This window comes from Carcharhinus amblyrhynchos, chromosome 11, assembly GCF_965287045.1.
Source record: "Carcharhinus amblyrhynchos chromosome 11, sCarAmb.v2.hapA, whole genome shotgun sequence".
Classification (NCBI taxonomy): domain Eukaryota; kingdom Metazoa; phylum Chordata; class Chondrichthyes; order Carcharhiniformes; family Carcharhinidae; genus Carcharhinus; species Carcharhinus amblyrhynchos.
The window spans coordinates 62,685,230-62,973,587 of NC_137334.1; the positions used below are offsets into that span (position 1 = coordinate 62,685,230).

The 288,358-nt window shown below is 41.5% G+C and overlaps 6 protein-coding genes and 1 non-coding gene across 12 annotated transcripts; 3 read left to right on the forward strand and 4 right to left on the reverse strand.

The window, feature by feature from the left end:
- The first annotated feature begins 6,543 nt into the window (after positions 1–6,543).
- Positions 6,544–48,864, forward strand: LOC145349727 (secretin receptor-like). Its single transcript, XM_080198262.1, has 14 exons — positions 6,544–6,895; positions 7,009–7,090; positions 8,035–8,143; positions 20,447–20,554; positions 29,914–30,017; positions 30,180–30,277; positions 32,184–32,316; positions 35,174–35,327; positions 35,477–35,537; positions 36,470–36,539; positions 43,571–43,662; positions 48,143–48,281; positions 48,600–48,641; positions 48,763–48,864. Exons 1-14 carry the CDS (start codon positions 6,888–6,890, stop codon positions 48,862–48,864), a joined length of 1,302 nt encoding a protein of 433 aa, XP_080054388.1. The 5' UTR covers positions 6,544–6,887.
- trnay-gua (transfer RNA tyrosine (anticodon GUA)) lies at positions 37,567–37,638 on the reverse strand. Its single transcript has one exon. It is a non-coding gene; the product is annotated as a tRNA-Tyr (tRNA).
- Positions 48,865–54,416: 5,552 nt separating the features above from the next.
- tmem37 (transmembrane protein 37) lies at positions 54,417–98,691 on the reverse strand. Its single transcript, XM_080199271.1, has 2 exons — positions 98,542–98,691; positions 54,417–57,299 (listed from the first exon to the last, which is right to left on the reverse strand). The coding sequence occupies exons 1-2, from the start codon at positions 98,563–98,565 to the stop codon at positions 56,730–56,732; spliced, it is 594 nt and encodes a 197-aa protein (XP_080055397.1). The 5' UTR covers positions 98,566–98,691; the 3' UTR covers positions 54,417–56,729.
- A 24,477-nt stretch (positions 98,692–123,168) lies between these two features.
- On the reverse strand, positions 123,169–134,951 carry dbi (diazepam binding inhibitor (GABA receptor modulator, acyl-CoA binding protein)). Its single transcript, XM_080198266.1, has 4 exons — positions 134,866–134,951; positions 124,433–124,550; positions 124,284–124,346; positions 123,169–123,487 (listed from the first exon to the last, which is right to left on the reverse strand). Exons 1-4 carry the CDS (start codon positions 134,872–134,874, stop codon positions 123,411–123,413), a joined length of 267 nt encoding a protein of 88 aa, XP_080054392.1. The 5' UTR covers positions 134,875–134,951; the 3' UTR covers positions 123,169–123,410.
- Positions 134,952–143,263: 8,312 nt separating this feature from the next.
- c11h2orf76 (chromosome 11 C2orf76 homolog) lies at positions 143,264–160,870 on the forward strand. 4 transcript variants are annotated; one of them, XM_080199284.1, is made up of 6 exons: positions 143,264–143,320; positions 149,685–149,848; positions 151,466–151,516; positions 152,735–152,772; positions 154,635–154,716; positions 155,908–160,870. In XM_080199284.1, exons 2-6 carry the CDS (start codon positions 149,716–149,718, stop codon positions 155,982–155,984), a joined length of 381 nt encoding a protein of 126 aa, XP_080055410.1. In that variant the 5' UTR covers positions 143,264–143,320; positions 149,685–149,715; the 3' UTR covers positions 155,985–160,870. The 4 variants fall into 4 exon arrangements, with proteins under 4 accessions (XP_080055410.1, XP_080055411.1, XP_080055412.1 ...); XM_080199285.1 differs by lacking the exon at positions 143,264–143,320 and adding an exon at positions 146,231–146,371; XM_080199286.1 differs by lacking the exon at positions 143,264–143,320 and adding an exon at positions 148,884–148,904.
- A 2,230-nt stretch (positions 160,871–163,100) lies between these two features.
- Positions 163,101–193,689, reverse strand: steap3 (STEAP family member 3, metalloreductase). Of its 3 annotated transcripts, none has more exons than XM_080198263.1 (5): positions 193,592–193,689; positions 170,921–171,403; positions 169,734–170,261; positions 167,219–167,383; positions 163,101–164,254 (listed from the first exon to the last, which is right to left on the reverse strand). In XM_080198263.1, the coding sequence occupies exons 2-5, from the start codon at positions 171,392–171,394 to the stop codon at positions 163,958–163,960; spliced, it is 1,464 nt and encodes a 487-aa protein (XP_080054389.1). In that variant the 5' UTR covers positions 171,395–171,403; positions 193,592–193,689; the 3' UTR covers positions 163,101–163,957. The 3 variants fall into 3 exon arrangements, with proteins under 3 accessions (XP_080054389.1, XP_080054391.1, XP_080054390.1); XM_080198265.1 differs by having other exon boundaries at positions 193,647–193,658; XM_080198264.1 differs by lacking the exon at positions 193,592–193,689 and adding an exon at positions 179,183–179,272.
- An 81,939-nt stretch (positions 193,690–275,628) lies between these two features.
- c1ql2 (complement component 1, q subcomponent-like 2) lies at positions 275,629–278,426 on the forward strand. Its single transcript, XM_080198267.1, has 2 exons — positions 275,629–276,522; positions 277,635–278,426. The coding sequence occupies exons 1-2, from the start codon at positions 275,941–275,943 to the stop codon at positions 277,812–277,814; spliced, it is 762 nt and encodes a 253-aa protein (XP_080054393.1). The 5' UTR covers positions 275,629–275,940; the 3' UTR covers positions 277,815–278,426.
- Positions 278,427–288,358: the final 9,932 nt, after the last annotated feature.

The following is a 288,358-nucleotide window of genomic DNA, read 5'->3' on the forward strand; positions in this document are numbered from 1 at the left end:
CCAGTTCCAAAAACTGAATGGTTCTAGAAACTAATTGATAATATTCAGGGTCAATGAACTGGTGACCACATATTGTCCTGGTCTTCCCCTTCATTAGCACTCTCAAATCTATGTCCAGTCTTGCTGAATTTGTTCATAATTTCTAGCACTGAACAGTAGCGATGTTTAATTAACAGTAAGCGCCATTTTGATAGTTCTCAAATCCATATTCTAAAATGAATTCTAACTTAAGTATTTATTTATCTATAGTTATGCATTATTGCAGAGGCTAAAAATTCCAGGTTGTTTAGATGATATACTTATTTCTTTGAAAGAGATCTTAAGTACTGTTTGACCACAAATCTTTTTAAAATCTTCTTTTATCCCTTTAGCCCATATTTCTTCTTTTAGCTATGTAATATATAACTGCCATTACAAAGAGAAGGTGGAACAGTGACATACCTGTTCTTCACTTGCTTGCGTGTACAACCATTGAAGAATCTAATTCTTTGGATCCAATTCGTTAATTGTCATTTCTAAAATTTGAAACTGGTTCATAATCCTTAAGGAGACCTGTTCCTTTTTGCTAAAAGCTAATTAGCGTTCAAAAACTGCCCAACGTTTCACTTATGAGATTCAGTAGAATCCATGCATAATTGGCTATTGCTAAAGAAGCCACCCATGGAAGATGCTTCACCTAGCTTACATTATCCATTATTCAAACTATGTCCATTCATATGATTCTGCAGATAGATGTTTACAGAGACTCAATAAAGAAACAAGGATATCTATTATACATTTAAAACAGTAAATGATTTCAAGATGAGTTGATTGACAGCTCCTTGCAATGCAAGCAAGGATTGGCCTTTTGAGTAAATTTGCAGCACTGAGTGTTATCCCTGCTGGGCTTTGATAACAATCAAAGAGCCAATGATTGCTTTTGGTCCTTTGAAGAAAATGTCACGAGAATAATTTTTAAGCTTGTGCAATGTTGACGGGGAGTCTCATCCACCAGGATTGCAAATCAAAACCCTAGTCTGGATATCTACACCACATGGATGCAGTTTTTTCAAGAAGGAAGCTCACCACTACCTTTTCAAGGGCAATTATGAATGAATAATAAATGTTGGTCTAACAAGTAACATCACACCCTGTGAAAGAATTTTTTAAAATCCAGGTACCCACCATTTTTCTGCTCATCCATTTTACAAGTGTGATATGGTAAAGAACAACCCCCGCCACCACGCCACCCCCCCTCCCACATCTTGCATGATCTTTTTACCCATCATATCAAATTAATAGGTACACATTTACTTTATTGTTATTTTTAAAATTAGTGTTATTGAACAATTTAAAAGTTATTCACATTACCCCTTGGCTAAATTTTGTAACCACAAACTCAACAATGTTTCCATTATCAAGAAACTCAGTTAGAATGTATCAGGGATTGACTGACTTTCTCTTTCTTATTCTATGATTGAATAAATGTGCATATGTAATAAAAAAAGTTCTCTATTCACAGACCTAAAGTTGATTTCAATTCAGTTGGAGAATTATGAACCAGTTAACCTAACATCTGGTATTGGCAAATTGCTAAAGTATATAGATAAGGATAGAGTGACTGAACGTGTTTAAAATGTTCAGTTGTCAGACAGTGCTGGCATAGATTAGTAAAAGATATGTCATGCCTGATGAATCTGGCAAAATATTTGAAGAGATGATTAAAATAGTGGGCAGGGAAACAGCTATAGATTTTATTTAAATTGACTTCCAGAAGGCATTTGATAATATTGCTCATAAGAGATTACCAGTTAAAGTTGGCGCTCATAGAATTGAAGGCAAATTATTGACCTTGTTAGGAAATTGGGTGAATGGAATTAATGGGAAATACTTTACTTAGCAGATGATGACTAGTTATGTCTCACAAAGATCTGTAATGGGGCTCAATCTATTCACTGTATTCAGTAATGACTTATTTGATTGATACAAGGCTCCCAGTGTTAGCTCGGAAAAGATATTAAATAAACTAATGCTACTTTCCTTGGCATTTAGCCGGATGTTAGACTAACTGGTTCATAATTCTCCAACTGAATTTAAGTCAATTTTGCCCTGTGAATAGAGAACTTCTTTTTATTACATACGCACGTTTATTCAATCATGGCGGTTCTTAGAATGAGAAAGAGAAAGTCAATCAATCCCTGGTACATTGTAACCAAATTTCTTGATAATGGAGACATTGTGAAGTTTGTGGTTACAAAATTTAGCCAAGAGATAAAGTGAATAACTTTCAAAGCAGTGATCTGATCAAAGTTTTCAAGATGCTACAGGAACAGATGAGGTAGATAGGAAGAAAATATTTCTGCTGTTTGGAGAATCTAGGTTAAGGGGGCATGGACAAAGAATTGAAGCCGGATCTTTCAGGAGTGTAATTAGGAAACCTTTTCTCCTGCAAAGAGTGATAAAAATTTGGAACTGTCCTCTGCAAATTGATGCTAAATCAATTTATATTTCTACAACTGAGATGATGGAGTTTTGTTAGCTAAAGGTACAAAAGTCTGAGGACATGGACCAACCGACTCAAAAAAAGCTTCTACCACGCTGCCATCGGATTCTGAGTGAACCAACTTCGTATTAAGTTGATCTTTCTCTATACCCAAGCTATGACTGTAACACTACATTCTGCACACCCTCCTTCCCTTCTCTATGTACAGCATGCTTGTCTGTATAGCATGCAAGAAACAATACTTTTCACTGTATACTAATATGTGTGACAATAATAAATCAAATCAAATTAAGGGATGTGGGGTAACGTTGGGTATATTAAGTTAGGTCTTTTGATTTTGATTTGATTTATTATTGTCACATATATTAACATGGTATTATCTCTTGCATGCTATACAGACAAAACATACCATTCATAGAGAAGAAAATGAGAGAGTGCAGAATGCAGTGTTACAGTCACAGCTAGGGTGTAGAGAAATATCAACTTAATGCAAGGCAAGTCCATTCAAAAGTCTGACAGCAGTAGGAAAGAAGCTGTTCTTGAGTCAGTGTGTACGTGATCTCAGACTTTTGTATCTTATTCCCAAAGGAAGAAGGTGGAAGAGGGAATGTCCAGGGTATAAGGGGTCTTTAATTATGCTGGCTGCTTTGCCAAGGCAGTGGGAAGTGTAGAGAGAGTCAATGGATGGGAGGCTGGTTTGCATGATGGGTTGGGGTACATTCACGACCTTTTTCTAGTTTCTTGTGGTGTTAGGCAGAGCAGGAACCATACCAAGCTGTGCTACAACCAGAAAGAATGTTTTCTATGGTGCATCTGTAAAAATTGGTGAGAGCCATAGTTGACATACCAAATTTCCTTAGTCTTCTGAGAAAGTCGAGGCGTTGGTGGGCTTTCCTGACTATAGCCTCAGCATGGGGGAACTGAATTGAAGTCAATTAACAACCTATTGATGATCTGGACACCTAAAAACTTGAAGCTCTTGACTCTTTCTACTTCGTCCCCATTGATGTAGACAGGGGCATTTTCTCCTATGTGCTTCCTGAAGTCGATGACAATCTCTTTTGTTTTGTTGACATTGAAGGAGGGATTATTGTTGCCACACCAGTTCACTAGATTCGCTATCTCATTCCTGTGTTCTGTCTTGCCATTGTTTGAGATCCAACCCACTATGGTTCAAACAAACTTGAAAATTGAATTGGAGGGGAATTTGGCTGCAAGTCATAGGTGTAGAAGTCAAGGTGTAGTATAGTAGGGAGCTGAAAACACAGCCTTGTGGGGCACCGGTGTTGAGGATTATCATGGAGGAGGTGTTGTTACCTATCCTCACTGATTATGGTCTGTGAGTTAGGAAGTTCAGGATCCATTCACAGAGGTAGGTGCAAGGTCCAGGCCATGGAGTTTGAATATGAATTTCATTGAAATAATAATGTTGAATGCTGAGCTGTAGTCAATAAATAGAAGTCTGACATAGGTGTCCTTGTTATCTAGGTGTTCAAGGGTTGAGTACAGGGTCAGGGAAATGGCGAATGCTGTGGACCTATGGTGGCAATAGACAAACTGTAGTGGATCCAGGAAGACCAGGAAACTGGAACTGATTGATGCCATGACTAATCTTTGGAAGCATTTCATAATGATGGATGTCAGAGCCACTGGCTGATAGTCATTAAGGCACATTGCTTGCTTTTCCTTAGGTATCAGGATAATGGTCATCTTCTTGAAGCAGGTGATCATAAATTATTATAAAGAGAGGTTGAAGATGTCTGTGAATACCTGCGCGAACTGATTTGCACAGGATCTGAGTGCATGTCTGGGTACCCCATCCAGGCCAGTTGCCTCTGACTTTTCATGGTCTTTCATTGCCTCTGGGTTTTCATTTATGGTCTTGCTACTGAGCTTAAACTTCAGTGTCCACACATCCCCTGCCATATCCAGACACATGGGACTGATGTACTGGAATGATATCCTGAGGTAATTTGTTCTGAAAGTTACTTTACAAAATTACTTACAATAATAGGAACACCGAACATTTATCCAACATTTTCATCTTTGTAAAAGTCTAAAGGTATTGGACAGGATTGTTATCAAATAACATTTGACATCAAGCCATATCTTGTGACCAAAAACTTTGTCAAAGAGGTAGGTTTTAAGGACTGCTTTAATGGAGGAGAGAGCTGGAAAGGCAGAGAGTTTCAGGAAGGAAATTCTAGAGGTTAGGGCTTAACTCAAAGCAGGAGTGAAGCGGTTGTAATCAGGGATGCACAAAAAGCAAGAATGGAGGACACCAGTGAAATCTTAGACAGAGCACCTCAGTGGTGCTCAATTTAATATTTTAGCAAATGTTCTTAAAATAACTCTTAATATCTGTATTAAAATAATTGCATGATCATGGTCAAATGTTTTTGCTAATATCGCCTACAATATTTTAAAACAATTTTCTATGATTTGAATATATAATGCTTGTGTACATTTGAACTGTGCAAAAACATAATAGTATATATAATAATAGGAATCTAGTGCCAGCACAAGAAATTTGGAAACCCATATTTCAGGCCCAGGCTCCACCAAGTCTTCTCTAAGGTCCCACAGTTCAAGAATCGTACTTCACTTACCAGCATCGTAAGCAAATCACAGAGCCATTCCTTTATTTTTATTTGTATATTTGAGAAAACATAGAATCACAGAATTGTTATGGCGCAAGAGGAGGCCATTTAGTCAATCATGCCTGCACGGGCTCTCCTCACAAGCATCATGACTTAGTGCCATTTCCCCATAGCCCCACACAATTGTTTCCATAATCATCTACTGTTTAAATAATCATCTACTGTTCTCCTGAATGCCTCCACTGAACTTGCCTCTATCACACTTCTAGGCAATGCATTCCATACCTGAACAATTCATTATGTGAAAGTTTTTTCTTACATGCACATCACATTGAAAAACAAAAGAAAATGTAAGAAAATTACTTACCATTGTATAAATAGAATATAAGACCAATTTCACCTTAAACTTTAGGACACAACCAGATGCAACACATTGGAGGGCTGGTGTATTATGCAGATGGGTTCACCTATTTAGATGTGATGATACCATTCTGGTAGATACTGTTATTACACTATTTGAATCTTGCACAGTTTACTAGAGCAGAGATAGCATACAGTTGATGAACAGTTGCCCTATGCAGTCCTTCATGACTAATGTTTTTGATTATGTTCGCTGCAAAATGCTGGCAGCATTTGCAGTATTTAAATGTGCATGAGTAATATCTAACAGGTATAACACAAAGATTTGATTTATTATTGTCACATGTATTAGTATACGGTGAAAAGTATTGCTTTTTGTGCGATTATACAGACAAAGCATACCATGCATAGAGAAGGGAAGGAGAGTGCTGAATGTACATAGCCAGGGTGTAGAGAAAGGTCAACTTAACGTGAGGTAGATCCATTCAGAAGTCTGATGGCAGCAAGGAACAAGCTGTTCTTGAGTCTCTTGGTACGTGACCTCAGACTTTTGTCTTTTTATCTTTTTCCGACCGAAGGAGGTGGAAGAGAGAATATCCGGAGTGCGTGGGGTCCTTAATTATGCTGGCTGCTTTTCCACGATTTCACCTTCGTTAATCCTTGAAAACATTACAAGTAAAACGATACAGTATGAAACGTATTATATTATAGCTCCGATTGTCATAGTAACTAATAGATATCGTGAATCATAAAGTAAACTCGATTTTACTCCTTTAATATGATTAAAAACATAAACAAATTATATTTCCACTGCAGATTACGAGATTAAAGTGTAACAGCTTGGTACATCAATTCCTCACTAGTGTCTAAACTACCGATAAACAGAAATAATTGAATTTGTTCTGCAGGGGGATCTTCCTCCCGGTATTATTCTTCAGTCTGAGTGAAGGGAAATGAGAAATTGACAAATCAGTGAGCAGTTGTGGCGGAGTCTCCACACAGCAGCAATAACCAAAACAAAGGATCATCCTGCAAGTCAGACAGAGCCTGGCCAGGAGCGCCGTCTTTACCCTTTCGGCAGCTTTCCCGAAAACACTGACATCCTGGGCGCTAAATCTGCTTCCACGGCGCTCTCGGGCTAAAAGTAGGCTGCGGCGAGGAAAGTTCCCGCTAATTCTTGTTAAATTGGAAAATTATACAGGCATTTCAGCTCTTGCGATTATTAATATTTCGACTTTCTTTTAACCGTGCGACTTAGTGACTTGCCCGTACCTCCGTTAAGATCTTTAAATGTCACATCTCGGGCCATTCACTTATTAGGTGATCGAACTGAGAATGGAGGCGGTAGCAAATGCTTCTAAGCAAGGTTATTGAATGCTCGCTCGAGTGAGGAAGGGGTTTAGCTGTTCATATCGAGCGCCCAGAAGGTGGTTGTTTTTTCCTTCATGGAATGGTAAGATCAGAGTATATTAGTTACAGACCAATCAACACCCCCCCCCCCCCAAAAAAACTACCATTTTGGTGAGCAAGATTTCTGACCTTGTGCTTTGTCTCACTGGTACACAGGGCGGCAGGAGCACAGCTTCTGGAACGTGCTCACATGATGAGGATCCTTCTGATCATAATTTACCTGGACACCATCGTATTAGTAAGTAAATCGTTTAATCCTTATTTTAGGTGGACATTAACATCTTTTTATGACTAGAAGTTAACGCGAGAGAAAAGGGTCAGAATATTGGATCGATTTCATTTCAATGCCCAGACCATTTCTACAGAGGTGTTAATCCCATTTTTCGCTTATCACTTCATTTAATGTTTTACATGAAATATCAATTGTGTTTTAATTTATTTTATTTATTCATTTTATTTAATTTATTTTAAAATGTGGATCTTGGATTGCATCCACTGAGCACGAAGTTTGGGTTCCTGATAAATTTATTACTGAACCTTTTCAAGTAAGGACCAACTTGTGCTCTGAAGAAGTCAGGCGGACTCCAAACGTTAACACAGTTTCTCGCTCCACAGGTGCTGCCAGACCTGCTGAGTCTTTGCAGCATTTCCTGATTTTATAACTTATGTCAGTTATTAGCCTGTCTGCTAAATATTTATTCACTGTGCATAGTAATCTGGGAAAACGTTAATTTAAGCGTTACAAAACCCGTGTTATCAAAAGAATATCGTGCCCCAGGTCCATACCGTTAAAACTAGGAGATATTTAAGCCTTGTCTGTCTTGCCATCATGTTACACCTCACTATTTTAAACTGATTCACTCCAACTGTTGCTCTGATCAAGCCATTTATAATTACTTGCCGAGCCACACTCAGTTCACATGCTGCCAAAGGAGTGCCAACATTTAAATACACGTTATTTATTTGGCAGAGATTTCAAAGTTTCTGTAAAATAGCCAAGAGAAACAACGACTGCAGGTGCGGACCTCAAATGGATAAATATAATAGTGTGGAGAAATGTGAATCTCCCAGTGACAATATTCAAAACAAAACCAAGAGGAGGAAATGTCCTGGATACGCGCCAAGGATCATTAAACAAATAATTTCTGGATGATAACTGATGCTATTTATACTTTTCTTCAGGTCGACTGCAATCCAGTGGAATGCGATCTACCGAATATCTTGAGAAGGGAGGAAGAGCTTTGCCTCGAGATGTTGGCGAAAGATAACACCGATTCCGAGATACAAGCAGGTAATGGAGCCACATCGTTGCAGTCGTTGGATCAAGTACTTGATCACGATTACGAATTACAATTTCCAGGACACATTATTCTATAACCAGTGGTGCTACTTCTAACGGAATCAAATAGGAAATACAGAGCAACAGTGAATTTTTTCTTGGTAAAATTTAATGAAAGCATGATCTTAGGCTTTGGGGGCATCAACATTACAAATGATACGCATTTGTAATTGGGGCAGCGGGGTGGCACTGCTGTCTCAGCGCCAGGGACCTGGGTTCGACTCTTGGCTTGGATCACTGTGCGAACTCTGCACGCTCCCCCCATGTCTGAGTGGGTTTCCCCCGTGTGGTCTGGTTTCCTAGCACAGTTCGAAAGATGTGCTGGTTAGCTGCATTGGTCATGGTAAATTCTCGCTCAGTGTACGCTGACAGGTGCCAGAGTGTGGCTACGAAGGGATTTTCACGGTAACTTCATTGCAGCATTAATGTAAGCCTACATGTTGCTACTTTAGCTCAGGCATTAACCCATTTATCCAAACCTATTAACTTCTTTCAAAATTCCAAATGAATATGTTAAGGATCATATTTCGGTATCTCATGATATATAACTTCACCCTGACATTTTTTTATTAGATTACTGCCAAATGCAAATACAGAGTGCATTGAAAAATACCCTGACATATAGTTCATTTTTCATTCAAAAGCCAGTTGTGCTTCTGAATAGAGACACAGAGTAAAGCAAGTGATATGCATGTTGTGCAGCAAACATTTCTTCAAATTTCAAAGGAACTGTAATTGCCAGATGCAAATATATTGTTCAAAAGTATAAACTAAATTTCATGAGAAGCGTATATGCTGCCAATCTTAGTATGACTCCAATCACACACTGTTGTATAACATATCCTCTGCATAATTAATAAAAGTAACATGCAAGTTATTATTTGGCATGTTTGACTGCGTTAATACAAGACCGAGTGGCAATGTGTTGTGCTACATATGAAAATTTCAAGGAAAAACAGAAAATTCCAAATTATTTAATCATGGCAGAGTTGTTAAAAGTTTTGTCGGCTATCTTTAGCTTTCAGTAACAAAATGATTTGCTTTATTAGAGTTATTTGTCATAAACACTTACAAATATATGTTGCTTTGATACAAGGAATGATTCTGCATCAATTATTTGTCAGCATTAATTTGATTTGATTTATTATTGTCACATCTATCAGTATACAGTGAAAAGTATTGTTTCTTGCGTGCTATACAGACAAAGCATAGTGTTCATAGAGTACATGGGGAGAAGGAAAAGAGAAGGTGCAGAGTACAGTGTTACAGGAGGTATACAGAAAGATCAACTTAATATGTGGTAGGTCCGTTCAAAAGTCTGAAGGCAGCAGGAAGAAGCTGCTCTTGAGTCGGTTGGTATTATTTCAGTTTTTGTATACTCTGGTCTAACTTAGTTGGTGACAATCTTGTCTCTTGGTCGGAGGATTGAGGTTTGATTACACATTATTGGCTGAGACTTGGGTATAGCAATAAGACAGTATCGTAGTGTTGGAGGCAATTCTCCTTTTGATCAGACATTAAAGTGAAATCTAATTCGCTGAACAATAGAGTTCAGTGTTGGGAGCATTACACTACATTACATCTTTATTCTGAAATGTATTACAAAATAGTTAAATTTCCAAATGATATGGATGAACAGTGGAATTGAAAGGCAAGTCAGAAACTGCAGAATGAGCCAAATAAAGTATGTGAGACACAAACAATGTCAGTGAAATATTGTTCAGGCAAGTGTAAAGTCTTGCAGATATTCAGATAAATTGGGCAATAAATGTACTTTATGACTGACCTTGAAATGGCTAAGTATGCATTGAAATAATTCTGATTCACTCATTTTGAACATGATCAGCCAAAACAAAGGAGTACACAATAATAAATTGCTTTGAGTGTGCTTTGATCACGCTAAAATATCCAAAGACACTTCACAGGATTATCAGAAAAAATTAATAACAGGCTACATAGAAAGAAATCTGACAAGCAGTCATCGTCAAAGAGGCATGTTGCTGAATTATAGGACATGGGATACAAGTTAGAGGAAGTTGTGACCAAACTTCATTGCGTGCTGGTCAGACTGCAGCTTAGGTACTATCAATTCTGACTGCCAAGAGACAATGAGACTCAAGACGGTTGATAGCAGGGAGCCACAAGACATATTCTTCATACCTGGGATCTGAATTATCAGGAAAGTGATTTGCGGGGGGTTAAGAAGAGAGCAAATTATCTGGTTGATAAAAGTAGGGTCAATCCCAAGATATTGCATAAGTATATTAGTGGGGAGAGGATTACTAGGGAAAGAGTAGGGCCCATTAGGAACCAAGGGGCAATCTGTGTGTAGAGCCAGAGGACACCAGTTGAGTATTGAACACATACTTCACATCTGTCTTCACCCTAGAGAATGAAGATGAAAGTACAAAACTCGAAGAAAAACTGTGAGATATTTGAGCAAATTGACATAGGGAGTGATAAGTTATAAGAGGTGTTGGCCAGCTTAAGAGTGGACAAATCTCCAGGTCCAGATGAATTTTATCCCAGGCTGCTGTGGAGGGCAAAGAAAGAGACTGCAGGGGCTCTGATCCAAATTTTTAATTCCTCTCTGACTACAGGGGAGGTGTCAGAGGACTGGAGAACATCTAATGTGGTTCCACTATTTAAGAAGGGCAGTAGAGGTAAACCGTTGAACTACAGACCAGTGAGTCTCATGTGAGTGGTAAGGGAAATACTGGAGAAAACTCTGAAGGAGGGAATCTATCTCAACTTGGAGAGACGAGATTTGATTAGGGATAGACAGCATGAATTTGCCAGAAGGAGGTCATGCCTAACAAATTTGGTTGAATTTTTTGAGGAGGTGACTAAGTGTGTAGATGAGGGCAGTTAATGTAATTTTTATGGATTTCAGCAAAACATTTGACGCAGTGCCACATGAGAGACTTACAAAGCAGGCAAATGCACATAGGATACAGGGTAGTTTGAGAAGGTGGATTCAAAATTATCTAAGTTGTAGGAGACAGGGTGATGAGAGAGGGTTGCTTTAGTGACTGGAAGGCGGTGCCCAGTGGTGTACCACAGGGATCTGTGCTAGGTCCCTTTTTAATCATTTATATAAATGACATTGATGATTATGTTGGGGGTAGGATGACTCAAAGACTGGCAGAATGTTTAACAGTAAGGTTGAGTGTCCTGGGCTACAGGAAGATATAGATGGGACGGCCAAATAAGCAAGTAAGTGGCAGATGGAATTTAATCCTGAAAAATGTGTGGTGAAACACTTTGGAAGGAGTAATTTGACAAGGAAGCATTCAATGAATGACATGACACTAGGAAGTTCTGAGGAACAAGAGGACCCTGGTGTGTTTGTCCACAAATCTCTGAAGGTGGAAAAGCCTTTAGTGGGGTGGTGAAAAAGGCATATGGGACACTTGCTTGCCTTTATCAATCAAGGCATAGATTACAAAAGCATGGAGGTCATGTTGGAGTTGTATAGAACTTTGGTGAAGCCACAGCTGGAGTACTGTGTGCTGTTCTGGTCACCACATTATAGGACGGATATGATTCCATTGGAGAGAGTGCAGAACAGATTCACCAGGATGCTGCTTGGGATGGAACATTTAAGTTATGAAGAGATGCTGGATAGGCTTGGATTATTTTTGTTGGAGCAGAGAAGGCTGAGGGGCGACCTGATCAAGGTGTGCAAAATTATGGGGGGCACGGTCAGGGCAGATTGGGAGCAGCTTAGTTGAAGGGCCAGTCATGAGGGAACATAAGCTCAAAAGGAGGGGCAGGAGGCTTATCTTAGTGGGAGGATATGAGGAAAGCCTTTTTACCCAGAAGGTGGTGACAGTTTGGAATGCACTGTCTGGTAGGGTGGTGGAAGCAGGTTTGCCTCACACCCTTTAAACAAAACTTGGATGAGGATCTGGCATGTCCTAACTCCAAGGCTATGGGCCAAGTGCTGGTAAATGCAATCAGGATGTAGGCCTGGTGTTTTTCATGTGTTGGTGCAGCCTTGATGGGTTGAAGGCCCTCTTCTGCGCTGTGTGATTCATTCGAGAAAGGAGGTATTTTAGAGTGGATCTTCCAGAGGTACACAACAAGATGGCAAATGGTAGCAGAAAAAGATTTATTTAAAATACTGTTTGAAGCTAAACTGTAGGAGTCAGGCAAGAGAGCTGCAGGTTCAATCTAGTGAAAAAAAACAGCTTTGGGACAGATGTCTGGAAATTCCTCTGACACCGAGACTGCTCAATGCTTTCCCATTAGATTTCCCAACATAGAAGTGGAGGAAAATCCCTGGAATCATTTAAGGAATTACTACACTCAGCAAAGGGAGGGGGCATGGGGTTGTTTCATATTGATAAGTTAAATTGTACCAAATTGCTTTCCATAGAGTCATGGAGCATGGAAGCAGGCATTTCTGCCCAACTTGTCCATGCCACCCTTTTTTTAAACCACTAAGCTAATCCCAACTGCCTGCATTTGGCCTATATCCCTCTACACCCATCTTACCCATGTAACTGTCTAAATGCTTTTTAAAAGACAAAATTGTACCCATGTCTACTACTACCTCTAGCAGCTTGTTCCAGGCATTCACCACCCTCTAAAAATGCCCCTTTAGACATTTTGCAATGCTGTGATCATATGCGATGATTGAGGAAGGACAGGAATTAATAATTCCTTATGTCCATACGTCTGACAATCACGACAACATAGATGAAAAAACAGTGGGTCAGTTGTTATAGTTTGTGGGACATTGTCGGCACATTGTGCGGATACTATTGCTTTTTGGCAACAAAACAGTTACTGGACTTCGAAAGCTCATTAATGAAATGAATTGTAACTTTCTATGACCTGATATAACAAGGTTTTTTAAATGCAAATTTTAATATTTCTAACATTATCGCTTATAATTTAATTGCATTGCCAAATATATGTTTTTATTAGTTCCTCGTAAAATTTATTAAAAATTTAACAAATACCAGTAAAAACCAACAAAAATACTAATCACAATGAACATCAATTTCCAAATGTATAAGTATTTCATAAATTTACTTTGGACTCCCAAACAGCAGATTCTCTCAAATAATGCTCTCTTGAAATAAAAATATACATTATAATTTTCACTCTTACCATCTTTTCCTCCCACTATTTATTTTTGAAATCTGTAACACCAAGCTCTTTCCAAAATTCCTGTAGATGCAAAAGGAATCATTATACATTTTGTAATTTGAAATAAAAGTTGATCGTAAAATAGATTTAATTGAGTTAAACTGCAGAAAAAGAATTTTCAATTTAGCAAGAATTTAGTTTTAAGTGGGCCACAGATTATGTGAAGATACTCTATAATTAAGAAGTTTAACATCTGAATTACATGTTTCCCCCTTGCATATATAATGTGGTAGGATTTTTAAATTACACAGCTGCGCAATGAACTTGGGATCCAAAGTACAATATCACAAGCTGGTAATGAGTAGGTTCAAAATGCAGAGGAAGGCAAAAAGAACATGCAGGCAGTCTTTATCTGGCGACTTCTCCACACGCATGACTAAGTGTGTCATTTTCTGTGTACATATAAGAATGTACAAACATTGTTGTAGGTAAATACTTAAATGCACATAGAAGTCACGTTTGTAAAATGTTCATTTGAAACAAACGTGTAATTCTTTGTACAGACAACATGTAAAGTTGCTGTTGCCATCTAGTGGTTTCTAGATATTGCCTCAGGTACCCAAAAAAATTCTGAACAAGTACCGATAGCTGAAAAGAAAATGTAACTGCAATACATACATAGAATCATTACAGTACAGACAGAGGCTATTTAGCCCATTCAGTCTATACCGACCACAATCCCACCCCAGGCCCTATTCCCATAATGCTCATTTACACTGCTAGTCTCCCTGATACTAAGGGGCAATTTAACACAACTTATCAACCTAACCCGCACATCTTTGGAGCGTGGGAGGAAACTGGAGCACTGGGAGGAAATTCATACAGACACGAGGAGAATATGCAAACTCTGCAGAGACAATGACCTGAGGCTGCCTGACGCTGTGAGGCAGCAGCACTAACCACTGTGCCACCGTGCTGCTCTAGAGTGGATCAGTAGTTATGATCACTGGACGTCTCAGTTTGGGTGGAACTGTCCTGCTTTTGGTGCCCCAACAATTTGCTTAAAATAATTCAAATGTCCCAGTTTGCAACTTTCTGTTCTCACAAGAATCATATCAGAGATTTCCGTCAGCCCTTTACCTGTTCGCATAGCTCCTCTTTACCCTCTGTTCCATTTACTGACCACAAACCTAGCAGGAGAGAGTGACGGAGAGCAGGAGGCCCACGGGGAAGGCACTGATTTATGGAAGATTAGTTCAGAAGAACTACTGGGGGTAGTTCATAGGAATTACTGGTGATAATTTACTCTCCTGACCTCCTATAAATTAGAGGGTAACAGTCTCCAGTAGGCAACCGAAGATTGACTGTGGTATCCTGTATCCACCAACGACACTGGAAGAAATAGTCAGATGTTGCCCATTGGTAAATCACCATGGTGGAAGGCAGCAAACAAGTTCAATAGAGCCGTGACACATTCAACCAAATGTCTTGTTGCAAGATCGCTTACTTTGCTGCTTGCGGCTTTGAATACAAAGAAAATCTCCCACATTTCATTAGTTTAAAATTCAACTGAAAAGCTTTTTTTTTGGGTTGCAAAAATGTACTTTATTTGTAAAAATATATGAAAGAACATGACAAATGACCATCTCATCAAGTGCAACAATATACAGGTTTTCTACATACATTATGTTATACTCTGATGTGCTTCTTACAGGCCTTTTAAAATGGTTATTACAAATCATGCAAAGGTGTTTAAGTAGATCAAGTTGCACTCTCAGATGCTTCCAAACAATTGTGATATATGTAATATTCACTGTATACATTCAATGTAAGTCATACAGCCTGAGCCCCTCCCCTCAGTTCATTCTGGCTAAAAGTTCTTAAACAGCAACCTTCCCCCATTGTGTCTCTGAGGCAACTGACCCAAACCTTCGTGTATCCTTCTGTCCTGGGCTATGGAATGTGCCAGCCTACAACTCTCAGTTGAGGACAACTCATTACACTGGAACACCAACGAGTTTCGGGCAGACCAAAGAGTGTCTTTGAATTGATGACCGTCCAGCAACAGTTGATGTTTGTCTCAATGTGCATCCCTGGGAATAGCCTGTGGAGTCCTGTGTCACTGAATTGCTTGGGATGAACCTTCACAAAGAACCTCATCTCTCTCCAGATCCTCTATGCAAAGGCACATTACACAAAGAGGTGGAGAATGGTCTCTTTACCATCACAGTCACCTTGAGAGCAATGTGTGGATGGGGTGAGATTCCGCGTGTGTAGGATGAATCTGATGGGGTTTTCTCACCACAAGTAAGCTGGGTCTCAGTGCCTGTTTGAAAGATCTGGTGATAAAGAACTCTGCCAAATGACCTTGACAGTCTGCTTAGGGAACCATCTGACAGTATCCACCTTCTCCTTTTCATGTGGGGCCTCTAGGACATTATATACAAACCACTACCCAATGGACCTATGGTCAAAGGTGTTTCTCTACATGCCTTTTTCCATGTGGGACAGGTGCTACAGCATGGTCCAACTACTTGAAGCATTCTGAGGCAGCCTGGCCAGACCCATCCTTCATAACATTGGGGAGAGGAAGAACCTCAGCACACAGTGATACTTAATGGTTGTGTATTGAGAATCTATGCATAGGTTGCCACAAACAATCTGGCGAACAAAATTTGGGCAATGTTGGGCACATTTTTCCTCTTTATCTAGAGGTTTGTACATCATGTTCCTGTGAACATGGTATATTTTCAATCTCCAAATGAAGTCGAAAATGGCCCGGGTGATTGCTGCATCATAGGAATGAGGAATGAGTCAGATCTATGAGGCAGACAGCAACACTGAAAATGCCTCACTTGTGATGACCAAGCTCTTAGCTGCAATGGAGAGGGAACATCACTCCCACATACCCAGTTTGTGTTTCATTATGCCTACTCACTCCTTCCAGTTACTAATGCATATCTTGGTCTGTCGCAGAACCTTCAGGTTGTCTGACTTGAGGGTGAAGGGGACAAGGGATCAGTTGGCTCAGTTCCCAAAGAACATGGCCTCACTCTCATGATTTACCCTTGCACCTGGGGCCAGTACAAACTGGTCACAATGTTGATCAGCACGCACACTGGCTGTGGATCCAAGTAGAGGACGGTGACATTGTTCAAAACTTTGTCTCGCGTGCCTCCACTGCTGAGGAAACGTCACCCCTCATTCCTGATGGACTCAGTAAAGTGTTCTACACAACAGGACAGGAGAGAGAATGCAGCCCTATCTGAGTCCAGATTTAATTGGAGAGATTTCCGACTCCCACCTACTGATTGAAACTACGCTCCTGATATTTATGTACAGCAGTTGGACCCAATCACAGATTCCCTATCCAAGCCACATTATGGACAACACGCCCATCAGGAAGGTGTGCGATATTCTGACAAAAGTCTTCTGCCAATTAAAACATCTGTTTTTCAGACCATGCAGCTAAATGAAACTAAACAAGGCTTTTAAATGGAGATTGAACTAGTTGTTGTGTGTTGCACAGTAAAGTTAGAGCAGAGCAGAAGATTCTGAGATCTTGTGACTTGGTTCACTTTTTTAAGAAAGTGAGGCAGAAATGTAATTAAAACAAAAGCCTATACTTTGTAACTGCTGACTTAATTGTGGGTGTCTTACAGTTGTTAGCTCTGGCTGGCCATATTCTGGGACATGCCATCATATGATCTCCTACCTTTAACTGCCCCTCTTCCTGACTCCTGCCATTGTGCGCTTACAGAGCCCAGCATTCAGGGATGCACGGTAGCACAGTGGTTGGCACTGCTGCTTCACAGCGCCAGAGACCTGGGTTTGATTCCCAACTTGGATCACTGTCTGTATGGAGTTTGCACCTTCTCCCCATGTCTGTGTGGGATTCCTCCCAGATCCTGAAAGACGTGCTGGTTAGGTCTATTGACCTGAACAGGTAACGGAGTGTGGCAACAAGGGGAATTTCACAGTAACTTCATTGCAATGTTAATGTAAGCCTTACTTGTGACTAACAAATAAACTTTAAATAAACATTCCCAAGGTTTTTCAAAGTGTCGCAGATTTGACATTTGCAAATCTGGTCATCCTATATAACAGGTAAACCGTAAAGTTGGCAGGTTGCATTGTTGCCACTGGTATGTATCTATCTGCTGACAGACCAAACCAAGAGGAGAGAGAATATCTCACTTCCAAACTTATCTGCTAGAAAGCAGCAATCAAAATTTATACTGATTGGATCTTAGACATTTTTGGCAGAGTTGTACACGCCTTGGCAGCAGATTTGCAGGTGAAGGTTAGGAGCGGGGCCTGTAAAATGCTATGAGTGCCTTTCCCATTACCTATCCATTCCCCTCTGCTCCTGCCACTATCCCATGAGTGACAGGGAAGGCATTGGACTGCTCACCAATCCACCCGAGGGACAGTTGAGGTACTTAAGTGGCCAATTAATGGTAACTTAAGAGCCAGTTCCCGCCGCCACTTCTATTTCACATATGGGGGGCTGAGACCTGCTCAGATTGGAAACATTGCAGGTCAGACAGCTTGGGCTTTTGGCGGCTTGGGGCATCGCCACCTTTACAGACCCCCTGTTTCAATAGGGGCACCTCAGAAGCTGCAAACATCCCAACATTTCACCTGTTCCCTGTCCACTCCATTTTAACCCTTGATCACCCTCAACCTCCAGCCCCCATCAAGCTGCCAATGGACCCCATATACTGGATGTAAAGTCCAGCCCTCAGAAGTACCTTTGATACCAGTAGCACTCATCCCCACTCAGGAGGCTTTACTTACACCACACCTGAATTTGACTATGTACTTAATTAACAAATTTTCGTCAACATTACTTATACCTGCTTAACTCAAGATAACAGTTGTGAAAACATAATAAAGGGAGTCAAATGAGTGCACACAGATAGTGTTTGATTGATGTTTTTAACAACTGGCAACATTAGTTTCAATTGATCTGTGAACCACTGAACTATACAGACTAAAGAATGGAGAATTTTCAGTCAAAAGTAACTAATGAGTTGCGGTGTTGGTATAAGGATATCTATCCATTCATCTATAGAATTGCCTAATACTGTAGTTGAATTGTGTATCCTCAATTCATTCAATTCACTGTATATGTATTAAATAAATATAGGTAAAATAAATTCAGTTCTGTTAATATTGACCTTACTTAATGAATCCTAGAGATGATTGAATACATTGTACAAGATGAAACAAAATACATTTACCAATAAAATATTACTTAAACACTACCAACAAGGAACACCTTCTAATAATGTTTTCAGCTTAAACAGTTTGAATACAATTCATGGCAATTTTTCTTCCAATAATCTGTTTCATTGTTTTCCATTTAAACTGGAGTTTCACATATGTCCAAGTGTGGTTAGGCAGAGAAAGAGGTTCAAAGAAACCAGTTAATCAAACTAAATATTGTGATGGGCTGGGAATTATCGCCTCCAGGGATTAGAGGAATACACTTGCAAGATTTTTTAAAAAATGAGATTTTGCTCATTTACTTTCAAATTAAATTTACTGCTATGGAGAACTTCAATGGCTCACTGGCAAAGGGCAACATGTTCTTCCTAATCTCCAAATGATGGGGTCTGTTGGAGTAAAATCAAAATTAAAGGATACAAGGTGGTTACCTGGCACAAAATGGACTCTGGGAAAAGACATTAATATACACTGACTTGGGCACAGACATTGCACAACAAAGAGTTAAAATCTGTTAGTGTCTAAATTACTGCAAGAAATAGAACAGACCTTCAGGCACCTTAGCTTGAAATAAAGCAGAGCCAAAACAGTGAGTTTCGGTAATGAGATCAGTCATTGATGGTGGGCATAAATGCATAAATGTATCTACTTTATGTATAACGATGCACTAACTATCAATGTCTGTACCTGTCTGCTCTATATATAATGATGGGCTAATGGCTAATGTCCGTACTTGTCCATTATTTGAAAATGTATAAAAGATGCTCAACTGCCATTTTAAAGTTGAGAAGGTGACTGCGTACACTGCGGAGAGCCCAGCGCTTCTCCCAAACCTTTATACAATAAAACTGCGAGTTGAGTCTTAGATCTGACTCCGAGTGGTGATTTTCCCACAACGGGATCTGTCAATTTATTTATATCTTTGCTGATCAAGCATTCACCTTCAACTTTCACAGGGATCAAACCTATACTTTAAAATCTTTTAAGCATAAAGGCTAACACTCATCCATTAAGGAAGTAGTGAAATAGTTCCCTTTATCAAGCAAGGACTTGTCAAACTGCATCGAGTAGGGTAAAGAAAAACTCAGACTCATCTCAAACCACTGCATATACTTTCTTCAATGTCTAGTGACTATGTTGGGTAAGTATATGCAGTAGTCATTTTACGCACAACAAAAAGAATGAGATAAAGATCCAATTAATTTGGGTTTAGTTGGACTTGAGCTGCGTTGACCAGGACAATGGGAGAATTGGTTTTCCAGGGGTAGATTTGAATGGACAAATCAGTGATACAAAGAGTGCCAACAACTCAGCCAGGCTAACAACTTTAAAGACGCTAAAATACCATGGAAAGTTAAAAAAAATTCAGAGAAATTATATACACCGTACAAATTATTGATTAAAACAAATTTGTAGAAAAATACCCCAAAACTGAACAGCTACAGATTGTAAAAAATTATCCACCCTAGCAGATAAAACATTTTGCCACATATTTTGGAATTATGATGTATCTCACTGATTTCAAGTGCCAAAACAACAATGAAAAATGTCTGCAGAAGTTGAAGTGCATGAAAAAAATGTCAGATTTTATTTTTTTAAATCATGTATGAGGTATTTGGCTATTTTCTGTGTGTTTCAGTTTTGACTCAAATTCCATAAATCTGGGTTAAATTCACATATTTATGGTATCGTTTATTATAAAATTGAATGTCTATTTGTAATGTGCCAAGATCTTTCTAATAATACAATTAAAATACATTTTTATCAGTTTTAATTGAAACTGTGTGATTATTAAATGTCAGAGTTTATTATCCTTTGGACAAAAATTGTTCAAAATCATGTCAAGGAGGATAAATTTAAAAAAAAAGTTCCTAACATATTTTCTAAACCATTTTGTACCTGATTCTATTTGAATTGCAATAGGTTGTGTTGGAAAATGGGATAACTTAACATGCTGGCCCTCCTCCTCACTGGGAAAGACTGTTGCCATATCATGCCCCAAGGTGATCTATGTCCTGACTCATAAGGAAGGTAAGCAAAACAATGATAATAAAGGAAGTAGATTAATTTTGTATTCTGCAGATTTTTTGCTAAAATTATCACCAAGAAAAATTTTACTCACAAATCACTATATTAATAGTCCAATTTATTTTTCAATAGTCCTCTGAAAATGTTTGTTCTTTACAATTTAAACTTTGAATGGAGTATATTCATATCAAACTTCAAAAGTGAACCTCGTTTTTCACACTTGACTGCTTGTCTCCAAAAGCTTTTATCTTTGATGGCTCAGTTATAGACATGTAGGGCATACTGAAAATAACCGTTTTCAACAAAAACAACATGAAACAGCAATCAGTAAGGCAACAACATCTCCTCCATGATCATCTTCAACAATGGTGCCCCACAAGGCTGTGTTCTCAGCCCCTACTATACTCCTTGTACACCTATGACTGTGTGGTCAAATTCCCCTCCAACTCGATTTTCAAGTTTGCTGACAACACCACTGTAATGAGTCAGATCTCAAACAATGACGAGTCAGAGTATAGGAGACAGAGAATTTGGTGAGCTAGTGCGGTGACAAGAATCTCTCCCTCAATGTCAACAAAATGAAGGAGATTGTCATCAACTTCAAGAAGCACAGCGGAGAACATGCCCCTGTCTACATCAATGGGGTTGAAGTAGAAATGGTCGAGAACTTCAAGTTTTTAGGCATCCAGATCACTAACAATCTGTCCTAGTTCCCCCATGCAGACATGAGAGTTAGGAAAGCCCATCACCTCTACATTAAGAAATAGAAATAGAAATAGGAATAGGAGCAGGAGTAGGCCAACTAGCCCTTCAAGCCTGCCCTGCCATTCAATAAGATCATGGTTGATCTGTCTTGGCTCAGTTCCACATTCCCGCCCTCTCCCCATAACCCTTAATCCCCTCTCTTATCAAAAACGCATCAACCCGCGTCTTAAAAATATTTAGCGAGGTAGCCTCCGCCACTTCAACGGGCAGAGAATTCCAGAGATTCACCACCCTTTGAGTGAAGAAGTTCCTCCTCAACTCCGTTCTAAACCGCTCCCCCTTTATCTTGAGGCTGTGCCCCCTAGTCCTACTATCCTTTCTGAGCGGGAAGAGTCTCTCCACCTCTATCCTATCCATCCCATTCATCATCTTATACGTCTCAATGAGATCTCCCCTCATTCTTCTAAACTCTAATGAGTACAAGCCTAATTTATTCAGCCTCTCCTCATAGCTCAACCCCCTCAACTCCGGCATCAGCCTAGTAAACCTCCTCTGCACTCCCTCCAAGGCCAAAATATCCTTGCGTAAGTACGGCGCCCAAAACTGCACACAGTACTCCAGCTGCGGCCTCACCAATGCCCTATATAGCCGCAGCAAGACCTCCCTACTTTTATATTCAATCCCCCGCGCGATGAAAGCCAGCATCCCATTCGCCTTCCTGACCACCTGCTGCACCTGCAAGCTGGGTTTTTGCGACTCATGCACAAGGACCCCGAGGTCCCTCTGCACCGTCGCCTGCTGCAGTTTTTCTCCACGTAAGTAATAATCCTTCCTACCATTATTCCTACCAAAGTGGACCACCTCGCACCTCGTTCTCAGAAGACTAAGGAAATTTGGCATTCAGCTACGACCCTCACCAACATTTACAGACGCACCACAGAAAGCATTCTTTCTTGTTGTATCACAACAAGGAGTATGGCTCCTGCTCTGCCCAAGACCGCAAGAAACTACAAAAGATCATGATTGTAGCCCAATCCATCACGCAAACCAGCCTCCCATCCCTTGACTCTATCTACACTTCCTGCTACCTTGGCAAAGCAGCCAGCATAATTCAGGACCCCACACACCCTGGACATTCTCTCTTTCACCTTCTTCCACCAGGAAAAAGATGTATAAGTCTGAGATGACATACCAATCGACTCAAGAACAACTTCTTCCTTGTTACCATCAGACTTTTGAATGGACCTACCATGCATTATGTTGATCTTTCTCTACACCCTAGCTATGACTGTAACACTACATTCTACACTCTCTCGTTTCCTTCTCTATGAATGGTATGCTATGTCTGTATAGCACGTAAAAAACAATACTTTTCACTGTATCCCAATACAGGTGACAATAATAAATCCCAGAGATACCCAAGGGTGTCCTGTGAGGCCATCTGTAGTCTTGCCCACTACCGGTCAGCAGCCTTCTGCCAGCTGTATGACATTCACTGGGATAGCACAGTATAAGAGCTCCAGGCCAGACAAATCTATTGTCAAGGCAGCACCAAAGGATTGCACAGGGGCGGTGAGAAATAATGAATGGAATACTGAATAGTTTGGTAGCTAAAGTTGATTTGGAATGTTATTTTGATCATTTTGGTTCTGCCTTTTATTGCAGCAGTGTGGCTAAGAGGACACCATGATGACATGAAGAATGCAGAGCCACGTGCATGCAGAATAGTATCTGCTGCACTTAGGGCAATCCAGCAATGCCTATGAACCCCATGGCTCTGAGGTCTTGGCTTGCCTGGTCCTGGCCAAAGTTGCGCATCCTTGCAAAGAGCACAGCAGTCACCTTTCTGATGCATTAATGTGCAGCAGACTGAGAGATGCCACAGACTTCACCCCTATAGCCCTGAAAGGAGCCCCTAGTCCAGGGCACTGTCACCTTCAGGACTACAAGCAGCAAGCAGGTGGTCTCCCAGTCCAGATGGCACCATCTCCTCCATAACCTGGCACGTTGTCGATCCTTCCTCAGGACAACTGCAGTCCCAGCATATACTGGTTCCCGATCATCTGTAGGTAGTTCATTCTCCGCTCATAAACCGGTGCCTGTAACTGACACCACTCAGCAACCTCCCTGTGTGCTGCAGCATCTGGCAGCTCAGGCAGGCCCTGTCAGCCCTGCCTTCTCAGAGTGCTGCTCCAGTCTATGTGTAGTCTCATATTGACGTGGACGTCCTCTCTTCTAGCCAATAGCTATAAGCATCACTGCCAACTCAACTGGCTCCATGATAATATCAATCCAAAAACTGAGATGGAAGAAATGGGAAGAGAGCAATGAGGAGTCCTGTCAAAGCCCTGTCCCATTGCTTAATCAAGACAAATCAATGGCAGCCTTTCCCTTCTGTGAGCTTCTTTCCGCTGAACTCCACTCCCTTACTCTTACCCACACTGGCTATGAGCCCATACCAGCCATTCCCAACTCCGTGTATTGGTTAGGTGTTACCTCAGATAGACTTAGTGGCCCTTAGGACCCTCCAAGAGTGAGGACTGAGAGCACGTGTGTCAACTGTCTGGTCCTGTGAGCAGACATCCTGGGGGTGGAGGGCAATGGGGGTGCTGCTGCAACAATACTTGTTGGATCAGGGCTCTGTCCTGAGATGTGTAACCTTTGCTCCTTGCATTGGGTGTACAACCTCTTACCTCTCTCAGATAAAGCTGGGTGCAAGCCATGAAGTAAAAAGATTGTGGGGGGGGGGGCACATCTCCAGGTTCCATGCTTGAGTCCCACCATGGTTGATGGTAAATGATCCTGTGGAAGGCATGGGTGAGCTGATAAATTTGGGTTCCTCCTGTGACCTACTTGTCTCGGTCACTAATTTGGTAATTCACAAACCTAGAGAAATGTTGTGGAGTTCCAGGCTCAAATCCCACCATGGTAGGCAGTCAAATTTGAATGATCTAAAAGAAACCTCCCATGGCCTAGTGGTTTGGTCATTAGATTGGTAATCCATAAGCCTAGAGCTGGGGTTGCAAGCTTCAATCCCACCGTGGTAGGCAGTCAAATTTGAATTTATAAAATCCTCCTCTGGCCTGCATGGGTAAGTTGATTATTTTCTAGCCTCCAGATTAAACTCAACATAATCATCAGCTTTTATCTACATCCCTCTGCTCTCCTCAGTACTGGCTCATTTGAGTCTTCCATTTTGAACATCCAGCCACCCATGCTACCAGCCCTTTTGACCAAGCTTTTGGACAAGAAGCAAGGCTCCTCTGCACCACTCATGTCATACAGCTATGCATTACATCCTGAGGGTGGGGGAGATATGTTAATAGCGTTGTTGTCCTCTCAGTCTCAAGGTTCTCTCCCTTCATCGAGTGAATCATAATCCTCTATAATTGTACCCCTCAGTGACTGGTTGACCTGGAGTAGTTATCAACACCGCCTTGGAATATTACCACTGACTTCTATCCTAACTTGGTGGCTACTTCCACTCCGACTCCCTTCCAAATACCACCCCAGATAGGCATTCCCTCGCAGAAAGGTGATCAAAACTGCAGGAGGGCACATAAATGCTACCCTCCCCACTGAGCACTGCACTCATGGCCCGCTGAAGACTGCACCAGGCTAGAGTCCAACCCCATTCTCAAGACCGGAGGGCTAGATTAGATCAAAGTTGACCTCCCCCACCCACCATCCTTCCCAACACCCGACACTCAACGTCTCACCCCCAGACCTGACTTGGATTTACCTGGGTCCTCCATAGTCACTCTGGTGCTCCTCTCCATTGGACTTCCTGGTGGGTAATAGCAACCTGTGTGCTCATCTCTAATATCCCCCTCTGTACTGAGGTTGCCAAATTCACATTTTTATAGAGCTGTTGTAAACCATGCCAGCATGATGTCACTCTGGCAGGGTTTGAATATTCAATGAGGCTGGATGTCACAGTGGGATAGCTTGCTCATGATATGTTAAATTAAGAACATGAGATTCCCGACTTTCCTGGGTGGAAACCTCATTATGTCACCGGTGAGGGATGTGGAAAATTGGAAAATGAGATCTCACCAGTGAGATTTTCATTTTCTGACTCTCAGGAGGTTTTGGCCCCGTGTCACTGTTTATATTAATGTAGGTTCAAAATCCCATCCAATGAGTTACATCCCCATTCTGCTTCTTATGTACACACCAGTTTCTCAGCAATCCCAGATAACATTCCAACTGGTTTGTGTCTACCTTTTAAAGTTAATTCCTAGTTCATGAATTACTGTAAATCCTCACCTCATTCTAGGAATGATTGCTGCTCCTATCGCTGCCAAACTTTTCAAGGCTGATTACACATATTCTTACTGCTTGATTGTTGCTGCTTCTCTCCTGCGCTGTGCCATGTGCTATGGGCAACTGATTTTGTGATCTAATGGTACTTTTTGCCAGATCAGGGATTCTTACATTTGGTACAAAGTAAGAAGCCAAGTTCTTTAACAGAACAGGATCAGTAGAGAGGCAAACTCATAAATCTCTGTGAATGGGGAATAGGGATTGTGTGAAACAAAATATAGCCAAATCTGCAGAATAATTGTACAAAGCTACAGTTTTAAGAACACCATCTCTGCAACATAATAGAGCTTGGCACCATTCTCATTTCAGTGGAACAATTTCCAAGGGTTCTATTTGGCAGAAGTTCCACTTGAACCCAGAGCTAGAGATTCTGGCAGCAATATTGCTGGTAATCTGCTGTCCCAGAGACAATTAGCAATTAAGAAAGATAATAATGAATTGTGAACTATTCAGGAAAACTTCATTTGTGGAAGTCTGAATATATCCAAAGGACACACATTTTGTGATAACAGGTGCTGATAATTTTAGAGGATTATCTATGTTCATTAATTTACTTTAGAATGTACTAAAAACATTCAGGATTGTCCTTATTTCAAGGACAGCTGAGGACTCTCATCAACTATATAACTTCCAGATAAAAAAAATTGATGTTGAAATGTCTACCTGTAGTGGATAAACAATAATAAAAATAAACATGAGAATGGAGTTAACACTTTATTATAAATGAAAATCACACATTTTAAAACATTTGCCCTCAGTTGCCTAATCAATAAAGATGAGGGTCAAAATTCTTTGGTCTTGCATGCCCTGCTACCAAAGTCAGCGAGAACAGAGAATTTGTCGCTCAGCTAAATCTCAGTTCACTACAGCGGGACCGGAGAATTTCAGCTGTGGGTAAAGTTGGAGAACTTCACCCAAAGTAGGTTATTCAACACTATTCCAGAGTGAATTGCTAAAGAATGTCTTCCTCCTTTTTTCCCCAGATCCTATTCAATGGCACTTTCTGACACATCAAAGACAAGGGGGCAGATTTTCAATGTATGACCCATGTGTGAAACTGCTGTTTCAGATCAACTGCCCTTTATAATAATTTGCTGATTTTCACTTCTATTGATTTCAATTTTGGCGGGTGGGGGTTGGGAAATACTGGGTCCCCTGCCACAGTTTCCTGATCAATGGTCAAATAGTCTTTAATTTTTTAAGAAGAAAGAGCTGGCATTTACACAGTTCTTTTGATGGCCTCATCATGACCCTTCAATTAACCCGTCAATTAACCATCAATCTTTGATTTGATGTGCAGTCACTGCTGTAACAAAGGAGACGTGAGAGCCAATTCTTGAACAAAGTTACACAAATAATAATGGATAAACAAGATTGTGCATTTTAGGTGCTGTTTGAAAGATAAATGTTGACCAGATCACCAGGACAATTGTTCTGCTCTTATTCTGAAAGTGTTTTGGAATCATTACACCCATCTGAGAGGGAAGATGGGTCCTCAGTTTAATGTCTCTTCAGAGAGGCAACATCTGGAGTCCACTTAAGTACCAGCCTATTAAACTGTTGTGGGAAAATCACCGCTCAGAATCAGATCTAAGACTCAACACGCAGTTATATCGGACAAAGCTTTGGGGGAATAACTGGGCTGTCTGCAGTGCATGCAGTCACCTTCTCAACTTTAAAATGGCAGTTGAGCATCTTTTGCACATTTTCAAATAAAGGACATGTATGGACATTAGCCGTTAGCACATTGTTATGCGTAGTGTACACAAGTACGGATATTGGCAGTTAAAACATAGTTATACGTAGAGTAGATACATTTATGCGTTTATGCCCCCTTTCAATGACTGATCTCGTTACCAAAATTTATTGTTTTGGCTTTGCTTTATTTCAAGCTAAGGTGCCTCAAGATCTGATCTATTTCCTGCAGTAATGCAGTAACTAACAGGCTTTAACTCTTGGTTGTGCAATGTCTGTGCCCAAGTCAGTACATCTTAATGTATTTTCCCAGAGTCCATTATGTGCCAGGTAACCACCTTATGGCCTTTAATTTTAATTTTACTCCAACAACTCCCGTTTTTGGTCAAGATTATGATCTAATAATCCGATGGACCAGCAATACCAGCATTGTGGGTCTGGCAATTGATATGCCTGACCCGTAACCATCAGGTCACGTGTTCACAGGTAGATGTCCACCTTCTCATCCTTTCCTTTATCGTCATCGTCCTTGGTGTCGTTGGGAATTCCCAGCAGATGTTCTTCTTCGGATGCTGGAGACTGAAACAAAAACTGAAAATGTTGGAAAATCTCAGCAAGTCTGACAACATCTGTGGAGAGAAAATAGAGTCAATGTTTTGAGTCTGGATGACCCTTCATCAGAGCTGAAATGTTGGCTCTGTTCTCATCATGGATGCTGTCAGGTCTGCTGAGGTTTTCCAGCATTTTCTGTTCCTGTCATAATTATAAAGATCTACATGCGTTCCCCTCCTGATTCTACTAAACTCCAGTGAATACAAAGTAACTGACTCAAGCTGTCTTCAAATGTCAATCTTCTCATCTCAGGAATTGTAAGAACATAAGAACATAAGAAATAGGAGCAGGAGTAGGCCATCTAGCCCTTCGAGCCTGCCCCACCATTCAATAAGATCATGGCTGATCTGAAGTGGATCAGTTCCACTTTCCCACCTTCTCCCCATAACCCTTAATTTCCTTGTCTATTAGAAATCTATCTACCCGTGACTTAAACATATTCGACGAGGTAGCCTCCACCACTTCAATGGGCAGAAAGTTCCAGAGATTCACCACCCTTTGAGTGAAGAAGTTCCTCCTCAACTCTGTTCTAAACTGCCCCCCCCCCCCTATTTTGAGGCTGCGCCCTTTAGTTCTGGTTTCCTTTCTAAGTGGAAAGAATCTCTCTACCTCTACCCTATCTAGCCCCTTCATTATCTTGTAAGTCTCTATAAGATCCCCCCTCAACCTTCTAAACTCTAACGAGTACAGGCCCAGTCTATTTAATCTCTCCTCATAAGCTAACCCCCTCATCTCCGGTATCAGCCTGATGAACATTCTCTGTACTCCCTCCAAGGCTAATATATCCTTACGCAAATAAGGGAACCAAAACTGCACACAGTACTCCAGTTGCAGCCTCACCAGTACCCTGTACAGTTGCAGCAAGACCTCCCTGCTTTTATATTCTATCCCCCTCGCGATAAAGGCTAACATTCCATTCACCTTCTTGATCACCTGCTGCACCTGCAGACTGAGTTTTTGTGATTCGTGCACAAGGACCCCCAGGTCCCTCTGCACAGTAACGTGCTGCAACTTTTCACCCTTCAAATAATATTCCTTCCTACTATTATTTCTACCAAAGTGAAATCAGTCTGGTAAACCTTCTCTATACTCCTACTAGAACAAGAACATCCTTGCCCAGGTAATGAGACCAAAACTGCACATAATATTCCAGGTGTGGCCTCACCAAGGTCCTATATAATTGCAGTAAGACATCCTTACTCCTGCATTTGAATCCTCTTGACATGAAAGTGAACATACCATTTGCCTTTTTTTTACTGCCTGTTGCACATGCATGCTTACCTTCCGTGACTGGTGTATAAGGACACCTAGGTTTTGTTGCACATCCCCTTCTCCTAATTTATAGCTGCTCAGAAAGTAATCTGCCTTCCCATATTTGCTACTGAAGTAGATAACCTGACATTTTTCCAAACTATATTGCATTTGCCATTCAATTGTCCACTCACTCAACTTGACCAACTCATACTGAAGGATCTCTGCATCCACCTCACAATTCACCCTCCCACCCAGTTTTGTGCCATCTGCAAATTTGGAGATATTACATTTAGTTCTCACATCTAAATCATTAATATATATAGTGAATAGCTGAGGTCCTAGCACCAATTGCTGTGGTTCCCCACTAGTAACTGCCTGCTATCAGAAAGAGACCCACTTACTCCTCTTTGTCTCATGTCTGTCAACCAGTTTTATATCCACCTCAATACATTACCCTCAATCACATGCACTTTCATCTTACATTCTAATGTCTTTGTGGAATTTGTTGAAAGCCTTCTGAAAGTCCAAATAAACCACATCCACTGGATCCACCTCATCAACTCTACTAGTTATATCCTCAAACAATTCCAATAGATTTGTCAAGCATGATTTCTCTTTCAAAAAGAGTTTTCCTCTGTGCTTACATGTTATTCCCCAAAGAAATGAGCACACTTGAAGGTTGATTGGGTTACCTATGGTGGTTTGTATTTCCAATGCCTTACCTTAAACATTCGATAAACTGATCAATATCAATTTGTAACTTTTGCCAGGTTTTGTTTATCGAAACTGCACAAGTGAGGGCTGGTCTGATATATTCCCTGGGTATGAAACAGCTTGTGGATATGATAGGAATGATACCACAAAAATTGTCAAGGTATGTATGCAGTTACATAGATGTAACAGAGTGAACATCCCCCCACCCCTTTAAAATTTATTTGCCTAATAAATAAAATTTATTAGGCAAATAAATTATTTAAAACATGGTATATATAGTTGAATGTTTTTTTAAATGGAATTTATTTGTATTTCTATAAAGAGACCATTCTACATGAATGTGAAAATTGTGTACACAGTGGGATACAGCACATCCTTCGTATCCCTGTCCATAGCTGTAGCAATCCTGGGCTTATTTCGGTGAGTGCAACTTCAGCAGTATTGTATTAATAAAAGATTTGTCTAGTTGAGAAAAGAGGCATGTTGAAGCTTTTCATCTTGCATTCATCAGGACATTACACAAGAATACTGATATAGGCGGAAACATTGGATTTGACAAGTAGACTTTCATTGGTGCAAGCATTGCTATGGAGAATGCTCTGAATCACTGACAGTTAACTAACTAAATTTCAAAGAACTCTCTGAAATTTAAACCAGGCAGTTTGATCATGATTAGTCAAGGCACTGCCCTGAGGAATAAGTCAGCGAATGACTTCCACTTATTGTCTAGCTGAAACAGAGGCAATGTGTACGCATGCTCTTTCTGTCTGCAAAAAATAGGGTCCTGTATATTAATATTTGTAGCTTGCAGTACACACAAATGCAAGCCCCACTGATACTATTAAATTGTTTGTCGCCATAATTCTTAACACACTGAGGATTATTTAGCAAATGTTGTCCACTTGTGGAATCGCATCCAATATTAGACATTGTGATTTAAGTCTTACAAGCATGGGCTGGTTTGCTATGGTCTATACCTTGCCCATTGTGAACAGCAGAAGGAATATGCTGTTTATATGATCCGCTAGTCTTTGTGGCATGCAGCATCCATACCAAGCATTACACTGGCAGTGAAATTCATACACCATGTTACTCATTTGTGTGATAGGCAGAGCGTTTTTTTGGTTTCACAGCAGCACCCTGTTAGTGGTGAATACCATTCATGTTGCTCCTGCAATGTAGCAGCATGAAACAGATAGTTTCATCTGTTGTCCAAATTATTGAGACAACTTGCCTTTCCTAGGTTGTCTGAGGTAGACCAGGCACTTGTCAGATCAGAAGATGACAGTATCCATGAATTTGCACAATGTACAGCACAAAATGGTCCAATCAGGGTGGCACGGTGGCACAGTGGTTAGCACTGCTGCCTCACAGCGCCAGGGATTTGGGTTTGATTCCCAGCTTGGATCACAGTGTGGAGTTTGCACATTCTCTCCATGTCTGCCTGGGTTTCCTCCGGGTGCTCTGGTTTCTTCCCATAATCTGAAAGACATGCTGATTAGGTGCATTGGCCATGCTAAATTCTCCCTCAGTGTATCTGAACAAGCACCAGAGTGTGGCAGATAAGGTATTTTCACAGTAACTTCATTGCACTGTTAATGTAAGCTGACATGTAACTAATAATTAAACACGTAAATAAATAATAATCAGGGTTTCCACCATGTCGCAGGATGTTTTTAATGCATCCTGTTCCAAACTCAAGCTCACATGGTAAAAAAATGGCTCCGGTCCTCTTGACAAGACTTCAAACAAGACCAATCTTAGAACATCTGGAACAGTAAGAATCCCAACATGTATGTTGGCCAGTGAAAGTCGACTCACGTGATCAGCGTGAACCAATTATATTCCAAAACCAAAAACAGAAAGTTACCCTGACAATAGATTTTCATTTTCTTCATTTGTCTCTATAGCCAGGCCAAGAAAATAAAAAATAAGATAGATGTAATAAAACAATTTAAGCAGTTTACTTACTAATTCCGTATGTACTCTGGCAAGCTCAACAACATCAGCCTAATATTATCCAACTCTTTTTTCTGGTTCTTTCCTTCACCCTTTGAAACGAGTGACCCCCCTTACCCATCCCTTTCCGTTCAGTCCTTTGTGTCCTTGGCTTCTCTATAGAATCAATGTACTTGTCTTCCATTCTAGAAGGCACATACTTATAAATCAAACTGCACTCTCCTTCCTGCTGCCTAGTCATTCACTGGGACATTCATAATGCTTTGTGTAATCTGATGTTATTTTAAAATACATACAGAATGATAGATCAATTTAAGTTGTCTAAATATGGAACTAATATAACCAAAACATGTTGCATATTTTCTAGGAAGCTTCACTGTACCAGGAATTATATTCATATGCATTTGTTTGTGTCGTATATTCTTCGCACAATTTCCATCTTCATAAAAGACAGTGTCCTGTTTTCCAGTGATGACCTCCAGCACTGTAATTCATACTCGGTAATTATTTCATTGCATATTGAAAGTGATAATTATTTGTATGGATCATTCTAAAATTTCAAATTTTCTTAAAATATCCACGTGTTTATAAATATGTCAGTCGAAGACATGATATAGAAAATCGGCAGGAACCATACACCTGGACCTGAAATTTTCCATTACAGTGCTTAATCATTGGTTAAGTAATTGAGCATATGACATTGGGCAATATGTCTTGTGTGATCAAATGCATTGATGACAGTTTTGTGTTTGCTAGTTTTAGTCGAATGGAAGTGTAAGGGTACCTTATCAGAAACTGGAAGGTATATTGTGAAGCCAGACTGGACCACAACAATTTTCTATTAGTTGTTTCACTCCAGACATGATTATACTGACACACTGGGGAGCTATGATCAAAAACAAACTTTATTTAACAACACAGTTTAATAATAACAAATGAATTAGCTTAATCTTGAACAATTGAACAATTCTTACATAAGAACATAAGAACATAAGAAATAGGAGCAGGAGTAGGCCATCTAGCCCTTCGAGCCTGCCCCGCCATTCAATAAGATCATGGCTGATCTGTCGTGGCTCAGTTCCACTTTCCCGCCCTCTCCCCATAACCCTTCATCCCCTCTCTTATCAAAAACCCATCAACCCGCGTCTTAAAAATATTTAGCGAGGCAGCCTCCACCACTTCAACGGGCAGAGAATTCCAGAGATTCACCACCCTTTGAGTGAAGAAGTTCCTCCTCAACTCCGTTCTAAACCGCTCCCCCTTTATCTTGAGGCTGTGCCCCCTAGTCCTACTGTCTTTTTTGAGCGGGAAGAGTCTCTCCACCTCTATCCTATCCATCCCATTCATCATCTTATACGTCTCAATGAGATCCCCCCTCATTCTTCTAAACTCCAACGAGTACAAGCCTAGTTTATTCAGCCTCTCCTCATAGCTCAACCCCCTCAACTCCGGTATCAGCCTAGTAAACCTCCTCTGCACTCCCTCCAAGGCCAAAATATCTTTGCGCAGGTGTGGCGCCCAAAACTGCACACAGTACTCCAGCTGCGGCCTCACCAATGCCCTATACAGCTGCAGCAAGACCTCCCTACTTTTAAACATGGTGAAACACAATTCTTAACTGCTAATCTATTAGTGTGAATCCTAATCAAGCAATATTTCTCATAGAGTCAAACCACTCTTTAAAATTAGTTAGCAAAAGGTAGACATACCCGCTTGTCTTAGTTAACAGTTCTGGGGTTTTCAGAACACCTCTGGAGGGAGAGAGAGACAGAGAGAGACACTATTTTCTTCTGGCAGTCCAGGCAGCAACTCCTTATATTTTAAAATGAAATTGACGTTCTTTCTTCCCTGCAAACATAGCTCTTCCCATTAATCACAAGACACTGTTCCTGTCAATCAGCCTAAGCAAAACTCACAAAAATCTGCAGACCTAGTCTAAAATCCCAGGAAAACCTAAATAAACAAGGTGCTCATTAACTCTACAAAATAACACATTCCTAGCTAAAATCAGTTCTTAGAATCTGTTGCATACTTATCAGACAAATCAATTCTTGTAACAAAACACTGCCTCTTAAAACAATTCCACCTTAAGTACAAAATATAGCAAAATAGTACAGTATCAGCAAAGTAGATGTCTGTAAATATTGGTGGTGTCAGAAGAAAATGCTGACAGACATTTGTACCGAGGACTGTTCCTACTTTTCAAAAGAAAGAGTTGTTGAAGTGGAGAAAAACTAATTTAACTAGGTCAGTTCTGAATGTGGGTATTTGTTAATGATAAACCCGTGTAGCCTCCTACAACAAGAGAGTCACATGAGAGATAGATACTTTGCAGGCATTATTGTGGGCAGAATGGGAAAATTTGAGGCCATTCTCTAAATTTTCCCATCCTGTCCATGACAATTCCTACCACTGGCAGGACTGGAAAATCCCACTCTTTTTAACAACATCATTACCAACAATATTTCTTGTATTTCTCTCTCCCTGGAGTGAAAATTCTGCTGCCTGTGAGTTGCTACCTAGAAGCTAGAGGCAAGCAGTGTTTTTTATCTAACTCTCAAGGTGTGTGAAATTTCCTGGACTGGAAAGTCCCAGCATTTTAGTTCAACATCCAAAAGGCTAATTCACAGCTTTTTCAGTGTTAAAAAGCTGCAAAATCCAGCATTACATGAGCATACTTTCTTTCTGTGCCAAGCCTAGAACAGTGTGAATGTTTGTGGAGGTTACTTGATTTGGAACAGTATACTTGGCAGTTGGGGTTTATGTAATATTATGGTGTTCTCTTGTATTTGGTAAAAGTTAAGCTATTTTTTCTTATTATAGTGTAACTGTGTTCTTAAATAAACTTTGTTTGGTAAGAGCTTCCTAGTGGGTCACTTGAATCTTACCTGGAGTGCTCACACCTTATGCTCACCCGTACCAAATTCAAACGTAAAAACTTAGGATCTAGGCTATCTTCATCAAACACCTTGGAGTTTCTGGCCGGAATCATAACAAAAGACATACCTTCATATTGGCTGGAGTTATGCTACACCTGGTGAAAACCACAAGTTGCCTCAAATTATATTCTGCTGGTAATCTCTCATAATTTGGTGACAGTGCTCCTGCAAACCAGATTGCTGATTGGCTCCCAATATGCACATTATTCCTCTGAATATGTACTGTCAATTTCCTCTAAGATATAATGCTATTTTTACATCTAAACACAAGCTAAACCAAAAGTAATAGTATAAGTGCACAATATATGTCATAGTATAACAGTATGAATGTAAAAGCAGTAAGTTACCTGTTTCTGTACTGAGGAAAGTAAAGACTTGACTTGTGATCTATTGTGTTTCTGTTTACCTTGTTACCCAGGTTGAATGCAAAATTGTTATTGTTTTTTTCCAATACTGTAACATGGCGAATTACAGTTGGCTGCTTGTTGAAGCATCATATCTGCACACAGCTCTGGTGATAACAGTCTTTTTAGAGCAAAAATACTTCTGGAGATACATTATTCTTGGATGGGGTAAGTTTTACTTTAAGAGGCATAAATTACATATATGTTTGTACAATTCTAAACTATTCCTTTTAGTAAGTGTCGTTCTTTCTTCCTGCGGCAAATAATCTGATTTTCCTTTATTTTGTTGAGTTTTTTTTCACATTTTCCACTTTCAGGTGCGCCGGCAGTTTTTATTATACTCTGGTCAATTGCAAGACAGATGTATGAGAATATCGGGTAAGTAATGCTTCTATGATAAATAAAACCTAGATTTAAGAACAATTGTTGCTGTAAAGGAACTTTTCAGGTCATACCTTTACTAAGACTTTCTAAGGCAGATGATATCATTTTTAATGTTAGATATTAGCAGCAAAAATACATATGAACAGGAGTAAAAGTTCCGAAGGTACTATAGCATTCTTATATATGAATATAAAAATGCATGGTAATGACAGAAAACTACAGTGATATAAAGCTGCCAATGCTTTGAATGGGTGAGAAATTATCCTCTGGTATTCCATTAAGATTAGCTGAAAAGGATTACCATGCCCTCTATGAAAATCAATGTTGTCTCCCTCTCGTTTCAACAATTGTTCTTTAATACTGTGGTAACGTGGCCAGTTTGAGAAGTGATCCTTCATGAGTCATGTGACTGGGCTAGAACCAATGGAGAGCTTCCACACAAACCTTGGCCAAGTGGGAGCAGTGCTGCACATCCTTCGGGCTGGAAGCCAGCAGGACAAGTTGTTGGGAGCAGACTCGTGTTGCAAATTCTTTAAGTGTAAATAGTATCTTCTTGTTGAATGAACCTTCTTGTTTTACACCAGCAATACCGAGTTACTAAAAAAACTTTTGCGAATTTAATTATTTTTCTAATTTTGAATCATAAGAATCATGTTCCAGCTTTACTTTAACCATCCATTGATCATGAAGTGTGACGATAAATTAAAGTGATTTGGTACTAATTATAAATTCAGTTCTGCTTTACCTAATCAAATAGTTTGTTCAAATCACAGACAATGTTTGATCATTTTGAATCAAAAGCCAGAACTTTTAAGCCCTTCATGCTGGCAGGATCTTCTGGTCCTACCAATGTGAACAGAGATTTCAGTAGCCCAAGATACAGCACCACTTAAAAGCTTCATCATCTCTTTGTGACCTATCCACAGCTGCTGGGATGTCAATTCTGATGAACAAATATGGTGGATCATTAAAGGACCTTTAACTGGATCTATTTTTGTAAGTATGTTTTAATTAAAGGTGATTTTGAGCTATGTTAAATTATCAGCGTAACTGCCATATTTGAAATAATTTCAGTTTATAAATAAATAATATACCCTAGAAATGTTGAATATTCAGCAATTTGCAAACCAGTGTGGGATGTATGCATTTATTTTCTCAAATGGGCATAGCTTTTAGCAATTTGAGTTAAAAAATCAGTATTGTGCTTAAATAACATTAAGTATCTTAGTAACATTCTGAATTTTATTCAATGATTATAAGATAAAACCCAAATCCAATTTATTACATTCCCATGGAGACCAATAATGTTTAAAAAGAGATTTGAATTCCCAAACTGAATCTCAAAGGATCACACCACAAAATTTCATGTTTTAAGAGTTTTACTGTAACAAACAAACTGATATCAATATCAACTAAATATTAAGTCAGAGGCAACTAATACTGTAAACTATGAAAATGACATCTCTTTGTCTTTTAACACACTCAAAAACCCTATGACGCATTTATGCATTACAACACATTCTCTACAGAATTTCAGCTTTTATAGGAACTGGCCCAAAATTACTTCCAACTTGTTCCTCCCCCCACCATGCTGAGATTTTAGCTACGGAGCCATTGGATATTCTTTCCTTCAGGCTTCTGAAAAATTGCAAACTGACTTTGAGCAGAACAGTTAACTCCCAACCACATCAGTATGAATCTTCCAATGCTCTTCAAGTTTCAAAGATTCCTACTCTTCAACAGAGAATGACCTCTCACTGACATTCAGCTAACATTGAGCTGACTTGAGCTAACAGAGGAAAACAACATTTTTCTCCTCTGCTGGCTGCAGCAGGCTGCTATCCCGATTGCTGAGTCTCTGGGACTCTCTCTCTGTCCAGGAATTTTTAATCAGACTCCTGGAACTCTTTAAGACTACCTGTGGCAAAACCACCTTCTCTACCCTATGTTTTCAGCTGTTAAATCTGGCATGTGGATTTCAATAGCACTTGACCTGAGCCCCCTATCCCCATGATAACACTGTAGGGGGCACCCAGATTTGAACCGGGGACCACTTGACCTACAGTCAAATGTTCTACCACTGAGCTATACCCCCTCAGCCAGGTGGGTGAGTGGAATCAGCTGCTGTCGGTGGTGGTGGAGGCAAATTTGATAGGGTCTTTTAAGAGACTTCTGGATGAATACATGGGACTTAATAGGATTGAGGGTCAACCAGTCATCAAATGATCAATAAAGCACTGACTCCTTGTTAAAAAAAAAATAGGATTGAGGGTTATAGGTAAGCCTAGTAGGTAGGGATATGATCGGTGCAACTTGTCGGCTGAAGGGCCTGTTTGTGCTGTAGTTTTCCCATGTTTTATGGTAACCAGGCCACATTGACTTAATGGTGGGCAGAACTAGCAGGAGGTTAACTAATAGATTGAAAGTTAGTTGGTTCTACCAACTGCCCAAGCTCAGTTCCCAGTAAGTGAGAATCCAAATCATAAAGTCACTTCTACAATCACACACACTGGCATTTCAGTGAAAAGGTCACACATATACCTTGGGGGGATAAAATTCTCAAATTAGACATTTTAAACAGAAACAGTGCAATTATTAATAGCAGAATAATTAGTTCTTTTGTCTCAAATGTTTTGTAGTAGTTGTTCATACAGTTTTGGGCAAAATAAATAAAATAAACTACCAATATGCTTGTTAAGTTGACATAAAGGGCATAAAGGGCAAGTTGACATTCAAACTCCAGGGCATAGTTTTGAGGGATGGGGTGCCCCTAAGATGCACTAGAGAATCCCCTTCAGAGCTTTAAAGGTAAGGTTATGCACAGCAATTTTCTGGAGCTGCAGCCTTCCCTTGAGCAATTGTCCTGCACTGGGAACCATCTGAAAAAGTGATTTAAATCACAAACTTCAGAGGTTCTGAGTGGGCATCAATAGTAACTCAGAAAGAGATTGAAGATTTAAAACCTCTTCTAACTTCTGGATAATTATTGTATGTAGACACAGGACTCCCTTGTAACCCAATATCCACCCCACACACTCTATTATTCCACTCATAGCGTCTACCCCACCCCTTAGGGTCTATATCCTCCGACAGGAACTTCCCAACCCACGGGCTTCCCTCAACTCCACGGGGACTCCTCTCCCTCCCCATCTCACCAGGCCCAACTATCATACCTAGCCCAGAGGCTCAGCATTTCCTCCTGAGGTCCCCCTTCCCCCACCAAGGCCTGACACACCCCTTCAACAATCCACCTCAATTGCCTTCCAAATTCCACCCACTTATATGACTCATTTATCTTCTCCATGACCTGACAAGGACTTTTAAACTTCAATGGACCCTTAACTTATCTGGTTTATAGCAGCAAGCACTTTAAAACAAAAGGGGGGAATATGGCCTCCTTTCCTTTGACATAGCTACCCTTCTTTGCTAGGCCCCAGGCATGTACTGCACTAACTCAGATCATTCAGTCTGAGTTGGAAGGTCAGGCGAGATGGGGTGGTGGCTGATTGCTACTCTGAAGAACTTCTGGCCCATTATCTTTGTTTGAATATGTACAATTTCAAAAACAGTCAAACTTCCCACGTCAATTTCATATATTTGTATTCTCTTCTACCATGATGGATTGAGAATTTCCTTGCGGATTCTCCAGATTGGTCACCATAACTTCACTGGAATATCTGTGGAAACCCATTCATGCATCTCTCTGGGATTCTGGTTATTTTCTATCAGAGTTGGTGGTGCCAATCAGGAGAAGTTCTGAGAAAACAGTCAGTAGCAGACGGTTGAGAATTGCCTCAACTTACTGCTTTTCTCTTGTGGCATTGTAGACTGTCAAGTAGAGAGTGTGATGTTTAATAATATCAAAGACAATTTCAGAACTAGCCAAAAAGAGGAAACAAAACTGGTCAATAAATAATGTTCAGTAAATGTGATCAGTATTAATGAATGCAAATGTGTTTAAACACGATAATGACCGTGATGTGGAATATTTGCGTCATATGAAGGATTGGAAGTCTTTGTTGTTTCACAATTGTATTTAGCCCTTTTATATGAATAAAAACATGTATTTTATATGACCTGAATAGTCAGGACCCAGGTAACAGCTCATACTTACATATTTGTTGCCAACAAAATCCCGTAAACAATGGTGGGGAGGGATTTGGGGCACATTATTCAAAAAATTCATACTTAAAATAATTGTTCAATGCCCTGTATATGGTATCATATTGATGTTGGGAACATATGTTAAGAGTTATTGCAATTCACAGGTACACTTATTTACTAATATGATGGTCTCATTTTTCATATATTTAAAATTGTTTAAAAACATTTATTTTTGATGATGCTGTATTTGAGAATGTGAAAGTGATGATCACTAAATAATTTCTCCCCAGTCCATAGAATCTCATTGTACAGAATGAGGTCATTTGGCATCATGACTGGTGCCAGGATACCAGGTGGTGACCTGCATAATTCACTATTTTGTGAGTGCATCCCAGTTGGTCATTAAGGGAATGCAATCTCTTTTATATCATGGTACTTCTCAGCATTGACATGTGGTGCCCAATAAGTAATATGTGTGCAACACGTGGCACCCTGCACCACACATGTGATTTTTCTGTCTGAGGAAATGAAGTGAACTCCCTTAGAGATGGACAGTGAGAGCTTTTGTAAATATCTCTCTCTCTCCACACTGGAAGAGACTGGTATAAAGTTAATAGCCACTATTACCTTCAGAGCTATTGGCAATGAGGTCCATATGCTTCTCGGTGGTTGCACGAGGCTGCATTCAGTGGTAGGTTTCAGGGAAGACATTCTTAATGAAGTTCAGATATCACATGTACATTTCCTCCTTAAGGTTCAGGTAGGATACCTGCTCCCTAAACACATGAGACAGATATTTTATTTTATTATGTTTTATTCCTATATTAGAGGCAAGAGAGTAGTTAGAGGGAAAATTGGTCCTCTTAGGGACAAGAGTGGAGAGTTGTGTATTGAGTCGGAGGGAATGGGGGAGCTCCTGAATGAATACTTTGCGTCGGTATTCACGAAGGAGAGGGGTTCGGAATTGTGCGGTCTCTTGGAGGGAGCGGAGGTTCAGTTGCAGGATATAGTTATTACGAGAGAGGAAGTGCTAGGGCTTTTAGGTAGCGTAAGGACGGATAAAGCTCCGGGGCCTGATGGTATTTATCCCAGGCTGCTTAGGGAGGCGAAAGATGAAATTGCTGGGCCTCTGGCGCACATCTTTGTCTCTTCTTTGGACACAGGTGAGGTCCCAGAAGACTGGAGGGTAGCAAATGTGGTCCCATTGTTCAAAAAAGGTAGTAGGGATAACCCTGGGAATTATAGGCCGGTGAGTTTGACGTCGGTGGTAGGGAAGTTAATGGAAAAAATACTTAGGGGTAGGATGTATGAGCATTTGGAGCGTTGCGATCTGATTAGGGATACGCAACATGGCTTTGTTAGAGGGAGGTCTTGCCTTACGAATCTGGTGGAATTCTTTGAGGAGGTGACAAAAACGGTTGACGATGGGAGAGCCGTTGATGTCATCTATATGGATTTCAGTAAGGCGTTTGACAAAGTCCCTCACGGTAGGCTGGTAGAAAAGGTTAAGGCGCATGGGATACGAGGCCAGGTAGCTAGGTGGATTGAGAACTGGCTGGGAAATAGGAGACAGAGGGTAGTTGTGGAGGGGACCTTGTCGGGCTGGAGGCCAGTGACCAGTGGTGTGCTGCAGGGCTCAGTACTGGGACCTCTCCTCTTTGTAGTCTACATAAATGACTTGGAAGAGGGCGTAGGTGGTGTGATCAGCAAGTTTGCTGATGACACCAAGATGGCAGGGTTGGCGGGTACGGAACTGGATTGTCAGGTGATACAACAGGATATAGATAGGTTGGTGCAGTGGGCAGATAGGTGGCAGATGGCATTTAATCCTGACAAATGTGAGGTGATGCATTTTGGAAGGAATAATGCAGAGAGGAGCTATGTGATTAAAGGTAGACAGATTAGGAGTATAGACATACAGAGGGACCTGGGAGTGCAGGTTCACAAATCCATGAAGGTTGCGTCACAAGTGGAGAACATTGTTAGGAAGGCTTATGGGATGTTAGCCTTTATAGGAAGGGGCATAGAGTATAAAAGCTGCCGTCTAATGCTTCAGTTGTTCAGAACGTTGGTTAGACCGCATTTGGAGTACTGCGTCCAGTTCTGGTCACCTTACTACCGGAAGGACGTGGAGTCTCTGGAAAGGGTGCAGAGGAGGTTTACCAGGATGTTGCCTGGCATGGGGGGACTGGGTTACGAGGAGAGATTGAAGAAACTGGGGCTATTCTCCTTGGAAAGACGGAGATTGAGAGGGGACATGATAGAAGTATATAAGATACTGAAGGGAATAGATAGAGTTAATAGTGAGAGACTGCTCCCTAGACTGGGTACGAACACGAGAGGTCATCATTTAAGGGTGAGGGGGGGGGAGGTATAATTTGGAGGTGAGAAGAAGGTTCTTTACGCAGAGAGTTATGGGGGTCTGGAATGCGCTACCGAGTAGGGTGGTGGAGGCAGGAACGTTGGACTCGTTTAAGATGCAGTTAGATAGGCACATGAGTGAAACGAGAATGGAGGGATATGGTAGGGGCTATTAAATAGGGTTAAACCTCGGGAGACACCGGAAGGGCAGGCTATATGATTAATATTTTTTGTCTTTATTCCACAGGTGGAGGTCCACCTCGTGTCAAGCGAGGGGCATGCACACGGCGGGTCGTGCGTGGGCTGCTCTTGGAAGTCCAGGAGTGGCCTAGTACTTCATGTCGGTGTGTGTGCTTGATCCTGGACCGGTAGACGGGCGCCGCAACAGCTCAGTGACTAGCACTGCTGGCTGTGCAGACACATGGATTTGGGCCTGTGTCTGTGGGAGTTTGCGCATTCTCCCTGTGGTTGCGTGGGTTTCCTCCGGGCGCTCCGGTTTCCTCCCACACCCCAAAGATGTGCTCTTAGGCTAATCGGTTTTTACCAAATTGACACTATTTCTTCCCTGAATCTGACTGAGTAGGGTCCCATTCGTAGACATGCAGGGTAGAATAGGTGTAGGGTGATGCGGCGGCGCGGGCTCGTTGGGCCGAAGGGCCTGTTTCCCGTGCTGGGTTGTTCTTTGTTCTTTGTTCTTTATATGCCCTCTTGCACTCTTCCTCCTTCCAGTAATGTGTCCTCTGCTCTGTACGGTTCTCTGCTCATTCTCCCAGACATTTTGTATTCCACAAGAAAAGCCTATTAGGGCACTGATATTGAGTAGCAATTAGTTTGTCACTTGAAGTCAAGATCAACTACCACGCCAAACCCTGTGAATGGTAGCGGTTTGAACTCAAATGCCTCTGCAATCATAGGAAAGCCAGTTGAAATGAATCAGCAAATAAACTAAAGTGTCATACGGTTATGGAATCCCTACAGTGCAAAAGGAGGCCATTTGGCCCATTGAGTCTGCACCAAATCTCTCTGACAGAGTATCTTACTGAGGCCTTTTCCCCCACCCTATCTTCATGGCCCCACACATTTACCATGTCTAATCCATCCACCCATAGTGGGATACAAATCGATAATCCTTTAAATAGCGCTGATGGCTGCTCTTTCCTTCTGTTGAGAACATGAAGAGTTATGAACGAGTAAGAGATAGTGTAGCTGGAGCATTGAAGTTCAAAGTGGCAGTGTTGATGTCAAATCAGTGTTACAAGCTGGTTAACATCATTACCCGCTATTCTGCATACCTCTTGTGGATGTTTGCTCTGCACACTAATGCCCTCACCAATATGGCTTCCAATATGAATCCAATTAAGAAGTGTTTGTGTTCACTGTAATGCAGTGATATTCTAAGATCACATGTATCACCCAAGGAGTGGGTACTAAGCTTCCAACCTTTGAGTCATATGTGTTTATTTATAAAGCCCAAGATCCCACATGCTTTTTATTTATTGGCTTTATCAATGTACCCTGCCACCTTCAAAAATGTAAACATCTGTTTTTATTCTATTTCACAGATCAACTTTATTCTCTTTGTGCGGATCATGAGGATATTGATAAAAAATCTAAAGACACCTGATGCTGTGAAGAATGATTTAAAACAGTACAAGTGAGTCACAACACCTACTAGCTTCTTTAAGTTAAAGCCATGCAAACTGGGTGTCGAAAAGTCAGTGAGCTCAGTTAGCACTTCAGCCACCAACTTAAACATTCACTCCCTCCACCACCAGCACCAGTCCATCATAAACAAGCTGCACTGTAGCAACTCGGTAAGGGTCTTTTGACAGTACCTCCTAAACCTACAGTCTTTAACCTAGAAGGACAGGGGCAGCAGAAGCACGGGAATACAATCATCTGCAAGTTTATTTCCAAATCATACACTGGCCTGACTTGAAAATATATTACCATTACTTATCATTGTGTGGTCAATCAAAATCCTAGAATTCACCATGGGTGTACCTAGACCACATGGGCTGCAAGCGGTTCAGGAGGGTAGCTCACCCTCACCTCTCAATAGCAATTAGGGATGGGCAAAGGCAGACAGGCCACCCAAACACCTCTTGTTGTTAAAATATCAGCAGACGTGGGGAGGTGATGAGCATGCACTCCTCACTAGCGCACCTGAATTTGCATTATTCTCCTCTACCCTGCCAGGCCACTGCTAAGGGGGTGTAAATTCCCAACCTTGTTGGGCACTGACTGTCATCCCCGTAGTGGTCACTGCTCCCTGTGGTAGTGCTGGGTCTGGAAACCTGCAGGTCTTCTGTATGTTCAGCAGTTCCTCAGGATGCAACTTCATCCCAGATTGGGATGGTGAACACAACCTCTGTCTGATGGAGCATAAAATATTGGGGGGTGGCTTTCTGGAGCAGAGGTGGGCTCATCCCTGACATTTCAGCCAGTGGGTGGGGCCGCTGTTTTCAGTGCCCTATTTTAGGAAGGACGTGAAAGCTATTGTAAGCACACAGAATGAATTTGTCAATTTTGGCCCTGATTTTACTGCCAACAAAATCCTGTAAACAATGGTGGGGAGGGATTTGGGGCACATTATTCAAAAAATTCATACTTAAAATAATTGTTCAATGCCCTGTATATGGTATCATATTGACGTTGGGAACATATGTTAAGAGTTATTGCAATTCACAGGTACACTTATTTACTAATATGATGGTCTCATTTTTCATATATTTAAAATTGTTTAAAAATATGAATGAATTTGTCAATTTTGGCCCTGATTTTACTGGCACTGCTGCCCGAGGCTCATAAGATGCTCCCAAGGCCAATGGAGAATGTCGTTCTGCGAACCTCGCCTGCCCTAAAATCCGGGCAGCCGTGCCGGTAAAATCAGGGTCTTAGTTGTGAATGACAACCTTGACTTCTAATGGGAGAATAGAAAAATTGGGACACTTTTCACTAGAATGTGGAAATTGAGAGAATATCATTGGGCTGTGCAAACGTTTGAGGAATTTTAATGAAGTGAATCAGGGAAAACTATTGCAGAGAATTCATATCTTGGCACAATATATGTTTGCAATGTCCCCTCTTTATTGTATATAGCCATGTCTTTGAGATATGCAATGTCCTGAAACAGCAGAGGTACGAGGAAATTAACACAGTGGCCGGAATTCTCTGATATCTTATGCCCCACCACCACTGCCGGCAAGAACGGAGACTTTGGCGCTCAGCCAAATTTCCATTCACTGCAGCGGGACCAGAAAATCCCCGCCGTGGGTGAGGTTGGAGAATCCCAGCCAGTGACTCTGTTTTTCCCTTTGGTTTAGATGTAATCCTAATTGATCCTTTTGATTGTGACAGAAAGCTTGGTATCTTTATAAGCCCAAAATCATGCACAGTCCTACAAGATACATTTCATTCTGATTTTAACTTTTATTATGAATAAGACACTCAGAAATTATATAATTCCTACAAAATACCCAATGCCGACTTGTTTACCATCTAGTACATAACTATTGGTCTGAGTCATTGCACTATTTTTTTCTTTCAAGTTAACTTGGCTATTGCATTTCAAAATGTGGCAACAAAAATAAGTTGTCATGAATCATACATCTTGCACTTTCAGCAGAAGCTAAACAGCATGGTCAGATAAGTTGAACCTGGACACATTAAATCCGAAAGCATTTTGAGAATGAACAAGTTTTATCATTCGATTATTTCTAGCGACAATGCAAATCCAGAAACAATTTATAAGTGAATAGAAGAAATAACCTTAATCATAGAAGATTAAAGCAAATTCTAACCCTACACATGAAGGTTGAGAGCTTCAAGTTTTTAGGTGTCCAGATCACGAACAATCTGTCCTGGTCCCCCAATGCCAACGCAATAGTTAAGAAAGCCTACAAACGCCTCTACTTTCTCAGAAGTCTAAGGAAATTTGGCATGTCAACTTTTACAGATGCACCATAGGAAGCGTTCTTTCTGGTTGTATCACAGCTTGGTATAGCTCCTGCTCTGCCCAAGACTGCAAGGAACTACAAAAGGTCGCGAATGTAGCCCAATCCATCATGCAAACCAGCCTCCCATCCATTGATTCTGTCTACTCTTCCTGCTGCCTTGACAAAGCAGCCAGCGTAATTAAGGACTCCACGCACCCCGGACATTCTGTTTTTCACCTTCTCCCGTTGGGAGAAAGCTGCAAAAGCCTGAGGTTATGAACCAACGGGACTCAAGAACAGCTTCTTCCCTGTTGCCATCTGACTTTTGAATGGACCGACCTTGCATTAAGTTGATCTTTCTCTACACCCTACCTATGACTGTACCACTACATTCTGCACTCACATGTTTCCTTCTCTATGAACAATATGCTTTGTCTGTATAGTGTGCCAGAAACAATACTTTTCATTGTTCGTTTATTCATGTGACAATAATAAATCAAATCAAATCAAAAATAGGAACAGGGTATCATACATTATTTCCATTGATTGGTAATTAATCCTAAAAGGGGGTACATTTAAGATTACATCACAGGAATAAAGACAGGGGTTAGGAGAATTTTACTTTATGGAGGATTGTTAAGAAAAAGCACTGTTGGACCAAAATCAATCTAACTTTTAAAAGAAAAATGGGTAAGTAGTTGAAAAAGAACACTGTGAAGTGAAAAGGGGCTTGGGATGAAATTCATATCTCTTTTAACAATAAAAGTAAGCATTGATGGGCTGACTGGCCTCCTTCTCTACCATAAAATGATATGATGTAGAGATGCTGGCGTTGGACTGGGATAAGCACAGTAAAAAGGCTCACAACACCAGTTTAAAGTCCAGCAGGTTTATTTGGTAGCACAAGCTTTCGGAGCACTGCCCCTTCATCAGGTGAGTCAATTATGATAGTAAATTGTTAATTTGGACCCATATTTAACCTGATCATCACCAGAATCATTAAATCATATCATAGACTCACATGATGAAGGGGTAGTGCTCTGAAAGCTTGTGCTACCAAATAATCCTGTTGGACTTTATCCTGATATTGTGAGACTTCTTACCCTACTAATAAGCATTATATAGAAGGATTCAGTGGTATAAAATGAAACTTCACCCTTGGCAAAATAAAATTTTACATTTAAATTTCCAGACAACTGTTGTTGCTGTGAAATAGATCCAATGTTAAACTTATTGTGGGATTTGTAGTTCCCTAAATATATTCAGTGAACGTGACCTATCTCAGTGCAATATTCCCAAATAGCCTTACTTTGAATGCATGTCTATTGATAAACAATAATCTAGTTTATAAAGAAAAGTAGGAATGGAAATGTCATCTCAACCAAAGGCACTCTTGAAAATTACGATCAGACATTCATGTCTAACCCAAAAGGAAAATAACAGTAAAATGGGAAAGTAAGACATTGGTCTGAACCGTTTTTTTCCTTCTGTGAAGTGAATTCTCAGAATGAAATGCAACTAAAGATCAATAGAAAGTACAGAGAGTGGAATTTTAACCCCACCATCCAGTAATTAAGACAGCTGTATTAAGATTTATCACCTCATTCATATTCAATTTCCACTTGCCACCATCTTAAGCGGGCCCTTTTTAAAGATGTCAAAGTTCTTTTTGGGAAGAGTCATTATTATTTGTTAATTGGGGTCCTATGATGTACCTAGTACCCCCATGAAATTTTAGTGACCATCCTAATAGTGACAATCGCTCACCATGGACACACTTCTCGGGACAACTTTGCAGCAAAAAAGGGTCAGGAACTTTCATAAATGAGACCAGGAAAATCATGGCATGTAACTTGAACCCCACAAGGACATTTTGGACTTTTTGCTAGGCTTCTCACTTCCCATAATCGTGCCCCGTTTCCCAGGACTTACTACAAACGGCCTCCAGTTCTCATGATTTTGACCTGCCCACAACCAGCCAGTTTTCTCTTTTCAGCTGTTTCAAACTTGTGGAATGTGAGACAGGCCTTGTTGTTAGAATCAGACAAGATCTAAGGGGTTGCTGGGTAGGGGTTTGAGAGGGAAATCAGGCTGTCAACTCAACGCACCTTCCCAGCCAACAATGAAAATCTATCCAACAATTAAAGGGTTAAATATATTTTAAATAGTTCTGTATATTTTATTTGATATTTCTAGGAGGCTTGCAAAATCCACTCTGTTGTTAATCCCTTTGTTTGGAATCCACTATATTGTCTTCGCAATTATACCGGATAAAGGAAGCAGCCTTGTTATGGACTTACGGATAGTCTTTGAAATTGCTCTTGGGTCGTTTCAGGTACTCATTTGAATAAACATTAGAATTATTGATTAAAATTATTGAATCAGTGAGCAAAAGTAACATTAATGTGAGGATGTTCTATATGAATTTCCTCTGAATAATTTTCTGAGGGTGCTGATGGTTTTCCATTAGGCATTAGTAGTAAGTCAGGTTATCTGCCATTGATGCCACTAGAAAACTTACTTGCTCAGTAGATTTGTATCTTGAAAATTAAGGCTATTTTAGTTGAGCCATGATAAGATCCTGTAAAGGGTAATGCTATATTAATGTAAATGTGTTCTTTACACCATTAATGAGGTGCTTTTTAACCTACAGGGATTTGTCGTTGCAGTACTTTATTGTTTCCTTAACGGTGAAGTAAGTATTTTTACTGATTAATTCCAATTTATATGCCACAGAAGTCAAACAAACTTTCCTTTCATAGTCATAGATATCATTTTATTTTTCTATCAATAAAATATGATTGTTCTCCACTAAGGTTCAAGCTGAAATCAAGAGAAAATGGAGACGAAGCAAAGGCAAGCATCACAATAACATAATCAGTAATGGGTGGATGGTGGAACACAGGTATATCTATTGACCTGGCCCAGGCCTAAGGAACTATGGGAATTTGCTTACAAAGAATCAGATGATCTGCAAAAGATCACATGAAATATTGTGCTTCAAATGCTTTTCCAAAAGAGTGTGAAATCAGATCCATTTAACCATGAACAATTTAACTGCTGCTATTGATAGGCTAGGTGTTGCTGACTCATCAATTCCATGTTGAAGAACATTGTTTTTTTCCAAATTTGACTGTCTGCCAAGCTGGTGTGTGCAATGTGGCCTTACCATGGAACATTACATTGATCAAGCTGAGGAGAAATTTATGTATATGTGTGATATTGTGCAGTTTATATGTGATAATGTTACAAATGCATTTGATATTTAAGAAAGTTCAATTCAACTTGGTACACCAATCATCTTTGAAGGAACATTTTTTAGAGTAGCCATGTCTAATGCTTGCAAATTGATTTCCTAAATTATTCTTGAAATGTCTAAAATAAGCAAGAAAATTGAGTTCTTAAATGTAAATGATAAATAATGTGAATATAAATGTCATTATTGGACCACACTAGGTGAAATTTTCCACTCTGGAAATTAAGGGGCAGGATTTTCCCACAGAATGTTTTGCGATAGCAGAAGCAGCCCTCTATTGGCCGACAGTGGGATTTTCAAATTTCGCCAGTGTCAACAGCTTTTTCTGCAGCTCGCACCCTCCGTTGCCAGGGAACCAGCCACATGGAGGATCATCATCAGCGGGACTGAAAAATTCTACCAGTGGGAAGGGCTGGAAACTTTGAGCCCAATGCTAGAATTTTCCACTTTGGGACCAGGTCCTTTGGAAGGAATGGGAAGTCAGGTGGATTACCATCACAGAGCCTTGCAAAAGATTGGAACATGAGATAGAGGAGTCTGTCCATCTGCTCCCTGCTACGGTGGTACAAACATGTGCGTGTATCGAGGTCTCCATGAGGTGGATGGTGGACACCATGAACTAGGCCAGCAGAATGCTCAGTTTTTGCCACAGACCTGCACTCCATGGCTGCAGCATGGGTAAGCTTTTGTAGTGGCTACATGAGAGGGAGTTGGGGCAGCTTGACCTCCCTCCAGTGCCCCTTTACCTAAAGTTGTCTTGGAGGAGTCCTTGTGCACCCAAAAGGAGGTGGAACATGAGGCAGACACTCTTGGGGCCTTTCCTCTGGACTCTCCAAGGGTGTTCCAGTTTTCCAAGTCCACCGTGTTGGTAATCCTATCAGCTCCAGCTTCTGGGACTGCTGAGGGTGGACCTTCCTCAGAACATAAAATCCAAAGAAAGTCGAATCCTCCAGGCCTCAGGCATCAGGTGGATACTTGCTAAAATCAGCAGAGACAAGATGGTATTGTAGTCGGCAGGCGGCTTCCATCTCTGCTGCAGACATTGTGAAAGTACCCAGAGACAGTGGTTGGGTAAGGAAAACTAAGAAGTTCCAAGTACAATCTGGCAGCATTGCTGTACAATCATTGTAAATATTCCTTGCACACTTGTAAATACATGTATAGTTGTACTTAATGGTGGTCTGCTGGGTTTTTATTTCTTCTGTTCATTTTAAAGCCTGTGCACTCCCACCCTCCACCCACTAACCAACCCCACTATTTCAAGGGGCTAACCCAGGCTGAATCCATGTCCTGCTGAATTAGACTTGCACAAGAAGGCATTTATCTTAGTCAGGGCCTTTGCAAAACAAGTGCTAGAAGCCATGCACAAACACTGTTCCTGCACACCTATAGTCTATAGAAAGATCTTTCCCTTGTCAGGACAATAAATTAGAGTTGAGGTGAGCTGCAGCTCTTCCCATCCATTGACCCTTCTTCAAAACAGCATTTCTTCTGATGGATTTTGAGGGACTGGGCAGTGCCTCAGTAACAGGATGGATGTGTGTGTTGTTTCAAACATGCTGTAACATTTTCTACCCTACCCTCCCCCTATAGCCCACACCCTCCCACTCCATCACCCTTGAACCACCCCATGCCAACCTCCCCAATTGCTGCATGCCATATCTCCCATCCACCTCAGTCACTGTCCCCATGCCCACACTTATCTGCCCACCCCCGACCACTGAGTTGCCATGATGGTCAGGAGCTTGCCACCAATTTCTATCATCAGAATGTGATTTTATTTTTTGAGTTGCACCATATTCTCTGTCCTCTCCCTCCACAAACCACCTGCTGGGTGACAGGATGGCTGATCTCCAGCGGGGACATGGTGGCCAGACTTACTGCCTCATAGAGCCAGGGACCCGGGTTCGATTCCCAGCATGGGTCACTGTGTGTGGAGTTTGCACATTCTCCCCGTGCACACATGGGTTTCCTCCGGGTTCTGCGGTTTCCTCCCACAGTCCAAAGATATGCGGGTTAGGTGGATTGGCCATGCTAAATTGACCCTATTGTCAAGGGGACTAGCTAGGGTAAACATGTGGGGTTATGGGGATAGGGCCTGGGTGGGATTGTGGTGGGTGCAGACTCGACGAGCCAAATGGCCTCCTTCTGCACTGTAGGAATTCTATGGATTGTATGATTCTTCTTATTCATTATGCATCCGTGCGGAGCTCAGAAAATCTCATGGCAAGGCAGGCAGGGGGTTTCCAGCTCTTTTAATTACCTTATGGGGGGTCATAGGTCCTGGTGCTATATTTAAAAGGCATCTGGACAACATCCATTGAAAGCGAGGCAGGAGCTCCACATTACTCCTCCAGACTCCTTGTGGTCACAGCAGAGGGTGCTTCTGGGATTGCCTTTTATTCATTTTTAGGTAAGAATGCTGCCACTTATATACCAACAATCGGGGCACTGCTCACTGTAATCTATGCTTCCTCATTTTAGATCTCAAAGGAATTTCTTTCTATTTATTTTTGATATACTCTAACTTGAAAGAATACAAATCTGACAATCATTGTTGCCACAGTATAAGGCACATTAATTTGTTATGTTTTTTTTATAAATAGATAAATGGCTGGTGGAATTTTCCAAATTACCCTGAATCCCATGGATTTTTTTCTTGACCAGTCTCCCATGCAGGACCATGTCAAAAGCCTTACAGAATTCCATGTAGACTACATCAACTGCACTGCTCTCATCTACACAGCTGATCGCCCCTTCAAAAAATTCAATCAAACTTGTTAGAAATGATCTCTCGGTGACAAAGCCATATGAATTATCCTTCACTAATGCTTGCCTCTCCAATCAGAGATTAAGTCTGTCCCTCAGAATTTTACCAATAATTTTTCTACCGCTTTGTTAGACTCACAGGCCTGTAATTAGCCTGTTTATCCCTACTTCACATCTTGAATAATGGTCGCACATTTGCTGTCCCCCAGTCCTCTGGCATCTCTCCTGTAGCCAGAAAGAATTTGAAAATTAGCATTAGAACCCGAGCAATCTCCTCCCTTGACTCATACTGCTGAAGACTCTCTCCAACTTTTACAGCTTGGTATGGCTCCAGCTCTGCCAAACACCATAAGAAATGACAAAGTTTCATGAAGGAAGCCTAGTCCATCACATAGACCAGCTTCCCATCCACTGAGTTTGTCTACACTTCCCACTGTCTCGGAAAAGCAATCAGTTTAATCAAGGACCTCATACACTCCAGTGTGCTGGGCTTGGGTAAGATGTTCCGTCAGAGAGTTGGTGCAGACTCGATAAGACAAATGGCCTCCTTCTGTGTTGTAGGAATTCTATGATTTGCAAACAAGGAAATTACTGCCCACTGAAATGGAATCTGCTATTAGGTCCTAAAATAATCATTAGAATTGTATTTATAATCAAACAACAACAAAAATTATAGCACAGGAACAGGCCCTTCAGTCCTCCAAGCCAGCACTGACTATACTGCCCGACTGAAACTAAAGCCCCCTACCCTTCCAGGGACCATATCCTCTATTCCCATTTATTCATGTATTTGTTCAGATGCCCCTTAGAATGGTCAATGTCGTCTGGCTCCATGCATAGATTTCCTCCCCTAACCTTGAGTGGGCCAACCCTCTATCTGGTTACCCTCTTGCTCTTTATATATGTATAAAAGCCATGGGATTTCCCTTAATCCTGCTGGCCAATGATTTTTCATGACCCCTTTTTGTCCTCCTTATTCCTTTCTCAAGTTTCTTTCTACTTCCCTTGTATTCCACACTTATGTGTTCCCAGCCTCCGAGCCTTGAGAAATGTTTCTTTTTTTCCTCTTTGTCTAGGCTCACAATATCTCTCATTATCCAACGTTCCCAAAACTTGCCAAACTTATCCTTCACCCTTACAGGAATGTGCCAGTCCTGAATCTCATTCAACTTACACTTGAAAGCTCTCATGTCAGATGTTGATTTGCCCTCAAATATCTGCTCCCAATCTAAATTCTTCATTTCCTGCCTAATATTGTCATAATTAGCTTTCCCCCAACTTGGCACCTTGAGGCCTACACTTTTCTTAAGCCATCAGTACCTTAAAGCTTACTGAATTGTGCTCACTGTTCCCAAACTGCTCTTCTACTGAAACATTGAATACCTGGCCAGGCTCATTCCCCAATACCAGGCCCAATATGGCCCCTCCCTAGTTGGACTATCTACATACAATTTCAAGAAGCCCTCCTGAATGCTCCTTACAAACTCTGTCCCATCCACGCTCCTGGCACTGAGTGAGTCCCAGTCAATACAAGGCAAGTTAAAATCTCCCACCACAACAACCCTGTAACTTTCACAGCTTGCCAAATTCTGCCTGCTTACTTGTTCCTTCATCTCCTGCTGGCAGTTGGGCAACCTATAGTAAACCCCCAACATTGTGACTACGTCCTTCCTATTACTGAGCTCTACCCATATTGCCTCACTGTGTGAGCCCTCCGAGGTGTATTCCCGCAGTACAGCTGTGATATTCTCCTTAACCAGTCATGCAGCTCCCCCACCCCTTTTACATCCCCCTCTATCCCGCCTGAAACATTTGTATCCTGGGACGTTAAGCTGCCAATCCTGTCCTTCCCTTAACCAAGTCAGGACCAATCCGTTTGACATCCATTTGACTGAAAAGTAATTACACAACCACTGGCAGATATGAAAGACATTTTAATTTGCAATTAAAAACAGAATAAAACAAAATGAAGAATTTGGCCACATGTTTTCAGTACTATGGTGTATGTTACATTTGAAAATACAGCATTAAATAGCACTTCATAAACAGCAGTGGAAACCAAGTTTTGTTATTATGCAAATTTGATCAGGCAGAAACTGAGTTAACAGTATCTGAAAAGTGCAAAGTGTGTCTAAATTACATTGTATATTTTATACATTAAAATTTACAATTCAGAAAAGAAGAAATGAAAGCAATCGAGGCTGGTTACACAACAATGGAAATACATTTCTACCAATACAAATGAATATAATAGCTTAAGACCATTCACAAAAAGATACAAGTACAAAAGAAATAATTCAATATATCTGTGTTAATTTAGTATAGACAATCATAAATCCAAGCTACAATGGAATGTACTAAGTTTGATCAGGCCAAGTTCAGCTACAATTTTGTGAGAGTGCTGAAATATTAATTTTGCAATGAATCATTGATGACAAATGTTATTGAAAATAGTTTAAGGCCTTCCTCAGTGCATTTGTTGGGTGAGATTTGATTAGATTGGATAGTGCAAGGATTAGGCATTTTAAAATGAATAATACTGACATCACGCTAAACCAGTTGTCTGGATAAAGTACAATTTTTCTTGAAAGGCACTTTTATTGATATTGAAAGTAACAGCATTGTAAAACAAACAAGTTGCCTAGTACGTAGGGGTGAATTTTCCCATTCTGCCTACCATTGGAAGCAGGCAAGGGGCAGACCATGGAAAGATCCATTGACCTTGGGTGGAATTTTCTGGTTTTGCGCTGAGTGTGGCTGGAAAATCCCACCCCGCGACTTTATGAAAGCTTATCATTGCATGAGGATATTAAGCTTGCTCTACACTACACTGCTTAAAAATCACATTCATCTGCTAATTGACTGAAAGAGGCTAAATTTAGTACAATAAGGTAAAGGTGCCATAATCCCAGATGACCATAGGTTGCTCTCCTCCTCAAACTGGTGGTAATTTAACCTGAGGATAACTATACGTCAGATAAGGGGCAAGATTGAGAAAGTGGGTCTTAATGAATTACCTCAGCCGGTATGGGAATTGAACCCACACTGTTGGCATCGCTCTACATTACACAACTGTTGTCTAGTCAACTGAACATACCAACTCCCAATATTCTCAAATACGATCACTTGCTTTTGTATATACTTACTGAAATGTTACTGCTATGATGGCCTTTCCATGTGCATTTTAGTTCTTAGTTATGACGTGAACAAATAAATGTAACCTACAGATGTTTCTTTTAGACTACCTGTTGCTCAGTGTGCTGTTTGTGAAAGCTGACTGTTTTTCCGTTCTGCATTCGGTGATCTCTTCAATGTGTCAACCAAAAATTTCCAGCGGATGGTGGGGAGAAATCAAATAAACTGTATGATAATAACAGTTCAGTTTATAGTTGTAAGAATTCCCTGCTATATTTGCATCCTCTGGATCATAAGCTACTCTAATCAACTCCAATTTATTGAATACAATTGGATGGAATTTTCCAGTGCTTTCCAACAGTGGGATCTTCCAGTTCCATCAAAGTTAACCCCAATCATGAGTCAAAGTCAATCATGAACTCTGACAATGGTATGGGCAAGGAATATAAATCGCCATCAACTTAGATGGGACCTGGAAGATCCTACCACCAGGAAATGTTTGGAGAATTCTACTCAAAAATTATTAGAGCATTATTTCTTTCTACAATTATTGCAACCATCATTTTTTCCCCCTTTTACTGTGAACATCGTAGGAATATTTGTACCTGCCTCCACTGCTGTTCCTGTGGCTGAGCACATGAAAACTGCCCACCTTAATTTCCCAAACACATGGGGCAATGCATACCTGAATTCCACTGTGCCTTGTCCCCAGGAGAAGTTCCCTACCAACAGCACAATCTGATAAAATTACCCTGTTCAGTGTCAGGATCAAACACCACTTGTCTGGTAATGTTTAGTGAGATGCCTCAATGCGATCTTGAAAGAACACCAGCACTGCTTCGCTATTCATTCTCCAAATTCTCTCACCAATCAGTCAATATTCAAAACTTAAGTGAGTGGGCCAATTTAATGCCAACTACTAAACAGTTTTATGATCTGAGCCTATCCCACCAGAATTGGTTTAAGACTACCCACTTCATTTTATTCAGGAGTGTTTGCAGTAAAAACACAGGAGACTTCCATCCAGAAGTCAGCTTCAAATCCAAATCCAAAAAAGGTCAAATCTACAGTGCTGTAAGCCAGATGCCATTTAATTTATAATGGATAGCAATCGTCAAAATTGAACTGTGCAACTCTTGTTCTTAAGTCAACATACCTTAAAAACCCAACATTTATATTTCATTTTAATGGTGAGAGTTTTTAATTCTGTGAATATTAAGATAATAATGTTTTACCTCCCCCTGCCCCATCATTATTTAGGTTTGAGTACAGTCAGCTAAATGATTTTTTAAAAATAATATTACAATCTTTCTAGAAATTGTCAGTGAGATTATAAATGCAAGGTGAAGTTATTCCCCAACCCCACCACCAGCACAAAATTGCACGCATATTTACGTACTATGATTTATCAGATTTCTATATCAAAATTGTTGATATTTTTATCTTATTGAAAAATAGGAACATAAACTGCAGTGCAAATACAGAGTGAGAGCACCTTCACTGAGATTCTAAAAGTAGTCAATAATAACAATACTCAAAAGTTTGAGATATTTTAGAATCCCTACACTTCACATGTACAGACTCCCATCTTACATAAATGAAAAGCTCATGGAAGAAAAAGCATCAAGCTTTGTCTACTGAATTATCTGAGATCGTCATGCTGTACATGTGAAGACCACTAACACCACTGAAGAAAAAAAGAAAAGCGGAAATGAACTCATTCCAATATGCTAAGCTGATGCCCGTGAGTGTAATAAAGTTCCACAACACAATGGCAAAGACCAGTACAACAACAGATGTCATGAAGAAAGCCAGGAGGATCAGCCCTGAGCCACATGCCCACCTACGCCTGGAATAGGCATCCTGACAAATCTGAGAGGTGATTAGCATCTCCAGCCCAAACATCGCCAGCACCACAGCAAAAGTGGCGACGATCCTTGTGAAAATGAGGGAAGTGTATAACCCTCCAACCCCAGCAACACTCAAATCTGTTGTACATTGAGGCTTGTTGTCGTGCTCTAAAGTGCAGAAATGCCAGAGTCCAAATAACTTCCCATCTGTAAGCAGCCAGTGCCCAGAGCACACAGAAATTGATGACAGAACAACTGCTATCACTGTGCAGAGAATGATCAGCGTTCTGATCAGTATGTCCAGTACTGATTTTCCAGCCTTCTTACATAGCTTTTCTTGTGCCTGAAATGAAATTTGCACAAGATTATTAAAGTACAAGACAGATCAGCATTCAAATTCAAATTTTTTTAAAAAAAAATTTTTGCTTTCAGTTGTTGGGCAAAAGGGCCCAGTCCACTACCCCACAGGGAGCTTTATACTCAGATAGTGCATCCTGAAAAATGTTAATGGCCTGCAAAAAATCTCTGTGGAATAGGCCCTCATGTCTATAAGCTGAATTAAGTGGTTCAGTGAGCATCATAAACCTTGACAGTGGAATACCAGATGATTGTGCAAGACAGAGACAAATACTGCGCATGTACACAAACACACATCTTAAATAACCACATAAAATTTTTAAAGCTGGAAAGGCTCTGGAGGCCCTCATTATATTGTAGCTAATTTATCAGGCTGTATGCAATTTGTTATGCCTATTTTAACATGAACTGTTTCTGCATTAACTGATGCTGGTGTGGTGGGGGGGAGGGGGGTGGAATCCTCATCATTTCAGACACCCAGGGATGATATCGGCTACTGGGAATATCGGCTAGCTTGCAGCCAGCCAGGAGAGAGAGGCCTAGTGACTTGTCAACTTTAAATGACTAAGCAGCTTTTCAATTCTGAAGGGTGGATTCTCATTCAAATCCGACGCGAATAATAAAGAGGATGAAAGGTGGGAGTGATATTTTGATCAACAAGGGGCCACAAGGGATCCAAAGGAATGATCTCCATCGTAAAGTTAGCAGTCAGGCTGATCCGGAGGCGAAGATAGTCACACAGACGGATGCTTTGTTTCCAGTGAGTGAGAGTGTTATAATCCCCTCTGCCCGATTGTTAATCATTTATTAATTGTATTTAACTGCATACAGGTGATAGGGATTATCTGAGGATCCACATGTGCCTCTATAAGAAAGAGCAGATTGGAACTGTGGCTGGGTAAAGTAGGACATTCAGCCCCTTGGGCCTGTTCTGTCATTCAGTTTGCTCATGGCTGATCTGTACTTCAAACTTCCATTTGCTCCATAACCTCCTGATAGACTTACCTAACAAAAACCTTTGGGCAACGTAAATTCTAGATTTCTACTGGCTAACGTGCGAATAAATGCTCCTTGTTTCCAGTTCTGCTTGCCTTGTTTAAATCTTAAGATTATGGCTCGGAATATTTTGGAAAAGGACAGAATTTAGCAGTCCTACCCTAGCGTGGATCTGAGGTTGGACTAGGATTTGAGCATGTGTGATTCATGGGGCAATACGCCATTTCAATCACCAGCTGCCTCCACTGAAGTGGGACTTTTGAACTCTAGCTGTGCGAATCCCAGAGTGCACAGAGCAAGATCAGGTAAAAGGATGTCTGAACTTTGTGGATTCTTTGGAAAGCTAGGAGAGGTAAGGTACCCTTGTGGATAGGGTCCCAATACATCTTTTGGAAAAGCAAAGAAACCTTCAGTAGAGACAAGGCACCTTCTGGAATTGTTAGAATTAAACACAATTATGCATATTTTTCACACATTCCTTTGAATTGTCAAGCTGTTGAGGAACTATCAATTGTCACAATGTTCAGGAACTGTCAAGGGACACTAGTACAGTTGGCATGGACAGGGTAGGAACATAAGGTGGTGGATGAACTGAATAAGGTGGCGTGTGTTGATACTAAATTGGCATAGTGGGTGTTGGACCATGGGAATGGATAGAGGGGCATGTACTGGCGTAGGATGTATGAATGGCCATGGGGGGGTGTGTGCAGGAGGGAATGGGTTGGTAAGGTTTCATAGATGGGGCAAACGGAGTGTGTGTATGTTGGTGGGGGTAGGTAGGGGGAGAATAGTGAAGTATGAAGGAATGTTTCTTTTATAATCTCAATTTAAATACAGTGCTAGAGGACAGAGGGAAGCCTAGAACCCAGTCTGCCTCTGCACATGGCATCCTCTACACGCTGAGGTCGCTTGCACCAAATTTCCATTTCAGCCTGAGCCCTCTGCTCCTCCCTCCAACTGTAAACTGAACACAATCCAGAGAAGAGAATCTGGCCCGCCATCTTTATACTCTGAATCTTCACATTAGAAACACAGAATGATCATGGAAGGAAGTCATTTGTCCCATTGGGTCCATGTTGGCTTTCTGCAAGAGCAGCTTAGCTCTTTTCCCGTAATCCTACAACTGCCTTCCCTCCAACTGCTTATCCAATTTCCTTTTGAAATTCAGGCACAATTGTATCTGCCTCTGCCACACACTCAGATAATGCATTCCAAAGTGTGACCCACTCTCTGGGTAGACAGCATTTCCTCACGTGGTCGCTAGAGGAACTAGTTGCTCCTTGTTTATAAAATTCTTTTATCATTTTAAATATCTCAATTAAATCACATTCAGTCTTCTATATTTACGAATCTATAAGCTTGGTTTATCAAATTGTCCTCAATTCTGTGAGCCCTGCTATGTTTTTGGTGAATCTGCCCTATAACCACTCGAAGACCAATATACCCTCCTTGAGGTATGGTGCCCAAAACTGAATTCATTGCTTAAGATGCAGTCAAAGCAGGGCTGATATAACAGTAACAATAACTCCCACCCACTCTGCATTCTAGACCCTTTGATATGAAGGCCAACATTCCATTAGCCACTTAATGAATTTTTATGCCTGTCTATTAGCATTTAGCGATTTATGTGAACAGACCCTTAAATCTTTCTGTCCCCCCATTGCTTTACCTCTTACCATTTAGAAAACTGAAGTATTACAAAGTGCTGATTTTGATCTGTATACAACAAGGTCAGGATTCACAAAAGCTGCTGATGTGGACAACCTTTAAAAATCGTGGATCCAGAGGTCATGTTGGGATTCCAAAGCCATTCATTTATCTCTACTCTCCGCTTCCTGTGATGGAGGATGGTGCCCCCATCAAGCAGGTCACCTTGATCCCATAGTAATAAAAGCAGATTACTGCAGATGCTGGAAACTTTAAATAAAAAGAAAAAATGCTGGAAACACTCGGCAGGTCTGGCAGCATCTGAGGAGAGACACAGAACTAACGTTCCAAGTCCATATGACTACTCTTCTGACATTTCCCCCTGATCAGGAATGATCAGAGATACCAAAGCAGGTGAATGCTAGAAGCATTGTGCCCAGGACCTAGCATTATATCATTCCTGTTCTCCTTTAGAGAAGTATGAGTACCCAGTGTGACTCATGACAGTCACACTGGTACCATGGGACAGATACTATTGTATCTCAAGGTGGCAGTATGCCTGTTTCCCTAACAGCCTCTGAATCAGTGCAGCTGCCCCAGCCAGCTAGGGAGCACTTCCCTAGTCAGCACTGAGATAATGTCATCTACATTGGGGCCCTGTAGGGTCATAACTCCATGAGGTGTTCCACCATTGCCTTCCCAACTGTCCTCAGTAGAAATTTAGCAACCATTTACTGCCCATCTCATACCTTTGGAGAAACACCTCATAGGAAACCCAAATTAACAATTGAATACAGATAACTCAGTAGGATCCTGGTGAAGATTGAGGAGAAATTTAGACAATGCCCTACCACTATCTCACCACCCTTCTGGATTTTTTCTCCTTCAGACACTTGTACATGGCATTGGAAACAAGGCCCTGAACACACTGAAGTTTTCCTAGCACATGCAGAAGCTGGTGGTCCTGGAATGCAATGGTAAAGGAAAGGGATTCACCCAATGGAGAGACATGTTCATAGCAAATCCCTTCACCATCCCACTCTCCCCGCCCCCAACCCCCGCCCACTCACCACCACCACCATCAGCAGATGGCTGTAGGGAAATTCTGAATGCATGTCTATGGTTCTATATGTATAGAATTGGCTGCATTGTATTCACTCGTTTTTGTATAATGACTATTTCATGGTAGACCAATGATGTATCATTGATACAAGAATCAAGATTACCTTCTTATCATGAAAGAATTCTTTCACTCTGGCTTTACAACAAAGTGTGATTCACACAATATGATTTTCATAAGCTTTCCAAATTAAAGTTGCACGCGTCCTACTCATTTCCTGCTCCTGCTTCCGTGAATTGTCCTGTTTGCAGTTGAAATTGGAGTTTCTGTTCTATTCATACACTTTAGGCAACAGAAGTTAATCAAAACATGACAATGTTGAAACAAATATATGCAGTTGTCAGTTTGAACAATATGCACTTACTTGCTTTGAAAGAAGACTGAGGCCCTGAGAGCAGATATTGTAAAGAATGCTTTAGGAACAGAGCAATGTGTTACATTTTGATTAAATGTTAATGCAAGTCACTGGAATAAGAGCTCTTCAATGAACTCAAAGTTCCCAAACTATGCACGAAATATTGTCAGCTCAGCTGAGACAGATGGCAGGCCCAAAAGCTGGCAGCAACACCCCTCAACCATTCCTGAGACTCCCAGCTGCATTTTTCAGCTGACTAGCCACTGATTATTGCCGTCAGGGCTCCTGTTTCTTTAAAGGATGGGCACCTGCTCCAAGTGCTGCCAGCCAATTAGAGGGCAAGAAACTCAGCAGCGCCACCAGGGCTGGTGGCCATTGTTGGAACGGCACCCACATGAGTGGATGCCATGGGAGCAGGCTGCTTTCACAACCAGTAATGGGGTCTGGGGTCGCCAGGGCTGGCCAGACAGGCTATCGGAAAATGGATGCTGGTGAGTGCAGGTGGAAGTTGCCCATTAGTCCTATTGGAAGAGTCCTAAATCCTGAACCACAGGAAGGTGGCTAGAATACACTAATCTTTGTGGAGGGTCCACCCATCATTGACAAAATGCTAGTGACAGTGCAAAGATGACCTTAACTGGCCTCATGGCTTAGATCCCAGAATGCTACCAACAGAGTCACGCTGACATGGCTAGCCTTGATTTTACCGATCTCACCTCCCAGCCCATCTCTGTGAGCGTTTGAAATCCTGGTCAATTATTGTTACCTTTTTACACAATGGGATAGAGTAGGAGAACATCAGGTTGTTATACACTTAAAGCCTCAAAAGTTAGAAACTGTAATCAACCACCCAAGCCTGCCCAGGGTTTATGCTATTTCCCTTTATTGAGACTTCTAAATAACTCACCCTGCAGTCACCAACAAATACCATCAATTCCTTGCGATGATTGATGTATCAGAAAAACACGCTCCAACAATTCAGGAATGAAAACCTTCACGGCTACACTTGGAATTCATCGCTCATAAATATCCCAGGTAAGAAATCAAAGTCAGCTCCCTGACAGGAAGTGTGAATATCAATAACAGCACAGACTGGAATTTGAAAACACATTCTTAATTAAGGGTCTGATCTTCTGGTGCCGTTTATGTTGGCAACGTGGAAGTATTAATAAATATGCATTTGGAACATGGTAAATGACGTGGAAAGTAGTCAAAAAGATAATAAAGATGTTATATGAGAGGTTTCTTGCAACTGTTGATAGAGTAGATAATGTTTGAACACAGGTAGCTATTTATTAGGAATATTTTGTAACAGCGATTCAATGATTAACACTGACAACTCAGGGATGTACTTCTGAATTCCTCCAACAGGGTAAAAGCGCCTCTCTGCTGACCGTAAGGATCTGTGTGAATTGGGTCTGTTAAATTCCAATACATCTGTGTGCATGACCATGACACTAAATTGCCCACAAAAAGGCATAAATGAGCAATCTCACACAGGGAAACTACAGCCTGAGGTGGGTAATCAAAATGTTTCAAATGGTGCATTTGCTATACTCTTCTGAGAATTAGGATAGAATAGATATATGTCTGTTGGCTGTGCTAACCCTACCTTTATATTATCAATATACAAGGTCTATAAATTATAAAAAGAGAAGAGATTTGGCATAATTTCCATGCACATTTACCAAAAGTTCCAATTTCTACTGCCAGAAAACCTTTCATTATTCTTCTGCATTCTTGATTTACAGGTATGACTTCAAATTCACATGCGAGGACATTTCTGGTCTTCTTCCAAAAAATTGTTAAGGCCATGACAGAATTGAGAGAGATGTAATGCCAAAACGCATGTCTGCACTGTGAAAAATGGCTTCAACACAGGAGAGAAAAACCTTAAACTGAAAAGTGAAGGATAATAATAAAAGATTCTTAGTTACATTAAGACAGAATGCCATGATGTGGAAATGCCAGCGTTGGACTGGGGTGAGCACAGTAAAAAGTGTTAAGAAGAGGCATGTGACATGCATGGGCAGCTGGGATCAAGTGAATCCCTTGAAGAGTATAAGGGGATCGGAGTAGAGTTGAGAGAGAAATCAGGAGGGCAAAAAAGGGACATAAGATTGTTTTGGCAGATAAGGCGGAGGAGAATCCAAAGAGCTTCTACAAATACATAAAGGCCAAAGGAGTAATTAGGGAGAGAGTGCAGCTTCTTAAGGGTCAACGAGGCAATCTATGTGCGGTTCCACAAGAGATGGGTGAGATCCTAAATGAATGATCTCCGTCTGCAGTGTAGGGTTCTATGATTCTATGTGGCAATAATAAATTAAATTTCAGAGGGCAGTTAAAAGCTAACCACATTGTTGTGACTCTGGGGTCCCTTAAAGGCCAGATCAGATAAGGATTCCAGATTTCCTTCCCAAAAGGGAACATAAGGACATTAGTGAACTGGGTGGGCTTTTTACAACAATCAATAGTGGTTTCGTGGTCACCATTACTGAGACTACTGAGATTTATTTTTGAATTCAAATTTCACCAGCTGCCATAGTGGAATTTGAACCCATGTCCACAGAGAATTCACTTGGGCCTCTCTATGGATTACTAGTCCAGTGACACTACCACTGCTCCCCAGTTGTCTTGCTGCTCAGGGAAAGCAAAACAATTTGGGGATTACAAACCCATTCAAAGCATCTCACATTAATGAGAATGTAAATTTGAGGGGTTAGATTTCACAGGATGCTGTGGTCTGTGACCTAGTGGCTAAAAGACAAATCACCAGTAGTCCACCCAGCAGAAGAATGGCTGTCCCACAAGTAGCACTGGACTGGGAGTGGGACTTCCAGCATTGAGGGACAGGAAGTTCCATCTCAGAGAGTTGCTAGACAATCAAAAGCCAGCATCTCTCCCACACCACAGTACCATGAGCAATGTCCACTGTTAGTATTGCATTCAGTGCTTGATGAGGCAAGCTCCACTGGATTGCATCTGTTTAAGTGCTTGGAATTCTCACTTGACCTTGGCAAAAGGAGATGAAGGTGCAGAATTTGAAGGCCATGTGGAGGGTGGGGTGGCGAGGGGAGAAGAGACTGGGGAGAGGAACATAAAGGGGAGTAAGACATTTGGGGGGAATAGAGAGCAGGGTGCCCTCCAACAGGGCACAGCATCCCATTGAAGGGGGACATCCTGCCCACCACTAGCCTGTGCAGGGAAGCCTGCCAGACCAGTCACTTGGTGTGGATTTCTTCCGTCAACAGTTAAAGCCCAGCTGCAGCAAGGTGAGGGTCTCCAGTCGTTATTCATTACTTTCTTCAGGGTTTCAACTCACAGATGAGCTATCCAAAGCCACCCCCAGGGTTGATAAAATTGTGGTTGGGTCCGAAACAGGTGGCAATAACTGTTGCCCGCTGGATTTTACGTATCACCCTGCCTTCAAACTCACTTGTGGGAGAGCCTAAAATCTGGCCCAATATTTTACTTTTTGCGGTAAAATTGCTATAGTCCCAGATGACCATAGGCTGTTCTGCCCTTTGAGGGGGAATGCTGACTGGTGGTGATTTAATCTGAGGATCACCACACCTCAGGTGATGGACTAAGTTGTGAAGGTGGGCCATCATAAAAAACATCAGCCAGTACAGGAATTAAATCTGTACTGTTGGCATTGCTCTGCATCACTAACCAGCCATCTGAGTTAAGATAGTAAGTATAAACGCTACAGAGTAATGAGGAGTCAATTTAAAACTTTAAGCAAGATCACGGGATTGGAATGAGATTGAGGCTTGAAAGATGTACAATTCAGATTCCTGAGAGTGCTGTCTGGTCCGAGGACATACAAATAAAAAGACTTCAGACAGTGTCTGTTTTTGTCAGAACAATGGCCATTATTGATCAATACAATGGAAGTATTTAAAATTATGAAAGGATGTGACAGAGTAAACAACAGCAGACTGTTAAGGGGTAAAGAAGGACTGCAGATATAGGATGAATTGTAAAAGATTTGGAACAGAAAACAGGAGAAAATTCTTCATGTAGAGCATCTTGATTTCACTTGCAGGGTTAGTGGTCGAGGCAGAAATTATGGGCTGGATAATAATCCAGGGGGAAGCAGTGAGCAGGGAGTGGGAAAAATGGTTGGAAGTTGGCAAACCTGGAATATCAGTCTTAGAAGGACCTAGTTACCACTGGTTTTGAATATACTTCCTGCCTGCCTTCAGCCAGATCGATAACCAGGCTAGCTGTCGGACAGGTAGGTCTTTAGCAGCAGGGTGCACGGGGACAATCAGGAAGGCCAGTACGAAGGAAGATCGGAGTCCGGAGCTGGGGAAGACAGATGAAAGTTGGAGCAGAGCCAGGATACATCAGGGAGGCTGGGATGGAAGGGGGAAGATTGGATTCTGGAGCTGGGGTGTTTGGGGATTGGGGTATGGAATGAGAAAATATTGAGAGGCCAGAGTTTGAGGACATTAAATACAGACTGGAACAGAGGTTCAGAGAAAATTGAAAGGGCTAGGTAGAGGAAAAGAATCAGATGAGTCACTGGGTGTTTGTTCATGGGAAAGAAATTGGTGAAACAGTTATTGAGATGCAGTAAGGGGAAAGGCACTTATCTCCTGGATACAGCACAGTCTGTAGTCATCAGGTTTCTTGAGGCCTGAAAATCCTGGCCAGCCATTGTTAAATTTAAAATGGTGGGAAAACACGAGGCATGTCGCCTCTTTATAATATTTAAATTAGCTCAGTGGGTTGATTTTCTGCTCCCTGTTTTGCTTTTGTTAAAACTGAAAGTGGTGGGTTGGAGGTGAGTCACGTTTGGGAATTCAATTTTGAATATTTTAAGATCCTATTCATATTTGGAGATCAAACTTCCCCACTATGGTGAAGGTGGGAGAGGTAGTGTGTTTGCCAGATGTGAGAGTGATATGTAACATTTAAGACTCTGGGTTAAGCTTTCCAATCTAGAGGCTAGGTCCAGTGGTGGGTGGAATAGCCGGTGTGATTCTTGCTGTGTGGCTTGGCCAGCGTTTATTGCCATCCCTAGTTATCATTGAACTGGTGGTGTTGAGCTGCCTTCTTTAATCGCTGCAGTCCACGTGCTGTGGGTTGACCCATAATGATACAGGATGGGTGAGCATGTGTGACCTTCTACTTCTGAGCTCATTAGTTATAGGTAAACAAAAGTCCATTTGCTCTAAACTTACTCTAAAACGAGTAAGTATCCTGCTCTCCCAAATCTGAGCTGTGTTCTCATCAGCCATACCGATTGCCTGCAGCATAAAACTAAATTTTTTAACATTTCCCTTGAACATAAAAAAAATTGAAATCAATCGCAGTATTGTCATCACAATATGAGGGCATTGCTTTTCATTTATCTCTAGATAAAACACTGCCGACAGGCGATACACCCACCCATGGTCAGGTCAATGTTCACTGCAGCAACGGTCAATGTTCCGTCTCTGGACCTTACAGAAGCTGCCACTTGCTTCTCAAGCCCTTGTTCCTCCTCATCCTGTGCCAACTTGCGATAGACCCTCTTTCTTCTCATCTGGATGAGAGTTATTACCAAGGTAGGGTTGCCTGTAGCCTGCATCATTATGGGTCAACCCTCAGCACGTGGACTGCAGCGATTAAAGTAGGTAGCTCACTGCCACCAGCTTAATGACAACTAGGGATGGGCAGTAAATGCTGGCCAAGCCAGCGATACCCATGTCCCATGAATTAATTTTTAAAAAGTACTTTTTGAAGTGTTGTCTCTATTGGAATGTATGAAGTAGCAGCCAATTTGTGCATAGCAACTCCCATAAAATATCAACATTATCACGATCAGGATCAGTCATTTTGTGATCTTGAGTAAGGGATAAATATTGGTCCAAAATACCATGGATAACTCTCCTGTTCATCTTTGAAATAGTGCCACTGAACCTTTTCTATATAGCTGACGGGGGAGACAAAACCTTGGTTTAATATTTCATCTAAAAGACAGCACTTCCAACACTTTAGCACCATCAGTCAGCTGAGATTTCCTGCTGATGTCTTGGAGTGCAGCTTGAACCCACAACCACTATGCAAAGTGTTACCAACAGAACCAGACACATTGACCTATCTGGATTCCTAACTAATACTCCAAATGATTGCCAAATAGCCTGTGGACCCCACCATTCACAACTTCTTCCACATGCAATTTTTACTGGCTGACAGCATCATTGGAAACAACAGAAGAATAAGTAGGTTTTAACTGGAGATTAAAAGGATGAAATTTTGGACTTCACCCAGCGTTTCTCCCCAGGTGGTCTTAGTTTTATTCAGCTTAGAAAACTGATGGAACTTTTTTTCAAATTTACTTCTCATTAATTATAGGTTCACAGTGTCATTGTGCATGAAGAACTTTATGTTTGCTGAACGCAGGAATTTATCAAGTCCCAGCAGTTATTTAGGTAATGGTGAAACAGGATTAGCTTCGTCACAAAGCAGACCAGAACAAAATAGTCCATGCAGTATTTTATCTATTGGAACTTGTTACTTATTTCAAAGATGCTAATTAAATGCTAATTTATCATTTGCACTGACTGCTCTTGGGCTCTCTTAGTTAGATTTCCATTGACAATATTTGTAAAAGAGCTATGTGGACTAACCTGCACGTTTAAGCCGACATGATTATTTATTTTTGTTTAATTTGGACAGCACCCAGGACAGTGTTTCAAATGAATCTGTTTTGGCAATAGTATTAGGTGGCCTCCTACCTGAGGCCTCTTTCCTTTCACTGTTGGGTGGCTTCTACAGAATGTGGTGAACGCCTGAACAACGAACAAAGTAATTAAGCACCTTGTAGAGGTTTCATCACTATGATGCATAGAGAACATAATTTCCAATTTAGGGAGCTTTCTTATGCCCACAAAATGCAAATTCACAATTATTTTTTCCTATGTAAGCATGAGCCCCATATATTCCTTACTGCCAGTTGAGATGATACAAGGCAACTTTAATCCAGTGAGGTAACTGGGGATGCTGGTTTCAGTGCCCTGGAGTTCACTGGATCGACACAACTGAGGTCAGATCCTCAAATTCGTGGTGCGTCTTCACCACCAGGACACGTGGCTGGCTGGCTCACTCCACCAGTCAGCCGTACAAAAGTCAAAAGCACCTCAAGCTAGAGTACTTCGGGCTACTTCTGGTCCTTGCACCACAGGAGCGATAGCATAAAAGGAGATTGTGGATCTCATAGAAATCATAGAAACCCTACAGTGCAGAAAGAGGCCATTCAGCCCATTGAATCTGCACCAATCACAATCCTACCCAGGCCCCACTCCCTTATCCCTACGTATTGACTCACTAATCCCTCTCAACTACGCATCTCAGGACACTAAGGGGCAATTTTAGCATGGCCAATCAACCTAACCCGCACATCTTTGGACTAGATATGATTGCACTGGATTTACAACGTTGCTGCCTGAAATGCAGGATGTTAGCTGTAAGGAAAGTTGGATTAGGCTGAAGTTGTTTTCTTTAGAACAAAAGAGTCCAAGGAGACACTTTATTGAGGTGAACAAAATTATGGGTTCCTGAGACAGAAAACAGGAAAGATCAATTTTCCTCAGCAGTGAAGTCAATAAACATAGGCTACAGATTTAACGTAAATTGGCAGAAGGATTGGAGGAGTATTGAGAGAAATACTTTCACTCAGACAGTGGGAAAGTTGTGGATCTTTGCTTGAAAGAGTGGTAGACACAGAAACTATTATAATACCTTAACCTACAAAACAGCCGATCAAGACCTGGAAAGTGAAATTAGGTTGAATTGCTCTGCTTTGGCCAGTACAGACTGGATGGGCCACATACTTATAATTTTCTTGGATCAATAATCCTTTTAATAATGAAACTATCAGAAACAGCGGCTGGTAGAATTTGAATTACACAAATAAATCTGGAACATAAAACTAGTCTCAGTAATGATGACTATAAAAACGACCAATTTTTACTTTAAAAAAACCCATCTGGTTCACTAATGGCCTTTAGGGAAGGAAATCTGCCATCTGTATCCAGTCTAGCCTACATGTGGTTCTAGACACACAGCAATGTGGCTGATTCTTAACAACCCTGTAAAAGCCACTCAGTTCAAGGGAACAGGGAATGGTCAATAAGTACTGATGTCCACATCCCACAAAGGAATAAAAGAAAATAAAGGGAGGGCACAGTGGTTAGCACCGCTGCCTCACAATGCCAAGGACCTGTGTTCAATTCCTGGCTTGGGTCACTGTGTATGTGGAGTTTTCACATTCTCCCCATGTCTGCGTGGGTTTCCTCTGGATGCTCCGGATTCCTCCTATAGTCCAAAGATGTGGGGGTTAGGTGGATTGGCCATGCTAAATTGTTCCTTAGTGTTAGGGGGACTAGATAGGGTAAATGCATGAAGACAGGGCCTGGGTGGGATCGTGGTCACTGCCGTCTCGATGGGCTGAACGGCCTCCTTCTGCACTGTAGGATTCTATGATTCTATGAACTAGTCTAACAGTAAAAGAAAATGATAACAAAAGACTTTGAAGTAGATCATTGGAATTATAGCATACATGAAAAAGAGCAGTATAATCTCACAGGTCCTTCAATGACATAAATCATAATTTAAAAAAATGTTGACAATGCATAAGATTTTTTTAAGCATCTAAAGGAAGATAGAATTGTACTTCAGATTCTAATAAATGAATAATACCCAAATGTTTGCTTATCTTTCTCTTCCATGTGTTGATTCATTTCCTGCAGTTGCTATACCCTCATTCAATTTTGCTCTATTTGCGATTTTTTTAAAAATCAGCAATAATACTTCCTTGTCTTTTCCATAACACACTAACAATTTGTAATTTAGCCATGAAAATTGAACTAATTAAATTGTTTAAAAGGATGATTTACTGATAGCTTTCTCCTGACAGTTTTATTTAAACTTAATCATATAAAGAGCTCATTAGCAGGCGATATTACCCTCAGGATTCTTTCACATGGCTTTGCAATTAACCTAGCATCTTATAGCATGGAGACAATATTGCTTTTATTGGCTAATGATGAGGAAATTACAAAATATAAAGAAACAATTTTCCACAACTGATCACCATATCAGGAATGAGCTGATTATCATTGACTGATAAAAGAGAGACAACTGAAGATCCTTTTTGAATAAGCAATTAATTTAATTCCAAATAGACGCATTTTTGGTACAGGTTAATTACTTATTCAAGATATTCCATTGTTAATGCTTCAGTTATGAAACAATTTTTCATTAGACAATATTAACAACGAATAAACAACAGGCCCTTCAGCCCTCTAAGCTTGTACCGATCATGCTGCCCGACTAAACTAAAACCCTCCACCCTTCCAGGGACCAAATCCCTCTATTCCCATCCTTTTCGTGTACTTGTCAAGGCACCCCTTAAAAGTGACTATCGTATCCCTTCCACTACAAGATGATTGTCATCCATGCGGATTTAAACAGCTAACTGAAACTTACTGCAAAGACAGACTATGCTTTTTGTATTATTAGGTATAGGGACCACAAAGTATAATCCACTACTGCTTTTGGACAAAGCAATATGAGAGTAGTCTTCACATTTTGAGTATAGTAGAAACTTTATTATCTGGTATCAGTTAATCAAAAGTGCTGGTTATTAGAGTGTTCAATTTACCAATGGAATACAGTGCAATACTTGTTGCATGCAAATACTCAGGACATAAGGAACAAAGGGCTGAATTTACATGCCCCTGGACAATGTGTTTCCCATGAAGGGTAGGGTGGATTACAAATAGGGTGGGTACCCATCCCAACACCTTACTGCCCACCCTGAATTTACCCCCATAATATGGAGGTGAGGGAGGAAACTGATCAGCTAGGCAGGAGTGGAACTCAAATGCTTAAATGTGGGGAGAGTGGGGGTTGCCCTTTGACAATTGCAGGGTGACTCCTCCTTAATCAAACTCCTCCTTCTTTCCTACCTGCACCCTCCCTTAACCTCCATTCACCCATCCCATCTACAGCCCCAGAGTCTGGACTTATCTGCTTTAGGGATTCATGGACATTGGTCTTCATCTTCTCCTGCAGTCCCAGCAGCGTCCATTGATGGCTTGCTGGCGCTACCAGGACTGATAGTCAATCAGTGTGGCCAGCAACTCCAGAAGCCTTGGCAAGTCAGAGGATTGCATCCTACAGATAATACACACTGTGGTTATGATAAGCTGGTGGTGGATGGAGTGGGCTAACGAACAAGTGGCCTGTTTTGTCCTAGATAGTGTCAAGCTTCTTGCATGTTGTTGCAGTTACATCTATCCAGACAAATGGGAAGTATTTCATAACCTACTTGACTTTTGCCTTGTAGGTGGTGGAGAGACCTTTGGGTGTCATGAGTTTGGGAACTCACCATGGAATATCCAGCCTCCATGAATAGCCATAGCTTTTACGTATGATGGTCCAGTTTTAGTTCAGAATCTATTCATTCCAGGCATCACTCCTGGTCTATATTTATTGACATAAACTGATGTAAAAACGAAAAGGTTATTATTCGGCAAAAACAACTTTGCATTGTTTCATGCTGGTAAAATAGTGCTGAATTTAAAATTAGTTTTTATTCTTGTAATTTCCCCATGGAACTACATACATACCTGAATATTTTGTATTGAATAATTACATTCGCTCAAAGCAAGCTACCTAAGAACTGGAGTTGTTCAAACATTGGACATTTTTAGAATGTCCCATTTGAACATATAAACAAGGAGCAGGAGTAGGCCATTCAAGCCCTCAGATTTGCTCTGCCATTCAATAAAACCATCTCCAATCTGGTAGTAACCACATACCACCTACCCTCGATAACCTACTACTCCACACCCCCCTCCCCACTTGCCAAGAATCTCTCCATCTCTGCCTTAAAAATATTCAAAGACCCTGTTTTCACCATCTTTTCAGGAAGAGAACTTCAAAGACTCTTGACCCTCAGAATAAAATTCACCTAATTTCTGTTTTAAATGGGCAACGCTTTATTTTTAAACAGTGACACATTTTTCTGGGTTCTCCCACAAGATGAAACATCCTCTTCACATCAACCCTGTCAAACCCTTCAACATCTTCTATGTTTGGATCAAGTCGCCTCTTACTCTTCTAAACTCCAGCAGAAACTAAGCTAGCCTGTCCAACTTTACCTCATAAGACAACCCACCCATTCCAAGTATTAGTCTGGTAAACTTTCTCTGAACTGCTTCCAATGCACTTACATCTTTCCTTAAATAAAAGAGACCAATACTATAATTTCCTTAAATAAAAGAGAACAATACTATATAGTACTCCAAACATGGTCTCACTATGCTTTCTACAGCTGAAGTATAACATCTGTATTCCAGTATTCAACTACCCTCACAACAAATGATAACGTTCTATTGGCTTTCCTAATTACTGGCAGTACCTGCATCTTAGCCTTTTTCAGTCATGCATGAGGACACCCAGATCCCTCTGCATCTCAGAGCTGTCTCTATTTACATAATATGCTCTTTTTTTAATTCTTCCTGCCAAAACAATGTCATACTTTTCCCATAATGTACTCCATTTGCTAGATTTTTGCCCATTAATCATTTTTTTAATATTTTACTTAATTGAAATCAACAATGGCACAGTGATTAACACTGCTATCTCAGTGCCAGGGACCTGGTTCAGTTCTGGCCCCGGGTGACTGTCTGTATGGAGTTTGCACATTCTCCGTGTCTGCATGGGTTTCCTCCCACAGTCCAAAGATGTGCGGGTTAGGCTGATTGGCCATGTTAAATTGCCCCTTAGTGTCAGGGGGATTAACAGGGTAAATACATGGGGTTAGGGGATGGGGCCTGGGTGGGATTGTTGTTGATGCAAGCTCAATGGGCTGAATGGCCTCCTTCTGGACTGTAGGGATTGTATGATTACCTGGACAATTCAGCTGGGCACTGCGTGGTGCCAGACTTGCTTTCTGCTTTGCCTCTTGCGTGTCAAGTTTAATCTCATGCTGCAAATCACTCTTGACCCTCAACACAAACTAGTTTGGCCTGAAAAAGCCCACCACGCAAAAGTGCCCCACCCACAATCTGGCAAAATCTGAAATTGGCATGGCCTCAGTCCTGAGGCTGGCAGTTCTGAGTATATTTGTACTTGGACATTTAAAATGAATGTATTTTGAAACAAAATGGCAATAAACATGCATTAACAAGTCAAATTCAGGTGACCGAGAAAATCATGCTAAAATCCACAAGGCTGGTTTACTTATTTTCTTTTTGGAGAGATGAACATACATGAGTGAATTTTCTAATGAGGATAATGCTGCTAGGGAGCAGTGAAAGAGATAGGGCGAGAATGCTTTTGCGACATAGCGTTGTATGTGTATCAGTTCATATTTAAGATAGTTAACAATTGTTGCGAACTTTGGTTCTTCCCTTGACAGATTGTTTCCAGTAGGTGGCACAATTTGCTGCAGAAAAACAAAATGTAATAGCAAACCAGTGAGTCGTTGCAGTATGTTATTTGGTTATTCCGCAAGATATAACTCGTGCAATTTGTACGAGAAGGTGACAACGTAAAGGCTTGCAAATCACTGTGACAATTAATTTTGCCATGATGCAGAAATACCAGTGTTGGACTGGTGTAGGCACAGTAAGAGGCTTCACAACACCAGGTTAAAGTCCAACAGGTTTATTTGTTAGCACGAGCTAATTAATTTTGCATTTCTGATTGGATGAGATGTGAGATTTCAATAAATATGGGAAAGCTACAAAATTAATTGAATACTGTGTGACTGTGTAGGTTTACACGTGAGCTTAAGACAAGACTTCACAAGCAGAAAATGCTGGAAAATCTCAGCAGGTCTGATGGCATCTGTGGAGAGAGAATAGAGCTAACACTTTAGCGTTAAGACAAGAGGTGTTTTTTTCCCCCAAACCTCTAACAGTAATTCCTTATCAAATTACAAACAAACTTAAAATCAAGGGGAATGCCCAGGCAACATTTCCTGTAAAAACTATGAAAATTTCCATTCAATAATTTCCCTTATTCCCACACACAAGGTTTCATTTGTGAGCTACATGCTCAGTGTCATTTGTTAATCTGCTTTTTAAAAAATCTCTAAGTGTGTATTAAGATAGACTTTTTTTTAAGCAAGGTATTGAATTTGTGTAGGTATGAACCCTTTTGCCATGTTAAGTCTGCACTTGACATATATTCCACCACTACTCTACAAACATGCACTTTGGAGAGACAATTTCAGCTCACCATTGAACTGCAAGATTTGTGCTAAAGATTATAGATCCATTCCAGCTTTTGGCACCCAAGGTACCTTTCTTGATCTGTAGATTTCATATAATTTCCAAGCTCTGTGAAACTTGTGCAAAATCGTTGATTGTTCCATTAAGTAGAAAGCTCAGCTCATTACCAACGTTTCACTGCAACACATCTCAATTTAAAATAGCTTTAGATACAAGTGACTGTTGATCAAAGTCTACAAAGATGTGCTGTTTAAATATTGTGCACTAGTTTATGAGCTGGAAAGCAGATCTCTTCCTTCAGAGATCAGAAGATTTTCCAAATATTTCAGTGGCAAGAAGCATCAAAATTTACAAAGTAAACATTTTTCTGCCAAGTTCTGTCAGTAACATTTCTACTAAAATACACTTAACTACTATAGCTGTCACTGGTATTTTAACTCTTGTGAAGATACCTATCATGGATGGCATCAATGTTTAAATATCACTTGCATGGCAAGGATCAGGCTGTGCTTGGTAACTTATATGTAAATGCTTGACGTCTCAAAAACATAAGATAAAGTATTAAACAAGAAAAAGATAACTAGAACGCAGACATCCCTTAACAGCTTTTTGAAAGGCAGAATGACATTTATTCAATCAATTGCTCTTGTATTAATGCAAATGTTGGTGTGATAAATTGTTTTGATATGATCACACAGTTTTAAAGATTAGTAAAGGCAAGCCAACTTAAAATTAGTATGTTTGAAATGTCTTGAATTTGTTTTGTGATAAAAGCTGATCTTTGGATGGCTAATCTATATTGCTAGCGACAATGCAAATAACCAACAAGTGTTAAATCAGTCAAGCATATTTTCTGCTAAGTGTTCATCTGAATCAATTATAATTTAATAAACCAAACTTTAATGTCGCTATCTTAGTCAATGTGGTTAGAACATTACAGCGCAGTACAGGCCCTTTGACCCTCGATGTTGCGCCGACCAGTGGAACCAATCTAATGACCCTCTAACCTAAACTATTCCAATACTATCCATATGCCTATCCAATGACTATTTGAATGCCCTTAAAGTTGGCGAGTCCACAACTGCTGCAGGTAGGGCATTCCACGCCTTTACTACCCTCTGAGTAAAGAACCTACCTCTGACATCCGTCCTATAACTACCACCCCTCAGTTTAAAGCTATGTCCCCTTGTGTTAGCCATCACCATCTGAGAAAAAAGGCTCTCACTGTCCACCCTATCTAACCCTCTGATCATCTTGTATGCCTCAATTAGTTCACCTCTTAACCTTCTTCTCTCTAACGAAAACAATCTCAAGTCCTCAGCCTTTCCTCATAAGACCTTCCCACCATACCAGGCAACATCCTGGTAAACCTCCTCTGCACCCTTTCCAATGCTTCCTCATCTTTCTTATAATGCGGTGATCAGAACTGTATGCAATACTCCAACTGCGGCTGCACCAGAGTTTTGTACAGTTGCAACATGATCTCACGGCTCCGAAATTCAATCCCTCTATTATGTGGCCCTCTTTAGAGAATTTTTATCATATTGTTGTCTCTCAGCAACATTATCTGAAAACACTCAGGTTCCACAGGTACCTCATTACAGTCCTTCTCCACCCTCCACTATCTTCAATTTGCCAGATGGTCAGTCCAACTTCCAGTTCTGGATGGACAGAGATTTTCTCCAATTAGATATCGGGAAGACTAAAGCCATTGCCCTCTGTCGCTGTCACAAACTCTGATCCTTAGCCACAATTCCATCCTTCTTCCTGATTGACTGTGGAAATCTCAACATTCTATAGGGCCCGGAGGTGAGCTGCTAATTACTCATCTGCTCCAACACGAGATTACCTATTTCCATCTCTGTAACATCATCCATTTCCACCCATATCTTAGTTCACCTGCTGCTAAAATCCTCATTCCTGTCTTTGCCACCTCTAGACTTAACTGCTTCACAAAGCTCCAACTAGACTTTCATCTTCAACTGACCATCAACTTGAACTCATCAAAAAATCTGTTGCCTGTATCTTAACAAAACTAAATCAGTTTACCTATCAGATCTGTGCTGACTGATTCAGGTTAATACTTCATATAAGATAAAGGGTTCCCATCTGAAATTTCACAGCCTGTCTTTTCTCATTACAGATGCTGATAAACTGCAGCATGTATATAAGTTTTACTATTTTTATTTCAGGGCCTATTACTAGTACTTTGGAGCTGGCTGGAAGGTGGGATAAGACGTTGGGAGGGGATTCTGACATGTTCTCACCACCAGGCGATATTGTCCCAAGGGCAGGAGTGACAGCAGCTCGGTTGCCTGTTGACTGGAGGTGGGCGGCCAATTAAGGTAACCAATTGGCCCCTTGTCGGCCATTTTGCGAAGATGCTGATTTTTTAACCAGCATCAGAATTGTCTCCCCCAATGTGAGGAATCATTAGTGACACTGAGGAACCTTACTAGTGGAGTGGTAGGGGGAGTGTCTTCTTCTCCAGAGGCTCCAGAAGCTTTGGGGAAGTTTGGAGCTGGGGGGGGCGGAATGTTAGCAGCCCTGGTTTCTCTGGTGTTGCTATCTGATTGCCACAGCCTGCCCCTCACTATGGAGGCAAGTCTTCTTCTCCTTGCAGCCTCAACAGTGCCCATCTCTATGAATGCCACTGCCAAGGCTGGCAGAGCTGCCAATCCTCAGTTTGGGCTGTTAGCTCCCAAGGAGACGGTTACTGTCCTTAATGGGATAGCAGTCCCTGCCAGCACAGTCCTGCAGTTCGCTCATGTGGGTTTGAAACCGACTTTCGGTACCAGCGCTGGGACTCACGGTATGCTGATAAAATTCAGACCCAGCTGGTAACTAGCTTTTACCAGTTTTCCTTCTATTTCACAGGATGAAACTTGAATGTTGTACTGATAACTAAGGACACAAGGAATGGTAAAGAGCAGATACTTAACACTTTCTACAACAAACAGTTTGTCTTGGCAGCTGGAATGTAATGTAGGAAAATGTGAGGTTATGCATTTCGATCGGAGGAATTCAGGAGCTGGATATAATTTAAATGGAGAAAGACTAAACAAAGCTGCAGCACAGAGGGGTTTGGGGTCCTTGTGTATAAATCACAAAAAGCTAGCATTCAAGTTCAGCAGGTAATAGGAAAGGAAAATCGAATACTGGCTTTAATTTCAAAGGAAATGGAATGTAAAAATAGCAAAGTCTTGCTGAAACTATACAAGTCACTAGTTAGATCATTCCTGGAATATTAGGAACAGTTTTGGATCCCCTTAGCTAAGGAAAGATTTACCGGCATTAGAGACAGTCCAGAAAGGGTTCACTAGTTTGACCGGATATGAAGGGATTTTCTTATCAGGATGAGCTTGCACTCATTGGAGTTTAGAAGGATGAAAGGTGACCTTACTGAGACATATAGGAATCTCAGGGGGCTGGACAGGCTGCAAACTGAGTGGCTGTTTCCCCTTGAGGGAAAGACTAGGACCAGACAGCATCATCTCAGAGTAAAGGGTCATTGACTTAATTTAGAGGGGAGGAGGAATTTCTTCTTTCTGAGGGTAGTGAATCTGTGGAATTCTTTACCGCAGAGCGTTGTCGAAGCTGAGTTGTTACTGCTGCCAGTGAGAACAGAGAATTTGGCGCTCAGCCTAATCTCTATTCACTGCAACAGGACCGGAGAATCCCAACCCAGAGACTGGAGAGTTCCAACTACAAGCTATGGTTGATTGTATCTGTGATCTTCAGATATTTCATATGTTCAATTTGGAATATCTTTGGTATTATTGAAAACGATGTGGATATGCTGGCGTTGGACTGGGGTAAACACAGTAAAAGGTCTGACAACGCCAGGTTTCAGTCCAACTGATTTATTTGATAGTAAACTCACTAGCTTTCGGGTTAGCCCTGATAGCCAAGTTCCGCACGCATGAGGACGGTGTCAACAGGGATCTTGGGTTCATGTCGCACTATCTGTAACCCCCGTGACTTGCCTGGGTTTGCAAAACCTCACTTACTGTACTGTCTGGAGACAATACACATCTCTTTAACCTGTGATCAGTGCTCCTTCCACTCACATTGTTAGCCACTTTAAGACTTGAACAGCAGGTTAGGTGTAAAGATTCGCATTCTAATCAGTAATCTGTAAACTGTCTGTGCTTTATACGCTCTGTCTGAGGCCAGAACTCTCCATTCACCTGACGAAGGGGCTAACCCAAAAGCTAGCGCGTTTACTATCAAATAAATCGGTTGGACTGAAACCTGGTGTTGTCAGACTTTTTACTATTATTGAAAACCGCAGGAAAGTAATGACAAACTTAGATAACAGTAATATGAGTTCAGTAAGTCTCTAGCACCATAAACAAATTCTGAAAACTATCCCCTGCCATAGTCTGTAGGTCCCATCTCATCAAACCTAAATACTTTCACATTTCTATCTCACCAAAAGTACATATTACCTCCTTATATCAAGAGAAGTTTTATGTCAGAAACTAAAAAGTTCAAACAAGAAGAACAGAGAGAACCATGAAGAGAGTCGATTTGTCCAGGTACTCTATAATGTGGGGATGCCAGTGTTGGACTGGGATGGGCGTGGTAAGAAGTCTTATAACACCAGGTCAACGTCCAATAGGTTTATTTGGTACCACGAGCTTTCGGAGAGCTGCTCCTTCATCAGGTGAGTAGCACAGTAAGAAGTGTCACATCAGATTAAAGCCACTAAAGTTGGACTTTAACCTAGCATTGTGAGACTTCTTACTGATACTCTGTAAATATAATTTATGAATTGCGAGTGAGATTCACAAGCCAGATGTTGGACTCAGTGTCAATACCTCTCCTCTTGAGGTGAATAGCTTATGTACCTTTAAAGAGCAGTTTGATACATAAGTGGGGGGAAAGAAAGAGATGAGTATGCTTATTTTGTGAGATCAAACATGGTGAGAGGAGGACCATGTGGAGCATCAACACCAGCATTGGCTAGTTGTGATGAATGACTAGTTTTTGTACAATTTCTTTTACATTTTAATAACTCATAATAAAAGTTTGTTAAATTTAAACGGTAGCAGGAAATAGATGTTATTCTTTGATCTTGGACAATTTAATTTACACTTAAGAATACAAAAAAGAAAGTAACACTTCAGTAAATTTCCTAAATTATTACTCAACATGGACCAGCACCCATTAAAAATTTACGCATGATGTTTAATCTAATCTTATAGAGCCTTCAGACGTTTGTCTCTAATCAGCAGAGTCAGAAGAGTTAAGGCTCCTGGGTATTTATTAGCCCAACATGGAGCTGTCAATCGAGCTCTACTCTTCAGACACACACTGCAGGACACAACACCAGTTATACATCCAAAATAACTGAATTTTCTTTCAGCTTCTCCCACTTTATTTGAGGTCACCACAAAGCTGCATGATCATTTTACTTCATTTCCTCCTGTCAGCCACCCTTTCTTCTCCCTACCCCGCTGTGTTTACATCTCTCACGACTGCATTATTTCATCTGGTCTTAAGCTTTCCTCTTCTCATTTTTCTGACAGTCCCATCTCCAGCACTCGCCACACCACATTCTGCTTCTCTCCACTGCAACATATAACCATACCATTTCAATCTCCTCATGGCTACTATCTTTGATATTCCACAATCTTTGTTGGCCCCCTGATGTGTTGGTTCCTGATCTTGCCCTTTCTTATCACTCCATACATCCATCTCAGTATCTGGATCACACTAGTATCCAGCTGTTGTTCCTCTTTTCTTGTTGCTGTCCAAGTTTCTGCACTGTACAACAAAGTTAGTCTCAAACAGTCTTGTAGACTATCCCTTTCAGTTTCAATGACATTTTTCCATCACATACTACACCATTACACTTCTTCCATTTATTCTAACCAGAATTAATCCATTGCTTATTTTCAATACTTCCATCTTCTGTCACCACTGATCTCAAGTACTTGAAACCATTCATGTTCTCCGTGTCTTCACTCAATCTTTACACTTTCACTCCAACAGTTCAATGTCCTGTGCCAGCATCACTGGCCATGGTACTTCCTGCTTCACATGTTCACTTAGAACATGCATGACAATCAGAAAGAGGAAGGGGTTCAGTGTTGATCCTAAGTTCAATCCAACATTGAAACTCTCACTCTCCCCCGCACTGCTTCTTACTTTTGTCTGCAGTTCCCTTGGACGTGTCCTGTAATAGTTCTACATCCTTCTCAGGGACACCATGAATTGTAGCACACCTGGTCATAAGCCTTCCCTCAAATCAATAAATGCAATGTTCAGGTCCCAATATTTCACCATCACTTGTCTCAGAACAAAGATGGTGCCTGTTTCAGGGAAGAAGCTGAGCTCACCTTTATGGATTTCTGAATCTCTAGTCCATGCTTGCTCCCAGATAAGTGCAAGGCATTTAATTCCTGAGTAGATTTTGCAATCTTAATGTCTCCCTTTCCTTTGAATGTTGGTGCCAGAAATCTGACTCCATGCCATCAAAATGATCACCTCATCATCATACAATTGCTCAGCTTTTTCAGGACCTGGACTCCAGAAACACCTAGTTAAATCCACACTTCTACTTGTATCTTACTCAGTCCTATTCCTTTTCCATCCTTTCAATGCTGTTCTGGTTTCTTTTAGATTGATAATCATTGCTATTCCCTAATTTACAGCTTCCCTGCTTTTCTTTACTCATAAGCCATTTAAAGTATTGGTCTCATCTGCTTTCACTAAGGAATTTCCGCCTGCATCTTTGATTCTGTACTTAGCCCACATCTTATGCTATTTAATATCCAATAGCTGCTATTTCTAAGACAGCTTTTTCTCCCTCTTTGGTATCACGTACTTATGGGGCGGCATGGTGACAGTGGTTAGCACTGCTGCCTCACAGTACCACGGACTTAGATTCGATTCCTGGCACAGATTCACTGTATGGAGTCTGCACATTCTCCCTGTTACTACGTGGGTTTCCTCGTAGGTGCTCCGGTTTCCTCCCACGGTCCAAAGATGTCCAGGTTAGGTGGATTGGCCATGATATATTGTCCATCAATGTCAGGGGGATTAGCAGGGTAAACATATGGGGTCACTGGAATAGGATGGGATTGTTGTCAGTGCACGCTTGATGGGTCAAATGGCCTCTCTTTGCACTGTAGGGATTCTATGATTTCTTCCAAAGCCAGATATGTTCTCCTAATGATCATCCAATGTGATTGAATAAACAATCAAAATACCGAGGCAACTGCTTAGAGTCACCCATCCAAACAAGAAGCAGATTGATTTGCAATGACAATTGATCTGCATCCTGCCTGGAACTATATGGCCATTCCTTCACTGGGTCAAATTTCTGGAACTCTTTTCCTCAAAGCACAGTGGGTGTCCTTATGGACTGCTGTGGTTCAAGGGGGTGGCTCACCACTGCCTTCTTTGACAGCTGTTAGGGGTGTTACACAAATATTGGTCTTGCCAGTAATGGTTACAGAACATCAGCAAATTTTAAAATTTCTCTTCCTCAACCTCCCTCAGAATTCCAGGATGATTACAATTTGACATGGAAACTTTTCTATTCCTAACTTCATAACCTTTTAATTTGGTGCCATTTTGAATTATCATCTCCAATATTGGAAATTCCACAGTCTCCTCAGGCATTCCCAGAGTCTTAATTTAACCTTGCCTCAAAAAATTGATGCAAAATACTCACTCGACTGCTGAATTTGAGCTGCACAAGCACAAATCTGAACAAATATTTTGGTGTGTTCCTGAGAGAGTGCTACAATTCTGAAAGTATTGTAATTCAGCTCGAGAGTCTATAACCAATTTAGATATAAAGGGTCCGAACTTGAAGCCATGTTTTTGCCAAGGGAACATCATAATTTCTACTCAAATTAGTGCTTCATAACATTATATCAAGTACTTTGCACATTCACGTGCAAGTACGAGAACACAAGAAACAGAAGCAGTAATAGACCATATGGCCCATTGAGTCCGCTCCTCCATCCACTGCAATCACAGTTAATCTTGGGCTTCAACTCCATTTTTCCACCAGTTCCCCAAAGTCCCCTAATTCCCTGAGAAACCAAAACTCTATCTGTCCCAGTCTTAAATGTATTCACCGATGGAGCATCCATGACTCCATGGGTGAAGTCCTAAATGATTCGAGTCTTATCCTGAGACTGTGCTCCTGTGTTTTTGACCCCCCAATCAACGGAAACAATCTCTCAGTGTCCACGCTATCAAGCCCCTTCAAATTTTGTAATTTTCAATCAGATCGCCAGAGAAAATATTCAGAGAATATAAACTCAATTTACTCGGTCTCTCGTCATAGGACAATCCCCTCATCCGAGTGACTAATTGCTGTACCATTTTCAATAACAGTATATCCCTTTTTAAAACGTGAAAACCAAAATTACGCATTACTCTGGAATAATAAAACTAAAATCTTGATGAGTCATTGCCACAGAAACAAGGGGAAAACCTGCTAATGGCTGTCTATGAAGAGAATAGAAAGTGTGAAAGGCCAAATGACAGAGATGCTGAAATCAGAGGGTAAACTATGACAGATTAAAAGTGTGAGGGGACGGGGGGGAGAGAGGAAATATTGAGAAAAGGGGAGTGGAAGGTGGGACCAAAGGGGGAGAAAAAGTAAAGAAAGAGGGATAAAATAGGGGGGCAAGAGTCAGAGGGCAAGAAAAATAAAGACAATAAAGAAATACAAGGGAAAAAGAAGGTGCTGTTGCAGGAGGCTTGGTGAGCTGCTTAAAAATTAAATAAAATGAAAACAAAGGAGTCGAGATAGAGTGGAGCAAATCATCTGAAATTGTTGAATTTGATGTTGAGACCGGAAGGCTGTAGCATGCCTAGTCGGAAGATGAGATGTTTTTCCTCCAGTTTGCATTGCATCAGACCATAGACAGACTTGTGGGCATGGGAGCAGGACGGTGTGTTTAACACATCTTGATCTGTGACAACTTACCCTCTGATTTCAGCTTCTCTGCCGTTTAGCCAATCACACTTCTATTCTCTCTATAGACTGCTATTTGCAGCCTTTCCCCTTCTTTTCTCATCTTTCATTCTCTCACCCCACAGTATAAATATCTCCCCTTTCCCATGCCTTTTACCTTTGACGAAGGGTCATCTGCAATTGAAACATCAGTTCTTTTCTCCCCTCAAAGATGCTGCCAGATCTGTTACGATTTTCCAGCATTTTCTCTTTTGGGTTATGTTATTTAATATCCAACAGCTGCTATTCATAGATCTTTTAAGATATCTTTTTCTCCCTCTTTGGTGTCATACATTTCTTCCACTTTCTAGCAATCATCCAATGTGATTGAATAAACAACCAAAATACCAAGGCAATTGCTTAGTCACCCATCCAAACATTGACACTACCTGCTGTATATGAAAGATGTGGATTCCTCTTCCAGCAAACATGACGAACTGAGTACACTGGGTACTTCCAAAGGTATACATGGTTTCATGGGAGAGCATAGAACAGCTTTCTGATTGAATTCCAGGTCAAAACACAATTGATTGGCACCACACCCATCACTCACTTCGCCCAGCACTGGAACACAATGGCAGCATATGCACTGAAGCAGCTCACCAAGCCTCCTTCAATAGCACCTTCCAAACCTATGACCTCTACCATTTAGAAGAATAAAGGGCATCAGATGCATTGGATCACCACCACCTGAAACGTTTCCCTCCAAGCCACTCACCATCCCGCCTTGAAACTTTATCACCATTCCTTCACTGGGTCAAATTCCTGGAACTCTCTTCCCTCATAGCACAGTGGGTGTCCATATAGCAATGTGGACTGCTGTGGTTCAAAGGGGTGGCTCACCACCGCCTTCTTGACAGTTGTTAGGGGTGTTATACAAATATTGGTCTTTCCAGTAATGGTTACAGCACATCAGCAAATTTTAAAAATTCTCCTCCTCAACCTCCCTCAGAATTCCAGGATGATTACAATCTGACATGGTAACCTTTCTATTCTTAATTCCACTAACAGTGTTAATTTGGTGCCATCTGGAATTATCATCTCCAGTATTGGCAATTCCACAATCTCCTCAGGCATCCCTGGAGTCTTATTTTAATATTACCTCAAAAAAAAAACTGATGCAACATACTCACTTGACCACCAAAATTCTACCGACCTGCCCACCATGGGAATCAGAGCAGGCGAGGGCGGGCAATGGAAAGGTCCGTTGACCTTGGGTGGGATTTTCCAATCTTGGGTTCATTGAGGTCATAATATCCTACCCCCCATCTCTCATCAATGCTAAACACAATGTACTTCACTTCTCACATTGGGATCATCTATTCTTTAACCATCCTTTTACTTTGTACATACTGTTTCCACATCTACTTATATTGACTGCCAATTTCTTTTCTTACTTCTTTTTATTCACCTTAATAATATTTATACCTTTCTTTCATATAATTGGCCTGACATTTGTACATGGCTCTTTTATAATGTTAAATTTCTGTTTATCCATGAAACTCCCTGACTTTAGTAGAATCGCTCCTTTTCCATTTGGAGCATGTTCAAAATTTTGACTCAGTTGATTGTACATTACTCTTTCCTGATTGGGAAAGGGATGGTGAATTTGAGTTGTATAAGCACAAGTCTGAACTAATACTTTAGTGCATTACTAAGAGAGTGCTGCAATTCTAAAGGCATTGTAATTCAGCTCGAGAGTCGATAGCCTATTTAGATATAAAGGGCCCTATTTTACCATTTTGATTCTAAGTGCTGGGCAGAGTTGAAACTGGGAGTGTTTCAGATCTGACTTTTTGACCCGTTCTCAGGCCCCCATACGCACTCTGCCTGCAACAATATCAGCAATTCCAAATCACGCTGCACAAGTCTGTGGGTGGGACTTAACGTGCCCAAAACCTTGCAGCTCCAACTGGTGCCTCCAACTGCATATGCACAAAAAAAGATAGAAAGCAGCTCCTCTGCCACATTGCTCCCAGGCCAAAAAATGCCTCCCCTGGCTCCCACAGACATTGCCCCACCTCGCCAACATTACTGACCCCCTTATCCCCTCACCCCTCCGCCACTCAGGCTGATCACAGCTCCTCTCCCCCCACTTATCTCAGGCAGAGTGGCAGCGGACACCCCCTTCCCCCTCACTGATCTCAGGCAGAGTGGGAGCGGACACCCCCTTCCCCCTCACTGATCTCAGGCAGAATGGCAGCAGACCCTACTTCAACCTCACTGATCTCAAGGAGAATGGAAGCAGACCACCCACCCACCCACTGACCTCAAGCAGAGAGCCATCGGATACTCGGGACTTACTTCTTCACTAACTTGAGTGCCCGAATCGGACTTTTGGGAATCATGTCTGTTTTGCACCAATCCTGGATGGGCAAACGCGGTGGTAAAGGGGAAAGTGCCGGTAAGGTTGGGCATGCAGCCCATTAAGTCAATTTAAATGCAAGCAATGTATTGAAATGGCCATTGTGCCCGTCCCGATTGCAGCCACTTTCAAGCCGTGGTAAAGAGGGGAGCGGCGTGGAGACGGATGTGGATTGCATTACTTGCTTCATGCCCGATTTTACCAAATTTTCATGTACAAAAACGGGCTCAACTTGATGGTAAAATCAGGCACAAAATGTCCTATCCTGAAGCCATGTTTTTGCCAAAAGTACATCATCATATCCGTCTATTTTAATTAGAGCCTCGCAACATTATATCAAGTGCTTTGCACATACACATGCAAGTACGAGGACACCAGAAATAGATGCAGGAATAGACCATGTCGCCCATTCAGCCTGCTCCTCCATTCACTACAATCAAAGCTCATCTTGGGCTTCAGCTCCATTTTATCACCAGCCCTCCATAATCCCTTAATTCCCTGAGAAACCAAAAATCTGTCTATCCCAGCCTTAAATGTATTCACCAGTAGAGTATCCATGACTCCATGGGTGAAGTATTTTCTCTGCAAGTCAGTCCTAAATGATTTGAGTCTTACTCTTAGACTGTGCCCCTGGGTTTTAATTCCTCAACCAATGGAAACAATCTCTCAGCGTCCATCCTATCAAATCCCTTCAGATTTTGTAATTTTCAATCAGATCGCCAGAGAAAATATCCAGAGAATGTAAACTTAATTTACTCAGTCTCTCATCACAGGATAACCTCCTCATCCGAGGGACCAATTGCTGTACCACTTTCAATGCCAGGAGATCCTTCTTTAAAATGTGGAGACCAAAATTACGCAGTACTCTGGATATAGTCAAACCAAAATCTTTAACTCAATCCTCTTGCATTAAAGGCCAGCATGCCATTTGCCTTCCTAATTGCTTGCGGCACTTGTGTGCTAACTTCTTGCATTCTTTGCATGAATTCATCCAAGTCTCTTTGAACATCAACACTGAGAAGTTTCATACCTTTTAAAAAAATATTCTGCATTTCTATTCTTATGACTAAACTGGATAACTTCACACTTTCTAACATTATACTATATCTACCATCTTGATGCCCACACATTAACCTTTCTATGTTTCTTTGCAGCCTGCTTACTTTCTTCCCACCTAGCTTTCTATCATCAGGAGACTTTGATACATTACTCCTTGTCTCTTCATTCAAGTCATTACTATCGTTTGTAAACAGTTATGGTTTCAGCACTTGCAGCTCTCCACTACTCACAGCCTATCAACTTGAAAAAGTCCTGTTTATGCCCACTCTGATATCTATCCATTGATCAATCCTCTATCCATGCTAAAATATTACCTCCAAATCCGTGAGTCCTTATTTTGCTTATTAACTTTCTATGTGGTGCATTATACGATGCCTTTTGGAAATCCAGGTATACTACATCTACTGACTCCCCTTTATCTACCCTACTAGTTAAATCCTCATATGCAATTTGGTTTAGATGAAGCCAATTGGATTTGTTGAATTTCCCCTCTACCTAAACTCATCTGATACCATACAAAACTGAAACTTACCTTTTACCCTTTAAGTCAAGAGCTGCAGTGTATAATCTTCTGCTGCCAAATATATCTAATGCACCAGAGTAAGCCTGAGAATTGTAAATTTTGTTTTTTAATGTAATGTCAAACGTCTCAAAATTCCTTTAAAAGGCCTTCACCCTCCTCTTCCTTGTTCGAAATAAATTAAGACTTGAAGCTGGTCCTTGTCCAGAATCATCGACCAATCCATTATGACCCTGACACCTATACCCAGAAAATACCAGACCATTCTTGCCCATTGCAGCTACAGAAAAAGTTTTTTTTTTAATCCTTCTTCATGATATCCTGGTGTTGATTGTGAATTCCCTCTCCCGAATCACCATTTTTGTTCATGACTAAGCTACCTTACACCTTTCAGACAACTTTAGGCTCCCCAGAATCTTGCAATACCTCACCCACACCATAATTGTCTCAGATAGCTGGCCACTTCCTTCCTATGTCTCTCTATTCCTCTTTAGCTGTACGATGCTTCTCATATGATGGTGTACCATAGAAATCCGCTTCTCCTATATAAAGATGGATGACTCCAACTGTTTCTCAAGGTCTGTAACTTTGAGAGCAAGGACCCACCTATAGAAATTCCCTCATTTTCCTGAACAGTTGTGGTTTTGAAAAACACCCTATAAAATCTATATTGTCTTTTCAAAGGGGCATGGATAAATATTAGAAAAGGTTAAGCACAGAAAGGTCTGAGAAAAAGGTAGGGAAAGGATTAAGTGTACAGTTGTTTGATGGATCTTGGACTCCTGGCTCCCTCTGTATTGTAAAATTCTATGATTTAGTTTTAAACCTGGCTCACAACACATCCATGCCTCTTTAAATTATACTAGCTTTAACAGCATATGGGGCTTAGGTCTTTGAATGTTATGCCTACAAAGAATCTTCTCACTACAAACTGTTGCCAAATTATTTCAACAACCTTCAGTTTTATAAACATAAGATTTAATGTTAGGTATCAAGTTATTAATAATCTATCACATAAAAGCACTAAATCATATGGTGGTAGAAAAGAAGTCAAAGTTTTTGTAGCAGAATTACATCCTTGACCCATGTTCAACTTGGCATGGTAATTGCTAAGAAAGTTTATAACGCAACATTCCAAAGTGTAAACTTCAGCAAGTGTTTTTCTGGAAACCAGGTTCTATCTTCCTTCTATCGTTAATTTTAATTCTAGGAAATTAACATGCTAAGTGTGAGTGAAAAGAGTTATTAAAGGCAAGAAAGTAGAGTAGAGGACTGTGGATGATCAGCCATGATTTCATTGAACAGTACAGCAAACACAATGGGCCGAATGGCTACTTCTGCTCCTACATCTTATGGTCCATCAGTCAAGGTAATTGTTTTGAGAACAAAAAGCAAATTTTTGCATCAGGTGGAAATCTGAAAGGAGAACAGAATACGCTGGACACACTCCAAAGGTTAAGAGAACTGAGAAGTAAACGTTTGGCATGTGCTCACAGATTACTTCAAAATCTTTTCACAGGGTCAAATGAAAAAGCAAATAGGCCATACCTGCGTTAATGAATTTAACAAACAGACAAATTATAAAGGATGAGCACGGCAATACATTACGATGCGAGTTGGTGTAACTACTAGATGGGAAAATCCCAGAATGGAAACCTGGCTCAGAAGAATGTAACATTTTACTTTTTTTAAGAAAATATAGAGGAACAGAGTCACAGGACTGCTAATTAGTTTTTTATTAACAGGAGAAAACGATTATCTTACAACGCTCTTTTACTCTCCCCTTAGCTTCACAAATGTATACAGTTTTCAAACATCTGACTCTGAAACCAGATGGTCAATGCTACTCAACTGATTCTCTGTAGATTTCTTCTCACTATCCCCCAGATGATTGTCAGTCCTTCCAAACCACACTCCCAAAAAGATGCACTGTAAAATCGTCTTTCAAACGATGTCTTCCATCAGCTGTTTTCATTAAGAATCCAGCTCCTGCTTTAACATCATCCTTTCAAACAAGCTTCCACTTTGTTTTTTTAATAAGGAATCCAGCTCCAACTCTCTTTTCAGGCTTCCTTTGTCTTAAATCTTTCATACAAGCTCCAAGATCCATCCACCGATTTCCACAATTATTTAAAATAACATATCACAAACTGTTGTAAGATATCACAAATCTGAGAACAACTTCAGATATCATTCAGGCCTCTGACTAACCAATTTTTTTTCAGCTGTCTAATTGTGCGGAGGGTGTGGAGTGGCAGCAGAAGGATCTAGATAGGCTGGGCGAATGGGCCAGGAACTGGCAAATGGAATTTAATGTTGGCAAGTGCGAGGTGGTCCACTTTGGTAGGAATAACGGTAGGAAGGATTATTACTTACGTGGCGAAAAACTGCAGCAGGCGACGGTGCAGAGGGACCTCGGGGTCCTTGTGCATGAGTCGCAAAAACCCAGCTTGCAGGTGCAGCAGGTGGTCAGGAAGGCAAATGGGATGCTGGCCTTCATAGCGAGGGGGATTGAATATAAAAGTAGGGAGGTCTTGCTGCGGCTGCATAGGGCATTGGTGAGGCCGCAGCTGGAGTACTGTGTGCAGTTTTGGGCGCCGTACTTACGCAAGGATATCTAGGCCTTGGAGGGAGTGCAGAGGAGGTTTACTAGGCTGATGCCGGAGTTGAGGGGGTTGAGCTATGAGGAGAGGCTGAATAAACTAGGCTTGTACTCGTTAGAGTTTAGAAGAATGAGGGGAGATCTCATTGAGACGTATAAGATGATGAATGGGATGGATAGGATAGAGGTGGAGAGACTCTTCCCGCTCAGAAAGGACAGTAGGACTAGGGGGCACAGCCTCAAGATAAAGGGGGGGTGGTTTAGAACGGAGTTGAGGAATAACTTCTTCACTCAAAGGGTGGTGAATCTCTGGAATACTCTGCCCGTTGAAGTGGTGGAGGCTACCTCGCTAAATATTTTTAAGACGCGGGTTGATGGGTTTTTGATAAGAGAGGGGATTAAGGGTTATGCCACGACAGATCAGCCATGATCTTATTGAATGGTGGGGCAGGCTCAAAGGGCTAGATGGCCTACTCCTGCTCCTATTTCTTATGTTCTTATGTTCACTGAAAATATCCTGTTCTCGCCCTTGTTGGAAACAGCTCTATTTCTCCAGTGTCCTTAACTAACTGCCCTTTAGATTTCTGCACTTGTTTCTTAACCATTACTCCACGGAATGGTTTTTCTTCTAGCAAAGCTGAGACAGATGTTCCCTATTTAGTTTCCTATAGCCAACTGCCACAATTCACTTAAAAACACAATAACAAAAACTATTGTTTTACTTCTCCAAGCTTGTTTACCTTTTACGCTGCAACCATCTCCAAGCACCACAGAAGTACAGTTTGTACTAAATAACCACCCACACATGCAAACACCTTTGCCTGACATGAATCTAGCTAGAGTTTCACCCTTTCCTATGCAAAACCACTAAATTAAACTTACTTAAATCTCTTATTTCTAACATTTAACAATACAAATATGTCTAATCCAAAACTACCTCAGCTTTCATGACAAGTAACAAATACAAATAGTTCAAAATATATTTGCCTTCTTCTGTCATCACATCTACATGATTTGCTAAGATAAAGGTTAGCCTATTGGCTTTTCTTCTCTGTAATAAATATTAGTCTTCCAGAGATTTTAAAGCATATCTTATGTAAGTATTTTAGTTTGATTTGATTGATTATTGTCACATGTATTAACATACAGCAAAAAGTATTGTTTCTTGAGCACTATACAGACAAAACATACTGTTCATACAGCAGGAAACAAGAGAGTGCAGAATATAGTGTTACAGTCATAGCTACGGTGTAGACAAAGATCAACTTAATGCAAAGTAAGTCCATTCAAAAGTCTGACAGCAGCAGGGAAGAAGCTGTTCTTGAGTCGGTTGGTACATGACATTAGATTTTTGTTTCTTTTTCCCAAAGGAAGAAGATGGAAGAGACAACGTCTGGGATGCATGGGGTCCTTAATTATGCTTGCTGCTTTGCCAAGGCAGCAGGAAGTGTAGACAGAGTCAATGGATGGGAGGCTGGTTTGGGTGCTGGACTCTGTAACACAAAGTCCAGCTCAACACAGTACTGCTGTGGCAGAGTACTTAACTTAGGGAATTTGGTGTCTAAGGGAATTAATAAGAGTAGATTTATTTCTAAAATCTGGTCAAGTTTACATTTAACATTTAATTTAACTTTAACATGAACATGTAGGCTAGGACTTTCTGGCTCTATCATAGTGGGACCTGCTGCAGAAGATTAGCCGCCTATCCAAAAATCCATTAATTTTTTAACAGGACTGGAAGATCCCAGCAGCAGGCAAGACCGGATGATCCCACCCATAGTTTCTTTCAGTCTTACTCATTGTGATAAACAAATTGCCTTTTGGTGGCGGTTGCTCAATTAGCTAATTAAATAGGAGGCTAATTAGAATTAGTTCCCTAGTCAACAAGGCCTGACTCAGGTATTCCAGAAGATAACATTACAGGAGGTACTACTTATGCACAAACTGAGTAGCATAAAGTCCAGCTTGACATAGTATTGTTGTGACAGAGTACTTATGTAACTTAGGGAATTTGGTGCAATGAGGGAAGAGATGCTGTTCTGAGAGAGGGAGCAAAATACAGTGAGATCTTGGACTGGTAGTCCAGAGGCATTCATTAGGTTAGTAAGTGGCTGCTTGGTTGGTGAGTTTCTTTTTTCCTTCTCTAAATTTGGAATGGTTTCAACCAGGCAAGTTTTATTAGTTAAATTATTTCATATAATGACAAATATTTGTTGAATAGAGACATTAATTAAACAAATGGGGTGAAGTCTAAGATATGGCAGAACAGATTGTGTATCTGGATTGCAGAACGTTGGAGTTTATGAACAGTGATGCTGCCTCGAGCAAACATATCTACAGGAGACGTTCCCATCTCAAATTACTCCAGCTCCAAGTCATTGAGCTGGAGTGACTCCGACATACAGAACAGGGGGAGAAGTTTCTGGACAATTGAATCCAGAAAATAGCCACACCCCAGGGGAAAAGGTCCAGAAAAGGGAGAGTGTGACTGACACATAAAATGAAAGATAAAATCAACCCATCAATGTGATGACCAGTAAGGGATAGGATGGATGGTAACAAGAGAGATGGCAGAAATATTAAATAATTATTTCACTTCAGTATTTACCAGGGAGATAGAACAGGTAGGTTTGATCTTGAATAATGAGATAAGTACGTTTAAAATTTTAAAAAATGGTATATTGAACAATTAAAATAAACTTGAAGTCGTCAAACCCCCTGGTACTAATGGATTGTACCTACATATTTTTAAAGAAATCTAGGAAAAATGTAACAAACACATTACTACTCTATTTAATAATTCATTAAAAAAAGCTGTAGTGCCAGAGGACCAAGAGAAAACTAGTGTAATTACTATATTTATGAAGCAGGCAGAACATGTCCAGGGAAATATTAACCATCAGCTTAACATCAGTGGTAGAAAAAGCAATGGAATCTTTGCTAAAGAAAATCATGGAAGAACATCTAGAAGTGAAAAAATATAGTGATGAATAATCTGTGCAGATTTCAAGAGGAAAAATCTTGCTTGACCAACCTTACCGAATTTTTTGAAGAGATTTCAGAGAGAACATGAAATCCTGTGCAACAGTCATAGAGATATGCAACGTGGAAACAGGCCCTTCAGCCCAATTCATTCACGTTGACCATGTTTCCTAAACTGACCTAGTCCCATTTGCCTGCATTTGGCCCATATCTCTCTAAACCTATCCTACCCATGCACCTGTCTAAATGTCTCTTATGATAAATGGTAGCTCAGGATCAAAAATATTTTAATATAGTACTAAAAAAGTATATCCAAATTAACTATCACCACTTACATATAAAGAGTTTGATTACTGTGAATACACAGTATGTTTTAAGATTTTAGAAATAGTTGATATCTTCTCTGATTATCTAGGGAAAGAGATAATGTACTCATAACTGAAATTTGACCCTTAAGTTTTACCTCCTTTCAGAACTGACAGTTCACCAGGGAACCAAGACCTACATTCTACCATACACTGCTGTGAAAATCCAGGAGACTCCACCTTATTGCTGCCAAATCTCAGTGCTATTCACTTCAGCGTTGCTAACCCCAGGAGTTCCTCCCTCTACTTAGTTCTATGGAAGTTATAAATCAGTGGTCCTAACTGTACCAACCCTTACAATGGTTGTTGGATAAATATGTGGATGATATTGGAATAGTATAGGTTAGATGGGCTTTAGATTGGTTTTACAGCTCAGCACAACATTGAGGGCCAAAGGACCTGTACTGCGCTGTAATGTTCTATGTTATAATCTGGAACATCTTACGAACTATCCTCAGCTTCAAAGTTGGCAAAGAATTTGAATGCATGGGTGAAAAATATATTTATAAAATAACGGCCACTCATTGATGAAAATAAGAACAGTCAAGACCACTGATTTGTAACTTCCATAGAAAAATGAATAAATGCAACATATTCAATCTCCACATCATCAGAGAGAGAATTTCAAATACAATGGAATAAAAAAGATTTGAGGTTTCTAAAATCAGTGGTACGGATAACATTGCATACATTACATGACATAACAACCCCTTTGTTATAAATAAACGTATCTTCCTCCATTCGCCATCAACAATGTAGTCTTTAAAAGTACATAGAGAAAACATAGTGTCACTTAGCAATGCAATATCAGGCCAGATTTTACCCTGGAACTAGGGTTGCCCACATCCCCACTCTGCATAAAATGTCAGGTATGAGCCTGGGTCTCCTTGACAGCCACTTATCAGCCATTAGCATGAGGTGTGATTTCTGTCCCCGTTGGGAAATCCCTGCTGAAGAGAGCTGCCAGTCAGTTAAATGGCAGGATATCCACCCTGAAAGCCCCTAGGGAACCCATTGCCGATGAGATAAATGCCTGATTGCCATTATGTCAGTTCTGGGTGAAGGTATTTCTGGAATGGCCATGCAGTGATGTCACCAGCTGTCCAGGCATTGGGCGGGTCTACCACTGGGACCACTAAATTTGGCCCTCAGTGCTTGGATCCTCTTGGATTATAAGCAAAAGCCCAGTGTTGACAGGAGGCCCTTAACTCTCCAAGTAATTGCCACCTAAGGGCCTCATTTGGCTCACAGGTAAGCAGCCCATCCACCACCCCCCTCCCCCAACCTCTGGTATAATAACAGTGGTGGGGGGGTGGGATGGGTAGGCATTGGGAATAACACAGTTGCTCTGGAACCCAATTTTACACCCCACCCAACACCCCAACCCCACTGCCATCCTGCCCCATAAGATTCTGCTCACTGTTTTGTGCTGTTCAAATGTCACTGAGCAGAGGATTTTCCAGTGATTCTGTTCCATATGTTTTCTCAATTCACACACCTTTAGATGGAACACAAACTGTATTGCCAAAGCAGAAAGTTATAAATGGTCAGGTTTTGGATCCTATCTGTATAACATATTTGAAATTTCACACTCAGTAAGAGAAGCAAATTAGAGATTCAGAAAAACCAATAACAAGAAATAAAGATTCTCGTCATAGAGTGATACAGCACAGAAACAGGCCCTTCAGCCCACCATGTCTATGCCAACCATCAAATACCAATTTATACTAATCCCATTTATCAACATTTGGACTATAGCCTACCATGCCTTGATGATTTAAGTACTCATCCAGGTGCTTCTTAAATGTTGCAACAGTACCTGCTTCCACCATCCTCTTAGGCAGCACATTCCATATTCCCACCATCTTCTGGGTGAAAAACCTTTTCTCAGATCCCTTCTAAACAACTTACTCCTCACTTTAAATCTATGCCCTTTCGTCTTAGACACCTCTGCCATGGAGAAAAGATTCTTATGGATCTATTCCTTCCACAATTTTGTACATCACTATCTGATCCCCTCCCTCCCTCAGCTTCCTCTGCTCGATGGAAAACATTACAGCACAGTACAGGCCCTTCGGCCCTCAATGTTGTACCGAGCTATGTCCAATCCCAAGATCAAGCTATCCCCTCCCTATAATTCTGGAGCGCTCCATGTGCCTATCCAATAACCGCTTGAAAGTTCCTAAAGTGTCCGACTCCACTATCACAGCAGGCAGTGCATTCCACACCCCAACAACTCTCTGAGTAAAGAATCTACCTTGGGCATCCCTCCTATATCTCCCACCATGAACCTTATATAGTTATGCCAAACCCAACCTATACAGTCTTTGCACATAGTTGAAACTTTCCATCCCAGACAACACCCCGGTGAATCATCTCTGCACCCTCTCCAGTGCAATCACGTTGTTCTGAGAATGTGATGGCCAGAACTGCACACAATACTCCATCTGTGACCTAACCATTGTTTTATAAAGTTGTACCAAGAGTTCACTGCTTTCATATTCTATGCCCCAGCTAATGAAGGCATGCATTCTGTATGCCTTCTTCACCACCCTTTGTACCTGTGCTGCCACCTTGAGCGATCCTGTACACTGGGGTCACTTTGTTTCTCAATACTCCCAAAATGCCAAGCCTCACACTTATCAGGATTAAATTTCATCCGCTGTTGCTCTACCCAATTTACTAGCTGATCAATATCGATCTGTAGCCTAAGACTATCAACAACATCAACTTTTGTGTCATCTGCAAACTTACTAATTATACTTTCTGCATTCACATCCAAGTCATTAATGTATATAACAAACAGCAAATGTCCCAGCACCAATCCCTGTGGTACACCGCTGGTCACAAAAGCAGCCCTCAGCCATCACCCTTTGCCTCCTATTAAGAAGCCAATTTTGGATCCAAGTTGGCAACTTGACTTGGGTCCCATGGGCTCTAACCGTTTGAATCAGCCTTCCATGTAGGACCTTGTCAAAAGCCTTACTGAAGTCCATGTAACCCACTCTGTCAATCTCCCCCTTGCCTCTAATAGCAGCCTGGGATACATTTTATCAGGTTCTGGAAAATTACACACCTTTTTGCCTGCTAAAGCATCTAATACCTCATCCTTATTAATCTTAATGTGCTCTGGAACTTCATTGTCCCAACTGAAATCTCCAACTGCAATGTATTTCTCCTTAGTGAATACAGATAAAAAAAATTCATCTAAAACCTCACCCACATTCTCTGTCTCCACACAGAGATTGACCCTTTGATCTCGAATGGACCCCACTTTCCATGGTCATCCTCTTGCTCTTAACATACTTATAAAAGGCCTTGGGATTTTTCTTAATCTAACCTGCTAATGCTATTTTGTGGCCCTTCATTGCCCACCTAATTTTTTTAAGCACCCGCTGCATTCTCTATATTCCTGAAGGACCTCCCCCATTTTAAGTGCTCTACACCTCCTGCATGTTCCCTTTATATCTTTATCAAATCCTTGATATCCCTTGACATCCAGGGTTCTAGTCAGAAGAATTTGCTGATATATTTTCATTTCAGATAATAACTGTGCAAGTTTTGAATTTCAAATAATAGACGTTTCAACAGCATTGTGGTTTTCCTTGAGAATGGATCAGATGCTAGAAAACAAAAACTTCCTTACTCCTATTTTAAGACTGCACTAAGCTCTGAGAACATGCATCTTACAAATAAGAACAAGGATCATTTTTACTTCCCAAAATTATATAATCGGGATTGTTTGCCATGTCTCTGCAATCAAATTAGTGCATGACAAATCTGAAACGGAAACAAAATACCCATAACCTTCCTTCCTTCCTCAGTTACTGCATAACACGGTGCACTAAAAATATGATTGGTGTTTTAAGCAGAGCATTTTTATTCCATCATCGAAGTATAGTTTTTCTTTTCACTTGAGGTTTCAGGTTTTATTTTTGCACCTGACATAACTGTGGGTGCTGTGTAAAGAAACTCCAGTAAGTTGTCAATGACTCTAGTACACACTCCGTTCCACAGTCACTTTTTTTTAGGCCAAGCATCGGGATTCATTGAAGGTCTCTAGTTCAGTCGCTTTTTCTCTCCACGAATGCTGCCGGACCTGCTGAGTTTTTCCAACTTTTTATTTTATATATTCTAGTTAGTCCTCCTGTGACTAATTCTGATAAGATCCATAAACAGTCACCTTTTACCAGTCTATAAATAACGGGAGAGTTCCCTTTAAAGTTTTCCTGTTGTTTTCACACATTGTTGATATGTAAGCCATTCCCCAAATGCTTTCAGTCCTACACTTCGAGCGGGGTGGGTAACTGCTGTGCTCAAATCAAAGTTAAAACTTAGATTTATGTTGGGTTGGGTTGGGTCGGCAATACAAAACTGTAGCTAACAGTCATGTTCACGAGGGGATATATAACTGCGACAAGGATAATCTGAGAGGAAACTGATTTGTTTAGAAATAATAACTTTCATTCGCCTGCAGTATGTTTTATGGAACACAATGATTTGTTTAAACAAATTTTGTTTCCCATCTGAGAAGAAATCTATCAAATCGAAACAACATAAAATCAGGAGTTGTCTTCAAGCCAGCAAATAACAATTAGGGCTGGAGTCCTTTTTCCGACATTGACCAAGCTATTGAATCTTTTTGTCTCTGGTGTTAGCAGAACCTCTTTAAAGCGCTATTCACAATTCACTTATCATTTTACTGGAGGCGCTAGAAAGCCGGTCGCGACAATTAAAGGGCAGTCAAAACTTTTACAAGGTTATTTAAGTGGTTTAATAGCAATCACTCTATCCTATTCTTCAAACTCTCCTTTGCAATCCCGCCTCTGAATTGGAACCACTGGATTGCTACTCTTTTCTAAATTTAAATTGACGTAAACGAAAGAAAAAAAACATATCTTTTCGGAATAAACAAGGTTTTCCTTCTCCTTATTTCAGGACTGCAAAACATAAATTCTAGTGGGTGGGGGGGAAATAAAAGACAGTGTACCTTTAAGAGGAGAGCAGGCTTCATGGTTTTTGGATCACGGCTGGCAGTGGTGACTAAGAAAGGCGATGTTGTTTGTTTGGAGACATTGAAGGTTTCTCGATCAATTTCTACAGTCGAAAGTCTAACAGCTGGCGGGGGGAGGGCGGTTTATGATTAACTAGCGCGGTGTGTAGGGGGAGGGCGTTCCGGAAAAGCGACCAGCTTGCGAAACCCTTTTGCTGACTTGGCCAGAATGTATGTCAGTCAGGCGCTTTGCTGATGAACAGTGTGGTCTCAGGTTGGACTGCGTTCATGCAGGGTTATGTCTGATTTCGGTGCTGGAGAAACGTCTACTTGCTACTGTTTTCTTTTAAGTTACATGCTTCACAGGCACTGTTGAAATTTATGAGACGGCGACTTAATCACCAGTTACCAGATTAAAAGTGCATTAGATTACGGGTGAATGTTTTCAACCTTTGCAAACAAACTATATATATTCACAATAACTTCATTGCAGTGTTAATGTAAGCCTACTTGCGACACTAATAAATAAACTTTAAAACTTAAAAATGTTTAAGAAGGGCTACGCAAGTTACATTCAGGAAGCCGAGGTCACATGTTCTAGACAGGGTGAGCCATACTGATAAGAGCTTTTTAAATGCTGCAATTTGGAACTAAGAGATCATGAACTGCATTGGAAACATCAACTGCGCTGTTAAGATGCGGAACTGTTTGTTGTAGAGTGACTGCAGTCATGGACTGATTATCACAGCTCCTACAACCAGTTTTTTTTGGCCGGATTTGTGGTTAGGGACAATGATCCACTGTTCACTGGTGATCTTGAAGACAGCTATCTACAAAATCCAATGCACTTCATCTTTTTAAATGCTAATTTTAGTATAGTGCCAATTATAGGGAAGCCCTGATCTAGAGCAACAGTGACTACTAAGGCAGACAAAACAACTAATCACATTGCAGAATTTTCACACACAGCAAGTCAGGAATTAATATCCTGTTTTAACCTTTTTTTGATTTGATTTGTTATTGTAGCAGGTATTAGTATAGTGAAAAGTATTGCATGCTACACTGACAAAGCATACTGTACATAGAAGAGGAAAGTGCATAATGAAATGTTTCAGTCATAGCTAGGTTGTAGAGAAAGAGCAATGTAGTGCAAGGTAGGTTTTATTCAAACGTCGGATGGCAGCAGGAAAGAAACCTTCCATGTTTTAAAACTTTATTGAGAGTAAAGCTGAAGTATCATAAACCGATTACAATTATATTAACTTATAAATATATGGACTCATTTAATGCTGAATGCAAACATTTATCATTTCATAAATATTACATTAGGTGTTCAAGGTGTGACAAGTTGAGCAGAAGTAATTGTAACATAACACAGTTAAAATTCCTGTTACACCTCAGTCACCAAGTTATAATTTGTCCACGGATTTCTACAGTCAGATTAATAATATCAAAAATAAAATTGATTACAATTCAGTAATTATTAGAGTCATAGAGGTTTACAGCATGAAAATAGGCCCTTCAGCCCAACTTGTCCATGCCGTCCCTTTTTTAAATTACTTGATAGGAAAAGAAAGGAGGAGCAGGAGTAGGTCATTCAGCTCCTTGAGCCTGCTCCACCATTCAACATGATCATGGCTGATCCTTTATCTCAATGCCATATTCCTGCTTTCTCCCCATATCCTTGATGTCTTTAATATTTAGAAATCTATCTATTTTATTTTTAAATATATTCTCCAGCTTTCTGTAATAGAGAATCCCACAGGTTCACACCTTCTTGAGTGAAGAAATCTCCTTATCTTAGTCTGTATCCTGAGACCGGGACCCCTTATTCCAAACCTTCCAGCTGGGGAAACATCATCACTGCATCCAGTCCTGTCAGAATTTTATACATTTCATTCTTCTAAACTCCAGTGAATATCGATCCAATCAACCCAATCTCTCCTCTTATGACAATCTTGCCATCCCAGGAATTAGGTTGGTGAGCCTTCCTGTGCTCTATCGATAACAAGTACATCCTTTCTTTGGTAAGGAGACCAAAATTGCATGGAATACTCCAGGTGTGGTCTCATCAAAGCCCTGTACAGCTGCTGTAAGACATTCCTGCTCCTGGCATTAAAAAAATCTGTAATGGTAACCATAAAACTACCAGCTTGTCATTACAAACCCATTTGGTTTATTAATGCAAGCCATGTACATAAGAAAACGCAGAACAAGTTCAATTCTGGACCTTGATCTCTCTCTACAGTATTCACATCCTCTGTACTTAGCAGTGCATTCCTTGCCATCCCATCGAATATCAATCCGTATTCTAAAGTGAAATAGCCAGAGTTGTTGAATCTTAAAGTGCATGATATATAGTGTAAAGCTTGTGTGTATGTGTGTGTATACGGCAAATTGTGCAGAGGGTGTGGAGAGTCTGCAGAAGGATCTAGATAGGCTGGGCGAATGGGCCAGGAAATGGCAAATGGAATTTAATGTTGGCAAGTGCGAGGTGGTCCACTTTGGTAGGAATAATGGTAGGAAGGGTTATTACTTAAGTGGCGAAAAACTGCAGCAGGCGACGGTGCAGAGGGACCTCAGGGTCCTTGTGCATGAGTCACAAAAACCTAGCTTGCAGGTGCAGCAGGTGGTCAGGAAGGCGAATGGGATGCTGGCCTTCATCACGAGGGGGATTGAATATAAAAGTAGGGAGGTCTTGCTACGGCTGTATAGGGCATTGGTGAGGCCGCAGCTGGAGTACTGTGTGCAGTTTTGGGCGCCGTACTTACGCAAGGATATTTTGGCCTTGGAGGGAGTGCAGAGGAGGTTTAGTAGGCTGATGCCGGAGTTGAGGGGGTTGAGCTATGAGGAGAGGCTGAATAAATTAGGCTTGTACTCGTTAGAGTTTAGAAGAATGAGGGGAGATCTCATTGAGATGTATAAGATGATGAATGGGATGGATAGGATAGAGGTGGAGAGACTCTTCCCACTCAGAAAGGATAGTAGGACTAGGGGGCACAGCCTCAAGATAAAGGGGGGGCGGTTTAGAACGGAGTTGAGGAGGAACTTCTTCACTCAAAGGGTGGTGAATCTCTGGAATTCTCTGCCCGTTGAAGTGGTGGAGGCTACCTCGCTAAATATTTTTAAGACGCGGGTTGATGGGTTTTTGATCAGAGAGGGGACTAAGGGTTATGGGGAGAGGGCGGGAAAGTGGAGCTGAGCCACGACAGATCAGCCATGATCTTATTGAATGGCGGGGCAGGCTCGAAGGGCTGGATGGCCTACTCCTGCTCCTATTTCTTATGTTCTTATGTAACAACTGTTGCTATCTCTTTGCTGTTAATAAAAAGTTTATCTTATATTTTTTAGCCTAAACTTTGGTTTAAGAGGATGTTTAATCATTCCAGTTCCCTAAATTTTGAGCAGACAACATGAGGATCATCTATCCAACTGGTCTTTGGCATTGAACTCAAGGAGAAATGAGGGAAAGTTCAAAACCTTCCTCAAATCTCTCCATGTTAGACTCTGTAATTAATCAGTAAGCTAAAGTCCACATTTCTCCCCTCTGTTTCACTCAGGTTTCCCTTCTGGAGTACTGCCACACTCCAGAATAAACTCCAGAGCTACTGCTCTTTTTGGCCAATCAAATAAATCAAATCAATTAACAAAGGGACAAATTAAAAGGGATGGCTGCCAGGAGGAGGGGAACTGTCCAAAACAAAGGAAAAAGTGGAAAGGAAACATAAAACATCAAATCAAAATGTGATTAAAGGGGTCAATAATGCACCCCAGTCCCTGTGGTGCCCAGTAGACATGGGAGGCGTTAACAGTACCTTCGGACATGCATGCCCTCTCTCCAGGGACACCTGGCTGTGAATATAACTGTAGTAGAGGGGCAAGCAGTCTGGTTGGATGACCCCCTTGGTTGGCCGCTGCCTGGATCTGAACTCCAGTACGACCAACACCTAAAATGTTGCTAAATCCCACAATATTCTCTCATTGCCCATTAGTGTCAACAACAACAACTTGCATTTATATAGTGCATGTAACATAGTAAAACTATCCAATGTGCTTCACAGGAGTGATTATCAAACAAATATCAACCTCTAAATATCTACCTCTAACATGCCAGTTATCTTGCTGTAAATCCTGTATTTTCAACAAACTTAAAGGATTTTTAACGTTATGTAAAGGAGTATTTAATATTCAAAGAAGATTACTTACTATTTTTATAGAATAGATGACAAAATTAAGAGATTTGATTCCTCAAATGCACCTATTAATTTCATTTTCCTTTTCTGTGTGATAATAATTGTACCTGTCACCTTTAATCAGAGATTCTGATAATTACTTGTGCTATAAATGCTGTATGGCTGGTACCATTGAAGGTGCTGCTTGAGCACTTCCTTAACATGTTCAAGGATGATGCTACCACTGAAAGTAGGCACCTCCCTTGCTGATATTATCATGTATTCCTATGGAGAATATTATTGAGGATGGTGATGCTGAAGCAAAATACACATTTGAAGGCATCAAGATTAATATCTCATTAGTGGTGCCAATGAGGGTTTTGCCTGCTGACTGCTCAGTTCTCACTTGATAAAGATATGACTGGTAAAGATTTGGCTGGAGGACATCGTGGACATCCATTTTCCCACCAACTTCAAATGGGGCCCAATCTTCCTGCTCAAAACAAGTAGAAGACTATTTAAATATGCAAATTGAGATCCTAGGCTGGTTGTATGATCTGAATGGTAATTTTAATGTACTAATGGGCACTGTACGTGTGTGCAATATAGATAGAGCTCCACAAAAAATCTTCAGGCATGTCTCCACCTCATTCATGCTCTCAGCCCCCAGAATCTTCACCAGTCCCCATTCACCTTGCAGAGGTGAGGTGATTTTCCATGGTCAGTAACTGGCAAGTTGTAGTATGTGTCATGTCATGAGTGATCTGCGCAAAGAGAAATCCTTGGCTCGTCGTCGGTTGATGATTTGTACTGAGCCTTTTCATTAGTGATATTTGCCACTGTCAGGGGCAAGGCAAAAGACAGGTCCCAAATCTACCTCAGCCAAAATAGGAAGCAAACCTGTGCTGTTGACATTCTGAATCTCACACTAGTTATCTAGTCTAACTGGCCCCCTGTGGATAAGCTGCATCATAGAAACATAGAAACCCTACAGTGCAGAAGGAGGTCTTGGGGACCATCGAGTCTACACCAACCACAATCCCACCTAGGCCCCACCCCCCCATCCCTACATAATTTACCCACTGATCCCTCTAACTTACGCATCTCAGGACTCCGGGGGGAATTTTTAGCATGGCCAATCAACCTAATCCACACATCTTTGGACTGTGGGAGGAAACCAGAGCACCTGGAGGAAATCCACACAATGACCCAAGCCGGGAATCAAACCCAGGTCCCTGGAGCTGTGAAGCAGCAGTGCTATCCACTGTGCTACCGTGGTGTCCAAAAAGCAGATAGTAGAATCCTATCAGTCACACAGAGCTGCTTTGGAACCAGGATGGAGGGGAAACTTGTGAAAGTTGCATGTCAGGTTGGCTGCCTGCTGCACTTCGGTCTCTCAGCAATCTTGAGGGAGGTGGGTTCAGAACAGCAATGGCTATCTAGGTATCAAATTATTGGCACTAAGCATTCAATTGGAGGTGGGAATGGTTTGCTGCCAAGATCTTCTGGACGGTCCCCTGCCGAGACTGAAGCTCAAGGTTGGAGATGGCAGTGTGATTGTTCAAATTGGACACTTAATTGCCAATGTTGCCATTCTGAACAAGACTCTAACAAGATTACTAAGAAGTGCAAACAAGTCAGGTGGTGACCCGACACATAAATTCCCCTCTCTCCTGCTTCTGAAGGCACCCTCTCTGCAGCTGTTTGGTATCTGCCCTTTAGCTTGCCAGTTAGTGATATGGAAAATTACCCAGATGCTGTATAAAGAGATCTGAAGAGGAAAGAAGAAGATTCTGGCAGCTGGGGGCCATGAATGCATCGGCAACAAATCAGAAGATTTTCTTTAGAGCTAAATTAGAATTAATACACTTCCTGTCACCGCCAAGTTCTACAAACAAATGAAAATTGTCTTAAGTTTTTCTCACTGTCTTCATCCTAGATCAGCAGCGCTCACCTGTCCTGATGTGAATGTGGGCCAATCTCAGCTTTGGGTGATCTGTTTAACTCTCCACCTGCTTCCATCCCTAACTGAACCAGGCTCCTTGAGGAAGCCTCCTAGGTGGGTGCCTCTTGGATGATCACATCGGCTGATGGGGTTCAGACTCCACTGGCGTGTCACACATATAGTTCCACATCCGAGAAGCTTCAACAGTAGTAAAAGTTCCTCCAGAGTGTCCTCTGGGTACATGCAGTTCACCAGCAAAAATTCATATGAGGCCTGAACTGGGACATGGGGCAGAATTTTACAGTCTCCTGGGGGCACTCTTGCAGTCCAGGGGGCTGGTAAAATTCACCAAGTGGCCACCTCCCCACCATCCACTCATTCACCCTCTGCCTAACTGAGGCCCTTACGTGACCAATAAGGGCCACTTTACAGCGGGCCTCAATTTTATTTATTATTATGTGATACAAGTAGGCTTACATTAACACTGCAGTGAAGTTAGTGTGAAAATCTCCTTGTGGATGGCGAGAGGAATTCTGGGATCGGGGGTAGCTGGTAGGTCACTGTGCTCAGGCCTCAGTGTATGAAATGGAGGAGGAGTGATTTCCTAAGGGGGCCCCCTTTCCACATTGTGTATCACCTCAAGGCCTATTCCCACAGGTACTCCCTCTGTCATGTCCACTGGCTTTTCCATCAAGACATCAACAGAATGTCCCCACCCTTCTCGGACCTCAACCCCACCTCCCCATTGTGAGATCTCCCACACTTAACTGATCTTGGACTTTGCAACTTAGAATCTGGGGATGGCTTGTAGCCCCAGGCCCGGTCACTGTTGCCACTGGCATTGCTGACAGAACTGTTGGCTGGAAGCTCTTTCACATGGGATTTCCATCCAAGAGAAGGCAAATATCCTGTCTCCAGACAATCAACACTCCATGCAGTGTTAAATGGCTGCAGGACCAAATATTCCTGCCCATGATTTGGGCCGTTTCTTTAACATCTTGAAAGAATGCCCTGGATTACTAACTTTGTGTCTATTTTGCACCAAAGTTGAAAACCCTATCTAAACCCTATATAAAATTCCAATTCACCCTATCTAAGTGAGTTGGAGGACCACAAGCTCATTTTATGGGCTGTTTGAACAGTTTATGAAGTACAAAACATCTGTCGTTACACACTCTGCGAATGTGGCCTTTAAAACTACACTTATTAAAGAAGTACACTGACTCCATCTAGTGATTGCATGTGGAATTGTTACAACAACGTGAGTGCCCTTTAGGAGCAATATAAATATACAGGAGTGTGAATGGAATAATGAGATTGTTTGGGAATGCTTTTACAAAAACTTAACACAGCTACGAGGGTGGAACAGCTTTCAATGGTGCTGAACTCTTCTATGGTTTTATGATATAAGAAAGAATCCTGAGTTAATGTCAGATTGTTAATCTGCATTGTTGTCTTTTTTTTCTCTCTGCAGATGCTGCCAGATCTGCTGAGTATTTCCAGTACCTATCATTTTAATTGTTAGAATTCCAGCTCTCCATCTCCTTCACTGCTTTCAACATCCTTTTATATGTCATCTCTTTCACAAAGTATTTGGTCACCACTCCTAATAATCCATTCTTTGACTCAGTGATTATATATGTCATTATATAATCATTATATAAATGATGATTCAGTGAAGTACTTTGGGACATTTTGCTACATTAAAGGCTCTAGAGAAATGAAACATAGTGCATTGTTATCCAGTCTCTCTAGTTGATAACTCCAACAATCTACATTGTTAATGAACATTGCTCTGTAATCTCCTTTAGTTCAATCAGTTATACTTTCAGAGATAAAACTGCTGGAAAAACTCTCAGGTCTAGCAGCATCTGTGGAGAGAGAAACAGAGTTAATGTTTCAAGTCTAATGTAACTCATCAGCAAAACTAGAGAGAGATAGAAATATGATAGGTTTTGTGTTGTTGAAAAGTGGGTGGGGGAGCAAGTGAAGCCAAATAGCAGATCAGGGAAAGGTTAGAAGTTGTGAGAGATTAAATGACAAATACGTTATAAAACGCAAGACAAAGGGAGCGCTGATAAAAATATTAAAGATTAAAGCAGGTGTTAATAGCAGAATGAGGCCCAGCACTGCCTTTGTTCTGCTTTGACACCAGCTTTAGTCTGTCATCCATCATTTTCTGTTTTTATTTCAGATTTCCAGAATCTGCAGTAATTTGCTTTTATTTTAGTTTCATGGAGTTAACCACTAACAGATCTTCAATGGCATTGCCCACAACTAGTTAGACATTACACTGCTGTAATAAGATTACTTAAGTGAGGAGGTGAAGGAGAAGTGAATACCTCCAAGGATTGCAACAGCAACTGGCACTGTACTTACTCACACGATCTATCATAAAAACTACTCATCCTCTACAAGAAGTAACAATGATTTACGGACTGTTACGTGCAAAATATGGGTAAGAAATAAATATAAATTAGATTTTCAAAACATAATTGTCCACCTGTGGCCTGCAGAATTGGCCTCTGTGCACATTCAAGAAGATTCAACCAAGCACATGCATAATTCATCACAATAGAAAAGGGGAGAAAATGATTGTCCGCAATGTCCAAGAAGCTTTTCAAGCAGCATTGCTATGAATCTTATGCCATTGCACCCAACCCTCCAAAAGGCAATTGATAAAGTTGTATACGAAAGATGAGTTTAACTGAAAACCAGGGCTATTCAGTATATTCGAGAGAAGATTTGAAGAAACAAATAAGGGTGATACTTTTTCCATCAGGTCGTAACTGATCTCAAAATATTAGTAGGCTTGATGCTGAAAATATCCAATCATAACAAAACCGATTTCAATAAATTATAGTTGAATTGCCTCCCTGTTCCTTTTTACTAACCTTAGTCTGGAGTTGTACATCTCTAACCAGGCTTCCACCCTGGGTCTGCCGTGAAATGTAAAGTGTAGCAGGTCTGGAGTCTGTTCTGTGCAGGGCAGCAGTGTTAAGGGAAGTGAAGCCATGCCCCCTTTTTATGGAACTAGCTGCCACAGACCAGATGAGTTTTAAGTTCCTAGCCACTTTGGGAAGCTGGGAGAAAGTAAGATTCCACAAACAAATAAACTTTACAAAATCAGAAAACCAAAACAATTTACAATGTCTTGTACTCTAACATTTACAATTAACATGAAGAAAATATGAATTAGCAATCAGGCAAACTGTGATCAAACACACCATACAGTACTAAGACAGGATCCACAAATTTCTCAGCAACCCACCCAGATGTCACTGATCATTGTGAGTCACAAAACTTTATTAAGTTCTGTCTCCTTTATGATGGACTTCAAATATTCACATTCGATTTGAATTACCTCAGAAGCTGCTCCAACTTGAACAGCCTTAATAACTGCTCACCTCCCAATGGTTCAATCTCTTTTCCTGAGAATGCACAAAGCTCCATTCATGCCACTTAATTATGGGCACAATTTCAACTCTTTCACAAACCGCTAAGTTGGCACTGCTCCGGGTTTCTCCAAATGCCAGTCTCCCAGTTGCAGCAAGCTGTATAATGGCTCCCAGTGTTTTTTTGAGCCCTTACTTCCACCACCTGCTCAGCTCCCCAGACATCCCTGACCCCTAACTGCTTGGAGCCAGCTAACAGCAGCACCCTCTTAGTATAGCTTCTTCCCCTGCTTTAGAATACTCAGATAAATTGAAACCAGAGAGCCTCCTTAAGCTTCACCATCTCCATGATGATGTGGCCTTTTAGTGTTAACTGAATGCTTTTCATTTATTTGTAACTCTGAAAATAAAACATCTAGCTGGACTGCACTTTTTTGCCAGCAGTGCAACATCACGGGCAGAATTTTCCCATCCTGCCCTTCATGGGAACCATAGCGGGTGGGACAAGACATGCAAAGGTCCATTGACCTCGGACAGGATTTGTCAGTCTTGGGCCAAGTGCAGCTGGAAAATCCCTTTGCACATCTTCAGTCCTCCAGCTATGTAAGCCCGTCTGCTGTTTTAAGATCTCAGCTGTTAAGCCCTTGAGACAACATGGCCCCAACGTTTTAAGTGGAATAGGTTCTAAATTGCGTCATTTATGTTTATCCCATTTTCTACAGTTAAATTTTGATCTTCCCAGTACTAAACATTATCTCTAAAATATTAACATGAACCATGAACTAGATATTTGCAACTGTTTGCATATTAAGGTCTTTCCAATTCATAAAGTAAGATTAGCAAAATTGACTTATTTCTTGGTAGTAATCTTGTCATTTTGTGTATATGTAATATTAAAAGGCCTGATGGATTTAAAAAAACCCTCCATCAATCACTTTGACAGCTGCAGGATTCCAATACACAGATTTATTTATGCAGTCTGTTGCTAAAAGAAAAAAAATTTTACATGTATCTTAATTGTTTCCTATTATTCAAAGTAGAACAGATTTTATTACCGGCAAATAAAATGTGTGGTGCTCATGGAAAGACCTATTCCATGAAATGGAATATAGTTTGGAGCATAGTTTATACCTTGTATATATGGATGTAAATATGCATCATTCCTATCCAACAAAATCCTTTGTTTGTGATTTAAATAGTTATGCAATAATCATACTGTTTTAATCTGTCTCCCTAGATCTTTTATTCTATATCAACTCACAATCCCACCGGCACTAATCATTTAATGGTAAGATCATGACATTTACTGCTGTAGATTTGAAGTTATTAAACAACTATAAAATGCGCATCGCTGGGTCCATGGAGTTTTTGGTGATTGACAAGTGCAGTCAATCAAAACGACTGCCTGAGGAATCGTTCTTTAAATTGGGAGAAGACAATTATTTTAGACCTGGAACTTCCATTTCTCTTGAGTAAATAGTTTTTTTTACATTTTATTAAAGATTTGTACAAATTTTGTTCACTTCACAGATGGATTAGAAAAAGTTTTATCAGCAAACCTGTTAAGTGTCTTTTAACATTGCTTTTGATGCATCATAATTAGTCTGTTCTGTTTTGTGATTGCTAAAATAATTAAGTTCTGTAAACTTAATCAGAGAAATGTCTGCATCTGTCATTTCGATTTGCAGTTATTAGAATTGTTGAATTCTGACAGGTATTTTTTATTTATATGTCGCATTTTTAAAAATTATTCATCATAGGTTGTGACTGACAGGTACAAGGCTAGCAGTCACTGCCATCCGTAATTGTCCTTGAGATGGTGGTGAGCCACCTTCTTGAACTACCGCTGTACATGTGGTGAAAAACATATATAGTGCTGTTAGGTAGGGAGCTCCAGGAATTTAATCCTGTGACAAAGAAGAAAGAATAGCAAATATCCAAGTCAGGTTAGGTTGTGACTTGGGGGGATATTTGCAGGTGGACGTATTCCTATGGGTCTGCTGCCCTTGTGCTTAGGGCACTATGTGTTTGGGGGGTGCCTGGAGAAGCCTTGCAAAGTTGCTGCAGATGGAATACACTGCAACCAAGATGCACATTGGTGGAAGGAGTGAATGTTTAAGATGGGTGGGGTGCCAATCATGTCCAGTTGTTGCCAATTTTTTGAAGATTGTTGAAACTGCATTCATCTTAGACATGGATAGTATTCTATCACACTCCTGACTTGTGTCTTGTAGATGATAGAAAGGTTTTGGGGATTCCAAATGTGATTCAGTCTCCACAGAATACACAGCCTCTGACCTGCTCTTGTAACCATAGTATTTAAGTGACTGATCCAGTTAAGCTGTTGGTCAATGGTCATCCTTGGAAATTGATCATGGAGGATTCAACAATGGCATTATCATTGAATGTCGCAGTGGAGTTGGTTAGACTTACTTTTATGTGTCATTTATTTTTAATATTCTTTCATAGGATTGTCACTGGCAAGGCCAGCATTTGGTTTGCACCCCTAACATCCCTTGAGTAGAAGATGTGAGCAGCTTTCTTGAACCACTCCAGACCATCTGATGGAAGTACCCCAAAAGTGCTTTTAGAATGGGACTTTCAAGTTTTTGACCCACCAGAGAAGGAATAAACCTGTGCTAATCAGCACAGGCCTAAATATTAGACAGGTCTTGCTATTGCAAGTGTGAATCACTTCATTAAGTAAGGAGTTGTAAATGGAATTTCACATTGTAATCACCAGAGAGTATTTGTGCTTCTGAAGGAGAGAAGATCATTAAAGAAGCAGTTGAAGATGGTTGGGCCTCGGACCTTGTTGTAAGGAACCCTGCAACAATGTTCTGGAGCTGAGATGATCGGCCTCCAACAACTGCAACTATCTCCCTCTGTGTTAAGGATGAGTCTAATCAGTGGGGAGTTTTTTCCCTGATTCCCATTGACTTAAATTTTACTAGAGTATTTTGAAAAGAAACGTGAACAGATCATAGTAATTCATATACATCTGATACAAATTAGTAGAAAACATCTGGAAATGATTGTAAAATGGCCTTGTGAAACGTATAGCAGCACAAACAAAAAGTATTATTCCTTGTTTCTAAGCTGGTGGTATTGCAATAAATCTGCCTTGATCAGATACATTTGATAATATTTGAAAGTGTAACTTAACCTAATCAAGAAATTAAACAGTTCCTGTATTGCTTCTGCCAATGCAATACTAAGATTAAGATTTAACTTTGAGAAGAAATAAGTTGTGTTATTTGAAATTCCAGAATTGCTTTTCAAACAATAAATCAAATTGCACAGATACTGTTGTTAAATGAGCAAATCCAGTTTATTTATGCATGTACACAGTTATTGTCACTATAAATCTATACAGGTCTTACTATCAAAATAGCAAAGTTACAGATTACATGTCCCCACTGTGCTGTCTAAAAGAAAACAGAGCACACATTCAGAATGAAAATGGCACAGCAGAACTGTAGCAGGGTACATAAAGTCTTCATTGTGTCAGTGGTGTGATCTTGTTGATGGATGTTATTAAAATTCTGACGTATCAAGCAGGTTTCTGTATAATTGGATTGTGTGAAATATGCTTTGATCAGACTGAAAGGATACACATGCAAAGCTGTACTTAAAGTTAAGCGCTCCTTGGCAAGTCATAAGTCTGGAAGGCTGTGTTGGTATGGGCAAGGTTTTTAAATTATGGATTGCCTATACAAGCTGTTATTTTAGAAATGAACTACACCTTTCCCACAAATACTTTTGAGGCACCAATGCTAATACTGGGGTTAACTCGAAGTATGATTTATGGAATTCTAGCTGTATGACTGCATTACAAGTGAGGTAATGGCTGCTAGGGACATTGTTTTATATGTTACTAAATTGATTTGTAGTGGTCTTTTTTCTACTAATTTATAGACAGTTCCAAATCTGTTTGGCAATAAACATGCCACTTTCAGTTCAGATCACAGTGAGTAGGTTTCCATATGCAGACTGGAACCAATCTGATGACTTCAAGTATTTGACATGACCTTTTAAAGTGGGCCTATACAGCACACAAACACTAAATCAATCTATTTTTAAACAATGTCAAAATGAGCAGATTTACAAGATTGATCTTACAGGCTCATAGCCTTTAAATACAAATCTTTAAAAATCTCCGTTTGTGCAAAGCAGACGTTTGCCAGCACTGGTATTACTCGATTATATTCCAATCCTCCGATATGGACACAAAAGCATTCACTCACTGGCCAGCCTTTTGAAATGCTTGATGATATCAGACTATTGGGAAATACCATTTATCATCGATCACACAACACTGACATAAAATATGTTATAGCTTCTTTAGTTTCAACAGTCCTGCATTCAATTGTTTGAGTCTTTGCCTTCATTAAATAAAAATGGAGACACTGAAAGAATTGTGGAGCCAACAGTGGGGCAACAAATTGGTTTTCAGCTAATTATTTTCAGTGCAAATATCACAGCAGACAAAATATTTACGCCTTCTGCTATTCTCAACTCAGTCATGGATTTTTTTTGATCCAGTATAAAATTTAGAAAAAGATGTTTGCATATGTCTTATTGTTGCTTGCGCAATGTGCTTTCTTTTAATAAAAAAAACTCATGCAAAATTATTAAGGGCTTAAAATGCAATGTTGTTTGAAAATGTAACTTAAGCTCCCAAGATTGATGACAGATGATGAGCACTTACAACATACACGGAATCTCACAAAATTATGCTGTGTAGTAAGATTTTTGAATACCTCAATTTTTCTCCACAGAAGCTCAAACAAATAGTGAGTTTGGATCACATTGGAGGTTGAAGTGTTAAAAACCAGAATCCTAACACCACATTGTTTTTAGCCCATGTAGTTTTGGTTTCTACGGATATTCTACACAACCAACACCTTGCAGGCATCTGCTGCATCAGCTGGAACTTATGTCTGAAACTTTATGATCACTACAGAACTTGAGAGTTTCTTCCAGCAACTCCTTAATCACTTTAGGTGCTGAATGCTTTCTGTTGAGCACTTTGATGTGAGATAATGTTGTTTCAGCTGACACTTAATCATCAATGATATCAGTTGATGCTCTTAATCACTTTGAAGGCAAATAAATGAATACAATCATAGAATCGATTAAGTACAGAAGGAGGCCATTTTGTCCATTGAGCCTGCACTGACAGTAATCTTACCCAGACCCTAGCCCCCACATATTTACACTGCTAATCCCCCAATACTAAGGAGCAACATAACATGGCCAATCAACCTAACATGCACACCTTTAGACTGTGGGAGGAAACCGGAGCGCCTGGAGGAAACCCACTCAGACACGGGGAGCATGTGCAAACTCCACAGAGATAGTGACCCGAGCCGAGAATTGAAACTGGATCCCTGGCACTGTGAGGCAGCAGTGGCAACCACTGTGCCACCCTAATGTGGTTTGAGCACAGTATGATTTCATTTCAGGTCCGCTATTTAATTTTATTGCGACTGGAAAGAAAATTATGAGTGCAGAATGATGTGAAGGTTTTCTCGGACCACCTGAAGCCTCCAATCTCCCGCACTGTTGAACGTCAAGGGTATGGACAGCAGATTTCTTCTCCTGAATGAGATAGGTTTTTATAAAAATCTGATAGTTTTGTAATTACCATTAGGTATTTAAATTCCTCAGTAGTGATGTCTGAACACAACTCCACATCTTTAGACTGACACTCTGGATTATCGAGCTAGTAGCACAACCATTATGCCACTATTTCTGTTTTAAAGTCAATACCAATAATTTAATGAATGTACAAAATGTTGCAAATGCTTTAGTTGCATGCTTCCTACTTCTGCGCACAAAATCGCCTGTATATGTCAAAAGTGACATGTCACAAGACGTAAGAGTTGAAATGAATAGAAAATAAAATTGCGTTATCCAGTTCACAATCCAGCAAGCGTTTAGCCCATTTTTCTTCACTTATTAGTTTTAGTAGCGGGCGCATGTTATTTGCTCAATCCTTTCCTTGTCTACTATGGGCCCTTTGCTAGGGTTTTCCCATTTCTCCACAAGATGAGCTGGATCTCAGTCTTGCCCACCTTCGGGATGTTGATGTTCAGCTCCAAGTTTACAATGCACCACATGGGATTTTCCATGGGGTGAGCAGTGCCAATACCATACGCAACCCTTTGAACTTGCTGTAGTATCCTGAACTCCGAGTGATACCTACCACCAGTAAGTAGAAATTGAACTCACCAAGAGTGAATCACGGACCACGGGTAATGAGGCAGCCTCAAAACACAGAGAAACCAAGACAACTTCCACAGTTAGAATAATCAATAATGTTCTGGGCTTATATTTTTTCTCCTGCCAAATCTAGTAAACTAGATGAATAATTTATTCTAGACTGGTTGGCTATTTCATTACCCACTAATGGACATGTCCCAGAAGTGAAAATCAAAATAGACAATTGGCGTGCATGAAACACTTAACAGTAAACAACATGCAGCGTTCCATAGATAATTTGCAGACTCTGGAGGTTCTATGAGGAGTCACACACACATAGAATAAAACAATGTTTCATGTTATGTTTCATTTAGGTAATGGGCCATAACTTGCACCTGTACAACATGTGAATCATAGGTTTTTGAAACAGCTGCTATAATACTCAGTCACAAGTGACAGCCTTTAAACAAGGACAATTCTGTAACAATTATTCAGAGTGTAATTACAGTACTGATATATATCATTGCTGTAAGTGATATGCCATTTTGCCTATATTGTCGTATGCTCACATAAATTATAGGATGTGTTTTAAGCATGGTGATAAAAAAAATAAAAGATTGCAGCTATCTGCTATCCAGTGAGAATGCATTTTAACCAATGCTTTTGCAGAGGTTACTGCTTTAAGTGCTTAAATGTTTTAAATTTTATTCATTTGTGTCACAAGTAGGCTTATATGAACACTGCAATGAAGTTACTGTGAAAATCCATTAGTCGCCACACTCCAGTGTCTGTTCAGGTACACTGTGCGAGAATTTAGCACGGCTGATGTGCTTAACCAGCACATCTTTCGGAATGTGGGAGAAAACCGGAGCATCCGGAGGAAACCCATGCAGACACAGGGAGAATATGCAGACTCCGCACAGACAGTGATCCGAGCCAGGAATCGACCCAAAGTCCCTGGTATTGTGAGGCAGCAGTGCTAACCACCGGGCCACCCAGTTCTAGCCCCATATGTTAACTAGCATGAACAAGAACCATTTACTTGGAATGCAGGATAACTTGCAATTTACTACACTGGAAGCTGGAAATGTTTCTGCTTTATTGAATTTTAATTTCTTTATGGTTTTCACAAAGAATCACTTGCAAGATTTATAGATAAAACACCTCCATCTGGTGTCGTAAGCATGCAATTAAATCTAAAGTAGCCATTGTCCATGCAACCCCAGCAAAGTCACATAACTGTTTGATCTACTTTTAAAAGAAAATCACCAGCTATAACGGATGTTAGAATAGATGTGAAAGGCACTGTATAAACATAAGTCTTTCCTCTTTTGCTGGTTTGACTATTTTCAAAACCAATTCTCAGCCAGCCATGAGGTGCATCATTAAAGTAATAGATCAAACCCAGACAAACAAACAAAAGGTGCAATAGCTCGAGTCTGCAGAAACTGGTATTTTATAGATTTTGAAATATATCTAAAAAGCTGTAACAATGTTTTTTTCCCTGGGTGAAGACAAGTCAGTTGCAACAAAGTTTGCTGCTGTAGACTTGAGAACGGACATAGTACACTCTGGTTTCTCTTGATCCTATAAATATTTTAGTGTCAGAAGTAGGCTTAAGAACATAAGAACATAAGAAATAGGAGCAGGAGTAGGCCATCTGGCCCTTCGAGCCTGCCCCGCCATTCAATAAGATCATGGCTGATCTGTCGTGGCTCAGTTCCACTTTCCCGCCCTCTCCCCATAACCCTTAATCCCCTCTCTTATCAAAAACCCATCAACCCGCTTCTTAAAAATATTTAGCGAGGCAGCCTCCACCACTTCAACGGGCAGAGAATTCCAGAGATTCACCACCCTTTGAGTGAAGAAGTTCCTCCTCAACTCCGTTCTGAACTGCCCCCCCTTTATCTTGAGGCTGTGCCCCCTAGTCCTACTGTCTTTTTTGAGCGGGAAGAGTCTTTCCACCTCTATCCTATCCATCCCATTCATCATCTTATACGTCTCAATGAGATCTCCCCTCATTCTTCTAAACTCTAACGAGTACAAGCCTAGTTTATTCAGCCTCTCCTCATAGCTCAACCCCCTCAACTCCGGTATCAGCCTAGTAAACCTCCTCTGCACTCCCTCCAAGGCCAAAATATCCTTGCGCAGGTGCGGCGCCCAAAACTGCACACAGTACTCCAGCTGCGGCCTCACCAATGCCCTATACAGCTGCAGCAAGACCTCCCTACTTTTATATTCAATCCCCCTCGCTATGAAGGCCAGCATCCCATTCGCCTTCCTGACCACCTGCTGCACCTGCAGGCTGGGTTTTTGCGACTCATGCACAAGGACTCCGAGGTCCCTCTGCACTGTCGCCTGCTGCAGTTTTTCGCCACGTAAGTAATAGTCCTTCCTACCATTCTTCCTACCAAAGTGGACCACCTCACACTTGCCAACATTAAATTCCATTTGCCATTTCCTGGCCCATTCGCCCAGCCTATCTAGATCCTTCTGCAGACTCTCCACACCCTCCGCACAATTTGCCTTTCCCCCAATCTTGGTGTCATCAGCAAATTTCGACACCCTACACTCGGTTCCCTCCTCCAGATCATCTATATAAATGGTAAATAGCTGAGGCCCCAGCACCGACCCCTGGGGCACCCCACTAGTCACCAACCGCCAATCCGAATAGCACCCATTGACCCCCACTCTCTGCCTCCTATTTGACAACCAATCCTCTATCCACGCTAACACCCTACCCCCAACTCCATGTCCTCTGACCTTCTGCAGTAACCTCTTGTGAGGTACCTTATCAAACGCCTTCTGAAAATCCAGAAAGACCACATCCACCGGCTCTCCTCTATCCACCGCCCTAGACACATCCTCATAGAACTCCAGTAAATTGGTCAGACACGACTTCCCTTTAATGAAACCGTGTTGCGTCTGCCCTATCAAGCAATTCCCTTCAAGATGCCTCGCAATTTCCTCCTTAATGACGGATTCTAACATTTTACCTACCACAGACGTTAAACTAACCGGCCTGTAATTCCCCGCCTTTTGCCTGGCACCCTTCTTAAACAACGGCGTAACATTAGCCGTTTTCCAATCCTCCGGCACTTCCCCGGAATCCAGCGACGTCTGGAAAATAACCACCAAGGCATCCACTATCACCTCCGCCATTTCTTTCAGAACCCTCGGATGCATTCCATCCGGTCCTGGGGACTTGTCCACAATCAGCCCCTCCAGTCTGTCGCGCACCACCTCTCTAGTAACAGTAATGTCATTAAGACCCTCCAGTCCTACCACCTTTCCATCGCTAACACCCGGCAAATTATTCACGTCCTCCTCCGTGAAGACAGAAACAAAAAAGTTATTTAAGACCTTAGCCATATCCCCATCCCCTACCACTAGGTCCCCTTTCTCATCCGCTAAGGGACCAACGTTCACCCTAGCCAGCCTCTTCCTTTTTATATATTTATAAAAACTCTTGCTATCCTTTTTTATATTAAGTGCTAGCCCAGCTTCATAGCTTCTTCTACCCTCCTTTATCAACTTTTTTGTCAATCTTTGTTGACATTTAAACCTTTCCCAATCCTCTTCTCGCCCACTGCTCTTAGCTACTCTAAATTCCTCCGCTTTTAATTTAACACTTTCCTTCACCTCCTTCGTTATCCACGGCTTATTACCTCTCTTCCTACTGTCCTTTTTAACCATCGGAATAAATTTCTGCTGAGCACCAAGAAAGATCTCCTTAAAGATCCTCCACTGCTCCTCAGCAGACCTACCTTCCAACGCGCTCCCCCAGTCCACATTTGCAATGAAGTTACTTCAGAAAGCCAAACTGTTAAACAGATACCCTTCTTCATCCAATGGCACTGCTTGCAGTTATGAGGAATCTTTCAGCCTGCCAAGAGGAAAACTCCAGCATTGCTGGTTTCAGTTCCACGATTCAAGTCTGCTTGCTTTTCAGATGAATTCTCTGCAGCTCCCAGTAATCCAAATAAATATTTCATCTCACTTATTCCCATGACCCTCAAGTGCATTTCCACTCAGAAATATCCTTTGATTTGGTTTGTCGCATGGATTGGCGTACGGTAAAAAGTATTGGTTCTTGTGTGCTGTACAGACAAAACATACCATTCATTGAATACATAGGAGAGAAGAATAGGGTGCAGAATATAGCGTTGCGGTTACAGATAGGGTGAAGAGAAAGATCAGCTTAATATATGTCAGGCCCATTCAAAGATCTGATGGCAGCAGGGAAGCAACAGGAAGAAGTTCCAACTTCTTGAAGAAATTAACCAACACTGAACTAATTGCTTTTGCTGGGAGTTAATCCAAATGTTCAGTAATCCATGACAGTGTCGAAGGGGAAGAATTACAAACCTAATTGATCTTAATTATGCACAAGACCTGATACTTTACTGGAACTCCATTTAATTCTCAGATCATAAGTAAGTTAACCAGCTTTCATGCACATATCTACACCTCTAAGACAAATTATGCCTGTTCTCAATTAAAAGTTGTTAATTTCTTTTTCATAATTGAAGAACATCAAATTCCACAACCATGCTCCCTGCTATCAACACCCCTTTCAAGGCAAAGCTTCAAAAGTGGCACATAATTCAGGCAATTTTTCACAAGCTAAGACTAGCTTGAGTACCAAATGCTAAACAGACTTGTAGTGTTCCTGCCTCTGAGCCAGAGGTTTTGGGTTCAAGTCCCAATCCAGGATTTGATGGCCAAGGGTACATGATTGTAATTGTGGTTTAACAGTTTGAGCACCAACCTGTAAATCAGTTCAACGTGGTAGGAATGCAGCCATATGATGGAAAGTGTGTTGGAAGCTGTGCCATCACTAGCCAGACTACAACATTCAGGGGAAGTACATGTTGCCACAGAAACTCGTACTCCCTGAGCAAATTGTAACACGCCACTATCAAATGTTGAATGTTGGCAATGTGAGCTAATTACCTCAAATTTTCCATGATCAGCTAATTTGATTAATTATTGATAATTGCCTTTGCAGCAAACCTAATGAGGAGGTCACAGAAAATCTGACCAACAGGTCAAATGCCAAGCTCACATTTCTTTTTAAAGTAATTAGTTTAAATGTTTTAAGAAATTATTTTCAAAATGACATTGCCAACGTTTGCAAAAAGAAAAGTTTGTTGGGGGGGGTGGTGGTTATTGGTAATGAGTATTGTACAAAAGGAATAAGCTAATACAGAGGCACAAACCACCCCAGGGTATGAGAAGTATTTGATAGCAGGCATAATAAACATGTCATTTCAAGACCCAGGTAAGAAGAGAGTTGCCTCATGGGAATTTCAGAGTATTCTTCCCAAAGGACAGACGGGCACCAATTCTTGCTGCAGGTGCTATCCAGGTTCAGTATGCTACCGAAAAAACTCGAGGTTACACACATACAAAACTGCAAGAAGGTATCAAGTGCCAGAAACTCAATCCAAGGTTGCTTAAAAAACCTGAAAACAACAGAAAATGTTCCACATTTACTGCTCATCTATAGCAAACCCTCACACAAACTTAAAATTCATTCATTGCCTCTTATGCAAACCCTTTCCTCAATTGGTAAGAACATACTGCCTTCTCCACCATCTAACAAGATCATGGGCTGGTGCACAATGTTAACTGCACTCTCCTGCCCAATTCCCATAACGCTTGGTTTTGGAGTCCAAGGCCACAATTCCACCACCCCCCCAAAGGAACTAAGAGCTCAATCTTACGACCTCATCCCGTCTGATTTTAGGTGAGGCTGTACAATCGGGTGAGAGGTAAAAAATGAGAAATGCGCCTGGTTGCTCACCTCCACCGATTGTAGTGGTTCTGTTTTGCTGTCAAAATCGTGTCCAAAGTTGATTTCAATATTAATAACATCATTAGTCTGACATTAGTGAATCTCAGATGCTATTATCAGGCTCCCTTGTACTTACCTGATCACTGGTCGAGCTTCTCACCGGCAAGGTTCACAGCAGGTCTCCACCAGTGGGAGACCAGACAGGGGAGAGGGGAAGAAATCAGGAGCCATTGAAGCCCCCAAGTGGTAAAGGCAGGGTCCACCTGGTACTGCCCACCTGAACCATAACTGTGACAGGGGCAATACAAAAGGCATGGGGCCTGAATGGGGTTGATGCCTGCATGGGGTGAAGCTATGAGGGGCAGTAAGGGGGAAGAAGTGGGAGCTCCACAAGGGTAGAAGGAAGGGAACTCTGTAGAGGGGGGTTGATTAGGGAGGAAGGATGGGGGGGAAATTCTGTAGATGTGACGTTTGGGGAGGGAGTGAACTCTACAGGGGTGGTGATTGGGGATGGAGGAAGGGGCGGGGGGGGAGCCTGTATGTACAGCACACCCAAATCATTCCAAACACAATGTTCTCTCCATCTGAAAATCAATTCAGACTTTCTACTTTACCTACTAAATAACTGCACACATCTCAACTTAATACTCCATTTGGACAGAGTTAAGAGATCATACCTGGTACCATCACATTACTGGGTGTGTGCATTCAGCACCAAAGAGGGAAAGAGGCAATTTGTAGGGAAATCATAGTTTTTGCACCTCCATAATGATAATGGAGGACTTAATCTCAGTTTATATTAGAAAAGTAGTTGCATAAATAACAGAGAGTGAAGTGTTCAAGTGCATGCAGGAATATTTTAATAATCTGTAGCTTTTCTGCCCAAGGAAGTTGGAAATAGTTCTGGGAAATGAGGTGGGTCAAATACGACAACATTTAGTGGACAGAGATCATAGTATCGCAAGCTTCAGGTAAGCCACAAAAAGGGAATAAGAAGCATTCCAGACTTGAAATGCTTAATTGGAGGAGGGCCAATTTCAGAGGTAAACCAGCATAGCTGGTCAAGGAAAACTGAAATCAAAGATTTGGGGGCAAAACTGTAATGAACAATGGTCTGCGTTTGAAGAAGTGATTTTCGTGTAGTGAAGATATATTCACATCGAGATTGGACAAAACCAGAACTTCCTGGCTGAGAGAAATAGAGATCAAGATGATGCATAAAATGTGTACAACAGCAGTCAGGTAAAAACTAGTCTGAAAATAAATTCAGAGGGAAAGTGAAAAAATGAAATGAAGGGAGATGCATTTTCTGAGAAGACTGCCAGGTAACATAAAAGGGAATCCAAGTCTTCTTACAGGCATATGAGCAGATATAGGATATGAAGAGTAGGGTTGGGAGGAAAAAAGGGGATCTTTGCATGGAGGTACAGGGCATGCCTCAGATACTAAATGAGTATTTATGTTTGTATGAAGGAAGAAGCTGCCAAAGTCATAGTAAAAGAGGACATAATTAAAACACTGGGTCAGCTAAAATGTAACAAACAGGACGCTTTAGCAAGGTCATGGAGGCATATGTGCACAAATCAGTCGATTGTAGGCAGGTTGGGAAGGTGGTTGAAAGAGCATTTGGGTTTGGCATCCTGGGTTTTAGAGAGACAGAGGGTACAAAAGCAAGGAAATCATGATAAATCTTCATATAACACCAGTTTGGCCCCAACTGGGGTATAATATCTGATTTTTGGCTCCATATTTTGGGAAGGATATGAACACTTTAGGGATGGCACAGTAGAGATTTGTAAGATTGTTTCCAAGGTAGAGGAACTTCATTATGTAGGTAGAGAAGTGGGAATTGTTCTCCATTTAAAAGGCTTAAAGGAAATTTGATAGAGGCATTCAAAATTTGAGGATTCCAGACAGACAGTAGATGGGGAGAAACTGTTCCTATTGGCAGAAAAGTCAACAACCACACAATTTTTTGTAACGTACTGTTTGGTTAGGATCTGAAATGCAAATGAGTAAAACAAATGCATGAAGAATTACTCCCAGTAATCTGATTGTGGCTATATACAATGAAACAAATTTGACTTTTTCCTGGAGTCATGAAGGTTTACAGCATGGAAATAGGCCCTTCGGCCCAACATGTCCATGCCACCCTTTTTGTTTTGAAACCCCTAAACTAATCCCAATTGCCCACATTTGGTTCATTTCCCTCTGTACCCATCATACCCATGTAACTATGCTTTTTAAATGACAAAATTGTACCCAACTCTATTACTACCTCTGCAGCTTGTTCCAGACACTCACCACCCTCTGAAAAAATTGCCTCTCTTGGACATTTTTGTATCTCTCTCCTCAAAGCTATACCCACTAATTTTAGACCCCCCTACCTTTCGGAAAGGATAATGTCTATCTATCTGATCCATGCCCCTCATTATTTTATAGACCTCTATAAGATCACCTCTCAGCCTTCTACACTCAAGGGAAAAAAGTCCTAGTCTATCCAATCACTCTTTATAACTCAATCCATCAAGTTCCGGTAGCATCCTAGTAAATCTTTTCTGCACTCTTTCTAGTTTAATAATATCCTTTCTATAATAGGGTGACCAGAATTGCACACAGTATTCCAAGTGTGGCCTTACCAATGTCTTGTACAACTTCAATAAGACATTCCAACTCCTGTATTCAATGTTCTGACTGGTGAAACCAAGCATGCTGAATGCCTTCTTCACCACTCTGTCCACCTGTGACTTCACTTTCAGGCAGCTATAAACATGTACTGCTAGATTGCTTTGTTCTGTAATTCTCCCCAATGCCCTACCATTAACCAAGTCCTGCTCTGGTTCAATCCATCAAAATGCATCACCTCACATTTGTCTAAATTAAACTCCAATTTTCATCAGCTCATTGGCTCAATTTCTTGTTTGCTCATAATGGAAAACATACATGTGGTAATGTGTACTAACTTTCCTTTCTTCATGTATTTATCATTCCTCAACTAATTTTCTTAAGATAGCTGATTCTGTTTCCCCACAAATGAACAAATGCTTGTAAAATTATTTTGAGGTATCGCATACATAAAACAAACAGACACTAATGAGTAGTTAATTAAAGTAATGATGCAATTTTATTTTTTCTTATAATATTCAAGGCAGTATTTAATCCATTATCAGTTAAGTATTATTATGCAATATGAATTGCTGTGTTTTAGTATAAAAATTAATCATAAATGTAGCTACCATTAAGGCAGTTGGCTTCACTTAGAATCACTTCCTCTGTACATACTAAGAGGAAACAAAATAGCTCAATGAGTCAGTGCTTTTTTCCCCCTGCAAATTGTAGACTAAAATTCAAGCCATGCCATATTTCCCCTTCAACTCTTCAACTTTTGCGATGTACATCTTCACTGCCTCTTCTTTACTTGTGCCTATTAAAATATTAAGAATATTCCCATTAATGCATTATCAAAAGCCACAGTCTGCAAAGTGAATCTTTAAACTGATTTGTTTACAAGGTTTTTATTTCATAAAGCAAAATATATAATTGAACCAATGCAATTCTGTTAAATTAAAAAGTCAAAAGCAGCTTCATTAAACTGGATCATCAAAAGTACAAATCAAAATCAAACAGGTGTATTAAATTTAATTAGAAGTCTAAAGTTTTACACAAGATTCTACAATTTCACTGCCAGTAAGTACCAAAGAAGTTGTGCATCTCCACACGAAAGGACCAAAACATTTCTTGAACTTGGGTACACAGATTTAAACTATGAGCACCAGGTTATCCATTTTGTAATGGATTTAAGTTCTCTCCCCTGCTGCAGCAATAGTAGGCCACATGGGAACAGCAAACAAATTACAGCAGATATGAACGCAAGAGCTTTTAACCTATCATTTTACATTTACAGGATATATTTATTTTTATACACAAGTTTACTCTGAAAAGTCTTTACAACTTAAATATTGCATTTAGTGTTTATGGTCAGAAACCAAACCAAATTTCAGATGACCGTTACCGGTTTAGGAATAAATGAAAAAGTGAGCAGCAACACCATCACCAAATAATTACTGGTTTTACGAGTATTAAGGCCTTGCTACATTTGATAATTGGCGGATCACTTCAAACCTACGCAATTTGCTATACATAGAAGCAATGATGGATAATTAGCAGCCTTCATTTTTTTGTAGAATCTATAGAGAAACATTGAGAGTTTCCGCACAAACCTTTACGCTCATTCCACGCATCCCACTTGGCCTTTCCTTTCAAATCAAGCAAGCCAGGACGGGCTGGTGGGAAAAAAAAAGGTATTTTAATAAATGAACATCATTTATAGTGGGACTGCTACTGATGCTGAGCTTTATTATTGACGAACCTATATTCACATCTCCAACAGTTGCCTGCTTGTACAGACTGTAGATGGCCAACATTTCATCATCAGCTGGTTTCAATTTGAGCTGTGTAACTTCTTTTGCTGCCTTTTCAAATTCACCCTAAAACAGAAAGAATGAGACATCAGATCACAACTATATATATGGTCAGTGATCAAAATCCTGTCCAAGATTATACAGGTTCCATAACATAGCTTCACACTAGGTAAACAAACACATGATCCTTCTTGAGGACAAACCCAAATCATTGACGGATCACTTCAAACCCATGCAATTTACCAGACATAGTTATGGGTAAATTAGCAGCCTTTATTTCTGTAGAATTTATAAAGAATCAAATTTATTCAGAGTTTCTGCAAAAAATTTTACATTCATTCCATCCCACTTGGCCTTTCCTTTCAAATCAAACATTATTTTACATCAGATGTAAATGATTAGTTGCAGCAAATATATTACGCTCAATGAGAAACCAATAACAGTCTGTATCTCAGTTCCAATCCCCATGTGTCTGTAAGAAGCTTGTTTCAAGAACTGTATGAACATATGCAGTTCTAAGTTCTTAGCTTTGTGGCAGAAATAGGCACATCAAAGGCCAATTGCAGGGATATACATACCCTTCTCTGAAGTATGTAGCATGTAATTTAGTAGCTTGGTGACTTTCAGCCCTTCAGCTGTTATGAGAAATATACTTTTAATCATTATTTGGTCCTTTCATCTCTGTTCCTTGTAGCTGTGACTGTAGCCATGACTGGATATAAATTGCAATTCTCCCACAAAATTCAGCTGATAATGAGGGCAACCAAACGAGGCAAAGATTATAACTTTAAATAAAAGTTTGTTTCAGTGCTTCTTTGTAGCTTGGTTCATGTAAGCTACAGGCAACACAACGTCTAATTAGATTATGTGGATACAAGTTCAAGACATGTTTTGAGTCTTCTTCAAAGGAATTTAGCTTGATTAAACTGAAAATACTACTTTGTTAAAGGTTATATCTTGCAATGCATACATTCTTAACCTTTTTTCTCTTTACTATTGTCATGCCTATTCCATTTCTCCACTCTCAAGTACTCCATGTCTCTTACTTCCCTGCCCTAATCCTTCAGAATTTCTCAACCTTCCAACTGTCCTGCCACCATCCCAAACGTGTCTTGCTGTTAGATAAGCCTATAGCTTTCCTTTCTACCTTGCTTTTCAGCCTTCAACAGGCTCATTGAGGCAATCATCACCAGCTCATGACAAGCAGCAACCTCAATTGCTCAAACTTCCCTCCTGGGGGTGTAACCATGCCCAACTCTTCTCTCTTTAACTCATCCCTCCCATTGTCGATTCCGTGTACTCTGGCAATAGATCAGCTCTCACTACACTTCCTCCACCAAAAATGTCCTTCACTTGTGAATAAGGACTGTGCCATCTATCAACTTACTGTGGATGACTGGCTTGGCATTTTGACTTTAGAACATTTGCTGAGGTGCAACAATACCTTCCTCCTTAATGAAGCTTCCTCACTTGACTACATTTTCAACCATTCACCCCATCATGACCATTGCAGTGCTAATGTGGTACTTATCACTAGATCACACCTTGGTACAATCCACTGCTCATCAGGCACTCTCCTACTTTAAATGTCACACCCTATTCCATTCCCCTGATCTCCTCCAAAATCATTTGGAAATGTCAGTGTTGGACTTGGTGGACAAGATGAGAAGTCACACGATGCCAGGTTATAGTCCAACAGATTTATTTGAAATCACACGTTTTCAGAGCACAGCTCCTTCAGCTGACGAAGGAGCAGTGCTCTGAACGCTTGTGATTTCAAATAAACCTGTTGTACTATAACCTGGGGTCATGTCACTTCACCTTCAAAAATCATGGTTCTGTATCACCCTCAAGTATATTAAAAACATTTAAGGTTTCTTCACTGCCTTCCTCCTTCAGCACTACTGATGTCTCCCATGGCGATTTCATCTTTATCTCAGCTCATTATATTTTGCTGAGTTCATTGCTCACTTATCCTCTCTACTGCTCTTCCTCTGTATTCATGGACATCCCTTTGACCATGCCAGGTCACATGCCCCTGCTGATCTGATCATATTAATTACAGATTAGGTCATCTCCAATCATTTCTTTGTTTCACTCATCATCCACACCCCCCTCTCCCAACCCAGTCTTGTTCCTTTCGTATCCCTCCCACTCACTTACAAATCCCAACTATCTTGCCTTTAGGCCTCCATTTGACACATACCTGCAGCTAATGATTTACCAAATTGCATCCTCATCTCCACTTTTGAAGCCCTTGTCTTCAGCCTGTCCATTAACCTCAGTAAAGCTCTCACATCCATTTTCTTAAGTCCAAAGAATGCAGACTTGAAAGGATATGTAAACAAGTGGTTTAGCCAAATCTGGCTTGACCACTTGAAAGATCATCAGGTCCTGTACTGGTCTGCTAAAACTGCTCATTATTCCTAGGTAATCCTGGAATGCAAAGACCACCTCTTATCTACTGCATGCTATCATACTCAACCCCTCCTGTTCCCTGCAGTCTCACCTCCAACAAGGACAAGGAGCTCACAAATTTCTGTCTCTCAGATTGAGACAATCTAATTAGCTGCTGCTTGTCACATCCTTCCTTCCACTAATCCACCTGGAAATCTTCCCTCAATTTTCCCCCTAGGCCTAAACGTACCTTCACTATCCTCCCCATGTCTATCATGTCCACGAGCCCTACCTCCTGCTCCATGATCCTATTCTCATTAACTTGATCACTCAAGTCCCCTCTTGGTCCCCACATAAACCGGTATCATAAATGGTTCACTCTTTTCAGTGTTGTCCTTCTTTCCTTTATATCTGGCATCATTCATTACCCCTCTCTACAAAATACCCCCCTCCCCCCATTAAATATTTGGAGGACTGAAGGCATTATTTTTGGTGCCTATCGCAAGCTTTATCCTTTCCATGGTAACAATCAGCAGTCCAGTCTCAACATTGGTGTCACATCTGAAGCTGACATGGGCTTCTAAATGCACACAGGCCATCACCAAGACCAACATGGGCCAACTTTGCTCCTGGCTCAGCTCTCTGCTGTTGAACTTCTGATTCATGCCTTGCCATCTCTAAACCAGACTATTCCAATGCACTCTTGGCTGATTTTCCATATTTCATCCTCCATAAATTTGAGATAATTCAGATTTTTTGCTGCCTGTGTCTTAACCCACAGCAAGTCCTGTTCACTTGTCATCCCTGGGCTTGCTGACTTACATCGGCTCCTGCTCATGCAGCATCTTGACTTTAAAATTCTCATCCTGGTTTTCAAATCCCTCCATGGCTTCACCCTCTCCAATTCCCTCCATCCCCAAGATGTCAGAGATATCTGTGCTCCTTGAGTTCTGGCCTTTCTTTTACGTGCTGCAATGAAGCTCTTTGGGACATTTCATTATGTTAAAGATGCCATCTCAGTTGTTGCTCTTTATACTTACTGACAACATTCTACATGGCAGCCCCAGTTATTGTTGCCAAAAATGTCATCATACCAATGATGGAGATGACACTGGTCTAATTAGCTAATCATACCTACCCTCCAATCCCAATATTCAACTGTTTCTTGAATTACTCCAGAGTTTATCCCCCACTACACTAACCTCATATCAGGTGTTAATCTGTGTAATATTTTAGATAGCAATGCAGTTGTCATTTTAGGAATTTATATCTACATCCCCTTGTCCTAAAGTTTTTGCAAAATGGAAAGTGCTCAGGATTAAACTTTAATATTCACTTTACCTCTAAATCAGGTCCAATCACAAAGCTGAAAAAACTAATGTTTTCCAACTATCACTCATAACTCAGTTCTCTGACACTATGAATCAAGAAACAGTTATCAAGAAACAAGGACTTAAAGACTGCTAAACTGAGAAAAGAATAGGAATGTAAATGAGCAAACATAAATGGACTGTAAAAGCTTCTACAGGTACATATAAAGGAAACATTTGGTTAAGACAAACATAAGTTCATTACAGAGTTAGAAGGATTTACAATGGGAAATAGAGAAATGGCAGAGAAGTGAAATGATTACTTAGTGTCCACCTTCACGGATGAAGATACAAGAAATCTCTCAGAATAAGAGATGGGAAGAAAAGTAATTGAAGGAAATTAGTACTGCATTGTAAGAAGTTTGTATCTGAGAAATTAATGGGACTGAAGGTTGTTAAGTTCCTCATATTCTATATTCCAGAGTGTTGAAAGAGATAATTATGGAGACAGTGAATGCATTGGTGATCATCTTCCAAAAGTCTGGAAAAAAGCCTGCTTCTACGAAGCGTGCAAATTGGAAGGAAATAAACGTCATCCTACTATTGAAGGAGACAGGGAGAGAGAAAACCAGGAACGATAGACCTTACATCATTAGGAGGAAATTGCTGTAATCTATTATGAAAGGATGTGATAAATGGACAGTTTAATAATCATCTGGTCAGCATGGAGCTATGAATGCAAAATCGTGTTTGATGAATCTCCTGGAATTTGAGGATCTTGTTACCAGAATCGATAAACGGAAAGTCGGTGGATGGTGACCTTGAATTTTCATAAGGCTTTTTGATAAAGTCTTTCACAGCAGATTGGTCAACAAAATTAGAGCACATGGGATAGGTGATAAACTGGCATAAATTAAGGATTGGTTAATGAGCAGAAAACAGACCAAGAATAGTTCATTCTCATGTTAGCAGGCTGTGACTTAAAAGGGTACCACAAAAGTCAGTAATTGGGCCTCAGCTGCTCACAATACAATCAATGACTTGGATGTGGGAACCGAATGTCATATCTCCAAGTTTGCAGATGATACAAAGCTGGGTGGGATGTATGTTGTGAATCAGTGAGTGGAAGAACATGGCAGATGTAATCTTGTGTGGAAAAATGTGAGGTTATCCACTTTGGTAGAAGTATAAATTTATAAAGAGATCAATCAGGGTGTCCTCATCAATAAGTCACTGAAAGCTAACATGCAGGTTCAGCAAGAAATTAAAGCAGCTACTGGCATGCTAGCCTTTATTGCAAGAGAATTTGACTACAGGAGTAGTGAAGTCTTGCGTGAATTGTATAGAAACCAAAAGAGAAAATGCTGGAAAATCTTGGTAGGTCTGGCAGCATCTGTATGGAGAGGAAAGAACTGATGTTGACCCTTTGTGAATTGTATAGAACCTTGTTAGACCTCACCTGGAGTACTACGTGCAGTTTTGGTCACCTTACCATAGGAAGGATATTATTACTATACAGGGAGTGCAACAAAAAGGTTCACCATGTTGGCAGGACTGCCCTATGAAAAGATATTTGAGAAATTATCTAACTGAAACCTGAATAATATTTAAAAGGAGACACAAAATAGATGCAGCTAGATATTTCCTGGTTTAGAAACCCAGAACAAGGGGAAACAATTTCAAAATAAGCCACTTACGACTGAAGAGGAGAATTTTTTTTTACTTCGAGGCTAGTAAATCTTTGGAATACTCTACTCTAAAGGGCTGTGGAAGCTCAGTCACTTATGTTTACAGCAGATAGACAAATTTCGAAATACCAATGACAAAAGGATATGGGGATAGCAAGGGGTGGGGTGGGGTGAGAAGGCATTGAAGTGGATGACAGCCATGATCATATTGAATGGTGCAGCAGACTTGTTGGGCTGAATGACCTACTCCTAATCAACCAAATCACCAATGCTCCCTTTTAGGCTAAGCAGTGTAGGTGTGTGCTAATCACAGAACCTTACAGTGCAGAAAGAGGCCCTTCGGCCTATCGAGTCTACACCGACCACAATCCCGCCCGGGCCATACCCCCATATCCCTACATATTTTACCTGCTAATCCCGCTAACCTACACATCTCAGGACACTAAGAGGTAATTTTAGAATGGCCAATAAACCTAATCTGCACATCTTTGGACTGTGGGAAGAAACCAGAGCACCCAGAGGAAACCCACGCAAACACGAGGAGAACATGCAAACTCCATACAGTGATCCGAGCCAGGAATCGAACCTAGGTCCCTGCAGCACTGTGCTGCCCAATAATGTATGCTTTATAGAGTTATGAGTGGAGATGCCAGCATTGGACTGGGGTAAGCACAGTAAGAACTTAATGACATTACTGTTACTAGAGAGGCGGTGCTCGACAGACTGGAGGGGCTGATTGTGGACAAGTCCCCAGGACCGGATGGAATGCATCCGAGGGTTCTGAAAGAAATGGCGGAGGTGATAGTGGATGCCTTGATGGTTATTTTCCAGACGTCGCTGGATTCCAGGGAAGTGCCGGATGATTGGAAAACAGCTAATGTTACGCTGTTGTTTAAGAAGGCTGCCAGGCAAAAGGCGGGGAATTATAGGCCGGTTAGTTTAACGTCTGTGGTAGGTAAAATGTTAGAATCTGTCATTAAGGAGGAAATTGCGAGGCATCTTGAAGGGAATTGCTTGATAGAGCAGACGCAGCACGGTTTCATTAAAGGGAAGTCGTGTCTGACAAATTTATTGGAGTTCTATGAGGATGTGTCTTATTGAATGGCGGGGCAGGCTCGAAGGGCTAGATGGCCTACTCCTGCTCCTATTTCTTATGTTCTTATGTTACGTTCTTAAGTCTCACAACACCACACTAAAGTCCCACAGATCTACCTGGTATAGCAATACTGAATGAGTCACATAGGGGACTAACAGACTATGTACAAGCAGCACTCCCTTTGAGATTCGCACAGCAGAGCAATCTTAATAGGACCCTCGCAATGCCAAACTGGGCACACACAATAAAGGGAACATTATTAGTCACCTCTCACAATTGCTTTGAATGTGTGGATGGTTGCCTTTTGCCTTGGTGACAGAACTGAAAGCAATTCTGTGCAACTTGGCCAGAAATAGACAGTTAATAATACAAGTAACAATTAAAAGTTAATTTATTAGTCACAAGAAGGCCTACATTAACACTGTAACGAAGTTACGGTGAAAATCCCCTAGTTGCCACACTCCGGCGCCTGTGTGGGTACACTGAGGGAGAATTTAACATGGCCAATGCACCCAATCTGCACATTTTTGGGCAGTGGGAGGAAACAGGAGTACCCGGAGAAAACCCACACAGACACAGGGAGAATGTGCAAACTCCACATAGACATTGACCCAAGCCATGAATTGAACTTGGGTCCCTTGTGCTATGACGACAGCACTGCTAACTACTGTACCACCCCAATTTAGTGGGAGTTAATATTTGGTCCCACCACAAGCTCAATTTCCTGATTACTGACTCCACCCTTGCAACCGAGTGGCTAAATCAGGCTGTTTACAATCTTGATGTGTTTCCATCTGATGGGTTTCTGACCACATAATTATGCCATCACTAAAACAACCAACTTCCAGTTCCTGGCCTGCCTCCCATCTTTCACCCTCCATAAAACTAAACTCATCCAAAACTCAAGTTCCATTCAACCATCAGTGTTGACCTAAATTAGCCTCTGAATTAAGGTTTTTAAAAAAATTCATTTACAGGATGTGGGTTGGCTTTTGGTTTAGCCCACAGTTATTGCACATCCCTAAATGCCTCTTGCGGTGGTGGTGGTGAGCTGCCTTCTACACCGACACTGCTGTTAGGGAGAGAGTTCCAGGATTTTAGCCCAGCAACAGTAGAGTGACACTATATTTCCAAGTTAGGATGGCAAGTGGCTTGGAGGGGAATTTCCAGATGGGAGTGTTCCCATGTGTCTCTGTCCTTGTCCTTCTAGGTGTTAGGTAGGATTTGTGGATTTGGAAGGTGCTGCTTCCCAACTGTGTTGACACTTCTGCTGGATTAGTCCTTCAGTTGGAACAGGACATACAGATACTTCCGAGATATCACCATTCCTGGGTAAGGTCTAGCTGTTGCTTGACTAGCCTATGAGATAGCTCTCCCAGTTTTAGCACAGCCTCCAGATATTAGTAAGTATGACTTTGGAAAGTCATCAGGATTTACTGTTGTCATTCCCACTGCCTAGGTTGATGCTGTGTTGTCCATCCAATTTCATTCTTTTTTTATTGACATTGTCGTGATCTGATACAACTGATGGCTTTCTAGGCTTTTTCCAAGAGGGCAGTTAAGAAGTCAACTACATTGGCCTGCACGTGACTCCAGATGCAAAGCAAACTAGAAAAGGCTGGCAGATTTCCTTTCCTAAAGAGCATCAGTAAATCTGATGACTTTTTTCCAAAATCATTAGATTTAATTTCAGATTTTAAAAAAATTAAATTCAAATTCCACCATCTGCCTTGGTGGGACTTGAACCAGATCCCAAGAACATTATCCTGAGTCTCTGGATTACTAGTCCAGTGACAACACACTGACTGCCTCAATTTCAAAATGTGCACACTTATTTCAACTCCATTTATGTTCCCCCCGCCCCCATCTCTGTAACCTCATCCAGTTCCATAATCTTCAGATACCTGCACTCCTTCTGGACTTCCATTCTGAAACCTTACCATCTCTTTCTTTCAGATGCTCCTTAAACTGCCCTCTTTTGAACAAGTTTTTGGTAATCTATCCTCTCACATTGCTCTGTGTCAAATCTGATTTATAACCCTTCTGTGGACCACTTTGGGGTACATTAAAAACATGCTATATAAATGCAGAGTTTGGTAAAAAATTTGAGCAAAAAACACCAAAGGTAGCTCATTAGGACCTTAATAACCATTCGAAGTCAAGCCACCCTTCCTGAAATTTTGTAAGGCCTCCAGCTTTTCACCAAGGCGGCAGTGTTGTACATAAATTGTGCAGTTGGAATAAAAGTGGACAAGCTATCTTTTAAAGCCAGTTTCAGTCTCACTGGAATTACTACTGCCCAGTCAAATATGTTACACGTAGACCTGGATTTTGCTGGGGCAATGATAGTGAATCCATGAGCACTTGTCAAAAATTCTCTACTAAAATCAAGGATTTAGGGATTTCAGACATGTACAGATTAAGAGGAAAATCCAGACATTGATGAAGGGTGCAGTGTAAAAGTTCCCACAGAAAGTAATTTGATATTTGCAGAATATCAAGTTGTTTCACAATAATTAAAAATGACACACCCCTTCTTGTGGGTCAGTCACTTATTATAATGCTCCTGTGAAGCACCTTGGGACATTCCACTACATTAAAGCTGCTACATATCATAATTTTAAAACCAATTTTTTTTTAAAGTCTGTTTATCTTCATCACTGCTGCTGCATGCCAAAACATCTCCTTGATTTGGCACCAAATATAAACTGCTATGAAGAAAGGGAAATTCTGAGCCTTGTAGCCTTACTTCACCCTAGACCTCAAAATCCAGGTCAAAATGATTATCATGTGGTCTAATCAAATTTGGGGAAGTGCTGCAGCCCATCCTGAACCATTCATTAGTGCATGTGAAGCAAGGCAGCTAGGACTATAAGCAACATTTACGGCTCTGTAATTTGCCCTATTTTGGCAAAAATTCAGCACTAACAGTTATGAAAGCACTACACAAAGACAACTCTTTGGTTCTTGCAAGGGAAGAATAGTAGGGACACAGGCAATAATTTCCAGTTCTGCTCTGATCACAGGAGATCAAATAAACCGGCTAGACTAACCCGGTGTTGTGAGACTTCTTACAGGAGAGGTGCCAGAGGACTGGAGGACAGGCAACGTGATATGTCTTAACAAAAAAAAATGAAGGTAAGCCTTCAGCGGCTGCATTACAATAGACTCTCTCTTTTGGAATGACTAACATGGCAGGATCTACTATTGCTCAATCATGCACATTTAGTAATGCGCATGCTGTTTTTTGCCTAATTCGCTGTTTGTTCAATGAGGGTTGGTTCCTGAGCCAATGATCGATGTCCACAGTTGCAATAATCTCCCCGCAAATCTAAAAGTTTGATCTTCCGGATGCACAAAGTTCTCTTAGATAGTCTTTTTTTAAAAAATCAGAAACGTTTTCAATTAGGAAATTCTTTTATTGCTTGGAAAAAAACTACGTATGTTGTTTTGAGGTGAATATCCACTTTTTTCCTACCGTCCGCAATTTAGGCACAACCCAAATGGGCAGCCCACGATGGGTTCATGTGAACAGGAAAGGCGTCCATTCATTCCAGGCCGGCGTGGTAAGCCGGAAATCCCCCGCATTGAGGAGTTGAGGGGGGGGAAGCCCTGTGGAATCTGCTGCACATTTTGGTTGCAGGGATCCACTCTCCTTATCCGCAGCAGAAAGTGGTGATCCCGCAGCAGTGGGGAACAATGATGCGGCCACATCGGAGTGAAGCCCTCGCCCTGATTCAGAGTCTGCAGCTCCCTCTCATTGATCCACAGGCTCCGGCGGCAAGACGGGGGCCGCTACTCCATCTGGCTCAAAGCCCCACGGATATCGGACACATTGCACCGACACACCTACCCGCTATCTGAGCGCCGGTACAAAGGCCATTCCTTACCTGTGACATCGCGGCTGTTCTCCAACGGCCCCGCTCGCACTCTGCCTCTGCGCATGCGCCCGGGATCCCGTTCGCCGCCGCTACTGATTGGCGCGCAGCTGTGTGCCGATCGCGCGCGCGCTGACGTTGCTGCTCGTGGCCCCGTCCCTCCAGTCAGTCACTGGCTCCGCCCCCTCGCCCGGCCCCGGCCCCGCCCCCAGGCCATAGCTCCGCCCCTAGGCCCTGGTCCGTTTTCTCGCCGCCCCGCCCGTCCCCCTCCTTCCTCTCTTCATTCTGCGCGTTTGCGCAGTGGCTGGCTGTATTGGATGCTGTCGATCAGATTTATTTGGCAGCAAACGCCACTAGCTTTCGGAGCTCTGCTCCTTCGTCAGGTAAGTGGGAGTTCTTATCACAAACAGGGCATATAAAGACGCAAACTCAATTTACAAAATAATGGTTGGAATGCGAACCTTTACAGCTAATCAAGTCTTAAAGGTACCTTCAAGACTTGATTAGCTGTAAACATTCACAGTCCAATCATTGTTCTATAAATTGAGTTTGTGTCTTTATATGCCCTGTTTGTGAACAGAACTCCCACCTACCTGATGAAGGAGCAGTGTGCTGAAAGCTAGTGGCTTTTGCTACCAAATAAGCATGTTGGACGTTAACCTGGTGTTGTGAGACTTCTTACTGTGTTTACCCCAGTCCAATGCCGGCATTTCGACATCATGTACTGAGTGCAGCAAATTGTAGCGGAGCTCCGAAACATCAATTGGGGGAGGCCGTGTTCATGGCTACGGCTGTATCCATGTGTCATAGACATATATAGCACAGAAACAGACTCTTCAGTCCAACTGCAGCATGTTTACCTAGACTGAATTTGTCCCATTTGTTTCTGTTTGGCCCATATCCCTCTAAACCTTTCCTAACCATGTATCTGTCCAAATATCTTTTAAATGTTGTGATTGTACCTGACTCTAATACCTCCTCTTGCAGCTCATTCCATTATAAGTAGTCTTGCAACACCAGGTTAAAGTCCGACATGTTTATTTGGTAGCACGATCTTTTGGAGCATTGCCTATTCAACAGGTGAGTGAAGAGTTCAGTTCACAAACAGGGCATATATAGGCACAAACTCAGCTACAAGATAATGGTTGGAATGTGAGTCTTAACAGGTAATCAAATCTTTACAGATGCAGATAATGTGAATGGAGGGAGGGTTAAGCTCAAGTTAAAGAGGTGTGAATTGTCTCCAGCCAGGACAGTTTGCGAGCTTTTGCAAACCCAGGCAAGTCATGGGGTTACAGATGGTATGACATGAACCCAAGATCCCGGATGAGGCCATCCTCATGTGTGCGGAACTTAGCTATCAGTTTCTTTTCAGCGATTCTGCATTGTCTGGTGTCGTGAAGGCTGCCTTGGAGAACGCTTACCCGAAGATCAGAGGCTGAATGCCCTTGACTGCTGAAGTCCTGAATACAGAGTCACTAAGCAGAAACTGATAGCCATCCTCACGTGTGTGGAACTTGGCTTCAACTGGGGTCTTGGGTTCATGTCATGCTATCTGTAACCCCCACAACTTGCCTGGGTTTTCAAAATCTCACGAACTATCCTGGCTGGAGACAATTCACACCTCTTCAACCTGTGCTTAACCCTCTCTCTGCTTACATTGTCTGCATCTGTAAAGAATTGATACCTGTTAAGACTTGCATTCCAACCATTATTGTGTAATTGAGTTTGTGAACTGAACTCTTCACTCACCTTTGAAGGGGCAATGCTCCAAAAGCTCTTGCTACCAAATAACATCAGTTAAAGTCTTACAGGTTTGTGAGACTACTTATTGTACCTACCCCAGTCCAACATCGGCAGCTCCACATCAGTTCATTCCATGGACACACCACCCTTTGGGTGAAAATGTTGCCCCTCAGATGTCTTTTAAATCTTTCCCCTCTCACTTTTAACCTATGCCCTCTAGTTTTGGACTCCCCCTACCCTGGGACTTTGGCCATTCACCTTTATCCATGCACCATATGATTGTGTGCACATGTGCCATGCCAACTGTCACTACTAGTACACTATCTAGAAGTAGAATTATAGAATCCTTCAGTGCAGAAGGAGGCCATCTGGACCATCAAGTTTGCACCAACCACAATCCCACCCAGGCCTCATTCCCATAACCCCATGTATTTACCCTAGCTTGTCCCTCTGACATTAAGGGGCAATTTAGCATGGCCAATCCACCTAAGCCACGCATCTTTGGGATGTGGGAGGAAACCAGAGCACCCAAAATAAACCCACACAGACACAGGGAGAATGTGCAAACTCCACACAAGCTAGACTGGAATACAACCCGGATCCCTGACACTGTGAGGCAGCAGTGCTAGCCACTGTGTCACCTCTGATGATTATAAAAGTCAATAACAATGAAACATTTGAGGAAATTCAGTATTCTATGTGCCACACATTTCATTCATTCACATCTGACCATATAAAAATATGCCAAGCAGAGCAGTCATCTCCCGGACCAGAAATCTTGTATTAATACGCAAGCAATGTACTATGGATCCCACAGATCTGAAATAAAAACAAAGTGCAAGAAAATTTCTGTAGGTCTGGCAGCATGTGTGGAAAGGGAAACACTGTCCACTATGACTCCTTCGGAACGGAATCTTTCTTCATTGTCATGATCGGGTGAGGAGGAGTGAGCCATCTTCTCTTCTGTTCAGCCGAACCATGGTTGGATGCAGCAAAGGTTTTAACATTTATTTTCCCCATAAATGCCTTTCCAACACAAATGTCATCATTTGTTAATAAAGGAAACAATCAAATAGGATTTTTTTGAATCAAAGAAAGAAGGAGGAAGTTTATGCATGACCAAACCAAAGAAAAAGCTACAGTGATAAACACACAAAAATGAAGGAAGAAAGTTAGAGGTCAATAAAAAAATTAGAAGAATTTATGAGTAGGTCTATTACTTGTCTTTAAGGTGAAGATTGTTGAACATTGCAGCCGTTGGAAGTTAGTTGATGTCCTGTAGTATTCTGAAATCAACTTGGTTTAGTTCTGCACTGTTAAAATCTTTTAGCTGAAGAAAGAGAGATCCTTACTGCTGTTTTCCAGCAGTGTTTTTTGATGTGTATGATTTCTTTTTTGCCCTGTTTCTTTTCCTTGGCAGAACAAGTTTTTAAGACTCCTGTCCATATTCCCTAAAATAAATTTAATTAGGATATCTTAGTAACTGTTGCAACCAAATAATCCAATTTTTTGACCTATTCATCTCTAAAAACTTTGACATTTCCATAAAGAGATCAACAGGAGATTGTGTTATATTGTCTTCCACAGGGCTTTTGGGGTGGATAGATGTCTGACGAGTATCTAGCTTGTTAGCAGTTCCCATTGTCTTCATAGAATTGCAATTGATCAAAGACCAACACTTTACATTTTTAATGTCTTCATTTTAAGAGAGTTCAGGTTTGAAATTGACTTAATACTCCTCTGTTCCATTCCCCCAGGATATGAAATTTCATGTAACTGATCTGCAGTGCAATTCATGTAGAAACTTTCCAGAAAGATGGTCAACCTACCATATCATATCATATCATATCATATCATATCATACCATATCATAGCATCCGTGCTTAATCAGTGCCTTTTCCAGTATTTAAAAAAACAATCTCCTTGAAACGATCTGTTAGTCGGTGAAGTTGTAGATAGGTCTCACTTGGTTATGATTTCCCATCATTGTGACAATTGATAGATGTTTGATGCTAATTTGATGAGCCATTTATGCTTTCAGAGCAGCACCACCATGTACAAATATATAACCTCCCACAAGGGCCTGTGCCACACAACTTAAATTGTCTCATAGAAATTCACTCTAGTATCATTCCACTGCACAGAGGGATTTCTTGCAAAGACTGTTCCTACAAAATCTGCACTTTCTCACTCTTGTCTTTCATTCAGCTATGCAATGGTGAAGTGTTACACAGGACAGTTTTGCCAAACAGATTTTTAAGTTACACCACTGCCTCGTAGGGCATCATTCCTGAATGAGTCCTTGTATCACACCTGTAGTAATATGAGATGTTGCAGCTACGGTTCCATTCTTTGAAAGGGCTGTTCCTGGGCCTGGCCAAGGTCCTCATTATGATATATAGATTCAGAGAATTATACAGTACAGAAGCGGCCCTTCAGCCCGTCAAGTCTGCACTGATTTGTCAATAATTTATTTTTAAACATAGGTGGCTAATGCAGAATTTTTATGATGATATAATAACTGATTGTATGTTTGATAGAAAGAAAGCTGTACATTACAAATGGATATCAACGGACTAGCAAGGTGGGTAGAAAACTGTCAAAGGGAACTCAGTCCAGATAAGTATGAGATTATCATTGAGGATGACAAACGATGCAAGGGGCTGTACAATAAACAGTAGGACGATGGGAAGTTAAGTTTCACCTTGGAGTGAATGTCCATATATTGCTGAAGTTAATCAGACACAGGTGGATAAGGTGATCAATAAGAATCCAGAACAATTTTCTTCATCGACCAAGATAAAGAAAATAATATGTGGGAGATTATACAGAACTGCATAAAACATTAGTTAGGCCAAGTGTACTGGTCCCCATATTAGTCCCCAGATTATAGAAGAATGTGGTCACATTACAAAATCTCAAAGGAGATTTACAGGTACTGTTAAGAATGAAGAATTTGAGTAATGAGGAAAGATTGGATTAGCTGGGGTTGCTTTCTTTGAACCAAGGCATATAAACTTATGAGGGACCTTGGCGAGGATAGGTTGGGCCTATTTCCTCTTAGCAGGAAGGCATATAACCAAGGGACATAGATTTAAAGTAATTTGCAGAAGAATTGGGTAGCAGTTATATATTTTAGCCTTGGAGGGAGTGCAGAGGAGGTTTACTAGGCTGATGTCGGAGTTGAGGGGGTTGAGCTATGAGGAGAGGCTGAATAAATTAGGCTTGTACTCGTTAGAGTTTAGAAGAATGAGGGGAGATCTCATTGAGACGTATAAGATGATGAATGGGATGGATAGGATAGAGGTGGAGAGGCTCTTCCCGCTCAGAAAGGATAGTAGGACTAGGGGGCACAGCCTCGAGATAAAGGGGGGGGGCGGTTTAGAACGGAGTTGAGGAGGAACTTCTTCACTCAAAGGGTGGTGAATCTCTGGAATTCTCTGCCCGTTGAAGTGGTGGAGGCTACCTCGCTAAATATTTTTAAGACGCGGGTTGATGGGTTTTTGATAAGAGAGGGGTTAAGGGTTATGGGGAGAGGGCAGGAATGTGGAACTGAGCCACGACAGATCAGCCATGATCTTATTGAATGGTGGGGCAGGCTCAAAGGGCTAGATGGCCTACTCCTGCTCCTATTTCTTGTGTTCTTATGTTCTTATCCTGACTTCACTGGACAAAAGGGTAGGCAGAAATATTTAAAGCATTGAACAAGTACCTACATAGTACTTGAGCTGCTGTAATCCACAAGGCTATGGACCAAAAACTGGAAAGTGGGATCAGGCTGGACAGCATTTTCTTGATTGCATTAGTACCCAGGCCAGAAACTCCAAGGTATTTCATGAAATTAGCCTCGACCTTAAGTTTTACATATGATTTTGGCATGGGTGTGAGAATGTGTATAATGTATATTGAGAAGAGGAAAGGGTTAAAATTGGGATGCACAACTAGAAGTCATTTCAGGATAAACTGGTTATGGAAAGGGCCTGAGGCGAGGGCGACAAGGCTCACCGAAACTAATGATCACGTTAAAGAAACTGCTAATAGGTAATTGTGGTTCTGGCTTTGGAGGGTAGGGCCTTATCAATTGGCCTTTTGTTCTTGAAAGTAATCTAATCAGAAACTTTAATAGCCATATCCTTACGTGGCTATCGCCTTTTGTTCTTGAAAGTAATCTACTCAAAATGTAACAATACAGCTATGCCCTTATTGGCTAACAGAAGTATGTGGATGTATCTGCATCGTGTATAACTGAAGCTGTTTTGCAAGCCAGACAGAGACTCACGAATCCATGCTTGATGCATATGGTCTAGCGATCTCTCCTCCGATGCAATAAAGAAGGTTTGCAGAGAAACCTGTGTCTCATCAGTTTTTTATCTGACTTTCAAAAGTGAATTCCACAGGTGAGCGGAAGGTATTTCACTCCAGGCATGGTTCAAGTGACCTACTAGTAAGTTTTATTAAGCACTGTTTATTTAAGGACACAGTTAAAATATAACAGAATAAATTAGCATAACTTTTACCAATTACAAGACTAAACATGACACAGTATACTCCTAACAGCTAGCTATTTCAGTTCTAAGTTAAACACCATCACATAGGTACACAACCTTGTTCAGACTTGGCACAGAAATAAGTACGCTCACACGATGCTGGATTTGCAGCTTTTTAACACCTGCTGTGAATTGGTCCCTTGAATGTTGGATCAAATTGCTGAGGTATATCAGTCCAGGAACTTTCTAAAAAAACCTCTGGAGAAACAGACACTGCCTTCTTCCACCAGCAACTGAGAGACTAAACTTAAAACTGCAATTTTCTGTAAAAAAAAAGATAGGCCCAATCACCTGACCTTTCAATCACCCCAAATCAAGCTCCACTCTGCAATTGTAAGGGACCATTAAAACCACAAGAGCATTAGTCTGGATTAAAATCAACATTACATCAATTATACTGCCCCAGTAGCAATAAAGAATACCAATTATACACAACATGGCACCAATAAAATTCTAGGGTCTGCTTGAAATATCCTGCAAAGAAACATGATTAAAATACATTTCTTAAAGGTGCAGTACTGTCACGGCTGGCATAAGTATCATGGACCAGATGGCCTCTTCCTGGCTACAAAGGTTCTGTTTTTCTATTCACAGTCCTAGTTTGGATATGACTTTGGTGATGGTCATTCTGGTTGCTGGCGCACTTCTTCAACATGCTCAGGTGATCCTGGACAAGGAGCAGGGGTATCTACTGGTGCACTTGAGGCCTTCCACGAACATTAGGTGGACTTATGTAATCTCTCTACAGGTGCTGTTAGATCTGTTGAGATTTTCCAACATTTTGTTTTTGTTTCAGATTCCAGTATCTACAGTAATTTGCTTTATTACATGGGGTGAATTGTACACTGGACAGTGGAAACAACATTATTATTATACTTTCTTTGTTTTGTTAAGTCTCCTTTGTTTTATATGACTCAGTTGTGCCTTTCTGAAAAAAGGGGTTGTTTTTGACAATGTTCTTGTATTTGGATTAATGACACTGGATAACCCATATTTGTTTCGGCAAGTTTTATTTTAATTACCGGTTCCGGTTTGCTCCCACAGTCCAAAGATGTTAGATGTTAGGTTAGGTGGATTGACCATGACAAATTGCCCCTTATTGTCCAAAGATGTGAAAGTTATGGGGGGTTAGCTCGGTGGATAGAACAAAGAATAGTACTGCACAAGAACAGTCCTTTGGCCCACCAAGCCTGTGCCGATCATGTGGTCCTAGCTAGATTAACCATCTGTATGCCTCTATTCCCTGTCTGTTCATGTGTTTATCCAGATAAATCTTAAATATTGCTAACATGTCTGTCTCAACCACTCACTTGGCAGTGCATTCCAACCCCCCCACCACCCTCTGTGTGAAAAAACAAACCTCCCCCACACATCTCTTTTGAACCTTTCCCCCCCTTACCTTGAACTTGTGCCCCTTGTAATTGTCATTTTTGCCCTGGGGAAAAATGCTCCCAGCTGTTCACCTTATCTATACCCCTCATAATTTTATAAGCTTCAATCAGGTCACCACTGAGCCTCCATCTTTCCAGGGAGAACAATCCCAGTTTATTCAATCTCTCCTCATAGCTAATACCCTCCACACCAGGCAGCATCCTAGTAAACCTTTTCTGTATCCCTGCTAACATCTCCATGTCCTTCTGGATGTATGGCGACCAGAATTGAACATAGTATTTGAAATGTGGCCTAACTAACATTTTATATAACTGTAACATAATTTGCCAACTTTTATACTCAATGCCCCAACCAATGTAGGCAAACATGTCATATGCTGTCTTCACCGCCTTTTCCACCTGTGCTGCCACTTGGAAAGATCTGTGGACCTGTATTCCCAGATCTCTTTTGGATAGGGCAGGGAAAGCAGGCCTGGGAAAGATTCTGTATCGGAGAGTAGGTGCAGACTGGATGGTTGGAATAGCCTACTACTGTACTGCAGGGATTCTACGAATTCGTGATTCTGTGATCCTTTAATGTTTAAAAAGAATTAAAAGAGGTATGCTGGCATCCTTTCCTCTATTGGGAATATTAAAGTGATGGCTACGCTATTATTAGGAGGATTGCGGTAGAGGTAAGGCCAATGGGGGGCGGGGCGGGTATGGCGAAATCTCGCGGTATTTGAAATCGGACACAAGTGCGCAGGCGTGAAGTTCGGACATGTTTGCGCGTTGTTGTTAAAGGTAATAAATGGCGGCGGAGGCGGCAGGGTGCTTGTGAGGGTTGGGATAGAGACACGGAGTCAGGAGGATGTAGTTAGTCCTGAAGTATGTGGCTTCAGATGGTTATTTTACTCTCCCCAAGGCTGACTGGCTCTGGATTGCAGTCGCTTCGTTTTAGAGCCCAGCTCAACGAAAGGGGGAATGATCAGGGCTGGCAAATTCTATTGGAAATTTCCATGTGGAGTGGGGTTCATCCACGCTGAGGTTTTGGTCTTGATTATGAGGCAGTGAAGATTATGGGGAACGACCTGTTGATGGATAACTTAGCAGTGGGGCTTGAGCTTGGCACAGCCTCAGTAAAGAATTCTAGAATCCCTACAATTCTCATCTAGGCTGTAATCCCACATATCTACCCTGCTAATCCTTCTAACCTACCCATTTTGGGACACTGAAGGGTAATTTAGTAACCTGCACGTCTTTGGACAATGGGAGGAAACTGGAACACCTGAAGGAGACCCATGCAGGCACTGGGAAAACATGCAAAATCCAGATAGACAGTTACCTAAGCTGGAAATTGAACCTGGGTCCCTGCAGCTGTGAGGCAGCAGTGCTAACCTCTGTGCCATGTGCTGCCTGGGATACTAAGGGAAGAGCTGAGATGAGAATTGTAAAATCCCTAAAATATAGAATGAGGCCATTTGGTCCATCAAGTCTCCATTGACAACAATTCCAACCAAACCCTATCCCTGTAACCCCATGTATTTACTCTGCTATCCCCCTGACCCTAAGAGTCAATTTAGCATAGCCAGTCAGCCTAACCTGTACACTTTTGGAGTGACAAGAATTTTTTTCCAGCCAGTGGGTAGTGAGTATGTGGAATTCACTAACACAGAAGGTGGTGGGGGCCACGTCGTTGAATGTATTTGAGAGATAGGTTGCTCATTGGTAAGAGGATCAAAGGTTACAAGAAAAAGGTGGGAGAATTAGGTTGAGAAACACATCAGCCATGATTGGTGGAGCAGACTCTGGGTTGAATAGTCTGATTTTGTTCCTATATCTTGTGGTAGTGGGTGGTGGCTGAAACTGGATTCTCGTATCTGATGAGGAGGAGGAGGGAGACTACAGGAGGAAACAAAGGGGTTTCCCATTTGATTTATTTCAGTAATGTGATGGGAAAAATTAGTTAAATTGGACAGTTTGCTTAGGGTTCTGTCAACGTGGCAAAGTGTGTGATAAGTCAAAACTGAATGAGTTGTGACCAAGCTGCTGCTGAATCTGTAATTCATAAGAAAAATGACCTGGAGTAAGCCACTTACACCCACTAACCTGTTTTCTTATTCTCTCGCTTGTGGCTAATGTATTTCTACTCCATCTTCCCTTGTCATCTCTCTATCCTTAATACCCTTGCATTCCCAAAACCTATCTTGAACATGTTTAATGACTGAATGGCTTTTCAGTTTCCAAACTGTACAACCCTTTGAGTGAAGAATGTTTTCCTCATTTTAGTTCTAAAAATTAATTTCTTATTCTGAGACTGATTCTGTCTTGTAAATTACCCAGGCAAGGAAAATCTTTCTTCAGCATCTACACTGTCAAGTCCATTAAATTATTTTTTCAATTAAATCATCTCTCATTCTTTGAAACTCCAGACAATATAGGATGCTCCATTCAGTCTCCTTGTAGCGCAATTCCTCTCAGGCTGCTGAACCTTTGTTGCGTTCCCTCAGAATGAAGTATCTTCCCCTTTTTTGTGTAAAGAGATCAAAGCTATATCCAGTACTCCAAGCATAGCCTCACCAATGCCCTGTATAATTGCAGTTGGACTTCACTCTTGTACGCCAGTCCCTGTATACTAAAAACGAACCAAGTATTTGCATTTCTAATTGATTGTTGTACCTACCTGTTGGCTTCTTGTGATTCATATACAAGAACTCCCAGGTCATTTTGAATGCAAACATTTCTGTCTCTTACCATTCAAGAAATATTCTGCTTTTTTTATTTTTCTTGCCAAAGCAGATAATTTCATGCTTCACTGCATTGAGCAAGAACATTGCAAATGGAAGGAAATCTGTTGTCCTTGCCTGGTCTAGCCTAAATGTGACTGCAGACCTACAACAATATGGTTTAGCAAACTACTGAGTTGTATTCAACTGCTATGAAAAAAGTACAAAAGAATGAAACCAGATAGATCAGTATAGAACCGGAAATGACCATGGCAAAACCCAGCCCTGCTGACCCTGCAAAGCCCCCCTTACTAACATCTGGGAGCTTGTGCCAAAATTGGGACTGCTGTCTCATGGATTAGTCAAGCAACAACCGGATGTAGTCATACTCACAGAATCATACCTTACAGATAATGCCCTAGAGCCCATCATCACCATTCTTGGGTATATCTTGTCTCACTGGCAGGACAGACCCAGCAGAGGTTGGAACACAATGGTATACAGTAAGCAGGGAGTTGCTCCCATGAATTCCCATTGCACCAGATCAAACATGGGCACAGAAACCTCCTGTTAACCACATATTGTTCCTCTTCACAGATGCATCAGTACTTCTCTGTTGGAGAGGGCACAGAATGTACTCTAGGTGGGGAACTTAATTGTCCATCACAAGGAGTGGCTTGGTGGTACCAAGCTGGCTGGATCCTAAGCGACACAGCTCCTAGATTGGGACTGTGGTGAGGGAACCAACAAGAGGGGGAGAAACATACCCTTCACCAGCCTGCCTGCCACAGGTGCATCTGTCCATGACATTATCGGTTGGAGTGTCTACTGCGCACAGTACTTGTGAAGACACAGTGCCATCACATTGAGGATACCCTTCATGCTGTGTGACACTACCTCGAGTAGATCTAGCCAGTCAAGACTCATCATCCATGAGGTGAAATGGGCTACTAGCAGCAGCAGGATTGTACTCGATCACAATTTGTAACCTCATGGTCTTTTTTTAAAAATTCATTTGTGGGACATGGGTGTTGCTGGCTGGTCAACATTTGTTGCCTATCCCTAGTTGCCCAAGGGTGGTTGAGAATCAAGTACCTTTCATGTGGTTCTGGAGTCACATGTAGACCAGGTAAGGACAGCAGATTTCATTCTTTAAAGGACATTAGTGAACTAGGTGGGTTTTTCCTACAAGCGAGAATGATTTCATGGTCATCAGTAGATTCTTAATTCCAGATTTTTAAAATTCTTGAATTCAAATTCCACCATCAGCCGTGGCGGGATTCGAAACTATGTCCCCTGAGTCTTTGGATTAATAGTATAGCGATAATACTACCATGCCATCCCGTCCCCCTGAATATATATGCGTGGCATATTTCCCACTCTACCATTAACATCAAGCCAAGGATCCATGTGACCCTGGTTCACTGAAGAGACTTAAGGGGTCATGCCAGGTGCAGCACCGGACATACCTAAAAATAAGGTGTCAATCTTGTGAAACTACAGCCAAATTGCTTGCATGCCAGCCAGCATAACCAGCAAGTAATAGAGCTATGCAATTCCATAACCAATAGGTCAGATCTAAGCTCTGTATTTCTTCCACACCCAGCCATGAATGGTGATGGACAATTAAACAAGTCATTGCAAGAGGGGGCTCCACAAATATCCTCATCGTCAATGCTGGAGGAGCCAAGCACATCAGTGCAGAAGATAAGACTGAAGTAATCACAGCGATCTTCAGCCAGAAGTGCTAAGTGGATGATCCATCTCGGCCTCCTCCAGACGTCCCCAGCATCACAAATGTCAGTCTTCAGCCAATTTGAGTCACTCCACGATATCAAGGAATGGCTGAAGGCCCTGGATACTGCAAAGGCTGTGGGCCCTGACGATATTCCAGCTGTAATCCTGAAGATTTCTGCTCCAGAACATGCCAAGCTATTCCGTTACGGCTACAGCATTGACATCTACCCGGTAATGTGGAAAATTGCCCAGGTATGTCCTGTATTCAAGAAACAGGACGGGTCCAACCTAGCCAATTACCACCCCATTAGTCTACTCTTAATCATCAGCAAAGTGATGGAAGAAGTCATCTGCGGTACTATCAAGCAGCACCTATACAGCAATAACCTGGTCATGGGTTTGCAATTTGGGTTCTGCTACAGTCGCACAGCTTCTGATCTCATTACAGCTTTGGTTTAAACATGCCAACATTAGAGCTGAATTCAAGAGATGGGTGTGACTGTTTTTAACATCAAGGCAGCATTTGACTGAGTTTGGCATTGAGGAGCCCTAGCAAAACTGCAGTCAGTTGGAATCAAGAGAGAGTCGGAAGATACTGTCTGCCGGTTGGAGTCGTACCTGGCATAAAGGAAGGTGGTTGTGGTAGTTGGAGGTCAATCATTTCAGTTTCAGGACATCACCCTGTGCCCTAGGCCCAACTATCTTCAGCTGCTTCATCAATGACTCTCTTCCATCATAAAATCAGAAGTGGAGATGGTGTCGGGTGACTCCTCAATGTTCAGTAACATTTGCACCTCAGATGCTGAAGCAATTCACATCCAAATACAGCAAGACCTGATAACATGCTGGTTTGGGCTGATAAGTGGCAAGTAATATTTGCACCACACAAGTTCCAGGCAGTGACCATCTTCAACAAAAGAGTTTTAAGTTTATTAGTGTCACAAATAGGCTTACATTAACATTGCAGTGAAGTTACTGTGAAAATTCCCCTGTTGCCACACACTGGCACCTGTTCAGGTACACTAAAGGACAATTTAGTCTGGCCAATGCAATTAACCAGCATGTCTTTAGGACTGTGGGAGGAAACCAGAGCATCCATAGGAAACCCATGTAGATGCAGGCAGAATGTGCAGATTCCACACAGTGACCCAAGCTGGGAATCAAACTTGGGTCCCTGGCGCTGAGAGGCAGCAGTGCTAACCACTGCTGCCCTAAGAGGATCTAACCTTCGCCCTTTGATGCTCAAATGTCTTTACCATTGCTGAATCCTCCAATGTCAACACCCTGGTGGGTTACCATAGACTAGAAATTGAATTAGACTAGCCATATAAATATTGTGCTGCTAGAAGAGGTCAAAGGTTATAAATCCTGAGGCATGTAACTTGCCTTCTGACTTCCCAAAGCCTGTCCACCATCTGTAGGCACATGTCAGGAATGTAGTGAATTACTCAGGACTTGCCTGGATGTGTGCAGCTCTAACAGCACTCAAGAAGATTCATGCCATCCAGGACAATGCAGCCCGCTTGACTGCTACCTCTTCTACAAACATTCACTTCCTTCTACACTGATGAACAGCGGTAGCAGTGTGTACCATCTACAAATGCACTGCAAAAACGCAACAAGATTCCTTAGGCAGCATCTTCCAAACCCACGACCACTGCCACCTACAAGGATAAAAGTAGCAGATGCCTGGGAAGATCACCACCTGGAGATTTCCCCTCCAAGTCACTCACCAGCCTGATTTGGAAATATATTGTCATTCCTTCACAGTTGATGGGTCAAAATACTGGAATTCCTTCCCTAAAAGCACAGTGGTGTACCTACAGGGATTGCAGCAATTCAAGAAGGCAGATGACGACTACCTCCTGAAAGGACAACTTGGGATGGGCAATAAATCATGGTCTAGTCAGTGATGCTCAGATCCTGTAAGTGGAAAAAAAACAATGTGCCTTCTTACCTATCTTGGTTTCGTCAGAAAGATTAAATATATTATGCTTAGGCCTCTTGTTTAATTTATTAACATAACATCTTAATTTCTGTCACCTCTCTATGAATCTCTTAGAGATTCACTTCCTGAGATACCCCTTGACATATAATAGATGAAGTGGTATTAGATCTTGTTTTAGGAAGACTATTAGAACTACAGTGAGAAAATACCATTTTGTATTTAACTTGCAAAGAAATCTTGTTGGTTCCAATTACCAATCCAAACGACATGAGTTGGAAGAGTTCAGCCATTTTTAGTGTAAGTTACTGCACACAACCATGGCAGTGAAGCAGCAGCAATTCTTGTCACTTATTTATTCTCTGCCTGAGGTCTACTCAGAGGTCAAGATGTGTAGGCCATCTTTATGTCCACTTGATGAGCTGTTTCCTTGCTTGCAGACTTAATAGAGGCTCGTTTTCTATTCCTGACATTTGTCTAAACTTTCACAGTTCAGGTAGCATTGGCAAATGGACAGGAAACAGCATAAGAATAAATATGGCATTCAGTCTGACTACTGAATCTGTTTTAAGGATAATCTATTCAAGCAATTATGCCAATTTCTGTGCAAACATTTTATGATTTTATAAATTGCAGGTGAAGGATTTAAAAGTGGTTGATTCTAAAAATATAATCAACACAATGCTCTGTAATGTTAAATTTTATCTGTACACAGAATTCTGTCATCGCAGTTAACTCCATGATTTGTTTCAATTCATAGGGTCAACATATTAAAATTCCTGGTGCAGCACATGTCTTCTGAAAAAGTAACTATCACGGTTCGCCTGATTCGGTCCTTTGAACATCGCAATTTCAGACCTGTGGTCTATCATGATGTTAATATAAATCAGTCTGTGAAAGAATTCCTTAACTTTCTCCAGAACGGTGAGATAATTAATAAGAGTTACATAGCTACTTTATTCTGCATCTCCAATCTGATTAGTTATTTTGCTTAATAAAGACAGAAAAGACTCCACAGGTCTGACAGCATCTGTGAAGAGTTAGTGTTTTTGGTTCTGACCCTTCATCAGAACAGGGAACAGATGGAGATATAATAAATGGGGTGGAGGTGGGGGTGGGGGAAGAAGTCTATGACAGGTGAAGAGCAAGAGGGCTTAAATGACAAAAAGGATTCACTACTGATTGGGAAATTGATGTTATACTATGTTCCACCTTAAATTGAAGCTCTGTCAGTCTTCTCAGATGGATGTAGAAGATTTCATGGCACTCTTTCCAGGAAGAGCAAGAGAGTTCTCCCTGATGTCCAGGTCAACGTACATCAACCAACATTAGTAAAACAGATTGGTCATTATCTTATTGCTTTTGTGGGATCTTTCTGTTTCTATCTTTCCTTACATTGCAACAGTGGTTACACTTTGAAGTATTTAATTGACAGTAAATTGTTTTGAGATGTCCTGAGGTTATGAAAGCTGCTTTAAAATGAAGTCTGCTTTTTTTTGAAATATATAAATGACTTGGATATTGGAATATGGGTAAAAGTTTGAAATTTGCTAATGAGACCAAACTTGGAAGTGTGACAAACAGTAAATATGATACCAATTGACTGCAAAACAACATGGGCTAGCAGAAGTATGGCAGATGAAATTTAATACAAAGAAGTATGAAGTGATGCATTTTGACAGCATTGATAGGGAGAGGCAATATATACTTAATGACACAATTCTGAGGAGGATGAAGGGATAGAGGGACTCGGGTGTTCATCTACATAGACCTTTGAAGCTGGCAAGACATATTGAGAGAGCAATTGACAAAGCAAATTGTACTTCATAAATATAGATATTTAGTACAAAAGCATGAAGTAATGCTAAACCTTTATAAAGCTCTGGTTAGGCCACAACTAGAGTAATGCTTTCAGTTCTCTGTTCACCACATTTGAAGAAGGATATGAAAGTCCTTGAGGGTATGGAGGAGATCAGAATAATTCCCAAGTGGAGGGAATTTGGCTACGAGTAGAAGTTGAGGTTCTCTAGCATCAAGGAAATTGAGGGGAATTTTGATCGAATTGTTCTACTCCCTACTCCATGACAAGTTTAGACAAGATAGCAAAACATGTTTGCATTAGCTGATAGTACAAGGACTATAGGACACAGATTTAAGGGTTTGGGGTTTTGGGCAAGGGACACGAGGAAGAAATCTTTTTGCACTGTGAGTGGTAATAACCTGGTACACACTGCCGACAAATTTGTTAGAAGTGAAGATGAGCAATGACTTTAAAAGGAAATTGGATAGGTGCTTGAGGGGTGTAAACTTACAGGTGCATAGGGATAGAGCAAGGAAACGGAATTGACTGGATTGCTTAGAGAAATAGAATAGTGGGTGGGCTGAATGGCCTCCTGCTGTGCTGTTATAACTTCCTTATTCAAGTGAAAGTATGGTACTTTTATGTCATCTTTGAGTAACTGACACTGCACACCTAAAAATTGTGACTTTTCTTTGATAGCCTACAGTAAGGCTATTTAAAAAATGTTTTGCTTTGTGTAGACATACCTTCAAAACCTGGACTTGCACCACCGTTTAAGAAACACACTTATGGTATGTTATATTTGAATTAAAATAATTTTATATAGTTGGCATTTTAATTATTACAAAGCTTTCTTAGTCTGCCATATAGATGTAAAGCATTTGATTCAAAATAGTGGCTTCTCATAACTATTTCACTGATTCTGAAATGTCATGGAATGTGGAAACAGGCCTCTCCACTGTCATTCTCCAGCTGATTGCAAATTTCTGGCCATAAGCCTAATTGGCATATGCTATAGCAGTCACTATTTTTCTCTGGCCTAGTCACGTTTTCATCTCCATTGTTGAATGGTGTGGGTCATGCTAATAAATATCCCCGCTGTCACTCTTGACTAACAGTTATGTCTTTCCACCCACCCAATAATGATGAACAGTGTATGCTGTATTAGACAGCATTCCCACTGCTGCCCTGCAGCTGACAGCTTTCTTTCTGGTTTTACTTGTTTTGCTTGTGGCTCCTGTGTTTGGGAAGTTCATTTATTAGTATCACAAGTAGGCTTACATTAATGCTGCAACAAAGTTACTGTGAAAAATCCCACACCTTCGGCGCCTCTTCGGATACACTGAGGCAGAATTTAACACGGCCAGTGCACCTAACCAGCATGTTTTTCAGACTGTGGGAGGAAACTGAAGCACCTGGAGGAAACCCACACAGCCAAGGGGAGAACCTTCAGACTCCTCATTGACAGTGACTCAAGCTGGAAATTGAACTTGGGTCCCTGGCACTGTGAGGCAGCATTCCTAACCACTGTGCTGCCCCAAAGATCTAGTGAGGCCAAGCCACATTAGTGTTTCTATTGTTTTAATTTCTTGATTTAAGGAGGAGCATGAACAATTATCAATACAGTAAAGTAGGACTGCTGTCTCTCAAATGCTCAAAATTTGAGCATACCTCAGTGGAAATTGTCCTTACAATTTTGAACTCCGCACATGTGTCTTTCTGTCTGTGAATGTCTGAACGTAATCTTGTGTGTCAGTTTGTGTAACCCAGCCTGATATTCCCTTTTGGTCTGCAGTTCTAGCTTGGTTTATAGCTTGGGAAAAACCAGATAACTTTTGTGCCTGAAAGAAAGAGTGCACCAAGCCTGGCTCCAGAATTACTGAAAACAAACAGAACAGAATTAGAAGTATACAGAGCTGTACACACATCAAAAAAACAGGCACGCTAACAGAAAGGCATAATTTTTATCTGAACAGTATAACTTCTAAGAATTTTATTTCTTTTCTTAGATGCATTAAAAATTATTCACCAAGCACATGGAGCAAAGGTACGTTTAAATGCAAAAGATTTTCGTTTTTCATTTTTGTTCTTTTAACGTGATTTTTCTAAACCTATGTTGGAAGCTATGCACCATGACAGAACATTATATCAGAATCTTGCTGAAACAAATACGTAATATAATGTTTCTTGATTTATTTGTGGTAGCTAATGGCTTTGCAAGCTTATCCTAATACAACTTTTGGTCAGTTTTAAAATGCTGCATTCTTGTACGCACTGAAGTAATTGTCTAATAATTAATTTAAAAAAAAATTAAATTTCTAATAGCCAGTTAATAGAGAAGCAGTTTTCAAATTGTGGCATTGCTTGTCTGAGAGCCAGTGTAGTTCAGTGAGTGCAAGGACAATGTGGAGTAGGACTTGGCATAAGTAAGGACATGGGCAGCAAAGGTTTGGATGACCTCAACTTGATGGAATGTGGGAGGCCAACCAGGAGTGCACATGAATACTGTATTCAAGAGTGCACGTAATCAAGTATGGAGGTAACAAAGGTATGCAGGAGTGCTTCAGCTGAAGCAGAACTATTGCTCTGCGATGTCATAGAGTTAACAATAGATGGCCTTAGTAGTTAGCATAGATATGTAAGATGGTAGATGCCACCAAGTGGGCTCTTTTGTCCTAGATAGTATCAAGTTTCTTGAGTGTTTTTTGAGCCGCACTTACCCAGGCAAGTGGGGAGTATTTTCCATCACACTCCTGGCATGTACCTTGTAGATGGTAGAAAGATTATGTGGAGTTAGGAGGTGTGTCACATGACCACAGATTATCCAGCCTCCCTCATTCATAGACTTGACACTGGACCATCAAAGCAATTGCTCTACACAGAACTTGGTAGTATGAGATTCCCAGGAGGAAAGCAGAAACACTTTAGCAGTGTCCTGAAAGCATCCATGAAGAGGTCAAATGTGTCCACTGACTCATTGCAGACATTGGCTTGTTGCTGATCAAAATGAAGAAGGCTCATTCCTGAAGGTATCGAGCTGTTGAGCAACATCATTAGGAATGTGCAAGAGGCAAAGTTGCGATGTTGGAGGGAGTGCAAAAATTTCCAAATAACCCATCTACCCAATCTTGAAGTGTGATCTGTCCATATGTAGCAGAGACTGCAGGTCCCACATTGGACTTATCAGCCATTTCAGAACCCATCAAACCAGAGTGGAAGCAAATCATTCTTAATTCTGAAGTTCTGCCTAAGAGGGCTATTTAAGTGGCTGGTGCAGTTAAGTTTATGGTCAGTGGTGATCTGTAGGATATTGACGGTAGCAATTTGGCTTTTGTAATGATGCTGAATGTTAAGGGAGGATGATTCGATTAACTCTCATTAGAAATGGTCACTGCCTGCCACTTGTGGACCACGTATGTACTTACCACCTAATCGTCCAAGGCATGTCAGTATAGCCTGATGCATTCACTGAGGAGTTGCAAATGGACTGAACAGTGCAACCATCAATGCTTTGTTCAAGTGGTTTTCAACATGGGTGACGTATTAATTTCATCAGCTGAGGAAAGGTCGTAAACAGCTGGAGATTTCCTGGGACTTCTGGGACCCGGAATGCCAGGGCCCCACTCTCTCGACTCTATACTAGTGTGGCACCACCTCTGGTGGGTGTGTCTTGCTAGTATGATAGTATGTACTGAGAAATGGTGATTCAGGAGTCTGGGATGTTGCTTGAAATTTGATTCTGTGAGTATGATAATGTCAGGCTGTTGTTTGATCTGTGGGCCAGCTCTCCCAATTTTGGGACAAATTCCCAGGTGTTACTGAGAAGGGATTTGCAGGGTTTACTGGGCTTGGGTATGCCTTTTGTTGCGTCCAGTTGCTCAATGGTACATGTTGTTCTCCATTTTACAGACAAATGACCTTGTAGTGAGTTTAGATAATGATGATGAACTTATGTTAAAGGAGGCAAGCACACTGAAAGAAGCAGGTGTGGGTAAGTGATTGGAAAGCCTTCATTTTTTGACACATTTTGTGTGTTTATATATAATATATGTGAGTGTATTATGAATGTAGTATTCAAAAGTACTTTGGTTAGCAAGAACCAATATGATTTTAGAATCACATACAAAATGTACAGGAGGCAGTGTTTACACTGGTACATCAGAAGCTGGAGTAACCAAACATTTAAAGTGTAACAAACATGTCAAAATGTTGATTCTAACTGAAATTTTGACTAAATTGAAAGCTGACCCTGGCACTTATACACATCTGGATTTACAAAGCTCAACTCCAAGCATGTGCAAAAAACTGAATCTAGAGTCTTCCCTTGATGTTGACAAGATGATGCACAGTAAGTGGGAGGTAGATGGTTCTGTAACAAGCAGGTAGAATTCACCAGATCAGTTATATTTTACATCAGTAATATAATTTAAATTTGAGTTCTTTCAATTCATCTGTTGGGATAAATTGCAGATTACATGACAGAATGTAGATTTCAAATCAAATGGAACTTCAGGTTATTTATACATTCTAAGGTTATCAGTTTGTTCTAAATTACAGTTCTTAATTTCTCAATTTAAGATTTATTGGCAATACCGTTGCATTCTTTGAAGATTTGCAGGGGTTACATCATTATAACTTCTTTCAATCTAAATGTCCAAATTACAAATAATGTGCAGAATTGATATTAATGGAAACATTTGTCAATACACTTTTTAAAGTTATGTTCATAAATTTGAAATACAAATAGATTGTAACAATTAGTCAAAAAATGGCCACCAGTTTATTTAGCTCCAAGTCATAATTAGTTAGAAGTCTTTAATTGCATAGTGGATAAGTACACTTCTTGTTGCGGAATTCAACCATACAGTCATTGCAGGGCCTGGGCTTAGTCTGCCATTCATTCTAAATTGGCAAATCTTGGTTGGGGCAGAGTTTGCTCAACAATTAATCTCAACATTTCTGTAGACAGGGAGGGGTGGGGTGTTTAAGAATTCAGTTACGATTTCATACTTCAGGTTGCGGTTTATTGTCAGTACCGGAATATTCAGAGACCAAATTTATCTTTGTCAGGAGTCTAAAGATGCAATGAAAGTGGATTTTCTCAACAGTTACAGTTTTGAGTGAAACAAACACTTGTATGGTATTACAGAAGATCTTCATGTCTCTCCCTTTTATCTTGCAGCTCATGAAACAGAAATGGCTTGTTTTAAGAGAGAAGATTATGAAACGTTCAAAAAAAACCCTGTTTCAATCTGGTGATGACAATCCTATCATATTCTAAGTTTCTTATATAACTTTAATGAGCTCAAGTATCATATTCTACAAAATACTTTGAAAAGAAATATGTTTGACAAGAATCCAACAGAGAAGCTCATGTAAATAAAATGAATTTTCAGTATTTTTCCTGTAAAGATGTACATTTTAATTTGACTAGCCAGTAACCTCTTCAGTGATCTTTTTGCCACAAAGTGCTGAGCAGCAGCTATGCACTTTCCCTGCAATAAAGGGAGAAAATGGAAGACTAGACATCTGCTTGGGATTTGTTACAGAGCAATTTTGAAAGTGGTCTGTGAACAGGTAGTCTTTATATATTCCACTGGAAAATGAGTAGGATGGAACTCTTAAGTACTGGCTGAAATCAGCAACTATGTTTTTATACGCCGACATCAATTTTATAGAATCATAGAAATCTAACAGTGCAGAAGGAGGCCGTTCAGCCCATGGAGCCTGCACTGACAACAATCCCACCCATGCCCTATCCCCGTAACCCCACAAATTTACCCTGCTAATCCTTCTAACCTACACGTCCCAGGACACTAAGGAGCAATTTAGCAAGGCCAATGCACCACATCTTTGGAGCATCTGGAGGAAACCCACACAAACACAGGGAGAACATGCAAACTCCAGACAGATAGTGACCCAAGCCAGGAATTGAACCTGGGTCCCTGGAGCTGTGAGGCACCAGTATGCCACTAAGTGGCTCCAAAATCAATTTAATGTATGATCTCCAGATTAGGGACGTATCAGATATTAAACTAATAACAGATTATTTTTTGTACTTTTTTGTTACTTTATTTCCAATCGAAAATCCAATTTGGCCCAATCAGAGTCCCCACAAGAGAGACAAAACAGATCCAGCTGACAAGACAGGACATACAGCATCTTGGGCTCGACCAAACAAGATCCAAGCTGACAGGATAAAGGATTACACTCCCTTCTGAGCTTGATCTGAGCTTCATTTTAGCCAAAAGGCTAATTGTGAACAGAAAACCCTGGAAAATCTCAGCAGTTCTGATAGCATCTGTGGAGAGAGAATAGAACCGATGTTTCAAGTCTAAACAATCCTTATCCAGGCTTGAAATGTTGGCTCTGTTCTCTCTCCACAGATGCTGTCAGACCTGCTGAGATTTTCCAACATTTTCTGTTTTAGTTTCAGAATCCAACATCTGCAGTATTTTGTGTTTATCAAATTGTGAAAGTCGTTTTAAATAAATGAATATAAATGCACTTTTTAAAAATAAATTTGTGTTAATTTATTTACTGGTTGGGATTTACAGTAAAGGGTTGCTTGCAGTGTAAAATTTTAGATCTAAGATCAAGCTGAGTTTAAAGAAAAACTTCCATTTTATATGGCAATGTTTCATATCCTAAAGACATTCCAAAGCACTGTGCAGCCAGAAATAAATTTCAGTTTATTCACTATACATAAAGACAGCAGTCACATCAGCAGAGATGTTGTTGAGGAAGAAATCAACGAGTGTATATATTTCTATCTGTATCTAATATATAATATGTATGTGTGTGTGTGTGTTCTCCCTGGCCATGTACCACTTTTTACATTTCATTCACACTTGGTGCTCTTGCTGCATATGAAACATACCCGGTGTGTCACACAATTGTGCGAATGAGTATCCGGATGTTACCCTCCAAAGTGTAAGTTGTAATATTCAATGTGATTTATGTTATACAACCATTTTAGTTTTACATTGGCTGTCATCAGGTCATCTCCAGGTGGAAAATAGACTTTTATCTCTTCACCTCCAGTCAAGGGCAAGCCACTTGGGTGTAGCCTGGGTTCTAGTTCTTAACCCAGCTGCAGCTGAAAATTTATGGATAGCAGATCTTTAAAATTAGAGATCTCTGCTTCAGATCTTTTAAATTTATAATGAATGCTTAGAAAATTACCTTCTAAAGGTTTACTTGACGGAGCAATTATTTGTTTCCTGTTCACACCACTTATTGTCTAAACCCACATAAAATTGCCCTGAACAATCTGAAGATGAAAGATTTAATCAGATTTCTTTGTCATAAGGTTAATAGTCTAATGTATAATTTAATTAAATAGACATGCATGTTTTTAAAAGCTATGGTTGGAAATCCCCCTGCCACTTCTCCCAGGAGCCGGCTTTCAGAAAGGGCAGTGTAAAATTAGGTTGCACAGTGTGGGCTGCATACCTGCCGTTTTTCCACCTCTGGTGCAGTGTCAGATGGTCTGTCAATCCTTGAGATGATTGAAGACCTTAAATGGCTTAAGGACAACCTCTCACTTCTGTGAGGATTTTACCAGGTATGATGCATGTCAATGTGACGTGGCAAGACTGCCAGGTAAACTGACTCCTTTCTGGAGATACTGTTAGAGCATCCTGTGCCCAATGGAAGACCCCACTCTGCCTCTAAATTGTCCTACCCCCTCTTTCTCCCACACGTTCACTTCATTTGGCTCCAGTGACAATAGTCACTGTGCTCTGGCTGCAGTTGTACCATGGGTCACCAATCGCTCCCAGATAGGGGTGGCAGTCTCAACTGAGTCAATTATTAGTGTAAAATCCGGTCAGGGTTTCCAGGCAGAGAGAGGCTCACTCCTGCCTCTACAGTTGTGGGTGGAGCCATCAAAGACATGCACAATTCTAGCCTACATTTTGTTCAATGTGTCACAGTTTTTCACATACTCTGGAAGTAGCCTGACAATTTAGTTATGTAATTGGCTGCATAGCTGTAAACATAACTGGAAAGTCAACTTTAATTTTGAGTTAGTATAGAGAGGTTTACAAGAATATTTACAGAGATAAGACACTTCAGTTACGAGGATAGATTGAAGAAAAAGTGGCTAAGAGAAGATTTGATCAAGGATTTTCAAAATCATGGTGGCGGGGGAGGGGGAGGAGGTAGCTCGGCAGAGTAGATGGGGAGAAACGGATCCAGCTTATAAAAGGATTAAGAATGAGAATTTAAATTAATTTGTGAAAGATTTTCACACAGCATGTTCTATTCTGGAATTCACTGTCTGGAACTGTGGAGGCAGGATTAATTGAGCATTCCAAAGAATATTAGGTGAATAGAAACAATGTGCAAGGCTATGGAGAAAAGGCAGGGTAATTGTACTAGGTCTGATGCTGGTTTGGAGAGCTGGTGCAGATATGATGAGCCAAATGGCTGGGATCGTCCTAATTGTGCTCCTGTGAAATATGTTCCAGTAACTCAGACATGCACCTGTTTCTGGGATTTGAACTATGATCATTTCTGGCTATTGTTAATAAAACAGTGAATTAAAATGTATTTTAAAGACTTAGCATATTCAGCAAGGTGCCCACATCACTGCATTCATTGCTTAATTTGCAGTACAAATTGTAAAATGTTAGTGTAAAGCAAGACAAGAATCCCCACAGCACCTAGTTAAAAATCTACCTGACAGCAATTTAAATATTTTATTTTAAATCCCACAAATTGTCTTTTATTCACTATGCCTGTCAAAGGTATCAAATATGCAATAGCTTCCAAAAAGGGTGATTTGATTAGAAGCAAACATAAACTTTTGGATCTGAATTTTTTTCTCCAGGTCAGATTTGTCATAGGAAAGAGAAGCCACGTTTATGGAGGGAATTTAAAAAGCGAGGTTGTTAGCAAAATTGAACTCCTTAAAGCAAATAGTAAGGCACTTGGCGAGAGGTGTAAATTACTAGGTCCAATACCTAAAACGTTTGCAATGTGCATGTCATCTTTGATCCCGAGGTTACACCCTTGCTTGTTAACAGTAGATGAGAGAAAAATGTAGAGGAAGTTGCTGTCAGTGGTGGATCTCCTCATCTCATTTCACATGACTATATTTGTGTGGTATACTGAAGGAAAATGCAATACCGCCATGCCCATCCCGAGAATGGAATTCTTTGTTGGCCTCAGGCAGGATTTTACGAGCCTTGCCCGAGTGAGGTTGTAACATGCCGGCCAATTGCTTCACCCAATGAACATAATTGAGGTTAAGGCAGTGTAACCCTGAAATTATAAACTTGCTTGCCATGAAGGTACCAATGTTAGCCAAATACTGAACTTTTAAACTGATCAAATGTTTTTAAAACATAAATATCAGCAACATAGGTAATAGTTGGCAGAGACCTTAAGTTGATATTTATAAACAATTGAAGCCCGAGATTGGACATTTCAATCCTAAAATGAAGTAAGCTTTTGAAATGTAATCCATGAATTCAGTAGCGTGTTGTTATGGTGATATTTTTACTTTTCTAAAATGTGACCATTATATTAAAACAATCAAATCATGAATTTAACTGCAGCGATATCACATTTTTAATTCATTGCATGCAGGAATATTATTAAATGAGTTACAAATTTGAATACAGGGCTGTATAATTGTCCTGCGAACATTTTAAATGACTAACCTCACTCCGAGAACATTTCTTGATGATTTTATTATTTTTGAAGTAAATTTGCAAGAGATGATGGGTAGTTTTTAATTGCAACAAATTAGAGGGAAAATAAAACTAATCAGCTACTCTTTGATAATTAATTCAAAATTTCAATTCAAATACATAACATGTTCCAGTGTTTAATTACTGAAGCCTTTTTTTTGTATGTGGTAAACTGGGATTAATGCTTCTAGCTCCCTCTCTACTGCATGACCATTGTTTGTGTTGACAAAATTTAATTTCAAAACTATCTTCTAGCTTTCAATTATTTTTAAAAATGTACACAGGATGTATATGGGTGTTGTGTAAAATGAATACAGACCACAAATCTGTACCCCTGCAGAAAATCCTCATGTATTTGATATGAAAAATTGTAAACTTGTATGTTTTAATCCAATTGCAAAACTGTGAAGTATAATAAATATATTGCAGTGTATGCAATATTTAGATTTTTTTGTCTTTTATATTTAATTTTGCAGATTACAAACTTCAGATATTTTATCAAATACATGCATAGGGGCCTAGATTGTCAGACAGTTTGTGCTGGTTCTAACTGGCCAAACCAGTGTGGAATTTTAAACACATGTGAAGCACAAATCAAAATTTAGATCTTTAATGCTAATTTTAAAAACTACGGGGCTGAAAGCTACACTCTCCAATAAAGCTGTCCATGTTGTCAATTAAAATAATGTGGAAGGCAATCTAATTGCGCCTATTTCCTGCTGGTATGAGGTTCTTCAAATTGAACTATTTTGATGCTCAGACACTAGTTGATACATTTCAGAAGTTGACATATTAAGAAATAATTCATTTAATAGGGGCAGCATGGTGGTATAGCACCAGGAACCCAAGTTCAATTTTGGCCATGGGTTACTGTCTGTGTGGAGTTTGCAAGTTCTCCCTCTGCCTGCATGGGTTTCCACTGGGTGCTCCGGTTTCCTCCCAGAGATGTGCAGGTTAGGTGGCTTGGACATGCTAAATTGTGCCTTAGTGTCCCAAGATGTGTAGATTAGATCAATTAGCCATGATAAATGTGTGGAGTTATGGCATAGACACAGTAAGAAGTCTCACAACACCAAGTTAATTTGGCAGCAAAAGCCACTAGCTTTCGGAGCACTGCTCCCTCGTCAGGTAAGTGGGAGTTCTGTTCACAAACAGGGCATATAAAGACACAAATCTACAAAATAATGATTGGAATGCGAGTGTTTACAGATAATCAAGTCTTAAAGGTACAGACAATGTGAGTGGAGAGAGCACTAAGTACAGGTTCAAGAGATGTCTATTGTCTCCAGACAAGACATTTAGTGAGAATTTGTGAGCCCAGGCAAGTTGTGAGGGTTGCAGATTGTTTAGCGATGTTCATTCATCAGTTGTCATAGCATCTGCTAGTGACAATCACAAGGCAAAAGTGTTCTCTTCCTGTTGGGGGACATTTCAGCGGTCACGGGCATTGGGCCTCTGATCTTTGGGTCAGTGTTCTCCAAGGCAGCCTTCACGACACATGACAATGCAGAATCGCTGAACAGAGACTGATGGCCAAGTTCCGCACATATGAGGACGGCCTCAACCAGGATCTTGGGAGTCATGTCACACTATCTGTAACCCCCGTGACTTGCCTGGACTTGCAAAATCTCACTAACTGTTCTGTCTGTAGACAATACATATCTTTTAACCTGTGCTTAACGCTCTGTCCACTCACACTGTCTGTACCTTTTAAGACCTGATTACCTGTAAACACTCTCATTCCAATCATTATTTTGTAAATTGAGTTTGTGTCTTTTGTGTCTTTACATGCCCTGTTTGTGAGCAGAATTCATAAGAACATAAGAAATAGGAGCAGGAGTAGGCCATCTAGCCCTTTGAGCCTGCCCCGCCATTCAATAAGATCATGGCTGATCTGAAGTGGCTCAGTTCCACTTTCCCGCTTTCTCCCCATAACCCTTAATTCCCTTGCCCACCAAAAACCTATCTACCCGTGTCTTAAAGTGGTAGACTCCACCACTTCAACGGGCACAGCATTCCAGAGATTCACCACCCTTTGAGTGAAGAAGTTCCTCCTCAACTCTGTTCTAAACTGCTCCACCCTTATCTTGAGGCTGTGCCCTCTAGTCTTGCTGTCCTTTCTGAGTGGGAAGAATCTCTCTACCTCTACCTTATCCATCCACTTCATTATCTTATACGTCTCTATAAGATCCCCCCTCATCCTTCTAAACTCCAACGAGTACAGACCCAGTCTATTCAGCCTCTCTTCATAGTCCAACCCCCTCATCTCCGGTATCAGCCTAGTGAACCTCCTCTGTACGCCCTCCAAAGCCAAGATATCCTTGTGCAAGTGCGGCGACCAAAACTGCACACAGTACTCCAGCTGCGGCCTCACCAGTGCCTTGTACAGTTGCAGCATGACCTCCCTGCTTTTATATTCTATCCCCCTCGCTATAAAGGCCAGCATCCCATTCGCCTTCTTGATCACCTGCTGCACCTGCAGACTGGGTTTTTGCGAATCATGCACAAGGACCCCCAGGTCCCTCTGCACTGTAGCATGCTGCAGCTTTTTGCCCTTTAAATAGTAATCCCTCCTACTATTATTCCTGCCAAAGTGGATAACTTCACACTTGCTAACTTGCTGCCACTTAAACATGAATACTTTTTCATTAAAAGAAGAAAGTGATCTATTGTGCTGATTTTGCTGGTGTACATAAGATTTTAAATGCGCAATTGTGCAAATGAGGTTGGTGAAACCTAAACCTTCATTTCGGTAAACTGCAATTTCCCAATTATGCTCCAAGCCAAAACAGATGTGTTTTAAAAAATAGATTTATTTAGTAATTCTTTACATCCTTATGTTTGGAAATGGTTGACTCCAAGCATTATTTAGGTTGCACTAACACAATACCAGGATTTACATTAGACTCATCATTAAATATCTTGTAGTGTAATTGTCAATTTTACATTTTCTAATTCTGTATACCTGTGTGACCTAATTACAAACACTATAATGAATTAAGGGTACTAAAATGGATATTCCTAGTTTTATGAAATGCAATGCTGAGAGGAAGAGAGTGCTATGCAAGACTTGTTATAAAATTTTATAGAATGGAGTTTTTCCACAGATGGATGTAATCACAAAATATGTGACTTCTTATTAATTTAGGGTCTTGTAGTCTTATGGGTGTCTCATATGAATACCATCACAAGTCTTCATAACTACTTATTGACCCAAATACTGATCAGTATACTACTTCTGCACTATGAAAATGCTTCTTTAAACAATTTAGGATGAAACTTTATTTTCTTCCACAGTATCAACCTACCTCAAAACTACTCAAAAAACAGTCCTTATATTACTACCCATGCAGATAAAAATTAAAATACCTGTAATTGTCTTCTTTATACGAAGGATGAAATTGTAAACCATTTTTTTCAGAACAAATACTTATTCTTTTGCAACCTCTTAAACATTTTAAAAACATAAAGAAAAATAATTTGTGCTTCAATTTATTTGGGAAGATTGCAAATGACATAATAAGATGGTATTCAAACTGTGCTGGTGTCCTCTGCATTAAATTCTGAAAAGTGGCTAGCACCACAAGCTTCATGGAACTTCACTCGATAATTAGCCTCCCAGCCTCGTCTGATCCGTGTCAGTTTGCGATTCACAAAGGGAAGGAATAGGTACACTTTGGCCAGAAGTACTGCGCAAGGCACGATGAGAGCAATTGTGAATGTAGGTGGCAGGTAGAATTTGTATTCAGCCGAGTCGAAGGCTTTACGCCATCCAAATGTTAGTGTGTGTAGAGTGCTGATCACCAGTGCAGCGAATCCAAGCCTGGACTGAAAAACAATGATTTTAAGGTTCATATGATTGATTGTATCTCGACTTCCAAATTTTACAAATTATTCACATGTACTTGTAAAACATCTAATGTACAGGAGTTATCAAACCATTGCAATATATTCTTTTAGTATATATTTCACTGTTCAGTATTTCATGTCGATGTTACAAAAGTGGATATTCTCATTTTTTCCATCTTAATTCACCAATCTGTATTTTTGAAAAGCTGAATGAAAACAATAGGATAAAATACAGTATTTTTAAAATCTTGGTGCATGAATAACTTGGTTGGGCCAGCATTTATTGCCCATCCCTAATTGCCCTTGAAGTATTAGTAGGCTGCCTTCTTGAGCTGCCCTCTTTTTATGACACTAGCTGTAAGTTTAAAGGTCCCAAAGCCACTTTGAGAAGCTGCTGAGAGAAGGTTAAGTGGGTTGAGAGAGTAAGTGGGTTGAGGGGTAGTCCAGAAGTTGGTCCTTGGGTGGGTTATCAGGAGGGATAGTCAGCAGATCCAGTGGAGAGTTGGCTTCAGTGGTATAGTTACCCAGGATTAAAACTGGTTTTAATTGCTGGTGTCCTCTGCATTAAATTCTGAAAAGTGGCTAAACTGGTTTTAATCCTTCTAACTTCTGGCCAATTATACTCATAAGTGAGTCAGAACTACCTGAAATTGCCCACCCTAACTCAGAGTTTCAGAGGATTCCAGACATAGGGGAATTTTCCTTCAGAAGTCCAAACTTCCCAGGTAATTCCTGTGCAGTCAGTGCCTCAGGCCATCTGAGAGGTCTACCTTGGGTATGACTATCCAAAGATCTGAAGTTCTAAGCCATTGTTTTTATAAGATGGCTTACATGTGATTTTTTTTCCCCTTAAATTTTGTCAAATAAAATAACCCCATGCTGGTCATGACTGCAATTGGTTATAGTGGTCTAGACATGTGTTGATTGATTATTCTACCATTGATATCACTGGTATAACATCATACCGTTTTGTGATCCTGTCCAATCTACATGCTTGCACCAGAAATAGGAATCTTGCCTGCTTTCTCCTTCAACTACCCAGCTTGGAAATTCTGAAGCTCATAGTAACTTCCAATGATAACTTATCATGAGCAAAGGTGAAAGAAAGAAACCATATACATAGTATTTTGCAGCCTCGTAAAGTCCCAAAACACAGTCAATTCAGTATCTATTGAAGTGCAGTCCCTATTGTGGGGGAAATGTAGCAGCCAATTTGGGCAAGGTTAGTCCCACAAAAAATATAGGCAGATAGGTAAAACCGGCCAAGGGAGAAAAGTTAGCTAGGCATAGAGAGAACTTTCCAGTTTTTATTCAAATAGTACTGTGACATCTTTTGCTTATTGTTGAGAAAACAAATTGGGTCCTGCTTTAATGTCTGCACATTCAATTGTACAGCATTCTTTTCATATTACAATAAATTATCAGCCTGGATCATGTACTCAAGCCCTGGATTGGGACAGGAACCCACAACTTTTTGATCCAGAAGAAGTGTGCTTGCTAATACACAATCAAGGCTGACATCTCAAGATAGGAAAAGGATTAAGCCTGTAGCCTTTAAGGTCGTTCTGCCTCACTAATATTATGCTGTACTATCGATACAACTTTTAATTCAAACAAAATGCATCATAACATACTTATTATCTGGATATGGGATAGTACTCTGGTAGGGGATTTCAATCCTATCACCAGCAATGGCTGAACTGATTGGGTTTTAATGGACTAGACTTGGACTGCGGCAGGTGGTGAGTGAACAAAAAAAGAGGGAAAAGCTGCTTGTCCTCACCAATTTACCTGTTGCAGATGCATCTATGCATGACAATCTTGATAGGAGTGACCAAAGCACCGTCCTTGTGGAAATGAAGTTCCTTCTTCATATTGAGGATACTCTTTTTTTAGTGTGGCACTACCAGTGTGCTAAGTTTGGTAGATTTTCAACCCAACTATACACTTAAAAGTGGGCATCCATCAGGCATTGTGGACCATCAGCAGCAGTAGAATTGTACTCAACCACAATCTATACCCTCATGTCCTGGCATATCCTCCAGTCTATCATTACCATCAAAGCAGGGGATCAACCCTGGTTCAATGAAGAGTGCAGGTGGTCATGCCAGAGGTAGCACCAGGTATAACTAAAAGTAATGTCAACCTGCTGAAGCTGCAACATAGAACTAGCATGCCAAACCATCAACAGCATGTGACAGAGTTTAAGCAACCCCACAACCAACTGATCAGATCTAAGTTCTGCAGTCCTAGTTAAAAATATATTTTTTGAATTGCACATATCCCCAATCTAACAGTTTAATTTCTAACAAAATGACAGGATTGCCTAAATGGCCTCCTGTACTGTAACTGTTCTGTAATCTCTGACAAGGACTGTTTTCTTGCAGTTGCATTGATGAGAGGTCATGGATTCAGAAATGTAATTAAAAGATATTGACTGTATACAGTCATTTACAAAGCAAATCAAAAACCAGATTATTTTACATTTGAACTTCTGCCAATTGAATTAAAAATCTGACCAGCAGTTTATTAATAATGGAAGACTGAAGATAAAAGGGATAGGTCTGGTCCACAAGTTAAAGTGCTAAATTGGGGCAAGGCCAATTTTGATGGTATTAGACAGGAACTTTCAAAAGTTGATTGGGGGAGGCTGTTCGCAGGTAAAGGAAGATCTATGTAATTGTTAACCAGCAAAATTAACCAAAGCTTTCAAATTACAGATCAAATTTCAAATCTTACAATTAAATCCCAACTTAAGAATTGCTGCAAAGGTTTTACACTATCAACAGCTACATAACGAACTTTAAGGGAATCTTAATGACCGTAGATACCCACCTCAACAATTCTATGAATATAAATTCACTTGAAGTATTAAGTTCATCACTGATAAGAAGAATTCTGAGTTAGTGGAAAATAGCACAATAAAAAATAAAGCTCTCTTACTTGAATGAATGTAAATTCCCTCCAGTTCAGAGAACCAGCCACTGATGGTAGTGAGGTCACAGCAAGCAGTGAAAGAATGCCAATGGCCAGAATTCCAAAAAAAAGATAAATTTCCATCCTCCACACTTCTTCCTCTATCCAAGCATTATCTTTATTATTTTTAAACTGTAAAGATAAACAGAAAAAGATCATAAATAAATATGACATTGTGAATAATGTTTCTATAGAATAATCGATTTTATATCAAGCGGTTTATGGGCTGCTTAACACGATGCAATTGGAGTAACCTTTGATCATCGCTCCTTTTATCTCCATTTAGCAAGGATTGGAAAACAACTCTTTTTAGTTTTCAGTTTTGGCGAGAAGTCCACACCCAAAGTGAGAACCTGCGTTTTCTCTATGCAAATTGGTGACAGACTGACCTGCTGTGCATTTGCAATTTTCCTTTTAATTGGAACAGTTACTACTAACCTCAAAGTACCTCATTTTTATGCTGTTCTGAGATGCCAGAGATGTGAAAAGATGGCACGTAAGTTAAATGCCACAGAGTGATGTCAATGTGTTGTTACAGAGGCTAGTCAGCTATCTAATGATTTTTAATTTGAGATCCTCGTTAATATTTCAAAATGGATGATTGCCAGTTATCTGAATAGACTGTTTCTTAGACTGCACTTGATGTGGAATGTAACTATTTCAGTTTGAACCCTATCACCATGAACCTTATGGATTGCGTGCCCCCACCTCCCCCCAACCTCCCACCAGCTGCAACCTTTTGGGTATTGGGAATTGCATATTTGATACCCTATTTTCACCATACCTATGTTTTGGGGGTTACAATGCCAAACTTTGCAAGGATGTGGAGATGCCAGCGTTGGACTGCGGCAAACACAGTAAGAAGTCTCACAACACCAGGTTTAAATCCAACCAGTTTATTTGATTGTAATCCCACAAGCTTTCGGAAACTTGTGGGATTACTATCAAATAAACTGGTTGGACTTAAACCTGGTGTTGTGAGACTTCTTACTGTACAAACTTTGCAAGGGGTATGAATGGGAACAAGAATCAAAATATATTCTTCAGTTACTATATTGATTGTAAGACTCCAGAAAGAATATGAAGTTGAATGATTAGAAGATGAAGGTGAATTATGAAGTTTTCTAAGTGGAAATCCTCATTTTTCAAAGTTGTTAGCAAAACCTGCAGTTTAGTCCCCAGACCCTTCGTTTCAAGTCCCATACAATGTAAAAGGACTGCCCAATTTTTTGTTGTTGCTTCCTGTAAGTCACTTTGGACAGTTTTAAGTATAAGTTAAACTTTCACCATGTTCTAAGCATTTAAGTAAACATGGCATTGCAGTTAAGGGATTAGTCAAGTCCTCAATGTGTGATAACATTTGCGAAGTACCTAAAAAGCTGCAAAAGACAATCAGGATCAACAGCTTTTTTGTTACAGTTATCTCTTTACGATTTTTATTAACGTCACAGACATCATCACTGATGCTATTTAATAGTGGTTCTTCAGAAATAAAATTTAATACAATCTATCTGAAAACCATCCAAATGAGTCATGAGCCCAAATGTGATTGGCAGGTACAGCAATCAAGAACAGATTGTGGCAGAGGTGCTTAATTATGATTTGGGAATGGTAACTTCTGAGGTTAATAGCTATTGTTATTTTGTCTGTCAAATTACTAATTTTATTTTTAAAATGCAAGTTACTATATGCCAGTGATTATAGCAAATTCCTTTCCAGTTCATAGAATCACACAATTCCTACAGTACAAAGGAGGCCATTAAGCCCATCAAATTTGTAACAACCACAATCCCACCTAGGTCCTATTCCCTTTACCTTCACTTATCCTGCTAATCCCCCGAGACCAGGGTCAATTTAGCATGGCCAATTAAACTAACCCGCACATCTTTGGACTGTGGGTGGAAACCGGAGCACGCGGACATAGGGAGAATGTGCAAACTCCACACAGACAGTGACTCGAGGCTGAAATTGAACTTGGATCCCTGGCACTGAGAGGCAACAGTGCCAACCATTCACTACTGTGCCATCCAGTTAAAGGGCATTTTTCATTTAATACATCAATATAACCCTGCAAAACTAGAAAATGAGTGTTAAATATCAAATAATATCAAATATTGTAAATATCATTTTGAAAAGAAAGATAGGTTAAAATTTTTATTATTGGTGTTTTAGTTCCATTGATTCAGTCAGATCAATTACTGATAATTTTAAGTACATTTACAAGCGATACCTTAATTAAAATTGCCTGTCAATTCAAAAATCCCACCCCTGCCACAGGAAGACAATTTTAGGTTTCTCCTATTAAAATACCAAATTTTACTTAAAAACCGAGGGGAGAACTTAGTATAGCATCATTTTAAAATGTGATATAATTATTCTTTAATGAAGCCTCCCACTTGGTGGTGTGCTTGCTGCACCATTTTTGGATGCTGCTGACAGTGCACCAGTTCTAGTACAATGTTTAAAATTACAATTCACTTACCTGGGTGAAAGCCTCATTCAGCAGCTTGTAACGTGCAGATCTACGCATAGGGAGACAGAGGCTGTAGACGGCATGCAGAGCAGCGCAGAAAAAGCTCAGCAGGCCAAGCTGTTTCCTTTGCTGAAGCCACTGGTCTAACCAACATGGAAAACGTTTATACTTGGTGCCATTGTGAAGCTGGAAGATAGCTGCCAGGATCCCAGACAGGTAAACGAGGGACAACATCACATATGCAACACAGGGGAGAGTGACATTAACGAGATCAATTGGGATTCTATAAAATGTGTACTGTCTTTTCATTACGTATGGGTGAATAACACTTCTAATAAAATCATAGATATAGAAAAATACAAATAAGGCCAGTGCCAGCAGCACTGGTATTTTCCAAGAAGGAAAGAGGCGGTGCGGAAGATTCTCAATTTCTTTTGCAGATGATAATGAGCCCATATCCACAGGAATGAATCCCATATTTCGTGCCATTTCGGCCACTGTACATCTCGCTTCCTGGCTGTCACTGCAGATCAGTACCTGGAGGAGAAAAGGTATGTTAGTCATTTTGGATCAGGAAAAGCTATGTCTTTCTAAAGTTTGAGATTATGCACATTAAGAAATCACTTTTTGCTTGTGTTAACTGCACTCAGCAAAGGAAATGAGAGATGTGCCAACTATATATTGAAGTCCAAGGCTATGTTTAAACTTTTACCTCACTCTTTATTACAGTCTATCAATAGGAAAACAATCTGGGGTATCCCCTGGTCTGTGTTTGACCAGGGAAGGCACAGTGGCTACCACTACTGCTTCATAGCGCCAGGGACCCAGGTTTGATTCCCAGCTTGGGTCCCTGTCTGTGTTGAGTTTGCAAGTTCCCCCAGTGTCTGCATGGGTTTCCTCCAGGTGCTCCAGTTTCCTCTCACATTCTGAAAGACATGCTGGTTAGGTGCATTGACCCAAACAGGCCCTGGAGTGTGGCAACTAGGGGAATTTCACAGTAACTTCATTGCAGTGTTAATGTAGGCCTTACTTGTGACTAATAAATAAACTTTTAACTTTAATGAACATCTAACACCATCAAGATAAAGTTTAATGCTTTTTTATCAGTGTCACAAGTAGGCTTACATTAAGACTGCAACAAAGCTACTGTCTACCAAAAGAATTACTCTGCATTATTTTATTTCTGTGATACGCACCTGTTTATTGCCATCTCTTGCACCAAACTGTAAAGCCCAGGCTGAAATGACATTAAATGCTTTCACAACGGTGCATTCTGGGAACAGAGAGGCAAGATGTTCAGCATTTGATTCTTCATACACATTTACTTGCATGTTGTTACTGACATCCACCAAAATCTTCCCAGTCAGCACATCTCTTAGTTCACTCAGTGTGCTGTAATGTTCATGGTACACGGCTACAAAGACAATGTTGACCTGGCTTATGGCTTCTCGTTGGCTGGTGACTTCTTTCGCAGAGGGAAACAGAGCTGCAGTGCGTTTAGGATGTCGACTTCCCACAATTACACCATAGCCAGAACAGACCAGACGTGCAGCCAAAGAGCGGGCAAAATCGCCAGTTCCCAGAATGCCAATATCTGCTTTCTGGAGGTCATACTGATGAATTTCACACTCGTTTTCCAAGAGTGGTTTTCCCATTTCTTTTTTAGCCATTCTTTGTAACTGAAAGAGAAGGGAAATGTTATTTTCTGTGGACAAGATTGTAGTAAATCAACACAAATCTCCATTAGTTTATGGTGGGCACATCTGTACAACATACAGTGAGTAACTCACTTTCAGTCTACTCAACTCCCAGAACAACAATTTGCATTTATATAGCCACTTTAACATAGTCAATATCCCAAGATATAGCAAAACAACAAAACACTTCTTGGGTATGCAATACAATTTGCATTTACATAGCATCTTTAATGTCATAAAATATCCAAAGGTGTTTCACAACAGCATCAGCAAGCAAAATTTGACATGGAGCCACAAGTGGTGATATCAGGACATTTTGGTCAAAGAGGCCTCTGCCCTCTCTGAGCCTTTCATTCTTTGCCTATCCCAATTAATATTGGCGAAGTTGAAATCTCCTACTATTATTATCCTATTATTTTTATTCTCAGATTTATCTACATATCTGCACTTCTATCTGTCCTTGGCTGTTTGGGGGCCTATAGTACACTCCCAGTAACACAATTGCCCTCTTTTTGTTTTGAAGTTCCATCCTTATGGCCTCAGTTGAAGAGCCTGCTAAAATATCATCCCTCCTCACAGCAGTAACTGACTCCTTGATCAATACTGCAATACCCCCTTTTTAACAACCCACCCTGTCTCACCTGAAGATACCTGGGAATATTGAGCTGCCAGTCCTGCTCCTCCCTCAGTCAGGTCTCTGTGATAGCAATATCATTCTTCCATGAGTTAATCAATGTTCATCAGCCTTACCTGTGAGACTCTTTCCAATAACGTGCGTGTGCGCGCGCGCGCACACACACACACACACACACACACACATCCAATGATCCAGGAAATTAAAGTCCTCCTGATTAAAGACATGGAGAAATATGGAGACAAAGCAGGAAACTAACTTTGAAGTTGAAGATGAGCTAACTGAGAATAGCAAAGCAGTCTTGAGAGGCCGAATGGCCTACTCTTGCTCCTATGTGAGCAGGATAGTGGTGGACTACACAAGAACATAGGCTGGTGAAATGGACAGACAAAAGCATTAAATTATATTTAAAGCATAAAATAATATAAAAACAACAAGGACAATTCTAAAGGGGGTGCAGGAGCCAGAAATACCTGTACTTTTAAAAGGCTTTTGATGAAGTGCCAGTGAATAGACCAGCCAGCAAAGTTGAAGTCCATGGAATAAAAGGAGATAGTCAGCAGCATAAGCATTACATTTAAAATTGTAGGTGTTTATTTTTCTCCAGCTTCTTCTGTGCTTTTCATTTATGAAATTTCCCTTTGTCAATGTTATATGAGTGCATGGGGGTGACCTTTTACATACATGTCAGCAATTCTCCAGCTTACTCATGCAGCCTTCACTTTGATAGACTCCAACATTAATGTTTGCAACAAGCTCACAATTTCTCCAGTTTACTATCAATAAAAGCAAAAAAAATGCTCTTCAGTCACTGCAAGCACCCAAACGTATTTGATCTTAATTACACTGCCATTGCTTGGTCTACAATTACAGAACTTCAACAAATTACTTCTTGTTATTTTTCATGTTATCTTACAGTTAAGGCTGAGGTGGACAGATTTTTGGCTTCTCGGGGAATCCAAGAATATGGGAATGGGTGGGGAAGTGGTGTTGAAGCCAGAGATCAGTAACGATTGTACTGAATAGTGGAGCAGGCTCGATGGGCCTTATGGTCTACTCTTGCCCCTCAAAGAACAAAGAACAAAGAAAATTACAGCACAGGAACAGGCCCTTCAGCCCTCCAAGCCTGCACCAAACATGTTGCCCAACTTAACTAAAACCCCCTACCCTTTCGGGGATCATATTCCTCTATTCCCATCTCATTCAAGATGCCCCTTAAAAGTCACTACTGTATTGACTTCCACTACCTCCTCCGGCAACGAGTTCCAGGCACTCACCATTCTCTGTGTAAAAAATCTGCCTCATAAATCTCTTAAACCTTGCCCCTTGCAACTTAAACCTATGCCCCCTAGTAGTTGACTCTTCCACCCTGAGAAAAATCCTGTTTATCATGTCCTTACATGTCCCTGAGCTTAGCTTCCACCCAACATTTGATGTGTCACCAAGGCTGCTTTCTTTAACTTCTAAAGTCCACCTTCAACCCCACTTTTTCCCTTTGCCCATAATCCACACTATCAACTCATGACTCCATTCCTCTGTTGCATTCTGCACTACCTCCCTGTTCCTACCAGTCACGAACTACAAGTGTCCACATTCCACGCACCGGTGCCTACTCTTTCAGATACCTTCTCCCACTTTCTGGAACTCTGACATGTAGTATCTCTGCCTTGCCATCTCTTCTCTTCCATTTCTACTAATCTTTTGCCCTTTCCTTTCCTTCCCACCTGCATGCCTTGTGGTCTCCCACCTTGGAAGTCTTCTACAATATCTACTTACACTTAAAAAGTACAATTGTAAATATAATTTATTATTGTAATGGAGAAGTATAGCTTGACTTCTTGTCCAGAATATTAAAAATTTGGAGATATTAACTTGCTGGACAGCATTAATTGGCTGGCAGCAGGGTAGTTAGCACTGCTGTCTACAGTGCCAGGGATCCGGGTTCGATTCCCTGTGTTGGCGTGGATTTTCTCCAGATGGTCTGGTTTCCTCCCACACTCCAAAGATGTGTGAGTTAGGTTGACTGGCCATGCTAAATTGCTCCTTAGTGCTTGGCGGTTAGCAGGATAAGTAAATGAGGTTATGGGGATAGAGCCTGGGTGGGATTTAGGTTGGTGCAGACTCGATCGGCCAAGTGGCCTCCTTCTGCACTGTAGGGAGTCTATGATTCTATGAACCCATCCAAACGCTTACTAGTCAAAATATCTCATATTAAATATTTACTGTAATACTCATTGCACCCCATGGAGCTTTTTTACTTTCATGTGTAGAGAAAATGTGAAAACACTCGTAATAAGGTGCAATAATTTACATCATTTGAACATATAACAAAGCGCTAGTTAACCAGAATAGTCTAAGCAGTTTAGTTTTTTTTTGTTGTAAACAATTTGAATGTCTAGAGCATGCATAACTATGTACATGTTTGTGGACACTTGTGTGACATTTGCCAATAAAACATTTAGAAGTTAAAAATTTCTTGAGGCCTTCTCCATCAGCAGACTCAACACCTGCAGGACCCACCAAAGTGTTTGTCCCTTTTTGGAGTTGAATAAGGAAGAGTGAAAAATGATCTTTATCATATAGGAAACAGGAAGAGCCTCCCCAGTGCCAGACCAACCCGGGAAAGGCTGTGCTGCATATTTCTGTAAAGCTGGTGAATTTACGAGCACAGTGGCAATCTAACCATCACTGCCAGTCTCAGAAGAACCGAGCCAATATAAATTAAAAGAGGATGAGGATGAAAATCGAAAAGCAGAAAAGTAACACTGCAAATATGAAATTTAATTGTAAGAAAATTATAATAAAAATATGAATAAAGATGTTATTTTCAATTTATTTTCAAACTGAGTGATGGAAATGTGTGGCAAGACTTGTTTAAAATAAAATACACCTTAATACAATTCAATTAAACATTATGATAACTGCACCCATTGATTTTTGCTTGACCTTTTGGTTGCTGTGTTGCAGTCGCCTGGGTCCTAAGCACTGGAATTCCCTCCTTAACCATCTCTGAATCTCCACCTCTCTTTGTACCATCTAAACACTGCTTAAACCAGACCTCTTTCACCAGACCCTTGCCATCTGCCCTAATATCGCCATGTGTGGTTCAGTGTTAAATTTCTCTTTGTAGCATTCCTTTTTTCCCTCGATCTTAATCCATTTTGTTTTAAAATACCCAATATGTGTATTGCCTCAATGCAAACACACCCAACCAGGCTATCTGTCTTTTGTTCTTAAAGTTGCTACTTTTTTGTTTCAATCTCCTACAGCTCTAATATATTCTCCCCCACCTTCAGTTATGATAAAGAGTTAAAGAGTCAAAGGACTTGTAACGTTAACTCAGTTTCTCTCATAATAGATGCTGCCAGACCTGCTGGGTTTTTCCAGCATCCACTGATCTTGTTTCAGATTCCAGTAGCTGCAATATTTTGCTTATGCCTTGGGATGTTTTACAACATTAATGATGCTATATAAATACGAGTTGTTGTTGTATAAAGTCCTGCCATTTGTGGGGTTTACGTTTCAGCACAACCTCACAAAAGTGAATGTGAACAATGAATGTGTTCTATAACAATAGATAACTTCAGGCCATCCTAATGTTTGCCATTTATAAAGGCATTAAAAACTATAGTTTTCACATATTTCAGAGAAATTATTTAATAAAGCAACAATTATAGGACAATATAAAGTTTGTCATAGTTAAAGGACTGTACATTTACATGTTGAAATGTTCAAACAACAGATGCAACTACAAGGAACCCCTATGTGCAAACAACAGTTAAGACCCATGCACAACATGCACTTTCTATCGCAGGAAATATAAGTTTATTTATTAGGGTCACAAGTAGGCTTAAATTACCACTGCAATGATGTTACTGTGAAAATTTCCTAGTCACCTATTTGGGTACACTGAGGGAGAATTTAGCATGACCAACGCACCTAACCAGCACGTCTTTCAGACAGCGGGAGGAAACCAACACAGATATGGGAAGAACAAGCAGACTCTGCATAGACAGTGACCCAAGCCAGAATTGAATCCCAGTTTCTGGCACTGTAAAGCAGCAAGCTAACCACTATGCCACCATGCCACCCTTATGTCATGGGCATTTCCTGTTTTTCTAATATCATTTTGGTGCTTTTTCTTTTTTTTAAATATTTTCTAAAATTGGTCCCTTTTCTATAATGTTTAAAACCACGGCTATGCAATCAATTGGGTTTGCAGTGGATGATTGGGTGTACAAAGGCTTGAGTATGGGAAGTGAATATGCAAGTGAAGAAGTCACGAATGACAAGACTACTGTAGTGCAAGTAGACTTAATATGTAGATTACATGTTTGTTTAATGCACTGGTAAATGCAATGAAAGGATAAAAGTGATGAACGAGGATAAGTACAATGAGCTTGACATATGTCTACATTTTGTTTTGGAATTATTCTGCCAGCCTTTTAGATCTATTTAGGTTTCTATTTCAAATTTTCTTTCAAATTCTGATAACCATGAGAAAAATGACCCCCTCCCCATAAGGGTTATTAGTCTGTTGCAACCAAAGTGTAGTTTTGCATAACGTGTACTGCACCATTACTGAATATTGTTATTCTATTATCTTCCAGTAAAACTATTAAATAGTTGTTCTACAGGCCTTGTGGATTTTGAATAGTGTTGTGCTTCTGATTTTGTTTTGATGATTGAAGATATGTTTGATATAAACTCAGAAGTTCTGCATTACAGAAATAAATGGATAGATGTTCAGGTTTTGTTTGTAAAAACACCTGTGTAAATGTATGCCACTAAGAATTCAACAATGTTTGCAATCATACAAAAAAGTGGACATGATGCAACTTAAAATAAATTTGTTCAAGTTTGCCTTCACATTTTTACATCATTTTATTCAAAAATTATCTATTCAAAATTAAATCTCAAAATATTGAAACAGGCAATCACAATAACACGTACACTAGCAGCGACGCACTGGCAGTGATACACAAGGACATTGGAGTATATTTGTACAGTAGGACAAGACAGTACATTTTAACACCAGCGTCCAAATGCAACCTTTACTGACACTGCTGCCTTGATAATCCACAATGATTAGTAAAATGGCAAGACGAGGAGACAATTCAATTTTTTTTGAACCTTAGACTTGTGTTTATAATTAATTTTTCACTTTGTAATCATTTGTTTTTACAAGGCAAATACTCATGAACTCCAACCAAGAACAGTCAGTGAAACAACATTGAATGTGTGGGAGAGAGAATCTGAAAAACTGGTAGCTGACCTCTGACTGATCTGCTATCTTGTTCCAAACATTCAGCTGTAAATCTTTAATTTGTTTAAAATGCTGTGGATGTTCTGAGGACGTGCAGCATTTATTACCCACCTCAGTTACCCCGAGAAGGTAGTGAGCTTTCTATTTGAATAATTTGTAATCCTGGCACTTGCATATAGTTATTATCTATTACTTTCCACCACAAACTTGATTGTTATCCAAGTCCTACTATGAGCTGCTTCATTATTGGAAGAGTTGCACATAGAACAGAGCACTGTGGAACAGTAAACAGCCACTTTTGTGAACTTATGAAGCAGCAATTGAAGATAATTGGGCCAAGGGCACTTCCCCAAAGAACTTTATCGTGTGGCTGTTTTACACACAATATAAGAACATAAGAACATAAGAACATAAGAAATAGGAGCAGGAGTAGGCCATCTAGCCCTTCGAGCCTGCCCCGCCATTCAATAAGATCATGGCTGATCTGTCGTGGCTCAGTTCCACTTTCCCGCCCTCTCCCCATAACCCTTAATCCCTTCTCTTATCAAAAACCCATCAACCCGCTTCTTAAAAATATTTAGCGAGGCAGCCTCCACCACTTCAACGGGCAGAGAATTCCAGAGATTCACCACCCTTTGAGTGAAGAAGTTCCTCCTCAACTCCGTTCTAAACCGCCTCCCCTTTATCTTGAGGCTGTGCCCCCTAGTCCTACTGTCTTTTTTGAGCGGGAAGAGTCTCTCCACCTCTATCCTATCCATCCCATTCATCATCTTATACGTCTCAATGAGATCTCCCCTCATTCTTCTAAACTCTAACGAGTACAAGCCTAGTTTATTCAGCCTCTCCTCATAGCTCAATCCCCTCAGCTCCGGTATCAGCCTAGTAAACCTCCTCTGCACTCCCTCCAGGGCCAAAATATCCTTGCGCAGGTGCGGCGCCCAAAACTGCACACAGTACTCCAGCTGCGGCCTCACCAATGCCCTATACAGCTGCAGCAAGACCTCCCTACTTTTATATTCAATCCCCCTCGCTATGAAGGCCAGCATCCCATTCGCCTTCCTGACCACCTGCTGCACCTGCAAGCTGGGTTTTTGCGATTCATGCACAAGGACCCCGAGGTCCCTCTGCACCGTCGCCTGCTGCAGTTTTTCGCCACGTAAGTAATAGTCCTTCCTACCATTCTTCCTACCAAAGTGGACCACCTCACACTTGCCAACATTAAATTCCATTTGCCATTTCCTGGCCCATTCGCCCAGCCTATCTAGATCCTTCTGCAGACTCTCCACACCCTCCGCACAATTTGCCGTTCCCCCAATCTTGGTGTCATCAGCAAATTTCGACACCCTGCACTCGGTTCCCTCCTCCAGATCATCTATATAAATGGTAAATAGCTGAGGCCCCAGCACCGACCCCTGGGGCACCCCACTAGTCACCATCCGCCAATCCGAATAGCACCCATTGACCCCCACTCTCTGCCTCCTATTTGACAACCAATCCTCTATCCACGCTAACACCCTACCCCCAACTCCATGTCCCCTGACCTTCTGCAATAACCTCTTGTGAGGTACCTTGTATGCTCTGCAGAACATCATCAAATCTGAAATACAGATGAATCTTGCCTTAACCATTGTTAAACATGTTCCAGATTTTGCAGGAATTGTGAAGACATATTCAGGATTCAATTCATTCATTCTCTGGAGGATCATGAATAATATTCACTAAAAGCCTTCTCTGCTCCAGAGCAAGCATCCCCAACCTTTTCAATCTCTCCTCAAAATTTAGACCAGATATCAGTTCAATCATTCTCTCACAAACTGCATCCAGACCGAATATCTGTAACAGTGATCAAAGCTGTACATACCAGACAGATTCAGCACCACCTCCTGAGATTTACGTTCTAGTCCTCTGTGCAATCTAGTGAGACCTTTTTAACGCTGCCATCACTCTTGATTTCAGTGATCTATTCACCAGTATCTCCAACATCCTTCTTCTGGCTTACGTCCTGTAGTTGCAATCCTCAAGTTTATTTATTGGTGTCACAAGTAGGCTTACATTAACACTGCAATGAAGTTACTGTGAAAATCCTGTGGTCGCCATACTCCAGCGCCTGTTTGGGTTCACTGAGGGAGAATTTAGCATAGCTAATACATCTAACCAGCACATCTTTTGGACTGTGGGAGGAAACCAGGACGCCCAGAGGGAACCGAGACAGACACGGAGAGAACTTGCAGATTCCGCATAGACAGTGACTCAAGACGAGAATTGAACCCAGGTCCTTGACACTGTGAGGCAACAGTGCTAATCGCTGTGCTACCATGCTGCCCCATCCTAACAAGTCATTTAGTTTATATTTCCTTTTCCTAGTTTCACTGCTTCACAAAATACTATTTACTAATTTTCCAACCTATCCATTTGAGTTTGGTTTGCCCATTCCCTATTTAAAATCCACCTCCATATGTTATGCTTTGTTGGCCACTCCTGGTTGCTATGGAAAACAAAGGATAACCACACAATACGGGTAATGGAAGCACAGGTAGAGTTGACTGCTTCTCTTCATGAAAAGCATTATTATTTGGATAATAAAATTTCAGCATGAAAACTACTGCCTGGTGCTAGCCTAGAAATTATTAAATATTTTTAAGTGGTGTCCTGGGATGTGGGCATTGCTGACAAGACCAGCATTTATTGCCCCACCCTAATTAAGAAAGTGTTGGTGAGCTGTCCTCTTGAACCAGTGTCGGCATTGCAGAATGGGTACGCCTACTACGCTGTTAGGGAATCTGCTCCTAGATTTTGACCCAGCTGCAGTGAATGAACAGCAAAAGATTTCAGGCTGATGTGTGACCTGAAGAGGAGCCTGCAGATGAAAGAGCCCATCTATGGGGAGGTGCGGCCTAGTGGTATTATCACTAGACTATTAATCAAAAAGCTCAGCTAATGTTCGGGAGATTCAGGTTCAAATCCTACCAGGACATATGGTGGAGTTTGAATTCAATAAAAAATATCTAGAATTGATGGCCATGAAACCATTGTCGATTACTGGAAAAATCCATCTGGTTCACTAATGTCCTTTAGGGAAGGAAATCTGCTGTCTTTATCTGGTCTGGCCTACATGTGACTCCAGACACAAAGCAATGTGGTTGACTCTTATCTGCCCTCTGAAAATGGGCAACTAAGGATGGACAATAAATGCTGGACTGACAGTGAAACCCATTTCCCACAGATGAGTTTTTAAAATCCTTTCGATCTTGGAATGAACGTCTAAGGTGGGATTTGCAGATCAAGCCCAATTACTGTCTAGGATTTTCTGCATACTGGCCAGTCTGCTTCATGATCTGAGGAGTTGCGAATTAACTTGAACACCATTCAAACATCAGTGACCATCCCACTTCCGACTCTATGATGAAAAGAAGGTTATTGATGAAGCAGCTGAAGATGGTTGCATCTAGGATAATACTACCCTGAGGAACTCTTGCAATGATGTCCTGGGGCTGAGGTAAAACCAGATTCTATGGAAACACATTTACTCAGTGAAACAATTTACTCTTCATAGTCAACATGGTCACCCCTGGTGATCAACAGGTCCATGTTAGACTAAAATCTCTCAAGCAAGTTAGTAACATATACTGCAAACAGAGCAGTGACCAACAAAAAACTATGCCATTAACTGGGACTAGTATTTGCGAAAAAAAAGCTTTTTGAAGTCTTTTCAGTAACTGTAGCCATGAGTCAAAAAAACTACTAAATCCACTGGAAAGTAAACTACAAAAGCTGGTTTACAGACAACGACAATTAAATTATACCCTGGAACCCTGTTTACTTTTTAAATATCAGAGATTTCCTGTGAAATACAAGGCACGAGTTGCACCTCAGTGCATCTGCTTTGCCTTTATTTCAGTGCCACATTAAATCCTTTGGCTTCAAAATCAAAATACAAATTTAATTCCATTGTTTAAAATTCCTCTCTCTACTATTTGAAAATGGTCTTGCAAATAACTTGCATTGATATGGAACTTTTGTAACTTTAGGATTGTCCTAAAGTTGAGAAAGCACTATATAAAATATGTACTTATACATACTGCAAATTATCAACAGCAAATTACCAACAGGCATGGAGGTAATCTATAAAACTGATGGGAACTGTTCAACCAGCAATGCTACTTCCAGTCCCAAATCACGATCACTTCAACTTCAGTAATTGACCTGCAGTAAACAAGATAACACTTTGTGCACTCAGTCAGAAACTGAGCTCCAAGTTATTGTCAACTGTTTTTTTGAATTGTGAGAAAATAGCCCTTAAGAACATAAGAAATAGGAGCAGGAGTAGGCCATCTAGCCTTTCGAGCCTGCCCTGCCATTCAATAAGATCATGGCTGATCTGAAGTGGATCAGTTCCACTTTCCCGTTTTCTCCCCATAACCCTTAATTCCCTCGTCTGTCAAAAACCTATCTACCGTGTCTTAAATATATTTAGCGAGGTAGACTCCACCACTTCAACGGGCACAGCATTCCAGAGATTCACCACCCTTTGAGTGAAGAAGTTCCTCCTCAACTCCGTTCTAAACTGCTTCCCCCCCCCCCCCCTTATCTTGAGGCTGTGCCCTCTAGTCCTGCTGTCCTTTCTGAGTGGGAAGAATCTCTCTACCTCTACCCTATCCATCCCTTTCACTATCTTATACGTCTCTATAAGATCCCCCCTCATCCTTCTGTACTCCAACGAGTACAGACCCAGTCTATTTAGTCTCTCTTCATAATCCAACCCCCTCATCTCCGGTATCAGCCTAGTGAACCTCCTCTGCACTCCCTCCAAGGCCAAAATATCCTTGCGCAAGTGCAGCGACCAAAACTGCACACAGTACTCCAGCTGCGGCCTCACCAGTGGCCTGTACAGTTGCAGCAAGACCTCCCTTTTATATTCTATCCCCCTCGCTATAAAGGCCAGCATTCCATTCGCCTTCTTGATCACCTGCTGCACCTGCAGACTGGGTTTTTGCAACTCATGCACAAGGACCCCCAGGTCCCTCTGCACCGTAGCATGCTGCAGCTTTTCGCCCGTTAAATAGTAATCCCTCCTACTATTATTTCTGCCAAAGTGGATAACCTCACACTTGCTAACATTGTACTCCAACTGCCAGGTCCTCTTTCACTCACTCAGCCTATCCAGATCCCTCTGCAGACTTTCCACACCCTCCGCACAATTTGCTTTTCCACTCATCTTTGTGTCATCAGCAAATTTCGTTACCCTACATTCAGCCCCCTCCTCCAGATCATCTATATAAATGGTAAATAGCTGAGGCCCCAGCACCGATCCCTGCAGCACTCCACTAGTCACCAACTGCCAATCAGAATAGCACCCATTGATACCAACTCTCTGCCTCCTATTAGACAACCGATCCTCTATCCACGCTAACACCCTACCCCAACTCCATGCCCCCTAACCTTCTGAAGCAACCTTTTGTGCAGCACCTTATCAAACGCCTTTTGAAAATCGAGAAACACCACATCCACCGGTTCCCCTCTGTCTACCGCACTAGTCACATCCTCATAGAAATCCAATAAATTTGTCGAATATGACTTCCCCTTAACGAATCTGTACTGCGTCTGCTCTATCAAACCATTCTTTTCTAGGTGCCTCGCTATTTCTTCTTTGATGACAGATTCTAGCATTTTTCCAACTACAGACGTTAAACTAACTGGCCTATAATTCCCTGCCTTTTGCCTGCTTCCTTTTTTAAACAGCAGCGTAACATTAGCCCTTTTCCAATCTTCGGGCACTTCCCTGGAATCCAGCGAAGTTTGGTAAATAATCACTAAGGCATCTACTATCACCTCTGCCATTTCCTTCAGAACCCTGGGATGCATTCCATCCGGTCCTGGGGACTTGTCCACCATCAGTCCTGTTAGTCTATCTTTTGCTAAAAACCTGGAGGACTAAAGTCCTTTTCCAAACAGCACCTACAATACTGCACTTTCCCATTTGTTTAATATTGATGGAGAAATCTTGGAAAATGTAAACACTTTTTGGGAAACTCCTCTTGAGATGAAAATAGACACAGATCGCGACATTCAAGACTATCCAGCTCAGCCTTTGGCCAACTGAGAAAAAGAGGATCAGGATCTCAAACCTGAGATAAAATTCATGGTTTTACAAGGTAGCAGTGATCCCTGTGCTCAAAATGCTTTGGATACATAGTAACTTCAGCAGGTACCTCAAAGCATTAAGAGGCAACATCACCGGCAGCTTCACATGATCCTCCAAATCTGGTGGAAAGAAAAGGCAATCCAACCACAATATACTGTCTCAAGCCAACTTGCTCAACATCGAGATTTAAATCACACTAAACCAGTCTTGCGGGGAGGGACATGTCATTGTACATCTGATACCAGCACTAGAACTCTACCATCTTGCCTGCCACGGAATTGGAGCGGGCGAGGATCTGACAACAGAAATTTCCGTTGACTTTGGGCAGGAATTTCTGGTCTCGCTTGAGCAAGGCCCTAAAATCTCACCCCAGATTTCTGAAGCAAATGTTCTACTAAGAAGTAGGTTATAGCAAGAGACTCTTAAGAGGACAGCAGAAATGTTTTAGGGGTGTCCTCGAAACAAACCTGAAAAGATTAAACATTCTCACCAACCCATGGAAGTCCCTGGCTTGTGACTAAAATGAAGAAGGTTTATTTGGGAATGCACTGAATACACTGAGAAACTTCTTTGTGGGCACACTGGCAAAGCGTGAGTGTGCATAAACTTCCAAACACCTCATCTACCCAACCCTTCAAGTATCATCTCCTCTGCATATGGCAAGTGGCAGAGTCTGCAGATTGTGAATTGGGCTTAATGGACATGCCCATTGAAATGGAGTGGTAGCAAATCATCCGCAATCCTGAGGGACTGCCTAAGAAATAAGGAAGTGTGGCAACCAACTTGCACACAGCATGATCATTAAAAGCAATAAGACAATCAGTCAGTAAGCTATTTTTGTGGTTTAGGTATATATTGGACATCAGCAGGACTTCCATCCATCTGAAAGAGCAGCTGGCGCTCTGGTTTAATGCTTTGCCAGCACCTCCGACTATGCAGCATTCTCTTAATCTAGGCTGACACTTCAGTATCATGCTCAAGTCTCTGAATCATTTGCAACAGACAACTACTAAACTGTCTAACTTAACGACTTTCCTTGAAATTCCTTCCTTCACTATTTTAAATGATTTAAGTGGCAGGAAGAAATCTAAATGAGAATGCTAAATATATTAACTTCAGTCATTTTAAGATCTTTCATTTGCTGAGAATCGAATAACTATGATATGCCCCTTATTTATCAATTGACAGAATTCTAGAATTGAACAATTATAACTCAAAATGACATTTAGCCCTTTGTGTCCATGCTGGCCTCACTACACAAGCTCAAGTAATCCCTACATAATTTACAGAATTTCCAAAAATCACACATTTGAATTATTTGAAGTTACATTATTCTTTAATATTTTCTTCCACTTAGACTATTTGTCTCAACCTTAAAGCATCAATTGAGGCAAGTGGTCTGTGACTTGCCTTCTGTCATTGTTAGCTTTAGTAACCTGCCGCAAGAAAATACCCCAAAATAACTTTTCCACTGCTGCAGAACTCATCTTCTGCTCAATTCCCTCTCTAGAACACTGGGGACAGTTTAGAACTTCTATCCAAGGAATTATGACCATAAATAAATACGCTGTATATAACATTTGTACACTGGATTATGCAAACTATTTTTATTTCAAACTCTATTGATTCCAAGGATCCAAGAGTTATTCAATATCAACATACTATTTGTACCTCTACTCAGGTACTGCAAATCACTAAACATTTTTAAGATTAGCATGAATACTTTTGCACTATTTGGAGATGAAGCTGCAGTCATGAGGCAGATATAGCAAAGGTTCACCAAGTTGCTGAAAATTTCAACAAGTGAAGAACAATTGCATGGCTTGCAGTACATTGGGAGTATTGGAGGGTAGCTGATACCCATCAACTTTGATGGTAATTATCTCTGATAGTGTTAACCCAAACACTGCTTCTAACAGTTCCAAAGGCAATAATATGATTGAAACCAGTGCAACTTTTTAACATAAATGGAATATAAAATTACTGTTGATTAAAATAACAATTTTACAGTTATTTAGCACCATAAATATTGTAAATATCCAAGATGAATTGCAGAAATTTGGCAAGGACCATTTTTTTTCTTTATTCCTTTACAGATGCAAATGTCACTGGGGAGACCAATATCTGTTGCCTATCCCTAATTGCCCTTGAACTGAGTGCAGAGGGCGATTAAGAATAAGCACACATCACTGTGATTCTCGAGTCACATGTAGGTCAGACCAGATATGGACGATGAGTTTCCTTCCCTAAAGCATATCAATGATTCAGATGGGTTTTAACGACAATTTTAGTTTAGCGGTCACCGTTACTGAGATATATAAAACTTTCCCCACTCCAATTCACCTTGCTCCTCAATCCTCCCTCTGCTCGATTTCTTCTGCGGTTTGCAAGGTCCCAGACACCCTATTGCCTTCAATATATTTTTATCAGACACCACAGCAATTCTGGAGTAATCTTTTGTAAAATCATGCACTAATGGGGCAGGGAGCAAGATGTCCCCCTGCAGCAAAATCTGGTCTATTATATTTAATATGAGCAGGTCTGCATGATCAAATTAATTCACACCATGTTATCTCAGTGGGGAAACTAGTTAGCACTACAAATATAAAATAATATTTAAAGAAAAAACTCCCAGGTTAGAGCAGCAACATTTAAAGAAGGGGACAAATAAAGAGCACCAATCGATATACGGGGAATACAAAAGAAACCATGTATCACATGCTTCGCTCAGAAGTAGAATCTTATGTAAAATACTGGCCAATGCAGATATGATGCCTAAAATATTACAGCACCTGAATGATCAAGGTAGCACAGTGGTACAGTGGTCAGCACTGCTACCTCACAGTGCCAGAGACCCGGGTTCAATTCCCAACTTGGATCACTATCTGTGCGGAGGCACGTTCTCCCCTTGTCTGCGTGGGTTTCACAGGGTGCTCTGGTTTGCTCCTACAATCCAAAAAATGTGCTGATTAGGTGCACTGGCCATGCTAAATTCTCTCTCAGTGTACCCTAACAGGCACTGGAGTGTGGTGGCTAGAGGATTTCACAGTAACTTCATTGCAGTGTTAATGTAAGCCTACCTGTGACAATAATGAGTAACTAAACTTTCAAACTTTAAATTTTGATCCCTATCTCCTTAGATACACCAGTGATTTCACAATCTGACACATCTCTCTGAATGGAATTCAGAAAAGTATTTTGTCAACGCTATAATAGAATTCCCAATTTTCTGGGTGTCTTGATTTCGCTGCAATGACCAAGGACATGTTTCTAGCCTAGTCTGGGAAAGAATTAAAATTCACTCAGGTCTTCAATGAGTCATGAAATAATATTGGTTAATGCACCATCACAAGATAAAATACCATTTCAAAATATTAATTTCTTGTGAATAAAGTATTTTTTTTAAAAAACTGTAATGATATACTTGATTAAGCAGGTAATGTTTCTATGCTTCAGTATTGACACACTCGTTAAACAGATAGACAATTGGAGGTTGTTAGCCATGGCTTATTTGGTAACATTCTGGTCTCTGAATTACTAGATTCTGGGTTCAAGTCCCACTCTAATGCTATCATGGAAATCAAGGCCTTATCTCCAGTGCAGCACTGAAGGAGCACTGTACTTTCAGAGGGCTGTCTTTCAAATTAGATATTATAGGCACTAGAAACAACAATGGCAAACCTAGCCCTGTCAACCCTGCAAAGTTCTTCTAATTAACATCTGGGAGCTTGTGGAGAGCTGTCTCACAGACTAGTCAAGCAACAGCCTGACACAGTCATACTCAATAAACTGTATCTTAGAGGCAAGGACCTCCCCCTCCTCAAAAAAAAAATCCCTGGGTATGTCCTGGCCCATCAGCATGACAGATCCACTACAGTGACGCTAGTGTACTTTTAAGAAATGTTGTAAGTAGGCCTTTTGGTTTCATTGTTGCCAGGTTGTCTGGTTATAAGTCCTTTTATTGCTGCTTCAATGGTTTAAATGGGGTTTCGTTTATTTTTACTCTGGGCATCAGATACATTCTAGGATTTTTTATGACCCTGCGTTGTGAGGGGGAAGATTGATTGGTAAGTCAAAGTCAACTGGATCCTCCCCAGAAGAATCCAAGGTCTCACGTTCAGTTTTGGTTTTGAATCAGCAGCTGCCCTGGTTATCAAGTTCAGGCAGTTTTTCTTTCTCTCTCTCCCTGGTATTAGATATTGTGTTGGTTAGCTGGTAGGAGGTCTCCTGCCCTTCCTGGAGTGAACATTCTGTTGTTGAGTTGCTAGTTAGTACCTAGAGCCTCTCTCTCTCTCTGCCTGGTGTGTTGGGAAGCTGTTCTGACTCAAACTTGTTTGTGTGTGCATTAAGAGAACTGCAGCATCCAATCAAAGGACTACGTTCCAGCATCACATGAACATTCATAATTTCTGTGTTAAACTGTGTCAAAGATTTTGCACAGTAAGAAGTCTCACAACACCAGGTTAAAGTCCAACAGGTTTATTTGGTAATACAAATCACAAGCTTTCGGAGCACTGCTCCTTCATCAGGTGAGTTGGAGTTCTGTTCACAAACAGGGCAAATAAAGACACAAACTGAATTTATAAAATAATGCTTGAAATGCTAGTCTTTACTGATATCAAGTCTTAAAGGTACAGACAATGTGAGTGGAGAGAGGGTTAAACACAGGTTAAAGAGATGTGTATTATCTCCAGCCAGGACAGTTAGTGAGATTTTGCAAGCCCAGGAAAGTCGTGGGGGTTACAGATAGTGTGACATGAACCCAGAACCAAAGTTGTCTACCTATTAAGCTGCAGGAAAGGATGTCCCGGGGCATGGTACACTGGGGAGAACATGTAGACAATGGATGAATGAACACTGCTTGACAATCACCAACAGGAGTGTTCTCTTCCTGCTGGGGAACACTTCAGCAGTCACAGGCATTCAGCCTCTGATCTTTGGGAAAGCATTCTTCAAGCTGGCCTTCACGACACACGACAATGCAAAATCGCTGAGCAAAAACTGAAAGCCAAATTCTGCACACATGAGGACGGCCTTAAACGGGATCTTGTGTTAATTTCACACTATCTTTAGACCTGGATTGAGAAGTGGTAAGTAACATTCATGCTGCACATGGCAGACAATGACCATCTCCAACAAGAGAGGATCTAACCATTGCTTGTTGACATTCAATAGCATTACCATCACCAATTTCCTCATTAGCAACATCTTGGGGAGTTATCATTGACCAAACACTGAACTGAACCAGCCATCAATACTGACTACAAGAGCAAGTCAGAAGCTGTGAATTCGGTGGTGAATAACTCACCTCTTGACCCCTCAAAGCTTGTCCACCATCTACAAGGCACAAGTCAGGAGTGTGATAGAACATTCTCCACTTGCCTGAAATGAGTGCAACCCCAACAACATTCAAGAAGCTCATACTTTTCCTCCGCAAAGATGCATGGTTGATTGGCACGTCAATCACCATCTTTAATATTCACTTTCTCCACCACCGATGCACAGTGGCAGTGTGACACGATGCATGGCAGCAACTCCTCCAAGGCTCCTTTGACAGGATCTTCCAAACACGTGACCTCTACCACTTGAAGGACAAGGACAGCAGATGAATGGGAATACCACCACCTGCAAGTTCCCCTCCAAGCTATACACCATCAGACTTGGAAACATATCATTGTTCCTTCACTGTTACTGGGTCAAAATCCTGGGGATGTCAATATAAAAGATCCCATAATACAATTTCCAAAGAAAGCCGAGGTGTTATTTTCGTTCTTCTGACCAATATTTATCCCTCAGTCAACATTAAAAAAAAACATTATCTGCTCATTATACATTCCTGATTTGGGAGTTTACTGAGCTTACTGAGTTTGCTGTATTTTCCAAATTACAACAGTGACTGCAATTAAATTACTTCATTGACTGTAAAGCTCTTTGATTCCGTGTCCATGATATTTGCTAATTAAATGCAGATCTTCATTTTCTTTTTCACTTGCAACTAAACACTTGTCATATCATGTCTTTAACTTATGAAAATATTATACAGCCACTAAGACAATGCTGTCCAACAGAAATTACTAATAGTTATGGCTATGTCAACATCATCTTAGTCGTACGCACTAATTTTTTAAAATTTCAGATAAGTGCACTTTACATACATATAACTATTCATAAAACATTTGGAACCAGTCAGCAAGGAAATGGACACTCACAATGATCAAAAACACTTGCACACTCTGCTCTGTCTCATCATCTTACAAACAAGTGCTTAAGAAGGTCGAAATATGCATAGATTTGCCTTGGAAATGAGTATTGAGAGGACATGATCAAAATGAATCCTGAAGATGTCCTTCCACATTGTTCTCAACAGATGTTTTGACTTGTGGATTTGTCAAAGTTCATGTGTTATCACACATGTAGTAAAGTGTGACCTTTTGGAGTGAACACGCAGCAACATATTTTCATACCGTGGTCCTACATTCATAAAGACTAAATCGCATATCAGGCGACTCACCATTCAAAGTTTGATAGACGAACTAGATAAACTTATTCAACAGATTCTTGATGAATAGAATTTTACAGCAGAATAGATTTACTAACCGTGATGCTAAGGATCATCTGTCAAAGAAAGAACAGTTAATGGCGGAAACAACATGTGAACTGCTTCATCTGGTACCACTGTTTCAGAATTTCAGCGGGCTGAAGTAACTGTCAGTGAAACACTTCACCCTTACTTGCCTATTCAGGTCATTAAGAAAAGGAGTTGTTCACAACTACGTGGTGACCACCTACAGATGTTCCATAGATCCATATCCAATGGAGATGAAGAGAAAACAAAACACTCAAAGCAAAACAAAACAAGAATGATTGTCGGATCAATAATTCTGCCTGCGCATCTGAGTCTAATAGGCTCAAAGATCAAATGCAGAGAAAAGCAACAATATGTCCAAGGAAAATGTTCCTGCTGCTTCTATTCTGTTTACTTGATAGAATAACAAAAAAACTGAAACATGAAAGATTGCCGAAACAATCTAAACCAAATGCCACCAGTCATCCAGACTCGAAACATTGGCTCTATTCTCTCTCCACAGATGCTATCAGACCTGCTGAGTTTCTCCAACATTTTCTGGTTGTGTACCATTGAAGTACAACTGTGGCAACCATCCATGAATTGATTTAATCATTTATGACTTTGAAGCCAAACTGGACAAATAATCACAGACTCCACGTGAACACACACTTTAACAATTTACAATTCAGTACGGTAAGAATCTTACTCTTGGTACTGGCCCAGAGGATGAAAAGAAACAAAACGATCAGCTTTGCGTTCACTACATTTGGATCGAATAACTCTTATCAGTGACCAAGCCAACTTTTAGGGTGGACCTCAGAATGTTTGGCAAACCAATACATTTGCAGGGGACCCCTAAAGCCACCATATTGCAAACAGTGATCAGCCCCAACTTAAAAATCTGATCATTAGCTTGTGTTCAAGGATAGACTTAATAAAGGTGCTTAAGATTAAATAGGGTTTTGATTGTAAATAAAGGAAAATCAATTTTCCTTGACAGAAAGGTCAGTAATCAGAAAACAGAGACATAAGATAATTAGCAAAAGAACTAAATGGGAGGAGGAGGACAATTCTTTAATGCAGCTAGTTATGATGATCTGGGACGCAAGGTCTGAAAGATTGGCCAATGGGAATTTAATTTTGGATGGCACGGTGGCACAGTTGATAGCACCACTGCCTCACAGCGCCAGGGACCAAGTTCAATTCCAGCCCTGGTGACTATGACAGTCTGAACATTCTCCCCGTGTTTGCGTGGGTTTCCTCCAAATGCTCTGGTTTCCTTCCCCACAGTTCAAAAATGTGCAGGTTAGGTGAACTGGCCATGCTAAATTGTCTCTTAGTGTCCCAAGATGTGTAGGTTGGGGGATTAGCAAGGTAAATATGTGGGGTTACGGCAATAGGGCAGGGGGGGTGGGCCTGGGTAAGATGCTCTGTCAAAGAATGTGTACTAATGTGATGTACCATATGGCCTCCTTCTGCATTATAGGTATTCTATGAATACACATTTTAAAAGACAAAAATGCTGTAGAGAAAGAGGCAGACAGGAGAGACCAATTGGATAGCTATTTTAAAGAGCAGGCACAGACATGATGGGCCAAATGGCCTTCTATTTGGTGATAACAAAAAGAGTCACATTATGATTCCCAATTAACCACATGGGGCTGGTGACAAATGTATTGGACAACATTGCATTACAGCAAATATTCATTTGTTTTCATTCAAATATTTCTGATTCTACATCCCATAACCCAGAATTAATAAACAACTAATGAATACCACAGGGAGGGCTGGAGGAAGAAGAGAAAGTTTAGCAAAAAAGAATCTCAAGTGACTCCCAGTGTCATTAAATGAAGAATAGGAGCAAACACCAAACACTAACTTCATTCATCACAATTTATTAAATATGTTCCCCATGCTCTTTTGCAATTGCATTTTGCAATTAACTGTATTGAATTTTATCGTAGTTCTGTTTAGTTTTCAACTCTGATGACAAGTAGCACTGTTAGTATTCCCAACTGTTCATTTCTTCTACAAACTTGGCCAGATTACACTGCACCTCCAAAACTAGGTCACTGAAATTCCAAAACCCAGTATTTCATACATCCATTTTCTCTTTCAGCCAATTTCAGTCATTGTAAGATTTTTACCAACAACCCAAACTACGTTTAGATCCTGTGACAGCCTTTCATATGGAACTTAATCCAGAGACTTTCAGAATTCTATGAGCAGGTACAGGAAAATAATCAAAAAGGCTAATGGAATGCCAGCCTTTATATCACGAGGGCTAGAACACAAAAGGTGTAAAAGCTATTCTACAGCTCAGTGAAGATCTGGTTAGACCACAACCAGCAAGCCATTCTGGGTACACTACTCCATTGGAAAAATATATTGGCCTTGGAGAGAGTGTAGTAGTGGTTTATTTTATTTATTTTGCGGCACTCATATCTGGCAAAAGTTTAAATTACACGGAGAGATGTCACAAATTCAGTTTATATTCTCTGGAATTTAGATTTTGACTGAAGTTTTCAAGATATTAAGAGAAACAGATAGAGAGAAACTATTTTGACAGGTGGGGCAGTCTAAGATTGGGTGGCACGGTTTCAAAATAAAACAGAACCAGAGCTTCAGGAGTGACATTAGGAAACACTTCCAAACACTAAGAGGTTATAACTTTTCAGAGTACTTTTCTGCAAACAGTAGGTGACATTAGATCAATTTAAAATTCAATATTAATAAATGGTGATTACCCTCTACAGGGAAAAGGCTGGTATATGAAGTTTAAATGATAGATCACTACAGGTATTCTGCACTAGCGCATATTTAGTGCACTGAAGAACATACTGTGCACAGATTCAAATCTTTCCGGGATCTCTGTGCAAACACACTGTGCCAAAGCACACTCCTCCTATATTAAGTTTCCAAAATATACTACCAGCAGCAAACACTGCACATGGCTGCCCTGCAACTCAAGACACCCCATGAACGGAATGACACTAATCCTGTCAAAAGAAGTATTCCCCACTGGCACTTTATTGCTTATTCTCCAGCTTGCAATTGCACCACGCTATTTACGGTTCCGTCTAAGCAGAAGGCTGAAAATAAAACTAATTCGGGTGACCATAGACATTACAGCATAGTGTTGTGGGCTGGGTATAAGAAATGCCGGAACCGTACGAGGCTCCTGTAAAAGATGGGCCGCTCAGAGTTAGGTCATTTTGCTGCTGGAGTTTTCCACGCTTAAATTTCAGGCGATACTTTTGTTTGAAGTTTCAGCGCACTGGAAAAGAGCGGCTGCCTTAAATACACCTTTCCCTGATTGAAGTATCCTTCAGTTTGCTATGAGCTCCCGAATACAGATAATTAGGACTCCGTTACTGATTTTATTTTGCAGTAAAAGTCAGCCCCAGAAAGTTCTCGCGGACGCCAAAACGATATGTACAGACTTCCTCTAACTTCAACTCAGAGCCTCGAATCGGCAGATCCACTTCCCTGTCTTCCCTCACCCACACCCAGAAAGCGAAAGCAAACCCCATCCCCACGCTAAAGCCAAAGAAGCTCACCCCCAGTTTTCAGCAGCAGTGCGAGGTGACATTGACACTTCAACTTCACACTTACAAGTTGCCTCTGTACTAGGCGCCAGTGGAGTGGGGCTTATCATGTGACTGGCTGCACTCACATCCCCAGGCTGCTCTCTGTATGGGCACTGCATGATTAGATGAAATCCCAATCGCCAGTCCTTATCGACACCCACCTCCTTTCACCCGTCAATGGTAATCACACGTTCCCAGAATTTCAAGTTTTCATTCGTCCCTCCTAGCGAATGTTGCAAAAAACGTGGCTTTACCCTTATTTCTGCTGTCGTCATTCCTCTCCCCAAACTAATCCGAAATATAATTTGAATCATAGAATACCTCCTGCAGAAGGAGGCCATTCGGCCCATCGAGCCTGCACTGACCACAATTCCACCCAAGCCCTATTCCTATAAATCCACATACTTACCCTGCCAATCCCCTGACATTACGGTCAATTTAGCATGGCCAATCCATCTAACCTACACATCCTTGAAGTGCGGGAGGAACCTGGCACACCCAGCAGAAACCCATGCGGACACAGGGAGAATGTGCAAACTTCACACAGACAATGACCAGAAGCCAGTACTGAACCCGGGTCCCTGGTGCTATGAGGCAGCAGTGCTAACCGCTGCTGATTTGATTTATTATTGTCACGTGTATTAGTATACAGTGAAAAGTATTGTTTCCTGCACTTCATAAGACAAAGTATACCGTACATAGAGAAGGAAAGGAGAGAGTACAGAATGGAGTGTAAACTGTAGAATTAGAGTATGTGCTAGGGATAGCTTGCAGGAAGTTGCCATGCTCTGCTGCCATCTTGGAACTTACATTTCTATCGCACCCTCCTCATGGTAAAACATCTCAAGATGCTGTTAGGAAGGCAGGAAAGGTTCTGGAAATTCAGCGCAGAGTTAAATAGGACTCCCAAGCTGTGAGACTATCCATTTTCAAAAGAATCGGTAGCGAGGGGATGAAGTTTGTGATGAGGGTGAAGACTAGAGGTTTTATTTTTAAATTAAATTTTTACTCCATTCTTACAGTTATAAAGCCAATCTTTAAATTGGCAAACCCAAATTCATTTCTTTGCTTGCTCCAAAAGCCAAATTCAAACTGAATCCAATTCATGGCTCACACAAAAGAGACAAAGCTCCAAACTGGCAAGATAAGGCACTGCAGAGAAGGTTGAATTTTAATCTGGAGGAGCACATGTGTTTGGGAGTGGGCTGTGTCACTGACAGCTTGTCAGGGAATCAGCTCCAGCCCACATTTCACTGCAGGTGAAGATTAGGTGCAAAGAAAGAGCAACCCCCTGGGGAGAGGCAGGTTACCACATGAGATATTTTCCATTGCTCAGTTACAGTGACATTGACATATGGGATTTCCACCTTAACTTTGGGTCCATGAGATTCCTAGGCCCCCTAGAATTCACCAGTGACAACACAGCAGAAATTATTGAGGCCACATAAGGGAAATACACCAATTTCCTAGATTTTGGGCTCGTAATGACAGTGAAGTTGCCAGTGTCTGACACACTTACCTCTCCGAAACTGACAGAAAATTTGCATATGTGCAGTTGCAGAAATCCAGAAGTTGCTGTCAGCGATTCTATGTTTTGCCAGAAGTGGTTGAGATCCCCCACTCTGTATTGGAAATCATTGAACTGAGAGTTTTGTGATTAAAGTCTTAGTTTGTGTAAGAAACCTCGGTGTCGAAAGTCTTGAAAAAGTTATTGTTGAATGAGGCTTTTAACTGAGTTTTTAATGGTATATTGAGTTCATTGAGGTCATCTTCGATGGCATTACGAACATGTTAAATGGAGTAGATTCAGAGTAAATCTAGCAAATCAAAACTGGGCATCCATGAGGCACTGTGGTCTCTCAGTAACAGCAGAATTGTATTCGACTGCAAAGGTGCAAAGGGGAAAGGTCTCTGTCTAAGATCTTCTCGCTATAGTGCACCAAGGGGCTGGGAATTGTATAGAACCCCCTCGTGCTGTATGAACCACATTGAATAGATACAGTGAATATTACATGTATCACAATTGTATTGAAGCACTTCAAGATGCAACATGATCTATGTAGACAACTTAAGTACCATTGCACTTTTTATAATGACCATTTTGAGATGTCTGCAGTGTTCTTTTGATTGTGCTGGAGTATCTCAGAGCATATTCAAGAAGATATCACCAATATGATCTATGTGGGAAACCAGAATATTATTGCTCTTTCTGCTGTGGTCATTTTGAAATAATTGTAATGTTCTCTCAGACATTTTATGTATTTTAAATATATTTTTGCAAAAACAAACAAAAATTTAACCCCAATCTGTAATTTCATGGCCTGACATAACCCTCATTTGATAATTACCGTTACGGCAGGGTACTAACCCTGGTTCATTGTGGGATGTAAGACAACATGCCAGGATTAGGACCATGACCAGGAAGACTTAGAAATGAAGTGCCAAGCAATTCAAGCTACAATGCAGGATTATATGCAAACTAAACAGTGCATATAGTGTGCTATAAACAAAATAAAAAGGCCTCACAACTGATCAGATCACAACTCTACATTTCTGCCACATCCAGTTGGGAATGGTCATGGACAATTAAGCAACTACCAGAAGGAAATGCTCCACAAATAGCCCATCTCAATGATGGGGAATCCCAGCACTTCAGTGCAAAGGAGAAGGCTGAAACATTTGCAACCATCTTCAGCCAGAAATACCCCTGAACAAAGAGCTTTTTGTTTTGCACCATAACCTTTGATGTGACACCTTATCAAATGCTTTATGGAAATCCAAGTACAGCACATCTATATTTATCTATATTGCTTGTTATTTCCTCAAAGAACCCTTAATAAATTATCAAATGCAATTTCCCTTTCACAAAAACCAAGTTGACTCTGCTGAATTGCACTAGGATTTTCTAAGTGGCAGTCAAATGCTGCCTTAATGTCAAGGGCAGTTATTCTCACCTTAGATCTGGAACTTGACTCTTTTGTCCATATTTGGACCAACACTGCAATGAGGTTTGTTGAATGGCCATGGCAAAATCAAACTGAGCATCAGTGAGCAGGTTATTGCTGAGCAAGTGCTACTTTATCACACTGTCAGTAAAGCTTTCCATCACTTTGCTGATGATTTTGAGTAGACTGGTTGGATTGGTAGTGACCTGTTTTCTGTGGTTGGAATTTTGTCAGCACCATATCCAGTGCCTTCAGTGACTTCAAGGAAGCACATGAAGGGAATTGACCTGTATTCATTGGAGTTTAGAAGAATTAAAGGTGATGTTATTGAAAATATGAGAGCTGAGGAAACTTAACAGGGTGGATGCTGAAAGAATCTTTCCCCATATGGGGGAAACTGGAATTGGAGGACATAAATTAAAAATAAGGGATCTTCCATTTAAGACGGAGATGAGAGGGACTTTTTTCTTGCAGTGTCTTTAGTCTGTGTAATTCTCTTTCCCAAGGAGGAGTGCAGGCAGGGTCATTGAATATATTTAACGTTGTGTTAGATAGATTCTTGGTTGATAAGGGAGTCAAATGTTATAGACAATAGACAGGAAAGTAGGGTTGGGCCCACAATCAGATCAGCCATGACCTTAACAAATGGTGGAACAGATTTGAGGAGCCAAATAGTCTCTTCCTGCTCCTAATTTGTATATTCATATACTCTCTCTCTAGATGGTAAATTGGTATGAGGATGATGTGCTGAATAAGCTGGAGATACAGTAAAAAGTCTGACAACACCAGGTTTTAGTCCAACCTATTTATTTGATAATATACTCACAAGCTTTCGAGGGACACCCTCTTCGTCAGGTGAATGGAGAGTTGGAATGACAGAGGGCTTACGATAATACGTACATCAGGATGTAGGGGCAATGTATGATTTTTCCTCTCATTTCCTGCTCTGCTTAGGTCATTGATTGTTTCCTGCATTGGATTTAGGGGTGTGACAAATACATTGCTGCTGCTGATTCCCTGGGCAAGATCTAAACTCACCTTCTTTATGCCAGCAGGCGGATTCTTCCTCTTGTCAATAGGAAACAACATCTCCCTCCAGATTCAGCAGCATATACAAGAAAATATCACTGAAACTGAGCGCAGCCGTTGCCAGCCATGACTCCTTTATACATAGTTTGTTTCTCCATGAGCACCTCTGATTGTCCATTGATATTTAAATCCCTGAAATTCTCCATTTTGACAGGAGGAATAAAAAAGAAGCGTTTATCTAAATGATGAGAGATTGCTGATTCTGAAATGCAGAGGGATCTGTGTGTCCTAGTAGATGAATTGCAAAAGGTTAATATGTAGGTACAGTAATTAATAAAGGAAGTGAATAGAAAGTTCTTGTTTATCATGAGGGAATTGAATACTAGAGAGGTGATGCTTCTGTTATACAGGGCATTGGTGAGACCACATCTGGCGTACAAAGCATTGATCTTTTGATTTAAGGAAGGATGTAAACATGTTGGAAGCAGTTCAGAGAAAATTTACTTGACTAATACCTGGAATGGATGGATCGTCTTATGAGGAAAAATTGGACAATCTAGGATTCTATTTGCTGGCACTGTGGTTAGCATTGCTGCCTCACTGTGCCAGGGATCCGAGTTTGATTCCTGGTTTGGATCACTGTCTGTGTGGAATCTGCACATTCTCCTCGTGTCTGTGTGTGTTTCCTCCAGGTGCTCCAGTTTCCTCTCACAGTCCACAGATGTGCTGGTTAGGTGGATTGCCATGCTAAGTTGCCCCTTAGTGCTAGGGGGACTAGATAGGATAAATGCATGGGGTTATGGGAATAGGGCTTGAGTGGGATTGTTGTCAGTGCAGACTCGGTGGGTTGAATGGCTTCCTTCTGCGCTGTAAAATTGTATGATTCTATATTGAAGAGTCTTGACAGGGTAGATGTGGACAGGATGTTTCCTCTGTGGGACAATCTGAGGGTTATTGTTTAAAAATAAGGGGTCATCCTTTTAAGACAGAGATGAGGGGATTTTCTTTCTCTCAGAGGATTGTGAGTGTTTGTAACTCCCTCCAAAGGTGGTGGACCAGAGTTCTTGAATATTTTTGAGGCAGCAGTGAATAGATTCCTGATAAACAAGGGTGAAATGGTTATCAGGGGTAAGTGGGAATGTAGAGTTGAGATTGGAATGCAGAATTGAGGTGACAATCAATTCAGCTACGATCTTATTGAAAGGCAGAACAGGTTGAAGGGGCCAGGTAGCCTACGCCTGCTCTTATTTTGTATGTTCATATGTCCAACTCCTTCAACTTGTAAGTTCTGCAGATCAGATCATGCAGGCTGTCATTATCCCTGCTGATGTTAATTGCTTGGGAAACTCAGAAAAAAGGTGATAATGAGATGGCTAATTTTTAAAAATTCTTTCACAGGATGTGAGCATTGCTGGCTAGATCAGAATTTGTTGTCTGTCTCTAATTGCCCTTGAGAAAGTGGAAGTGATGGTGGGCCACCTTCTTGAATTGCTGCAGTCCAGTAAGAAGTCTCACAACATCAGGTTAAAGTCCAATAGGTTTATTTGGTGGCACAAGCCACTAGCTTTCAGAGCACTGCTCCTTCATCAAGCAAGTGGGAGTTCTGTTCACAAACAGGGCATATAAAGACACAAACTCAATTTACAAAATAATGATTGGAATGTGAGTCTTTACAGGTGATCAAGTCTTAAAGGAGTGGAGAGAGGGTTAAGCACAGGTTAAAGAGATGTGTATTGTCTTCAGCCAGGACAAGAGATGTGTATTGTCTCAGCCAGGACAGTTCGTTAGATTTTGCAAGCCCAGTCAAGTTGTGGAGGTTACTGATAGTGTGACATGAACCCCAGATCCCGGTTGAGGCTGTCCTCATGTGTGCAGAACTTGGTTATCAGTCTCTGCTCAGTGATTCTGCATTGTTGTGTGTCGTGAAGGCTATCTTAGAGAACATTTACCTGAAGATCAGAGGCCGAATGCCCATGACCGCTGAAGTGTTCCCCAACAAGAAGAGAACACATTTGCCTCGTGATTGTCGAGCAGTGTTCATTCATCCGTTGTCATAGTGTCTGCATGGTCTCCCCAATGTACCATGCCTTGGGATATCCTTTCCTGCAGCGTATCAGGTAGACAACATTGGCCACATTGTACCGTGTACCCGGTTGATGATATTCTCACATGAGATGATGGCATCCATGTCGTTAATCCAGCATGTCTTACAGAGGTTGCTGTGGTAGGGTTGTGTGGTATCATTCTCACTGTTCTCTTGAAGGCTGGGTGGTTTGCTGGGGACAATGGTCTGTTTGAGGTGGTGCAGTTGTTTGAAGGCAAGAAGTGGGGATAGTGTTGGCGAGATGTTCGTCTTCATCGACGAAGGCTCCAGAGAAGATGTCGTAGCTTCTCCGACGAAGGGTACTCTGTCTGTCGTGTCCCATGTTTGCCTTCTGAGGAGGTTGGTGCGGTTTTTCACTGTGGCGCGTTGGAACTGTCGATTGATGAGTCGAGCTCCATGTCCTGTTCTTATGAGGGCATCTTTCAGCACCTGGAGATATCTGTTGCGATCCTCCTCATCTGAGCCAATGCTGTGTATACGCAGGGCTTGTCCATAGGGGCTGGCTTCTTTATCCCAGTCCAATGCTGGCATCTCCACAGGTAGGTATACCCACAGTGCTATTAGAGTTCCATGATTTTGACTCTTTATGAGTTAAAAATCTATTGATTGTTTACAGCCCCTACTCCTGGGTTTCCACACATAATCAGGTTTGTTGGCACCATCCCCCTCTGTCCTTTTGAACAGAGCCTTAGTACCCCCATCATGCAGTAGTGGGGGTGGGGGGGGGAACAGTAGAATTTTGCCGATATTGCCAACTCTAGCCTGGGAGGATCCACTGACAAAGAAATTGAGGACAGTGTTAACACTGGCAGTCATTGGCAACGCCAACTTCATCCTGATGTGGGGCAGCAGGTTGTGTTGGAAGGGCTGACACAATTCAGTTACCATATTGAGTTGCCATACTTCAGACACCAGTCACAGCTGGGGTGAAGGTAGTAGAAGTGTTCCCGAAACAATCTTGGAGGCCTTCTGTTGAAAGCTGTCTTTCTATGCACATCTCCCACTTCTGCTACACCATTTCCACATCATGCTGCAGCCCAAGAGAGACATGGGGTGGGATTTTACACCCTTGCTTGTCCCAAAACCGTAAAATCCTGCCCAAGGTCAACGGATCTTTCCATGCCCCACCCCTCACCCACTCCGATTCCCATGGCGGGTGGGCTAGTAAAATTTTGGCCATAGTGTATCTCCCCTTACTGAAGTAGGCTTTCTCATGACAGGGCAAAAACTCCCCTGAGCAACTTGGCAGAAAGCAACATCACTTCCTTAAAAATCCAAAAAGATAGCAAATATCCTCCAATAACACAACATAGCTAGTCCACAAAATCCGTACCAGTAAAAATAAGTTAAAAAGTCAATGTTACATAAATCAAAAGCACTTTATGATTCGGATGGTTAATCCTTTAAATAGCACTCATTCAGGAGTGATTAAGAGAGTGGTAACTGGTTTCTGCGCAATGTAAAATGGCATATATGTTCAAAATCAGTGGCTGATTGATATCACAATCCACTCTTCATACTTCTGGTGTGCACACAGATACCAAACTAGTGCTCTGCTAGTTTGGGTGTTCCACACTGACAATGCTGAAGTGGCCAGAAGCATTCTGTACGCCTTTCTTTGACTTTGTTTTCTCACAGCACTGAATTTCAGCCAGTGGATCCCAATTTGGTTCTTCTCTCAGCAAATGGATGAGAAACAGCAATCAGTCCTTCTGTTGACTGACCTGACTTGTTTAATAATTAATTCCTCTTGGACTAGCTCATGTAGAAAAATTTAACGTGAACTCATTCATGCATCATAGAGAACACCCTAAGTACAAGTGATAAATCCTTGCAGAAACTTGATAAAAGCATTATCTTCTAACTGTTGCTTTCAAATTTCTGACCTCCTTTACATGCCTGTCCTTTTCTGGCCTTGATGTTTTAAAGGCCTGGTTGTCCTTACAGCTTCCTGCCTCCCAAAAGCCCATATTTTGGCCTTCTTTTTATCTCCCATCTGTTCAGAGGCAGAAATTGAAAAACTTTCCAAATCAATGGTTAGAGGGTATTTAATAAATGTCTGCACAAGCTAACATACTGCAAACAGTATATTCGCTGGAAGGAAAATAATAGCACAGTAACCATTTTGCATTCAGATTCCCTTTCCTAAACTTGTGAAAGTGCACTTTGCTTAAAAACAACAATGTTATAGCTCCTATTTTCAATTTTTTTCTATAAAATATAATAAAACATGATTATTACATCTTAATACTTTTCAATGGAATTTTGGCATACTGGGGATATTGCATGAAATGACAATCAGTATTTCCTACTCAAGTCTTGGTATACTCGAAGAATTATTTTGAGATTATGAGCGGTAAAAATATTCCTTAGGGACCAGGTTTAGACAGGTCTGACTGCCACAGTCGTGTAATGCTGATAATGATGTCATTATACCTAAGAGTGATTTAGGAACAAATTACTGTGAGTGATGTGGAGCCTGCAGTAATGAGTTACATTGCTAGCTCCATGTTGCTCTCCCATAAAAGCTATGCTGACTGCAAATTCTGGTTACAATTTAATGTTGGAACTGACAGGACTGAAAGTTCAACAGAACGCTGCAATGGAGAAAGGGGGATTTCAGTGTCACTCTGCTTGCAGTAACTACTGTGTGACAAATATTCTTTGGACTACATAAGAATATTCTATTCCTGTGACCGTACACAGACCGTTTGCTGTTGGGTACAAGCAGAAATAATAATATTAATAGACTGTCTCCAATTTTAAACAATGAGCTTGGATTGAAGTCACGAGGCAAGCAGCAATTTCAAAATCACACAGCTGGTAGAGTAGCACAGAACAACAGCCTCTCTGAACATAGAGGGATAAATTGGCATGGTGAGAATGTTGAGCCTATTATCTTTAGATGAGTTGCTCCTATAGGAACATACGAATAGGAGTAGGCCATTCAGCCCCTCAAGCACATCCCATCATTAAATATTATCAAGGCTGATCAGACACTTTGATGCTTTTTACATCCATTAGTGTATTCCAAGATGGAAACCGATAACAGGAAATGTAAGAGAAGTGACTAAAGAGAAAGGACCTCTAGCGGGTCTTAGGAGGTGGAAGAGTGGACAGGTTCAAGGAAAGATATCAGGGCCTGGTTAGTCTAAAGCAGAGGAGGGTCAAGTGAATAGGAGATGCTTAAGGCCAGCATTTGAAAATTGTAGGGCTTGCAGGGATTATAGAGATAGGAAAATGACTGGTCTAGAAGGGATTTGGGCACAAGGAGAAGTTGTTTAAATTGGAAGCATTTAGTGACTAGATATCAAAATAAGTTGTTGAACACAGGAGAGGGAGGTGACCAGGATCTGATGTGCATACAGATCCAAACAGCAAAATTTTCAATGAAATGGTTTATGGTGAATGGAAGGAGAGTATTGGAATTACAAGATTGGGGTGGGAAAGGCATATTGGCAGAAACAAAGAGACAGCATTAAAAATCAATAGCTGAAATAAGCAGTTTAATAAATTGCGTTGGGACATTTTCTACAATCAATGTCCTGTACAAATGCAAGTTGTTGCAATTGTCATACATTCTTTTATATGTTAGAGAGGTGATAGGAGTTTGGAAGTTTGTTGCTGAGTTGAATCTAGGTAATACTGCTAGTTTTGTATTCAGTCACAGTTGACTGGATAAATTTTGTGTGTATGAAAGTTTGTGTCTGTGTCCTCAAGAATTAGGCTTAACTAATAAGAAAACCACAATTACAAAAAACAATTTTATTAGAGATATGTCAATGAAATCCAAATCATTTTTAGCAAAGTCAGAAATGATGTTCTACATCACTGTGACCAAAGCAAACCGTTCCTCCTGTAAGAAATGGTAACTCTGACAATTTTTAAAAATTGTTGTATAGAGTTACTAGGCACAGTACGAGGGCATCCGACAGAATGCTGTTTCTTTCCTATCTCTGGAAAACACATTAACAATCTGGGACTCAGTAAAACAAAGAAACTAGCCAAAGAGAATTGGTTCTTTCAGAAAACCTTGTGACACCTTGTGTATCCTCTTGCAAATGTCTGGCCGGAGTTAACAGATGGTGGCCAGCATGAGATAAAAAAAAATCCACCCCAGCCGTAACAGTGATAAAACTGCATGCTGTTGGCATCAAACCGGTTCACACAGGCTGTGCAGCCAGCTGAGACAACCAGCCAGCTCCCCCAAGGATTCTGTGTTGCTTTGGCAACATAGGCCAGGATTTTGCAGCCCCTCCCGCCCATTGGAATATTATAGTCCCACCAAAGTAAACAGCAACTTAAATGGCTTGCTGATTGTGTCGGACGGAGACACATAAAATCCTGGCTATACAGTTTTATATGCGTGTTGTAGTCTGGAGCTATGTATAGTGAAGGCAGATGGTCCAATTTCTCTCCATCACACATTGATCTGGAATCTCTCCTAATTTTACTGGTATATGTTGTAAAAATTTAAAAATTGATACCTGTTTGGTCACATTATGAATGCATCTTCCTTGGCCATCACGTCCTAGAGTGGGACTGAGGCAGGGACGCTACCCTATGCAATACAGGACTGCCTTAATAAACTCCTTAATACTTAATAAATAAAAGCAAGATACTGCAGATGCTGGAAATCTGGAATAAAAACAGAAAGTGCTGGAAAATCTCTGCAGGTCTGGTGGAAAGAGAACAGAATTAATGTTTTGAGTGGAATATGACTCTGTTATATGAATACAATGACAGAGCCTGCTGAGCTAGATGGGAAGAGACCACCGTGGGAATGTTACCCATTCCAGCCAGAGATTCTGGAAGCTCACACGCCACCTTGGAGTAGCCCAGCAATCACTAACACCAATCAGACCATCTGTAAATGCCAGCAAGGTAGCGACCCATCTCCTCCATAAATGAAAGGTGCCTCTGGAGAGAGAAGTGAAATAACAAATAACGACTGAGTAGAGAACCTCTTGGAGGCATTAAAATTTCAGATCATGTCCTGAACCCTTCACTGCAGTGGAGTTGGACAATGTGCTGCGAAAAATCAAGTCCAGCACTGCTGCTGGCTATGACAACATTCATCCCATATTCTTCAAACACCTTGGCTCAAGAGCCCAGTGCTGGTTAGCTCAATTCCTCACAAGGGTTGTCTGAAAAGGAGTACTACCTAAATCCTGGCATATGTCCAAAGTCATCGCCTCTCAAAACCAGGCAAAGACCCAAACTTAATTTTAAGCTATTGGCCAATAACTCTGCCCTCTGTATGCTACAAGGTCTTAGAGCGTCTCATCTTACAGCGCATACAGCCAGGGGTGGAGAAAAGCTTGAAAGCTGAACAAGCTGGCTTTCAGCAAGGGTGAAGCACATGTTACCATGTCTGAAGAAAGGTGCTGTCTTTCTCCATCTCACTGCAGTATTCAACATGGTCTGGCAGATTGGTCTCCTTGTCAAAGTATCAAGAGTCCTTCCTCTATGGATTATTGACACCGTAAGAAGTCTCACAACACCAGGTTAAAGTTCAACCAATTTACTTTATAGAATCCCACAAGCTTTTGGAAATGCTGTTTGTCAGGTGTGTGGAAGGTGTGGGTTTATTATCAAATAAACTGGTTGGACTCTAACCTGGTGTTGTGAGACTTCTTACTGTGTTTACCTCAGTCCAACGCCGGCATCTGTACATCATGGTTATTGATGCCATCAGACTATTATTCTGGGATAGATGGTGCACGGTGCACATAGGTGATGAGGCCTTGAGGAAACAGTCCAGCGGCCTTCTCCAGCAATCTGTCCTAGCTCCAGCCCTTTTCAATCTCCATATTGACAATCTACCTCCAACCCTGTCTTGGAAGTCCATCAATGCTGTAGGTATAGTGTGTGCCTCTTAGCCTTGGACATTTTCTAAACCAGAGGCAACACTAAATAGTGATGTTGCAAAGCTGGCTTCATTTGAAAACTGCAGAACCTATTATCTGGCTTGCTGATTACTGCATACACTAAAAAACACTTCATAAACCAGATTTAAACCGCGTATTACGTTATCCCCTCCCCCCGTTAGGTGATCTATGATTCCCAAACTCAACCTAAATTTAATACTCCCCGTGCTTCTTGAACAATCTGCAGCTTTGGACACCCATGATCATACCATCATACTCAATGGCCTCTCTATGCAGCTGTGTGAGACTGAGCTTGGCTGGTTCCGTTCTTGTCTATTTAATTGTATCATTTGTAATGGCTTTTTTTTTCCCACTCCCACACCATTACCTCAGGTGTCCTCCATGGATCGATCTTGCTTCGATTTATTATGGCGAAAAACTGCAGCAGGCGACGGTGCAGAGGGACCTCGGGGTCCTTGTGCATGAGTCGCAAAAACCCAGCTTGCAGGTGCAGCAGGTGGTCAGGAAGGCGAATGGGATGCTGGCCTTCATAGCGAGGGGGATTGAATATAAAAGTAGGGAGGTCTTGCTGCAGCTGTATAGGGCATTGGTGAGGCCGCAGCTGGAGTACTGTGTGCAGTTTTGGGCGCCGCACCTGTGCAAGGATATTTTGGCCCTGGAGGGAGTGTAGAGGAGGTTTACTAGGCTGATACCGGAGTTGAGGGGGTTGAGCTATGAGGAGAGGCTGAATAAACTAGGCTTGTACTCGCTAGAGTTTAGAAGAATGAGGGGAGATCTCATTGAGACGTATAAGATGATGAATGGGATGGATAGGATAGAGGTGGAGAGACTCTTCCCGCTCAAAAAAGACAGTAGGACTAGGGGGCACAGCCTCAAGATAAAGGGGAGGCGGTTTAGAACGGAGTTGAGGAGGAACTTCTTCACTCAAAGGGTGGTGAATCTCTGGAATTCTCTGCCCGTTGAAGTGGTGGAGGCTGCCTCGCTAAATATTTTTAAGAAGCGGGTTGATGGGTTTTTGATAAGAGAGGGGATTAAGGGTTATGGGGAGAGGGCGGGAAAGTGGAACTGAGCCACAACAGATCAGCCATGATCTTATTGAATGGCGGGGCAGGCTCGAAGGGCTAGATGGCCTACTCCTGCTTCTATTTCTTATGTTCTTATGTTCTTATTATCTATGCAGTGCACCTCACTAACATCTCCCAAAACCATAGCATTTGTTTTCGCATACACCCCAATGACACCCATTTCTATCTCATCACTACCTCTCTCGATTCCTCCATTGCTATTAAGTTATCAGGTTGATTATCCAAAATCCATCATTGGATCAGCAGAAATTTCGTATGATTAAATATTGGGAAGATCGTAACCATTGGCTGGGATTTTCCAATCCCCCTATGGCGCATTTCAAGGATGGCGGTGACTTGCTATTTGATGCTGGAGGGTTTATTTGGATTGATTGCCGGTCATGTCATTGGGGATCCTGTAGGAGACCAGAAGATCCCACTGATGGGAACAGCCCACCGATTGTCTCTGGGCCCTGCTCCAAAACTCTGTTCCCAGCTATACCACCTCCATCCCTCTCCCTGGAAACTGTGAGAGACTAAATCAGGCTGTTTGAAAGTTTGGTGTCATATTTGATCAAGATAGCTGCTTTGGTCAATATCCGTATCATTACTAAGATTACTATTTCCACCCCAGTAACATTGCCTGACTTTGTCCCTGTCTCAATTCATATGCTGCTGAAAACCTCTTGTGTACTTTTATTTTGTCTCAACTTGACATTCAGTGCCCTCCAGGCTGCCCCCCTGCAATCTACTCTTGGTAAGTATGAGGCCATCCATACCTCTGCTGCTGTGTACTTACTTGACCAAGTCCTATTCAACTATTACTGCTGTCACCTCTAACCTAAAATTGGCTCCCAGTCAAGCAATGCATCGATTTTAAAGTGCTGAGCTTTGTTCTCAAATCCCTCCAGAGTGTCATGAATGCTATAGTTTACAAGACAGTTAGTTACCTTTTAAAATGTCCCTTTTAACTTAAGGTGAAACAGAGAGTGTTGCATTGGAAGGGTGGGACTAATACTCAATCTCTGTCTGGAGATCTGGTTGTCATGAGGAAAGGAACCCCTGCTGAAACCTAATGAAAAGCAAATGACAGTTTTCACACCTTGACATTGAAAAGGGACAGCTACTTTTTGGAGAGAGAGAAAAACAGACAGAAAGATACCGTGGCAAATATGCTGCTTTGAAAGAGATGCAGCAGCAGCCACTGCTGCAGAAAGAATGGTGAACTGTTGGTGTTTACAACTGAACTGAAAACTTGTAAGAGTGGTTTTCTGTTTAAAAAGCAGAATTAACCACAATTAAATGAACAAGTAGTCATCAAGGGGACCTTACTGATGATTGTCTGTCTGGAATACTCAGATTGAGTGTATCAATATTTGAAGGACATTGGAAAATTGAACTGGGTGCGGCAGGGAGAAGTGAGCTTGCTGGAAACTAGGATTAATTTGAGATCAAATCTTATATTTCTACACATCTGCCAGAAGAATGGTGCAAAGTAAAAATATCTTTTTATTTTGATTGAGCTAATTGTGGGCAGCATGGTGGCACAGTGGTTAGCATTGCTGCAGGGACCCAGGTTTAACTCTGGTCACTGTCTGTGTGGAGTTTGCACATTCTCCCTGTGTCTGTGTGGGTTTCCTCCCATAGTCCAAAGATGTGCGAGTTTGGTTGATTGGCTATGCTAAATTTACCCGAGTGTCAGGAGGATTAGCAGGGTAAATATAGGAACAGGGCCTAGGTGGGTTTGTGGTCGGTGCAGACATGATGGGCTGAATGGCCTCCTTCTGCACTGTAGGAATTCTATGTTTCTAGTTAATACAAAAGTGTCTTTTCTTTACTTTGATTTATTAATTACCTCTTAAGTGATCTTTGAGCACAATTGTTTTTAGTTTGTTTGCTATAGTACAAGTCTTAAAATGTGAAATCTGAACCTGTAATTCCCTCTGTCAATCACTTGAAAATTCATAACTCTTTTAAAGGGTATTGGTCTCTACACGGATTGTAACAATGACTTCATTCTCCTTGTGGCTGCAATCTCCTTCAGCTGCACAATCGTTCTGAGATATCTGAGCTCATCTAATTCTGGTTTATCGGGCATTGCTAATTTTAATTATTTCATCATTGATGGCCATACCTTCAACTACCTGGGTCCTAACCTCTGGGGTTTCCTCCCTAAATCTGTCAGATTCTCCACCTCTTTTTGTTTTTTAAGATATTCTTTAAAACCTATCTGCTTGACGATGACTATATCATTTGATGTGAGTTTATATCTAGTTTTGCTTTACTAAATTGCCCTGAAGCACCTTGGAACATTTTATTTTGTTGAAGACACTTTCTTGTCTGGTAGAAAACAGCCAGTAAAAAATGTAAGACATCAAAAGTAGCAAAACATTTCTCACAATACACATTTAGGTATAGCAATCATAGAAACAACAGTTTGGATTTATACAGCACCCCTAACAGTGAAAAATATCTCAAGGGGCTTTATTACTTGACACTGAGCCACATGAAGGAGATATTATGACAGGTGACCAAAAGGTGAATCAAAGAGATAGGTTTTAAGGAACATCATAAAGAAAAAGATAAAAGAGAGGTAGTGAGGGGGAAAGGTTTAGGGAAGGACTTCCAGAGTTAATGGCCTAGGCAACTGTAAATGCAGCTTCCAATGGTGGAATGATTAAAATTGGAGATATTCAAGGCATCAAAATTGACGAAACAGAAATCTTGAAGAGTAGTATAACTGGACAAGGTTACAGGGATAGGGAGTGGGTGAATGCGTGGAGGGATTTGTAAACAAAGGTGAGAATTTAAAAACCGTGGTGTTGGAGGATCAGGAACCAGGATAGGTCAGTGAGCTCAGGGGTGGAGGTTAGAATCCATGCAGCAGAGAGGTTTGGATGAGTTTGAGTTTATGGAGTGTGGAAGATGAGAGGTTGACTAACAGTGAATTGGAATTGTCAAATCTTGAGGTAAGAAAAGTGTAAATGGGTTTCAGCAGCATGTAAGCTGAGGCAGGGACAGCATTGAGTGATGTTATGGACTTGCAAGTCTGTGGTTTTGGTGATGGCATGAATCTGGAGCCCATCCTGTTTTGAGGTGTGTGGAATAATGTGTCATATATTTGCAAAGATTACAAACTTGTCACAAATTAATATATCAAAAATGACTGTGTGATATTACGATACAGATGTTTAACATATTTGTGGTATCAGATAATATAGAATTCTACCTTAATAGAATTGTCAATCTGTTTAGTATCATTCTTCAGTGCAAATAACACATTAGATAAGCTAATTCATCCTCTCTTTCAGTTTGCATTCCTGATATCGTATTTCTTGATTGCTTTCCTGTTCATGCTAAGTCCATGAGTTCAGTCCAGATTGATGGCAATTAATATTTCAACACTAGTTTAAACAGCCTGTTGTGTACTATGCGTTGTCTTGTGAACTAGACCAGCTGGTTGGCACTGCAAGTGTGGTTCGGTCGATCTTCTCATATCTTAAATGACAGCCAAATTAGGGTAGTAGGAACGCATCTAAACAAAGAAAATGTCTGATACACCAAAGGCAGAAATCTCATTTAAGGACTTCAGACAATATAACAAACCATCATTAAATAAGGTGTTATCATGTAATTGCATCCATGTTTTGTCATTTTATTCATGTACACTTGGCATCTCCGATGAAATAACGCTGAAATTTGGTTCTTATTTCTGCCCTGTGGGTCAGTCCTATGAGTGAACGCATACTAGAACTTATGCTGTCTTACTTTCTACAAGGGATGAGGAAGGGACATATATTACACAAAGGGGTGAAGCTATTAAATAAAATGCATTTCCCATTTCATTGCTTTTTATTCCTTTTCTCCTATTGTTCCCACCTTTTCCAATTCATCTGTGTTATTTTTCCCGTTGTTACTCTCTCTCTTACCTAGTCTATTTTAGTATTTCCTCTTTTATCCCTGTTGTTGCATGTTTCTCTTGCACCTTCTCTTTTTTCCCTGTTTAATAGCACTATTCCCCCTGGCTTCCATCAACTGAGATATCGAATTAGGATCAGAATATTCTCACAAAATTTTGTATCTCAAATGCAATTAGGAGCATATGTGTGAGATCTACAATTATCTATTTCCTAAGTACTTTCTACTTGAAATACTCCTTCAGAGTAATTCAGTAAGATAGGGTGCCAGATACTCAGATAGTTTTTGACTTGGATAAAAAGTGGTAAATTCAGCCAGGGTGGATCTGAAGAGGCCAGAGCTTGAGCCAACAGGAGGCAAGGAGTCAGGACTTGGGCTGGGAGGTGGAAAGAAGACTCAGAGCTCAGGGTCAGGTAATATATGCATTGACTTTTAACCTGATTGACTAATCGCTATTTCTGAATAGATTTGATTTAAATTTAATATTGTTAACTGTTAATTTATTATTGCTGATCACTGATTTAAAATTCCTTAACTGGACCCTAACAGTTCACTTCTGCAGCATGAATTTTATCAATTTTGTTTTGCTTTTGTGAAAAGTGATAACTTTGATAGAATGTCATTGATAATTTTGAAGTTTGCAAATAAGACAAAATGTGGGATTGTGTACTATCAGGAGGATAATAGAATACTTCAGCAGGAAATAGACTGATAAAATACAGAGTAATGTACAGTGTGGAATTATATATTTTGTTAGAAATAATGAGAGGCGATTTAATTCCTATGTTCGTATGTGACGTTGTGACCAAAGAAGCTCTTATTCATTATTGTTAGAACAGGCACCAAATGATTGGTGGTTTGTATTTATTTGCCTTCTGTAGCTGCAGTAGTCTAATTTCTTCATCAAATAAAATAAATTTGGAGGAACTAAATCCATAGAAATATTGTTCATAGGAAGAAATTGTAATGCATTTTGTACTGTAAGTATATGCCTGGAATTTGAATATGACCTGTGCCATTATTTCCCTGAGAAGGGCTTTGGTGTTCGGCTGATAAATAAACATGCGAATGGTTATCATAAAACAAGCGAAGGAATTCAATTTCCATCTTCCTTCAATGGTATAATTTCATTTGCAGTTTGAAAACCAAATGAATGCATTATAATCATATTATAATCATATTGACTGATTTATAAGCAAGCCAACAAATTCATAGGTTTAGATTGGAAATGGAGAAAAGCAAGGAACAATCTGAAGTAGAACTTCTAACTTGGAGATGGGCTAACTTCAATGGGATGAGTGGAAATCCAGAAAGGGTAAAATGAAACAAAGGACTGACAGGAAAAACTACAATGGAATAATGGTTGATCTTTCAAAGAGGGGATGTTTCAGATACTGAGCAGGTATATTCTAACAAGGAGGGGCAAGTAAGGGAAGCAAAGTGAGGGCTCCTTAGGTGACAGGGAGATAGAAGATGGCATTCTCTGATCTCAGCCGCTGCAAGTGAAAACAGATAACTTGATGTCCCAGCCAAAACTCCATTTGCTTTCAGCGGCATCAGAGAATCCCAACTGCGAAATAACCATGTGCTAATTCTTTCATTTGGACGATACCAAGGATGTCCTTCATATAGTTATTCAAGAACTCTTCCACATAGATTAGGAGGAATGATCGCTCAGATTTCCCACAATAGACATCCACTTTGAACGGTCTACTCAATCTTTCTTATGGGGCTGGCCAGTGATTGAGCTGCCCAGTGACCTGGAGGCTGGCAATGCGGGGCACTGCCAGATTGGCGCATGTGCAGTGGCCTGCTCAGTGCTGTGCTGCAGGCATCTCAGCTCTGATTGTCAGAGAGAATCATGCTGAGATGCTCTGTGATGCACAGACTGCTGGAGATTTGCTCTGGAAATCATGCTGAAAAATGGGAGTTACTTCCATTTTCCTGCAAGTTGGGGCATTTAGAATTTTTTTGGGAGAATCTCGGCCATGCTTTTTAGTCAGGATGTGGACGATGCATTCCAACTATTGTTCCTATCAATACCATATCCATTATCTTCCCCATCTTGGGATAATTTCTGGAATGTCTCTGAAATTGAGTAGTTGTCACAGGCAAATGATCTAGTAGAGAAAAATAAAGAATATTTCCCAAACAGAGCTGGAAAATTACCATGGCAATTCTATTATTTGTTCACCTAGCTCTACATTGCCCATGATGTAACCATGTAATGGCACAATCTCTTCTATTATGAGCTGGTAGTAAGGGAAGATGTTTCAGCTTTTGTTGGTAAGTATTCTCAGGAATTAAAGATACGCAGCACCAGTATCAACTTTCATCCTAATAGGTTATCCACATAAATTTGGAATCAACCAGCATCTGTCTGATTTACCCTGTAGGACAAGACGTTCGGTTAGAGCTCTTCATTATGTTTCTGGATACTCTCATCTTCACAGTTGCAATTCTTTTCTTCCATGTTGTAAATTATTTTTGTAAAATGCAATTTGACTTCTTATAGAAGATACTGAGAAACTTCTTCTGAATACTCTTCTCAAGAGAAATTGTTCTGGCCCAGTAAGCTTTAACAATGTGACCCATTCTGCCACAATTCTTGCATTGACTCTCCTTGCTTCAGCATTCACTTCAGAATGGCTCGTTGTGGCACATCTGTGAGATGCTTGTTGCTGTTTTGAGTTTTTATGGGAAGTTCCCAATGTTTGGATCTTCATTCCTGCACCAAATTGTGAAGACTCTTTACAGCCAATTGCCTCGACACTGCGATATCTATTGTGGTCTTCAAAGTCAAAGCACATTCAGTAAGGAATCTTCTTTGGATAGCCTCATTTTGGACACCACAAATGAGACAATCTCGAAGAGAGTCTTCTAATAATTCACCAAACTCAAAATGTTGTGCCAGCATTTTTAAGCTGACCACAATCTGAGAAATGCTTTCACTTTCCACTTGATTCCTTCAGTGGAACCTGAATCATTCTGTAATGATGAATGGCTTTGGAGATTAAAGCTCTTTAAGGATCTTTGTCAAATCATTGTGAATTTTGGTTCCTGGCTTTGCTGGAATAGCAAATTAAATGTTTTACTTCCTATTGTACTGAGAAAAACTAATATGAGTAAGACATTTGCAATTTTATTTGCTTGTACAAAGTACTGAAAATGCTCTGCATTTGAACTCCACAATTCATTTTCTTAATTGAAAGGCCCCATGGATCTTAAATTATCCATTATTTTTCTTGTAGGCACCAGTGACTTAAAACTGCTCAATACATTTTCTTTCTGTCTTCTCAATACTGCTGTTTTTACCCTGGAGACCATTGATTTGATATATTTCTTTTCTCAAATGACCCCAGCTGTACAACAAAATATCCACTCTTTTTAAATATGTCAGATACTGCCTAGAATCTCACCCATCTCTGATCAGAAAAAAACCCTCTTTTAAAATCATACAGGGGGATTTGTTTCTGACTTGGTTTTTCCAGGCACTTCAGTTTTTAATTCTGTTGTTGCTTCTTCCCAGCCTTCTAGTACTCTAAGTGTGAGGACCACAATGATTTTCTTCTTTTGATCTTTCCTCGATCTTCAAAATGGAGCAAGATCCTGACTCGCCGCTAATTATTTTGTTGTAGTGCTAGGGGTTGTGCATTTTAACAGAAAGAAAATCTATGGTGTGCACACGTAGATTCAAACTAACACACAACAGGTTTTATTGAAAGAGATGTTGGGGGCAATCTTACTGGCTCATCATGTCAGTCAATCGGTGTGGTGAGCTGGTAAGATTACAGGAGAGATGAAAAACCAAGCTCACACCTGGTTTCTTGCCTCTCGTGATGATACCAGCACTGAATTGCCAGTGTAATCAGCCTTGCACCCGGGAAGGGCGTGGGGCTCAATTTAATATGTTTAGTGAGCTCAGGACATAATCGTACCCTTCTTTCTGGCTGTGTCTCCTTTGAGTTACAGAAAACCCATGAATAAAGTCACATTCTCTTATCAATGGTATCTTAACCCAATCCCCGTACTAAGGCTATTAAAATCACCAGTTAAGACCACCCCTTATAATGTCAGAGAATAAAAGTTCCCTCTCTGGTACAGACCCATTAAGTAATGCATTCTTTGTTTGAACTGTGCCATCCTAAATTCAGGCTGCTTTAATCATTCCTTCAAACTGATGTAAAAACAAACACCTAATCATATTTTGGCCATTAAGATAGCTTTAGCTCAACTCGAATGAACTCCAACATAAAACAATAAAACAAGTTTGTTTCTTCACAAACATCTGCTTTTCTTATTTCTCAACCACCTTAAATGTTAATTGACCAACAACAAGCTGGAACTAAACTTATTAACTTTTAAAGCAAGGATAGATGAATTTTTGAACAGTAAAGGAATTAAGGGTGAGTTGTAAGTGGAGCTGAGTCCACAAAAAGATCAGCTATGATCTTATTGAATGGCACAACAGGCTCGAGGGGCCAGATGACCTACTCCTGCTCCTAGTTCTAATGTTCTTATGTTCTCATCTAATGTCAAAGTGTTCTTCCAGGATAAATTCCATAGATATTACAGATTCTAAAAATTAGTGGAATTGTCAGAATTTTATAGGTGGTGAAGCAGAGACATGAGAAAGGTATTTTTCTTTGTAATATCAGGTGCAACATAGTAAAGTGTTAGGCCACTTCAATCAGGCATTGGAGTGTCAGCCAACCATGTTGATGTAGGACTGGAGTCACATATAGACCAGACTGGTTAAGGATGGCAGGCTTTCTTTCCTAGAGGACCTTAGTGGTCTAATAGCTTCATGGTACTTTTACTAATGCCATCTTTATATTTACAGATTTTTAAAACTGATTTCAAATTCTCAAACTGCTGTGATGGATTTTGAACTGGCAATATCTGATTATTAATTCAACAATATGGCCACTTCACTGCAACACCAGAGCTATTTTCCAGAAGGAGTTAGGTCTGGAGGCTAAAGGGATCAAAGAATATGGGGGAAAAGTGAGAACAGGTTACTGAGTTGGATGATCAACTATGACCACAATGAATGGTGGAGCAATATGTTCCTATGTTCCTACAAGGAGATTTTTGTTACCCCCATCGACTCCAAGACTGCTCCAAGACTATTCTGAGGCATGGAGCTGATTCATGATGTTTTTATTAAAAGAAAATTTGTTACCCATTCAGGGATCCAGCTACCAGTGAAACTCTTTTGATGCCTCTGTTATTTTATCCAGTTTCATGTTTTTCCATTCTTACTTATGCTTAGCCAATAGATTTCCCTGACTGGCTTCTCATCCTTCCCCTGTACTATCATTCTGATTTCCAAGGATACGTCTTTGATCCCTCTGATCCTTAACTGCTTAGTGACATCATTGACCAGCATTCATATACATATACTAATGATGTTTGGCTCTACTTCTCCACCATCCTCTTCTGTGCTATCTAATTGTTTGCCTGAACCCCTGAAGAGGCATAGCCTCTTCCAGCTCAGCACTGGACAGAACAAAGTCATCATTTTCAGCCCCAGCACAAAGTCTGCTCCCTTTGTTACACCCTCTTGGTCTGCGGCTGATCTAAATTGTTTCCAAGCTTGGTAATCTGTTCAACCCTAAGCTGGAATCCAGACTCAATGGCCAGAATTTTACTGTTCTGCCTGCCACAGGAATTGGAGTGGGTGAGGGATGAAACATGAAAAGGTTCATTGACTTCGGGCAGGATTTTACGGGTTCAGGACAAGCGAGGCTGTAAAACCCTGCCCATTATTCTTTCCATCACAGAAGCTTATTTTGTGCCCTGTTTCAGGAGACAGGTTAAAACCTTCATACATGCCTTTATCACTTCCAGACTCAATGGATCTCCTTGCTGCGTCCTCTCCTCCACCCTGATAGCCTCTAATTGTCCATTGACACAGAACATGCAACCACAAGGATCTTACTCTCTGAATTCTCATCTTAAAATGGTCCATTTCTCCACGTCTTTTAAAAATCTTTTCTAAATCCATATCTTCAATCAATCCTTTCCTCAATTAATGTCTTTTCTAGGTGTGACATCTGTTCTCTATACTCCTCAGTAAAGGACTTTCATTTATCTTTAAGGTTCTGTGGAAATGCAAGCTGTTATTGTTCCAAGTATTTATCTTCATTTTGTTTGGTGTTACAATTATTCTTACATTCGTTCAAAGTTAAAAATGTTATCTGCTACATGTTTTCATGTCAAGCCAATGGGTGTTATGACTGCTGAACGCAACCTTGGAGAACTTGTCCTTTCTTAATCATTCATTTTAATGCAAAGCATCTACTCACAGACGTATAAAGATAAGAAACACTGAGACATAACGACCTGTTTTTCACTTCAGTGGAATTCTGGTTCCTTGAAGAAAAGCATTTATCCGTCTTGTTGTCCAAATCAATGGATGCACAACTCAAGATATCAGCAGAAATGGTATTCTTTTTAACAAACAGTTTGCGCAAATGTCAAAATGGATTGAAACGTTGAAGCATGTGGTCATTGAGGGCAGTCGACTTTCCAGATTGTTGCCTTAATAGAGGCTAAAGCTAACAAGAAGTGAGACCCATCTTGAATTTTATGCAATAAATACGATTACTTTTATTCAATATTATACACCATCATACTTAGCAGATAAGCCCTTCTTTACAGAGAAAAAAATAACTTTTTACACTGAAGGGAAAGCAAAACCTTGCTGCCTGACAAGACTATTTTGCGTTTTTAACCAAAGAGCAATCTTGGGAAGAATAGCGGGATGACAATCTCAGGGAGGGAAGTAACTGCCTTTGAGAGACAAGTAAAGCTAAGTTGGGGATAACAACTGGGTTACCTGGACAGAATTGGAGGTGAAAGATTGGAGTGAACAACTGAAGAGCCTGACCTGATTAAGGTCAGGCTACTTTTCCACTTGCATACTAAAGGTCACTCAGGACACATGTTTAAATACTTGAGGAAATAACTGCGACTAAGATGTTTAAATTCATATCAGATACTTAAGTTGCGAGTGTGCCAGCCAACAGTCACGCACTATGACATTAGAGGATAACACTTGACATCTCTTTGTTCCCATTGATAGAATATATATAACACCTTTCCTCTGAAGATTGAAGATATGTCAAAATTGTTTAAAGTGTGTGACTGCACTTTCACAAGTTATATTGTAGCCCGAGGGTACCAAAAGAATGATGGAAACCCATGAATAAATGTAATAAAGCAGGAAATATTTGCAAAAAACAAAGGTAATAACAAACAATTCATAGCAAGGTCAAGGCTTTCTAGACCTGTTTCTCAGAGCAAGTATATAGTCGACATGTTAACCTGTGTGATTCCAAAGGGACACAGTTAATGAATCACTTGAGTACAAAAATACTAGGTAGCAACTCCAGTGCAATACTCAGGGAATGCTGGATTGTTGGACTAACTAAGGGCTCATCTGTTCATTTAGCGGAATATTAAAGATGCCATACGGTGGGTAGTTCTCTAAATGTTCAGATTAATAGTCCTCTCACAACTAACACCATACTATCAAAACCAGATTACCTGATAATCCACCTCATTGCATTTTGTGGCATCCTATGGTATTCAAATGCTGTTGTGTTTGCTTTGTTAAGACCCAGGCCAGAAACACCCAGGTGTTTTATGAAGTTAGCCTAGACCCTAAGTTTTACATTTGAATTTGGCACAGGTGAGCATAAGGTGAATCACTTCAGGTATGGTTCAAGTGACCCACAAGGAAGCTTTTATCAAACAAAATTTATTTAAGAACACATTTAAAGTAACAAAAAGAAAAGAAATAACTTTCACCAATTACAAAATTAAACATAACACAGTATAAACCTTAGGAGCTAGCTATCTATGTTGTTTCAAATCAAACACCATTCCACAGACACACACCCCTCTGCAGACCTTGCACAGAAACAAGTATGCTCATGTGGTGCTGGGTTTTCAGCTTTCTAACTCGCAGCAAGCCCCTGGAGACAGAGACAGAGACATTACTCCTTCCACCAGTTTTGAATAGCAACTGAGAAAATGAAACTAAAACTTGGACTTTTCTGTGGAAAAAAAAACTGTCCTCAAACCTCACCTGTCAATCATCCCCAAATCAAACTCCACTCAGCAATTCCCCCAAAAACGATAAAACCACAGAACACTATTAGTCCAGATTAAAATCAATATGATATCAATTATACGCATCAGCAGCAATACAGGAAACTGGTCACAAACATCACTGTGCCAACAACTTCCAGCAAAGTAACATGATGAAGATACATCTCTTAAAGGCATAGTACTGGAACGGTGGCACAGTGGTTAGCACTGTTGACAGCTCCAGGGACCTGGGCTCAATTCCTGGATTGGGTCACTGTCTGTGTGGAGTTTGCACTTTTTTCCTGTGCCTGCGTGGGTTTGCTCTGGGTGCTAAGGTTTCCTCCCACACTCCACAGATGTGCAGGATAGGTTGGTTGGCCATGCTAAATTGCCCCTTAGTGTCCTGGGATGTGTAGGTTAGAGAGATTAGTAGGATAAATAGATGGGATTATGGGGATAGGGCCTGGGTAGGATTGTTGTTGATGCAGACTCAATGGGCTGAATGGCCTCCTTTTGCACCACGGGGTTTCTATGGTTTGCATTACAGCAATAGCTGCTTTCCCATGGAAAATCCACAATATTAGATTTAATACCCCTACCAGTTTTGGATCTGAAACTGAAAGGGAACAGAGGCCTGGTGCATACATGAATTATCTGTATTCCATTAAGGCCAGTTTGCATATAGTGAAATGAAGACCACCCCCTCCCTCAACATCCCCCCCACCCCCACCATCTTCCGAATTATTGACTTAGCATGTAAGTTACTAAAATATTAAGTATTTTTATTACATGGAAGAAATGCAACTTTTAATGTTGTGATTATTCATTGAAGTTTTTCCCTTTATTTTATGAAGCACATTGTAGCCTTGAGATTTTGATGAGGGCCAGTGCTGAAAGGCTAGCACAATGTGCTGTGCAACAGGCTGACATTGTCCGCTTTTCATAATAAAGGTCCTCCTCCTCAAAGCCTTTGGCAAAGTACTGCATGGTGGGTTGTTGCATAAAGTTAAATCTCACAGGATCCAGGGTAAAGTATCTACATGGATATAAAATTGGCTTCTTGACAGAAACCGGAGGGTGGTTGTAGAGAGTTGTTTTTCAAAGTGGAGGTCTGTGACCAGCAGTGTGCCTCAGGGATCAGTGCTGGGAACACTATTATTTGTCATTTATATTAATGATTTGGATGAGAACATAGAGGGCATGATTAGTAAGTTTGCAGATGACATCAAGATTGATGGCATAGTGGACAGTGAAGAAAGTTATCTCCAATTACAACGGGATCTTGATCAATTGGGCCAATGGGCTGACGGATGGCAGATGGAGTTTAATTTAGACAAATGCAAGGTGATGCATTTTGGTAGATTGAATCAGGGCAGGACTTACTCAGTTAATGGTAGGGCACTGGGGAGAGTTACAGAACAAAGAGATCTAGGGGTACATGTTCATAGCTCCTTGAAAGTGGAGTCACAGGTGGACAGAATGGTAAAGAAGGCATTTGGCATGCTTGATTTCATCGGCCAGTAGATTGAATACAGGAATTGGGACGTCTTGTTGAAGTTGTACAAGACATTGGTAAGGCCACACTTGGAATACTGTGTGCAATTCTTGTCACCCTATTATAGAAAGGATATTATTAAACTAGAAAGATTGCAGCAACGATTTACTAGGATGCTACCAGGACTTGATGGTTTGAGTTATAAAGAGAGGTTGAATAGACTGGGACTTCTTTCTCTGGAGCATAGGAGGCTAAGGGGTGACCTTGTAGAAGTCTATAAAATAATGAGGGGCACAGACAAGATAGACAATCAATATATTTTCCCAAAGCTAGGGGAGTCTAAAACTAGAGGGCATAGGTTTAAGGTGAGGTGGGTACGATGGGTAGAGAGGGATATGGGCCAAATGCAGGCAATTGGGATTAGCTTAGGGGTTTAAAAAAAAAGGGCAGCATGGACAAGTTGGGCCAAAGGGCCTGTTTCCATTGTAAACTTCTGACACTATGACTCTTAATTTGAATAGTCATAAGTACAACAAGCAGACCTGGAGAATGCAATCCATGACACACATGACTAAAGCTTAGAAAATCCAGAAAGATAGCAGTGTTAAAAAGCCAATACAGGGAAAACAGTTGTGACAGAAAAAATGAGTGATTAATGATAATGGTATAGCATAAATGTGTGAAAATATTACTCAGAGCTGATACTGAAGATTTGAAGATCATACTTCAGAAGGTGCAGCAAAAAATGTGGTTCTTTTTAGGGCTGAAGAGCATCCTTCTATAAAACCACATTAAGGAAGGCTACCAACCAGGTTCATCTGGTTAAGCAAGTCCCTTGCTCCTCTGCAAATGATAAAAACATTTGCTGGATTTCAGGAGATAGGCATTGATAACAGCTTTTTGTTGTTGCTCACATTTCCTATAAACCACGAGTATCGCATGAAGTTGGAGATTGCCACACAATTTGGGCCCTTCGATTGCAAGCATTGTATGCAACAATTATCCTTTTACATGCATTAATTCGTTATGCCACAGTTGAAGAACACATTTCTCTTATCAATGAAGGAATATGAAATAGCAAATGGGGTTTCCAACCTTGGGCCCGCTTCCAAGCAACGTTCCAGTGGGTTTAGCTTTCATATGTACAAACATTTGCTCTGCTCTCCTCATTGTCATTCTCCCTCTGCCATGTTTCTTTGTCTTTTAAGGATCCAGTCACTCTGGATTGTTGGATACCAATGATATTATGACTATTTCTTGGATTACAGCTATTGACGTACTCCATGATAGCTGAATATTAATAAAAGACAGTGCTTTCTTTGCTTGGAGTTGATAGAGGAAGGTTGGTACCTATGTAGTTAATCTGCAATGATATGGGTATATACTGTGGTTGATTTGATCTGGCACATTTTTCTTAGATGGATTGGAAACACTTGGTAGCAGTAAAGATTGTACTTTGAGTATCTTTACCCCTACATGAAGAAAATTCAAATCATGTATTAATTTTATTCTACAAAATGGTACTGCTGTTCTCAATGAGCTAATGAAGTGAATGGAGCTGAGGAAGAAAGTTTCAGGTGTTTCAGATGTATGATTCTATGTTGGCTCAAAATGAGGCCATGAAAGTTTTGAAAGAGAAGCATTTCTTTGAGGTTACTGTATATGATGTGCTTGATAAAGTAGTGGGTTATTTTTACCTTCCAGGGTCAGTCTGTGTCCTGAGAAAAGACATTTTCTTTGTCCTGAAATTCATATGTGATTTAAGATTATGCCAGATTCTATCACAATACGCACACCTGATGAAAGACTAAGCTGACACATTGGCATGTTGTACTAAAGAATTAATTGTGGAAGACTACTGTGTATTTTTAACAGTCGCTGGCAATGGACTCACCTTGGTTCGGATATCATTGAAAAAGCAATGGGGATATTTATTCTATCGCTTAGAGAATACAATGAGTACATTATCAATAAGGAATTTTAAAAGATAAATTAGATAAAAAGATAAAAAGTGCTTTCTGCTGATACCTAATGCTTCAAAAATACATTTAGCCATTTCTGTTTTCTAGGTAAGTAATTAGACATATAAACGAGCAGTGTAAATGGATGATTCACTTTTATTTAGTACTGATTTTAGTTTTGCAAGAGGGTGATTGAAAAATTGGGACAAAGGTATTTCTGCTAATGCAGAGGGTGGGATTTTCTAGCCTTGCTCATTCCAAAACTGGAAAATCCCACCCGAGGTTAACAGACCTTTCCTTAGTTTGTCCCTTTCCCATTCTGAATTCCATGGTGGGCGGGACGGTAAAATTCACCTCTTGTATGTACTATGCTAAAATCAAACATCAGAAACGCAGGTACAGTTGGTAATTTTGATGTCCATTGATCACAAGGAGGAACATTGTACGCTAGTTAAGAATAAATGTGGCTGCACTAATCCCATTCTGAATGTTCCAATATATGTTAAACTTTCTCTTCCCTGAGTTTTGCTGATTCATTTTGGTGCATCCACTAACCTGCCTACTGATAAATTCTCTGACTGGATGATCTTGCGTATTAATTTTCACATAAATTTATTTCAATCAAATAATCAAGTCCAACTTTAAGCCCTGACACCCAATTGACTAAAAAGATAAATTGGAACACATTTTCAACCAAATACAGCAATTTTTTATAGCTAATGTGGATTTCAGAGATAGAATGAATGCTGCTTGGTGGAGGATTATTTTACAAAAGGATGGCACAGAAATTCCACCAGAATTCTTCTGAGTTCCTTTTCTAATTTTGGCCCTATAATCACCTTTAATCCTGACCTTCAACCCGCTAGCCAATTTTGATTGCAGGGGACCATCCGCAAGGGATCCTGGCTGCAGCTTCCTGCCACTTGTATTACAAAGAATAAAGAACAGTACAGCACAGGAACAGGCCCTTCGGCCTCCAAGCCTGCGCCAACTATGATGCCTGCCTAAACTAAAACCGTATACACTTACACATCTTTCCATTCCCATCTTATTCCTGTATTCATCTAGTTTCCCCTTAAATGCTACTATCGTATCTCCTCCCATCACCTCACCGGGCAGCTCGAAACCATAGAAAGCACTTGTTCTGGTAAAATCACAACTTGGTATGGCTCTTGTTCTGCCCAAGACCACAAGGAACTACAAAAAGTCATGAATGTAGCCCAATCCATCACACAAACCAGCCTCCCATTCATTGACTCTGTCTACACTTCCCGCTGCCTCGACAAAGCAGTCAGCATAATTAAGGATCCCACACACCCTGGACATTCTCTCTTCCACCTTCTTCTGTCAGAAAAAAAAAGCAAAAGTCTGAGGTCACATGCCAACCGACTCAAGAACAGCTTCTTCCCTGCTGCTGTCAGACTCTTGAACGGACTTCTCTTGCATCAAGTTGATCTTTCTCTACTCCCTAGCTATGACTGTAACACTACATTCTGCACTCTCTCGTTTCCTTCTCTATGAACGATATGCTTTGTCTGCATGGCACACAAGAAACAATACTTTTCACTGTATATTAACACACGTGACAATAATAAATCAAATCAAATCAAATCGTTCCAGACATTCACTAACCTCTGTATAAAAAACCTTGCGTCGCACAACTCCTCTAAATTTTTCCCCGTGCACCTTAAATCTATGTCCCCTAGTACCTGAGTTTTCTACCCTAGGAAAGAGCATCTGACTATCCACTCTGTCTATGTCACTCATAATCCTGTAAACCTCTGTCAGGTCACCCTCAACCTCCTTTGTTCCAAAGCTGGTCATTCTCAATTTGACTGGTGGCTGGAGAATAAATAGAAGAAAAATATAATAATGCCCTGCCCTTGAACTTGTTAGGACCTCCACAACCTGAATATGCCAAATATCCACCTCCTCCCCTCCCGCCCCATTACCATATTTCCCCTTCTTCACACCATCATGTATGTTACAATGGAACAGATCATAGAAATAATATCCTACCATTGTTTATAATTTGGTGTTTATATAGTTATATAATTTATTCAAGTTTTGTGAATAAAGTCATTCCCATTGCTTAGTAACGTTAAATAGTGCTTTAGCATCACAGTGTGTGAGCCAAAATTGTAAATGCATGCCACACCCAAGAGGAACAACATTTCCCACTGCTATGAGATGCTATGGTCAATAAGAGCCCCCTTTGCTCTGACAAAGAGTCATCCAGACTTGAAGCATTAGCTCTGTTCTCTCTCTACAGATTTTGTCAGATCTGTTGAGACTTTCCAGCATTTTCTGAGCGTGAAATCAGGTCTGGCTTGTAAATGTGGGCAAGAATGGATATTACATCCGTTTCTCAGTACACACTGAGAGAAAAATTCAGCTTACAGCGTCTGGGACAAGCCAGAGTGCGATGGCTGTTAATACAATGGGGTAACTATCAGGACTAACAGAGTTAGTCTGGTCAACTCATTTACAAAAAAATAAATAATGCTCACCTGTACAATTGGTGCCATTGATTTGCCATTGCTAGTGCTTAGAAGTTGCCCCACATCCCCCTCTCCACTGGGCCTTCATTCCGCTTTGCAGCAAGATTGAAATCATTTAAGTGTCTGGTCAAAACCATAACAAAGTTTCATTACTGCAGCTTCAGCAGCTGTATCTTTCTGATCAGGAAGAAGCTGGATGAACATTGAAAGGGGCTGCAAAAGAAAGTCTGTACTACTCTACACATTGAGTATACTACCCAAGAGCCAGCTAAAGGCAAATGACAAAGCAGTGCCCTATGAGATTGCACTTATCCAGGAAGATGCGCTTAGATATTTGTACTCTGGTCCACCATGACCTGAGGCATCACAGACCGTATCTGCAGTCAGCAAGTTCACTGTCAGCCTGAAAATTTATGCATCTGGATCATTCCAAGGGTTGACTAGCATCACGTAGTTGCCAACTCCTCTCACCATCACCATCAGATCATGGCTGCCTTATTCAGGAGGGGAAGGGATATATCTATTTTTGGACATATTGGCTGGCGTTAGCATGATAGGCACGGTGGTAGCGCGGAGGGTATGGCGTTCTGTCATTGTTGGCTTTCTGCAGGTCCAGTAGGTCATTGATTGTACTCATGTAACTATCAAGGCATCAACAGAGCTGTCAGCCACATTCTTCAACAAAAAACAATTGCAGTCAGTGAATGGCGAGATGGTCTGTGACCACAGGGAATACATCTTGCTCAGTTCCTGGGCAGCTGTCATGAGTCCTTCAACCCAAGAAAGTCCCAGGTACTGCACCTCTTCAGGTCAACATCCAGACTCCATGGGTGTGTGCTGGGTGACAAGGGCTATCTCCAGCAGAGGTGGCTGCTGATGCTTGTCTGGTATCCAGACTTGGAAGCAAAGCGGCATTACAACAAAAGCCATCTAATAACACATACCTGCATTGACCTGGCATCTTGAAGATGTGCTTCCTTTGCCTTGACCAGTCGAGTGGTGCCCCCTAGTATGAACCAGCCAGGTCGTCCCCTAGTGTGGTTGTCTACTGCATGTTGCACAAGAGGTTTGGATGTCCTCAGAGGAGGATGAGAAAAAGGACAGAGAGGGGAACAGAAGTTACAACTTAGAAGCCTGGTGCCCAGACATTGAAGGAAGACCATTGGGCCAGTCCAAAACTCATGACAATAATTAAGCTGGCATGGTCACATAGGCCATGTTGATTCAGCAATGCTTCACTTGGGCATCTCAATGACTCAACGGCTCAACTTCCATCAGATAGAGGAATTACCCAGCAAGTGCACATACCTGAATAATCAATTACCACCCAAAGACTGAGAATGGGATTGCCACTGCCACCAAGGCCTCATTCACAGACCATGTAACTTGCATCATAACCTTTATTTCATTTTTTGCAACATCAACAAGTTTCAAAAGCCTGATTAAATTATAATGATTTTTCATTATAACAAGAACAATCAATGACACACCAGAGAAAATTTCACCCAGGTGTGATGCTAGTGTCTCTTTAAGAAATTAAAAACAAAATCATGTTCTCTGCAGTTTGTATGTAAGCAGGCCTTTTGGTTTCACTGTGGCACTGGCTGTCTGTTAAAAGTCCTTTTATTGCTGCCTCAATGGCTTAAATAGGTTTTTATTGATTTTTACTCTGGGCCTTAGGTACTTTCTGGGATTTGTTTTATGACTGTGCTTTGTAAGAGGAAGACTGGTTGGTAGACCATATGTTTTGGACAGTTCTTTTTTCATAGTGAATTCAAGTTTCATTTTTAGTTTTGTTGCTATCTGCAGTTTTAATTTAGAAGGGGTCTGAACATCAGACGGAAAAGTGGTGTTTTTTTTACTCTCTTCCTGGTGTTGGAAATTCTGCTGGCTAGCTGGAAGCAAGGCTTCTTGCCCTCCTGGAATGAAAGTTCTGCTGTTGGTGGTTTTGCTACTTAGTACCTAGAGCCTTTCTCCCTCTCAGGTGTTTTGGGGATCTGTTCTGACTCCAAGTTTGTGTCTCAAGAGAACTGCACATCCAACCAAGGGACTAAGTTCCAGCATCATGTGAGCATTTGTATTTTATGTGTTAAACTTGTGGCAAGGGTTTTGCATGGAAAAGTTTGTTTGATTGGAACATTTCATATATTTATTAAAAGTTATACAATATTATGGTTGGTTTTCTTCCTTGTTTGTAATTGGCAAAAGTTATTTCTATCTAGTAACTGTATTCTTAAATAAACTTTGTCTGACAAAAGCTCCCTAGTGGGTCATTTGAATCATACCTGAAGTAAAGCATCTCATGCTTACCGAAGCCAAATTCAAATTGCAAAACTTATGATCCAGGTGGATTTCATAAAACACTTTGGAGTTTCTGACTTAAATTATAACACAGGTGACTCATTAAATGAAACAACAGATGTGTTCCCCTACACTGATCCCCACTCCTACTAAGTGCTCCCTATGGCTGGAGAGGAGATGGAAGAAGGTCTTCCATTATATTTGCATTGGGCTGAGATGCCCATGCCGTGATTTGTTGTCAGGGAGGTGCTTGTGGGGTCTCCCTCATGGGCTGCTGAGCCTACATCATGTCAAGAGCGATTGCCATAAAGTCTTGAGGCATAGATTGTTCCTGAATCTGAGGGGCCAAGGAGGCAAGGGATGACACCAGTTTACCCTGAAGGGTGGCCCCTTCATCAGCCTCTTTGACTTCTTCACCTTTTCATGATGTTCTTCCATACTGGACAAGGGCACCCACTGAAACACAGTTGGCATTGCTGACTGACACTAAGCAATCCATGCCACATAGAGTCTCGCTCTCCCTGTGCATCAGCACTGTACCCTCTCAGAGTGCTGCATATATAACTCCCATTAAGAGTGGCCATTAACTCAATGGAGGAACTCATGTCTTCTGTCTCTGAGGCTTGAAAGAGCATATGTGCTGCATTGACTTCTCCATTGCCGGACATCTCTGATATTTGGGAACTCCTCTGACTTTGATCCTCCTGGAAGACCCTCCTTAATTTTGACATCAAAGGTCCAGCATTGTCAGCCCAAAAGTGCACAGTTGTATCTGTCCACTGTCTTCTGAGGGGCTCCCCACTTTAATCTGGATTCAGGCCCAATGAGATGATGTGTCAAGGCTGGTGGATTGTGCGAAGATGTGGTGTGATAGTCCAGGCACTGTGAAGATTTCCATATGCTGAGGAGGCTGGTGACAACTATCCAGTCCCTTCCTTTAGGGAAGGGAATCTGCTGTCCTTACCTGGTCTGGCCTATATGTAACTCCAGAGCCACAGCAATGTGGATGAAGCTCAAGCATCCTCTGAAATAGCCTAGATGGCCTAGAAAGCCACTCAGTTGCATCAGTTGCTACAAAGTCTCACACTGTGTGGGTCAACCTACAGCACTTGAACTGCGGCGTTTCAAGTAGGTAGCTCATCACCACCTTCTCAAGGGCAACTGGCGATGGGCAATAAATGTTGGCCAGCCAGTGACGCCAATGTCCCACAATAAAAAATAAACCGAGGAATTGACACAGATACAATGTCCACTCATTGTGTATCTACAAGCTAATGAACTAAAAATGGTCAAGGATCCTGTAACCTACCGGTATGGAATATTAACAGAAACGAATATTCAGTCAAAAATATAGGAGGCAATTCTCCCAAAAAATTTTGTGGTGCCAAATTCGTGTAAAAACTGGAGTAACTCCTGCTGATTTTTTGGCCACATTTTCAAACTAAATCTCCCGCACTCTGTACACTGAAGGATGCCTCAGAGTGATTCACACTGAGAGTCAGGAGGTGGGGACTATTCCCTCCCAAGAGGCTGGCAGCATAACGCTGAGCTGGCCACTGTGCATGCACCTATCTGTCAGCACCGAAATCAGCACGACTGCAGCAGCCCTGCACTGCTGGCCAGCACAGCAATCGCCATTGCTGCCCTGCCAACCCACCCACCACCCGATTGCTGCCCTCCTGGACCTCTCCAGGACTGCACTGATGCCCCCTGCACCTCCCCGGCCCCTGGCAGTCCCAACACCACCCCTCTCCTCCCCCTCACCCCCCCATTGGTGCCGATCTTCCCTGGCAGTCCCAGATCCCCTCCTTGCAACCCAGGCCACACCAACTCCTTTTGCAGAGTGACAGCCCACCTCCATCGATCTCTGCCCAATAGGCCCTGTCCCTTGGCACTTCTCGATGCCCAGTGGGCTGTGCCAAGATGCCTCTTGGGCATTGCCACTTGGGCAGTGCCAACATGCCAAGCTGGCAATGCCAGGCTGGCAATGCCCAGGGCGGGCATCCCCCTAGCCCTCAACCTGTTGGGGGGGGGCGGGGGGGGGCCTCAAATGTCCAACAAGACTTCTATTCTGGGCCTGCTAATTGGATTCAATTTTAAATCCTAATATTTAAATCCAGCTCCGTGCTGATTTCCAGCATGGAGCTGGAGTCGGAGTTGCATGGAAGCCGTGGTGCCCAGTTCGGAGCCTGCTAAATGGCCTCCGCTGGTGTCTCCCGGCCGGTTATGCTGCTGGAGCAGCGCAGTGAGGTGGGAGAATGGCCCCCCCCCCCAACATTGGTTAACCATATGTTATAAGTGTTATCATAGTTATATTAAAATAGTATCTTTTCAGTGTCCTGTTCTATGCATACTAATGTTTCCATAAGCTAATTTTAAAATTAATGCAGAGGTTTTTGCTGCACCTGCTAATGTTGACCAACCCGAGGGTTTTTTGTCAATACACACTAAAATCAGATGAGGAATACACGAAAGATAAATGTCAAGTCAAATCTGGGCTTTTTTTTTGCAGAGGCTATAACACAAAACCAGCCAGTCCTGGAGAGTTCGTGACAGAATCAGTTCATTATGTTCTTGAAGCTAGACCCGGGGTGTGATCAAGAGAATCCAATTCTTGTGGCTATAAATTCATCGCTGCATTAAAAGACAGGCCTCTGCAGCCAGAGGCAAGCCTTTTTGGGGAAATCCTGACAGTTAGACAACATAAAATCTGTATTACTAACAAAAAGTGAAAGAAAACACAGAGCAGACTGAAATGTTAATTTGTGGTCATGCTGATGTGAAATGATTTTGTCAATCATACATTTTGCTCTTGATACCTACTAACTTTGTACAGGAGGTAAAAAGCAGTGTTTTTAATTATACCACGCTTCTAGAACTTTTCAGAATTTTTGACAAGATATTGACACTGTCAGTAGATGTTTACTAATTATAGCTGTCAACAAAAAAACTATTTCTAACACAGGAAAGCAGATGTAAATAAAGGAATTGCTGGCATTCGCTACAAGATTTTTCTTATGTAGCTTATATTTCTTCACTAATTGGGAAATACGGTTGGTCAAATGTATGGATATGGTACACATGTACTTTACATCTTCTATTTGATCTGGTACAATGAGCAGCAAATATATACACATAACATAAACATCACTTCACGATGTTTTGAAATTAATGATGGAATTTGCAGTAAATATATTAAACTAGATATCTTATTACTTCTGTACTTAGCAAGCAATATGGCCCACTCAATGCTTGAGAAAACATATTATTCAAAATTATTAACTTTGAACCTGCCATTTACTTTAAATTGAACTAGCACTTCTACCTTTCCTATTAATTAGCATTACTGAACGGCTCAAATTTCTAAAATGATAAACGGATGTTCTGATTGTGACAGTTATTTCTCAAAGTTGTGGTGATTTGATTTGGTTGTAGTTCTGACTGACATTTCCAGCTTATTGCTACATTTGTATGTGTTGTCTTGATTCTCAGCTGGACCACTGGCTGGGAATGTTAGCAGTAACCGATACATTTCCCCTGCAGGAAAAATTAAATCTTATCCTGTCCTTTTGAAAGATCATGTCAGACCGTGATGAAAGGGTGGTCTTCCCTCCAGAGCTGATGGGGTGAAGGTCAGCTCCAATGTAAAGGCATATTTTGAGAAGATAGCAGCACTTGTGGATCTGAATGTCCTATTGAATCAACATTACAATATACCACAAAATATTAAGATGCAGACTCATACTTGTCATCAAAATACTTCAGTTTCCAAATTATTGCATTGATGCAATAAGACACCAAGTAGATGGTGAGTGCATCGCCTAGGGGGGTGGGGGGGAATGAATTAGGAAGATATTTCTAGGCCAATTGTATGCACATTTCTTATTTCCAAACTTTAAGCTCTCAATTTTGGAAACCTGGAAGAAGGTTACCAACTAACCTCTTTTCCCCCTTTGGACTAAAACGTACTACATGAGAAGGAGGGGACAGCTGAGAAAACCACCGAAAAACCCTCACATTATTCAAAACATATTTAATTAGTGTTCAGCTTACGAAGGGATTTGTACAGTTGAAGGGTCCTTTTCATATCCTTTCTTTTAAATAATGAAAATTGCTGCCACTGGTTTTATCAGTGCTAAGTTATGAGCCACAAATATTGCTGTTTAAAACTGTCCCGTTTAAGACTATATAAGTGACATTGTGAATCAATCATTGCCACAAACACAGCTGTTGCCAGCAGTAAGCTAACATCTATACAGATTTATTTCATCACTAAGATCTCAGAGTGAAGCCTGAAGTTACATTACTTCCCTAAACTTGGGTAGGATTTCAGTAATGAAAATTTAAACAGCCAGCGCTAAAGGATAACATACCTTGCAATAGACAAAACCTGTGGCCATCCTAGATACTTGCCTTTCTTAGAGGATGCTAATCACTGGGGGTGGAGAGGGGGTTGTATTTTATAGTTTGTCTTTGGGAAATTTCAGAGATGTTACAGTTCAGAAGAACATATCAACTCAATTGATCAATTTTGGTGCTGTTTGTAACTAATAAGTGCAGTGCTAAGGCTACCATGACGGAATACTTGACTAAATTCTAAAATCTATTTGAAGATCAATGTATGTTTTTTTACTTACTTATGGCTTGCACATATAAAATCAAGAAGTCTCAAACGACTTACGTTATGAAGCATCATATATGTTTCTGAAAGATGTTTTAAGCCCTTCATATACAATAAATCACTCTGAAATAGACTGACCATTGTAAATGAGTTGAACGTGGCAGCTGTAGCCTACTCTATTCCTATACTACAACAGTGACTGCAGTTCAAAAAAGAACTTCACCGGTTTCAGGACTATCCTGAGACTGATACATAAATGTATGATTTTTCTTTAATGCTAGAGACTAGGAATTCACATGTTTCTTATGATGCAGCGTTCTGAAGTTCAACCATCTTACCCAAGTTTTATGTTCTGAATTTGAGCAAGAGTATCTCCAGGATTTGTAAGATTGTGGGATTCCTTCTGACTACCTCAGGAGACACCATTAATCGCTTACACATTACTTGTCACATCTTTGTATTTGTTTTCCATCTGATTTTCCAACAGCCTTGTAATCCTATGGAAAGGCAACTATTTTAAACATCTGCAGCAATTTGAAATGGTCAAACCTATTTATTGACCATTGTCTTTGTTGCTATCTCAATGTATATTGAGATAGAAAAATGTCAGCCCTTCTCTAACTGAATGACTTCAAAACCTAAACCCCCTGAACCATGACAAGTGGCATGGTGGCACAGTGATTAACACTGTTGCCTCACATCAGCAGGGACCTGGGTTTGATTCCCAGCTTGGGTCACTGTCTGTGTGGAGTTTGCACATTCTCCCTGTGTCTGCATGGGTTTCCTCTGGGTGCTCCGGTTTCCTCCCACAGTCCAAAGATGAGCAGATTAGGTGGATTGGCCATGTTTAATTGTACCTTAGTGTCAGGGGGATTGGCAGGGTAAATACATTAAGTTACAGAGATAAGGCCGGTGTGGGATTGTGGTTGGTGCAGACTTGATGGGCCAAATGGCCTCCTTCTGCACTGAAGGATTCTGTGATCCAAATGAGTTGGTCACAATGAGTACTACTGAAGCAAGCAACAGCAATGGAGCAAGCATTGTGACTATATTAAGATGCTATATCATGTACTGTTCTGCACCTTATTTTTATTCCTAATTTATTTATATCTAATTGAAAGTCAAACGTGCCAGATTACATTGGTGTGGGATGGTTGGTTGATATAGTGGCACACCCATGTGTGTTCCAACTTTGTGAGACAGCATTGCTTGGGAAGAAGCTCTTCAATTCAATCATTGTAATGACATTGATTTATATTTTGTTCATTCTTAAAGAGCCCTTTTCGGTAATGTGTAAACTTCATATCAAGCCCTTCAAATATTCCGGTGGGAAAAAGACAATTCTGCTTCACTGGAATGTTCTGAAAGATTAAAGAACGCATTTTTTGAATCTAAGGATGCAACACGGAATAAAACAGCTCTTTTAAAATTTAAACTCATATCAATTTTTAAAATACAATGTTGTCAGTGCCCGGAATCAGGATGCTAAAAGAGGCATGTTTAGCTCCAATTGCTTGGTATGATAACTATGGAATGATCCGGAAGCAAATTTGATCATTACAAAATGTTGCTGATGCTTAAATAGGTGTCTTGGTGCAGAAGTACAATCTGCCGAATAATCAGGTGGCAAACAAATAGGAAAATGCATTTTCAAATGGATTTGATGACAAGAGATGTCTGAATACATTTGGCTACATACCATCAGAAGAAGCTCCACAAACTGGTCTTGTAAGCCTCAATTGAAGTATTCTGCTGTTTTTGGATTACTGCTTTAAATATAATTTTTTCTGCTACTTGTTGCTAATTATTTTGCAAATCAAGGCAGATCTTCAGTCACAGCATGGTTTCTACCAGCAGTTAATGATCTTAGCTCTTGTCAGACCGATAATGAATCTCTACCCCTTTGTGCTTCATGGACACTATGGGGGTGTCCCCAAGCTGTGGGTGGAACACTCCTGCCTGGAGCACGTGCAGGGATATAGCTGTCATGGTAATAAGCTGGAAGTGACACTACCAGCCTCCTGAATCTTCCGCAATTGACAATCACCGTTGGATTGCTGCACTCCTCTGACATTTCTGCACCATGATGAAGTTCTGGCCTGGCCTTCTGATCCTGGCTTCCTCTTCATTGTGGAGTGATCTTGCATTGAACTGCTCCCTTGTACAGGTAAATCATTGGGGTGGGGGGAGTGGAAACTTGATGAGTGCTCACGAACACGTTGAAAAGCTTTGGAGCATTGACATTTAAACAGCTTTTCAGTGTGTTAGTGAATGAGTGCATGAGTGAATGGGTGATCGTGCAAGTGTCTGAGTGGGTACGGTGGATGAAGTAATTGGGTAGATGGGTAGATTGGCAGCTGGGAAGGGAAACAGGTGGATAGAGTGGCAGCTGGCAGGTGGATAGGGTGGAAGCTGGATAGGGTGATAGGTGGTTGGAGTGCCAGGTGGGTAGGATGACAGATGAGTGAGGTGTTTAGGGAATGGTTGTCATGTTGGGGGCTGGTCAGATCATGTTAGGGGATTTGCAGGGGAGTTGGTTGATCGGAGTGATAGTCAGGTGGTAGAGAATAGTCAGGTTGCATCATGAGGAGTTGGAGGTCGGGTGGGGAGTTGTGTGATAGGAGCTAGTCAGGTCAGCGGGGGCATCAGAGGATCAAGGGAAAGTCCGGGGTCAGCGGGGGAGTCAGCTGGTGGGGGTCATTAGAGTTGGGCAGTCAAAGGGTTGGGACATAAGTAGGAGACCAGGAGCTAATTGGAGAGGTAAGGGGAGTAGTCGGATGTCACTTTTATAGTTACTCAGGAGTTAGATTAGGATTTTCAGTTTAACATTTCCTGGATAACTATTCAGGCATGTAAGCTGGAACCATCCAAAGTCTCCAACTCCCACCGAGTCAGGAATTTTTTGGAGGGTCCCGAGAAGCAGGGGAGTTACCAGAGGTTCAATCTTCCGGGGTGATTCCCACAGAGTTGGTGCTTTGTGATGTCCCCATGGTCACTTAACACATCTTGGACGTATGCCTGATTTCCAACTGTCCGGAGACTGAATGACCTGGGTGATTACCTTTGGTGTCCACTTGGTGGAGGTCCAAATGTAACAGTGCTGTCAGTGAATTAAAGATCTGAGAACAGGCTAAGTATGCATGGGAAGGTGGAGGGAATGCAATGGCCTAGAATTAAATCCAGCACCTCTCTATACTTTTTCTTGTCTGTTTCCCAACTGGCAGCTTCCTGATTTGACAGACTGATCAGCTGCCTGACAGGAGAACTACCAGCTTGTAGATATTTGATAGAAATTGGATGTGGGGTGGGAATGGATGACAGACTGCAGTTTGGTAGTGGGGTTTAGAATGAACATTGAACAGGGCAGTGTTAGAGATCTGAGTTTGAGTGGGTAAGTCACTGATTATTTAAGGAGATAAAGTACAGGCGGTACGGTGGCACAACCTATGGTACAGTGGCACAGTGGTTAGCACTGCTGTCTCACTGTGCCAGGGACCCGAGTTTGATTCCTGGCTTGGGTCACTATCTGTGCGGAGTTCGCATATTCTCCCCGTGTCTGCGTGGGTTTCCTCCAGGTGCTCCAGTTTCCACCCACAGTCCGAAAGATGTGCTGGTTAGATGAATTGGCCATGCCAAACTCTCCCTCAATGTACCCGAACAGGCGCTGAATTGTGGCAACTAGGGGATTTTCACAGTAGCTTCATTGTAGTGTTAATAGAAGCTTACTTGTGACATTAATAAATAAACTTAAAACTTAAACTTAAAAAGATAGTGAGGCCACGATCTGCAAAAGGGAGGGCAAAGACTTCCCTGTAGGGGCTAGGAAAATAATGCTACCGGCCAGCCCAAAAGCAATGCTGTGTAACCTGAACTATCAGCCTCTCCTCCATTTCCCTGATGGGTTTCCTGAGCTCTGGCTGTAGGTGTGTTGACAGTAGGTCGACTAGATTTTTATATTTTCAGTCCCATATTCATCTATGATACTCCTCTCCCCCTCAGCCCTTTCTCACCTACTGTGGGAGGGGTTAATACTGGGACCCTAAAGCCGACAAAATGTCGAGTAGTTTTTATTCACAGAGTGAGCAGGATGAACATTGTTGTTCATGAATGTTTGGAAGATGTTAAAATAGTCTGAATGATGAAATATGGTTTGAAGTCTTTTTACGGTGAATGCACTTTGAATGTGCTTTGGTAGAATTGTACACAATGCGTGATAGAGCAAAATCAGCCTCATTATGCTTTCTTTTTGGTCTACTAACTACACACTGTTCCAATATTGTAGCCTACTGTAAAATTTAGGCATAACGGTTTCAAAACGTGAGATTTGCTTGAATGCATTTCATGAATGAAAAAAAGAAAAACAGTCAATCATGATGTCTTTGAATAACCATCCTCTAACATTCCTCAAGCATTCAACAAATCTCTTCAACGAAAGGCAAAATAATGCAACTGCAAAGAGAACGTGCTGGAAATACTTCTCCAGCCAGTGACTTGTGGGGAAGGAAACAGAGTTAACTATTTCCCAGGATTTGGTAATCCAGCCATAACCTGTTTTACACATGAATGGAAGAGACAATTGGACAAGGTGCAAAGCAAGTTACCAATTCACTATCAGCCAATTTTGCTTTATTGTCATTGACTGATTCCAATCTGTACTGAGATTAAGTGGAATTGTACAGACAAAAGGTGCTGAACTTCAAGCTGAAGCGCTTTCAAGAATGTTGTAAGTAAAATAACGCATATAAAAGCAGAGATATGTTAAATATATTAAATGCGCATGAAAGCAAAATAATTATCTGTAAGAGAGGACCTCACATGGACAAGATTACTCTGTGTCAGTCCTCCATTGTTTAAAGCTTAAATTAAAAAAGAATTGCATTGTAGAAAATAATTAAGGATCTGTCAAGGAGAGAAGTTGTCTAAGACCTTCTGACCATAGTTGTCTGAAGGCTGTGCCCGCAATTCTTCCTCCAGTCCCTCCTTCTCCGCTCCAGCAGCAGCCAAAAGAACAGCAAGATCGATTGGTTGCATCGCAAAAGCCATCTCGTCACACTGAGGGGGAAGGGCAGGAGGGGGAAGGGCAGGAGGGGGAAGGGCAGGAGGGGGAAGGGCAGGAGGGGGATGGAGAAGAACATATGTAGAAGTTAAGGAGCGCTGCTTGCCCTTAGCACATGAACAGTCACAGCAGCCTCCCCAATTCCCCCAGCCGCATGCTTCCCCACAATCACAGCCCCCCCAAATCCCCCAGCCACATACCCCCACAATCACAGCCCCCCCAATTCCCCCAGCCACATACCCCCCACAATCACAGCCCCCGTCCCCCCAATTCCCCCAGCCACATACCCCCCACAATCACAGCCCCCGTCCCCCCAATTCCCCCAGCCACATACCCCCCACAATCACAGCCCCCCCAAATCCCCCAGCCACATACCCCCACAATCACAGCCCCCCCAATTCCCCCAGCCACATACCCCCCACAATCACAGCCACCCCAATTCTCCCAGCCACATACCCCCCACAATCACAGCCACCCCAATTCTCCCAGCCACATACCCCCCACAATCACAGCCCCCGTCCCCCCAATTCCCCCAGCCACATACCCCCCACAATCACAGCCCCCCTGTCCCCCCAATTCCCCCAGCCACATACCCCCCACAATCACAGCCCCCCTGTCCCCCCAATTCCCCCAGCCACATACCCCCCACAATCACAGCCCCCCCTGCCTCCCCAATTCCCCCAGCCACATACCCCCCACAATCACAGCCCCCCCAATTCCCCCAGCCACATACCCCCCACAATCACAGCCACCCCAATTCCCCCAGCCACATACCCCCACAATCACAGCCCCCCCAATTCCCCCAGCCACATACCCCCCACAATCACAGCCACCCCAATTCCCCCAGCCACATACCCCCCACAATCACAGCCCCCGTCCCCCCAATTCCCCCAGCCACATACCCCCCACAATCACAGCCCCCCCAAATCCCCCAGCCACATACCCCCACAATCACAGCCCCCCCAATTCCCCCAGCCACATACCCCCCACAATCACAGCCCCCCCAAATCCCCCAGCCACATACCCCCACAATCACAGCCACCCCAATTCTCCCAGCCACATACCCCCCACAATCACAGCCACCCCAATTCTCCCAGCCACATACCCCCCACAATCACAGCCCCCGTCCCCCCAATTCCCCCAGCCACATACCCCCCACAATCACAGCCCCCCTGTCCCCCCAATTCCCCCAGCCACATACCCCCCACAATCACAGCCCCCCTGTCCCCCCAATTCCCCCAGCCACATACCCCCCACAATCACAGCCCCCCCTGCCTCCCCAATTCCCCCAGCCACATACCCCCCACAATCACAGCCCCCCCAATTCCCCCAGCCACATACCCCCCACAATCACAGCCACCCCAATTCCCCCAGCCACATACCCCCCACAATCACAGCCCCCCCAATTCCCCCAGCCACATACCCCCCACAATCACAGCCCCCCTGTCCCCCCAATTCCCCCAGCCACATACCCCCCACAATCACAGCCCCCCCTGCCTCCCCAATTCCCCCAGCCACATACCCCCCACAATCACAGCCCCCCCAATTCCCCCAGCCACATACCCCCCACAATCACAGCCACCCCAATTCCCCCAGCCACATACCCCCCACAATCACAGCCCCCCCAATTCCCCCAGCCACATACCCCCCACAATCACAGCCCCCCTGTCCCCCCAATTCCCCCAGCCACATACCCCCCACAATCACAGCCCCCCTGCCTCCCCAATTCCCCCAGCCACATACCCCCCACAATCACAGCCCCCCCAATTCCCCCAGCCACATACCCCCCACAATCACAGCCACCCCAATTCTCCCAGCCACATACCCCCCACAATCACAGCCACCCCAATTCTCCCAGCCACATACCCCCCACAATCACAGCCACCCCAATTCCCCCAGCCACATACCCCCCACAATCACAGCCCCCGTCCCCCCAATTCCCCCAGCCACATACCCCCCACAATCACAGCCCCCCTGTCCCCCCAATTCCCCCAGCCACATACCCTCCACAATCACAGCCCCCCTGTCCCCCCAATTCCCCCAGCCACATACCCCCCACAATCACAGCCCCCCTGCCTCCCCAATTCCCCCAGCCACATACCCCCCACAATCACAGCCCCCCCAATTCCCCCAGCCACATACCCCCCACAATCACAGCCCCCCCAATTCCCCCAGCCACATACCCCCCACAATCACAGCCTCCCCAATTCCCCCAGCCACATACCCCCCACAATCACAGCCCCCCCAATTCCCCCAGCCACATACCCCCCACAATCACAGCCACCCCAATTCTCCCAGCCACATTCTCCCCACAATCACAGCCCCCCTGCCTCCCCAATTCCCCCAGCCACATACCCCCCACAATCACAGCCCCCCCAATTCCCCCAGCCACATACCCCCCACAATCACAGCCCCCCTGTCCCCCCAATTCCCCCAGCCACATACCCCCCACAATCACAGCCCCCCCAATTCTCCCAACCACACACTCCCCACAATCATAGCCCCCCAATTCCCCCAGCCATGTATTCCCCACAATCACAGCCCTCCTCCAATTCCCCAGCCACATGCTCTTCACAATCACAGCTCCCTGCAAAGTTGAAAGGTGCAGCAATGCAATTTGCAAGGGTTTTGTGCACATCCTTCAGCTGGGATTGAGCTGCGTGCACTAGGATCCAGCAGCACCACATGACCCGTGGTCTGGGCTGAGACCCGGTCCATGCTGCAAGTCAGAATTGGAGACCCTTTTGAGCAACAGCTCCCCACCTTCCACACACTCGCAGATCTGCCACTGTACCAAGAAAGAAAATGGCCGCCCAACTTTACCAAATGTTCGTGCCAGAAAATGGGCACAACTTGATAGTAAAATTGGGCCCTGAGTCTCCCAAAGTCTCAGAAAGGTGTATTTTGTATCTGGTTGTAAACTATCCACTAATTTCCTAGATGACAGGGAGTTTGGATCAAAGAAAGCTTATTACTATTTCTATATAGAATCAAGGTTAATGCATTTCAGGTTGCCATGGGGAAAAGAGAAAGAGAAAGCCATTTTGATTTCAGCTTACAGACTTCCCTGAAAATTAACGAACATCACAACAATTCTATGAGGTCAGCATAGAGAAAAAGGCATCTAAATTTGTGAGCTAACACAGCCAGATGTGGAAGCTAAATGATCTCTAGCTGAAGGGATACATCCTGCAGGATTACAAGAGATTTGGGCTGGCATGGACAGGGAGAAAAACAATTATTCAAAACAGGCTTTACCACTGGCAATCGATTTAAGGAATTCTCTTAACCTGAGGAAGGTGCTTGGGAAATGGTCAATCAAAGTTATCACCCAGTTAAGCGGGGATGCCGGAACCCATTGGAAACTGGGAGCAACTGCAGACTACTTTCAATGAGAGATGTAATTCCATGCAGTGTGATGTACGGTAAGTATAAAAGGAGATTATTCCACCCTGTAGCTTAAAGTATAGGTTACTTACAGAGAGAAAGCAGTGTTAAGTCAGTAGTGCTTTCAGTTATTTGTTACAATAAATGTTTAAATGTGGGATTCTTATCATGTCATTATTTCAGCTGGTAACTGGAAGTTTGAATTTCTTTTTTGAAGTTATCAGTCTCTATGGAGATTGTAACACAATGTGGTCTAAACAAAAGTCGTAGAGAAAGTTAACATGGGGGAGGCAATTCTCCCAACCCACTGCACTGCATAAGCAGTACAATGAGCCAAGAGACATCAGCAGAGGCAGTTCTGTGGGCTTCCTGCTGTGTGTCACAGCCTCTGTTAATCTCTGCGACTAAGATTTTCGATGTAATCAGCTGCACCGGAAATCACTGATGGCAAATTTGCAAACATATCGGCTCGTAATCATTAGTCCTACTGTCCCTCACGTGTTCTGTTCCATTAATGTGCACTTATTCTGTAGTCATATGCACAGAACTATGCAGCAGCATGATTACTCCTTTGAACTGGTCATAATTCTTCATCTGATGTCAATCAATTGTGCCAAAATAATTAGAAAGATTTTATCTTCTGTCACTTACATGTTAACTACATGGCTTCTAGATGATTCGGCCTGAGAGAGGACACCACCCTCCGAGGTGATCACTCACGCTCCATTCCTATTGGTCCCTCAAGTTAGGTGACTCACTTCTGCGTACTGTCTTAAATAGACAGAAACCACGAACGGGGTTCTCTGGCCGCACACACCTGAAAACTGGAGATTCATGTCCGACTTCAATGGACCTTTACATGGTCTGCCCCCCCACCTGCTAGAATTCCAGTGGCAGGTGGGATGGGAGAATTCCAGCATACATACACAACATCCCTTCCCTTTGACTTCCTTAAACAATCTTCAAACTCAACTCATATTCTGAATAAATATTTCACACAGTTAGACAGTTGCAAATTGATGTAGTGATGGCTCAATTGAAGGATCTTGAGGCTTGCATTTAACATAACACTTGTGGAAGTTTCATCTATGTCCAGTTCCAAATACAGTCTCGCTTTGGATTTTCCAATCAGGCTTGCTGTTTTCTGAGTTCTAATCTAGAGTGTGCACCGACAATGGACTATGTAATTCTCTCTGTGAACGGTGTCACTTTTCAATCCACTGTTGATTTTTTCTCTATCAAGTACCTTACTCTACAATGCATGCAGGTACTGTCGTCACAATTCAACATTGTCTTATGTTTTGGCAGGCGTTGTACAATCTTGGTTTGTTACTTGTGAATGAATTTGTCATGGTACTCTGTGTCTGATACTTAGGTTGTGTGATGAAGTTTCTTCTCTTTCTAGCATTTCTATTTGGCATCTTTTCCATCCACCATCTTATCATATTGATGCTTGTGCTTTTCTATTGGTATGATCATTTCAGCAATCTTGTTCTTGCATAATCTCAGGTTCCTTCTTTGTCAGAATTGTTGCTTTGTCCAGTTCTCTCTGGCACATCAACTTCAACTGGGTGTTTTCATTTTCTAATCTCTCGCTTTCGTCTTCCATATCAACCAGTCTTCTGCTTGGACATGAGTAGTTCTTTATTCCATACATCAGCTTTTGCGTCACATTCAGTTCGTCAATTCCTGAGTTTCTTCCAAGGTGAATCCATCTTACCCTTCTAACAACATCTCTCCCTTCTCATGCTTTGCATGTTTTCAGAAAACTGACATGTTCCTTTTTGTTGTAGTTGCAATGAACATTAATGTCCTTTAGGAAAGGAAATCTGCTGTCCTTACCTGGTCTGGCCTACATGTGACTCCAGGGCCACAGCAATATAGTTGACTCTCAACTGCCCTCGGGCAATTAGGGATGGGCAACAAATACTGGCCAGCCAATCACGTCCATGCCCAACAAATTAATTTTTAAAAAAGCTGTTGCAGTACAGTTATGTTCCGGGCATCTACGTAACAATGTGAAAAATCGACCAGACACTTAATTTCCACAAATGTTGCCTAAATTGAGGTTATGATGAGGTCAGGAGCTAATTGGGTCTAGCAAAAGTCAAACTAGCCACTGATGAGCAAGAAGATATCAGTTGATTGCATTATTGATGACTCCAGAGGCGGTTAACTGCCTGCCTTAGATTTTTAGTTTTCTTTCTTTGTGGAGAGAAAATAGCTCGGCAATCTTTCATATTACAGGGTTGATGCTAGTAACAGCCTGGATAAAAAAGGTGGGTAATCCTGATGTGTGGGTATTCAGCTGAATGTCAAAGATGAACCCTTCTCTGTGCACATAACATTTGACTGAGTGTTCACCAAGACACAGTAATACTGAAGTTAATGGGAGTCTCTGTGCTATAGCCAGAATCATATACGGTGCAAAGGAGCGTAATTGTCACTAATTGAAGGCATCATTGTACAAGTTCCCCAGGCAAATGTCATCAGGCTATTTATAATTCCTCCAATAATGAAGCCGTACAGACAATTACAGCAGGCATTAGATAACATGCAGACTTTGTCTGGTAAATGGCAGATGACATTTGCACCACACAAGTAGTAGGTCATGACTTGAAATGGTGAAACTTCAATTGGCTTTCAATTACACCAGCAATGCTTCCTCCCTCATCAAAAATATCCTGGCATTCCTTTGCCCGTAGATCTCTACAGTTGTGAAGGACAAATGTAACAAAAGCAGCAATGTTATGGGAGCACAATCACCTCCACATTTTTCTCCAGAACAGAGACCATCCCGACTCGGACATTTGCAGCTATTCCTACATTTACATTAAGTCATTATAGTCTGTGATTTCCCATTTAACCTCATTTTGGAAGCATAATCACAACAAGGAACCAAAAAAGCAGCAGCTGTGAAAAGAATACAACAAAAGGTGAACCCAAAAGAAGCACCACAAAGATTGCAGATGTTCAAGAAATAGGGTCCTTATCCCTCTCAGAACAATGAAGAATGGGCAATATATGTACTACTGCCAGCATTGCTCACATCTGAGAAGAAATAATAAAACAGAATCTTCAATGCAAAACACCTTTTAATGTGAAGAGTAGCTCTATAAGAGTTGCTCCTGTAATAACACACTCCCTGTGCCTGGGTTATTGTGCACAGGGACACATGCAAATTATTAAAACAATGTGACCTCACAACATCATTTCAGCTTCCAATGCAAAATCACAATTTTATATATGCAGTGATCCGGTCCCACCGGATCTGAATAATTGGCTTATAAAAGCCGCAAATATTTCATCTATCAATGTGCATTTTTTTTTGAACAATACTGAGCTTGCCTGAAATCTACCTGATATAGCGAAACCACTTCCTTGAGAGAAGTCAAATACTTTGACTCATAAGTGAGATCCTGTGTGAATTGAAGTATTAGGACAATATGTCACAAGGCACAAGATGAATGCTAATATGACCAGTGGGATTGGTGTAAAGAAAATTAGGAGCAGGGTCAGTTGCTTGATTGACAAAGCAAAGAGGAATTCTTTATTTTAATAAATTAAGCCACGCAGGCAGTCTTTTCTGGAAAGTTCTTAAATCAATGATTCAATGGTTGGGATACCTCAGATCATATTAATTAGTATGAACCAATTACTCAGCTAAACACTGACTATTTAACATGGGAGTGAATTTTACTGCACCCCAATGGCGTATTTGCAGGAGCACGTAAAATAAAGCAAGAACCAGCATATCATCTTCCCACCCATCGCAAACTGCCCCCAGACAATTAGCTGCCATTAAGGGACCTCATTCCATCTCCACTGCAACCTTCCAGCCTGGAGGGGGAAGCAGAAGGAAGCTAGCCTGCCTGGTAGGGGTGGCTGTCAGGGAGGAAGGGGAGTACTTTCTTTAAGGGCTGAGTGGACCTCTGTGGCCATTTTCCTCCTTTGTACCTCGCCACTGACTTCTAAAAGACTACACTTGCAAGTTTGCAGATGGTACCAAGATTGGTAGGCTGGTTGATAGTGAAGAAGATGGTTGTAGGTTACAGGAAGATGTTGGTCCAATGGGCAGAGCAGTGGCAGATGGCACTTAACCCTGGTAAGTGTGAGATGGTGCACTTTGGAAGAAGAAACAAGGCAAGGGAATATTTAATGACTGGCAGGACACTGGGTAGCATAGAGGAACAGCAGGATCTTGGGATAATTATTCACAAATCCCTGAGGTAGCAGATTACATGAATAGGATAGTGAAGTGGTGGAGGCTACCTCGCTAAATATTTTTAAGAAGAGGGTTGATGGGTTTTTGATAAGAGAGGAGATTAAGGGTTATGGGGAGAGGGCGGGAATGTGGAACTGAGCCACGACAGATCAGCCATGATCTTACTGAATGGTGGGGCAGGCTCGAAGGGCTAGATGGCCTACTCCTGCTCCTATTTCTTATGTTCTTATATGGGATACTTGGTTTCATTGGTTGTGGTATAGAGTATTAGTGCAAGGAGGTAATGTTGGAGTTGTACAGAGCATTGGTTAGGCCACAGCTGGAGTATAATAACCAGTTCTGGTCACCTCACTATAGGAAGGATGTGATTGCACTGGAGGGGGTACAGAGTAGTTTCACCAGGATGTTGCCTTGGATAGAACATTGGAACTATAAGGAGAGTCTGGATAGACTTGGATTGTTTTCTTTACAGCAAAGAAGGTTAAGATATGATTGAGGTGTATAAGATTATGAGGGATATGGACAGAGTGAGCATGGTGACATAGTGGTTAGCACTGCTGGTTCACAGCGCCAGGGTCCTGGATTCAATTCTGGCCTTGGGTGACTGTGTGGAGTTTGCAAGTTCTCCCTGTGTTTCTGTGGCTTTCCTCTGGGTGCTCTGGTTTCCTCCCACTGTCCAAAGATGTGCAGGTTAGGTGGATTGGCCATGCTAAATTGCCCCTTAGTGTCCCAAGGTGTGTAGGTTTGGGGGGGTTAATGGGGTAAATACTTGGGGTTACAGAAAACTGATCTGGGTGGATTGCCCCTTAGTGTCAGGAGGATTACGTGGGGTCACAAGGATAGGGTCTGGATGGGATTGCTGTTAGTGTAGACTCAATGGGCTGAATGGCATCTTTCTGCACTGTAGGGATTCTATAATTCTATGATTCTAACAGCAGCTGTTCCTCTTGGCTGAGGGGTCAATCACAGTTTTAGGATAATGGACAGGAGATTCAGTAGGGATTTGAGAAAAAGCTTTTTCACACAGAGGATGGTGGGAATCTGAAATGCACTGCCTGGGAAGGTCAACTTAATAGAGGTTTATAAGATGATGAGGGGGATAGATAGAGTGGACATGCAGAGACTATTTCCTCGGGTGGATGTAGCTGTTACAAGGGGGCATAACTTTAAGGTTCATGGTAGGAGATATAGGAGGGATGTCTGAGGTAGATTCTTCACTCAGACAGTGGTTGGGGTGTGGAATGCACTACTTGCTGAGATAGTGGAGTCGGACACTTTAAGAACTTTCAAGCGGTTATTAGATAGGCACATGGAGCACATCAGAACGATAGGGAGTGGGATAGCTTGATCTTGGGTTTGGACATAGCTCGGGGGAAGCAGCCCACCTACATGAAGTAGCAACACCATGCATGATAATAACCTAGAATCTGTAAATAGTTAAAGATTAATAATAAATGGTTCATATTTAAATATACCAGGTCTCAAGCTCCTCATCACTGTGACGCTGCAGCAATGGTCCTATATTCCAACAATAAAATTATTTTAAAACATAATTTTATAATTTTGGTGGGTAGATATATTTATAATTTGTAAATATGAATATTTTTTCAGAATTTCTGAAAAAGGTCAATTATTATTCATTATGCAACCAGATAGCAGACTGTAATCAAAATATTTATAAAATCAACAGAGAAAAAAAATATGTAAAACAGGCAGTTACAAAAAAGAGTCATATTGGACTTGAAACATTTATTCTGTTTCTCTCTCCTCAGACACTGCCAGACTTGTTGAGTTTCTCCATCTTTTTCCATTTTTATTTGATTCCCAGCATCCACAGTGTTTTCGTTTAATGAAAAAAGGGCCTGTGGAAAAGAAATTGTTTCTGGAGCTCTCTAAATGCAAGGTACAGAGCGCTGTCCTGATCAAAATGCAAAGGTACAATTAATAATGAGCGAGGCAAAAATAAGATTTACAGCACTCCAACAATGGCATTGTTTGGGTGAATATAAAGTGATACAAGATGAAAGATGGAATGCCAAGAGCTAGAGTGAGTCAGGCACACCTGCCATTATGTCATCATCCATATCTGCTGACTTAAGCACAGCTTTCAATGCCCAAGGACAACTGTCTCCAGTTGCAAAGTTGATGTATAAGTTTTCATGAGATGCAATGAAAGGGCTCTAAGGGTGGGTGAGGACTTGGGAAATATTTAGCAGTATGCAGTTTACAAGATAATACTCAGTAATCTTACATTGCCTGAATTCCTTAAGGTGCTCCACTCTTCCCTGCTAATTGTTAATTATTTAGAAGATTTGAAATGCCTCTTTATCTCATTGTGGCTATGTTGCAAATTAACTTCCTTTGCAACCTAAATTGAAATAAATTATGCATTGAAGAATCTGAATGTATTAATTACATTACTGCGTTTTCTACACTTTTTTTTTACTTTGTTTGGAAGTTGCAGTATATCTCCGATCTGCATCAGGATAATAAGTGATAACACGGGAATATATTGTCTGGCCATTCACCAATGGCAAACAAGTTCAGATTTAAACTCGAATAATAGAATGAAAGTTTTCTCTGGTGGTGAAAATGGTCTCACAAGATGAATAGAGATGAAAAAAAACATTCTCAGTATGTTTTAGCTCATTCATCCAGAAAAACTTGACAATCCTCCCATCATGGCATCCAATTATTTCTTTTTCAATTTTGCCTCTAATATTCTGCTTGGGAGTTGAGTTCATGTGGGGATTATTTCTGTCGGGCACTTCCTGGAATCAATCATGGATATTATGGTCAGCGCCAATGGGAAACTTCATTGAATATTCAGCCACTTTAACAATTTTTTTCTCACCTGATTCACACGGTGTTCTCTGGGGTTCTTCCTCCTCCTCTGAAAGTTGCCCCTTGTCATCCTCTTCCTCATATGAACTCCATCTCTCCCTGTTCCAGCTGCTCACCCTGCTGGAGTGTAGCAGATCACTACGATGTGGAACACCTTCTGGGGCATGAGTTCCTCCAACAGGTCCAGGCATCAGAACCACATCTTGAGCAGTCCAATCGCTTGGTCGACAGCGCATGTGTTAATGTATGAACTTCATTATAACGAATCTCAGCAGGTGTTTGTGGCCTCCGCATTGCCATCATTAGCCATCTCCTGGGTGTTCACCAAAGAGCCATCCTTCCAGCCACTACTCTCTTTCACAAATGGAAATCTGAGAGCGTCCCAAAAAGTAACTGTCATGAATGCTCCTCAGGGAATGGGGACACACCTGAATAATACGCGTTGTCATGGGTGATCTGGATATTGAGGAAATGGAATCCCTTGTGGTTCAAAAATGGTGTCCCATGCTGCCATGGGGAGCATAGAGCCACATGTATGCAATCATTGACACCCTACACCTAGAGGACATCTTCTATGTGGGCAAAGTCCAATACCCTGATGTTCTAGCTTGCCTGGTCCTGGTCCAAGCTGATATTCATGTAGACCAGCACATCCGTGACCTACCTTCAGGACTTGTGCATTGCTGATTGGGAGATGCCACACAGTTCACCTGTACAGCACTGTAATGAGCTGTTGGTGTAAAAGTTCAGTGCGGCAGCAACCTTGGAGCTACAGGCAATGGGTGACTTCCCAGTCAATGTGGTGCCAGCTCTGGTATCAGCTGGCCTCTGCCTTCTGTGGCCTTGCTCCTGGAAGATTAATGGGCCCTGCCTCGTGCTCCTCTGCAGGACACTATTGCTGGCCGTATACAGCGCTATGCTGGTGTCGCTGGTGATGGCTGATCACAATCTAGAGAATTGGCAGCTTGATTGGCTCCATAATTCTCAGGAATCAAAAACTGAATGGAAGAGGGATCCCATGATGTAAGCCGCAGTAGCTGCAGTTTTGCAAATTCTCACGCTGCTCATCTTTTAATCCATATTTTATCCTGATGCGCAACGCATAATTATCTGATCCTGATGTCTATGATCTGTTCTATGATCCTGGAAGATCCTAAAGTTGGGGGAAAGGAGCTGAGTTAAGTCAAGTAAATCCTTGCTTGATTGAGATGGTCAGAGACGGTGGGATGGGGCCTAGTTTGTAGTTACTGTTTTACTGGTGAGCTGGCTGACATCCTGGTGATGCTATTGGCGTTGAGATGATGGCCACCATTGTGAGTGAAGGTGTGGATGATGATCTTGGCTCCTTGGCACAGGCTATAGTGCTCATTTTGAAGAACCGTGAGATAACCTTAAAAGAATGGATCAAGGGGAGAAGAGAATTCTGTGAATGATGAGCGCTGTTTCCTTGGTGAAGACTCTTCTTCAGTTCTTGCAAATCCTGCTGCATCCTCTATCGTGTAAATTAAGGAGGTGGGACTGGAGAAGGAGTGTCCATGGGCTCACTCTCCCAAGGAGTGATGGGGATGACCAAGTTTGAGAATTGGCTGCCATGCCTTCACAATCTTGATTTGAAGGCTGAATGTCTTGATTTCGGTGATGCACATTGTAGCCGGTATTCGAGGCTTGGGTTGGGTTGAAGGTTCTGGCTATACATTGTGGTCTTACATTGTCTTGTCCTTGGTTTTCATTGAGAAAGGTTGGAGGTGGTTGGACATGTTGGGTCCTCACTATCTGCTGGGTCCTAGGCTTTTCTTTGCCAGAGCTTCGGGATGAAGACATAGTGGAGGCGTAGAGGCTCGGGTGAAACTCTGGATGGATCCTAGTTGTTGCTTGACATTCCTGTCATGGCTTCATCCTTTTCATGTGTCCATGGACCATGCATTATCCTGCAGTTCATCATTAATCCTGGACTTTGTTCCCTTGAGATTTTAATCCTGATTTTAAGATATGGATGGAACTCTCCGATGTTCACGCCAGTGGGATTCTCTGGTCCCAATGCATGTAGAGGGAGATTTGGCTGAGCACCAAGTTCTCTGCCCTTACTGGTGTGTAAGAATGATGTGAGTATTCTATTGTAGGGTCTGGTGGAGTATGTCAATACATTAGTAGGTGTGTCTGTCTGGGTAGAGTAGATTAGACAGGGAACAGGTTGGTCTCTCTCAGGGTGCCCCTTTCTGGACAGTGATACTTGACCTGATAGACTATTTAGGCCAAACCCAACATTTGTAAAAACATCTAAAATATCTCTTTTATAAGGAGTGTGTGTTAACCCCTCATTATACTCTAGAATTTTATCAATATAACTTGTTTGCTTTTAGTATGGTAACATGTTATGATTCTACAATCTTCCAGATTAACCTCATTTACTACCCTGTGAGACTCGTGTTAATAGGCATGGACCCAGAACATAGAAAGAACAAAGAACAAAGAGTAGTACAGCACAGGAGCAGGCCCTTCGGCCCTCCAAGCCTGCAGCAATCATGATGCCACCCCCCCAAACCAAAACTGTATGCACTTATGGAGTTCGTATCCTTCTATTCCCATCCTATCTATGTATTCGTCTAGATGCCCCTTAAATGCCACTATTGTACCTGCTCCTAATTATGTGTCAGTTGCAATTAGAGGGGTTTGGTGCAGGATATGAAAAAGCGTGTAATGTGCTACAGGAGAGAATGGTTTCATTTGATTTGATTTATTATTGTCACATGTATTAGTATGCAGTGAAAAGTATTGTTTCTTGTTCATTATACAGACAGAGCATACTGTACATAGAGAAGGAAAGGAGACGGTGTAGAATATAGTGTTACGATCATAGCTAGAATGTAAAGAAAGATCAACTTAATATAAGTCCATTCAAAAGTCTGATGGCAGCAGGGAAAAACTTCTTGAGTGGTCTTCTGTTACTCGGGATTAAATTGGATTGTTGGTGAGGAATGGAAGGAGGCGCATCTAATTAAGCTGTGCCTGAAACGTAGTATTTACAACTAACATTGCTGATGTGGCTAAAATATCTATTAAGTTGTAAGTTAATGTTTCCTTTTAAATAAACCCTTATGTAATACTGCAATTAATAATAACCCATCCAAGTGCAAACTCTTTCTTAATGCTAAACTATAACTTGGTGGCAAAAGAAGCATGTGACCCTCATTTCTGACTTTTTCCTTTCTCACTTATCTGTGCTGAGTGACGGCACCATATTTTACCATTGTTGCTTGAAACTCAAATGCATTGCTCTACTTCAGGTCTCTTGAACATTTTGATATTTTTAAATGGCTCTCTGCTCAATAAATTTTTCTTCTTCTATATTGTTTTAATCAGTTTAATGATGAGAGAATCTTGCCTTCTCTGTGGCTCAGGAAATAGAAAAAACATTTTTATGACTGGTGACTATACGTTTCAGATTAGGCACTGATATTTTTCGCAAGTTGCTAACATCTAACTTAGAAGACTCTTTAAAGCTATCAGTAATCCATCAAACCCAATCTACACACTTCCTTTAGGCACACAAGCTGGGGTTTAACTTAACTAATGCAAGTCTCAGTAAATCACAGCACTGATAACTTTGCTTCAAGCAAATTCATGTGCTGCTTCCATATGGTACAACCAGTGATCTGTTAAATGAGGAAATGAAATGCCGTTTCATCTTTTGCTAAGTTTTTGTGCTCTGAAAATGGCAGAATTTTCTTTGTTACATTTGACATCTAAAAACACATGTTAACTCACATAAGAAAGAAGAAGGAATTGTAACTAACTCTTAAGCTGCGTAATCATATTGGATTTTGGTGCCTTGCTTGTGTCAAGCTCTTACTACGAAGCGTACCAAATGTAACTGCATTGCTTTGAAGACATGTTGCTTTGTGATTTATTCCTAATGATCTTCAGGAGTGAAAGTTCTGTTGGCCATTGATTGAGTAATGAAAAGCACTGAAACTGCTTTTAGTCTAACCTAAAAAGAAGGAAACGTATTTGTGGTAGCCTACAAGATGAAAGGAAATGAATGGAAAAAAATAGTACCTTACATTCACATTTTGGCTTTTAGTCTAGAAAACATCTCAAAGCACCTCACAGAAATGTAATAATAAAAAACTGGATGTCACTCCAACGAAGGAACATATTAGCTAGATTCCCAAAAACTTAACTAAAGACATAGCTTTTAAGGAACATGTTAGTGGATGAAAGATAAGTGGATGGGTTGAGAGTGAAGATCAATGCAGTTTCCAAAGTAAGACATGATGTACACAGAATTACACAGAAGACTGGAGAATGGGGGTTGGGGAAAAGGGGTAGATAGATTATAGTGTTGGCGAAGGTTACTGAGATAAAGAGGGCATTAAAGAACAAGGAAAATTATTTTACATTTGAAGTATTGGGAGATAAGGAGGCAATGTAGGTCAGTGATGACAAGAATGATGATGACCTGGATTTAGTACCTGGGATAGAACAGCAGAATTGTGGATGAGCTGAAGATTTTAGAGGATTGGAGACTGGATGTGAAAATATTGGAATTGTATTGAGGGAAAAAATTATCTTCATGACATTTTAATAATCTGAAGATTTAATCAAACCGAGAATAGTGAAAAAACTATGATTAAGTTAGGATTCACTCATTGCTGTAATGCAGCAAATTTTCAACTTCACTGCCTTAGTGGTAACTGAGTGAAATGGATCACTTGCCTGTTATCAAGCTGTTCAATCTTTCTTCAAACGACAAACCCTTCATCTCTGGAATCAATCTAGTGAACCTCCTCTAAACTGTCTTCAATGCCACTATATCTTTCTTCAAATACAGGGACCAATACTGTGCACAATACTCCAGGGGCAGCCTCATCAATGCCTTGTATAGTTGCAACAATACTTCATTACATAAGAACATAAGAAATAGGAGCAGGAATAGGCCTCGAACCTGCCCCGCCATTCAACAATATCATGGCTGATCTGAAGTGGATCAGTTCCACCTTCCCACTTTCTAATTACCTTTATATTCTGTTCTTTAGCTATAAATGCCAACATTCTATTTACTTTCTTTATTACCTGCTGTACTTGCATGCTAGTTTTCTGTGACTCATGAATGAGGACACCCAGATGCCTCTGCACTGGAGCACCCCGAAGTCTCTCCCCATTTAGATAATAAGTTGCCTTCCCATTTCTTTTTGACCAAAGTGCATGGCCTCACACATATCCACGTTAAACTTCATCTGCCACATTTTGGCCCACTCTCCTAACCTACCTCTATCCATTTATAAGGTTCGTATTTCCTCATTGCAATTTACTGTCCTGCCTATTTCTGTGTCATTTGTAAATTTGGCTATTGCGCCTTCTATTCCTATATCCAAGTCATTAATATAGATTGTGAATAGCTGGGGCCCAAGGATCAAACCCCGTGGCGCCCCACTAGTTACTTTTTGCCATCCAGAAAAAAGCCTATTTATCCCGACTCTCTGTTTCCAGCCGTTCAGCCCTGCCAGCGTGCCAGGGAGGATAGGATTTGGCACACAGCCTGATCTCCATCCACTACTGTAGGACCAGACAATCCAGCTGGCATGAACGACTGGAGAATCCTGCACCGTCCATGTGAGTCTGGAGCCGGGGCACAAATGGGTGTATCGCAACAGAGACAAATCCTTTCTCCAGCCAACTTTCATTCATGCACATCTCAGTGGGAGTCACAAGGTGCAAAAGGAAAAAGAAATATAGCCCAACCAGTGTTTCCCCACTTTAGCCAGTTAGCAAGCTAGGGTTTTATTTTATTTTATTCATGCTGTTATTGGCTTAAATGTCCTTGTCAACAATTTTAGATCATTACCTAATACAAGAATTTATTTATTTCAAGTCAATCAGTTCTGAGATAGAAATAGATACTTCAGCACTCCAGATGTCTCATTTTCTGTTTACAACTAAGGCGAAAATAACATGACTTCCAGAGAATTCCAGAGATTCACCACCCTTTTAGATTGGAGTTGAGGAGGAACTTCTTCACTCAAAGAGTGGTGAATCTCTGGAATTCTCTGCTCATTGAAGTGGTGGAGACTACCTCGCTGAATATATTTAAGTCACAGGTAGATAGATTTCTGATCGATAAGGGAATTAAGGGTTATGGGGAGAAAGCGGGAAAGTGGAACTGATCCACTTCAGATCAGCCATGATCTTGTTGAATGGCGGGGCAGGCTCAAAGGGCTAGATGGCCTACTCCTGCTCCTATTTCTTTTGTTCTTATCTTCTTATGTTCTTATGTTAAAACCATCTTATTTTGCATTCCATTGATTCTTGGTGAAGTTGAAATGACAGCTCTCATAAATATAATACTTGAAATATTTATTTACTGACCACTTTGTAAACCTTGTTAAGATGCAAGGACCTCTCTGTTATTCTCTTTCCCAAACCTATTATTCCCAGTCTGTTATTTTTATAAAATATTAATTTTTGTTTCATTCTACATAGACGATTTACTGAAAGGTGAAAATTCATTCCAGGGATGTGGGTGTCGCTGGCTAGGCCAGTATTTATTGCCCATCCCTAATTGCCCTTGACAAGATGGTGGTGAGATGTCTTCTTGAACTGCTGCAGGTGGTGCAGATACAGAGGGCAGTTAGGGAGGGATTTCCAGGATTTTGACCCTAAAAGAAATAACAATATATTTACAATTATTTCATTTGTTTATTCTCTCCCCTTTTTGAAACCTTCTTTCTTTGCCTCAGTTACTTAAATGATTTTATACAGTATCAGTCTTGCCAGTTCCTTTCTCTGTAACCTGCTCTAGTCCTACAACCCTCCAAATACTCTGTGCTTTTCCAAGTCTGGCCACGTGCGTGCCCTATTTGCTTTGACCCAACACTGGTAATGGACATGACTTCAGCTGCCCAGTGTCAAAGTTCTAAGATTCCACTTGAAACCTCTCTCCTTCACTCTCCGTTTAAGACTTTCTTCAAAACTTACTGCTTTAAGCAAGCTTTTAGTCATCTATCCTAGTATCATCTTCTTTGCTTCTGTTATGGAGTAAATCGAGATAACCGGAATGTCTTAAATATAGACAATATAAAGTCCATAAGACAGATACCTCTGTATAAAGATGTAACATTTATTCAAAACTAAAACAGCAAGAGCTGCAAGGAGATTACGAAAAGGGTTAAGAAGATAGAGCAACAGAACCTCTCCGATGAATACAAATCGAAAACAGATCAATGATAGTTTTTCTTATCAATTATTCCTGCCTTACATTCAGCTTATCAATTACATTAAGTATACACACAGCAAGAATAATCTCTGACATTCACCTCAGCCAATTGCATCCCACCATCCAGTATAATGATATCTCATTTGTCCATTAAATTTGGACACTGACTCCCATCTTGGCTAAAGTCACTTTCTTGTTGCCTGGTTACCCTAGTTGCTTCCTGCAGGAGTTAAAGTTCCTACTGGATCATTGCCAAACTGGATAAACACATGATCCTGCATCTGGGCACGTTCTTAGCCTAAGTCTGGACAATGAATAAACCTATTCGTAAATGTTGCATTATGTGTTTCCGCATAAGAAACTTTCTGAAACGAATTTTGTCATCCAGAGGAGTTCCAAGGCTTTTGGCTCTGAACTATTTGCTTTAACCATCATCCCTTGCGGTAACTTGATTTTGGCTGAAGTGAACAATGATTCATACAATATTTAAAATACATTAAAATATCAGTATATATGTTTTAAAATCATAATTCCTTATTTAATTCTCTTACTCCATCCACATATGTGTAAACTATTTGTCTCATTAGCTTATTAACTTTGTTTCAAGAATCATTTAACTCTTTACTAGTAGCCCTGTCAGTGCCTTATGAATTCTATCTAAAACCTTATTAACTGGTTAGAAATTTCCCACATCAGCTTCATTGTCAGTTTTTTAAAAAATTTCCATTCTTGTGAAACATCTTGGGATGTTTTACCATGTTAAAGCCAATATATAAATGCAATCTATGGTTGTAAAAAAATTGCAAAGGAGTTGTGGAATGCCTGGCCTTAACAATCATTAAAGTTAATGAGGCAATTAGAAAGCAAGTAAAGTAATAAACAAATAATCATCTAACCAATTTTAACCTGATTACATATCTATGCCATTGTGAAGACTGTTTTCACCCTCAATGTTGCCCAGGCATCACCTTATGTACTGTTGAAATCCTCATCCATGGCCAGAATTTCATGCTTTGCTCTCAGAGGTTTAGAAATGGGGGGAGGGTGAAATTGCATGGACAAGCTAAGGATCAAGTACTAGAAAATGGGATTAGAATCATAGAACCCTACAGTGCAGAAAGAGGCCCTTCGGACCATCAAGTCTGCACTGAACACAATCCCACCCAAGCCCTACCCCCATATCCCTACATATTATACCCACTAATCCCTCTAACCTACACATCCCTGGACACTAAGGGGCAATTTCTTAGCATGGCCAATCAACCTAACCCGCATATCTTTGGACTGTGGGAGGAAACCAGAGCACCCAGAGGAAACCCACGCAGACACGAGGAGAATGTGCAAACTCCACACAGACAGTGACCCGAGCCAAGCATCGAACCCAGGACCCTGGAGCTGTGAAGCAGCAGTGCTAACCACTATGCCACTGTGCCACCCCTGTAGGTAGATGTTTAATGGCTGGCAGAGACATAATGAGTTGAAAGGCCTCCTCCTGTGCTGTAAAATGTCTCTATGGGCCTGATTTTACCATTGTGGGCATGGAAACTTGGTAAGGTCAGGCGTGAGGTGAATAGTGTGATCTGCACCCACGTCTGTGCCGATTCCCCCTTTGTTTTTGACCCAAAAATGGCTGCGATCAGCACCATGCCCTAAACGGGTGCAATGGCAATTTAAATATACTTGCATGCATTTAAGTTGAATTAATAAGCTGCCCACCCAACTTTACCAGCACTTCCCTCTTTAGCACCTCGTTCACCCATCCAGAATCAGCGTGAAACAGACATGCTCCGTTTAAGCCTGATTCGGGTGCTTCATCAATGAGGGTTGGCAAGGAGGTAAATGCATGGCGTCCGACGGCTCTCTGCTGCTCACGGGTTCGTGTTGTTGTGGCCATTTTCTGTCTCGGGTCAGTGGCAGCTCTGTGAGCGTGTGGGGGGTGTCGGGGGTTGGGGGGGGGGGGTTGCTGTTTGGGGGCTGTTGACCTGCAGGGTCTCTGATGTTTGACTTGCAGCAGGGACCCGGGTTTCAGCACTGACCTCGGGTCTTACAGTGCTGCTGGGTCCTAGTTCACTCAGCTCATTCCCAGCTGAAGGATGTACACAAAGTTCTTGCAGGTAGCACTGCTGCAGCCTCTCAAGGAGCTGTGATTGTGAGGAGCATGTGGCTGGGGGAATTGGGGACCGGAGGGGGGCATGTGATTGTGGGGACCATGTAGCTAGAGGAACTGGGGGAGCAGGGAGAAGGGACTGTGCTTGTGGGGAGCATGTTCCTGGGGGAACTGGGGGCTGTGCTTGTGGGGAGCATGTGGTTGGGAGAATTGGGGGCAGCAGGGGCTGTGACTGGGGATGTGCTGGGGCGAGCAGCGTTGCATAACCTCCATATTTGTTCCTCTCCATCTCCTTCAGCCTCCTTCAGAGGAAAGAGATGGCTCTTGCAATGCAACCAATTGATCTAGCTGCTCTTTTGGCTGCTGCTGGAGCCGAGGAGGAGAAGCAGGAGGCAGAATTATGGACACAGGAGGCCCAGGCCTTACCACTTGTAGGACCAGAGGGAGACCACCACCAGAGGGAGGTGGTGTTCATCATTCACCCAGAGGAGGGTGCAGGAAAAGGAGGGAGCAGAGACGCCAGCAGTTCCGTGCATGAATGTCCTTCGAGCAGACGTCAGACACCATGTGCTGCCAACTTCTCGGACTCCGAAAGGAGACTGTGCGACACTGTGCAACCTGTTGCAGGACCTGGTGCCTAGGAGCAGGGAGGCACCCACTCTTGATGGCTGTCAAGTTGATAGCCGCTCTAAACTTCTGCATGACTGGGTCTTTCCAGACTCCAAGTGGAGATGTCTGTGGTATCTCCTAATTTGCAGTGCACACCTATGTGAGGCAAGTCACTGAAGCCCTGTTGGCCTGGGCTGGCCAGTTCATCAACTTCAACCTGGACCAGGCGTAGCAGGAAGCCTGGGCTGCAGGGTTCACAGCCATTGTGGGGATGTGTAACATGCAGGGGGTGATTGACAGCATACACATTGCTTTCAAAGCCCCCCTATTACAGAATCCATGAAGATTTGTTAATAGGAAAGGGTTCCACTCCCTGAATGTTCAGCTAGTGTCCTATTGAAAAACTTTAATCCATTTAACTTTCCTCCAAGTAAACAAACAGACATTGCAAAAGCTCGTACAACTGTCACAACTAATAGTGTCCTTTTGCAGCTGTGTAAATATTCCTTACAGGGCTGGGGATCCACTGCCCCAGGCTTTCCACTGCAGACGCCACCCTTGCAGTGTAGGCCAGGGAACCATGCAAGACAGGCAATAGCTGGTCCACCTGAAAACTTTGGGACTCTTCCCAGCAGCCTCACAGTCGGTCCAGTGTGGCCATCAGCCCCTCCTGCATTCTCTGGCAGGACTGCATCTCCAGCAGCTGAGGGAGAAGTGATCTCAGAGGACCAGCATGCAGCCTAGGGCCAGCTGAGTCCTCACCTCCATCAGGCCCCTGCATGCCCGAGGCCTCGGATGTTCCCTCCTCCACCCAGCGTACATTATCAGGTGCATCGTGCTCATCAGAGAGTGACCCAGAAATCTCACCGACATGTCAGTATCTGGAATGGTGAGTTGTGAGGTGGAAGCTGATGGATTAGTCCTCGGAGATCCCTTCACCCATATCCTCTGAGGACATGCCTGAGCTATATTGGTCAGGATGGGTGGGAGCTGTAGCAGCTGGGCCTGCAGTCCAGAAGGCCCAGGATGTTCGGATATGTCACTGCAACACCGTTCACAAGGTTAAATGCAAGGGAGGGGGAGGAATCCACGATGCCAAGCACATGAATCACATGTCTCCATTGAACATAGAACAAAGAACCCAGAAAATTACATCACAGGAACTGGCCCTTAGGCCTTCCAAGCCTGTAACGACCAGGCTTCCCATCTGAATTGTTAGTCCATACCCTTCTGGGGACCATCCATTCCCATTCCATTCACAAAACTGTAGAGACCCCCTTAAAGGTCATTATTGTATCTGCAACCATGACCTCCCCCGGCAGTGAGTTCCCACAGAGGGTACCCACTACCTCTCTGTCCAAATAAATATGCCTCGTACATCTCCTTCACATCTTGCCCCTCGCACCCAAAACTCGTGTTCCCGAGAAGTTGCCTCAAAGTGAGTGGAGGAATGACTGGATGGACCATGCTGTTGCTGACAACCCGCATCTCACCTTCTCTGGAGGGCTCCAGCACCTACTCCTCAAAGTGGGTGAGGACCTGGAGGACTGGCTCACCACCCTATGTCTTTGCCCTCTCATGGGTGTTGTGCTCGGTCGTGACAGAAGGAGCCATGAAAGAAATGGTGGCGTGACTCCTGCAGAGTTTCAGGTGGTAGCCCTTAAAGGGCAAACACAGTGGGCTCATTGGGGTGGGGGGAGGGAGGAAGGAGGTGCTTAGAGGTCAGGAGCTGGAAGCATGCAGGACGCTGGGGATGGGAGGATCTGGCGGCGATATGGGAGAACAAGGGGTTCAACACTCACCCTTGCTGCATAGATGAGGTCATTGAGTTTTTTGGTACTGCTTCCCCGTTCAGGGGACCAGTGTCCTGGCACTGACCAAGGTGGCAACTTCCTCCCAGGCCATATGGCTGTCAGCCCCGCCTTGGTCTGTGTCCTCCTGGAGGGCAGTGGGTGTCCCACCTCCCCAGGCCGCCCTCAGTAAATCGGGAAGCTGGTCATGCGCACATTTTGTGCAGGAATACCTGCCTACCTGTTCATTCATGAGTTTTTTAATGGAGCTGCCCCTCAATAGGGTAGATCAGCTGCAGGCAGTTTGGCTGAGCATTCTAGCAAGTTCCATGCAGTTTGCTTGTTAGCATTGAGGGGAAGTATGCTGATGGGGAGAGGGTAATGGATCAGTGTCTCAATGTTTGGGGACAGGGAGAGAGCGAGAGGTGTCACACAGCCATTGGATTCCACAGGAGATGGGGGCCTTGTGTGGGAGAGTCCGTGGTGGGGGTGGGGGGAAGGGGGGTCACTGCCTGATATCTGTAGGGCGGAGGGGGCAGAGTGGATCACTCTGCCTGAGATCAGTGGAGGGGAAAGGGGTGCCCACTGCCACTCAGTCTGAGATGAGTGAGGAGAGGGTCCCACGATTGATCTGGGTGGCAGGGGGTTGGGGGGATAATTGGGTCTGTAATGTTGTGGGGGTGAGGTAATGTCTGTGGGGGCCAGGGGGAGGCAATAACTGGCCCGGGTGCGATGTGGTAGGGGAGTGCTTTTCAATTTTTTTTACTGTGCCTACGCAGTTGAAGGCGCCGATTGGAGCAGCAGTGTTTCGGGCGCAATAAGCCCTGCCCACACCGTAACTCAGACTCAAAATTTTTTTTTCAGGCTAAGTGCGTATGGGGGCGCCTAAGGACAGGTTTACAAGTCGAATCTGAATCACACCCAGATTCAGCACTTAGAATCAAAATGGTAAAATCACCCCCCCCGATGACTCTAGGACCCTCCGGAATCCTGTCCACCCCAATTTGGAAGCAATACTGTGGGGGATGGGAGGGGAGGCAAGGAGAGGGGGTGCCTGTCCTTGCCCCAGTGTAGTCCTTAAGTGCTCACTTTATTGTCACTGAAGGGCTTTTTTTCCATCCAGCCTCAATTTTTGGGCTGGCGGGCTAATAACAGGTTGGGTGGGGAAAATGACTAAACCTATATTTCAGCCAGGAAGACAGGGGAGCATCACAATCAGAAGCCCTGTTCTGACTGGGGCACCCTCCACTCAAGGCCAGGAAACCTTTGGATTGCCTCCCCAACCCCAGCTTATCCTCCAGGACTCTAAACATCCCCCTTACAACCTGAGGCATCCTGTACCTATTCCTCACCAAACCCTCTGCTACTTATGTTCATGCCAACTCCCTGCACTTAATTGCAGACACATTGCTGCAGTGCCTCTTCCAGCCACTGCAGCGCTGTGCCTGGAGGGGCTGGAGAGCTGCTGTCAATCTGATTGCCCAAGTGAGAACAGAAGTCATGTCTTTTGCTAATGAATGCAAGTTAAGAGTGTGAAATGGCAGCAGGCCTGTCAGAGTTGACAGATATGTGTTCCCTGCCTGGTTTCCACTATCTTAAAGGTTCACTGCCTTTTGGCTTGACTACTCCAATGTCTGAATTCCCATTTTCCACCCTCTATAAACTGGAGATCATCCAAAACTCTGCTGTCCATATTCTAACACACCAAGTCCCATTCACCCATTTCTCCTTTGTCTGCACACATTTTGGCTCCTGGCCTGGCAATCCCTCAAATTTAAAATTTGCATCCTTGTTTTTCTCACCCCTCCCTTTCTCTGTAATCTCACCTAGCCCCTACACCCCTCCAAGATCTCTACCCCTTCAATTCTGGCCTCTTGTGCAAACCTTTTTTAGTTACTTGACAATTGGTGGGTCAGCTGTCTAAATCTTAAGTTCTGGAATTACGACACTAAACCCCTATGCCGCTCTACCTCACTCTCATCCTTTAAGGCATTTGTGAGGGAGGCGGTGGCGTAATGGCATTGTCACTAGGCTTGTAATCTCAGGGTTATGCCCTGGGGACCTGGGTTTGAATACCACCACAGCAGATGGTGGAATCTGGAATTCTCTGCCCGTTGAAGTGGTGGAGGCTGCCTCGCTAAATATTTTTAAGACGCGGGTTGATAAGCGAGGGGATTAAGGGTTATGGGGAGAGGGCGGGAATGTGGAACTGAGCCACGACAGATCAGCCATGATCTTATTGAATGGCGGGGCAGGCTCGAAGGGCCAGATGGCCTACTCCTGCTCCTATTTCTTATGTTCTTAAATCTAGAATTAAAAGTCTAATGATGACCATGAAACCAATGTCGTAACAACTCATCTGGTTCACGAATCTCCTTTAGGGAAGGAAATCTGCTGTCTTTAACTGATCTGGCCTACATGCGATTCCAGATCCACAGCAATGTGTCTGACTCTTAACATGCCTTCAGGGTTGGGCAATAAATGCTGGCCCAGCCAGTGGTGTCCACATCCCATGAACAAATTATAAAAAAGAAAACCTACTTTGACCAAGCTTTCGGTCATCTGGTCTTTTAGCTCTTCATGTGATTCGGTGTCAAATTATATTCACTAACATTCCTGTGAAACACCTTGGGGTCTTTTAAGAACATAAGAACATAAGAAATAGGAGCAGGAGTAGGCCATCCAGCCCTTCGAGCCTGCCCCGCCATTCAATAAGATCATGGCTGATCTGTCGTGGCTCAGCTCCACTTTCCCGCCCTCTCCCCATAACCCTTAATCCCCTTGCCTACCAAAAACCTATCTACCCGCATCTTAAATATATTTAGCGAGGCAGCCTCCACCACTTCAATGGGCAGAGAATTCCAGAGATTCACCACCCTTTGAGTGAAGAAGTTCCTCCTCAACTTCGTTCTAAACTGCCCCCCCACCTTATCTTGAGGCTGTGCCCCCTAGTCCTGCTGTCCTTTCTGAGCGGGAAGAACCTCTCCACCTCTACCCTATCCATCCCTTTCATCATCTTATACGTCTCAATAAGATCCCCCCTCATCCTTCTAAACGCCAACGAGTACAAGCCCAGTCTATTCAGCCTCTCTTCATAGCTCAACCCCCTCAACTCCGGTATCAGCCTAGTAAACCTCCTCTGCACTACCTCCAAGGCCAAAATATCCTTGCACAAGTGCGGCGACCAAAACTGCACACAGTATTCCAGCTGCGGCCTCACCAGTGCCCTTTACAGTTGCAGCAAGACCTCCCCACTTTTATATTCAATCCCCCTCGCTATGAAGGCCAGCATCCCATTTGCCTTCCTGACCACCTGCTGCACCTGTAGGCTGGGTTTTTGTGACTCATGCACAAGGACCCCCAGGTCCCTCTGCACCGTAGCATGCTGCAGCTTTTCGCCCTGTAAGTAACACACTAAAGGCATCATATGAATGTAAGTTGTTAATTTTCATTTTTCCAACTCTGCAACCAGGTCACTGTGACAATGCTGCATCAATTTTACATGGGAAAGCAGCACCATCAATGAGAGAATGTCAAGAATACTGCCAATATATAGATGATCTGGAGGAGGGAACCGAGTGTAGAGTGTCGAAATTTGCTGATGACACCAAGATTGGGGGAACGGCAAATTGTGCGGAGGGTGTGGAGAGTCTACAGAAGGATCTAGATAGGCTGGGCGAATGGGCCAGGAAATGGCAAATGGAATTTAATGTTGGCAAGTGTGAGGTGGTCCACTTTGGTAGGAATAATGGTAGGAAGGACTATTACTTACGGGGCGAAAAACTGTAGCAGGCGACGGTGCAGAGGGACCTCGGGGTCCTTGTGCATGAGTCGCAAAAACCCAGCTTGCAGGTGCAGCAGGTGGTCAGGAAGGCGAATGGGATGCTGGCCTTCATAGCGAGGGGGATTGAATATAAAAGTAGGGAGGTCTTGCTGCAGCTGTATAGGGCATTGGTGAGGCCGCAGCTGGAGTACTGTGTGCAGTTTTGGGCGCCGCACCTGCGCAAAGATATTTTGGCCTTGGAGGGAGTGCAGAGGAGGTTTACTAGGCTGATACCGGAGTTGAGGGGGTTGAGCTATGAGGAGAGGCTGAATAAACTGGGCTTGTACTCGTTAGAGTTTAGAAGAATGAGGGGAGATCTCATTGAGACGTATAAGATGATGAATGGGATGGATAGGATAGAGGTGGAAAGACTCTTCCCGCTCAAAAAAGACAGTAGGACTAGGGGGCACAGCCTCAAGATAAAGGGGGGGCGGTTTAGAACGGAGTTGAGGAGGAACTTCTTCACTCAAAGGGTGGTGAATCTCTGGAATTCTCTGCCCGTTGAAGTGGTGGAGGCTGCCTCGCTAAATATTTTTAAGACGCGGGTTGATGGGTTTTTGATAGGAGAGGGGATTAAGGGTTATGGGGAGAGGGCGGGAAAGTGGAACTGAGCCACGACAGATCAGCCATGATCTTATTGAATGGCGGGGCAGGCTCGAAGGGCTGGATGGCCTACTCCTGCTCCTATTTCTTATGTTCTTATGTTCTAAATCCAGCTTGAAATACATTTAAACTTTTTAAAAATAGATTTGATACACTTGTGCTAATCAGCTGTGCAACCTTAAAAGCTTAGCATTCTACCTAACCTTGAAAAGCAGTGACTAGCACTGCTGGCTGTGCAGTTACATGGATTTGGGCCTGTGTCTGTGGGAGTTTCCGCATTCTCCCTGTGGTTGCGTGGGTTTCCTCCGGGCGCTCCGGTTTCCTCCCACACCCAAAAGATGTGCTCTTAGGCTGATTGGTGTACCAAATTGACACTATTCTCCCCTGAATCTGGCTAAGTTAGGGGTTCCACTCGTAGACACGCAGGGTAGAATAGGTGTAGGAGGATGCGGTGGCACGGGCTCGTTGGGCCGAAGGGCCTGTTTCCCGTGCTGGGTTGTTCTTTGCTCTCTTTGTATTCAACAGTCCATCCAATTTCACAATGTGTACTCCACATTATATAACATTAATACATAGTGGTGTGTTAGCATGGTACATTCACATTATCTTTATGTATATTTTGAAATGCTTGTTGAAATTGGTGATGTTAACTGAGATACACCATGCGCTTGTGTATACACTTTTCATCACATACTTCTGTTGAATTGGTTCTTCAGTGCTCCTAGTGCTGGCGTCACAGAAGCCCTGAAGGTGTAAATGGTGCTGGTCATGCTATTAACCAATTTGATCTGTCCTACCTACCTGCCTGCCCATATCTGGCAAGGCGTTAGAACAGGAATGCCATGTGAGTGCGAGAAACCTGAGGAGATGTCTGATGATAATATCATTCAGCTGTTTAGCTCCCTGTTCACCAGTGACTATGTGAGGATGGTGTGTATATAGTAAGACCCAGGAAAACACCATGGAACAGAAGATCAGATAATCATAGGAAATAAGAGCAGGAGTAGACCTGTTGGCCTATTGAGCTTCCTCCGCCATTTGAGAAGATCATTACTGATGACCTGAACTCAACATCCCTGCCCATACAACGCCCCCACCACTCTTCTCACCAATAACTCGTTTGCTGATCAGAAATCTATCTAACTCAACTATGAAGATATTCAATGACCCAGCCTCCACTACTCTCTATGGAATAGAATTCCAAAGGCCAATGACCTTCTGAGCAAATAATTTCTTCCTCATCTTAGTCTAAAGTAAAGGCCACTTACTTTTAAACTATGCTCCTTAGATCTGGGTTCCTCTACAAGGGGAAACATTCTCTCAGTATCTACCCTTTCAAGCCCCCTAAGAACCTAATGCGTTTCAGTGAGATTACCTCTCATTCTCCTAAACTCCAGTGAGTATAAACCCAACTGGTACAACCTTTCCTCTTCATCCAAGAAGCCAATCCAGTGAACATTATCTGAACTGCTTCTAATCCTTTCTTGAGTAAGGAAACCAAAACTGTATGTAGCACTTAGATGCAGTCTAACTAAGGTCCTGTACATTAGCTGTTATACTTGATTCTACTTGCAATAAATGACATTTGCTTTCCTAATCACTTGTTGTGCTTGCAACCAATTCATATACCAAGACATCCCGATCTGTCTGTGTCACAGAACCTCTCTCCACTCAAATCATATACTACTTTTCTATTCTTTCTGCCAAAGTACACCAATATACATTTTCCCATATTTAATCCCAACCACCAATTTTTCCGACTCTTTTAATCTAACTATGTTCCTTTACAGATCCTTTCTATCCACTTCACAACTTCCTTTTCTACTTATTTTTAAATAATCAGCAAATTTGACAATACAACCTGTCCTTTCACCAAGTCACTAATATAAATGATAACTTGTTGAAGTCTCAATAGCATTCTCTCAGTTGCAATTTGTCACCTGAAAGTAACATATTAATCCTGATCCTTTGTTTCCTCTGTTAATTATCCAATCCTCTATCATGTTAATAAATCACCCCCAACAAGAGTTCTTGTATTTTATGTGGTGCCTTATCAAATGCTTTTTGGAAGTCCACATACGCTATATCTAGTGGTTCCCTTTGTCTGCCCTGCTAACCTGGCAGTGCCAACCTGCAGTAAGGGGCAGTGCTGGGAGCAGTGCCTAGGCATGTTCCCCTCCCTCTGGGGGCTATGCTTTCCTTGGCATCCCCAGCGGGATCCCCTCAGCTGCTTTCCGTTCTTAACTAGCTGTTGTGATCCTCACATTGACAAGGTATGAATATTTAGTGAGAGGGAAACATATGGTTAGAAAGCACTTAGATCATATTTAAATGTGAAATTTTGTTATGTCACTGGTGAGGGACAGGGAGAATCGGGGAACAAGGTTTTGTTGGCAAGAATCTCATTTTCTGATTCTTGTGGTATTTTGTGCCAGCATCATCATTCTCACTGATGGCGAACACGAGCATAAAATGGTCCCCAAATCTCCAAGAAAACTAAAATTAATATTACATGAGAGGAGGATGCTGTTTGGTTGGTAAGTAGGCTCTGATTAGTGAAAGCAGTACCATTGAGAATGCACCAGGGAACAGTTAACTGCCAAACTTTGTTTAGATTCAAATCAGACAAGTCCATGATCAATTCGAGTCAGCTTACCTGTTTTGAATGTAAACAAAAGCTGGACAGTTAACTATTCTCTGGGGTATTCTCCAAGGCATTCTTGACCAATTAGAGTCCACTTGCCAAGCAATCAGCATCATCTTCCCATGCAGGATTAATTGTTGTTCCCTTGGAGATTTGATATTCTTGTCATTTCTTTCTGATGAATGCAAGATGAAAAGTTTTGACAGCATGTCTCTTTTTACAGAGATACTCAAGGTCTGTGCCACTGAATGACTAAGTAAATATCTGTATTGTAGAACTTACCAGTTTTAAATTCACAAATAAAGGTCAAACTCCTCACTGTCAGCAGAGTAAATATAAATATATATATATATAACAAATCATTTGAAAAATCCTCTCTTTTTGAAAATCTTTGGTGTAAGATAAATAATGTACAGTATAGAGGTAAAAATGCATTCAAATTAACATAAGTGAACTTTTGCATTAACTTTCTAAATTATTGATTAAGTTTAAAGAGGCTGTGAACAGTTCATATTCAGTTTATTCAAAGTTTACAGTTATAGGTAAACAGAAGCTCCAGCCTTTGACCTACTATTTTGTTTGGTTTCTGCAAGGAATGAAAATTTAACATAATGCTGTTCTGTATTTTTACTAAATTCTATACATCTCCTCACTAGATGCAAAATCCATCTTTCATTCCTTTGCAATTTAGTATTCAAATTATAGTCGTGCATTATTTGAGTAAAAATTTTAATTAAATAATATTACACCAATATCTGATCATTTTAGAATGTATTCCTCTAAAATTTAATTTTACTACTGCATAAGCAAGAACACAAGAGCACAAAAAATAGGTGCAGGAGTGTAAGAGGAGGAATCCTAATAGGTTAACAAAGATTTTTAAACCATTGGACACTAAGACACCGACAGAACAGCGGCATGGTGGCACAGGGCCAGGAACCCGGGTTCGATTCCTGGCTTAGGTCACTGCCTGTGTGGAGTTTGCACATTCTCACTGTGTCTGTGTGGGTTTCCTTTAGGTGATCTGCTTTCCTCCCACACTCTGCAAAATGTGCTGGTTAGGTGCATTGACCCGAACAGGTGCCAGACTGTGGCGACTAGGGGGATTTCACAGTAACTTCATTGCAGTGTTAATGTAAGCCTTTCTTGTGACTAATAAATAAATAAACTATATTAGAGATGGCTAGCTGCTCCATCTCAGGAGCTACCCCCATTCTTTGATGATTTCTCCCTCGTGGCCCCTGAGCAAAATAAAGGTTACGTTTTTAGACTGAGACACTGGCTTTGTGAATGTTGTATTGTCTGAAATTTCTGACGGTACCCAGCCACCTTGAAAACCCCACTAACAGAGAGTAAACCGTACAGCCATTGAGCCTGCTCCACCGACTAATATGATCATGGCTGATCATCAAAACCATTTTCCCATTTACTCCACATTTCTCTTAATTTCCTGAGGTACCAAATATCATTTTGCACTTTATGATTGCTAGGTCAATAGTAACTTGGGCTTGGGTTTTGGTAGGTAAAGTAAAAGGCTGTGGAAGTAAATATGTTTGTTGCTTTGGTATTGATTCATATAGTAAATATTGACGTTATTTTGTTAGTATTTAACAATACCTGGAGTATTGTTAAATATGCACATTGTTCATGTTTACATAAATGATCATCTTGCTCCACACCATTCATTGGACAGAGGATACTTCAGAGGACTGTGGGTCAATTATATCAGGAATAGAGAAATTCTTATGTACAGCTTTGAGAAAGTGCCCACACAAAGGGATTTTCATAATCCGTGGCTAATAAGAGAACATTCAGCCAATATTGTGTCTATATTGGCTCTTTGCTCCAGTAATCTAAGAATAATCCCAATACCGCATTCTCAACAGCTGTCAATCTTCCTCTACATTCAGTGGAAATAGTTTCATTAATGACTTTAGTGAGGCCAATGATGTGAACCTCTTAGAATATGAACTCCCAGATTTAGGCATTCCGACTGTCTGCCCCTCTACCGCAGCTATATTCCCGGCCAGGTGTCCCTGGAGAGGGAGCATGCAATGTCCACGGAGGCAGTTGATGCCTTCTACGCCCGCTGGGCACTGGAGGGGCTGGGGTGTATTATAAACCCTGATAATCACATTTTAATTTGATGTTTTAAGTTTCCTTTCAACTTTGATTTTGTTCGAGCTGTTCCCCCTCCTTTTGGGGAGCTGCCCTTTTTAATTTGTTCCTTCGTTAATTTGAGTTAATTTATTTGTTTGGTATTGAAAAGAAGTCCCAGGTTAAGGCAGTATTGCTTGTTTAATCAGGGAGCCCTCCATATGTACATAATGTGGAGTGTCAGGGTTACTGGCTCCAGGATCTGCAACTCCAGTCCAGGTAAAGTTACAGGCTTAAAAATCCCTGCTGGCTGTTTCCCATTGGGCAAGCCTCCACTTGCTCAAATAGGCATTTTGTACTCTACAAAGCCAATGGGTAGATTTATTAAAGATTCCCTGTGGCCTTTGTGATTATCAGAAACTAGACATCCTTCTTAAAGGAACAGAAAATGTTCAAAAAAAACCAGCAGACCTGGTAACTTTTTTTTATAGAAACCCTACAGTACAGAAAGAGGTCATTCGGCCCATTGAGTCTGTACCGACCACAATCCCACCCAGACCCTATCCCCATGTATTTACCCACTAATCCCTCTAACATACACATCTCAGGACACGTAGGGCATTTTTTTTTAGCATGTCCAATCAACCTAACCCACACATCTTTGGACTGTAGGAGGAAACTGGAGTACCCAGAGGAAACCCACACAGACACAAGGAGAATGTACAAACTCCACACAGACAGTGACCCAAGCCAGGAATCAAACCCAGGTCTCTGGAGCTGTAAAGCAGCAGTGCTAACCACTGTGCCACCGTGCCATCTGTGGAGAGAGAAAATAGAGTTAATGTTTTGAGTCGGTCTGATTTACTTGAGATGTTAGCTTATTTTTCTCTCTTCACAGATGTTGTCAGACCTGCTGAGTTCTTCCAGCACTTTCTACTTTTGTTTCATTTTCCCAGTATCTGCAGTAGTTTGCTTTTATTATCCTTCTTAAAATGTTGTGCCCTGAATGGGATGCAATATTCCTGCTGGGGACTAGCCAAAGATTTGTACAAGTTTATGTAATTTCTTTGTTTCTGCACTCCTATTTTTTAAAAAGACAGGGATCTTGTATTCTTTTAACAGCATTGTCATCTTTTTCTCCCACTTTCAAAGATTTGTGTTTGTGAATTCCCAGGTCTCTGTTCCTGCACTACTATTATTTGCGTGAGGTATCCTATTTTGTGCTTGTTGCAAAGTGAAGTGATGTATTTGTCCATATTCTGTTCAGTTAGAGTACTCAAAAATCATACACTGTAGTGTGATGCATAGTGAGTTCATAGCACAGGAAGTGTTTGAAGGCATAGTCTGTGCATCAAGTGTGCAAAGTTAATTCTTGTTCATGAGATTTTGTATTATAAATCAAAAATCACAATCATTTCTCACTGATCAGGTCTGGATTCAGTAGGACTGTGCAATCCAAGAATGTACCAACTACAATTGTTTGGAAGCACCTACAATAAAACTACCGTATATTAAAATGTGGGGAAATAAGAACATAAGAACATAAGAACATAAGAAATAGGAGCAGGAGTAGGCCATCTAGCCCTTCGAGCCTGCCCCGCCATTCAATAAGATCATGGCTGATCTGTTGTGGCTCAGTTCCACTTTCCCGCCCTCTCCCCATAACCCTTAATCCCCTCTCTTATCAAGAACCCATCAACCCGCTTCTTAAAAATATTTAGCGAGGCAGCCTCCACCACTTCAACGGGCAGAGAATTCCAGAGATTCACCACCCTTTGAGTGAAGAAGTTCCTCCTCAACTCCGTTCTAAACCGCCTCCCCTTTATCTTGAGGCTGTGCCCCCTAGTCCTACTGTCTTTTTTGAGCGGGAAGAGTCTCTCCACCTCTATCCTATCCATCCCATTCATCATCTTATACGTCTCAATGAGATCTCCCCTCATTCTTCTAAACTCTAACGAGTACAAGCCTAGTTTATTCAGCCTCTCCTCATAGCTCAATCCCCTCAACTCCGGTATCAGCCTAGTAAACCTCCTCTGCACTCCCTCCAGGGCCAAAATATCCTTGCGCAGGTGCGGCGCCCAAAACTGCACACAGTACTCCAGCTGCGGCCTCACCAATGCCCTATACAGCTGCAGCAAGACCTCCCTACTTTTATATTCAATCCCCCTCGCTATGAAGGCCAGCATCCCATTCGCCTTCCTGACCACTAAGTACTGTCCCACAGCCTTTTTACACTAAATCAACTATTCTCCACATGAAATTTGGGATGTTAAAATTACCACCAAGCAGATTAACAATTCCTAAGCTTACAACACACATAGTGCTAATCAACACTTCAGCAGTTCCATTCGCAATTGATTCAAAGCACAAACTAACCTGTTGTTGCACTGAATGGCAACCTTCAAATCCCAATTCCTGTCAGCACCCTATTCCATTCTTCCAATTACTCTATCTTTGATCTGAGTTAACTTTTCCCTCTACTGATTATCGCTCTGTTGTGGTTTGACAGCTCTTTCGACTATATCTGTCCTATTTAATACACCAGCTCCCCATTCTCTAGCACCTTCCCATGCTAGTTGATCAATGCAAACTTGGCCTTTCACCTCTTTCTTCCCATTGGAAGGTCCCAAACATCCCTTCTATGTGAAACTGGGATTTTCTTTTACCTCCTCCAACTTGGTTGTGTCTCAGTTGATAACATTCTTGTCTTTATGTGAGAAGGTGATGGGTCTGGGTCCAACATTGAGGCTTGAAGGCAAAGATCAAGTCTAACATTCCTGTGTAATGCTGAAGGAAGGGCTGCATTGTCAGAGGTGCTCTACTTTGAATGTGACATTAGGTCTCATCTGCCCTTTCTGGTGGATGTGAAACAAACCTATAGCATGATTTTAAAGAAAGGCAATAGAGTTATTTCTGTTTCCCGGCCAATACTTATCCTTCAATAAGCACCCTGTCTTCCGATTAGACCCCTTACCATCCTTCAGTTTGATAGTTTTAGGGAAGGGAATTTGTGTTTGATCAGTATGTTTGAGCTTTCTGAGGGTGTTTTCAAATCCTCACATGGTCTTGCCCTTCCCTCTCTGTGTAGTCAACTCCAATCCCAAAACCTCTGAGATATCTGTGCATCCCCCAGTTCCGGCCTCTTGTGTATTCCAACATATAATTGCTCTTCATTGTCTTCAGTTGCCTAGGCTACAAACTTAGAAAATTCCTTCCTTACATGTCTCCATCTCTCTGCCTCACTTTCCTTCTTTAAGACTTCTCCTAAAAATCGGGATTCTCCCAAAAAATTCTATGTGTCCAATTCATGTGAAGACTGTAAATCACACTTTTTTTCAGCTGGATTTTCAGAACAAATCTCCCATTGCAATGCAGAAGGCAGTAGTTTGAATCAAGCTGAAAAGTGGTGGGTGAGGCCTATTCCCATTGGAGAGGCTGAAATCAGCGCTGAGAGGACCACTGCACATGTGCCAATCTCTGGGAGATCACTCAACAAGCCCTCCCAGCATTGAGATCACTGGTCTCTCACTCCCCCATGCATGTTGCTGGCCTCATCACTTGCCTCTCATCACCCCTCTCACACCCAACAAGGACATTGTTGGTTTCTCACGCCACCCCCCACCTCCCCCTTCCCCCATAGACATCACAGGCCTCATTGCTGGCTTCCTGGCCTCCCTATCTCCCACTGACCCGGACATTGCTGGTGTCCTGACCTCCCCATCCCCCCCACCCCCGTTCACCCACAGAGTGCTGCCCCCCACCTATCTTTCACATGCAGAGCGCTGGCCTCATTGCTACCTTTCATACAGAGAGCACTGGGTTGCCATGCACACCCCCTGCCTGCAAGCTTTCCCCCTTGTTCAGTGAGACCCTTGAGTATTCCACCCCCCACCTGCCTCAGCTGGACACAGTATCTTGTTGATGAGACCCAATATTCCCGCACACCCCCCCACCCCCACCCTGGACACAGTACCTTGTTGAATTAACCCAATCAGCACCTTTGGAGATGGCTCACCCTCACCCTCAGGTTGCCTGTACATTATTCATAATGAAATTTAACTAATGAGCCTATGAGTGGCTCAAACTGATTGCACCTGGACTTCCTTAGCAAGGCTGAGCTGTATATAATACTTCAGGAATCCCACAAAACAGCCGCTGCTGCTGTCTCCCAGCCCGCTGTGCTACTTGAGCAGCACAGCAGGCTGGGAGAATCTTCTTTGATGAAGATTTTGGCAATCTAACCTGATATCTCCTTACCTGCCTTAGCACCATAACCTTTTTGCAATGTTTCTATGAAGTATCTGAGGACAAAGATACATATAAAGGTATAATTTTGTATTGTTATTGCTATTATTGTGTAACTAGCAAGAAAAATAAGGGAGACCAGTGGATGCAGTAAATTTGTGACTCAAGAAGGCTTTAATAAAGTGCCATGTAAAAGGCTGTTACAAAAGATTAGGGTTCACATGGATTGGGTAATATATTCATATGGATTGAGGATTGCTTAATGGACAGCAAATAGAATAGGAATAAACAAGTTATTTTTGTGATGACAGAGCGTAATTTATGTATGTCACAGAGATTAATACTTTGACTTCAGCTACTTACAATATCAATGATTTAGAGGAAGGAACCATGTGTAATGTTTCCAACTTTGCTAATAATACAAAACTAGGTGTGAAAATAAACTGTGAGGATTGCAAATGCAAACAAAGTTAGACAGATTCATTAAATGGATATTTTAGATAAGAAGACTAGCTAAGAATGTGACAAAAATGTGAATATAATGCAGGAAAGTTTAAAATTATCTACTTGGAGAGGAAGAGTGGGGAAACAGGATTTTTTAAAAGGTGAGAAGCCAGTTAACATTAACATACAAAGGAATATGGATGTCACTGTACGTGATTGACAGCAAGTTGACATTAAAGTTCAGCAAGCAATTAGGGAGGCCAATGCTTTTTATATTTTGTCCCAAGAGGTTGGAGTAAATGTGTAAGGAAGTCCTGTGTAATTGTTTAATTCTGCAATGAAATCACACCCAGAGTACTATGCACAGTTCTGGTCTCCAAGCAAAGTTATATTTGTCTGAGAGGGGGTGCAACCAAGGTTCATTACATCAATTTTGGGATGACAGCACTATCGTAGGAGGAGAGATAGAGTAAAATATGGGCTGTATCCTCTGGAATTTGAAAAAGTGAGGTGATAACATTGAAACATATGTTACAACTACAAAATAAGATTGTATATTTTGGGAACCTAGGGTGAAATGGAGGAATGAATGGGGTCATGTGACTGTTCTGAATTCCAGTCAACAATAAGCTTAGGTGCAAAAGCAGAAAATGCTGGAAAATCTCAGCAGATCTGACAGCATCTGTGGAGAGAGAATACAGCCAATGTTTCAAGTAATTTCCAGCATTTTCCGTTTTGTTTCAGATTCCAGTATTCACAGCATTTTGTTTTTATAATAAACTTGGATAGTTTGGTTATTAAAGGTGGAAAGGTTGTTTTACTGGGAAAATGATGAAAGATGTTTACACCTGTGGACAATAAGAGCATCTGTGATGACTATGGGCAGATTCTTATGCCTGGATTTCCATTCCCAGCTTGGGTGGAGTTGGGAAATCTCATGCTCTGGCTGGGAGGGTGCATGACAGGATGGGGCACATAGACCCACGAAGCTATGCCAATGCGGAGGTGAGCTCATTATGGGTTACGGCACTCAGTTTAGGTTTAAATGTTGGTTTTGACACATCAGAGAACACAAAATCTTAACATTGATAAAGAGGTAAGAATAATGGTGTCCTGCAGGTACAACTGACACAATGGGAACATTATGAAAAATATGTGGGATATCTTAAATCCCACCACAGGGTATACTTACATGAATATTATAACTGTACAATGATTAGGCTTATAATCCTTAAACATGTTACTACACAATCAAATAATAGAAATGATAAATTTCACTAGTGCAGGTCTAAATATTTGATATGATTTATAATTGTTGCATGTATTAGGATACCGTGAAAAGTATTGTTTCTTGTGTGCTATACCATTTATAGAGTATAGAATCATAGAATCCTGGAGAAAGAAGCTGTTTGGCCCATTGATTCTGTACCGACCATAATCCCAACCAGATCCCATTTAAATCCCCATGCATTTATCCTAGCTAGTCTCCCTGACACTAAGGGGCGATTTAGCACAGCCAATGCACCTAATCTGCATATTTTTGGACTGTGGGAAGAAACCAGAGCACCCAGACAAAACCTGCGCAAAATGAGGAGAATGTCTGCATGGAATTTGCACAATGACCCAACCCAGGTCCCTGGCGCTGTGAGGCAGCTAACCACTGTGCCACCATTCTGCCATCACAGAGGGGAGAAGGAAAGTAGAGGACACAACATATCGTGTTACAGTCAGAGATAGGTTGTAGAGAAAGATCAATTTAATATGAGGTAGGTCCATTCAAAAGTCTGATGGCAGCAGCGGAGAAGCTGTTCTTGAGTCAGTTGGTATATGATCTCAGGCATTTGTATCTTATGATACAGAAGTAAAAACGGTCCTGCTTGTAATGTGGAATACAAACAGGGAAACCCAGTTAACATTTCAGTCGAGAGCTTTGTTTCTCTCTCCACATATTTTGATCGTGTTAGCGGGCAGCTGATTATCAGTCGAATAATGACCAGTGGAAGAAATCATCGCAGCAGCACTGCAATGTGAGAGTGGCCAAGTTGAGTTTAAGTTTATTTATTATTGTCACCAGTAGGCTTGCATTAACACTGCAATGAAGTTACTGTTGAAAATCCCCTAGTCGCTGTGCTCTGGCATCTATTTGGGTACACTGAGGGAGAATTTAGCATGGCCAATGCATCTAACCAACACGTCTTTTGGACTATGGGAGGAAACCAGAGCACCCGGAGGAAACCCGTGCACGTATGGGGGGAGTGTGCAGACTCCACACAGACAGTGACCCAAGCCAGGAATCAAACCCAAATTCCTGGCACTGTGAGGCAGCAGTGCTAACCACTGTGTCACCCCTGCTGCTCCAGTTGCAATGCAATTGAGATTAAAGTTGAACTGAGTTTAGACTCGGTTTCCTTCACTCTCTTGCACCGTCTCAACATCAGGTTGTGCATCACTGGTTCAACCTATTATTGGGGATAGCCACTTAAGAGAATGCAGAAACTTGTGTGACTTAAACTCAGAAAAGTATGCCACCTTTTACCAATGCCTTCGGATATGTTTTTATTTCTCCAATTGCACTTCCTGGTCTGTCAATTTTGTCAGTTATTTAACTAATTTCCTAGACAAGTTATTTAATCAGAATTGCATTAGGATCAGCTTAATAATGTAATGCTTTTACTTATGCAGATGGCATTTTTTTAAATGTAGAAGTCATCACTTACTAAACCAAATTGAAAGGTGCAGTGTGTCTGGGAATCAAATCCAACCAAGAGTTTGAAAGGACCGGTTCAGTGCAGTGGCTGAACAGACTGGAAACTTCCCAAGGACACCTGTGTGAAGCTTTCTGATCCGCAGCAATCGGCTGGGTGATTTTTTATGCATAGATCTTTTGTTTGGTTTTAAGAGTGTGAATATTGATCTGTGATTAATCCACATTGCATTAGGCTTTGCCCTAGCCTGGTTACGTCAGTGGGTTTTTTTTGTTGCAGTCCATGTTGTGCGATTGCTGCAGGTTTGCTCCTGTCAATGCCATGCTGAATACACAGGGCTGATGCTAAGTAAAGCTGGCAGTCCACTCGAGAGCCCGAGGAGGTCCCAGCTTTCGGTTCAAGAAAGTCTTTCTTCCACCCCCTTAATATTTATTTAAGGCAGTGTGCCGACTGCTACTTGGTAGTTTCCTGTTTATATATAGCTAGGTAATATTTACATAAGCTTTCACCATTACTTCTAAAAGTAAAGAGTTATTGGATTTGGCTACTGGGATTTTCCGAAGAAAGCGTCTGATCGCGGCACTGCTGTGTATCGCCATGGTGCTCTTCCTTCTGGTGTTGATCCCGGTGCTGGTCCACAGCTCCAGAGTAGCCGCTCACTATGAGATGCTGGGAACATGCCGGATGATCTGTGATCCTTACAACCCTAAAGCCAGCAGCACGGCCGTGGAGGTTCTGCGGGATTTCAGTGCTATCCCTCCACCGCCCTTCATCCAAGGACCGAAAGGGGAACCCGGACGGACAGGAAAACCCGGGCCAAGGGGTCCTCCGGGAGAACCCGGTCCACCGGGTCCAAGGGGGCCCCCGGGGGAAAGGGGCGACCTGGTGAAGGCTGGCTTGCCCGGGGTGAGCGCCTCCGGGGGTCCGGTCACAGGGGCGCTCAGCAGCACCGCATTCAGCAACCCCAAGATCGCGTTTTATGTCGGGCTGAAGAGCCCCCACGAAGGATACGAAGTTCTGAAGTTTGACGACGTGGTCACAAATTTAGGAAACTACTATGACTCCACCAGTGGGAAGTTCACGTGTGCGGTGCCCGGGATCTACTTCTTCACGTATCACGTCCTCATGAGAGGGGGGGACGGGACAAGCATGTGGGCTGACCTCTGCAAAAACGGCCAGGTGAGTGAGAGCTTGCCTTCTGGGATTGTGTTCGGCAATTTTGCTCAGCACTGTTTTAAGGAAGGAAAACTCAGCAGCCACAAGGAACCGAGCACGAGAATTAGCCGCAAAGAACCAGATTGAACCTATTCCGAGTGCAACTAATTTGGAGTTAGCTCATTTCATTGACCCAGAGGGTGTTTGTAAAGAAACGTATTTCACCATGCGTTCTATATTTACCTATTCCTGCTGGTTTGCAGATCAGGATTGAACCTGGTGAACTTGTTGCTCATTTCAGTTACATTAATGTGATTGCATTGGAGAGAGGGCGCAGGAGATTCGCCAGGATGTTACCTGACCTGGAATGTTTGAGACTAGTTAGGCTGGGGTTGATCTTCTTAGAGCAGTGAAGGCTGGGGGAGGGGGAGGGGACTGAGGTGTGCAAAATTATGAGGGGCATAGATAGGGAGCACAGGAAGAACTTTTCCCCTTAGCAGTGGAGTCAATTACCAGGGGGCATAGATTTAAGGTAAGGGGCCAGGAGATTTGGAGGGGATTTGAGGAAAAATCTTTCCACCCAGAAGGTGTTGGGAACCTGGAACTCACTGCCTGAAAGGGTGTAGAGGTGGGAACTCTCACACCATTTAAGAACAATGAGATAATGCCGGCCTTGGACTGGGGTGGGCACAGTAAGAAGTCTCACAGCTCCAGGTTAAAGTCCAACAGTCACCAGCTTTCAGTCACTCGCTTGATGAAGGTGCAGTCCTCCTAAAATTCGTAATTCCAGATAAATGTGTTGGACTTTAACCTGGTGTTGTGAGACTTCTTACTGTGTACAACATTTAAGAAGCATTTAGATGAGCACTTGAAACGCCACAGCATACAAGGCCAGGGATCAAGTGCTAGAAAATGGTATTAATATGGATAGGTGTTTGACGATGGGCCGAAGGGCTTTTTCTGTGCTGTATCTATTTTTGACTTAGCTCCCTTTCCATATTAGCGGTGCATATAACTTTGCCTTTCATTTTGGAACAGTTTCATGAGTTGGCAGCACTTTGTCCCAACATCAGAATAATGTGGATCTGACTGAATAGATCAGTAATCATTTGTTCGATTTACTTTTTTTTGTTTAGGTTCGTGCCAGTGCGATAGCCCAGGACGCCGACCAGAATTACGACTATGCCAGTAACAGTGTGGTCCTTCACCTGGACTCTGGAGATGAAATTTATATTAAACTGGACGGTGGGAAAGCACACGGTGGCAACAATAACAAATACAGCACTTTTTCCGGCTTCATTTTATATCCCGATTAAGTGACATGGATGAGATATTCGGAATATAAATGAGATATTATGTAACGGCGTTTACCTGTCAATGTCAGTTTGTCTATGGTTATTTACATTCTCTTCCAGTTTGTTTTGTACTGAATGCGAACGTGCGCTTGTTCGTGTTGGGCACATTGGTGAATGAAGCTCGTGGCGCAAGGCTTAAAGTAACAGTGCATTACATCCGACAACCTCTGCATGGGCACTTCTTGGGAAGAAATAGAATAAGCTGCAAAAAAATCGGATTCGTTCATTCAAAAGCAAAATACTGCGAATGCTGGGACAATCTGAAATAAAAACAGAAAATGCCAGAAATACTCAGGAGCCCGATGAGAGACCAACCAGCCCCAACGTTAGCTCTGCTTCTCGCTCCACCGATGCTGCCCGACCTGCTGAGTATTTCCGACATTTCCCTGTTTATATTTTGGACTTGTTCACCTCTGCTGGACTTGTGAATGTTGTGTGATGATACACAATACTGGATACATACTGCTGCTAACACATCCGCCCTATCGTTACAACCCAAGCCTTTGATGTATTGTTACAACATTAAATGCCATTTTCTACAGTACTTTGCTCTGGTCATTTACATGTACTGAAAGTAACCGAATAAATTGCCTATTGCTGCTATTTTAAGTCGCAAATTTAGTTGTCGGTGTTGAGCCAGGATTTCCTGGCATGTGAGTAATGCAGAGAACTGATCTAATGAATTAGTTTGATAACAGGTCGCAAATATGTTTATTTTTAACATATTAATTACACATCTCAGCTTCACTTATGATGTATGACTATAATTTCTAGAGGTGATCTTGTTGTAGAATTCGAACCACTTGTTTTGTTAATCAAGTGGCCTTTGATTGCATGAGCAAAGATTAATATGAGCAATATTTTAGAGTACAGTTAGCTAGATTCTTGAGTGACAAGCTAGATGAGGTAGACAGGAATATGTAGTGGAAGCCGCAAGCAGACAGCCATGATCTTATCAAATTGCCGCCTCCTGCTCCTAATTTGTATCTTCATGTGTGTCCAGAATGATGAAAAGCTCTCAACACGTTCTTATCAATAACAAGGACTGTGGTTGTGCACCACACGGTCAGCACTAGCCATTGAGAGTTTGCGGAAGAAATCTCTTCAGAAATTCGACACGGTGACATTTTGCAGCAGTTTGTTTTCACAGGCACGAGTTTTATTGTAACGAGAAAGGCCGTAATGTTTTATTCCCTTCCACTTATTTTATATACAGTGACTGCAAATGGATGCAGCAACTTGTCTTATTAGCGGTGATTGCACGTTTGATAGGCGTACAAGCAGAAAAGTAACTTTAGCTTCACTGGGAGTCAGCTTTAAACTTCATCATGCCAGTAGCCTGCCCATGACAAGAGGTGATGGGAAAACAGCATCCATTTTGCAAGGATTTTATAGAGTTGTACATGTTTTATATAGTGATCAATCTCTCCAATAGATCATCTTTAAGCAGAGAATAGCAATTTATCTTAAAGCTGGTTCAGCTAAAGTGAACTTACCAGCGTCAGTTTCATTCAGCTCTCAAATTTTGCTTTAGAAATCGCATTTATCCAGGGAGACAGAGACACAGAGCGAGACAAAAAAAAACTAAAAGAAACTCTTCTTTAACGTTCAAAAATGAATGTTGGCACATGCGGTCTTTTCTGGGACAGTGGAGAAATCTAAGGAGATATGATTGTGCTTTATTGTGGTGCAAAGAAAAACTTTGTACTTTTAGCAAAGACCCCAGTATTCCCCACGGTGGAAGGCCAATGAAGATTCATTGCAGGAGAATTGGTGTCCACATTAAAAATACAAATTTCAGCCTGAGATACTTAAATCTGTATTCCCCGCTACAGGCGGTTTCCTCCAATTCTCATTCACCGCTGCAGATGTGTCTGCCGAGGTGTCAAGAGCTAAAAGGATGATGGATTGATGAGGCCCCGCGAAAGAGGAGAGTGGCGTGACAGTTAGCCCTGACAGTGATGTATGTATCCTCACATTATCAATGTCATGCCGGGGATTTAGAAAAGCTTGCCGAGCGCCCCACTTTCCACTTGCTGTCATGTTGCTAATTATCACGTCGGATAACATTCACAGAGACATATCGCTGGTGACAATGACACCAAACACAATCGGTTAAAAAAAACAAGATGAATCAATTTAAAAATATGGTTTACCGGAGGGTTATGCTTTACGTTCTTTCTCGTGGTTACGCCTTTAACACATTAAATCACAGCATCTGCAACATGAATTACATATAAAATGCATTTGAAGAGGTGTCAGCGCTTTTCAATCAATATAACCCAATTGATTGACTACAATCTCCCGAGACTTTTCAGTCCTTAGAAATAAGAAGCTCACGGCGTTAACATTAACCTTAGAACATTAATTAAACTTAAGGAGTAAACTCAGTCTACTTGATCAGATTTCACTGGAGCAATTACATTGACGAATAAGTAATTAATATTGATTTATGATTGGTAGATTTGATCAACACAGCTTCAAATCCATGTATTAGTTTTCCAGGATGGACAATTATTAGCGGAATTAAAATGATAAGCTTTGTAAAATTACCTTTAAACAATGTAAGGCTCAAACTTTCTGTATTGGTCAAAAAAGTGGAGAACTGGCCTTTTCTCTGGCTTACTAATAAAACTGGATGGGAGTATTGTTCGAAGATGGGTCATTTCCAAGTCAATGATTTCATTAACCACAATCTCAATGACCATTTAACATTGCCGAATCATAAGAGTCTGTTTACATGTTCAGAGTTTATTCATTGTGTTGTGAGTGAACATGTTGCGAGAGAAGTGGGTTGGCATCAAACCCAAAAGCCAATATTTCCAGGTTATTTTTGGCTATCAGTTCTTGAAGGTCAATGAAAAAGACAATTGGACCAAGTGCAAAATGGACTGCTGATTCATTACTGCCTGTATGATGCTCCTACCCAATGCAAATTTACATCCTTAGGTGGGTTTGCATTTGACTAGCAGCTGAAGACGTAACTCTGACATCGATCTTGTGCAATGTAAAGCGCCTTGAAGCATGGCAATGTTTGTCGACATCTGACAGACATCTAGATAACTTTTATAAAAAGCAACCCATTTCACACAAGGGAGCTTGTTAAATTATTTGGGAAAGCATGCTTGGAAGGTATCAGAAATTAAAGGAAAGTGCAGAAGCTGGTCTGGACGTTATTATTCAGACCTGTATGATATGGTAAATTTCTACACAAATGAGTTGTGTAATTGCATGATAATACATGTCTTTCCCATAACATGTAAATACTTCTGATTATGTCAGGGGACCATTCTGCCCTGGAATGGAGGAAACCCTACCAAATGTATGTCAAATGCAAATAGGGCAGCAGCTGCTAAAATGGTTCTTAGCTTATTTGCCTAACTCTCCAAAATCGGCAATGGAACCAATTGTTGGGAATTAACTGGAATAAAATCAACCTTATTGTAACTCTATTATCTATCTTTTTCCTAAAATGAAGAAATTGAGGAAAATTGAACTGCTAATGAACCAACTTTGGTTGCAACATGAATACTTTTGTGATGTTGTACAGTGACAGAACCATAAACTTAAAATCTGTCAATTAGCATTCTGATTAATAACTACATTTTTGTTAATGTTATTTTTATATTAAACTGTCAATGCAGCATTCTGCTTGCAGTGTCAGAATGTTACAGAACTATTTTCTCCATTGCAGTTATTCTTATGAAAGAATTAAACTGTAAAATTAAATACCATACAATGAGTCAGAGTTGAAAAAAGCCAAGCACCTGCTCACTTAAACAACAGCTGTAATTAAAGCAATGTATGTGCAATCTTAGATGTTGTAAAAATGATCATTTCATGTTGCTAAGTGACCAATATGTCTTCTAGAAGAATGAAGATACATTACCTCGAGGGTATATTGCCAAATTGAAAGAGAATATGTACATGCTCTGAAAATGTCACTTTAACAAACATCCAGAGTTCAAGACAGCTAAAATGTGCTCATTGACCTGAATGTTGGATTATGTGTTATCGTTGAGAATGTCAAACCTTCAAATTATAGATGAAAAGAAATGAACATGACTTACTGAAATGCTACAACTGTCAGAATTTTATGTGAGCGTCAGGTATCATGCCATTACAGCTTTAACACTTCTGATTTATATACGCTGGTACAGAGGTGCACGACCTTTGATGACAACCCTCTAGATAAGGGCATTTTTCTCCTAATTCTGCACGTTTCCTTGTTCTGTATGCTGACTTAGAATTTCCTGGTATACAATGCCCTATATTCCCCTATCCACAAAGTGCGATCTAATTCCTGCAACATGCAGCATCCATAACTCACTCAACCTGACAACAGCAAACCAATAGAGGTAAACCAAGAATTACTTAACAGCAATGTATATTTATATTGCAGCTTTAACACGATGAAACATCCATAGATGCTTTTAAGAGTGTTTTAAAACAAAATTTGACACCAAACCACAAAAGGATATATTAAGGCAAATTTGATCGAAGAGATGGTTTTAAGGATCCATCTTAAAGGAGGAAAGAGAGATAGAGAGGTAGAGAGCTAAAGAGGCCTTAAGTTCTAGAGTTTATGGCCTTGGTAATTGAAGACATGATCACCAATACAGGTCAAATATCCTTTATACAAAACCCATGGGGCCAAATGCATTTTGGATTTCAGATTATTTTGGTTTTTAAATATCGTATCTAGGTCTATATCTATTTACATTACAATGGTCAAAGCTGGGGTTGTATAGTCTAATATAAATAAAGTGGTTAGAAATGTAAGATGTACCACTGAATAATAAACAGAGGTAGGGTCAGGGAGGTTCTTGTCAGTTTGGGTCATGTTGGCTCTGATCATTTGTGCTAAAAATCAATGATAAAAAGAAACATGTTTTTTAGAAGTGTGTGGTTTTCAGATTTATGGATAAAGGATACTTGACCTGTAATGGTGCAATTCAGATTGCAAGTGCTCAAGGGACCAGAATTAGAGGAGAACAGATATTCAGAGTGCTGTGCGATTGAAGGCAATGAAGAGATAGAGAGCGGTGAGGCCATGGAGGAATTTGAAAACAAAAATGATAATTTTATAATTGAAATATCCCCTAGCTGTGAGGCAATGTAGGGCAGTGAGGAGAGGGATGATTGGTGAGCAGGGCTGTGTTGTGACACAGGCAGCAGAGTTTTGAATGACCTCAGAGTTCTGGAGCGTAGAATGTAGGAAGTGAGCAAAAGTATATTGGAATTGTTACATTTAGAGAAAACAAAGGCATGGATGAGGGTGTCAACAGCTGAGGTTCACCGCAGGGGAATTTACAAAAGTGGAAATAGGCAATTTTAGTGAATGTGCAGATTTGTGATCAGAAGTTAATCTTGGGGTCAGATATGATTCTGAATTTGCAAGCAGCCTGGTTCAGTAGAAAACAAGTGGATCAAGAATGTGGCTTGCCACCACTTTCTCAAGGGTTGTTACAGATGATCAGAAAACCGCCGACCTTGCCAGAAATGCCCACATCCCATGAAATAATATTTTTTTAAATTGCCAGAGCCTGGATTGAGTTCCTTGTGGAATGATTTGCTAGTGCTACTGGGAAGGGTTAAAATTAACTCCATCAAGGACGGTCATCCCAGCATTTTACTGTACCACAAGCCCACGGATAACCTCACAATGCTCTATTTCTCCAGTTTCCACCCTAAACATGTTAAAGAAGCCATCCCCTATGAACAAGTCCTCCGTATACACAGCACCTGCTCAGATGAGGAGGATCACAACAGACACCTCCAGACATTGAAAGATGTCCTCATAAAAACAGTATATGGCGCTCGACTCATCAATCGACAGTTCTGACACGCCACAGCGAAAAACCCCACCAACCTCCTCAGAAGGAAAACACAGGACATAGTGGAGCGGAGAATCTACGACATCTTCTCCAGAGCCTTCAACATGTCATTGATGAGGACGAACATTTTGCCAAGGTCATTCCCACACCCTCACTTCTTGCCTTCAAACAACCACACAAACTCAGACAGAGTATTGTCCGCAGCAAACTACCGAGCCTTCAGGAGAACAGTGACCACGAGACCACACAACCCTGCCACAGCAATGTCTGCAAGACACGCTGGATCATCGACACGGATGCCATCATCTCACAGGAGAACACCATCCACCAGGTACACGGTGCATACACTTGCAACTCGGCCAACATTGTCTACCTGATAACACTGCAGCAAAGAATGTCTCAAGGCATGGTACATTGGGGAGACCATGCAGATGCTATGACAACGGATGAATGAACATCGCTCGACAATCACCAGGTAAGACTGTTCTCTTCCTGTTCGGGAACACTTCAGCAATCACGGGCATTCGGCCTCTGATCTTCGGGTAAGTGTTCTCCAAGGTGGCCTTCGCAACACACGACAGCGCAGAGTCACTGAGCAGAGACTGATAGCGAAGTTCCACACACGAGGACAGCCTCAGCCAGGATCTTGGGTTCATGTCACACAATCTGTATCCCCCACGACTTTCCTGGGCTTGCAAAAACTCACTAACTGTCCTGGCTGGAGACAATACACATCTCTTTAACCTGTGCTTAACCCTCTCTCCACTCACATTGTCTGCACCTTTAAGACTTGATTACCTGTAAAGACTTGCATTCCAACCATTATTTTGTAAATTGAGTTTGTGACTTTATATGCCCTGTTTGTGAACTGAAATCCCACTTACCTGATGAAGGAGCAGCACTCCAAAAGCTAGTGGCTTTTGCTACCAAATAAACCTGTTGGACTTTAACCTGGTGTTGTGAGACTTCTTATTGTGTTTACCCCAGTCCAATGCCAGCATTTCCACATCATTAAAATTAACTTGACAAGGTTGTGGGAACTAGGAGATAATATCAGGGAGGAAAACCAAGGTGCACAAAATATTGGGGAATATAGATAGCAGTAGAGTAGGAGACATTAGTTGGGTGAAGGGAAAAAATAATAAAGTCTAAATCAGTGTTACTATGTATGTACAGAATCTCCACAGTGAAGAAGAAGGCCACTCAGCCCATCAAGCCTGAACGTAACACCAATCCCACCCAGGCCCTATCACCCTAACCCAACGCTTTCACCGCTGACACTAAGGGTCTATTTAGGGTGGGTTATCAACCTAACCTAATTTTTGGCCTGTAGGAGGAAACTGGAGCACCCAGAGAAAAGCCACGCAGACACACGGAGAACATGCAAACTCCCAGACAGTTACCTGAGGCTGGAATTGACTCCGGGTGCCTGGCACTGTACTAATCACTGTGCTGCCTATATGAATGCAAATTATGAAGTGTGGTAAAAAAGATTGGTGAGTTACAGGCACAGAATGCTGAAGTGGGGTATTTGAGATAATTTGATATTATGATTGATGTTAAGATGAGCATCAACGACTTTAGAAATAGACAGGATCAGTAATGAGAGCTTTTTCTTGGTATAATAGGAAATTTAGCTAGTACAATCAGCGTGATGGATTCTTGGCCAAGGATAATTCCTGAAGTGGCTAGCCCAGCAATTATAACAAGAACAACTCTCACAGACATTCATTGCTGAATAGGACAAGAAGGCGATAAAGCGGAACTAAAGGTTATATTCAAGGTTATGTAGTGAGTTGTACGGATAGTTAAGAAAATAATGAGAAGCAACAGAATAAAAATTAGTGAAAGTTCTAGGTGTAATGTGAACTTAAAATTAACTTAAAATGCTAATTGTGTTAATTTAAGACTTTACGTAAAATTTATTTATTAATTGTAAGTAGGCTTACATTAACACTGCAATGAAGTTAGTGTGAAATTCCTCTAGGAAAGCATATAGGCTACAGAGACAGATTGGTGAAGTAACTTAGGTGATCTTTAATAAATCACAGATTAATACTGATCAAAGGCAGGATGGGACTTGACCAGCATTCTACAGCTCTTGATTTCTGGTTCAACCTGAATGCAGGTTGACACTTTTACCGGGATATTATGACCTCGTTTGGGTGAGGCTTGTAAAATCCCAATGCAGAATTCCGTTCTGTGAGCCTCGCCCACCCCGATTCTGGTAAAATTCTGATAGTAAAATTCTGTTTTTTTCCTCATAACTTCAGCTTTGCCACGGACAGCAGGTTCTTGCTGCATGAGATGCTCAGTGAAAGCTATTGCTTATTAACCCCTTCCAAATAACTCGCAGCATGGTTAATGACGTTGTTATATTCAGGGAGGCAAGGCTATTTCTTAATTGGCTTAAGGGGTGAGTGATCAGTCTGTGATTGACCTAGGTGGTTTCTCAAGGGTGATAGTCATCAATTTGTGTCATTTCCCAATTGTCTCCTGACTGACTGACCCTCTAAGGTGTCAATTACTTGTGGGACAGTCCGTCTCATTAAAGTTTGTTTCTGTTACTCATGCTAAGATAAAGTCATGTTCATGCTATCTTGCATGCCCATTTGTTCAGGATGGGGGAAATATGCTGTCATGCCCTCATGATTGATGCCTTGAGCTCATCATCTCAGACTTTGTTTAATTAGAGTTAAATCAAAGCCTTATCACCGACTCTGTTTTTGTACAAGTAATTTGAAGGTTAATGTTACTTCCCTCAGTGGTTACTTGGAATGAGTTACTTTACTTTAAAAATAAAGGATAGAGTGGTAAAGTTGCTTATAACCTTAAAACTAATAAAGCATATTACAAAGTGGATTATATAGTGTCTATATAAAATATAAGTGGGAATGGTTTCAACATTTTTTTTGAGATAAGGTAGCATGAAATGTCAAGAAACATTGGGGGTGTTTTTAACATTTTTGTTCTAAGTGCTGGGCGCAATTCAGATCTGATTTGGAAACCCTGATCTCAGGCACCCCCATGCGCGCTTAACTTGTCAAAAAAAACTCACGAGTCTGGATCGTGCTGTGGGCGGGGCTTATTGCACTTGAAACACTGCTGCTCTGATTGGAACCTTCAACTGCGCATGCACAGTGACGCTTCCCTGTCACATCGCAGAAGTGGATAAAGCGATCCAAAAGCAATAGCCCTCACAGATATTGCCCACCCCCACAACATAACTGTCTTCTTATCCACACCCCCCTCCCCCCCCCACTATCCAGACTGATCACAACCCCTTGCCCAATTCCCCCCCTTCTCCACGATTGCCCACAAAGTGGCAGTGGGCCTCCCCTGCTCCTTCCCCCCCTCCCCACCAGAGAGCAAACTGGCCCTCTTCCTCTTTCCCACCCCACAAGAGATTCACCCCCACCTGTCAGTCTCCACCTCTCCCCCACATCTGTCAGAGAATCATCTGGCTTCTCTCCGCCCCCCCCCCCCCCCCCCCCACCACCACCACCAGAGAATGATCTGGCCTCCCTCCAATCCACCAGAGAATGATTGGGCCTCCCTCCTACCCCCCCAGCTCCCCCTGCCCCCCACCATATACACCTGATGTGTCTTCTCCTCCCTCTCCCCCCACTAGAAAATGATCTGGCCCATCTCCCACACCCACCTCCCCCATCACCTTCACCATCACCACCAACGTGAGTCAGAGAGCAACTGGAAGCTCTGAACTTACCTCTTCAGAAGCTGGAGTGCCTGAAACAGAACTTTGCTGAGCATGTCTGTTTCACGCCGAATCTAGGTGGTACAGGGGGAAATGCAGGTAAAATTGGGTGTCCAGCTCTTTAAGTCAATTTAAATGCATGCAAATGCATTTACATTGACATTGCGCCCATTTTGGGCGCACTACTAATCGTGGCCATTTTCGGGCCTTGGTAAAGTGGGCATCTGCGCAGACACGGATCACACTAATTGCCTCAAGCCCGACTTTATCAAGTTTTCGTGCCTGAAAACAGGTGCGATGCATTGGTAAAATTGGGCCCATCAATTATCGGTGTTGGTAGGGTTTTTGAGGTGGCTGGATACCATCAAAAATTTCACACAATACAAAACTCACAAAATCAGTGTCTCAGTTTAATGATATAAACTTTATTTTGACTAGCGGCTGCTAGAAGAAATCATCAAACGGTGGGGCAACTACCAAGTTGAGCACCTCGACTGAATTCTAATATATACAATTCAAAACACGTATAGATTTTTTTATCAATTACTCCCAACTTTTAAATCAATCATCTTCAATATACATAAATCAACAATAAAACCTGTCAGATACTATAGTTAATCGCATCTTACCCTCTGGCATTTTGGCATTTCATTAGTCCTTAGAATCCGGATACCTCCTCCCCTTTTGGCTAACTCAGCTTCCTCTATTGCCGAGTAACCTCAGACACTAGCCACAAAATTCAAAGTGAATATTCCCACAAATTCCCCTACAGGTCACTGCCAAACCAGATTAACACATGACGCCACATCTGGGTCTGCATCCATCTTATCTTATTCATGAAGTTTGATTAAGTGTTCTGAATGTTCTTGTCATTAGAATCTCTGCTGATAAAACCTTGGTTTATGAAACCCAAGGTTTCAACATTCTCTTAGAATATGGCTTTGTCCTAATGC

Coding starts and splice junctions, on each gene's coding strand:
- LOC145349727 (XM_080198262.1), top strand. Junction 35,538..36,469: donor CAGATGTATGAGAATATCGG/GTAAGTAATGCT, acceptor ACCTATCCACAG/CTGCTGGGATGTCAATTCTG. Junction 48,282..48,599: donor TTGCTCTTGGGTCGTTTCAG/GTACTCATTTGA, acceptor TTTAACCTACAG/GGATTTGTCGTTGCAGTACT.
- tmem37 (XM_080199271.1), bottom strand. CDS start 98,565: ATGAAGCCTGCTCTCCTCTTAAAG. Junction 57,300..98,541: donor AGCCTGCTCTCCTCTTAAAG/GTACACTGTCTT, acceptor ATTTCATTTCAG/GCACAAGAAAAGCTATGTAA.
- dbi (XM_080198266.1), bottom strand. Junction 124,347..124,432: donor TGTTGGAGATGTGAATATAG/GTTCGTCAATAA, acceptor TTTTCCCACCAG/CCCGTCCTGGCTTGCTTGAT. Junction 123,488..124,283: donor TGCGTGGAATGAGCGTAAAG/GTTTGTGCGGAA, acceptor ATATTTTAATAG/GCACAAGTAAAGAAGAGGCA.
- c11h2orf76 (XM_080199284.1), top strand. CDS start 149,716: ATGTCTTCTGAAAAAGTAACTATCACGGTTCGCCTGATTCGGTCCTTT. Junction 149,849..151,465: donor CCTTAACTTTCTCCAGAACG/GTGAGATAATTA, acceptor TGCTTTGTGTAG/ACATACCTTCAAAACCTGGA. Junction 151,517..152,734: donor GTTTAAGAAACACACTTATG/GTATGTTATATT, acceptor TTCTTTTCTTAG/ATGCATTAAAAATTATTCAC.
- steap3 (XM_080198263.1), bottom strand. CDS start 171,394: ATGGCTAAAAAAGAAATGGGAAAACCACTCTTGGAAAACGAGTGTGAA. Junction 167,384..169,733: donor TGAATGAGGCTTTCACCCAG/GTAAGTGAATTG, acceptor TTATCTTTACAG/TTTAAAAATAATAAAGATAA. Junction 164,255..167,218: donor GGGAATTTACATTCATTCAA/GTAAGAGAGCTT, acceptor ATTGTTTTTCAG/TCCAGGCTTGGATTCGCTGC.
- c1ql2 (XM_080198267.1), top strand. CDS start 275,941: ATGGTGCTCTTCCTTCTGGTGTTGATCCCGGTGCTGGTCCACAGCTCC. Junction 276,523..277,634: donor ACCTCTGCAAAAACGGCCAG/GTGAGTGAGAGC, acceptor TTTTTTGTTTAG/GTTCGTGCCAGTGCGATAGC.